This window comes from Rana temporaria, chromosome 6 (assembly GCF_905171775.1).
Source record: "Rana temporaria chromosome 6, aRanTem1.1, whole genome shotgun sequence".
NCBI classification, from domain to species: domain Eukaryota; kingdom Metazoa; phylum Chordata; class Amphibia; order Anura; family Ranidae; genus Rana; species Rana temporaria.
Genome location: NC_053494.1, coordinates 20,741,816 through 21,030,173, shown reverse-complemented (window position 1 = coordinate 21,030,173; position 288,358 = coordinate 20,741,816). Strand labels below are relative to the sequence as shown.

Sequence of the window (288,358 nt, the reverse complement as noted above, 5' to 3'; positions counted from 1 at the left end):
ACATATATATATATATATATATATATATATATATATATATATATATATATATATATATTTGGCCGTGGTCGAAATATGTAAATCAGCAGGAGAAGGACGCACTTTGGCTGAGCTCCGCAGGCCTGGATTAAATCTAAAGGCATCTGCCATTACAGAGTGGATATTTCGCCACAAATCCCACTCCATCTGCCTCCTACGTCCCTCCGGGAGACCCAGTAACCAAAATTGGGTCACAGACATAGAGGCATCAGCCACAATACGGCTCCCGGCCGGCACCCTCCTCCACAACCCAGCCGCCATCTTGGGCCTACGCGGTCTCCAGACTGCCCGGGAGCTGCAGCTACGATCCCCCCTTCTGGACTCACCAGGTCAGTGTCCTGCCTACACCGGGATCCCCATTGCCCAGATACCTCCTTTATCCGGCTCCCCGTCGGCCCCATCACCCCGGCTTCTCCACGCTCCGGCCGCCATCTTGGGGCCTTCCCGATCGGAGATCCCTCCACGCAGTGCTGCGGCTTCCCCGGGCATCTGAGGTCCCCCTGAGCATCGTCCGGAGTGCACCGGGGACCGGATCGGGCGGGTTGCGGGACTTTCTGGCTCTCTACCAGCTGTCGGCTGCCCACCATCCGGAGGCCATTTGGACCTGCAGACTATCCGAGATCAGGCCCCGCTGCTGGCGTGCTGACCTGGTCCCCCCCCCCCCCCCGGATTACTCCCAAAAAGCCCCCCAGAATCTTAAGGTGCCCTCGGTGGGACTCTGGGGATACACAGCTGTGCTTATAGCCCTGGTTGCAGAGGTGTACAGCGGCCATCTTGCTGCACCCTGGGCCTAGCAGCAGCCTCCTGTGTTTGATTTACACACAACAACTGGAAAACAGCTGAGAACCCTGTGGATCCCCCTGGATGACTGATTTGGGTGGCCCTTCTACCGGGGGGTGGCCCTCTTGTGTAATTTGGGCTGTGTGGTTGTCCTACCTTACACAGCTGCTCTGGAGCTGGTGTCACACATCCCCCTGCTGTACAGACCACATCCTTCAGCAGCAGCTCTATGGACATCCCTTGGCTATTATAGCCACATCCAGAAGTTATTATTTGAAGATCCCCCACCAGCTCTGGGAGGATTTCCCAGCCCCCCCCCCCCCCCCACAGTACCGCATAAAAGTGATGGAAGCTAGTTATCATCTTGGGATGTAAATTTCAAGATGCTCTGAAGGACATGTTCTCAACTAAGGGGGGTCGCATGCGGGGCGAGGTACGCCACGGCGGCTCTGCATAAAAGCTCCAATGGTTAAAGAGGAATAGAGCTTATCCACGGTGCATAATCTCAGTAGAACTCTCTTCACATATCAACAGCGCCCGTAATCCACCAACACAACACACCAGCGGTATACCTCTGTGCATGCCTGGAAACTACAGGAACCGTGGTCGCCGTTCGAAATATCCTCCAACTAACATCTTACTCCGCTCCAAAACGAAAGGCAAGATGTCTCAAAACAGTCCCCATCCCTCTCCGCAGGCCTCTCCGGCACTTTCACACGCCTCTCATGACACAGCTCTGTCCAAACAGGCATGGGAGCTCTCCTCTCAGCTCACTAAATCTGATTTGGACGCCAGTCTCACCATCATGTATGAAAAACTGGCCAGCAAGTTCCACTCAGAACTGAAATCATCCACCAGCACGTTACAGCAGGAGATAGCATCCTTGGGAGGGCGTACAGAATTGCTAGAAACAAAGCATGATGAGTTGTCACTAGCCCACAATGATTTAAGGAAGGACTTTGAGTTGCTGGCTGAAAACTATTCCTATCTTCAGGCCCATGTAGAAGATTTGGATAACAGAAATCGAAGAAACAATTTGAGAATACGCGGGGTCCCAGAGTCAGTGACGGACCTGATGCCAGCTGTGTCGAAACTGTTCCAATCTCTTCTGCCAGACACCCCGCCATTATCCTTCGCCTGTGATAGGATCCACAGGGCCCTTCGACCTAAACCCCCTATAGACAAACCTCCCCGTGACATTATCCTCTGCATGAAGGACTTCATCACCAAAGAGAATATACTAAGGGCCTCAAGGAACTCGCACAATATCATGCTGGAGGGAACAAGGATTCAATTATACCCTGACATCTCTCAGGCCACCCTCGAAAGAAGGCGCAGGATGAAGGAAGTAACATCGATCCTACAATCGGCCCACATCAGATACAGATGGGGTTTTCCCTTCAAACTAACTGTACCCCATAATGGAACAGTCTACTCTGTTGTTAATGTCACAGAAGGCAAGGAGCTCCTGATTAAACTTGGATTGCTGGAACCGGAAACGGGCCCAAGACCACCTTCTACTCCGCACCCATCTCCCATTTGGGCCACTCCCTCTTCAAGACGAGATCAGAGAAGGATGAGATCATCATTGCGATTTGCTAACCCATGAAAGTCACTTGAAGCGGAATGGTTCTCTATCTTTTTATATCTATGTTTTACTGACCCGCAAAAGAAACTGTTGCACCATGACGGCCCCTTTTAGCTAATTTCCATTGTTTTTTTGTTTTTTTTTCACTTCTTCTGCATTCTTCCCCCCCAAGGAAGTGGAAGCTCCCTTCTGGTCCACTGTTTCCCTTGTCAATTACACTTTTGCTGGACCAGGACGGAATTCATAATCGAGATGGATCTTCAAACCCCCTTACATGCAAGACAAATCTTTGTAAACTTACACATTCTGAATCCCTCTCCTATGGTCCCTGTTTTTGCTTCGGTCCTATTTTTACTCTTTTTTTTCCTCTCCCCCAATCCAGTAGCGATCATTGGCTCCACTAAGCAACATAACAACCCAGAACTTGCGCACTTAACCAACTGCTACATTTTGATTTTCCCAAGTGATCCAAGAGAGAACAACAGACGCTAGTACAAACTTTAGTACGCAGCCCTGAATCATCCCAGACCATGGTTGTTACCTCAAACATTATCAATCTCTCTGGGAGGTTTGATTTGAATCCCCCCCCTCTTCCTTTTTTTTTTTTTTTTTTTTTTTTTTTTTTTTTCTCTCTCTTCTTCTTTCTTCCCCCCCCCCCACCCAACCACCCCCCCTTCTCAATATGGCGGTCAATGTAATTCAGGCAACCTGCACCGAATGGATACAGATTTTTTTTTTTTTTTTTTTTCCCCTCTCATCTTCCCTTTTTCCTCTTGTTACCACTAGATAACACGTGTAATAAAAATGCGGAGTGTTGCTTGGTCTCTCCGCCTCCGCTTGGTTGACCCCCCTCTCACTCTTGGAGTCAAAGTATGAATCTTATGGCATGCTATTTAGTGCCTTTGACCGTACTCGCTATAGCTTTTTTCGGCAAGACTCCGAGGGTGAGATTTGGACGTATAGGTCCAAAAGTTACTGTTTTTAAGTCAAACCGATATTTTCAGTTTGACCCCTTACTCAGGTATTCACACTGTTTACAGCCTTATAGCAAATTTAGTAACATGTTTAGTTGCTTTAAATTCTTTGAAATAATGTTCGTACGGTTTATATTGTTGTTCCTGTATATACTCAAGTCTCGTATAGGAAACAAATTGATTGGATATTGGTATGGTAAGGATTCCTCACTCAGGGATAACGCATCACTTTCATATGTTCCCTTAAACTTTGTACTGACATACATTGGGATTGTTTGTTGGGGTGCTTGGTATACTGCTTACCTCTCACAGTATGATATTTTCGTATTCCAGTTCACAAGCACAGCCCATGGCTATCTCCGGGTGCCATCCCTTAGCATTCATTCTCATACTCTAAATGGTCTTGAAAGTAATCTCCCATAATGCCAATGGCATAAACTCTCCCCAAAAAAGGAAAAAAGCCTTCCGTCACTATAAAAGACTGGGGGCTGACATAATATTAATACAGGAGACACACTTCGCGGCATCCAAGCACCCCAAATTTTTTGATAAGGCATATAGTCAATTTTATTTCACAACATTCGATTCCAAAAAGAGAGGCACAGCTATTTTTATTAAAAACTCTGTAGTGTTTGACACCCAAAGTGTCTTCAGAGACCCAGAGAGTCGCTTTCTAATTGTAAAGGGCTCTATAGGAGGACGTCTGGTTACAATAGCCTCGGTATATGCACCCAATGAAGCTCATGCAACATTTTTCTCAAATTTTTTCGATACTTTAGATAAATACTCCTCCCCCCATTTGATTATAGGCGGAGACTTCAATTTAGCCGCTCACTCATCCTTAGATAGAAGCAAAGTAGCACCCACATCTAAAGCCTTCCCTAAAACATTAAATCGCACACTATTAAACCATCAACTCATAGACACGTGGAGGGCTCACAATGTTGGCGTCAAAAACTACACCTTTTATTCACACCCTCACGACTGCTCCGCTAGATTAGATTACATCTTTTGCACCCCGATTCTAGTCGCTAATTCATCAAAAGCAGACATCCATTCCTGCCCCTGGTCAGATCATCAGATTGTATCTTTCACCACATCAAAAATAGGTCTGGCTGACACACCCCACAGATGGCGCATTAACGATACACTACTAACTGATCATCTGAACATCCAACAGCTAAATTCCAACATGGAAGAATACTTTTCACTTAACTGTTCCCCAGATATTCTTCCCACGTCTCTGTGGATGGCACACAAGGCGGTCATGAGGGGCCATCTAATCAAGATGGCTTCCACTAAAAACAGGATTAAGCTGTCCGACATAAAAACACTAACTAGAGACCTGGACAAATTATATCATAAACACAATCAATCCCCCTCTAGTGATATACTTAAACAAATCCAAGAAAAACGTGCAGCCCTAGACACTCTACTAACCTCAGATACAGAAAAAGCACTTAGATGGTCAAAAGCAAGATTCTTATTACATAGCAATTCTACATCCACTATGTTTGCCAGAAAACTGAACCAATCCACGAAACCTCCCCATACCTATAAACTAAGAAATTCGGCTGGCCACTTAATCACTCATCCTAAAGGAGTCATGGAGGTTTTTTTGAAATTTTATAAGAAGCTTCTATCATCTCCACAAAACACGCCAAAACAATCCTCGACGCAATGGCTAGATGAAATCCCACTTCCCACCTTATCAACCCAACAGAGGGAGGCATTGAATGCACCCTGCACAGAATTGGAGTTAATCAAGATTATAGGTTCTCTAAAGACCTCCACAGCCCCAGGACCCGACGGTTTTTCTTCAACATACTACAAAAAGTTTGCCTCAGTATTAATTCCGCATCTTATGAAACTATTCAACCACGTTCTACAAGGCAATCAATTCCCCTCTGAAATGCTCCTAGCGAATATGTCTCTTCTACCTAAACCAAACAAAGACCACTCATCCCCACAGAATTTTCGCCCGATCTCAGTTATAGACAACGACTTAAAAATTTTTGGTAAAATACTAGCAGACAGATTGGCCTCAGTCATCTCACCCCTTATCCACCCAGACCAAACAGGTTTTATTCCTGACAGGCAGATCACGGATAATATAAGATTAGCTACTAACATCATCCAAGACTCCAACCTCCATGCAAGATCAACACTACTACTTAGTTTAGATATTCATAAAGCTTTTGATAGCGTCAGTTGGTCTTACTTAGACTCGCTACTCCCTAGATATGGTATAGGAGATGAATTTCTACACGGATTTAAAGCATTATACCACGATCCACATACTCGTATTAAGCTCCCCGGCCATAACTCTGAATTTTTCCCATTAAGCAGGGGCACAAGACAGGGCTGCCCCTTATCCCCTCTTTTGTTCGCTCTTGCTATTGAGCCCCTTGCTTGCGCCATCCGCAGTAATACCAACATCAAAGGTTACACAAAAGGTTTGAAAGATTTTAAACTAAGTCTCTACGCAGACGACGTCCTCCTGTTTCTCTCTGACCCTTTACTTTCACTACCGAACCTAATCAAGACTTTAGATACGTTTCATGACCTCTCAGGGTTAGGCATAAATTTATCTAAATGTTCCGCCCTACCAGTTAACTGCCCCCCTGATCTGACTGCCAGACTAAAGGAGAAATTTTCCTTTCAATGGACTTCAGATTCCTTCCGATATTTAGGCATCCTTATCACCCCATCCTACAAGTCCCTATACCAAAAAAACTACCCTAGATTACTTCAAAACATCAGAGATCTACTCAAATCATGGGCAGCATTCCATACGTCCTTTATGGGTAGGATAATTGCCACCAAGATGGTTATACTTCCAAAACTACTTTTCTTCTTTAGAGCACTTCCTATCCTGGTCCCTAAGAGTGCCCTAGATTCTATACAAAGAGATATAAACAAATTTATATGGCAAAATAAAAAATCTAGATTTGGATATGTACTGATGTATAGACCTCAATCGAGGGGAGGGTTGAGTATGCCAAACTTATGGCTATACTACCTTTCTGCCAGATATACACAACTGGCACAATGGTATGCACCTTCCAATCATATCCCCTGGCTAGAATTTGAGGAACAATCTGTCCTACCGTTCCACCTCCAAGGCCTCCTATGGTCTAAATCTATTAAAACTCAAAGAATGGGTCAACTTAATAAAGTAGTACACCAGGACCTACTATTATGGCACAGACATAAACATAAGTTTAACATCTCCTCAGAGATCCCTCCCCTAGCTTCCTTCATAGGGGACCCTTTATTTACCCCCCCCGACCTACACTCCAACCAATATTCTATTTGGAAACTCCTCAATCTATCTAACCTAAAAGCTTTCACTAAAAATAATACTTTTCGCACATTCTTAGATTTGCAAACAGAATATAAACTTAAAGATATGGAATTCTCAGACTATAATAATATCAAACTATTCTATCAAAAAAACTTCTCTCTCTCCCTCCAAAACCCCTTCACGATTTTTGAACAAATTTGTCTTACTTCACCCCGAGATAGGGGCTTGATATCTAGAATCTATAGAACCCTAAACGAACACAATTTACCAGACAAAACACACCAAATGCAGCAATGGGAATCAGATCTAGATGAATCCTTCTCCACTGAACAATGGGACAGCATGACTAACAACCTACGGAAATGCACCAAGACAGCCTCTATTAGGGAATCTGCCATTAAACTCCAATATAGATGGTACCTTACCCCTGACAGAATTAATTCATTCTATCCTGCAACTTCTCCCCTTTGTTTTAGAGGTTGCCCAGTACAAGGTTCCCTTATCCACACCTTCTGGGAATGTACACACCTCAAAAATACATGGCAACAGGTCAGTATCAAAATAGAACAGATAACAGGTAGAAGAATAGAACTCACACCAAAAATGTGTCTCCTTTTTTATCCTATTCCCGACATCCCTATAGCCCATACCAGGCTAATACATACCTTGCTCACATCAATACACTGGGCAATAGCTCTCAACTGGCGTTCAGCCACGGTGCCATGGGCCCAAATTATGGATCGTATGTTGTCCATCAAACTAGCAGAACGCATACATCACACCTTATATGATACTATGAGCATATACGATCAGAAGTGGAGGCCGTGGGACCTATCTCTGTTGATCCAATGAATCATTTTATGAGTCTGCTATCCCCCCCCCCTTTTTTTTTTTTTTTATATTTCCCTCCTCTCCTTGCCATTAAACTGATTCATATAGTACTTACATCACTGTACTATGCTGCCGTGCAGCCTTTTATACAAACCATAACCTATTCCTCTGCCTCTCGAATAAATGCTATGCATATCCTTCACTGATGTTCACTACATATGTATGTATTTTTGTACTCCTTGCCAATGTGAACTTTAACTGTATTGAGACTTATATTCCAATAAACCGTTTGTAAACAAAAAAAAAATATATATATTTGGCCGAAATGGTAATATATATATATTACCATTTCGGCCAATTGCATTCTGAATTTTCAGTTTCTGCACCACAATTTTCGTTTTGATGCACCATTATTAAAGAGGTATTTCCAGCTTTTGCATTCAGCATTTCAATTTTTCCACCACCCCCCTATATGTATTCATCTATCCCCCTGCCATGGTATTTGCTGCACCATGAAAGATGTGTGCCCTGCTCTGGTACCTTTATAGCCGCAAAGGGGAAATCAAATAGTTTGAGAGCAGATTTTTCTATTTTATAGTGAACATGCCTATTATTATCATGATATATGTGTGTTTATACAGCATGATACACATTCTGCTTTCCTAATATCTTCATAAATCCTTGACAGTCTTTGTAATATTGCGGTTGTAGGCAGGTCAGCGTTCTGATCTTCCAGTTATTACAGGGAAAGCGTGGTATTTAGACTGCGTGGGTGGACTTGGAGACGGACTCGCTCCAAAAGCATCAAGCCTTTAAACAGAAAAAGAGAAAATTTAGCCTGTGTTCTTTCTAGCCATAACGCAGCAGTGTGTGTCTGGGATCTGTTATTATCTAATTAAAAAAGATATAAACTGACCGCGCAATGTCATCTTTTCTGTTAACAAATTTCATGTAAAACTTATGTAGAGAGATTTGGTTCATCCCTGTGTATCATCTAAGGCTGTTCACTTCACTGGGTGTATGGAGGGTTTACATCCACTTTAAAGGGTCACTAAAGGATTTTTTTTTTTAGCTAAATAGCTTCCTTTACCTTACTGCAGTACTGGTTTCATGTCCTCATTGCTCGTTTTTGCTTTGATGTTGCTGTAAAACTGCTCTGATCTCCACACTTCCTGCTTGTCTGGCTCCTTATAGCCACAGTACTGGGAGCTTTTCACGGTGGTCTAAGCTGTCATTACTGTGTGTCTAAAACTCCTCAGAACCAATCGGATTCATTTTAAAAACAAAACACTGCCCTGGTTTTGTTTGTTTTTGTTCTGTGTGTCTCTTTACTTCACATAAACATGAAACCAGTTTAAAAACGAAAGTGAAACTACAGGCACATTATATGGTTGATTTTTATCTATTTTTAATCATTTTTAAAAGGAATCAGTTAACGTTTATGTCTCTATACCCTGTAAACAGTCATTTCAGCAAAAAAATATGTTTTCCTTTAGTGATCCTTTAAGGTTAAATGTTACGTTAAAGCTTAAATATCACAATAACTGCAGCAGAAAATAATCAGGCCTGTCAGACATGGTGTGCTATGTGGCAGAGCTATGTAAATCTCAGGAGTGGATGGGTCTGGGATACAAATCCTATGGAAGGGACAAGAGCCCTCATACACCGTGGGGTAGATTCAGATAGCGTAATCTATCTGATTTACGATCCGCCGGCGCAAGTTTTTGAGGCTATTGCTGTATTCAGAAAGCACTTACCTCAAAACTTGCAGCGGCGTATCGTAAATTCCCCGGCGGAATTCAAATTCCGCGGCTAGGGGACGTCTACAATTTAAATCAGGCGCGTCCCAGCGCCGATCCAACAGCACATGCACCGTCCGCGATTTTTCCCAGCGTGCATTGCTCCAAATGACGTTGCTAGGACGTCATTGGTTTCGGCGTGAGCGTAACTTGCGTCCGGCCGTATTCTGAATCGACTTACGCAAACGACATAAAAATTCAAAACTCGGCGCGGGAACGACGGCCATACTTAACATAGGATACCCCTCACATAGCAGGGGTAACTATACGCCGGAAAAAGCCGAATGCAAGCGACGTAAAAAAAAAACGACGGACGGGCGTTCGTTTCTGAATCGGCTGAACTCCTCATTTGCATATTCGTCACGTACAAAAAATGAAACACCACCTAGCGGCCAGCGGGAGATTGCAGCCTAAGATCCGACGGTGTAAGTCACTTACACCTGTCGGATCTTAGGGAAATCTATGCGGAACCGGATTCTATGAATCAGCCGCATAGATCCGACCGTCGGAACTCGGAGATACGACGGCGTATCAGGAGATACGCCGTCGTATCTCTATCTGAATCCAGGCCCAGATGTACACATTTCATCTGTGGATTTAGCCGTTTGCCTGCAGTTAAACTTGATGCTTAGAATCACGATATCGACATCGTCTATATAGCGCCACCCCGGAAACTTGTTTCTGTAGTCTGTTCTATACTGAATTATAAAAAGTACATGAATATAATGGCAGCCAAAGAACATCGTTTTTTGTTGCAGTTGATGTGACATTTCCTAGGGTGTCAGAACCTTCATTTCTGAATAGAAAATGTTAATGGAGGTGGAGGTGTACAAATCTTTCTATAATGTAGCTATTATTCTCTATAGATTTTGTGCTCTCACTGAAATGAGATGTATATTGTGCTGAACAATAAACCCTAGGTGTCCGTTCAAGATTCTCACTCTATTGTCTCCCATTTAACGAACGGCTGATGGATGGTTTCTGGTCTCTGCAGGGATACTGCTAAGCACTTTAACACTTTGCAGAGCCTCCATCGCCCAGCATGATAGACAATCAGTACAGGAATTCAATCAATGCCTCTGCGAGAGTAAACACCGTCATTGGTGTCATTTCTCTCAAATTCACATCTGCTTTTTATGACCACCCGTTTTTCTAGTTACTTTTTACTCTTTTTATGTTGAGCCTCCAGCAGCGAACAATAAAGTAGATTTCATAGTTTTTACATTTTTTGATTCTCGCCTTCAAGTAAGTCTGTGAATTCATTAATAGGTGACAAGGCGAGGAATGTTCTCATGTAGCGCAATCAGTAATTTAGAAATTTTCAGCATATGCTCCCATCCCCCTTTTTTTGGGGATTTATGCTACTGTTTAACTACCAACATAGCCCTGACCGATTGAGGCGTGGACGCCTTCTTTCTATAGTTTAAAGTTTTGTGTGGGAGACCCCAACTGCATATGTCAGGCTATATTCCCCAAAAAATCAAAATGTAAAAATAGAGTTCCTCATGTACTAGTAGGGAGATTCATGAGAAAATGGGGGTATTTAAGGCCCCATGCACACGAGACGCTATTACAAACGCCTCTAATCTCAGCTTTTCAAAGGCGATTTGCGGCTGTCAGCGTTTATCCCCAAAACACTGAAGACCCTCCCCAAGCTCAGAATCAAACTATTTGTGCAGCGTTTAGCCGTGTTTAGCTGCGTTTTTCCGCGTTTAGCAGCGATTTGCATCTAAAACGCAAAAGCTGAAAGCTTCTGAACCCAAAATTTTGGGTTTGGAAAAACAGCCCTAAACCCAACTGCTTTGAAACGCCAAAAAACGTGATCGTGTGCATGGACACATAGGATAACATTAAATGTGTTCAGGGGCAGTTGAAAAAAATGCCCAAATGCCGCAGCGTCTCGTGTGCATGGGGCCTAAGATGCCCAAAAAACAGCAAAAAAAAAACATATTAAATGTGTTAAATACATGCATTTATCGTATCAAAATGTTAATATATTCATAAAAACATTTTGGTAACTGCACATCCAATGAAAATTACCATAAAAGATGTAGCTAAAGGGTCAAGATCGACGCGCACGCCCCCCGCTCCCTGATGCCGACGCGCGTGCGATCACCGCCGGGCACCCACGATCGCTCGTTACCAAACGCGGACCGGGAGCAGTGTGTGTAAACACACAGCTCCCGGTCCTGTCGGGAAGAAATGCCTGACCGTCTGTTCATACAATGTATGAACAGCGATCAGTCATTTCCCCTAGTGAGGCCACCCCCCCCTACAGTTAGAACACACCCAGGGAACATACTTACCCCCTTCCTCACCCCCTAGTGTTAACCCCTTCCCTGCCAGTGGCATTTTTATAGTAATCCAATGCATTTTTATAGCACTGATCGCTATAAAAATGCCAATGGTCCCAAAAACGTGTCCGAAGTGTCCGCCATAATGTTGCAGTACCGAAAAAAAAAAAACGCTGATCGCCGCCATTACTAGTAAAAAAACGATATTAATAAAAATGCCATAAAACTACCCCCTATTTTGTAAACGCTATAACATTTGAGCAAACCAAATATGTAGAAGAATACGTATCGGCCTAAACTGAGGAAAAAAGTAGTTTTTTTATATATTTTTGGGGGATATTTAATATAGTAAAAAAATATTAATTTTTTTCGAAATTGTCGCTCTATTTTTGTTTATAGCGCAAAAACTAAAAACCGCAAAAAAATACCACCAAAAGAAAGCTCTATTTGTGGGAAAAAAAGGACGCCAATTTTGTTTGGGAGCCACGTCGCACGACCACACAATATTCTTTTAGGGCCAGTTCATACCAGACACAGTTCCGTACAGTTTTGTGTGCATTTTTTCTGCACTAAAAATGCATGCACAGTGTTTTTCATGTATTCCAATGACTCTAGTGGGCTCTAGTTCACACCATGCAGTCCGTTTCCGGTGCAGAAACTGACTGCATGGTGTGAACTAGAGCCAACAAGAGCCATTAGAATACATGGAAAACACTGTGCATGCATTTTGTGCAGAAAAAAAAGAACACAAAACTGTACGGAACTGTGTCTGGTGTGAACTGGCCCTAAAAGAATGTTCAGCCTTTGCAGTCCCGGTACAGCAGAGCACAGCTTGTGAGAGGAAGAAACCGCACAAGATGCCGATCAGATGTACTGAAATATGCTACTCGTGTGCTAACAAGGAACATGCTGATAGGAGGAAGAACAGAGAGATGTGCTCCTCATTGTGGATCTTCTTCTCTTTTCACTGTACAGTCATATTCTTGGGGCAGGGACAAGTCCTGTAATGCCGCTTACACACAACCGTTTTTCACGATGAGAAAAATGCCATTTTTTTAATTGGTCATTAAAAACGATCGTGTGTAGGCTCCAGCGCATTTTTCTCGATGTGAAAAATGGCCATTAAAAATTTAGAACATGCTCTAATTTTTCTCGTCGTGAAAAACGGTCGTGTGTGTAGGCTTCAACAATGGGAAAAAAAACGTGCATGCTCAGAAGCAAGTTATGAGACTGGAGCACTCGTTCTGGTAAAACTAGCGTTCGTAATGGAGATAGCACATTCGTCACGCTGTAACAGACTGAAAAGCACGAAGACTGAAAAGCGTGAATCGTCTCTCACTAAACTTTTACTAACACAAAATCAGCAAAAGCAGCCCCAAGGGTGGCGCCATCCGAATGGAACTTCCCCTTCATAGTGCCGTCGTACGTGGTGTACGTCACCGCGCTTTGCTTGAGCATTTTTTTTTCACGATCATGTGTATGCAAGGCAGGCTTGACAAGAATCACAGTGAGGAAAAACATTTTTCCCATGACATGAAAAATGGTCGTGTGTGTACGCAGCTTTAGTGGGCCAGATTCAGAACGGAGATACGACGGCGTATCTCCAGATACGCCGTCGTATCGATGCGCCTGATTCAGAGAATCAGTTACGCATAGATTTCCCTAAGATCCGACCGGCGTAAGTGTCTTACACCGTCGTATCTTAGGCTGCATATTTACGCTGGGCCTCTAGGTGGCGCTTCCGTATAGTTACGCGATGAATATGCTAATTAGGTATTTACGCCGATTCAGAAACGTACGTCCGGCAGACACATTTTTTTACGCCGTTTACGTTAGGCTTTTTTCGGCGTAAAGTTACCCCTGCTATATTAAGCGTAGCTAATGTTAAGTATGGACGTCGTTCCCGCGTCGAGTTTTGAAAATTTTACATCGTTTGCGTAAGTCGTTCGCGAATAGGGCTGTACGTAAGTTACGCTCACGTCTAAAGCAATGACGACTTGCGGCGTAATTTCGAGCATGCGCACTGGGATTTTTTCACGAACGGCGCATGCTCCGTTCGTAAAATACGTCAAATACGTGGGGTCACAGTGATTTTACAAAAAAAACGCCCACATCATCCCCATTTGAATTAGACGGGCTTACGCTGACAAACATACGTTGCGCCGCCGCAACTAAGGGCGCAAGTTCTTTCTGCATACGGAACTTGCGCCCTAAGTTATGGCGGCGTACCGTATGTGAGACACGTTACGCCGCGCCGACAGATACTGCTATGTATCTGAATCCGGCCCACTGTATTTAACAATATCATAGGAAAAATAAAATATAAAATCGGTCTCCTGCTCTGCCAGACAGGACTATTCTGTGTAAATCTATCGACTGCATGGACAGATACAAATCCTTTGATAAAGCAGCTACCATAAATGATTTTTGTTTGTGTATTCAGCTGTATACCGGGATTTAAACGTTAAATGAGAGCCCGACCTAGACTTTCATTTTACTTCTGGGTATTTAAATATTACGGAACCCATTTCCCGAGTCCCGTTATGGAGAAGTATCGCAGTGAAGATCCTCTGTAGAATTCTTTCCCCTCGCTGCTTCTACCTTTTGAAAGCTGTGTGCAAATCATAAATGGCCCCTTTTAAAGTTCCTGTGATTCAGCTTTTCAGCTGGACATCTTTTTTGTCATGGCCTTTTGTTTGTTTTCATCAGTTTCAGACGCTCGCTCTCTCAGCACCTCGCTAATGGTTGTAGTTTAGCTGTTCGCCCACGCAGTGACCTGATAGCCAATCTGAACATCTCTATTGTTAATTTTCCCCTTAACGAGCTGAAAAACTTGCGAGATCTGCTTTCTCTTCAACATGCAAAAAAAAGACAGAGTTTATGTATCATTTTGTTCTGTGTAATAACTGTGCTCCTACCCTAAATGTGATATCTAGTTTTCCCATAACTATGATATACTGTTCTTATGTTTTAAAGAAGAATTCCAGGTATGAATATTTTATGCATAGTTACATTGATCCAGCTGATCAATATACCGTAATTGGCTGATCCCCTGGAAGGTGAAAAAACACGAACCTTTACAACCCCTTTAAGATGATTTCCATGTTTGGCTATTTTATACATACATTTTTCCAGCTTGGACCAATGTGACTATGTTATATACCATACCTGGCTGATCTCCCTGGAAGCTGGAAATCACTGTATACTAGACATGTGCATTCGTTTTCGTCCGAATTTCAGGTATTTTCGTTATCGTTTTAACAAACGATAACGAAAGCACAGAAAACGAATACCGAAAGATCCGACATAAAAAATGCGTATTTCGTTTTCGTTGCGGTCGAATATGCCTAACATTAACTCTATTAGTCCAATATTATTCTACATAAAGAGAAAAGATTCGACATAGAGAGAAAAGATTCAGCATTATAGCGACATGAAAAAGATTCGACATGGAGAGAAAAGATTCGACATTATAGCGACATGAAAAAGATTCGACATGGAGAGAAAAGATTCGACATTATAGCGACATGAAAAAGATTCGAAATAGAGAGAAAAGATTTGACATGGAGAGAAAAGATTTGACATGGAGAGAAAAGATTTGACATGGAGAGAAAAGATTTGACATGGAGAGAAAAGATTTGACATGGAGAGAAAAGATTCGAAATGGAGAGAAAAGATTCGACATGGAGGGAAAAGATTCGACATGGAGGGAAAAGATTTGACATAGACAGACATGAAGAGTCGAATTATTTTATTTTTTTAAAAGATTCTGTCGATTCTTCTTCTTTCTTCATAAAGAGAAACGATTCGACATTATAGAGACATGAGTCAAAAAATGTTTTTATTTTTTTTTTAAGTTTCTGTTGAATCTTCTTTTTTTTCTTTCTTTTTTTTTTTTTTTTTTTCTTCTTCTTCTTAGAACATTCAACAGACACCATAAGCCTTCAATGAAAGATTCGACCTTAACTTGGATTTACGGACTAATGCATTTTTTTACGAAAAACAAAATAAATAATAACGAATTTCGAGAGTAACTAAATAAATTTATTTTTCGTACGAAAACGAAATTACGAAACAAAATATTTCAGTGTGCACATGTCTACTGTATACACACCACTACTCCAGTGACCTCCACTAGCTTTTGATTTCTGTGCCGAGGGGCTGCTTTGCCTCTCCACTTCGTCCAATCAATCAGAGAACACTTTGCATTAATTTAGAAAAAGCAAAGCATCCTCTGAATAGCGCCATTGTTGAGCGGCTGATCTCCTGTGTTCCAAATGCAGCAGGGTAGCCACTCGGCATGGGACCCGGAAGCAAGTGGAGGTCACCAGTGTAGTGGTGTGTATACAGTGATTTCCATCTTCCAGGGAGATCAGCCAGTTGTGGTATATACATAGTCACATTGGTCCAAGCTGGAAAAATGTAACTTTTGTATAAAATATCCATACATGGAAAACATCTTAATGGGGTTGTAAAGGTACGTGTTTTTTCACCTTAATGCATCCTATTCATTAAGGTAAAAAAAACACCTAGCAATGATGGCCCCCCCAGCCCCCGTTCACTTTTTTTTTTTTAAGTGTATTTTGTGCGTGTACTCATAGTGAGGAGCCGGACTGCAGGAGTTGGGAGTAGGCAATCTGCCACCTTTCTCCATGCCCCGGGTGGCAATGGCGGGTGTGTGAGGGGGTCCTCCCACACAGCCCGCCCTACCTGCTCCGCTTTGAAGCCCAATGGGCAGAGGGACTCCCTACAAGGGAGTGAGAGGATCTAGCCCACTCAACCAGCCCCGTTAGTCCTTCGCCTCTCTTCTTAGAGACCGCGTGGTCAAAGTGCGTGCATGTTAACTCAATTTCGAGTGCGTGTAAGTGTGGTGGTTTTTTTTGTGGGAGGGGGGTGGGCGTACTAAGCGCAGGCATAGCACACCCACCGGGAGCCGGGCTGAGACAACCAAACTCAATTCACATGTAGCCGAGACCGGGATCCGAACCCCTAGCTGCAGAGGTGAATGGCTTGTCAGCGCAGTGCCAATCGCGTTGAGCCACCGCAGCTCCCAGCCCCCGTTCACTTCACCTGAGCCCATTCACCTGCTGCGCACGTCCCCCGGCGTCCTTTTCTCCACTGAGTCTGGCCATTGATTCGATAAATTCGATAGATTGATAGCAGCGCAGCCATTGTCTCACGCTGCTGTCGATCACATCCAATGATGCGCCCACTGGATGCAGCGTGTATAACAGGGAGCGCGCCCGCAAGCTACCCCCCTCAGGATAAAGCTTCCCAGAGGGGGGGTTAGCTATTGCGGGGGAGGAGCCCGAGACAGCCACAGAGGGACCCCAGAACAGGAGGATCGGGGCCACTCTGTGCAAAACGAACTGCCCAGTGGAGGCAAGTATTACCAGTGAGCACTGGAGGGGCAGAGCAGAGAGCCGTTGACTGGTATTCACGGCTCTCTGAAGACTGAGAACTGAACAATTAACAGTTTTTGATCACTCAGTTCTTGGTGTAGAGGCAGCAGAGGACAGATGCAGCATCAGATGGATGCTGCATCCACTTAAAAACTTCTCTTTTAAAGATCATGAAAAAAAGTGATTTTTGGTTAGACTCCCTACCAAAGCCAAGCCTACCAGGAAAGTTCTAACGCTGGCCATAAAAATCGTCCGAACGAACTTTCGAAAAACGAACGTTCGGTCGTGAGCGCAAACGATAGTGCCATCATGTAATGACCGATAAATCGTTCAGTGGACATAAATAAAAAAAAATTGGTTCTTTTTTTTTTTTTTTTTTACATATACCTAGTGCAGAAAGTTCGGACGGGAAACACATTAACCTTCCGATTTATCGTTCGTTCGGCAGAACATTTCCAAATGTGTCCTTCGTTTTTTCGGCTCAAAAACGTCCCAACGATTATCGCTTTTGTGCCCATTAACTGGCCGAAAAACGAAAGAACTGTCTGAACGACCGAATTTTCGTATAGTGTATGGCCAGCATTACCCTTTTGGAATATCTTGTTTTTCTCTGCTAATACATGTGGGATCTTGCAACTATATAAGATATTGCTTTGCTTACAAACCTTACAGTATCCCCCTACCTTTCTCAGTGGGAAGCAGAACTTCACCAAAAGCTATCAGAGAAGCAGAGAACAGAAATAATGTAGTTTGTGTCAATCTCTCCAAACTGTTATCTAGGTGTTATCACACATTTGTCCAGTTTGTTCCTGATATATCCACCTCATTGCTGGAGAAGTTGTTGAGCATAAAGAGGAACTTCACACAATATTATATAATACTTTAAAATACCGTAACTGGTGACTTATGCCGCGTACACACGACCGTTTTTCATGACGAGAAAAATGCAATTTTTTTAATTGGTTATTAAAAACTATTGTGTAACATGAAAAATGGCCATTAAAAATGTAGAATTTTTTTTTCTCGTCGTTTTTCACGTCATGAAAAACAGTCGTGTGTAGGCTTTAACGACGGAGAAAAAACACGCATGCTCAGAAGCAAGTTATGAGACGGGAGCGCTCGTTCTGGTAAAACTAGAGTTTGTAATAGAGAGGGCACATTCGTCACGCTGTAACAGACTGAAAAGCGCGAATCGTCCCTCACCACACTTTTACTAACACGCGGTAACATGAAATCAGCAAAAGCAGCCCAAATGGTGGCGCCACCTGAATGGAACTTCCCCTTAGTGCCGTAGTACGTGTTGTACATCACCGCGCTTTGCTCCAGCATTTTTTTTTTTTCACGATCGTGTGTAGGCAAGGCAGGCTTGACAAGAATTGCGTTGAGAAAAACTTGCTTTTTCCATGACATTAAAACAGTCGTGTGTACGCGGCATTAGAAAAAACGGGTACTTACCACCAGCCCATGTGATCCAGCACTGTCTTCCTGCAGCCAATTCTTATCACCACTGCTGAACCCGTTTGGATTTGGGAGACGGCTGTGACTTCCTGATAAATTACAGCTGGCTTTCCATTGCGTGTGCAAGATCACGTGGTGCAGGGAGAGGGGTCCTGCAGCCTCCTGGGACATGGGATGAAAGGGGGGGGAAAACGAGGCAACATCATCCTCACCCTGGGCCAGGCTTGATTGCAAACAGATCCAAAGCTTCTGGCTAACTCATCATCACAGGTTCTAAACTGCCAATAGACCCTAGTGCCTACTTATTTCACTGCTCAGAGATGTCTACTGACCAATAGACATGTGCATTAGTTATCGTCCGAATTTCAGGTACTTTGTTATCGTTTTAACAAACGATAACGAAAGCACAAAAAACGAAAACCGAAAGATCCGACATAAACAAATGCTTTATTTTCGTTTTCGTTGTGGTCTAATGTGCCTAATTTTAACTCTATTAGTCCAATATTATTCTACATAAAGAGAAAAGATTTGACATAGAGAGACATGAAGATTCGACATAGAGAGACATGAAGAGTTGAAAATTTTCAATGACAGATTCGACCTTAATTTTGATTTTCGGACGAATGCATTTTTTTTACGAAAACCGAAATAAATAAAAACGAATTTCGGGAGTAACTAAATGTATTTTTCAGATGAAAACGAAATTACGAAACAAAATATTTCAGTGTGCACATGTCTACTGACCAATGCACGCGGTCGGTAGTGCCACACCTGTTGAACACGGTCATGATTCTAATTCCCCCTGTACGGGAACACCGCAATGATCCTATCATTTTAATTAAAGAGCAGTTCTGCAAAGCGGAATGTATTTGAGTGATGGAAGAACTCGCACGTGCTCAGTGATTCTGTCTCCAAATTAGAGCAGATCACATTTAAAACTTCCACAGAAGTTATAATAAGCCCAGGAAAGTCCACCTTTAATCATATCTTAATGTAATATATCTGCATGAAATTTAAGAAATCCTAATACACACGATCGGAATTTCCAACAACAAGTGTTTGATGTGAGCTTTTGGTCGGATATTCCAACCAAGTGTAGGCTGCATCGGACATTTGCTGTCGGAATTTCCGACAACAAATGTTTGAGAGCTGGTTCTCCATTTTTCAGACAACAAAAGTTCTTGACTCTCTTGCAATTCCGACGCACAAAGATCCTACGCATTGTCGAAATCATTGAACTTCAATTTTCCCGGCTCGTCGTAGTGTTGAACGTCACCGGGTTTTTGACGTTCGGAATTTGTGTGACCGTGTGTATGCAACACAAGCTTCAGCCAACATTCCGTCAGAAAAAAAAATCCACGGTTTTGTTGGCGGAAATTCCGATTGTGTGTACGCGGCATAAGAGGCCTGAAAACTCCTTTTTAAAACATAAAATGAATCCACAAACCTAAAAGTCCAACAGGCTAAACATTGATTTTTTTCTAAGTAGGGTTTCCACAAAACCGTAAACTTGAAGCTTCTGCTTCGATCCACATGTGTTCTTCCTCTACCATCCTTACACATATCAAGACGCTCATCACACACTATGTGACTTCTGCTCTAATATGAGGTCTGACAGCGTGTGCACATCAAGGATCGATCATTCCCTCTCCTTTCCTCCACCCCTGGATATCCGATCTCGCTCGGTATGATGTAAGCAACCTCATGAGACAAAGTTCTGTAAGCAGAACCCATGTTCACACGTACAGTTAGGTCCATATATATTTGGACACAGGCACAATTTAGTTTTTTTTCAAGTATTTACCAAAACCTATTCAAGCCATAGTTATATTATTGATATGGGCTGAAAGTGCAAACTCTCAGGCCGGATTCACACTTGTGCTGTGCGAATTCCAGCTCTGTTATCTCTGCAAAAAGATAAGAGAGCTGTTCAGCAGATCATCTCCGTTTTTAGCTGCAAATTTGGAGACCTGGGAGAGGGGAGGGGGAGGGGGGAAGTGTATTGAGTAGAATGAGAGAAATCCTGAAGAGAAATGAACACATCTGCGAATCAGATGCGTGCTCCTAGAAGATAATGGGTCTGAATTCGCACCTGAGCCGCACCGCAATGCCTAGAAAACGCACACGTTTTTTCGGCAATGCGCAGTGCGAATGCATCGCACATATGTGAACCAGCCTCATGGAAATTAATGTACTTAGAAATGTTCTGCAAATTGGATGCGGTTTAAGCCGCACTCAGTTCGCATAGGTGTGAACCCGGCCTCAGGTTTAATTTGAGGGTATGTACAAAAAAAAATTCAATTTTTTTAATGAACCATATACAATAAAATCAAATTTCTTTATAAATTTAGACCAAAATGTATTCTGCTACAGTACATGTCTTTGGTAAAAATATATATATATATATATTATAAAATTTGTGTGTGTGTGTGTGTAAATTAATTGGTTTGTATAAAAGTCATAGCGTCACCAAACTACAAACATCAATCCTGATGTACTGACAGCCTCTCTTTGTATTTATTGAGGCCCTTAAAATTCCAGGACAATACAAACACCCCCAAATGACCCCTTTTTGGAATGTAGACAGTCTATGGTATTAAGTAAGAGGCATGGCAATTTTTCTGAAGTTGGGGGGGGGGGGAGTCATGAATGGATTACATAACAGCTGTGATTACAATTGTGTGATGTGACGGCCCACCGCCATCACATGGTACAGGATGCTGTGAGTGGCCAAGGTACCATGTGATAGCTGTGGGCCAATCACAGCATCACTATAGGAATCGCAGCTCTTATGAATGAAATGTATTCATAACAGCTTTGTTGACCTTCTGATCATGTGATCGCATAGCTCCTGTCAGTGTGATGGGAGCACGCTCTCGGCACACAACCTTTGGGATATATGATGGAAAGAGACATGTAAATACCTTCAGTTCTAAGAAGGCTTTTCTGTGCCGCATGCCGATTAGATTGAAGGGCTTGTATGGTTCTATTGTCTTGTATGTAGAGTATCAGCTATGCAAGATATATCCATTGTACCAGGTGTACGGAAACAATGAAGTGTTCAGTTTCTAACCAATGTAGCGGAATGGAATTTGTGGGAAAAAAAAGCTCTGTTTCTGTCTGTCCCCAGAGGACCAGTTATTTCGCCCATGGGGTGCAGCCATCTTGTCACTCGTACAGCATACAGAAGGAGACATCGGGCTGCAAATCACAACCAGCATGTTAAAAACGCCTCTGCCCTTCCTGTGACACACCTGTCACTGCTCTTCTCATAGATCATTGTATAGGTTCACTGACTTTAGACAGCAATGAGGGCTTAGCTATTGACTTTTCACAAAAGGTCAAAATCTGCATATCAGTACCAGCATTCTTTATCCTGCTTAAAGGGTACTTAAATCAAAACAACAAATTTCCTTTAATTGGTCCTTTTTGGTCTGTTAACTACTTTGTATATGGACCAATTCTGACACTTTGCTCCGAAAACGGAAAAAATAAATATATATATTTTTTTTGCTAGAAAATTACTTAGAAACCCCAAACATATACATTATATATATATATATATATATATATATATATATATATATATATATATATATAATATATATATATATATAAATGTGTGTATGTATGTATGTGTGTGTGTGTGTGTGTGTGTGTGTGTGTGTGTGTGTGTGTGTGTATATATATATATATATATATACACACACACACACACACATTTTTATATATTTTATATATATATATATATATATATATATATATATATATAATAGGATTTTTATAACAGCTTACCTGTAAAATCCTTTTCTTTTGAAGTACATCACGGGACACAGAGAAGCATAGTAATTACTATGTGGGTTATAGAGAGTACCTTCAGGTGTGGACACTGGCACGCCCTTAAGGCAAGAAGTTCCCTCCCCTATATAACCCCTCCCATACCGGGAGTGCCTCAGTTTTGTAGCAAGCAATAAGTGTCCCAAATACCCCAAAAGAGGGGCGGGTGCTATGTGTCCCGTGCTGTACTTCAACAGAGAAGGATTTTACAGGTAAGCTGTTATAAAAATCCTATTTTCTTTATCGTACATCACGGGACACAGAGAAGCATAGTAATTACTATGTGGGACGTCCTAAAGCAATGCTATGAGGGGAGGGAGACCCCAAGAAATAAGCCGGGCGCCATCAGACATGAGGAATCAAACTGCAGCCTGCAGCACACTGCGCCCAAAGGCGCTCTCCTCATTCTTTCTTATGTCCAATTGATAAAACTTAGTGAAAGTATGGACAGACGACCATGTCGCGGCCTTGCAGACTTGAGCCATGGAGGCTTGATGATGCACTGCCCAGGAAGTACCCACCGCTCTAGTGGAATGTGCTTTAACCTTAAACGGGGGAACCTTTCCCCTCAAGCCATAGGCTTGAGTAATGACCTGCCGAATCCATTTGGAGATAGTGGACTTCGACGCTGCCTGCCCACATCTGGGACCTTCTGGCAGGATAAACAATGTATCAGTTTTCCGGACCTGAGCAGTAGCTTTAAGATAGATCTTAACTGCTCTTAATACGTCTAGCGTATGTAAAGACTTCTCCCTTGCAGAACTAGGTTCTGAGAAAAAAGACGGGAGAACAAGATCCTGATTCAAATGAAATCTTGAAACAACTTTAGGTAGAAAAGCCGGGTGGGGCCGTAGGACCACTCTATCCTTATGGAATATAAGGTACGGTTCCTTACAAGACAAGGCCGCCAACTCCGAAACCCTCCTGGCGGAGGTTATGGCTACCAAAAATATCACCTTCCTGGTCAGAAGGACCAAAGGAATATGAGCCAAGGGCTCAAATGGTTGTTTCTGTAAGACAGAAAGGACCAGATTCAGATCCCATGGACACAAGGGAATCTTGACTGGTGGACTAAGCCGGATCACACCTTGCAAAAAGGTTTTGATCAGGGAATGTGTAGCTAGTGGCCTTTGGAAAAAAAACGATAAGGCCGAGATCTGGCCCTTAATGGTGCTTAGGGCCAACTTCATGTCCGCCCCTAACTGCAGAAACTCCAGAATTCTGCCAATGAGATACCTCCGGGGATGCCAACCCCTGGTCTCGCACCAGGCCACATAAGATTTCCAAACTCGGTAATAGATAAGTCTGGATGCCGGTTTTCTGGCATTAATCAAAGTAGATGCCACCGCATTAGAGAGACCCCTTTTCTTTAAGATATGGGACTCAATAGCCAGACCGTCAAATTGAGAGATGGTAAGGAAGGATGGAATATTGGCCCCTGGGACAATAGGTCTGGCCGAAGCGGCAGGGACCACGGTTGCCCCACGGACATCCTTACCATGTCCGCGAACCAGGCCCTTCTGGGCCACGCTGGAGCCACCAGAATCACTGGTCTTCCTTCCGACTTTACCCTGCGAAGAAGACGGGGTAATAATTGCAGCGGAGGAAACGCATACATTAGGGAGAATTGATCCCATGGGAACACCAGTGCATCCATGCCGTAAGCAAGTGGATCCCTTGTCCGGGACAGAAAGTTGCCCACCCTTGCATTGAACCTCGATGCAAAGAGATCGACATCTGGCGTTCCCCACCTCTGACAAATGCTCTGAAAGATGTCGGGGTGAAGAGTCCATTCCCCTGGAAGCACCTGTTGGCGGCTTAGGTAGTCTGCTCGCCAATTGTCTATTCCCCGAATGAACACTGCAGATATGCATGGGACATATTTCTCTGCCCAGGTCAGGATTCGATTCACCTCTCTTTGGGCTGCACAACTTCTTGTGCCCCCCTGGTGATTTATGTATGCCACGGCAGTGACATTGTCTGATTGAATCCTGACCGGAAGACCCTTCAACCTGTCTGACCAAGCTGACAGGGCTAGATAGACTGCTCGAATTTCCAGCAGATTTATGGGTAGAGACCTCTCGGAGGCTGACCATTTCCCCTGGAGAGACAAACCTCCCAGGACTGCACCCCAGCCTAGCAGACTGGCGTCCGTGGTCACAACCTGCCATGTCACGGGAACAAAGGACTTCCCCTTTAGCAGGTTCCGGGGAACCAGCCACCAACAAAGGCTCTGCCGGACTGACCGGGAGAGAGACATAGGGAGATCCAAGGCTTGAACCTTTTTGTTCCAAGCGGACAGAATGGCATGTTGAAGCTCCCTTGAGTGGAACTGCGCAAATGGGACGGCCTCGAACGAGGCTACCATCTTTCCCAGTAACCTCATACAGAGGCGAATGGGAGGCTGACACTTTGCTTTGACTAGTTGAACTAGTTCTCTTAAAGCCTCGAACTTCCTTTGGGGCAGGAAGACCCTTTTTAGCTTTGTGTCTATGAGTAGACCCAAATATTCGAGCCTTTGCACAGGCATTAAGGCTGACTTGTCCAGGTTGAGAACCCAACCCATGGATTCCAGAAATTTTACGGTTCTGTGTACCGCTGAGTTTAGATCGGCCACTGACCGGTCTACTACCAATAGGTCGTCTAGATAGGCTACTATGGATATGCCTTGAGACCTTAGATAGGCTAACAGTGGAGCCAATACTTTCGTGAAAACACGAGGAGCGGTGGCCAGACCAAAAGGTAAGGCCACGAATTGGAAGTGGCGCTGATTTACCGCGAAGCGAAGCAGCTTCTGATGGTCGAGAAAGATAGGAACGTGCAAGTATGCGTCCTTTATATCGATGGACGCTAGTAGTTCCCCTCCTTGCAGGGAGGCCACCACTGACCTGATCGATTCCATCCGGAATGATTGGACCCTTAGGAACTTGTTTAAGGCCTTGAGGTCCAGGATGGGTCTTACATCCCCGTTTGGTTTGGGGACGGTGAAGAGATTGGAATAAAACCCCAAACCTTGTTCTTCCACTGGCAGCTCTCTGATTACCCCTTGGGATAACAGATGATCTAAGGCCAATGCTAAGGACCTTCTTTTGCCGAGGTCCTTTGGGACGTTCGAGGTTAAGAAGCGCGGTGGAGGAAATTCGCTCAACTCCAGCTTGTAGCCCCCGGAGACCGTAGAGAGGACCCACCTGTCTTGGATCCTGTCTAGCCAAGCCTCCGCAAACAGCTGAAGTCTTCCCCCCACCCGACTGAGTGGGGGAGAACCTTCATAATGCTGACTTAGTTGCTGGCTTGGCCTGCGGCTTACGGTTCCAAGGTTTTTTGGAAGCCTGAGGCTGGCCCTGTGGCTTCCCACCTGCATTGAATCGTCCAGGAGGCCGTCGGAACTGCCTGGTACCGGAAGTACTAGGGATAGGAGAGGAGGATCGCTTAAAGGAGGGGGGACCCCTAAACCTTTTCTTTACTGGCAACAGTGTACTTTTGCCACTGGAAATTTTCTGAATGTAAGCATCCAGATCTTCCCCAAACAAACGCTCTCCATGAAAGGGAAACCCCGCCAGTAATTTTTTACACGGGGCTTCAGCTGACCAGTTCTTCAGCCAGAGTAACCTGCGCATATGAACTAGCGAGAGAGTGAGACGTGAGGACTGCTGAATGGAGTCCTTAATAGCATCTATGGCAAAACATAATGCTCTGGGAAACTCAGCCAAATTCTGGGCCTGTTGTGCCGGCAATTCCTTTAAGACCCCTTTAAACTGGTCCTTCAAGGCCTGGCAAATCCCAATAGCCGCAATTGCAGGCTGGGTTATTCCTCTCGCCGAAGCAAAAGAGGTTTTTAATAAAGTCTCTAATCTCTTGTCTGTCGGATCTTTGAATACCAGAACATTGTCTACTGGACAGGTCAAAGATTTGTTTACGCATGACACAGCTGCATCAACCTTGGGGATGCCCCATCTTTTAGTGAATTGTTCCTCCATGGGGTATAAAACCGAAAACTTCTTAGGAGGAAGAAAATATCTATCTGGATGTTCCCAATCCTTGTAGATAAGCCCTTCCAGCAGGGGGTGAACCGGGAAGGAATAATTAGCTTGAGGAGCTTTTAAGGAGCCTAAAGATGAGACTGCACTTGAAGCTGGTTCTGAAAGTGGCAACTTGAAGGCCGAACGGACCATCTCAGTGAGGGACTGGACCCACAATTTTTCGGATTGCGACGCCGAAAAGGGTTCTCCCAAAGTGGAATCCTCAGAGTCCACTACTTCCAGCTGACCTTCTGCCAGATCTCCAGAGGGTAAATCAACCTCTTCTGAGGATGCATGCCCCAAATCGAGGGACTCCTCAGAGGGAGAGGGGGACCTTGTGCGTTTTTCCCTTGAGAGAGAGGATGCAATCAAGGTCGCTAATCTTTGCTCCAGACCCCCCATAGCTGAGGCCAGAGCCTCCTGTGTCACAAAAACTGGAGCAAGTGGGACAAGGGCAGAACAGGCATCTGACAGCCCTGATGGTTCACCCTGGGCCTCCTTCAATTTTTCAGGAGAGGAAGCAGCCGCAGGAGCATGCCCGAGATCCTCTGAGCCAGATGGCGATCCCTTTGCTTTTTTGCTTCTAGTCCCTGAGCCTTTAGCCATAATAAAGCTGAGGTTCTCACAATAGTTGCAACTACTTGCGAACCTATAGACCAGCACTGACGCTGCTATTTGATGGTTGGCAAGGTGCAGAGCCCACTATGCGCCTTAAGCAAATGTCACTGTCCACCACCAGTACTAAATACTGAAGTATGTGCACAAGATCTCTGTGTCCACCGTCAGCCAGAACCAGTTAGGTGGACTGGAGCATATAAGGACTAGGTGTATCACCTGACCTGCTCTGTCCTGTAATCTCAAGTCTCATAGAGAACAGCTGAGATAGACCCCCTGCGCGCATGCCGCTGCTAGGCGTGCACCACGAGGCTACGCGCGCACACGTAGCCGCACGCGCGCACATGTCGTCACACGCATCTCACGGAGCACGCCGCGCACATTCGTGCGCATCGGAGCAGCGTACAAAAATTTCATTTGTGCGCGCGCGTGCGCCTAAGACACATCAATGTCGCGCGCGCATGACGCTACGCGCCATGCATGAGGATGGAACCCACAGCTCCATGTGAGAACCAGGTAAGCCAAGTGAAGCCAAACATTTTGGACAACTTTTTTCTGCTTTTAACCTGCACAGGAGGGGCTAACTACCTGACTAGAGATACCCCTCCTCCCCACAACACACAGGACCATATAGGAGAAGCACAGACAGTTAGCTTTAGGCAAACATAATGGCTCAAATAAAGGAAGGTTACTCCTAGGACCAAGTCCTGAAGCACCTTCACTTACCTGATCCAACGCTGCAGGACTCTGCATAACAGACAGTCCAATCTTCACCCATCACGGAGAGCAGCGTCTATAGACCTTCAGGGACCGGGGTCCATGGACAGGAACACCACACCCCTGGACCCATATGGCACCCTGTCAGTAAACTTTTGGTATTAGGAAATTGACCAAAGTACTGAATAACCAGGATCCAGCTCTCAAAGAGAAGCATTACAGGCCAAACCCCGTTCTTCTTAACCGGGGCCCGGGTACCGTCCACTTTGGCTCAGAAGCACTTTGGACGGATCCGGATTTCATGGAGGCTTTTTACATCCAATATGGATCCCTCCAGTGGAGCTCCTTGGAGCACATGTTCACTCGTGACCAACACCTTAGACACTGGCAAAAAACTGAGGCACTCCCGGTATGGGAGGGGTTATATAGGGGAGGGAACTTCTTGCCTTAAGGGCGTGCCAGTGTCCACACCTGAAGGTACTCTCTATAACCCACATAGTAATTACTATGCTTCTCTGTGTCCCGTGATGTACGATAAAGAAATATATATATATATATATATATATATATATATATATATATATAAAATTAAATTAGCAGAGGCTCTATAGAATAGAATAATGGGTGTTGCAATTTTTGATTTTGCACGGAATTTGCACAATTGTTGAATGCAATTTTGGGGAAAAAAATACACTTTAATGAATTAAGGAAAAGCAAAAAAAAACCACAATAATTACCCATTTTATTGTTATAATATGAAAGATGATGTTATGCCGAGTAGATAGATACCCAGTATGTCAGTCTTTAAAATTGCGTCTGTCTGTGGAATGGCTGCAAACTACAGTAGGCAACGCTTTAAACACCTTTACAGGTTACCAGTTTAGAGTTAGTTGCACAGGAGTTCTGGTGCTAGACTTATTGCACTCACTCTGACGTTCGCGTCAATACCTCACATGTGTGGTGCGATCACCATTTACATATGCGCGTGGGAGGAATGTATGCGTTTGCATTTGCGTGTAAGCACAGGGGTGCTTTAATTTGATTTATTTTTGTATTATTTTATACTTTTTGGGGGGGGGGGGTTAACTTTATTGCTATCACAAGGGATGAACATGGGTTAACTTTATTGATATCACAAGGGATGAACATGGGCTGTGACAAGGTCCTCTTTATGTAGAGATCTATTAGAACAAAGAGGCGGAACCAGAAGTGACAACATACTCGTCACTACCGGTTTCTGAGAGAAGGAGACAACGTCAGTTGGTCGCTCTCTGTTCTGTGCAGCCATCGCCGCAGGGCTCCACGATTGGATGCTAGAGCCCAGGAAAGGCGGCGGTAGTGGGATGGGGGTGGGGCCTCTTTCCACCTGCAGAAGTGATCAAGTGGCTATTTAGCCACTCAAATCACTTCTGCTAGAAACGGAATCGCTGGCTGAAAAATTCCATACCAGGAGGATGCCTGTAGAATCACTATATACATACATACATACATACATACATACCGCTATATATATCTCCAAATTACCAGTGGGGCCGTTTGAAACCAGAATGCGGGCCGTACTTGGCCCGCAGGCCGGACTTTAGACATGCCTGCTATATACTGTTACACAGACTTGATGAGATATCTTAGGCCGCGTACACACGGTCGGATAAAACCGATGAGAATGGTCCGACAGACCGTTTTCATCGGTTCACCTCTGAAGTGGCTGTACTGCCTGATGTGCGTACACACCATCAGTTCAAAATCCGATCGGGTCAGAACGTGGTGACGTAAAACACACGTGCTGAAAAAAACAAAGTTCAATGCTTCCAAGCATGCGTCGACTTGATTCTGAGCATGCGCGGGTTTTGAACTAATGCTTTTCTGTACTAACCATCGGTTTGGACCGATCGGGCAGCGGTCCATCGGTTCGGTTTTAAAGCATGTTTTAAAATTTTGGACCGAAGGAAAACAGACCGATGGGCTATACACACCGTCGGTTTGGTCCGATGAAACTGAACTTCGGTTCATTGTCATCGGTTTTGTCCGACTGTGTGTACGCGGCCTTAGGGTCGCCTGCAGCACTGAGCAGGATATCATTTATTTTTAATTGTTTCTCTCCTTTTGGTTTTTAAAGCAAATATAACTGAGTGATAATAATGTGCGCTTTTGATAATACAGAACTAAACCCTTCAAAACTTACCTCCCCTCCAGCTATATAAAGTCCACAATATGAAGGTCCATTTTAAATTGGCTTTCTTCTTCAACTGCCTGGGGGGTTATGGGGTTAATGGGTAATGATGGAAGTTATAGAATAATGCAGTACAGCTTGTAATATCTCAGATTGCTCCACTAATAAAAGTCTGACCATTAGCGCGTGATGGACATTTGAACCTACTAGTCCAGTCCCCCAGTCCCCCCCCTCTTTTTATAGAACATCACAATGCAGCCTTCGATTTCTCAGGTTTGCAGTTGCCTGTCCCTCCCAGCACAAAGTTAATTCAAAGTGTCATGCTTGGAGTCTGCAGCGACCATGAATGGCGCACGTAGATTTCCAGTCCGACCGGGCATTAATGAGGCCTGTTATTGGAGAAGACTTGTAGCATTTCTCTGCGCTGAGTTCCAAGTTCAAGCCAATTAAAACACGGCAGGAAAGGCTTTTTTGCCTGCTGAATTTCTTTTAAGAGTGTTTTTTCTATTTATTTTTTTTATGCCCTAATCAGCTCTCTGAAATTATTATTATTTTTTTTTTTTAAAGCTCAAATTGTGACTGTAAAATAATATTTGATTTTGTCCATTGGCCCCATTTTTTATAGATCAACAGGTTCTTTTAACTTTTGTCAGATTTAGGCCTCATACACACTAACCTCAAAACGCCAGAACTGCTAGCAGGAAAAAAAACTGTTAAACCAGAGAGTTAAAAACTTGCAATTTGCCATTGCACGTCTTATCATACAAACTTATGCACGTTTTTTGAATGTTCCCATTTACAGGCGTATTCTTTTATGCTTACAGACACACCCCTTAACTCATTTGTCACTCCTAAATGACCAAAATACACACATAAAGCCTCGTACACACGATCAGTCCATCCGATGAGAACGGTCTGATGGACCGTTGTCATAGGTTAACCGATGAAGCTGACTGATGGTTCGTCGTGCCTACACGCCATTTAAAAAAAAAACAATCGTGTCATAACGCGGTGACGTAAAACACTACAACGTGCTGAAAAAAACAAAGTTCAATGCTTTCAAGCATGCGTCGACTTGATTCTGAGCATGCATGGATTTTTAACCGATGGTTGTGCCTACTAATGATCGTTTTTTTCCCCTTTGGTTAGAAGTCCATAGGTTAAATTTAAAGTTGGCTTTTTTTTAACCTGTGGTTAAATAACCTGTGGGGCCCACACACGATCGGTTTGGACCAATGAAAACGGTCCATCAGACTGTTGTCCTCTGGTTAACCTATCGTGTGTACAAGGCCTAATTATCTATCTATCTATCTATCTATCTATCTATCTATCTATCTATCTATCTATCTATCTATCTATCTATCTATCCAATGTGTGAAGAAAGCCCGCCACCAGGAGAAGAAATTAAGGCTTACCGACTAGCCAGTGACCGGCCCTTCTCAGGGGGGTCAAACAGGCTCAGTAGACTGATGGTCCTCACAGAGGTGCCGTGGGGTCCTCCCACCTGTAGCCAGTCAGACTTCCGATCCACGGTTCCCAGATAGAAAAGCAGGATGCGATCCACTAATTTCTTCCGGGGTGAGATATGTAAATATCCGGTAATGCAGGATTAATGGTGCCCAATGGAAGAAAAGGAGAGACTATAGCGCTGTCGCCTCCTCTCCACTCACTTTTTATGTAGGGGTCCCCCAAGGCTCTGTTCTCCCGACCCGGGAGTCGGTAAGCCTTCATTTCTTCTCCTGTTGGCGGGCTTTCTTCACACATTGGATTTCCTACATCCATCCTCCATCACCGAAGGTCTACAGGAATTCACTGAAGCTTTTCCTTTTCAAGAATTATTTACTTATGAACTTTGTTTCACTGTTGATTATTTAGGTTTTATACTTTTTTTCACTGATTATTCATTTGAATTTATTGTCACATATTATCCAGCGCTACACTTTTATTGTATATATTTTGTTGTGCCTTATATCAGGGCGTGGTGTTTAGCAGCAGGATATCCATTCAGGATACATTTTTGTTCATTTATACATTCACTATTTTTTTTGCACCTAGCGCAATTCTTCCCCCCTTCATTACTCATTCCATCACATATCTTAAAATAAAGGAAGATTATTTTTTCTCAAGACAGTGGGCAGAGCCATACAAATCATTCCTTTTATGCACCGAGAGCCAAATGCACATTTAGAACTGCTGGTTTTGTTGTAAAGCATTTAAAAACCATGCAAGATTGGTACAAAAAACACGCTCCTCTGGATGACGCATTTCAACCACTCAGGCTTTTATGGAATCTGGGATTTGATGCTCAGGCGGTGGAAACACGTCATTCAGAGAAGCATACAATTTGGTGCGCTGAGTGCTGGGCCTAAGATCTGTCCATGCTCCAGTACACTCCATACCATGACAGAAGAAGGCATCCCATGGATAAGGTCATTTCCTTTCAGCAAGATCTATTTGGACAACGTATGTTCCTTTCTATGAACCACCCTACTGATTTGTTTCTCACCCTTGGTTTAATTGTTTACGAGGGACAGTACCTGGGTAGGACTGTTGTCCTATTGAGTTACGCTTGTTGAGTGGAGGTCACTTCATCGGTGTGCCACCTTCTTGTGTCTTGATTTAAAGCAGTGTAGGATTTTTTTTTTTTTTTTGTACCTACGTTGCTTGTCCTACAATGTACATGATGACGTAGGAGTGCCTGCCCGTGCTTTAGAGGGGTTGGATTATGAGAAGTATTTATCTCTATTACATGACCCTCTAGTACAGTGATGGAGAACCTTGGCACTCCAGATGTTTTGGAACTACATTTCCCATGATGCTCATGTACTCTGCAGTGTAGGTGAGCATCATGGGAAATGTAGTTCCAAAACATCTGGAATGCCAAGGTTCACCATCACTGCTCTAGTAAAACCATTGTTATATTCTAGTGGGGAAGCATTTCTGTTTGCAAGAAAGTGAAGTTTTCGATTGCTTGCCAATAGACAGGCTTATTTTCTTAGGAGGGGCCAGAAGGAGAATTTATTTATTTTTACAAATCTTTCAGTTGTGCTCCTGTGTTGTCACCCTGTCGCATTGACTTCTGACTACAAGTGGGTGTGTAAACACACAGGCATTATGGGCCATTGTGACTATTAGCAAACCTGCCCCCCTGAAGATGTCTTGCAGACAAGAAATGGCTGCCAGAGATCAGCGACACTGAGATGTAGCAAAGGAAAAAATTGTAAACAATATTTTATGAAAAAAAAATGGCAGTTGTTTCATCAACTGAAATGTCATCCAGTCAAGCTTTAGACTTGCTTTTACGTTAAACGTTTTAAAACCTAACTCAAAATCTCTACATGCTTCCCTTAACATAGATCCTTGTGTTTGTCTTGGTAAAAAGAAGTCGTTGCTTGTCTGCATTTTTCCGCATTTGTCAATTATTCTTTGTTGCTAATTATGGAAAACCAGTTTGGTGCGTTAAATCTTCCTCTTTCTCCTGATTGCTGATAAGCTTCCATCTGGGAGATCGCACAAACAAACAAAAAAAAAAATGTTAAAAAAGCTAGAGTTAGGCCCCGTACACACATCCGAGAAACTCGACGGGCAAAACACATCGTTTTGCTCGTCGAGTTCCTTGTGAAGCCGCCGAGGATCTCGGCGAGCCAGGTTTCCCCATTGACCAACGAGGAAATAGAGAACATGTTCTCTATTTGGCTCGACGAGTTCCTCGTCGGTTTCCTCGGCCAAAAGTGTACACACGACCGGTTTCCTCGGCAGAATACGGCTCCCATCGAGTTTCTGGCTGAATTCTGCCGAGAAACTCGGTCGTGTGTACGGGGCCTGAGACTTTGATTAAGTCTTTGAGCTGACAAATCAGTGGTGACGAAACTCATCTCCTTCAAATATGGCAAATTTACAACAAGTCTGTTCTTATATAATAGAGGATTTCTGGTTTACCAGCCAATATAAAATGTATCTAAACCCAAAAAACGAAATTGTAATATATGACCGCGTATCAGTTCTTAGATGTGGTGGCTGTATTAGTTTTCTTTTTAATACTGTGAATAACACACTTACTTGAAGAACTGGGTGTAATCTGAGATCTCTGTGGAGGGGATGGACACACCCCCTCTACAGAATCTCCTAGAAAAACATGCACAGCTGAGGTTATAATGATAGCTGTATGGTTGGAGGTATCCCGTAACTGGACCACATCCCTATAAATGACAAACTTTGACAGAGATAGGATGGATTTTTCAGGTGCCATTTCAAAGGGGTTGTAAAGGTACAATTTTTTTTTTTCCTAAATAGCTTCCTTTACCTTAGTGCAGTCCTCCTTCACTTACCTCATCCTTCCATTTTGCTTTTAAATGTCCTTATTTCTTCTGGGAAATCCTCACTTCCTGTTCTTCCGTCTGTAAGGCCGTGTACACACGATCGGTTAAACCGATGAGAACGGTCTGATGGACCGTTTTCATCGGTCCAAACCGATCGCGTGTGGGCCCCATCGGTTATTTATCCATCGGTTAAAGAAAAGCAATCTTGTTTTGATCGTTAGTACGCACGTCCATCGGTTAAAAATCCACGCATTCTCAGAATCAAGTCGACGCATGCTTGGAAGCATTGAACTTCGGTTTTTTTCAGCATGTCGTTGTGTTTTACGTCACTGCGTTCTGACACGATCGTTTTTTTAACCGATGGTGTGTAGGCACGACTGACCATCAGTCAGCTTCATCGGTTAACCGATGAATACGGTCTATCAGCTCTGATCGAACATTTGTTGTTGGAAATACAAATACTCCGATTGAATATGTTTTGATAAATACCAAAAAAAAATATTAAAATTGTGTCCAAAAAAATATGGACCAAACTGTGTGTGTGTGTGTGTTTATATATATATATATGTGTGTGTGTATGTATATGTGTGTGTATATATATATATATATATATATATATATATATAACTATATATATATATATATATATATATAGGGCTGGGGAAATTAAAGATTAATTCTTTGATTAATCTTTAATTCTTTTGATCGATCAAAATTCTTGAAGTCACCGGTCAGCCTGGACAGTGAGGCTTACCCTGCTTGATGCGAGCAAACTGCACCCATTGGATTGAGGTACATTTGCATCTGTGAAGCAGGAGGATGCATCAGGCTCCATCAGGGGAAGGGGGCAAAAATAACCATCGTTTTCCTGTCCTAAGCAATTTCGTGCAGACAATTCTTTGTGTATCGGCAACATCTGTTCCGTGCGAAAGACTGTTCAGTTCTTCAGGGTATATTGCCAATAAAATGCGATCGTGTCTGCTTCCAGAAAATGTGAACACTCTGGTATGTCTGTGTGACTGGCTAAAGTGATGCCTACTTGCCTACTATAAAGTGACTGACAGTCAATATACTAGATAAGTTTTATAATTAAAGTTAAACTAACTTTCTACGTTTTTGTTAAAGTTTAATTCGAAAAAATTACTTGCGTCAGTGCTACATTTTGAATTTAAACGTATTTGTGTGAACTGTGAAGTTAAAGGAACACTAAAGGCAAACTTTTTTTTTTTTTTTTTTTTTTTTAAACAAACATGTTATACTTATCTCCACTGTGCAGCTTGTTTAGCACAGAGTGTCCCCTGAACCTTGTCTTCTGGGGTCCCTCGGCGGCTGTCTTGGCTCCTTCTCGCAAAAGCTTTCCACCTTCATGCGAGCGAGCATGGTGGAAAGCTTTTGCGAGCGCTCTCCCGTGACACAGCGGCGGGCATAGCCGCCGACTGTATCACTCGGCCTCGCCCCCCCAGCGCGCCGCGTCATCCGCTGTGATTGACAGCAGCGCCAGCCAATGGCTGCGCTGCTATCAATCTGTCCAGCCTAGCCAATCAACAACCAGGCTGGGAACCGAAGAGGATCACGTGGGACTTTCGAGGGGTCAGGTAAGTAAAACGGGGGCTCGGTGGGGGGGGGCGCGGTACCGTCGGATGTTTTTTCACCTTAATGCATAGGATGCAGTAAGGTGAAAAAACATTTACCTTTACAACCCCTTTAAGTCATGGATTGTGGAAACTAACTAGTGTCGGGTGATTGTATATAGTGTATACCACATTTACCACTGACTAATGCAGATTTACAATGCAAGAAGATCAGCTAAAAGTAGTTGGATCTGTATGTGCGTTATAATTGAAATTAGTTGATTAATCGATTAAAAAAAAAAGCGATTACCGTATTTACCGGGGTATAGCGCGCTCCCGCGTATAGCGCGCACCCCTAAACTTGACCCGGATTCCTGTGAAAAAAAGATTTTTTGTACGTCCATCGGCGGCCTCGTCGGGTCCGACGTCCGTCTGCGGCTTCGGGTGTCCTCTTCGTCGGGTCCGGCGTCCTTCTGCGGCGTCCTCGCGTCCTCCCCGCTCGTTTCCCACGCCGAGTTTAAATACTGCGCCGACATACACCGAGCGCAGTACACTCGTGTATCGTCGGGCAGGCTCGGCTACTCTCGTGGTGACGTCCTGTACGTCAACGTGAGAGGCGCGCGTGTACTGCGCTCGGTATATGCCGGCGCAGTATTCAAATTCAACGCGGGAAAGAAAGCGGGTATCGGCGTATACCGCGCACCCACGATTTTGCCCTGATTTTCAGGGCAAAATAGTGCGCGGTATACGCCGATAAATACGGTAATCGAACAAGAACATTTTAATCAGTAACAGCCCTAATTATATATACACACAACTTGGCTTCAATCTTTTGTCATAAAAAATAAATACAAATTAGTATTATAAATTGCAGACTAAATATTCCCTACTCTGATTCTGGAGTATAATCTAATGCTGTAATCTTCCTAGCTGTCCAGCAGGGATGCAGGCTGCATTATCTGACATACAGAGTCATAAATCATCTGGTGCAGCATTTGTGAGTTATCCAAGATAGACTCAATAATAATAACTCGGCTCGCGTCAATACTGGAAAAACATCACTGTTTCCCTTCCAGGAATGTAATTCTTTGTGTAGGCATTTATATAGCTCGGCGAATACCGGTACGCTGTTTTTATGTGCAAACCACTTAGTTTACACACACTGATGTAGACATGCCGCGATCTTTCTGTAGGCTACAAATTACCTTTCCCAGTTTCAGAGAACCTCATTGATTTCCTCTGGGCAAATCTTGGCTGCAGGAGCAACGACAACGCAAAGTTTTCTTCCTGTCCGTTTCACCAGCAGCCAAACAAGCTGATAATAATCCATAGAAGTAATTACACGCGCCTTTCGGAATGCAGATTCATGACACCAGTTCAACCATTGAGGATGATCCCCACAATGGAATATCCATCCCAAGAAATTGCCAGCTACGCTTATCAATTTAATATAATTACAATAAAAAAATGTCATGACTGCAAATTTACTGGAGGTGGAGGTGACGGCAATTAATTCCTTCCTTGTTTTTTCTTCCTTAACCACTTAAGGACCAAGCCTGTTTTTTCAGATTTGGCGTTTACAAGATTAAAACTGTTCTGTTCTTTTTGCTAGAAAATTATTTAAAACCCCCAAACATATATATTTTTTTCTAACACTATAGAGAATAAAATGGCGGTCATCCCACAGGTCAAAGTACACTCCCTCTATGCGTTGTCCACCTGGCTTCTACGCTTTTCGCAAATCTGCGTCATCAGGAAAGCCCAGCTTTCCTGATGACGCAGATTTGCGAAACGCGTAGAAGCCAGGTGGACAACGCATAGAGGGAGTGTACTTTGACCTGTGGGACCACAGTGTAGCAGGAGCCGGGCACGCACCCCAAAGACAAGCTGGTGAGCGGCTGTCCAAACCCGATACTGCCAAAGACACCAGGTGCTGGTTTTAAAGCACCTCCCTTGTGAGTAGTCTGATTTTATCATTTTAAATAAATAAAACCTTTTTTATGTACTACACCATGATGAGCCCCTTGTTTTTTGAGGCATTAAGGAAAATCTTGTGAGAGAAAAAAGGAGGATCGATTAAAACGAAATACGTTTTTGGCCTATTACCAGCTGGGGTCTGGTGAGTGTGCATTTCAGCAGTTGGTGGTGGTAGCACTTATTTCTGTCGGGTGGAAAAGATAGCTGCACCCTATATGCATGAGACATAACACCAGGATCAATCACCATAATTATCCCCTTATTGGACTCTAACTGTGAAGTTGTGTTTTTTCACGCCATTTGGGATGTGTTATGTTATGAATGCTCATGAACTTTGATACATATATATATATTTTTTGCACATATGTTATGACTTTGCACTTTATATTTCTATTAATTTATATCTGTTTGCTGGCAAAATAGTTGCACACAGCACCACGCACATTTTATATGCTCAAGAAAATTGGACATTGATATTTATTTATTCGCATGCTTGAGAGATTTTGATATTTATTTATTTAATATTTTGTTTGTTGGCACAGTAGTTGCACTCAGCACTACGCAATTGTACACGCTCATGAGAGCTGGATATTGCTATTTATTTATTTATTTGTTTAGTCATTTATTGTGCTCTATCACGTATCACTGCACTGGATTCAGCACTTTATTGTATCACATATGAGTTATTTAATTTTTATTAACCAAGTTTAAGGGGTTAATTATTTTGTGTTATCGTGTATTCAGACCAGCGCAGTAACAACATTCTTCTGCTTCCATACTTAAAGGGGTGGTTCACCCCAAAAACTATTTTTTCTTATTACACTGGCCCCCCACATTACAATACGATTAAGGCTATTTTTTTTTTTTTGATGCTGTACATACCTTTGTACAGCATATTCACCCGTGGCATCCGGGTTGCGAGTCCCGCGGGAGTGGGCGTTCCTAACATGTCTGTGATTGACGTTTTGACCAAAAACGAGCTCCCCCCGTCGCGTAAGCCGCGTCACGGTTGGCGAAAGGAGCTGAACGGCGAGTCGGCACTATACTGCGCATGCGCATCGCCGTTCGGCTCCTTTCGCCAATCGTGATGCGGCTTACGCGACGGGGGGGAGCTCGTTTTTGGTCAAAACGTCAATCACAGACATGTTGGGAACGCCCACTCCCGCGGGACTCGCAAGCCGGATGCCACGGGTGAATATGCTGTACAAAGGTATGTACAGCATCAAAAAAATAATAATAGCCTTAATCGTATTGTAATGTGGGGGGCCAGTGTAATAAGAAAAAATAGTTTTTGGGGTGAACCACCCCTTTAAACCTCTTTGAAGGTTTACACAGTACTGCAGCAGGTCAATATAATCTATCTTTTTGCGCCGGTGACAACCACTACACTTTTATTCACAGCTCTGATTGGCCAGAGCCACGATGACGTCGTTCCCGTGCATTTGCGTGGGAGCCACTGGTCACATCATAGGCCCTGAAGAAACGGCCCATAATCACTGTACCTACAGGTAAACCTTGTTATAGGCTTGCCTGTAGGCAAAGCTCCCAACTGTCCTTGATTTGGAGCAATGTCCCTTAATCCTCATACCATGGGATATATAGTCCTTAGAAATGGAAACAGTAGAGGAGAAACTGCAAAACGTGCAGGGAATCCAGGAAGTTGTAAGTGATAGCCAGCAGACGGGCAGCACTCGCAATATGAGCAATTTCTCAAGTAAGCTTATATTAGATTGTCAAAAATAACAATTATTTGTATTGTTAATACAATTATGATGTTAAAAAATATAAATATATATACTGTGATGATATCATTCTTTATGTATGCAACACTCTAATATTGCTTTGGTTAACCTCCTATTGATTTCTCTTTCTTTACAGCTGGTTCACAGGACGGCGGGCAGAATTCACCGACCCAAAAGTGGTGGCTCAGGGTGACGGCAGAGAAGGTAACGCAAGTCTGTTCTGGCTGACGAAGGATAGTGTCACCTACCATAAAAGGCATTATTTATTATTCATCGGCAATGAATGTTCTCTGTAGATCATACAAAGGCACACAGATGGCATGGCCATGTTGTAGAGGTTATTATTACTTTTATCCTGGGATCCTTTTCAGATCCAAGAGTCTGTTGCTTTGTACATGGCTTGGAAATGAATTTGATTTTCCATTTTGATGATTATATGGATTGCACAATGAGAGATCAGTGACTTGAGTTACTTTATATATTGAGCTACAAAATGTACTATCAGTATCCGGTTACCAGAAAACATACACTCACTGCCCACTTTATTAGGTGAGTGTGACCCCCCCCCCCCCCCCCCTTTGCCTTTAGAACGGCCTTCATTCTTCGTGGCATAGATTCTACAAGGTGTTGGGAACATTCCTCAAAGATTTTGGTCCATAGTGACATGATAACATCACGCAGTTGCTGCAGATTTGTCGGCTGCACATTCATGATGCGAATCTTCTGCTCCTCCACATCCTAAATGTTCTCTATTGGATGAGATCTGGTGACTGTGGAGGTCGTCATTGGAGTACAGGGACCTCATTGTCCAGTGGTGAGATGATTGGAGTACAGGGACCTCATTGTCCAGTGGTGAGATGATTGGAGCTTTGTGACATGGTGACATTATCCTGCTGGAAGGAGCCATCAGAAGATGGGAACACTGTAGTCATAAAGGCATGAACATGGTCACCAACAATACTCAGGTAGGCAGTGGCGTGTAAAAAATGCTCAATTGGTACTAAGGGGCCCAAAGTGTGCCAAGAAAATATCCCCCACACCATTACACCACCACCAGCCTGAACCGGTGATACAAGACAGGATGGATCCATGCTTTCATGTTGCTTACACCAAATTCTGACCCGACCATCTGAATGTTGCAGCTGAAATTGAGACTCATCAGACCAGGCAACGTTTTTCCAATCTTCTGTTGTCCAATTTGGGTGAGTCTGTGCGAATTGAAGCCTCAGTTTCCTGTTCTTGGCTGGCAGGAGTGGTACCCGGTGTGGTCTTCTGCTGCTGTAGACCATCCGCTTCAAGGTTCGATATGTTGTGCTTTCAGATCCTCTTTCTTCCACATTCTGATGCTCAGTTTGAACTTTAGCAAGTCGTCTTCACAACATCTGGATGCCATTGAGTTGCTGCCATGTGATTGGCTAATTAGCAATTGGTGTTACCAATTGAACAGGTGTACCTAATAAAGTGGCCGGTGAGTGTATATGAACAGCTGAAGTTACAGGCAAATCTTGACTTTGCAAACTGGAGATTTGCATTTAAAGCGGAGCTCCACCCTAAAGTGGAACTTCCGCTCATCGGAACCCTCCCCTCCTCCGGTGTCACATTTGACATCTTTCAGGTGGAGGGGGGGTGCAGACACCTGTCTAAGACAGGTATTTGTAACCACTTCCGGGAGTCCTCTCTACGGGGATTCTGTGGGTAGATCGTCACTTCCCGCCCTCGCTCGTTGTGTTCTGGGAAACACTTGGCTCCCAGAACACAGCGAGGACGGCGCTGCGCGACTTGCGCATGCGCCGTAGGGAATCTAGCAGTGAAGCCGGAATGCTTCACTTCCCGATTCCCTCACCGAGGATGGCGGTGGGGGCAGCAGATAGACAAGCGATTACTCATCTTCTGCTGCAGACATCGCTGGACTCCTGGACAGGTAAGTGTCCATATATTAAAAGTTAGCAGCTGCAGTATTTGCAGCGGCTGGCTTTTAATATTTTTTTAACGGTGGAGCTCCGCTTTAAAGTAGAACTATAAAAAAAACTTTTTTTTTGCCATCTGTGTCCCAGTGGGGAGATTTCCTTTCACTTTCTGTCTTCTAGCCAAAACAGGAAGCAAGAGGAAATACTTGCAAATTAAGGGAATCCCTTGACCCCAGCCCCCCGCCCCCTCCCCCAGGGTGATATGTCTGGTGGTCATTTTATAGGAGATTTGCCAACACTTCCAGCGTTGAGAGGCCTTCTGCAGTGGAACACAGAAAGGCAACACCAAAACCTAGGTGGATGCAGCCCTCCTCAGAATGGGTAATAGGAAGTAACACTGAAAAGACAAGCAAACAAAAAGGCGCAGGCACCTAGTGCATTACCAATAGACATTTATTCATTAAAAAAAAAAAGGATAAAAATGGATACTCACAAAATGTAACTAATTATAGACCATAGGACACATGTATGCTGTGAACCTCAAGGGGTGTGTGGCCGACATGTTTCGGAGGGTGCAGCCCCTTCCTCAGAGCTAGACTAAAGTCTATCGGTAATGCACTAGGTGCCTGCGTCTTCCTGTTTGCTTGCATTTTCGGTCATTTATAGGAGATCAAAGTCTGGTGGTCAGTTCAATATCAATGTGAGTTTTCTCATTGAGGATTTTTTTATAAAAAAAAAAAAAAACATTTATAAAACATTTTATAAAATGGTGCTTTTTAGATCTGAATGTGTGAATCGTCTCTTTGCGTCCAGCTACATCTGAATTGAAGCACAGGTTATTACTTGTTTTTTTTTACAACAGGAAGTGAGCAGAAATCTCTCCAAAGTCAAAAGCCATCTCCTCCTTGTCACCAAAACAGGTGTCCCCATTTCTAAGCTTTCCCCTCTATGGTCCGGTGACGGCTCTAAAATGTTGAATTTGCTGTCTCAGTGGTTTACTTTAACTTGCTTTGCACACAGCAGTGTAAAAGAATGAAACCCAGCACCTCCCCTATAGGAAATGTTATAAAAGGGAACCAGCTCGTTGATGGGGCCCATCTACCTGCTAGTAACAGATGCTCACCTTCTGTACTCTTATCCTTTGGAGAATGCTTTAAACACCAAATTGGATTCCAATTATCTGAATTTCAGACGGTAAAGCTGGCAAGGTCACCTTGCTGAAATGCAAAGTATCCCGCGAACCTGAAAAACAGGCCTAATTTATCGAGTCCATTAGCGCTGAGACACCATGCCGCACACGCGCTTATTATCATGAGAAAGTAGAGTGGTAAATTGAACAAGTGTTTAATTACAGCATGCATAGCTAGCTGGGCTCGGTCTCTACTCCTTTTTTTTTTTTTATTATTTCTAAACATTAGTTCAAGCAGAAAGCTGGAAGCTCATTAGCACGGCTCCTGTTCCCTCTGCAGATGGTATAAACTGACTGCAGTATGGGGGGAAAAGATGGGGGGGTCTTTGTTTTACACATAATGTATGGACAAGTGTTTGTGGACACCGATCACGCCTTTATAGTTACATAGTTAGTCAGGTTGAAAAAAGACACAAGTCCATCCAGTTCAACCGCAAAAAAAAAAAACACAGTACAATCCCATACACCCAACTCCATACCCACAGTTGATCCAGAGGAAGGCAAAAAACCCCAGCAGAGAGTGATCCAATTTGCTACAGCAGGGGAAAAAATTCCTGATCCCCCGAGAGGCAATCGGATTTACCCTGGATCAACTTTACCTATAAATGTCAGTACAGTTATATTCTGTACATTTAGGAAAGTATCCAGGCCTTTCTTAAAGCAATCTACTGAGCTGGCCAGAACCACCTCTGGAGGGAGTCTGTTCCACATTTTCACAGCTCTTACTGTGAAGAAACATTTCCGTATTTGGAGATGAAATCTCTTTTCCTCTAGACGTAAAGAGTGCCCCCTTGTCCTCAGTGTTGACCGTAAAGTGAATAACTCAACACCAAGTTCACTATATGGACCCCTTATATATTTGTACATGTGGATCATATCCTCCCCTAATTCTCCTCTTCTCAAGAGTGAATAAATTCAGTTCTTCTAATCTTTCCTCATAGCTGAGCTCCTCCATGCCTCTTATCAGTTTGGTTGCCCTTCTCTGCACTTTCTCCAGTTCCCCGATATCCTTTTTGAGAACCGGTACCCAAAACTGAACTGCAAATTCGAGATGAGGTCTTACTAATGATTTGTACAGGGGGGGGCAAAATTAAATCTCTCTGGAGTCCATACCTCTCCTAATACAAGAAAGGACTTTGCTCTCTTTGGAAACCGCAGCTTGGCATTGCATGTTATTATTGAGCTTATGATCAACTAAAACCCCCAGATCCTTCCCACAGTTGTACTCCCCCTAGCATGTATGACGCATGCGCAGCGCCGTCCTATGCATTCTTAGCCCCCAAGTGCATAACTTTACATTTATCAACATTAAACCTCATCTGCCACATAGTCGCCCAATTAGACAGAGCATTGAGGTCGGCTTGTAAATTGGAGACATCCTGCAAGGACGTTATTCCACTGCATAGCTTGGTGTCATCTGCAAAGACAGAAATGTTACTTTTGATCTCCGACCCAATATCCTTTATAAAGATATTAAAAAGTAAGGGTCCCAACACTGAACCTTGGGGTACACCACTGATAACCTTTGACCATTCAGAGTAAGAATCATTAACCACGACTCTCTGAATTCTGTATTTCAGCCAGTTTTCTATCCATATACAAACTGATATTTCCAATCCTGTAGACTTTACCTTACACATGAGCTGTGTGTGGGGAACTGTATCGAACGCTTTTGCAAAATGCAAGTAGATCACGTCCACAGCCACGCCTCTGTCCAGGGTTTTACTTACCTCTTCATAAAAAGAAATCAGGTTTGTCTGACAACTTCTGTCTTTCATGAATCCATGCTGTCTGTTGTTTAAATAGTTTTTTTCCAGCAAGAACTCATCCATGTGGTCTTTTATTAGCTCATTCAGCCAGTGGCCAGATTTACTCTCCATAGACTTGATTGGAAGAAGTAGCCTAGCATTAACATTCTGGCACACTGACTGTCTCCATTAAGTCCGCGGGCACGGTCACGGAGCACGCGGCGGGCGCCCACAATGCTGCAATTTAAAGGGGATGTACCTGTATGCCCATTTGCCTAGCCGAGCCATTGTGCTGCCGTATATCGTCGTGCACTAGTCGGCATGTGGTTAAAAAGCTTTTTGAAATATCTCCATAATTTTTTGAAAAGCTGTGGCACATGCATGGTTTTGAGTATAATATTTACCTCTTTTATCAATTACAGACTTGTATTGTGGCTAATGTTTTATTTCATGATTTTAGTGCATTTAAACTTCCCCAGTTTATTTAAAGCAGCAAGGCGTGACATATCCAGATAAGCCAGGATGAGAGTCCAGACAAGAATATGCATTTGGGCCCACTTTCAAGCATAGGAGATGTTGTTTGTTATGTACAATAATAAGCCTCTTACCAGAGTATTAGGCCTCAGTATGTTGGAGGTCAGCTCGCACGTGCATGATGAATTCGCTGCGAATAGCTTGCAATTGCTTAGGTGGAACAATAGTAGTGGCGTCCTCATGCATGGCGGAAGACCAGGTCCGAGTGGTGTTTTGATGCTTGTTTTTATCTATGCTTGCGACTTGCGAGTACCTGCTTTAAAATAATAAAATGGGAGATTTTAGAAAAATGCTACACTATGGGCTTGATTTCTTCTCATACTACCGTGTCTACCCAAAAATAAGACATACACCCGAGAAGACCTACCTAGATTTTCAGTAAGGGCTGCAATATAAGCCCTAGTTAAAAGTGGTTGGGAAAAAAGGTAGAATCCACTGTCCTACAGTAGTACACAATTCAAAAGGTGTGTGCCTCTGCAATACAATCGTATGACATACCTTTGGTACAGCAGCGCTCAGCTGATCTCTGTCAGCGGGGGGGATCTCGGCCCACCTCCCTCTGCAGGCGCTCAGCTCCACTGCTCTCCTCGTCTCCCAGGGGTTTGTAAGGGGGGGGGGGGATCTTGGCCTCCCTCTGCAGTGCCCGGAGTGTTGGAAGACAACTCAGGCGGGCCATGGAAGCGCAGAGCGGTGCTATAAGAAGGTACTTGCACAATTTATATTACAGAAACGCACCCTCCACATTACACAATCCTGTAAGAGAGGATTTCAGAATTTTACAGGCACTTTAACTCAGTTCACACTGGGTATTCCCGCAATGCAGAGAGGGGGAGAGAAGATGGCCCATTACATGGCAAGCCCTACCCCGAAAATAAGCCCTACTGTGTTTTTGGTTGCCAAAATTAATATAAGACCGAGGCTTATTTTCAGGGAAACACGGTATGTTGGAGTCCCGATGACAGTATCTCATTGGGAGAATTTGTGCCTAATAATCTGTGGAAGTAATAGTGCGGGCTGACCTCCAATACACTGAGGTCTGATATTCTGGTAAGAGGCTTTTTAAAGTTGGTGGTGACAAGATGGCACAATGCACAAGTTTCTACAGTCTCAATGTTGTTGTATTTTAATTGCAATGATCACTATTATTGAAGCACGATTTAAAGGTATAGCGCAACACATTTTTCTTTTTCATATATGAAAAATTTAAAAGACCTTGGCGTCGATTTAGTAAAATTTAGTTAGTAAAACTTCAGCTTCAACTTTTTACAGAAAAACCTGGAAGCTGATTGGTTTCTATGCAGATGGAACCAGATTTTGCACTCTCCAGTTTTAGTAAATCTTCCCCTATGTATTTTTGCCAAGTCTAATCCATTTCTTACACTGTTATGGAATAATGCTACATTCATTACTAGATTTGGCTGGCTTATGATAATCACAGCTTGGGTTTTTAACGATCGCTTATTGGAAAGTAATGTTGTCTATTTTAATAATAGTCACTGTGGATGAGCAGGAGGCTCTGTGTAAGCAGATGAACACTTCTTGGATATCTAAAAGATCCACAAGAATATGACAAACGACTCGCAGATGTCGCAGCAGATGTTCCTGGCTCTCCGTCACCTCAACAAATGCGCTACCTAACCCACCACCATCGCACACAGTTACATAATCACAGATATCACTGGCATCATGTGACGTGAGATAATTTGTAGATAAAGTCTTTACTGTACCCAGAAAAAAATGCTTTATGGATGCACGGTAGTGAAGGCACTGGAGATTTGCACGCTCCCTTGCTGACGCCGACATCTTTGCCCAGTCTTTTTCCAAGTTCAGGATCTACAGGCATCTTAAAGTACAACTAAAGGTAAAACCTTTTTTTGTTTTGGATAGAGTGGAGAATGATTAGAACCCCTGCCAGTTTTTATTGCTGTCTGTGCTCCAGTTAGGGAGATTCACCCTCTGTGTCCTGTTTACCATTATCATTAAAAGTAAAAGAAAACCCCAAATGTTGGGTTGTCCCCAGTGAAGTAACAGAGGGGAAATCTTCCAATGGGGACACCAGTTCTTGTGACCTGGGGGTCCCCAAGATATTTTCTTAATTTGCAGGGATTTTCTTTCACTTCCTGTCTTGGCTATTGGACAGAAAGTGAAGGGAAATCTCCCCAATGGGACACAGATGGCAAAAAATCAACTGACAGGGGTTATGACACTGCCTTTCTCTATATAAAAGGGGGGGGAAACGTTTTTCCTATAGTTCTACTTTAATTGCCCATCTTTTTTTCATTTTCACTTAGTTCCACTTTAAGTAAATAACCTTCATTTCATTCTGGATTGTACTGGGACGCCCAATAGAGGTTCTAACTCATCTTTACCCTACCACTGCTAAACATGGTTTATCCTATAGTGATAGGTGAAGGCTGTATTCTGTTCTGTAAAAAAACAAACAGATTAGAGACCCCTAACAGGACTGGATGTGACCCACTTAATTTTGACTTCTGTATGACAGCTATAATGACCACCGATAAATGCTTAAAGCGGATCTCCACCCTAAAGTGAAGTCGCGCTGATCGGCACCCTCCCCCCTCCGGTGTCACATTTGACACCTTTCAGGGGGGAGGGGGGTGCAGATACCTGTCTACAGACAGGTATTTGCACCCACTTCCGGCCACACGTCACAGGCAAAAGATGTTTTTTTTCTGACATCCTGTCCGTCCCCCATTGTGTGCTGGGAACACTCGGCTCCCAGCACACAGCGGGAGCCAATCGGCGGGCGCAGCGCGACTCGCGCATGCGCCGTAGGGAACCGGGCAGTGAAGCCAGAGCGCTTCACTTACTGGTTCCCTCACCGTGGATGGAGGGGGGAGCAGCAGGGTGACGAGCGATCGCTCGTCCTCTGCTGCGGACGCCGCTGGACTCCAGGACAGGTAAGTGTTCTAATATTAAAAGTCAGCAGCTGCAGTATTTGAAGCTGCTGGCTTTTAATATTTTTTTTTGAGCGGACATCCGCTTTAAGGGTCTCCAGTCAGGCTGTCGAGGTCTGATGAGTTGGATGTCGCTGACTAGTGAAGGGTGAAGGCTGAGGAAAAGTAAGTCCAGACCCAAAGCATACTGCAGAAATTGGAAGAGAGCGTGGGTGCCACACACCTCACCCGGCCCTGAGCGCTCACCAGGTAAAAGCAAACTCGGCTCGATTTATCCAGACCACAACTCCAACATTTTCTGCCCCACCCCTGGGGCTTAATTATGAAGATATATCCATAGTCAGGTGCTAGTTATTCATTAGGCTTCAGTGCATTATAATAACTTATGAAGGGAGAAGATTTTGTAAGGGGGAGGGGAGGCATATGTTTTGTTGGGATTGATTTGAAGGCAACTTTTAATTTAAATGGATTGGAAATTGGTGTAAAAAATGTTCATAAATGTCATTACAGTTACCAGAGTGCGGTCACAAGGTTTCCTGACATTGTCCTTCAACGTGGTGACAAAGGACCTGAAGAAACTCGGCTACGCCAACACCTCCAGTGATCCTTCAAACCCAGCGATGACAACCCACCCGTAACAATCTACTCTGCCCTTATAACAAAGCACGATACTGTATTAAAAAGAATCACTGAATCATTATTGATTTATTTTTTGCTCGGAGAGAGGCCCTGATGTGAGATGCTTGATGATACACCCATATAAACTGTGTTTCTGTTCCCATCAACTTCACTACACAGCAGGGAAGCCTCCCATTGCCTTATTGCAGCCAAGCTGTTTTTTCCCCAAACATACTCCGCTGATATGATGATGAGAAGAGTCGCCATACCCTGGAGAGTTAAAGTCTTTACTTCTTGGCAGCCAAAGGATTGGGAACACCTTAAAAATTGGTCATTCTGGAGCAGAGGCTTCTTCCACCAATCACAGTTCAGTGTTGACAGCCATTTTCTGCTTTGAACTGAGATATTAGAGCTACGTCGGCCTTGATTATGTCACTATCCTTTGAAGAATTGAAAGGCTTTGCTGAGCCTACAAGATTGCCTCTGGACTTGGTACACTTTGAAGAAAACTTCTACTTTTTATGATTTTATAATTCTTTCTACACTTCCCAAAATAAGATTTTGTTATTTTCAAAATATCCTGTTTTTTATTTCTGCGGTATGTCACAGACCACTCTGCATTGTCCCACAATGGCAATTCTTTGGCAACTGTAATAAAAAGGTAAACATGGGAGGGGGGAGGGTGGATGCAGGATTATAATTGGGTAAGAAGTCACCTTAAAGGGACACTAAAGGTTCTTGTTTAAAAAAAAAGAAAGAAATAACATGCATGTCATACTTGCCTCCACTGTGCAGTTCGTTTTGCACACAGTGGACCCAATCCTGGTCTTCTGGGGTCCCTCGGCGGCTGTCTCAGCTCATCCCCACAAGAACTCTCCCATGGGGGTTAGTTCTTGCGGGCGTGCTCCCGTGATACAGCCGGCGGCTATACCCCAGACTGCATCGCTCGGCCCTGCCCCCGGCGTGCCGCGTCATTGGATGTGATTTACAGCAGCGCGAGCCAATGTCTGCGCTGCTATCAATCCATCCAATCAACGGCCAGACTGAGTGGAGAAGAGGACGTTGGGGGAGAGCGCAGCAGGTGAACGGGCTCGGGTAAGTAAAGCTGGGGGGGCCTTCATTGCCAGTTTTTCTTTTCACCTTAATGCATAGGATGCATTAAGGTGGAAAAAAAAACTAACCTTTACAAGCCCTTTAAAGTCAGGCTATGCTTTGCTCATGCAGGGCAAACAACAGGTTCACTTTAATACAGGTCTCCCCAGAAGGGTACTTACCTTCCTTTCATTCCTGCACTGCTCCTAGACAGATAGTGGCTTGATGCAGAGAATGCTTTAAAGTGATTATAAAGGCTTTTTTTCTGCCACTTGACCTGAGAAAAGGCTGCACTCCCCTCGTGACCAGGGTATTTTTTGCTATTCAGCACTGGGCTACCTAATTGCTCGGTCATGCAACACTGTATGCAAATTACATTTATATACCGGTAATCTATTTGTGTGAAAAATATCTTTCTTTTGGGGGTATTTGATGACCTCTTTGTTTTTTATTTTGTAAACAAAAGCGAGACAGAACATTTTGATAAACAATTTTTTTTTACCTTCTGTTAAAAAAAAAAAAATCCACAAAAACAAATTTTTTAAGCAAAGTTGTATTCTGCTACATGTCTCTAAGGCCCCTTTCAGACTGGGGCGGGAGCAGCGGTGGCGGTATAACGCCGCAAAAAATAGCGGCGCTATACCGCCGGAATTGCCGCGGGTATCAGCCGCTAGCGGTGCGGTATTAACCCCCGCTAGCGGCCGATAAAGAGTTAATACCGCCCGCAATGCGCCTCTATAGAGGCGCATTGCGGGCGGTATTGCCGCGGTTTCCCATTGTTTTCAATGGGAAGGAGCGGTATACATGCCGCTCCTCTCACCGCTCCAAAGATGCTGCTGACAGGAGATTTTTTTGTCTCCCGCCAGCGCATCGCCTCAGTGTGAAAGCCCTCGGGCTTTCACATTGAGTCTGCAGTGAAGGAGTTTTTCAGGCGCGATAGCAGCGCTATTTTTAGCGCTGTACCGCCTGAAAAACTCCTCAATGTGAAAGGGGCCTTAGTAAAAAAAAAAAAAAAAATCCCACCAAGTGTGTATTATTTGGTTTGTGTGAAAGTGATGGCGTCTACAAACTATGTTATATACTGAAATTTATGCAGCTATAGACTCTACTTATAATGGCGGTGATCTGCGACTTATAGTGAGACTGCGATAGTGTGGCAGACAGTCTGGTGCTAACAGACCCTCGCTGGGAGGTACACTAATACAGTGATCAGAAATTATACCGTACACGGTCACTGTACTAATGACACTGGATGGGAAGGGGTTAACATCCAGGGGCAATCAAGGAACTAACTGTGTGCTTAACTAGTGTAATATGTAGGGGGATCCGTCCCTGTGTGGAAGGGGCCTAAAACTTTGACAGAAAAAAAAAAAGGGGGGCTAACTTTACTGTTGAGTTTTCTTCTTTTTTTTTATTCATTAAAGTGTAATTTTCCCCAAAAAATTGCATTTGAAAGACAGCTACGCAAATACGGTGCAACAACCGCCATTTTATTCTCTAGGGTCTCTGCTAAAAAAAAAAAAAAAAATCTATAACGTTTTGGGGTTCTAAGTGATTTTCTAGCAGAAAATACTGGATTTTTACTTGTAAGATACATGTGTCAGAAATGATTTAGTCTTTAAATGGTTAAACTGAGATCTTCTACACACTGGAATTCATTCCTTTGATAAGTAGAAACATTGGGGGTTATTTATGAAAGACAAATCCTCTTTGCACTACAAGTGCACTTGTAAGTGCAGTCGCTGTAGATCTGAGGGGAAGATCGGTATGAGGGGAAGATCGGTATGAGGGGAAGCTCTGCTGATTTTATCATCCAATCATGTGCAAGCTAAAATTCTGTTTTTTATTTTCCTTGCATGTCCCCCTCGGATCTACAGCGACCGCACTTGTGGTGCAACGTTAATTTGCCTTTCATAAATAACCCCCAATGTAAATCTTTGCTTCTTTTATCAGCGATGTTCTCAGACTTGCCCAGATAGGAGAGACTCAAGTCGCTCCAACGGGGAGACTTCAGGCGACTTGCATTGACTTTTATTACAGAAGTAATTTTATTCTCTCCCTTTACAACCACTTTTACCTACAGGTAAGCCTAGATTAAGGCTTACCTGTAGGTGCTCAAAATATCTCCTAAACCCCCACGGTTTAGGAGATATTTACATCCAGGGGCAATCAAGGAACTAACTGTGTGCTTAACTAGTGTAATATGTAGGGGGATCCGTCCCTGTGTGGAAGGGGCCTAAAACTTTGACAGAAACGACGTGTGTGGGCCCCATCATTTTTTTTCCCCATCGGTGAAAAAAAAATAGAACCCGTTTTAAAATGTTCTGATGGTTAAAAAAGCGATAGAAAAAAACGATCGTCTGTGGGGAAATCCATCGGTCAAAAATCCATGCATGCTCAGAATCAAGTCGACGCATGCTCGGAAGCATTGAACTTCATTTTACTCGGCACGTCGTTGTGTTTTACGTCACTGCGTTGGACACGATCTGATTTTTAACTGATGGTGTGTAGGTAAGACTGATGAAAGTCCGCTTCATCGGATAGCTGATGAAAAAATCTATCAGTCCGTTTTCATCGGATGAACCGATCGTGTGTACAGGGCATAAAGGAGGCCGTGCGGTGACTGGCGTTTCCCGAGTGCAGTGACGCGATTGCGGCTTCCGGAAGTGACCCCCGGGAGAGATGTCGGCTGCCCGGGTGGTGTACGAGAATGGCTGCGGGGGCTTCTATCTGAGGCGAGTATTACATAATGAGCTAGTATGCTACTATACATACTAACTCATTATGCCTTTGTCTTGCAGGTGGTGTTTTTTTTTTTTTTTGAGAAGTGGGTTTACAATCACTTTAAAGCACCTTCAACTTTTGAGAGGCTTTAATTCAGCTTTAGCTGTGCTGTGTTTTGGAGTTTTGCAGGTATGAGATATCCACACACACAGGGCATCTGCCAAGCTTCAAAAAAGCACCACCGAAGCATCAAACGCACATTTAGGGCTCGTTTACACTTGCTTCAAAACAAGGCTTTGAAAATGCTTTTTTTTAAAGCTCTCTGAACACTAGTCCAAGCTCCTGACACTAAATAAAATGGCAAGCTTATAGTCCTGTTTACACATTGCTTTGCTTCAAAAATTATACCCCATGTCCCTTTAGTGGTGCTTTAAAGTGTCTTCAAAGCCTCCATAGAAGTCTATGACAAACCCTGCTTACAGCACCTGCAGCTTTTCAGAGGCTTTAATTCAGTTTTAGCTTTGCTGTGTTTTGGAGAAATTGCCGTTATGAGATATCAACACACAGTGCATCTGCCAAGCTTCATTAAAGCTTCAAAAAAAGCATGTTGAGTGTGTTGAAGTCAAAGCAAGTGTAAATAAGACAAAAAAAGCCACACGGTGAAGGCGATTCCGTGTGTTTAACCTCTTGACGACCGTGTCATAAGGATATACGTTGGCAGAATGGCACAGCTGGGCAAAGTGACGTATATATACATGTCGCTTTGAATTTCGCACCATATTTATTTTTGGGGATATTTATTATAGCAAAAAGTAAAAAAAATATTGCTCAAATCAAATGGTGATCAAATACCACCAAAAGAAAGCTCTATTTGTGGGGAAAAAAGGGCGTAAATTTTGTTTGGGAGCCACGTAGCACGACCGCGCAATTGTCAGTTAAAGTGACGCAGTGCCGAATTGCAAAAAGTGGCCCGGTCATTTGGCCGCCAAATGGTCCGGGGCTGAAGTGGTTAAGTCAAAGCAAGTGTAAATAAGCCCTAAGTACAGAACAAATCCTGCTCGAAATCTTATAGTAACATTCTGACTCTGCAGTTACATTCTTCCCAGCTGTCTCTGACTGAGGCTACAAAATTCCTCCCCTCTTTGAAGGAGGAAGAGAAAAGGAGAGGTGACTGTGTTTAAAGCGGGGGTTCACCCCAAAAAAAAATGTTAACATTAGATTCAGCCGAGTTGTCAGAATGACAATCGGCTGTTTTTTTTTATTTTATCCCCGTACATACCGTATTTTCACTGCCGCTTCCGGGTATGTCTTCTGCAGGACTGGGCGTTCCTAATTGATTGACAGGCTTCCGACCGTCGCATACTGAGCGTCACGAGTTGCTGAAAGAAGACTGCGAGTCGGCTCTATATGGCACCTGCGCACCGACGTTCGGCTTCTTTCGGAAACTCGTGGGAAGGCTGTCAATCAATTAGGAACGCCCAGTCCCGCAGAAGACATACCCGGAAGCGGCGGTGAAAATACGGTATGTACAGGGATAAAGTAAAAAAAAACAGCTGATTGTCATTCTGACAACTTGGCTGAATCTAATGTTAATTTTTTTTTTTTTGGGTGAACCCCCGCTTTAAAGTCCTGTCTTAGGCTGCATTCACATCTAGGCGGACGAAATCGCGGCGTTTTGTCGCCGAAAATCGCGGTAAAAATAGCGGCGTTTTGTACCGCGATTTGCGGCGACAAAACGCCGGTATTGTCCGCCTAGATGTGTCCCAAGATGACCCCCTCTATGGAGATGATTCCCATCTCCTAGCCGAACGCTCGAAGACGCCTGAAAAAAAGGTCCGGGACCTTTTTTCACGCGGCAGGCGACCGGCGTTCGGCGTGGAGATGTGAACCATCTCCATAGAGGGACATCTGTTTTCAGCCCTCTGGCGGCAGCGGCGTAGCGCTACAGGCGTAAAAACGCCTAGATGTGAATGCAGTGCAGCCTTAGGGTGACTATGCTGCTCCTCCATAGATACGATACATGTGCAAAGATACAAAATCAGTATTGTTACCCTAGAAAGGGAACTGCCAAGATCACAGGTGAAAATAAAGAGCGGGTACCTGGTTTTGACAAGTACCCGCTCACCCACCTCTGGTCAGATGGCCACGGTGATCTAAGCGGAAGTTCCCAACCCTTCTCCCCCTTCCTTCTTCGCAGCCTTCTGGGACTTTAATACAGGTCCCAGAAAGCTGCAAGACCAATCCGTGGCTAATCCGTGCAGCGTGGCTAGTGTATGCGCAATGAGCAGCTGGCTGTGAAGCCACAAGCAGTCAGCCGGCTGCCCACAATTAGTGTGCCAGTGACTGAAGCCGGGTAAGGACAGTGCTGGGTCCTGGGACAGGTGAGTGTCTGTTTAATAAAAGTCAGCAGCTACAATTTTTGTAGCTGTTAAAGTGGTTGTAAACCCTCTGGGGGAAGTTACTCCTGCAGGTAAGCCTAGATTAAGGCTCACCTGTAGGTGTTTGCAATATCTCCTAAACCGTGTAGGCTTAGGAGATATTTGGCAAAAAGAATACATTGATGCCTACAGCGCACGCTCGCCGTGGGCGAACTGAAAATGCCGGTTTTATGAATAATAATGCCGGCTTTGACGGCTCCTGTGCGGAGTGGCGTCGCCGGAGCGGCGATACCCGGAAGTAACCTTCCGGAGAGATGTCTGCGGCTGGATGGGGAGACAAGGACAGCTTCGATCTAAGGTAAGTAATTCATAATGAGCTAGTATTCTAGTCATACTAGCTCATTATGCCTTTGTCTTGCAGGTTTTTATTTAAAAAAAAATAATAATTCTGGGGTTACAACCACTTTAACGTTATATTTTTCAGTATATGATTGAACGACCGCTTTAACCTCCCTGGCGGTATGATTCTTTCAGAAAAAACATGCTGAAAGCGGTACCATTATTTGCAAGGAAATTTGGTGTTTTATATTGTAGGTCTGTAATTTTTAGAAATAACTCACTTAAATCTGACCAAACCAGAGTTTAATAGGCATCCCGGGTATGACATTTTTTTAAAAACAAAATTATAATATAATAAATAATTATAAATAATTATAACAAATAATAATATAATTATAATAAAAATTATTCAATAATGTAATCAAATCAAAATCGCTGAAATTTGCTCAGTTGCAGAATTGTCGCTGTCATTATTTTTTTTTTTTTATGACGAATTTCCCCACAAATCGCTATCGCACAATTCTGCAAGTGATTATAATTTATTATCGCTGTTTTTTAGCTGATCTAAAACTATTTTTGACATAAAGGGACACTTTTGGTTGCTATGGACAATCTACAGTTTGCAGGGAGAAAGAAACGTTTTTATTATATAAAAGTACATGTAGGACACTGGGCAGACCACTAGGGACAAGGGGGGTGTGTTTTTTTTACATACAGTACTGTAATCTATAAGATTACAGTATACTGTATGTAAAGTGTTTGTTTACTTTTTTGAATTTGGCGCCGTTCTCCGTCCCCGTGCGTCGTAACGTCGCAGGGAACGGAGATCGGCGTCACACAGAGGCACTGTGTGAATCGAGCGAGGTCCCGCTCGCTCACACAGCGCGGTGGCATCGCTGGATCCAGGGACAAGGTAAGTAAACACAGTCTGTGGATCTAGCGAGGTGAGCCCGAGTCTGACTCGGGGTTACCGCTTGCAGCACAGAAATCTAACCCCGAGTCAGACTCGGGAACACCGCCAGGCAGGTTAAGGGCAGAAGAGATCGGGTGGGGAGGTCGATCAAGAACAGCAGAAAAATTATGATGTAAAGAAAAGGAAAACAATAATGTTGAGGAGATTATTTATTGTATTTACAGTTTTCTCCAATTATCACAGGAACACTGACAGTTGCTGTTACATTTAATATTCCAACCTCGGTGGTGCATTTTGTGCCGTTCTGACATAATGTCACAGTACTGCAGAGTTATTTAGACTTCCCAATACATATTAATATTTTCTTTTACAACCGCTCAAGTTAAATTTGTTTTAATGAGACCTGAGATGAATCCATAGCACGCTATGTTCCTGCAGTAATTACAAGACAGCAAGCATAGCAGAAAGAACTTTTTCATAAAGAAAAAAAAAAAGGGGGGGGGGAAGCATGCCGCACATTTTGACCACCATTCTCTGCATGGCTTATGGTTATGTGCTGCTAGGCTGTGAGGATTCATTCTGAGCTATAGTTCATTTTAATGTATGAGCCCACTTATATAGATATATAGGGCCAGATTCATAAAGCATTTACATCGGCGTATCTCCAGATACGCCGCCGTAATTTCAAATGTGCGCCGTGGCATCTTTACGCCGATTCACAAAGCGAGATACGTCCAAAAAAACATGGCTTCAGCCGTCCGACGTAACTTGCCTACGCCGGCGTATCGTAGGCGCATAGTTACGCTGGACGCATTCGGCGTTCCCATTCTAAATATGCAAATGACCTAGATACGCCGATTCACGAACGTACTTGCGCCCGGCGTATTAATATACACTGTTTACGTAAGGCGTACGACCGGCGTAACTTTACCCCTCATAAAGCAGGGGTAAGTCATGTTAAGGTATGGACGTCGGAACGACCGTCGAAATTTACGTCGTTTACGTAAGTCGTACGTGAATAGGGCTGTGCGTAAGTGACGTTTACGTCGTAGGCAGTGTTCGACGTATCTTAGGCATTCTAGCCAACGTGATTTTGAGCATGCGCACTGGGATACGTTCACGGACGGCGCATGCGCCGTTCGTTCGGCCCCTCATTTACATGGGGTCACGGCTCATTGTAATACAACACGCCCACCTCCTTCCAAATTTGAATTAGGCGGGCTTACGCCGGGCCATTTACGCTGCGCCGCCGTAACTTAGGGAGAAAGTGCTTTGTGAATACGGTACTTGCCTCTCTAAGTTACGTCGGCGTAGCGCATATGAGATACGCTACGCCCGACTAAAGATACGCTCAGGTACATGAATCTGGCCCATATTTTATAAGTGGGTTAGCTCAGCAGCAGGTGTGTGTGAAAAAACAAAGGTGTGGTTTATTTACACTATTTACAATGGTCCAAAAACAGCAAAACCAAAAAGAAACTTAAAAATATATTCTTGCCAACTTGGCCACTTACTACACACAGGTTCCCGGGCTATCAGCTAGGTGCAGCCTTGTGCTGTCCCCAGCACCTATCTCCCTGTTGGAGAGGCTTGCCACACTGGCGTTGTCTCACCGCACAGCCAGTTTTTTTACATTCCCCAGTCTAAATAGGCACAAAACTGGTTCCAGGATGGAGAAACTCCCTTTGCCTGCTGGGAGTTTTTGTAGAGGCCTTGCAAGTGCTCCTGGCTCCCCCTCTCTGTCCAGTGCCCCCATGGAAAGCTGCTTACCAGCGCTCACATGATTGGAAATCTCGTGATGACAATTAGGCATTAGTAGCTTTTTTGGTACCCCACCACATGCTTGCTTCCGAGCCCCACTGGTGTGTCCATTGTGACAGACTCGGCCCCCGCTTTTTCATCGCTGGCTTTGATAGACAATAGCAGGAGCCAATGGCTCCCGGTGCCCCAGCAAAGCCAGCAAATCCTGGAAGTGAGGGGAGAGAAGAGCAGCAGACATGCACAGCGATGGATCGAATGAGGGCTCAGGTAAGTAAAAGGGGGGGTGGGATGGGGATCCTGAAACATTTTTTACCTTAAAGTGGAGTTCCACCCATAAATATAACATTACATCAGTAGTTTTAAAAAAATGTCATTAGTCCTTTAAGAAAATTTTTTTTTTTTCTAGATGCCTTCAAAGTGTTGTTGCTAGGCAGAATAGTTAATCTTCCCACTTCCTGCACCTAGGTGCTTAAAGCGGGAGTTCACCCATTTATTAAATTTTTTTTTTCTCCCCTTAGGTTCCTGCTTGTTCGGTCTAGGGGAATTGGCTATTTGTATTAAAATATGAGCAGTACTTACCCGTTTTCGAGGTGCATCTTCTTCCGTCGCTTCCGGGTATGGGTCTTCGGGAGCTGGCGTTCCTTCTTGATTGACAGTCTTCCGAGAGGCTTCCGACGGTCGCATCCATCGCGTCACTCGTAGCCGAAAGAAGCCGAATGTCGGTGCGGCTCTATACTGCGCCTGCGCACCGACGTTCGGCTTCTTTCGGAAAATCGTGACGCGATGGATGCGACCGTCGGAAGCCTCTCGGAAGCCTGTCAATCAAGAAGGAACACCCATTCCCGCAGCCCATACCCGGAAGCGACGGAGAGGATGCATCTCGTAAACGGGTAAGTACTGCTCATATTTTAAAACAAATAGCCGATTCCCCTAGAGAAAACGAGCAGGAATCTAAGGGGAAAAAGTGCCCTCTAAGGGTGAACCCCCGCTTTAATGCTTCCTAACCTACACCGCACAGACTCCTGGGAATGTAGTGGGTGTAACTTTCCAGGAGTCTGTGCACTCCCCAGTCTCAAAGAATCATGTGACTTGGACAGCACAGGTGCTGAAACCTGATCTGAAAACTATTACATTGCTTGTGGCTGAAATCCAGGAAGTCATACGGTCTGGCTTCTTGATGCCCACACTTAAGATGGCCCCAGTCAATTTCTATTTTATAAAGTGTCTAAATGCTGTAACAACCTAACAAAACGGACCTTAGTTTACAGACTAACTTTACTAGAATACATTAAGCTTGTGTATTACAGGGGTATTTATATTTAAAAAGTGAAATTGTGGCCGGAACTCCGCTTTAATGCAAGGAATGCATTAAGGTAAAAAATGTTTAAGCTTTAGAACAACTTTAATGGTGTCATCACTCAAAATATTATCCTAATGGTACGGTTCAGGACACAGGCTTAATTTTCATAGACCCTGTGGTTATTGATAGGCTATTACCTACTGTACAGGTGTTTTTTACACTGGCAAAGCTTTTGAGGACAAGTCCTCTGAGCGTCCCCCAATAACCCTGCACCCCTCCATGAGTATTCATTTTTGTGCTTGAGTACTAAGGTAATGAACCTCTTTTTCCTTATGGAAAAATCACCCTTAGCTTAGCCTGTATTTATTTTACTTTTGGTTTCTTCAATCAACTTTTCATTGCCTTCTAATACAATAGAATCAGTAAATCCGGATCGGCGCAATCTTGGTTAAACCTTGGAAGCCATACCCAGACCCCAAACCTTGGCAATGGACTGTAATGTTGCTTTAGGCATTTGCTTGGGTTCTTTCCTCGGCACTGCAAAGTGTGTAGTTAGCCGTGTTCTTAAGGGTTCCTCTGGGGTGCAAATGTTGAGAACAGTTGCCAGTACAACAGGATTTTACTGGCATTTTATATTTGGCATTTTTCCCTTTATTGGCTGTCTCTGTCTGGTATCTTACTGTCAGTTCTGGTTTTCTGAGTCAGAACAAGACAGACAGTTGCTTAGCGGATTGGGGTGAGTTAGTTGTGTTGCCAGCAATCGCAGATGTTGTGCGATCGGTGCCAGGACCTGAGGTTTAATTATCCTCGCCAACCTGGTGCTGTGTTTACTTGTCAGCATTTAACCTCAGGCTGGAAATTAATAACCCGCTAATTCCCAATCACAGGTCAGTTTGCCTACTGTTCAGTTTACTTGTCTCCAACTACATTGTGGCATTCATGCTGGTAGACGCTGCATCTCCCAGGATGTTTTGCTGTGCAGATTGCAAGTATCAATTCTATACAGAAAAGAAGGAGATGCGCCAAACTAAGTGCAGTATGTAAGGATTTGATTAAAAATGATGTCATAAACAATAAATTGGTTACTCACAAACCGAGTGATAACACGGGCAAGAAGCTGGTCCGCTGTCACAGTGTGTCATTAGCAGCTCCAGGGGTTCAAACTGGCATTTCTCAGGACCACGGTGCCGGAGGAGATCAAAATCCAATGTTTTAGGAGCCTCAGGGAACCGCAGGAAGACCAGGAACCGTGAACGCTGCTTCAGAGCGGTTGGATCTGATGAAACAGCGGATGCTGAGAAACGCGTCATCCTATTGGCTGGCCCGAGTCCCCACGTCACTTCCGGTTCAACGACGGTACGTTGCGCTCCATGCTGGAACGCACGCCGCTCTGTTTCAATTTCAATTCTCAAATCTAACCCATGAAGTGGGCTCTGGCACCCCAACTGTGTATCTCTGCAATTCCCAGTATGCTTTGTTCCACACGGTATTTAAAGCGAATAAATGTATCCACGTCAGCATCCTGCGAAGCAATCTGGCACAGGCCACATTGTTCCAAGGGATAAATATGGGGGTGGCAAACTAATCATTGGTCCATGTTTTTTTGTTTTACTCACTCCTTCAGCACTGTTGCCATGTGGTCCTTTGTATTCTGCCATTTACTCTCTGTGGCCTCTGACGTTATTTCCCTCGCTGCCCATGCTCGCTGGTGCTCCTGGGAGATGTGTGTCATAGTTTCCCAAGAGTCAGTGGGCAGCACCGAGGGCTAGGTTCCCATAAGAACGGGGTGGGCACTTCCGACGCTGCCGCCCATTGTGATGCCAACGTCTGAAGTGTACGGCGCTGCGATCCGTTTATACTGAGCATGCGCGAGAATAAGCGGTGCATGCTGGTCGCTCAGCTGCACCGTTTCCTGGAAGATAGTGCTTGTGGGCTTCACATGCCCACAAGTAATATGGAAAATGCCACCAAGGCAGAATAAAAGTTATATTAGTTTGGGAAATCGGCAATCGAGCGGCGATCTATATGAAACACGTGAGTAATATAACTATTTATAAAAAAAAAATTAATTTAAAGTGTTTTATAGATGCTGGAGCGTAAAATTATCTGACAGTTTCTTATATATTTGGGGGCCTTTATTGATGAGATCTCTATGCTGATTTCCCAGGTCTATATACATATTGGCCCGGATTCAGATAGGAGATACGACGGCGTATCTCCTGATACGCCGTCGTATCTCTGTGTGCGGGAGGTCGTATCTATGTCTATATTCAGAGAATCAGTTACGCATAGATATCCCTAAGATCCGACAGATGTAAGTGTCTTACACCGTCGTATCTTAGGCTGCATATTTACGCTGGCCGCTAGGTGGCGCTTCCGTATAGTTATGCAAGGAATATGCTAATTAGGTATTTACGCCGATTCAGAGACGTACGTCCCGCCGGCACATTTTTTTTACGTCGTTTACGTTAGGCTTTTTTCGGCGTATAGTTACCCCTGCTATATGAGGCGTAGCTAATGTTAAGTATGGACGTCGTTCCCGCGCCGAGTTTTGAAAATTTTACGTCATTTGCGTAAGTCGTTCGCGAATAGGGCTGGACGTCATTTACGTTCACGTCAAATCCAATACGTCCTTGCGGCGTACTTTGGAGCAATGCACACTGGGACATTTTACGGACGTTAAAAAAAAACGTCAAAAACGTGGGGTCATCTTAAATTTGAATAAAACACGCCCACAACATCCCCATTTGAATTAGGCAGGCTTACGCCGCCACACATACGCTACGCCGCCGTAACTAAAGGCGCAAGTTCTTTCTGCATACGGAACTTGCGCCCAAAGTTACAGCGGCGTAACGTATCTAAGATACGTTACGCCCGCAGATAGAGCATTCTATCTGAATCCGGGCCTCTGTGTTCATTATGAGGGCTTTCCAACATTCCTGTTAGGTTTATTCATTTTATATTATATAGAATGAAGGAGCTGAGACATGCAAAAGTTGTCAGGAATTACATCATGGAGGTCTCTCTGGTCGTGTATCCAGAACATATAAGACACTAGGGGCTGACTAGTCTTGGCATGCTCCACCTGAAAATAACAAAAAAATACCTTTGGGGGAGCCGACCCTTTAAATGGCAATACCAATGTTCCCGGTGTGGCTGCCTTCTTTCATGCAAAAGGGATCTGTATCATTTCTATTTGTCCATTTGGCCTTCGAAGCATTGATTTTTATATTGTGTTATTATTATCATACTTCATTTTCTAAAATGTTACTAGAGCGAAGTATTTAATGAATGTATTTATTTCTTTTGAAAATAAAATCAATTTCTTTTTGTCTGGCTAAAAAACAAAAACATAATTTTCACCCTATTGGTTTAGAATAAGAGAATGGAATGAATTGCTCTGGTACATTTCCATCAGTGGCAATTCCTCCTTATAGTGCTGCTTTTGTGCCTTTCATTTGGACAAAGTGCATTAAGACATGCATGCATCAAAAACACATGTGACCAACTCACTAAGCAATAACACGAGCAATGTAACAAACAGAGCAGCAGGTCTACAACACGTGTACGCCATGCCATCAGAGCAAAATATGCAGCTTATATACAGGGATTTATCATAGGAATCTGCTTTCTAAACATCAATGTTTGTGTGACAATGTGTGATAGGGTAGATTCTTGTTATTAATGTAACCTTATCATATCAGGATTTATGTATTATATGTAGATTTTGAAAGCTGGGTTGTATGAAAAGAGCAGTATCTGATAAAGCAGAGACAGACTCAAATGTATATTCCTTCCAAATGGTTTTATGATGGTCATGATCAGTTACAGCTTGTTGGGTATTTTGCTAGTGGTTTTACAGCATAGCAAATGTACAAATGGCTTGGAAAAAAAGCCTCTGCTACAGGCTGTTTTATGATGTCTATCAGTGCTCTGGTTTGCCAGACTTCTGCTAAGACCGGCAACAGACTGTTCAAATCTCAGCCAGTTCCTGCTGAACTGGTTGAAATTTGAACTGTGTGGGCAGGTTGAATGTACCAAGTTGATTGATCAATCTACCTTGATACAACCAGCCTGTATTGTAAAATCTTGGATGAGAACCTTCTTCCCTCAGCCAGAACACTGAAGATGGGTCGTGGATGGGTCTTCTAGCATGACAATAACCCAAACATGCCGCCAAGGCAACAAAGGAGTGTCTCAAGAAGAGTTGGGGCATCGGAGGAGACAACTGACAGACCTACTTAGGTATAGAGTGAAAGTGGCAATACAGGCAGGTAGGAAAGTAACTTATGAATTAGGAGAAAAATGTAGTAGGGTGCTGACAGAGAAGCTTAAAGGGTCACTAAAGGAAAACATTTTTTTGCCTAAAATTAATGTCTGCAAGGTAGACAGACAGAATAGTGTAATGATTCTGTTAAAAAATGAGTAAATACCTATTAAATTCCTTCATCTATATCACCTCCGGCATTCTAGTTTCTGTTCTCTCATTCACTTCCTGGTTTGAATCGCTCGTTCATGTAAGAACTACATTTCCCAGTATGAATTGCGGCACGCCCAGTAATTCACACCTCCTTGAAGTCTCTAACACGTAGAGAGCTTCCTGCCGCACAGATGTAGTTCCCAGGAGGGGGTGAGCACATTACTGACCACCGCAGTAAAGCCTCCCATCACGGTGGTCAGTAAAATCAGACAAGCAGGAAGTGAACAGAGCAGAGAAGAAATAGAGCAACTTCTGGGCAAAAACGAACAATGAGGAAGTGAAAAGAGGAATGTCTGCAGGTAAAGGATGCTTATTATGAAAAAAAAATGTTTTCCTTTACAACCCATTTAAAGCAGTGGTTCACCCTTAAATGCAAGTTTCTAGCAAGAAATACAGCATAGTAGCGTGAGCTACAGTATGCCTTTATTTATTTTAAATGCGCCGTACTGACTGTTTCAGGCTCCCCGCGGGGAATGGGCGTTCCTAGTCAGAGGGGACAATGATTGACGGCCAGCTATTGTGCGTCACTCCTCCCGATTAAGGACTCGGCTCTTCACGGCGCTTTACGGCGCCTGCGCACAGACATCGGAGCTGACTGCGCAGGCGCCGTGAAGAGCCACGTCCTATTTCGGCTATTTCCGTGAGGCGTGATGCGCCATAGCCGGCCGTCAATCATGTTCCCCTATGACTAGGAACGCCTACTAGACTGAAACTTATCTCCGGGATATCACAGTGAGTACGGCGCAAAAAAATAAAACAAAGGCATACTGTAGCTCACGCTAGTATGCTAGATGGCATGTTAGAAGAAAAAAAAATTCTTAGGGTGAACCCCCGCTTTAAGGAGAAAGGGAAGACCGTCTATGTGCCTCATATAAAGGGAGGAAATAGACAACTATGTTCACTCCCTGGAGACATAGCACAAAGATTCAGAGAGTACTTTGCCTCTCTCTATAACTTGCTCCCAACGCCGGCGTCTCAAGTTAAGTTGGAAGAGTACCTCTCCTCAGCGCGCCTTGTTAGGTTGTCATCGCCAGAACGTGACCATTTAGAAAGTCCTATTTCAATAGAGGAACTAAGAGTAGTAATGAAATCAGTCAAGCATGGAAAGGCACCAGGCCCAGATGGGTTCTCAATTCAATACTATAAATATTTCTTCCCTCTATTGGGGGTACATATGATGAAGTTGTTCAATGAGATTGTCCGGTCTCCCGCCGGACGCACTTATGGCACATATTTTGGTTATCCCGAAAGAGGGGAAACATCCAGCGAAGTGCGTAAGTTACCGCCCAATCTCATTGTTGAATACAGTGAGATTGGGCGGTGAAAGGAGGGGGGGAGGAATCAGATGAGTGGAAGTTCCACTTTTTTCTAAAAAAGGACTTGATCCTTTCGGCCCAAGATAGAAAACAGCAATATAATAAAATTTGGACACCATGGAATGTATTTATATATTCAGAAGAGGGGAAGAGACTGTCTGGGAGTACAGGAGGGGAATAAGTCCACCTGGCCCATAGGATAATGCGAAGGCCCTGTTGTTCCACTGGGGGGGGGGGGGACATGGAGAGGAGATGGAGAAGGTGGAGGGAGGGGGGTGGGACCATGGGGTTTCCTTTTTTTGGGGGTTTGTTTTGTTTGGGTCTTGTTTTGTTTGCTTGAGGATGTCATGGGGATGTTGTTGATATCGGACAGGGGAAGGGGATGCTATTTAGAGTATAAAATAAAAGGGAGGAAATGATAGTACATGATACTTAAAGAAATACGATTAACGGGATTTAGTGGGACATCTGAAGTAAATATAAGGAGGGCACAGAATCGCGCCTGCCTGTACTGGAGGATATAGGTAGAATGGGGTTATGTAAAAGTCCCATTGGATGAGAAATTGTCTGTATATATATATATATATATATATATATATATATGTAACGAAAAGTGATACAATGGACTATCTGTACAACCTTTTTAAAAATATAAATAAAGAATATATAAAAAAATAAGTAGCACATTAAGGTCATGGAGTGGCCTAGCCAGTCTCCAGACCTTAATCCTATATGCAATTTATGAAGGAAGCTGAAACTTGCCAAGCGAATAGCCAAGAAACCTTAAAGCAGATGTCAGCTGAAAAAAAAATATTAAAAGCCAGCAGCTACAAATACTGCAGCTGCTGACTTTTAATATCGGCACACTTACCTGTCCTGGAGTCCAGCGCCGTCCGCAGCAGAGGACGAGCGATCGCTTGTCACTCTGCTTCCCCCCCTGCCATCCTCTGTGAGGGAACCAGGAAGTGAAGCGCTCCGGCTTCACAGCCCGGTTCCCTAAGGCGCATGCGCGAGTCGCAATGCGCCCTGCTGACTGGCTCCCGCTGTGTTCTGGGAGCCGAGTGTTTCCCTGAACACCCGCAGACTGTGTGGCCGGAAGTGGGTGCAAATACCTGTCTTTAGACAGGTATCTGCACCCCCTGAAATGTGTCAAATGTGACACCGGAGGGGGGGAGGGTTCCGATCAGCGGGAGTTCCACTTTAGGTTGGAGCTCCGCTTTAAGGATTTAGAGATCTGTCAAGAAGAGCGGACCAAAATCCCTCCTGAGATGTGTGCAAACCTGGTAACCAACTACAAGAAACATTTTACCTCTGTGCAGGGATGGACTGGCCATTGGGACTACAGGGAGTTTCCCGGTGGGCCGATGGCTCGGTGGGCCGGCTTCAGTGACAGCGGACCGCCGCCCCCCTCCGCTCCTCTGTCTCTTCCTTCCCGCAGCGCTCACCTTCTCTCCCTCCCTGCAGCGCTCACCAGGGGGGAACAAAGGACCAGAGGAGCAGGGGGGGCCACAGAGGAGCATGGTGGAGGAGACAGACAGCTGACTCAACAGCTATGGCCTGGGAGTTTCTCACTTCTGCCTGATCTTGTCCCATAAGGGGGGGGCAACGAACTGATTGTTTGCCCCGGGTGAAATAATGTCTAGCTTCCCCACGGGTACTGCCTATAAGAGTACAAGTACCAGCCGTTCTACTCTAATAAAGCAGAATGGCTAGTGGCTAGTGAAGGGGGAGAGGGGGCTTGGGTGGCCGGGGGGGGGGGGGTTGTGGGATTTGTCCGGCTGCCATGGGAGAGACCTGTCAAAGTGGGCCAGTCTGGATGAAGTCCAGGGCCAAATTTTTGTCCCAGTCCAGCCCTGCCTCTGTGCTTTCCAACAAAGGTTTCTCCACCAAGTACTAAGTCATGTTTTGCTTGGGGATCAAATACTTATTTTACTCACTGAACTGCAACTCAATTTCTAACATTTGTATCATGTGTTTCTTCTGGAATATTTGGTTGATATTCTGTCTCTATAATTTAAAATACACCTTTGATAACATTTATAGACTGATCATTTCTTTATAACTGGGCAAACAAAATCTGCAGGGGACCAAATAATTATTTTCCCCACTGTGTATATGTTGTGGCCTGTGTGCGTATAATTGCATGCTTTGCAGGCACATTGTGAATTCAGCGAGGATCCGATTTAAAGCGGATGTGCCATGGGAACAAAATATTAAAAGTCAGCAGCTACAAATACTGCAGCTGCTGACTTTTAATATTAGGACACTTACCTGTCCTGGAGTCCAGCGCCGATCGCAGCAGAGCACGAGCGATCGCTCGTCACTCTGCTGCTCCCCCCGCCATCCACGCTGAGGGAACCAGGAAGTGAAGCGCTGCGGCTTCACTGCCCGGTTCCCTACGGCGCATGCGCGAGTCGCGCTGCGCCCGCCGATTGGCTCACACGCTGTGTGCTGGGAGCCGAGTGTTCCCAGCACACAACGGGCGACAGACGGGATGTGACGGAATGCCCGTCTTTCGCCCGTAGCGTGTGGCCGGAAGTGGGTGCAAATACCTGTCTTTAGACAGGTGTCTGCACCCCCCTCCCCCCTGAAAGGTGTCAAATGTGACACCGGAGGGGGGGAGGGTTCCGATCAGCGGGACTCCACTTTAGGGTGGAGGACCGCTTTAATTGTCAGTTCATTATTGATGTGCAGATGTACGCGCATATCTTTTAGTAAATGAGTCTCATTATACTATAATAGGGAAACATTATAGAGGGTCAAGGTCTGATAGAAGTCAGCCAGTCATGCAGTTTAAAAGATCCGGCAACCTCTGGGACCAGAGCATCTTTCTTCTATTCTACACTTTGGCATCAAACTGATGGTTCAAAGCAAAAGATCACACGGCCCCTCTAATCAGGGATGAAGAGGAAAACGGGCGCTTGACGGTCTTCTGCTTATACATTTCTACCACGCTGATTTTGTTCCGTTTGTAGAATAATAATGTGGACCTTACAGGTTGATGCTGCGGGCCTCAGGAGGGGTGAACAGGACTAAGCCAATTCACTGCGCTGCGTGATATGTTTTCCATTCGCTTGTTATTTCATCTCCCCGTAATTTATTCATCAGGATGTTCGTAAACAATGTGTAGGTGTGGAATTGTTTCTTTTTCACTTGAAAAAATTTAAGTGTTTGTAAATCCTAGAAATTAGCGTCTCTTATTTGCTATCTTTTGTTATGTTCTATAAAGCACTGAAAGTGTTTTTTTATGCCCGTTAGATACCGTATTTATCGGCGTATAAGGCGCGCCGGCGTATAACACGCACCCCAATTTCAGAGGGAAGTTTCAGGAATTGTGTGGTCAGTGTGCCTAAATGCAGCCTATGTGCCCCATCTCCAGCCTAATGCAGCCTATGTGCCCCAGCTCCAGCCTAAATGCAGCCTATGTGCCCCATCTCCAGCCTAAATGCAGCCTATGTGCCCCATCTCCAGCCTAAATGCAGCCTATGTGCCCCATCTCCAGCCTAAATGCAGCCTATGTGCCCATCTCCAGCCTAAATGCAGCCTATGTGCCCCAGCTCCAGCCTAAATGCAGCCTATGTGCCCCAGCTCCAGCCTAAATGCAGCCTATGTGCCCAGCTCCAGCCTAAATGCAGCCTATGTGCCCAGCTCCAGCCTAAATTCAGCCTATGTGCCCATCTCCAGCCTAAATGCAGCCTATGTGCCCCAGCTCCAGCCTAAATGCAGCCTATGTGCCCAGCTCCAGCCTAAATGCAGCCTATGTGCCCCAGCTCCAGCCTAAATGCAGCCTATGTGCCCCATCTCCAGCCTAAATGCAGTCTATGTGCCCCAGCTCCAGCCTAAATGCAGCCTATGTGCCCAGCTCCAGCCTAAATGCAGCCTATGTGCCCCATCTCCAGCCTAAATGCAGCCTATGTGCCCCAGCTCCAGCCTAAATGCAGCCTATGTGCCCCAGCTCCAGCCTAAATTCAGCCTATGTGCCCATCTCCAGCCTAAATGCAGCCTATGTGCCCCAGCTCCAGCCTAAATGCAGCCTATGTGCCCAGCTCCAGCCTAAATGCAGCCTATGTGCCCCAGCTCCAGCCTAAATGCAGCCTATGTGCCCAGCTCCAGCCTAAATGCAGCCTATGTGCCCCAGCTCCAGCCTAAATGCAGCCCATGTGCCCAGCTCCAGCCTAAATGCAGCCTATGTGCCCAGCTCCAGTCTATGTGCCCCTAAGTTTTATTTGCCTAGATGCAGCCTATGTGCCCATTTGCAGCCTCACCTTCTCTCGTGGAGATCACCGAGCCGTCATCTCCTCTTCATCCTTTTTATTCGGCGGCAGTCACATACACAGTCCCGCCTCCGCCATCGGCATTGGACCAGCTCCTGTGATTGATAGAACACTGGTCCAATGCCAGTGGCGGAAGCGGGACTGTGTGTGTGATGTTAGAGCCGAATAAAAACAGGAGAGGCGGCTCGTGAATTCCGGCGGCGATCGGCGGCACTCGGCAGCGCTCATCCCCCTCCTTCCCCTCCGAGCCCAAGGTACACTATCGGCGTATAGCGCGCACCCGTGATTTACCCCTATTTTCAGGGGAAAAAAGTGCGCGGTATACGCCGATAAATACGGTAAGTGCAAAAAAATACCTGATGATTATGTCAGAAAATCCGAGCACACTTCTTGTATTAGGCCTGTTTCACATGGGCTTCAGTTTGTATAAGAGCAGTATGAACAGCAAGCTTTTATGAAACTTTCAGCAAGCTTTTGGGAAGCTTTGAATAGCTTTCTCTAAGCCTTTAAAGAACCCTTCAGCTCCCCTTTGGGAATGTTCTACACAGATCATAATGAAAGTGCGGATTGTGACTTTAAACAGGCTGCCAGCAGGCTTTTCACCAAGCTTCAAGAAGTGCAGAATCCTACCAGCAGCTTGTTTAAAGTGGCAATCAGCACTTCCATAAGGAACTTACAAACTGAAGCTGATGGGTGCTTTAAAATCTTCAACAAAGCTTGCTGTTCACTGTGCTTGTATACAAGCTGAAGCCTGTGTGAAACATGGCTTATCGTAAAGGAGTCTAATCAGACCATGGAAGACTAAAAAAAATAAAAAATAAAAGCCAGCAGATATACTGCAGCAGCTGGCTTTTAATAATGGGACACTTACCTGTCCTGGAGTCCAGCGATGTCGGCACCCGCAGCTGATGTTTCCATCAGCTGTCGGGTGCTGCCGCCACCATTGCGGGTAAGGGAACCCGGCAGTGTAGCCTTTCCGCTTCACGCCGGGAACCCTACTGTGCATGCGCTCCACTCCGCTCCTCTCTCCTACTGGCCCGGCGGCCGGGGGAGAACAAGGGAGCCCCGCTGTGATGTCATGGGCCGCGACCCGGACTCTCAGAAGTGGGAAATTATACCTGTCAAAGACAGATATCCTTCTCCCCCCCCCCCTCGAAAGGTGCCAATTGTGGCACAGGAGGGGGGAGGAATCAGATGAGCGGAAGTTCCACTTTTTTTAAAAGGTAACCTCTACAGGAAGCCTTCTGTATTCATGATTTATAGATACATAGCTGGTAAGGTTGAAAAAAGTCCCTCAAGTCCAACCTGTGTGCGCTTGTATGTTGTGGTCGTTTAGGTGCTTATCTAATAGCTTTTTTTAAATGATCTATGCTCCCTGCTAAAACCACTGCTTGTGGAAGAGAATTCCACATTCTTACCGCTCTTACCGTAAAGAACCCTCTACGTAGTTTCCGGTTAAATCGCTTTTCCTCTAATTCTAGTGAATGGCCGGGAGTCTTTTTAAATGCCCTTTCGCGGAAAAGTTGTATCCCTATTGTAAGGTCACCAGTAGGGTATTTGTAAATTGAAATCATATCCCCTCTCAAGCATCTCTTCTCCAGAGAGAATAAGTTCAGTGCTTGTGATCTTTCCTCATAACTAATATCCTCCAGTCCCTTTATTAGCTTTGTGGTCCTTCTCTGGACTCTCTTCAGTTCCAGCAAAGTCTTCCTGAGCACTGGTGCCCAGAACTGGACAGCATACTCCAGGTACGGCTGGACCAGCGTCTTGTAGAGTGGGAGAATTATTGTTTTATCTCTGGAGTTAATCCCTTTTTACTGTAAGGCCCCGTACACACGACCGAGTTTCTCGGCAGAATTCAGCCAGAAACTCGATGGGAGCCGTATTCTGCCGAGAAACCTGGTCGTGTGTACACTTTTCGCCGAGGAAGCCGACGAGGATCTCGTCGGGCTAAATAGAGAACATGTTCTCTATTTGCTCGTTACGTGTGTACGGGGCCTAATGCATGCCAATATTCTGTTGGCTTTGCTTACAGCAGCTTTGCATTGCATGCCATTGCTGAGCCTATCATCTACTAGGACCCCCAGGTCCTGTTCCCCCAGAGGTTCTTCCCCCCAGTGAGTAGATTGCATTCATATTTTTGCCACCTAAATGCATAATTGAAAAATTTTCTACAGTGAACCTCATTTGCCATGTAGTTGCCCACCCCATTCATTTGTTCAGATCTTCTTGCAAGATTTCCACATCCTGCAGAGAACTTATTGCCCCGCTTAGCTTAATATCGTCCGCAAATACTGAGATTGAACTGTTTATCCCATACTCCAGATCGTTTATGATTCGGTTTGTCTTTGTAATAAATTGTTAATCTATCTCCACCAAAAAGGGCTCTTTCTCTGTACTGCTCTGCTTAACAGACAACCTCATAGAGCCTCACTGTTAACGCCAGCCAAAAGCTAGGGGATTTTCAGGAGCTGCTGATGTGAAGAAAATACCGCAGACACATTCAGGTGATCCATGCAATAAAAGCTTTTGATTGGACTGACCCTTAGGTCAGGTTTATGTTTGTGTGGGGCTGCCTGTAAATTGCACTTGTTCCCACACCCACATACAGCAGCACAAAAAAATGTGCTGCTTTTAAAGGCAAAGTTCACCTTTTGAAAAATAAAAATTACAGTTTTGCAGGTTAAAAAAATGTACAGGGGTCTGCAGAGCATTGCGACTGCGATCAGCAGACTGTGGGTGCAATCTCCGGCTCCTACAGACTCTCAAGCCTCATACACACGGCTGGGATTTCCGATGGGAAAACTGCGATGAGAGCCTTTGGCCGGGAATCTCGGCCGTGTGTATGCTCCCTCGCAGTTTTTCCGGTGGGAAAATTGCCAAAAACCGCTGGCAAAAAAAACGAGAACTGGCTCTCTTTTTTCCACTCGGGATTCCCGACTTTTTCCCGTCGGAAATCCAGAGCGTGTGTACAAGGCATCAGGATAGCTGTCTGCTCATACCTCTGATACAGGCCAGGCAGTTACTTGAGAGCAGGGAGATCAATGGACTACACAGGCACTTACTAGAGCCCTTATAGTTCATTGAGATCTACAAGCCATCAACCGCAATGGCTGATGGTACTTGTAGTCTGTTCATTCACATGAAACTGTAAATGAATGATGCGACTGCATGGGCAGAGCACCCGCACAGCAATGATCTGTAGCATGAATAGGTGGCGTGACACTGATGGGCACTGGTAGGTGTCACTGATGGGCACGGATAGGTGGCACTGGTAGGTGGCACTGATAGATGGCACTGGTAGGTGGCACTGATAAGTGGCACTGGTAGGTGGCACCGATATGCTGCATTGATAGGCAGTACTGATAGGCAGCATTGATGAGCAATGATAGGCGGCACTGAAATTCAGCACTGATCGGCGGCACTGATAGGAGGCACTGATAGGCAGCATTGATAAACACTAATAGGTGGCATTGGTGAGCACTGATAGGTGGCACTGATAGGCAGCACTGAACCATAGGTTGCGCGGGCGCAATAGCTTCTTGAATCTGGGCCAGTATTTCTATTCAGTATCATAGTCACTGAAAATGAGAGCTTTCCTTCTTGTAAGTGAAGTATTTTCCCCTTTTTTTGATGCTGAATTAGGAGAAGGTGAACCATGATTATCAGCATCTATGCAAAACCAAAAAGCCAAACCAGCATAAAGAACACAAAATTACTATTTAGCAGTAAAATTGGATTAAAAAATTGGCGTAATGACTTTATTGTTCAGCTGTAAACCATGACTCAGGATAGACCCCTCTCTGTGTGATTATAGGGCCTTTTAAATCTTTTAAATCTTAATATTGTTACATTCTTTGGTATTGAAAGAGAACAAGACTTGAATATGTTCCATTGTGTTCTGTTCTGCACATTATTAGAGATTTCCAATGTTCCTGCTGCCACTTCAAGCCATTGCATTGTTTTGGATCAACCTAAAATAGCTTTAATTATAAGTATTATTATTACCGAAAAATAAGATGACTTATATTAAAGGCTTTATGACATCTTTGTAGGTAAAAAAAAAAAAATGATGTTGCTTTAACTTTTTATTTGATCCTCCAAAATGTATTAAAGTAGATTTAAACCAGGAGTCGGCAACCCATCAGCCATGATCTACCTATAGATCCCAGACATGTGAAGGGTAGCTTGTGATCGACCCTGCTGTGCCACCTCTCAGGCCTCGTACACACGACAACTTGCTGGGAGAAATTTTTTTGCCGAGGAAACCGGTCGTGTGTACATTTTCGTCGAGGAAACTGTCGAGAAACTCGACGAGCCAAAAAGAGAGCATGTTCTCTATTTCCTTGACTGGAATGGAGACAATTGGCTTGTCGAGTTTCTCGACGGCTTCACAAGGAACTCGACGAGGAAAAAGATGTGTTTCGCCCGTCGAGTTTCTCGGTCGTGTGTACGAGGCTTCAGACTTCAGATCAGAATCCAGAGCCGAGGGGAGTCCTAAGCTCCTCCACAGCTCTGCAGTGTAACACTGCCTGTGAGGTCTGCTGAGTGACATTTACAGTGGCTGTAGAGGCTTTTACTGTAAGTGCCGGTTCACACTACCGCGACCTGGGATCCGACTTGTGTCGTCCCAAGTCTCGCGACATGAGAAATCTCATGGAAGTGAATGGGAGCCGTCTTAATGTACACTACTGAAGTCGCTCCGGCTTCAGAAAAGGTTCCTGTGCTACTTCAATCCGACTTCTAGGCGACTTGTACCCATTGATTTCAATGAAAGTCGCCTCCAAAGTCGGATCAGTGTCTTAACTGAAGCAACTTTACAGGAAGAGAAAATAATTTACTCAGGCAAACCCCTCCTTCCCACAGAGCTGATTATTGTTTGATTGGCCACAGCCAAAGTTGCCTGTCCTGGAGTCGACTTGAAGTTGCATTGAAGTTGCCTCGCAAAGTCATGCCGACTTTCATGTCGCTGTAGTGTGAACCGGCACTAAGGCTGGCTTCACACTGAAGCGTCAGCCGCGGTAACGGTATAGCCGCGCTATTTGTAGCGCGGCTATACCATCGTGTTTATCGCGATATTCGGCCGCTAGCGGTGAGGTTTTAACCCCCGCTAGCGGCCGAAAAAGGGTTAATACCGCCCACGTTGCGGCGGTATTACCGCTCCTATACCGCGGTAAAGATGCGGCTAGCAGGACTTTTGGAGCGTTCCTGCTAGCGCATCGCTTTAATGTCAAAGCCTTCGGGCTTTCACATTGAAGAGTACAGGGCATGATTTTTCATGTGGTATAGCAGCGCTATTTTTAGCGCTGTACCGCATGAAAAACGTCCCAATGTGAAAGGGGCCTAAGAGGGTATTTTTGCTTGTGGGGAAAATGTGTGCTAGTTATTCTTGACTTCTGCATTGTGCATTACTTACTCCTGACTCCTGCACTCAGCTTTACATATTACTGATTTCTCAATTATGTGTTACTTACTCCTGACCCCTGACCTCTCAATTCTTCATTACATACTGACCTCTGAATTCTGTGCTATTTACTTACATTTACTACTGACCACGGAACTCTTCATTACCCATTCCTGACCCCTGCATTGTGCATTACATGGAAGGAGAGATGGCCGCTCCAGGTGGAGATCTGCATTCTACATTGCTTACTTCTGACCACTGCGCTCTGTGTTACTTATTACTGACCTCTGCACTATACGTTAATTACCACTGAGCTCTGCACTCTGCATTACTTACATCTGAATTATGTACCATGTACTCTGCCATATTACTGATTTATCAACTCTGTGTTACTTACTCCTGACCCCTGCACTCAGCTTTACATATTACTGACTTCTCAACTCTGTGTTACTTACTCCTGACCCCTGCACTCAGCTTTACATATTACTGACTTCTCAACTCTGTGTTACTTACTCCTTTTTGAAAATTTTACGTCGTTTGCGTAAGTCGTCCGCGAATGGGGCTGGACGTAATTTACGTTCACGTCTAAACCAATACGTCATTGCGGCGTACTTTGGAGCAATGCACACTGGGATATGTCCACGGACGGCGCATGCGCCGTTCGTAAAAAGCGTCATTTACGTGGGGTCACATAACATTTACATAACACACGCCCACACGCTTACGCCGGCCTATTTACGCTACGCCGCCGCAACTTACGGAGCAAGTGCTTTGAAAATACTGCACTTGCCCGTCTAAGTTGCGGAGGCGTAACGTAAATCGGATACGTTACGCCCGCTCAAAGATACGCCGCTGTACGTGAATCCGGGCCAATATCTTTTAAGTGCTTCTAAAAAGATAGAAAGAATGTGAACTAACTTTTTTACATTCGTTAGTTGGCATCATGTTTTTGACATTTCAGGGCTGTTGGAATATCTGCTGTCCTTGGTGCTGAACTTAACAATACATAGCGATTGAGTAAACAGAGGTGATCTTCTCATATACCAGCAATGCGTCCTACTGTTTATCGACTGTTCCGTAGACAATGAAAGGAAGTCATGAACCATTGTGTTTCTGTGCTGCGCGGGGAAAACAGAACAAAACCACTCAATATTCTATAGATACCAGCCAGGGGCGGACTGACAACTCATGGGGCCCCCGGGCAATAGGAGATTATGGGGCCCCCAGGAAATAGATTATGGGGCCACTAAGTATACACACACACTCATACAGTATACATACACAGTATACACACACAGACACACAATATACACACACAGTATACATACACAGTATACACACACATACAGTATACATACACAGTATACACACACAGACACACAATATACACACACACATACAGTATACATACACAGTATACACACACAGACACACAATATACGCACACACACATACAGTATACATACACAGTATACACACACAGACACACAATATACACACACAGTATACATACACAGTATACAGACACACACATACAGTATACATACACAGTATACACACACAGACACACAATATACACACACACATACAGTATACATACACAGTATACACACACAGACACACAATATACACACACAGTATACATACACAGTATACACACACACATACAGTATACATACACAGTATACACACACAGACACACAATATACACACACACATACAGTATACATACACAGTATACACACACAGACACACAATATACACACACACATACAGTATACATACACAGTATACACACACAGACACACAATATACACACACACACACACACACACACATACAGTATACATACACAGTATACAGACACACAATATACACACACACATACAGTATACACACACAGACACACAATATACACACACAGTATACATACACAGTATACACACACACATACAGTATACATACACAGTATACACACACAGACACACAATATACACACACAGTATACACATACACACACTGAAAGGGTACTGGAGAGGCGGGGTAGCTATAATCTTCTTCTTTTTTTAAACACTGATTTTTACATACTGTCCCTGGTTTTACTGAGGTTGGCAACCCTGATGGGGCCCCCTAGTGGCATGGGGCCCTCGGGCAGTGCCCGGGTGCTCGAATGGTCAGTCCGCCCCTGATACCAGCTATTTACAGGGAGATTCACATAGATACAGCTCTCTCCTACATACCTATACAATCATTGCAGGACGTTTCTGGCCAGCTTTTATTAGCTTTAAATGTTTGAATTGGCTGCAGTTAGCTTCCCAGTAAATAGTAATTTGCATACTGTTATGCCGCGTACACACGATCGGTTCGTCTGATGAAAACGGTCTGATGGACCGTTTTCATCAGACGAACCGATCGTGTGTGGGCCCCATCGTTTTTTTTCCCATCGGTGAAAAAACTTAGAACCTGTTTTTGAATTATCTGATAGTTAAAAAAACAATCGTCTGTGGGGAAATCCATCGGTTAAAAACCTACGCATGCTCAGAATCAAGTCGACGCATTCTCGGAAGCATTGAACTTAATTTTTCTCAGCACGTCGTTGTGTTTTACGTCACCGCGTTCTGACACGATCGTTTTTTTAACTGATGGTGTGTAGGCAAGACTGATGAAAGTCAGCTTCATCGGATATCTGATGAAAAAATCCATCAGACCATTTCATCGGATGAACCGATTGTGTGTACAGGGCATTAGTATAAAGGTAAATGTTTTTATAGATTTTTTGGTCTAAAGCAGTGGTTCTCAACTTTCTAGTGCCGTGACCCCTTGATAAAATTTTCCAAGTTGTGGGGACCCCTAACAGTAAAATTATTTTCGTAACGTGGGTTGTCAGCATCCAAGGCAAGACAAGTAATTTGCACCCCCAAACCCACAGACATTTTGCACTCCCTGAATCTCTTCCACTCATACAGTATTAAAACCCCTATGGTACATTTTAGGACAACTCTTTCTCTTTGTTCTCCTTTCTTTCTTTTTTATCTCTCTTTATTCAAATTTTCTTTTTTTTTTTCCCCATCCCTCTCCAGCCATCTTTCTCTCCCCTTTTCTTTCATGTATCCTGCTCTTTTCCTCTATATTCCATGTATTCTCTATTTTTTATTACTTCTCCTGCTCCTTGGTGGGATGGGATGAGTGGCAGTGCTGGGGAGAGTTCTGATCAGTGAAAAAGGCTGGGAGAGCGGTGTGGGCTTCAGGAACAGCCCAGGATGTGGGGACCCCTGGCAAATTATCATTTGACCCCCGAGGGAGTCCCAACCCCCAGGTTGAGAACCCCTGGTCTAAAGTATATGTCAAACTTTTTTATTCGTTTTTTTAATTCGTTTTTATTAGAATGAGGAAGAATTAGAAGTCCTGTCTGTTTTTAACTGCTATCCAAGGTTCCATTATTGAGATCTCTCCTCACTTCTTCGCTACTGACAACAATTTACCGGTTAGAAAAATCAACAGCAAAACAGACAGGAATAAAAAATAAATTTTTGATAAAATAGGGGAATGTTAGACTCACTGTTAGCTTTTTTTTAGTTGTCTGTCCCAGTTGCAGATGTTAGCTCACTTACTCCTCGTTAAATGTTGTCAGCAGAACAGGAACATTCTCTCCAACAGGGCCCTGGATAGCAGTAAAAACTGGACGGGGTTTATAATCCTTTCCCACTTGATCCAAAACTAAAAAAAGATTTTTGGCTTCATAGACTCTAGAACACAAGTATCCCTTTGAACAACAGGGGGCACTGGTCAGTAATTCCCAATATAATAGGGTGAGTATGGTGGGAGGGATCCTTTTCCTCCCAGGTTGATTTTGATCTGGTTCTCCAGGCTTGTTACCTGTTGTAGGCAGGACTCTCCCTAAGTGCTAATTCCTTTCTGTTAGGACTGCATTTGTCTAGCCAGGGGCACTAGGAGCTCCCAGTGATGTGCCCCCTGTGGGTGGTGTAAAAAAAAAATATATGGGTTTGGGACCCCACTAAGTTTCACTGGCACTTGGCCATGTCACTAATTGTTTTTCTTGCACTTGCCTCTTGGGCAGGCCTTCTGGTTAGTCCAGGGCAATTTTTCTACTGACTGAAATGCCTGCTTTGTATACTGTACTTGGCACTTCTTTTATTTTATTGCATGTATTTATCACGGGCAATGGCACTGCACATGTGTTTTTTTTTTTCATAATTTCACAGAGACCAATAAAGGGCACGTCTTTTTTAGACTTATTGGAGTGCGGCTGTCCATATACGTTTCTTCGGCCCCATTTATGCTACACCGCCGTAAGTTAACTTTGTGAATACAGTACTTGCCTCTCTGCGTAGCGTAAATACGGTACGCTACGCCGCCTTAAAGATGCGGCGCCCTACTTGAATCTGGCTAGAGATCTACATATCCTTAAAACCACTTTGTATATCCCTCAGTTGACCCCTATATGAGCAGTCTTTGTAGTTGTCTTTGACAATCACATTGTTTGCTGTCTTCGATCCATGTATGCTCCCTTACCCCACGAATCATTGCCAGCTTTACTATACTTGGGTTTGCAAGTCAGCATTTTATGCAGCTGATATTCATTTCAAATTAAATTAGCTGATGATTCTTTAAAAACAGAGAGAAATTTTTATTATATTCGGCATTATCTAGGGGGTAAAAATGAACAATTTACACATGAATCGACTTTGTCTATTTTTGGTGCCAATATCTCCTTATTTGTATGCAAATAGGATTTCCAAGAACTTATATTATTTCTTTGAAAGTAACATCATCCAATCCTAAAAAAACTCCAGGGAATAACCTCAATAATGGCAAATGGTTTGGACGAGGCCCTGTGGCCGGTCTTGAATTACATTAATAAAGTTCAGTAAAGATGAAAGAGGGATATATCTGGCTGCCTCCATCCTGGCCCCACTCAGCACACCAATACACGGATCTCATTTCAAGGTAGAACTCAGCTCTTATCAGCTGAATGCACATATCCAAGTCAGAGAGTGCTGGTTGAAGCTATTCCTATCCAACGCTGATAATATATTCAAAGGCATTTTTTAAGCTAGTTACACTGATAACACATTTATTCGGAAGTTTAGAATGCCATTAGACAAGAACTGTAGCTTTATTGTGAACTGAAAGGTGTCAAAGAGGAGGGTAAGTGAGGAAGGAACTTATTTCTTTATTAGATGAAGGCTTTATTGAAGTTTATTAAAAATCGCCAGGAAAAAAGTGAAGGGAAGCTGTTACATCAGCAAAATTATTGAACTATTACTTGATATAGCAAGTACCGACAGATATTTTTATGCACTTTTATCTTTCTTAGCACCTCTTCCCATCGGGAAAAACTGAGATGGAGCATACACACATCGGAATTCCCGGCCAAAAGCTCTCGTCGCAGTTTTTCCGATGGGAAAACCGGTCGTGTGTACAAAGCATGAGAGTTTCAATTTGTATGCAATCAGGCAGTTCCTTGCACTACATGGTTTTGGTAAATCTGCAGAAAATCTAATAAGGTGTATGGGGCCTAAGGCTTGGGATCCTACTTGTGAGACTCCAAGTCACATGGCATGTGAAATCCCATTTTAGTCCATGAGAACTGTCTTAAAGGGGTTGTAAAGGTAAATATTTTTTTCACCTTAATGCATTCTAAGGTGAAAAAAAATCCTGAGTATTAGCTGCCCCCCGATTACTTACCTGACCCCTCGAAAGTCTTGTGCCGTTAACGAGCAGGCTTCTCGTCTGTCATCCCGGCTCCTTCATTGGTTGATTGGGGGGCGGGCCGAGTACACACGACCAAACATGTATGCTGAAACTGGTCCGCGGACCGGTTTCATCGTACATGTTTGCCCGTGTGTACCCGGCCATACAGTGAGCGGCTATGGCCACTGGCTGTATCACACGGGCATCGCATTAAGGTGTTGAGTCCTTGTGAGGGGGGGAGCCAAGGCAGCCGCCGAGGGACCCCAGAAGACCAGGTTCGGGGCCACTCTGTGCAAAACGAGCTGCACAGTGAATCGCTGTAATCATTTTTATGTGAATAAATGGTTGTGGAGCAAATCATCTGAGCTTTCATTATTTCTTATGGGGAAATTCAATTTGATATAAGAGTGCTTTGGATTGCAAGCATGTTTCTGGAACAAATTATGCTCGCAATCCAAGGTTTTACTGTACTGACCTAACTTTTTAGGCTTTAGGTAGGTGTCCTTTAAGAGAATCCAAAACCCCAAATTCCTTGTGAACATGTCAAACAGACAACAGAAACGCTTCCGCTACAGTGGAAGTAACATCTCCACCCACTCCAATTTCATCTATTGTCCCACATTCCGGCTTTCTGCAATTATTCTCATTCATGTACAAAATCATAGTGTTGTCAAATATGTATTTGGGCAAAAACAAAAGCTGCAAATGTTCTGTGAATCCAGCATTAAACTTGAAATTTATATATATATATATTTGCCAGCTCCCACGTTTGTTCTAGAGAAAAGTTTTCTGGCACAAGGAAAGTAACTGAGAAGTCATAATTATCTATTACTGTAAAAAAAAAAAAAAAAAGATATATATCCATAGCCATCACAAGTATAATTTTTAGCAAACAAAGGACACTTTGAACCTCGTATTCAGACGAAGTTGTGTCCCGTCCCCCATTAAAGTCTATGGAGTTCCACTGCACATGCTTTGGCAGAGGAAAGAAAAGGACAGCCAGGCATTTGGTAAACATGTAGTGGAACCAGAACTCAGTAAATATGTTGCTGAGAAGGCAGAGGGGGTTAAAATTAGCTTAGTTAAAGTGATTGTAAATGATCACCTTGTAAAACAACACATTCAGTTTAAAATAGAAACGTAAGTCAAAATATTTTTGTACAGATATATAAAAAAAAACATTATAAATATATATTTTATAAGTGATCACATCCCCTCTGTTCTCAGCTGCATAAGAGCTGGGGGAGGAGAAGCAGCAGTACACTGAGCTTCCCATTGAATGGCTGTGCAGCAGGGGCTTGTAAGGATAAAGTTGATCATTGGATGGGAGTACACTGAGTTCCCAGCATAGCAAGAGAACTGACTATGGTGTGCTCTCCTGCTTAGTGTAGTCAGTTTTTAATAGGAAAGCAGAGGGACTGACAGGAACACCAGGGATTTCACACAATGGAAGCAATACAAAGAAAACAGGATACTTTCTCATACAAGTACATGGTACAGCAATGCACATATCAGGAATATGAAGCGTTGGGTTAACAAATGCTTTAACCACTTGCCAAACGCAAGAATGGCGGCAGAATGACTCCCCTGCGCAAATCAGCATAGCTGTGTGGCAGTCGCTTTAAGGGGTACAGGGGGCGTGCGCCCGCCGGGTCACTGAGGAGTAGGGTGCCCACGTGTCCCATATTGCCCGGGACTGTCCCGCTATTGACATGTCTGTCCTGAGTCCTGGGCACCTTCATTCTGGGACAATACAATGTGCCGGAATGAAATAGAGGACAGAGCCACCCCCTACTGATAACTACATTTTTGGAACTGGTTGCTACGGCCAGCGCTGCCTGGCATCTTGCAACCAGTGACAATTTACTCTCAGACAGTGAGACTTGGAGCGAGGCCTGCGCCTAGTGCAGCACTGCTGTCCCCACCCACCTCGGCACCTCCTCCTTCTCCGACACCCAGCGGCAAGCAGCAGGGACTGGTGTGATCTTCACTCTCCAGATAGTGACGCCACTCCTTTCCTTCTACGCACGTGGCTCATGCAGAGGGAGTGACAGCAGCACTGCATCTGGTGGCAGGCTATGGGTGGCAAGCGACACTGCATCTGGTGGCAAGTGGCACATTCACCTGACAAATTACCCGCCGCCAAATTCCCCATCAACCCCGAGACTACATTTCCCCCGCCCCCTCATCTTTTTTGGGGAAGGTGAGAGAGGGGGTGTGTCCCTGAATGGCAGTTTGGAAATGTGGTCACCCTACTGAGGAGCCAATGCGCGTGCCCGGCGGCAGAGATATCTGCTGGGCACCCGCGATCGCTCCTGACAGAGCTGCAAGGTGGATCTGTGTGTACTATGTGTAGTGCACGTGACCACAACTAACGTGCACTGCCCATCCCAAATAAACAAAAGAAAGTGGGAAAATTAGGGGTTCAGGAGCCAAGAGAACATTACAATATGGCATACAAAACCATGAGAAACAATTTCATGAAAAATAGATTTGGATGGATGTGTATTGATTATTTTTGGAATCGTTTAGTGTCGTTTGAATATTGATAATTACGAACTTATTATTTAGTCGATAGCTATCCTTCTGTGGTCCGCTACACCAGAAGAGGCTCTTACACACAGCTGTGTAGGCGTACTAAGCCCCAACCCCCTCTCATTCTGCTTCATTATTAGTATACTTGAGCCCCAGGAGTTCCGCAGCTGAGCGCAGCAACCTGTCTGATCAGAGCGCTATGGTGTTCTCCTTTGATGTTTTACAAGGATAATGTGCCAGTATTGATTATGTCCTCTACAAATGTGAAAAGAAACATCTCTTTGATCTAGTCTAGCTCTTGCAATGAGACAGCAAATCGCACCTGGAGAAGCAGGAATCACATCAAGCATTGATTTACATTAACTATTAAAATTCCCGGTGACATCCAGAGGGTAAATATCACCAAATGAAAAAAAATGTAAATCGGAAAGAATCCGTGTTAAAAGATTAAGAGTTTGGCTTCACATGTGATTTCATGTCATTGCATCACTTGACTGAGAATCCCCCCTGCCGATCAAAGGGAGGGTATGGTGATGGACAGTCACCGCTCTCTGCACACTGAAGACCCAGAACCAGAGGCATAGCCTAAAGTTTGTGGGCCCTGATGCAAAAGTTGTCCTGGGGCCCCTCACTACTACCTGCCCCTTCCAATGCGCACCAAGATACTCCCATTATGCGCCAAGATACTCAGAGTGGCTAAAGAGTTATTTCAGAGATGTATGTACATATTGAGAGGGTAATTAAAAATATTTTGTAGAAACCATCCTAGTAATCACATGACCTCGCCCCCCATCCTAGTAATCACATGACCTCACCTCCCTCCCCCATCCTAGTAATGACATGACCCCAGCCAATAAGAGCAGAGGAAGGGTGTCGACTGGGGAGAAGGCAAACAACTGAAAGGTGATTACTGTATTATAGAACTTGGCTTGGGCCCTGGGGGACACAAGGTGGATCAGATCTGGACTCCAGCTCTGGGATTTTTTGGAGGAAATCAAATGTAATATGACAGAAGGGAGCAGAGCTGTGGGCCCCCTGGAGCAAAGGGTGGGGTCACAATTTCAACCCCTGAAACCCCTGATGCATACGCCCATGCCCAGAACTGAGCGATCAGAGGTTGCCACTTTTTATGGCAATAACTAGGAAATAAGCCTTTTACTGTAAAATGATCACTTTTGATTTTTCATGTTTGTGTCCCATAGACTTTAAAGGTGTTCGCACAAATTTTATGCCTGTTCACATGTTCTGCTGCGAACTAAACCCGGGGGGTGTTTGGCTCATTCCCTAGTCAGCAAATGTCACCAACCTCTTGGTAATTTGTTCCAGTTGGTAAACACCATAGGTGGGAACAGATATACAAAATTACAAGTTTCTGATAATATATATAATTTTTTATAATACATTATGTTTATGTCTTTGTTTCCATAATGTCTGATTATTACAGTACTGCATGGAGCAGTGATGGCGATTCCTTGGCACCCCAGATGTTTTGGAACTATATTTCCCATGATACTTACGCACTCTACAGTATATTTGAGCATCATGGGAAATGTAGTTCCAAAACTTCTGGGCTGCCAAGGTTCACCATCACTGGCATAGAGGGTTTAATAGAATCCAGCAGGATGGGGAGGAAAACGAAATTACTGGGCTTAAAAAAATGCCAGCTCTTTTGTAAGAAAAAAAATCGATCATATACTGTTCTTTTGTACAGGTGTTTAGGAGTGTTGAGGACCTGTTTAAGACCTGCCCTGAAATTTTCCAGTGGCGACACTAGTTCTGAAGGCCTTGGGGGCCTTTTCTGTAAAAGGGAGATACATATTTATGCTCTGCATGTTTCCCTTTAAATGAAAAAAGTAACGCTGTCCAATTTTATATGATAATGGTTGTATAACGCCTCATACATTGCACTTTTATCTGAGTGTTTTTGGCAATTTCAGTCACAGCCATTATACTGTAGCAGCGTGTTAAGCCTCTCACTGATAGATGCCAACAATATGCGGTACAAATGTGTGCTGTCCTTTGTACTTGGTAATATGTGCATGCGTCCAACTGATAATTTTCCAGCGGCAGCAATGCAAACATACATGAAAGAAACACCTAATTATATAGAAAACTATATACAGTTCTGTGAAGCGGCAGTCTGACTTAACTGGCTTTATAAAAATAACATAAAAAAACATCTGGCCAAGGCTGTAATTGTGTGTTTTGTCATTATAAAGCCAAAAGGTGAATTTGTGTTCTCCATAGATAAAAGGTTTCTACTTCCATAGGAGTGTGAATTGCCAGATCATAGGAGATTTTATTGATCTGTTTCCATAGCTCCCGTTCTGGAGTTGGACTCATACTGTAGGCTTTGCCTACCTTAGCTGCTTTTCTATCTACAGTCCAACAATAGCCACAAAGATTAAAAGAAACGTGTACTAAGCAAATATGTGGGCTGCCATTAATGATCTCTAAGGCCTTGTACACACGGTCGGTCCAAACCGATGAAAACGGCCTGAAGTCCAGTTTCATCGGTCCAAACCTACCGTGTGGTCTGTTGTCCTTCGGACAAAAATTATAGAACTTGCTTTAAAATCGAACCGATGGACGGCTGACCATTGGTCAAAACCGATGGTTAGTACACAAAAGCATCGGTTCAAATCTTGCGTCAGGAGAGAAGAGATTACACTTGTTTTTTTTTTCCGTCAGCACCCCCAGTTCTCTGCTCTAGGGGGGCCCTGTCTAAAGCTGTGTAAGGGGCCCCAAAATGTGTGATGGCTACCCTGTATATATAGGTTGATCCTGGCTTGATAAGCTTAGGCATGGGTTTTTACTATTGCTGTTACAAATTGAAGTAAAGAGCTATTTGAAAAAGAAAGACATGGGAAAGAGGTTACATAAGAATTTTTTTTTATTTTTCTTTTTTTTGTCTTTCACTTTATATTTTTCATTCAGTAGGTGGGTAGGGGGCTGATAAGCAGACCATCGTACTGTGTATATTTTGTTATATACAGTATCCTCCAAACCTGGAAAGTCATTTTCTTTTTAACATTAATAAACGTACACAATTTTTTTTTCCATGGTGGAACTCAACAACAACCTCTCTTTTTATTCATATAAAAAAAGTTTAACAATTTAAATATTAACATACATTTTTGGACAGTAGAACCTCTCACAGTGTACAAATATCTTTGTATGGACTGTTGGTATGTTACATTAAGTGATTCGGACCTCCATGGCACAAGCAACTCCATGACACCTGCTTTGACAATGCTCAAATGTCACAACATATGCAGAGGTGGTTTCAGCCAGCGTACAAGATGCAATATAACTGCAAAAGAGAAAATTCATATTGACACAATATATAATGGATACAACATAATAAATCTGAAATCACTGCCTTCTCTTTTATGAAAGCCATTGCAAGCTGCAGCACCCTGTGATTTATTTCGCCATGCAGGCATTAGACTCAGTTCACACCAGTGCATTTTTTCATGCTTTTTGCCTTTTCCAGAAATGGAGGACATTATTTTTAACATGGGTTCCTATGAAACACATTCACATCAATGCATTTTTGTGCCTCTGTGTTTTTGGAAAGATTCAGGGACTTTTTTAAATGCTAAAAAGGTACTTTTTTGGTTCAATAGACTTCAATGGAGAAGCTGCAGAAAAGAATGTAGTGAGTTTTTAGGGCTATTTACGTTTTTTAATCTGCCCAAAAAAATAGCATAAAAAACACAAATCACAGCAACAATGTGGTAAAATCAATATAAAAAATTAATGCAAAAAAGCACTATAGAAACGCTCAGAAGCAAACTGCATAGGTGTGAATGGAGCCTAAAAGTAGTTAGGATAGAATAAAGAGGGATTAGAACCTCTGTTGTGTTTTTATTTATTTATTGCAGCACCTGTTAGAGACTTTCACTCACTCTATTTGTCCTGTGTTCCTTTATCAGCGACAATGAAAGTGAAAGAAAAATCCCAAATTTTGGGTTGTCCCCAGAACAGTAATACAGAGGAAATCTTACATTGGGAGCACTAGTTCTGGTGAGTCTGGTGGCAGCCAGGGATCTCCTCCCTTCCTATTTTGAAAATGGGACAGGAAGTGAAAGAAAATCTCTCCAGTGGAACAAAGATGGCAAGAAATCTGACATAGATTGTAACCCTCCCTTACATTATCCAAAACAATAAAAATAAGTTTTGCCTTTAGTTCAACCATGAAGACTGGAAGGTATTTAGTTCAAACATGAAGACTGGAAGGTATTACATATTCAGTTTTACCCCCAATCTATTAGCAGTCCAGTAATGAGGCCCCTACTAGCAGTAATGGGGATTTAAGGTGTCATTTTGTTGAGAAAATATATTAACTAATAGGAGTACCTTAATTAAAGACTTTGCGTAATATTTGCCCAAGATTCTCCCAAGATCCGATAATGAGCATTCACTCTATGCCAAATTAGTGGAAATTCAGAAAATAGTTACCCAAAAATCACCCAGTTAAAATGACATTCCATCAACCTATATTTATCCAAATGTTGGTGGACTTGAGCTGCTTAAACCTTTTAATCATTACTGAAAATGTGATGTTTGTCTATAGTGAGCTCTGATCCTGCATTGTCTAAGGCCTTGTACACACGATCAGACATGTCAGATGAAAACGGTCCGCGGACCGTTTTCATCTGACATGTCTGCTGGCAGATTTTGGTCTGATGTGTGTACACACCATCAGACCAAAATCCCCGCGGACAGAAAACGCGGTGACGTGGCGGCGACGATGACGCGGCGACGTGCGCGACCCAGGAAGTTCAATGCTTCCACGCATGCGTCGAATAACTTCGACACATGCGCGGGATTTCGGCCCAGCGGACATGTCCGATGAGTCGTACTAACCATCGGACATGTCCGACGGACATGCTTCCATGCGGACATGTTTCTTAGCATGCTAAGAAACTTTTGTCCGCTGGAAACCTGTCCGCTAGGCCGGAAAACTGTCTGGTCGGCCCTACACACGGTCGGACATGTCTGCAGAAACTGGTCCGCAGACCAGTTTCAGCGGACATGTTCGGTCGTGTGTACGAGGCCTAAGAGCCCTGCTTCTAGCCCCAAAATGCATCAGTGGTGTTGGGGACCTGCACAGAGAAATGATGATCAGAGGAGGTATGTTGTAAGTGCTCCTTTCCAAATTGAAATGCTGACTTTTGCCTCAGATAAGGTTCTATCATCTTCTACACTTTCCTGATCGGGTCTAAGTGACAGTTTGTGCCTGTGGGCTGAGGATTCTTTATAAGTGCAATGTATGCGTTTTTAATTATTTTTTAATAGTAATATCTTTGCCACTAAGTGTGCCTGTGTCGTGATTTATTGTTAAAGGGGGTAGTACAGTCAGGGTTGTCTTTAACACAGGGCAAAGGGGGAAGCTGCCCCTGGGCCCAGTCATTGTTGTGGGGCCCAAAGCAGCTGCCCCTTGAGCCCGCAAATAGTTGATAAGTGGATTTGGGAGGGTCCAAGAAAACGGTTGCCCAGGGTCCAATCAGTATTAAAGACGACCCTGAGTACAGTCTTCATTGGACACAAGTGTTTTAGGCAAAAAGCCCACTTTTTTTTTGGGCAAACCCCTCTCAAATGATCACACTTTGCTAAAAGGGTATGTGGTCTGGTATCAGCAAAGCAGATGAGCTACACTGAAAACTGAGCATGTGCAGAGTTGTCACCACAGCTCCAAAATCTCTAGCTGAATTGGGGACATGAACAAAAGGTGGAGATAGGGAACAGCAGGATCAACCAGGTTTTATACAGAATGCAGAAAATGAATCTCATAGTGACTGAGTGAGTATAAATAGCATGTAATACACCATTTATTGATAGTTTGTTTATGATGTGGGTTTAGTGACAGTTTAGGTGATGAAAATAGTGTACTGTATATTATAATTATACTTTGCATCTAGCTTCCACATTTCAAACTTGAAGGCAAGTCAAAAAATAAATTAGGCATTGTTTAATATTATTTACTTCTTATCTTGTTCCATTGTGCCTGTACAGACATTTGAAGGACAGTATATAATGGAAATGTTTCCTTGTCACAACAGTCTGAGTAGAGCTGTCTACATTTTATGCAGTTATCTGTAGAATGATCACATAGATTTACCATTCTGTACGTACAGAACCTCGATGCACAACTTGCGGTCTTTGTTGTGCAGTCTTTGTCCCCTGCCGAAATTTCTGCTCAGACCTGATCAGCATGTGACCTGCAACAATTAGAGCAAAACTGAACTGGATTGTTCCTGGGTGTGTGTGGTTCTGTGTCTTCTGACCCATGACATAAGGAACATCTTGCAACGCTATATGGAAAAGCAGGGAAAGTCCTTTTTGTAGAATCATATGTGTACTACAAGAACTGTTGCATGAGACCACAGTACCTGAATCTCAAAAACTGTTGCACTGTAGAATGGTACCTACACAGCCAGAACCAGAACTGCAAGTCAAGGTGAAGATTATTCATTCAACTGGTTCCCTGCTAGTTTCATTGTGGGGTTCAGTTCTGTTACATTCTCTTTTGTGCTATCAATTCCCCTCTTTTTTTTTTTTTTTTACCTCTGATATTTTATATTGGATCTTTGTTTGGGGAACATCAAATGTGTGAACAGTTATATTCCTGGGGGCTGTAGGGAGCAGAAATGTGAGAGCATTGACTTCAAAATGGGCTGTAATGGCAGTGATTTCTAGCAATCTTTTGTATAATGTCCATAGTCTCTGACTGTGTCCTGCAGATAGTCTCCAATCATTCCTGTATCTTTGACCATCTCTGGTACTAAGTTAGAAATCTTTGAGTTTTTTTTATGGTATTACATATACAGAGTGCAATGCGTGGCCCTTTGGCGACGTCAGGAACTGAACTTGATAATCCATATATCCAGTCAATGAGCGTTGACACTGTAGCAAATGAAAACAACAAGTACTATACCAGCCCGTATAAAAATTAAGCAACGCATTAGTTATTCTTTGGTCCTTTAGGCCGCAGATGCTTGACATTTTTATGTTTAAGTAATAGATGTTGGTGTGCTAGCTTTGCAGAACTTTGTTGACTGTACTGTGCCGGGGTACAGTTGAGCTCCTTTGGGCCTGCAACCTGTAATACTTCTGCATTATGGATAATCACAAATATTCATACTAAGCCAGGGCAGAGTAGCATGTTAGCATGACAAAGATGTCAGAATGATGGTTTTATCTGTGCTATGAAAAGAGGAAGTGACAATTATCCTTGGATCAAAGTGAAAGCTGGCTTGCCACCTCATTCCCGCAGTTCAGGTAGCATTTTCACCTTTGTTAATCTTGTTGCTGTGCCACTCATTCTCAGAACCCAGTAAAAGTTTTGCTTTTTAGATTTCAACAGGATGAATATCCTATCTAGCAGCTTGACAACCCCACAAATTAAAAGTGCTCCACCTGAGGTCCAGATATAGAAGCATATGCTGTTTTTAAGATATGATATCTCATCATGATCTTTCAGCAGCTGCTTTACATTCATGGAACTGAAACAGAGAGAGAGATAAAATTGTCTATGTTGTGAGAGTACATCATACTTAAGGAGGTCTCCTGAGTTGGAACCGAGCATATTCTAACAGATGGGCTGACCTCACTAGTGGCATTCCGCTCGTTCCTTCTTAGCTGTTGTCCTGGGCACACAGCCTTGATCAAATGTCTTTTGAAAGTGTCACTCAACACAATGTAAATGAAAGGGTTTATGCAGCTGTTGGCATACCCAAGGCTGATGGCCACATTGTAGGCATAGAGGAACACCACCGTTGGATGCTCAACTTTGAGGTGCACCAGCTGAAGAATGTAATAAGGTGCCCAGCAAATGAAAAAGGCTGAACAGATTGTAACAGATGTTCTGGTAATCTTCTTGGACCTCACACGGAAATTCCTTTGTGGCAGAGGGACCACCATGCAGGAGATGTGCTTCTGGATCTTGATATAGACCACACAGATAATAAACAGTGGGATGACGAACGCCAAAAAGAACTGGTAGAGAGTGTACCAATAAATGTCAATAGACAAGTTGGGCAAGATTATGCCACATCCAGCGTTGCCATCGGGAAGCTCGATGAGTTGAGTGTACATGAAGACTGGGATGATAGTAATAAGAGAACACAGACACAACAGCAGGATAACCATGGCCGCTGCACAAGTGGTCCTCACATAGGAAGAGCGAATAGGGTGCACCGTGGCCAGATATCGGTCAACAGACATGGCAGTGAGGATGTAGGTGCTTGCAAACTGGCTGTTGGCATCAAGAGCAGTGATGATGGTGCACATGGTGCCCCCGAAATGCCAAATTCCATTTCCCAACAACTGGTGGATTAAGAAGGGCATGCCAAGGAGGAAGAGGAGATCAGTTACCGACAGGCTAACTATGAAGATATCTGCAATGTTGTGATTCCCTTTTGGCTTTTTGTTGATGGTGTAGATTACGATGCAGTTACCAATGATGCCCACTAAACATATGATGCCAAAGATGACGGGAAGGACAATGCTGCTGTGTTCTTGTCTTCTACTGAACACTGGAGAGAGAAATAGGAATATTAATTTAATAGGAACCTCTGAAATAATCACACATCATAGGAAAAAACAACCTAATTAATTTACTATAGTAGATCAAAATAGTGCAAAATAGATACCTTAAAGCGGAAGTAAACCCATCCATAAAACAGTTTTATTTCCGGCACGTGGTTGTGCTCTCAATCAAACTGTCAAACCATCCAATGGCTGGTGTCATACATGATCACATGTGCAGCATCATGGCAGTTGTAGATTAAACAGTGGCAAAGATGGCAGCTTTCTTGGCTAAAAACGATAGGGGGGGTTTACTTACACGTTAGGGAGACCTGTTGTCTTTTTTTGGAAAGGAAAGCATCTTGTGAAACACACAGCTTAATACTTACCTGTCCCAAAATTCAGTTTAGACCTCTTTTCCTCCAACCTTAAAGTGGAGCTCCACCCAAAAGGGGAAGCTCTGCTTATCTGCCTCATTCCCCCCTCCAGTGCCACATTTGGCACCTGTCGGGAGGGAGCGGGTACCTGGTTTTGACAGGTACCTGCTCCCACTTCCGGTGATCTCGCCGCGGAAGAGATCACCTGGAAGATCGGCCGACTTCTCCTTCCCCCACCGCCGGGCTATTCAGAAAGGGCAGTACGCTTCCTGCATGTGCAGTAGGGAATCGGCTGTGAAGCCACAATTCTTCACTGCTGGTTTCCCTTACAAGCAATGGCGGCAGCAGCACCCAAGAGCGATGGAAAAATAGTTTGGGATTCCAAAATCGCAGGATCCGTGGACAGGTAAGCGACCTAATATTAAAAGTCAGCAGCTACAGAATTTGTAGCTGCTGACTTTAAGTGTTTTATGAAGGAGCCTGGAGCTCTGCTTTAAATTGTTGTCATGTGTCCTTGTCAAGGACCTAAGGTTAAAAAGGTTGTTACCAGCAGAGTAGAGTGAGACCTCAGAGAGGAGGACATGTTGTAGCTGCAGGGAGTCTGCGTCGTGTCATCTGATGTAGGGGGTTGCTGTTTTTTATGAAGTTCTTCGTTAAGAAAATGGGAAATGCTAGGTGTGCATCTAGCTTGTACCTTACCAGGAGATTGGTGGTGAGACAGATTACATCAGATGGACAGATACAGGATCAGAGCATCATTTATAACAACAAAAAATATGCTATTTGACCAAATCTGGTCATTCCCTAAGGTAAGCGGCCAACTCAAATCAAGGTGGCTGGTGGAGGTTTATATATATATTTCCACAAACAGATCACGATTTTGGGCACGGATTGGAACAGGGGTAAACTGCATGCGGATGAAACACCTGTTTACCTGTTGTCACGATTGAAGTATTATTAATCACTATATGGACATTTATTATGTGATTGTAAATACATTTCGTTTAGTAGTTTCTGTTTAGCACAGTACACTGATTGTGGTCAAAGAGTATATAGGTGCATAAGAAGGAAGTTTGGCGGAATTTGTTACTGTTTCTTATTCATGATATTTTTTGTTGTTTTTTGTTGGTTTTCACAGAGGACAAAATAATTAGAATGAGCGCACCATTTATTTACTATTATCATTAATACTTCAGTGTGAGGCCACTAATCAATGGTCGCAGCTGTTCGCAATTGAGGATAGTGGGAATTTTTTATTCATACACATAGCAGCGCTCAAGTACTTCAAACGCATTTCCTAGTTTATAGCTCTTTAAATAACGTGCTTGCGCTTCACAGTGATGGTTCTAAGGGAGCTAATGAAGGCAGCTTCAGAGGATGTGGCGTATTTAACCGAGACCTTACTTTATTAGTTTTCATTAAAGGTCATATATCTACAGAGGAATTTAAGTGGTTTGGTCAACAAAGCTATTTACTTTTATACTGTACACTGGAAAACTGCGTAATGAAATTATACAGACAGCAGCAGTACAGCAAAGGTAAACCCAAATTTAATCAGTTGTTCTAATAGATCAGTGTACACCATTTGGGACCAGTGCCAATAAAAACCCTTTTTAAAGGCTCGGTATTAAAGTGAATATTTCTCCTAGGAAAGGTTTATTTTTCAGTATCCTTGTGGTGTGCTCCTCTAGGACAAAGAAGCAGGAATTACCCCTTCCTATTTATTTTTTTGTTCGTCAGCACCCAAAGCCTGACCTCTAAGGGGCCCGGTGGTATCCCCCTTTTTTTTATAATTTTTTGTCAGCACCCAAAGCCCCCCCGACCTCTAAGGGGCCCGGCATTCGTGCCCCCCCCACTTCTGAACTTGCGTCACCACTCCCCCCTCCTCTTATTTTGCGGTGGCAGCACCCCTCCCCCGATTCTCGGCTCCAGGGGGCCCATACCTGAAGCTGTGTAAGGGGCCCCAAAATTCCTGATGGCGGCCCTGCGTAGTACTGGATGTCCAGAGTCCGGCACCAGGGCGTCTAGAAATAGATGTCTTTATTTAATCCATCAAATCATAAAAAATAATCAATTCCAATAAAATTACATGTTTCTTCCCACTACATAGGCCTTAGTCATAAATTATTATTGACTAAGACTAAGGCTAAGGCCTATGTAGAAGGCTGAAACGCGTAAACTTTTGGGAATAGATTCCTTTTTATGGTTTGATGTATTAAATAAAGATATCAATTTTTAATGCCATATATTCCGATATACTTGATATTTTACTTTTTGTACATGTTATCTAAAACCAATTTTTTCCGGAAACAGCAGATTAATGAGCATGTCCATCTTTTAATTCTCCTCTCTTCTCTTACCAGCGCGGTTCTTGCCAGTGTGTGAATTCAGTATACCTCATTGGCCCCTAATGCTGCCAAAACAAAAGATTAAGGGCCAAATCTTCAAAGGAGATACGCAGGCGGAACTGCTGTTCAGCCTGCGTATCCCTGTGGCTATCTTTGGAAACGATCCTCAGAAGGATTTTTCCAAAGATAGGCATAAGATCCGACATCTGTAATAGACTTACACTGTCGGATCTTAGGATGCAGTACCGCATCCGCCGTTGGGGGCATTTCGAGTCGAAATGCCGCTTTGCGTATGCAAATGAGTACTTAGGCAGATCCACAAAGCTTTTTAGCTTTGTGTTTTCTGCGTAAGTTACGTTTTGCATGCGTAAAATTAGGGATGCTTTTACAAGGCCTAAACTGTTTAGACCTTGTAAAAACAAACCTTTTTTTCGATCGCCGCGTTTTTTTTTAAATTTCGAAAAAAAAATCCCGGCGCGTATTTTTTTTTTTACTCGACGCAACTTTATTGTCCCGTTGCGATCCACAAAGCCCGGCGTAAAGTACGTTCGCGCGATGCACGTCGGGAAAAATGACGTCACACGCATGCGCCGAACGTCCGGCGCGGGAGCGCGCCTCATTTAAATAGGAATCGCCCCCTCGATCAGACGACCGCCTTGCGACGGAGGCACTTAGGTTACACGGCGTGTAATTTCTAGGTAAGTGCTTTGTGGATCGGGCACTTAGGTAGAAATTTAACGCCTGTGTAACTTAACTGCTGAAAGTTAAGTTAGGCAGGTTTTTTGAGAATTTGGCCCTATGTACTTACACTAGTTAATAATTAATAGATAACTACAGGGTGGGCCATTTATATGGATACACCTTAATAAAAGGGGAATGGTTGGTGATATTAACTTCCTGTTTGTGGCACATTAGTATGTGTGAGGGGGGAAACTTTTCAAGATGGGTGGTAACCATGGCGGCTATTTTGAAGTTGGCCATTTTGAATCCAACTTTTGTTTTTTCAATAGGAAGAGGGTCATGTGACACATCAAACTTATTGGGAATTTCACAAGAAAAACAAAGGTGTGCTTGGTTTTAACGTAACTTTATTCTTTCATGAGTTATTTACAACTGGTTCAGTGTTGGATTTGCCAAAATGTGGACGCATGAAATCTGTCACTAATGAAGAAACATCAGTGGCTGTCCTAGCTTCATTCAGCAAGAGCCCACAGCGTAGCACTCGCTGCATGTCACTGGAGAGCACATTGAACACATGTTATAAGTGGTCAGAAACTTGTAAATAACTCATGAAAGAATAAAGTTACATTAAAAAAAAATATTAAAACCAAGCACACCATTGTTTTTCTTGTGAAATTCCCAATAAGTTTGATGTGTCACATGACCCTCTTCCTATTGAAAAAACAAAAGTTGGATTAAAAATGGCTGACTTCAAAATGGCCGCCATGGTCACCACCCATCTTGAAAAGTTTCCCCCCCTCACATATACTAATGTGCCACAAACAGGAAGTTAATATCACCAACCATTCCCATTTTATCAAGGTGTATCCATATAAATGGCCCACCCTGTACATTAAATGGTGTTTATTTCAGTTTTAAATGCTGCAATGTGTGTTAATGTTTACTGCATCAGTGCTCATAATAGAGGTTTATTTTCTCCGAAGTGCCCTGCGGCAAGTGCTGCAAAGACTGTATAATCTCAGCTGAGTTATCAACAGGTTCACTTTTATCTCTGGCGGTAGGCAGCGTTCCTCAGAAACGCCGGAGGCTACATTTAATAATCTTGAAATGATTGAACAATTTATTTGCATTCAGCGTTAGAAGCCCCATTCGTCTTCATCCCAGACCTGAATTAGTCTTGTGTCAGGGATATTGATCCTGATCTGGGAGGACAATCAATAAACAGCTTGTTTGTGCGCCATGTCTGGTAGCGGAGCGTGACTTTTATTGTATTGCAGATATCTACGAGCAGAAAGATCTGGGCTAGGATCCCACTATAGGCTCTAAATTACAGTTTATCAGCCTATTGGAATGTGATGTAGAATTTAAGGGCTGTCCCTCGTCCATTGTCGTGCATTCGTGTTAAAGTGGACCAATCATTTAATGTATTTCTCCACGCAGCATGCTATATGATGTGTCAGTGCAACACTTCCAGGTATTTATTACCTCTCAGAGAGATAACAGTACTACCCTTGACAATGATTTCATCTGATTTTCTGTCCAGAAGGACCATCCTTGTTCAGGCTTCATCCAGTTGTAGGGGCAGATCCACGTACAGCGGCGCATTTATGCGCCGGGCGTAGCGTATCTAAGATACACTACGCCGCCGTAACTTACTTTTTTTTTTTCAAATCCACAAAGAATCCATGCCGTAAGTTACGCCGGCGTAGTGTATCTTTGGCGGCGTAAAAAGTACTGGCGGAAAAAGCCGAACCCAAACGACGTAAAAAAATGTGCCGGCCGGACGTACGTTCGTGGATCGTCGTAACTAGCTAATTTGCATACGCGACGCAGAATTCGACGGAAACGCCACCTAGCGGCCGCCGGAAAAATGCACCTAAGATCCGACGGCGTACTCAGGCCGGGTACACACGGACAAACATGTATGGTGAAAGCGGTCCGTCGGACCGTTTTCACCATACATGTCTGCCAGAGGGCTTCTGTACGATGGTTGTACACACCATCGTACAGAAGTCCGCGCGTAAACAATACGCGGGGCGTGTCCGCGGTGTCGCCGCGTCGATGACGCGGTGTCGCCGCGACAATGACGCGGCGACGTGGGCGGCCCGCCTTTAAAATGCTTCCACGCATGCGTCGAAGTCATTCGACGCATGCGAGGGACGGCGGGCGCCTGGACATGTACGGTAGGTCTGTACTGACGACCGTACATGTCCGAGCGGGCTGAATTCCAGCGGGCTGTTTTAAAACAAGTCCAGGAATATTTGCCCGCTGGGAAAAGGCCCGGCGGGCAAATGTTTGCTGGAATTCGGCCCGCTCGCGCCCACACACGACCAAACATGTCTGCTGAAACTGGCCTGCGGGCCAGTTTCAGCAGACATGTTTGCTCGTGAGTATGGGGCCTAAGACGTACACCTGTCGGATCGAGCCCAGATAAAGTCGTATCTTGTTTTGTAGCCAATGCTTACGACGGCGACGTCATTCTACGCAAATCCCTATTCGCGAACGACTTACGCAAACAAAGTAAAAAATTTAAAATTCGACGCGGGAACGACGGCCATACTTAACCTTGATTACGCCTCATATAGCAGGGGCAACTTTACGCCGGAAAAAGCCGAACGCAAACGACGTAAAAAAATTCGCCGGCTGGACGTACGTTCGTGGATCGTCGTAACTAGCTAATTTGCATACGCGACGCGGAATTCGACGGAAAGGCCACCTAGCGGGCGCCGGAAAAATGCACCCAAGATCCGACGGCGTACTAAGACGTACGCCTGTCGGATCGAGCCCAGATGCAGTCGTATCTTGTTTTGTAGATACAAAACAAAGATACGACGCAGGAACTTTAAAATGATGCGGCGTATCAATAGATACGCCGGCGTAATTCTTCTGTGGATCTGCCGCTACAAGTGCAAAGTGCACTTGAATCTGCACTGAAAGTGCACATGGAAGTGCAGTCGCTGTAGATCCGAGGGGGACATGCAAGGAGAATAAAAAACAGCATTTTAGCTTGCACATGATTGGATAATAAAATCAGCAGAGCTTCCCCTCATTTCAGATCTACCACTCAGATTTACAGCGACTGCACTTCCAAGCGCACTTTCAGTGCAATTTCAAGTGCACTTTGCACTTGTAGTGAAAAGTGGATTTGCCTTTCGTAAATAACCCCCATTGCCATTGAGTGTGTGTTAATGGATTCAATAAACAAAGGACTTTGTATATATCTATATACACATAAATAACAAACTATCCAAAAACGAAACAATTAATTATCGTAACAAACGAATATTAGGCCCCTTTCCCACGGTCGGACTGTTCAGGTCCGCCTGTCAGTTTTGTAGGCGGACCTGAACGGCCGCTCCATGCAATCCTATGGAGTGTTGGATGTCAGCGGAAACATGTCCGCTGACAACCGACCCGATCCGATCCGCCAAAATCATACGTATGGCGATACGTCCCCATTCGTCCATGGCGGATCGGATCAGGTGAGATCTGATGAAAACGAACATGCTATCCGTTTTCATCAGATCTCTCTATAGGAGACAGCGGCGCTGCACAAGCCCCTCCCCGCTCAGTGAGCAGAGAGGGACTTGTCATCCGCCGGCTCAGCGGAGATCCACGGAGAGATCTCCCGCTGAGCCGGCGGACTCCGTAGCGACGGAGTCGGCCTCATGTGGAAGAGGCCTAATGCCGCGTGCACACGGTCGTTTTTCGGCATGAAAAAAAATGAAATTTTTCAGCATGTTCAAAAAACGAAGTTTTTCCAACTTCATCATTAAAAACGACGTTGCCCACACACCATCGTTTTTGAAAAATTATGAACAAAGCGCGGTGACGTACAACACGTACAACGGCACTCTAAAGGGCAAGTTCTATTCGCCTTTGGGCTGCTTTTAGCTGATTCTTTGTTAGTAAAAGACGATTCGCGCTTTTTTTGTCTGTTACAGCGTGATGAACAAAATTATGCATTTTATGAATGAAAATGAGACAAAACCATTTTTGTTACGCTTTGCACAAGTCAATTGTTTATTCCCACACTAGGGCATTTTCTGCTCTCACTGGCCACAATCCGGAGGACAGTAAACTGGCCCTTTGTTTAGAAAGTTTGGAGACCCCTGCTCTAGATTGCAAGTTTTTTTTTTATTTTATTTTTTTAATCTTTTTATTAAAAAGTGTTTAGAATGCAAATTTTTTTGTTGAAAAAATAGAGGGGCAGATCCACATAGATCTGCACCCGCGCAGCGTATCAGAGATATGCTACGCCTCCGTACCTTACCTGGCGTTCTTTCGAATCCTCAAAAATTTAGCGCCGTAAGTTACGGCGGAGTAGTGTATTTCTGGCGGCGGATTTCAAATTGAGCGGGTAGGGGGCGTGTTTCATTTAAATGAAGCGCGTCCCCGCGCCGAATGAACTGCGCATGTACCGTCCCGAAATTTCCCGGCGTGCATTGCGCTAAATGACATCGCTAGGACATCATTTTTTTTAACTTAGACGGGACTTACGTACATTCCGATTCACGGACGACTTACGCAAAAAAAAAAAAAATTCAAATTTCGACGCGGGAACTTAACATGGTGTAACGGAACTATGTATTCTGCCTGGACATCTATAATCCTCATGCAGTGAGGCCTACAAAGGGTTAATTGTAGAGTGACTCTTTCACTCCTAAATTCTAATGTCCCCCTTTCTTCAGCTAATTGACTCTCCTTTGTGTAGTTAACAGTCTCCTGTCAGGTGTATGCTGATGGGATTATCTGTGAGTGTGTATTGAGTGTGTATTGTTCTAAAGGTTAATTGAATTCTATTGAGAAAGGAATGTGTCTGATCAGGTCATGTTAAATGGGTCTCGGGGCCGAAACGTCTAGATACTGATTAAGTGATTAATTCAAGGAGATGTCATTATTTTAAAGTATCTGTATTGAAGCCCCCCCACTGTGTGAGGAGGGGGGGCGGAGAGTTTCATTGTTCCTGTAACAGCTTGTAACCACATATAAGCACAGGTGAATGTACCATTAAAAATTCAGTCTTTTTTGGCCCTTCAAAATGCAGCCTCGTCTCGTTCTTGAAAGGGGATGCTATGGGACTATTATTCTGCTCCTTCTCACAGCTGAGCCTGACTCTCTCTCTCTCTCTCTGGATCTTGTGGATGGGATGATACCGGTTTTACTTGCATACAGCAACTTGCCAGGGAAAAGGACATCTCCAACGGCTGATACCCTCTCACTACCTGGGTAGCCGGTACACATGGCAAGTCTAACTATACGCCGCAAAATACCAGCTTTAACTATACGCCGGAAAAAGCCGACTAGAGACGACGTAAAGGAATGCGCCGGCTGCTCGTACGTTCGTGGATCGTCGGAAATAGCTAATTTGCATACCCAACGCGGAAAACGACGTGAACGCCACCCAGCGGATGCCGAAGTATTGCATCTTAGATCCGAAAGGCGTACGAGGACGTATACCTGTCGGATCTAACCCAGATGCCGTCGTATCTTGGTTTGAGGATTCAAAACAAAGATACGACGCGGGTAATTTGAAAGTACGCCGGCGTATCAGTAGATACGCCGGCGTACTCTGTCTGTGGATCCGCCCCATACTTTTTTTTAATAAAAGACAAAATGGAAAACAATCATGGTGAGAGTTTATTCTAATATAAATCTGGATAGGGTGACATTCATAACCCGGACCCAGTACTTTTCCAGAAAAATCTGCTCATTGAGGCGCTGTGTCATTCATGTCACTGTTCCAGCAAATAAGCTCCATTAGCACGGAAGTTTGTGTTATTGTTCAGTCCGTAGAAGAGAACAAAGAATCCGGGGGCTGCTGATTGTGAATGCAAATAACTGCAATTAACTGTAACTGTACTGCTGAAATCTGTACAAAACGACGGCAGGTCATCTCAGCGTGACACGTCTCATTTTGACAACGTTCAGCGCTGAAGACAGACAGGATCTATGTTATGTAACAAAACTAGATGTGCACTTTGTTATTTCTTTAAAGGAGAACGGTTCTAAGGCTCCATTCACATTGTAACGCCGCGTACGCGGCGTATTTTGCCGCGATTAGTTTACTTTTTTTTTTTCACAAAGAATTTACATTGATGTCTATGGCCGAACGCCAATGCCGCCTGAAAATAAGGGTCCGGGACTTGTTTTCAGGCGGCAGGCGTACGGCGTTTATGAGATGTGAACCATCTCATAGACATCAATGGAAATTCTCCCCTCCAGCGGCACGGGCGTCGCGCTTCAGGCATTTTGTCGCCTAGGTGTGAATGCAGCCTAAAAGAGCGGACTCGTTTAATTTTAAGGGCCATCCAATCAGGGCTCATCCTGCATTGGTTTGGCTTCAGCAAAGTGATTTTTAACCACTTCAGCCCCGTAAGGATTTACCCCCTTCCTGACCAGAGCACTTTTTGCGATACGGCCCTGCGTCGCTTTAACTGACAATTGAGCAGTCGTGAGATGTGGCACCCAAACAAAATTGATGTACCTTTTGCCCCACAAAAAGAGCTTTCTTTTGGTGGTATTTAATCACCTCTGCGGTTTTTATTTTTTGCGCTATAAACAGAATAAGAGCGACCATTTTTTAAAAAAAAGCAATATTTTTTACTTTTTGCTATAATAAATATCCCCAAAAAATATATAAAAAAACTAAATTTCTTTCTCAGTTTAGGCCAATGTGTATTCTTCTACATATTTTAGGTAAAAAAAAATCACAATAAGCGTTTATTGATTGGTTTGCACAAAAGTTATAGCGTCTACAAAATAGGGGATAGATTTATGGCATTTTTATTATTTTTCTATTAGTAATAGCGGCAATCTGAGATTTTCATTATAACTGCGACATTGCGGCGGACACATTGGACACTTTTGACACTATTTTGGGACCATTGTTATTTATACAGCGATTAGTGCTATAAAAATGCGCCTCCCCCTTCACAGCCGGGCACGCACTGCGCATGCGCGCCGTGATTGACCGGGCAATCATTTGGGACCTGTGACGTGTCCCAGATGATTGCTGAGAGGGAGGGGGGAAAGGTGAAATTCCTTCCAGTGCCGCGGTGCCCCGGGAAGAAGTGGGAGCTGGAACCCTCTAGGGTTTCCGCTCCCCCACCCCAAAAAAATGAAGGCATGTCAGGGGGTCACCTTCCCTTAAAGCGGAAGATCCATTTTTGGGTGCTACTCCGTTTTAATGCCACCCAAATGTGGTGTGGTTTTGACACAACCGTGGAGCCATAAATTCCATGGCAATCGCAGCAATCTACATTATGCAAAGCTTGTCTCCTAAAAAGTATCAGGAGCAGGGGATCTGCCCCAGATCCTAAGGCCCCGTACACACGAGAGGATGGATCTATCCGCTGGAATTTATCCGTGGATCAGTTTCCGCGGATATATTTCGGGCCGATGGATTTCCAGCGGATAAAAATTTCTTAGCATGCTAAGAAATCTATCCGCTGGAATCCAGTCCAGCGTATTGATCCACTGGTCTGTACAGACTCACTGGATCAATCCGTCCGATTCCCTCCCTCGCTCCCTCCCTTAAAAATAAAAATAAAGGCCCAGATTCTCAAAGGGCTTACGGCGGCGCAACGCAATGTGCGCCGTCGTAAGTCCTAATCTGGGTCGTCGTATCTATGCGACTGATTCTTAGAATCAGTTACGCATAGATAACCATTAGATCCGACAGGCGTAAGGCTCTTACGCTGTCGGATCTTAAATGCAATTTTTTTTCCGCCGCTAGGTGTCGCCTCCGTCGTTTTCCCGATCGAGTATGCAAATTAGCAAAATACGCGAATTCCCGAACGTACGCGCGGTCAACGCAGTGAAGATACAACGTTTACGTTAGATTTGTGACGCGTAAAGTTGCCCCTGCTATATGAGGGGCAACCAATGTTAAGTATGGCCGTCGTTCCCGCGTCGAAATGTAAAAATTTACGTTGTTTGCGTAAGTCGTCCGTGAATGGGGCTGGACGCCATTTACGTTCACGTCGAAACCAATGACGTCCTTGCGTCCGTGCGCAATGCACGTCGGGAAATTTTAGGGACGGCGCATGCGCAGTACATTCGGCGCGGGAACGCACCTAATTTAAATGATCCACGCCCCCTACCCGGATCATTTGAATTAGGCGGGCTTGCGCCGGGGGATTTACGCTACGCCGCCGCAACTTTACAGGCAAGTGCTTTGTGAATCAAGCACTTGCCCGTAAAACTTGCGGCGGCGTAACGTAATTGAGATACATTACACCGCCACAGAGATGCGGCGATCTACGAGAATCTGCCCCATAATATTTAAATATTAAAACACAAACAGGGAAAATCTGTTTAAAAACATGCATTCAAAAAAAGAAAAAGTAACCATAGGCCCCATTCATACCTGAGTGTTTTGTAGCTTGAAGTTTCTAAACACTCGGTATTAAAAATGCTATTGTTTTAAATGGTGCCGGTTCCCACTTAAAGCCAGCCAAAGATGAATTAAATCTTTGCCGGTCCATGCTTATCCATCTATGGGTGGGCTGATTGTACTGAAGTTGATCTATTGGTTGACTTCAGTACAGCCAGCCTGTTGGATTTTTTTGCCGGCATCTATAGCCACCAGCAGTGACCATTATGTTCTGCCGGCGGGAAAGGCTCCACGCCGGCATTCTGACTTTCTTTTCATTCAAACTACATTTTGTCGACTTCATACTTTAGTAACATTAAAAGTTTAAAAATAAATATAAAAAGTAAAACCATTTCTGTAGAGTATTCCTGTATGTTTGTGACAACTGTCTGTAATCATGTAGAACATAACGCTATGCATTAAATGTGATTACGCGGTCTGGAAACACTTTTATCGGTTGCCTGGATGCATATAGAGAAAAATGAATGGAAAACGTTTTCTTTGCTGCGCTAATCTCATTTCCAAGCTGTGGCTTACCTAGTCAAAGCCAGGAAGAGCGCCCCCCACTGGCTTCCAATGAGTCCTGTGGGAGTTTGCGCTTTAGATTCCCTTATGTTATGATTAATAATTCATCAATGCAAGTCTAGAGATTATATAAAGACTCTTATTAGATGAAAGGCCTTTGAAAAATGTATTTATAGCGAAATCTCCAACTAAGTCTTCCATCTGCCTGTCCATATTTAATTTTATTATTTTGTAGCATATTACCTCTGTCTCAGCTACCTCTGTGCATGTACATTATATCCGTCCTCCCATCATTCACTCTATTTCTCCATGTGTCCCCTCTTAGCCCCTTCTTCCCATACATATCAGTTCCCCTACATTTAACGCTATGTCTCCATGTGTCCCCTCAGCTCCCACTTCCTATACTGTATGTATCCATGATCATCCCACCTTCCACTCATGTGTTCCCTCTATGTTTCAGTCCACACTTTCCTTATACTGTATATCCATCCTCTCGCCTTTTACTCTATATTTTCATGTGCGAGGCCTCCTCTATGTCTTAGCCTCATCTTCCCATATATTTTCTTCCCTACACTTTTCAATCTAATACCTACATGTGTTCCCTCTGCCTCTCAGCCTCCGCTCCCCATACGCCCCCCCACACTTTTTACTCTAGATCTCCAGGTGTTCCCTTGTCTTGGCTTTTTTTTCCCATATATATGTCCAACCTCACACGTTTCACTCTATACCTCCCCCTCTTCCCATATATACTTGTCCCCCAACCTTTCACTCTATACCTTCATGTGTCCCCTCTCGCTCTCAGCCTCTGCTTCCCATATGCATCCCCCAACTTTCACTCTAGATCTCCAGGTGTTCCCTCTATGTCTTAGCCCTTTCTTCCCATATATTTTCTTTCCTACACTTTTCACTCCATACCTTCTTGTGTCCCCTCTCCCCTTCAGCTTCTGCTCCCCATATCTACCCCCCCCCCCACACCTTTTACTCTAGATGTCCAGGTGTTCCATCTATGTCTTAGCTCCTTTTTCCCATACATATGTCCAACCTCACACGTTTCACTCTATAACTCCATGTGTCCCTTCTCAACCCCTCTTCCTATATATACCTGTATCCCAACCTTTCACTTTATACCTCCATGTGTCTCCTCTCAACCCCTAGTTCCCATATATATCCATCCTACCAACTTTCACTCAATATCTCCATGTGTTCCCGTTATGTCTCAAAGCCATTTTCCCATATATTTCCATCTCTTCGCTTTTCACTCTGCCTTCGTGTGTCCCCTCTCCCTGTCAGTCCCCACTTCCCAAAATATCTATCATCCCACCTTATATATGTGTTCCCTCAATGTCTCAGCCCTGTCTTCCCATATATATCCATTCCTGCACTTTTCACTCCACATACCTCCACGTGTCCCCTCTCAACCCCATCATTCCATATACTGTATCTGTTTCCCCAACCTTTCATTTTGGTTTTCCATGTGCCCCCTATTACAGTAACACCTCTTTCCATATGTAGCCATCCTCCCACCTTTCACTCTATTTCTCAATGTATCCCCTCTCCACCCCTTCTTCTCATATATATCTGTCCCCACACCTCTCACTCAATATCCCCAAGTGTTCCCTCTATGTCTCAGCCCCGTCTTCCCATATATTTCAATCCCTTTACTTTTCACACTATACCTCCATGTGTCCCCACTCCCTCTCAGCCACCACTTCCCATATACTGTATTTCCATCCCTGTACTTTTCACTCTGTACCTCCCATGTATCTCCTCTCAACCCCCTCTTCCTATATAAATCTCTATCTCAAAGTGTTCCCTATATATCAGCCCCCCTCTTCCCTTATATTTCCACCCCCAACCTTTTACTCTATATCTTCACGTATCCCCTATCCTTCTTTCCCAACCTTTTACTCTATATCTTCACGTGTCCCCTATCCTTCTTTCCCCACCTTTTACTCTATAGCTTCTTATTCCTTCTCTCTCTCAGCCCACTCTTCACATTTATATCTGCCCCTTGATGTGCATCCAGTCCCATTCATTTCATTTGGGACACAGTCACTGCTCCCAATCTGACATCCGAATGTAGACAGTGTGCTCTCTTTCTCAGCCCCTTGTTTTCATATATTGTATATCTCTCGCCCACTTTTTACTCAATATTTGTATGTGTCCTCTCACCATCTTTGCCCCTTTTCCCCTCATCCCCCTAACTTTGACTATATACCCCCATGTGTCCCCTCTTAGCTCCCTCTTCTTAAATATATATATCGCCTCGCTGTGTATGCTGGGAGGGGTATTTAGGGGGGCAGACGCCATCGGTTCGTGGTCGTCGTCTTTGCCGCCATCCGCCTGGGCAGCCGTCCCACCACCCCGTGTGTGGCCCTCCTGGCCGGGGTGTGTGTTTCAGTGTTCCTGGCTCCGGGACCACGTTGGTCCGGAGCAAATAATCTACCTTGTGGGCTCAGTGGGTAGACTTAGTCTGCAGTTGTCCTGTGCTGTCCGTCCCGAGGGAGGAAGCGGACCGATGAAGAACCTGTCTGGGGGAATACCGAGCACGAGGCTGGTATCTCAGGAGAGGCCTACTGCTTCATCGAAGGACACACATTTTTTCTGAGAGGCTGGACGATGGTTGCCTATCAGTCCTAAAATTAAAAAAAGCTGTTCAAGGGGGATCGGGTGCTTAATGTTGAGAAGGATATTGGACCGAGAATATCTCCACCTTTGGGAAGGTCTGCGGCAGAGACTTTGCTAAAGCTCTGAGTGACACTCTGGCTGCTAGGCCGGTGAGAGTGGCCTATGCAGATGCACTATACCCACTCTGGCTAGAGTGGCGACGAAAGTTGTCGTTGGAAGCAGGACTGCTTCCTAAACCCAGTTATGTGCCTAAATCCATTACCTACCACTTCTTCTATCTTCTCACCTACTACTACTTCTACCATTTTTACCCCGTTGGGTAATAAAGCACAGAAAAAGATACCTACAGTGTGGACATTGACTTTCTTACAGCTCTCATCCAGTACCCTAGACGGCGGAGAATTAGAGGCAACGTGCCACCCAAATCAAACCAGCAGCTCCTTCGGGGGTAGTGCTACAATAACAAATCAGCCACGTTGGTATTCACAGACATTTTTCTGTTCAGTGACATAGTCCCCACATCGTTCCCTCTGGATTCATAGCAATGACACGACTTGTGTACAGCCACCATAGGCTTTACATACAGCGCTATGGATAGCCCTGACTCTGCAGGAGGGTGCACAGTGTGGTGGCTCTCTTTTGAACACATGTACTTCTGAAGCCATCAGCCCCTCCGGCAAGTCTTCAAAACGCACTCTAAAACACCAGTCACAGAATTTTATATAGCTACACCAAGAAAAAGTCAAGAAGGCTTATTACAGTGAGATGAATTAGTAATCCCTGTTTCTTGTAAGAGTCAGGAGACAGGCGGATATGTTAAAGGGACATCAGCACTGTTTTCTCCTTTTACCATTCATATATATATATATATATATATATATATAGATAGATATATATATATATATAGATAGATATATATTAGGGTTGTCCTGATAACGAGTATTTGCAGAAGTACTTGAACTCGTGCATATGCTCCCGATACCTGGACACTCAGGAACAATCAGTTTGGTGGTGGGGAAGTTATAATCATGATCTTCCTGTGTGGCTTTCAATAAAGCAGCTGAAAGCTACGGAGGGTAGAGGAGGAGAAGCAGACAGGGAGATCGGTGATTATTACCTCCTCTGTGTTCCTTTGTGGGCTCCTCCAGTCCCCCCCCCCCCCGTCCTCCTCCGTGTTCATCTCTGGTTTCCCGTCCTCCTCCGGTCTCCCCTCCTCCGGTCCCCCGCCCCCCAGTAAGTCATTTAAATGCCAAAAAAGTACATGGACGACAATAATAAACCTCCACCCCTTGTGCCAGATCATATATATATACAGTAATACCTTGGATTACAAGCATAATTTGTTTCAGAAAGGGCAGCACAGTGGTGTAGTGAGTAGCACTTTCGCCTAGCAGCAAAAGGGTCGCTGGTTCGAATCCTGACCACGACACCATCTGCCTGGAGTTTGCATGTTCTCCCTGTGCCTGCGTGGGTTTCCTCCAGGTACTCCGGTTTCCTCCCACACTCCAAAGACATGCTGGTAGGTAAATTGGATCTTGCCCATATTGGCTCAGTATATATATGTATATCTGTGTGTATGACTGTGTGTCCCAAGCGTGTCACAATCCTACGGGGTAAAATGACTGCACCAGCCAAGCAGACACTGGCTGGAAAAAGCGCCCAGTGGCGATTCAGTTCGCATGAGTAGCGCTATACAAGTCATTCATTCATTCAAGAATGCTTGTAATCCAAAGTACTCGTATATCAAAGCGAGTTTCCTCATAGAAAATAATGGAAGCTCCGATAATCCAATCCACAGCCACTGCTTGTCTATGCAGTACCACATGAGGCCAGAGGTGTGGGGGCGCTGGTGACACTCAGAGCCCACTCAGAGAAGCTCAGACACACTCGGAGACGCTCAAAGACACTCGAGGACACTCGGGAACGGAGTGTCTCCGAGTGTTTCTGAGTATCTCCGAGTGTCTCCCATGTGTCTTAGTGCATCTCTGAGTGTCTCCGAGCGTCACCAGCGCCCCTGTACCTCTGGCCAAAATGCGGTACTGCACACCCCAGCAGCTTGAATCCTACTCCTCTTGCGAGACAACGCTCGCAAAGATAGTCAGGATTACTTTTTAAAATAGCTTGTATTGCGAAACGCTATAAAAAACGCATCACAATCCGAGGTTCGACTGTATATATGTATATATATATATATATATATATATATATATATTCATATTTATGTATAATGCAGAATATTCAAAGTTCGCTGTCATTTCTGACGGAATAGATGTGAATCATCACCAGCCTCATCATAGAACCCAATCATCGTTTGTGTAAAATGAGTTTTATAATTAGTTTTAAAGAAATGTGAATTACTCATTCATAGTGCTGAGAAGCAGGTTAAAGCTGAACTCCAGGCAGATATAAAAGTGACAAATGAATGTAGATACAGAGCTTTATTTATCATAACATGTGTTCTTCTTTTTAACCCAAGTAGTGTAAGTACTTGAATATGACTATAATGTCTGCCTCTTCCAGTCCCATATACAGCAGAGAATATTCTGGTATCTTCCGGAAAGGACGTATGAGAAGAAAAGTGGAGCTGCCTGGGGTATTCTGAGGAGTCCTGACCAATCCCCAAATTAGATTGGCAGGGGACAGGCATCCTTAAATATGCAGGGTCAGCCCAGCTGGGGAGGAGTTGGTGATCGAGTGGAAGCTGGAGACGGAGAGCTATGCCTTTGAGGGAGCTCCACAGTCTGGGGGGGGGGGGGGTGACCTTGGGCCTCTAGGAACATGTAAAGGGGTCCTGGACAGGAGGCACAGGAGCGAGGAGAGGACAGGAGGAGAGTACTGCCAGGCAAGTCTCCAGGAGGAACTACAAGTCGCAGGCCGGAGGGCTGGTGAGTGTCATACAGTCGGGAGGTCTGGGAGGCATGCCTGAGAGGACTGGGAGTAAGCAGTCTGGGATGGGTGCAGAGCCAGTGGAGTGGACTGTTGTGGCACGGGCAGTGGATAGAGAGATCAGAGGCAGCCAGAAGGGCTGGCAGGGCCTGAAGATGTGGTACTAAGCTCAGTGGCCATGTGGACAGCTAGCACTGGGACTATCTATATATTTTTTCTACACCATAGGGGCCTGTGGTCCCTGCCTGCAAAGGGCATTCACTTTAGGTCTGACTGAGTCAGTGTCAGGCCTGTATATTAGTGCTAACTGGTTCTGGAGAGCACGTTCTGTAGGCAGAGGCAGCCAGGCGGGCTGACAGGGCCTGAAAATGTGGTACTGGGCTCGGTGGCCAAGTGGACAGCTAGCACTGGAACTATCTGTAGATTTTTGCTACACCATAGGCATTCACTTTAGGCCTAAATCAGTCAATGTCAGGCCTGTATATCAGTGCTAACTGCTTCTGGAGAGGACCTTCTGTAGAAGCAAGTGAAGTGCTGGAATTGGAAGTAAAGAAGTTGTATATACCGGAGGTGTATATAGTTGTCCCACATACCTTTCTGCAATCAGTTGGGGGCATCTCATGAACATCCTATCCCTATTCAAGTTAAAGCGGAGGTCCGCCTAAAAAAAAATATTAAAAGCCAGCAGCTACAAATACTTTAGCTGCTGACTTTTAATAAACGGACACTTACCTGTCCATGGTGCCCGCAATGTCGGCAGCCGAAGCCGAGCAATCGCTCAGCTCTCAGCTGCCCCCGCCGCCATCCTCGGTGAGGGAATCAGGAAGTGAAGCATTGCGGCTTCATTTCCCAGTTCCCTACTGCGCGCGCGTCCTCACTGGTCCCCGCTGTCTCCTGGGACTAGTATGTTTCCCAGAAGACAATGGGGGGGGGCAGGGGGCATGACCCGGAAGTGGGTGCAAATACCTGTATTATATAGGTATCTGCATCCCCCTCTCCCCTGAAAGGTGCCAAATGTGACACCGGAGGGGGGGAGGGTTCCGGAAAGCGGAGGTTCACTTTTTGTTTGGCCCTCCGCTTTAAATCCCCTCAATAAAAATACAAAAACAAAGTTCAAGGATTCAAGTACCAGATGCAGATTCACTAGGGAGAATGGGTAATTATTAGCCTACAGTTGTGGCCAAAGGTTTTGAGAATGACACAAATATTAGTTTTCACAAAGTTTGCTGCTAAACTGCTTTTAGATCTTTGTTTCAGTTGTTTCTGTGATGTAGTGAAATATAATTACACGCACTTCATACGTTTCAAAGGCTTTTATCTGCAATTACATGACATTTATGCAAAGAGTCAGTATTTGCAGTGTTGGCCCTTCTTTTTCAGGACCTCTGCAATCCGACTGGGCATGCTCTCAATCAACTTCTGGGCCAATTCCTGACTGACATTCTTTCATAATCACTTCTTGGAGTTTGTCAGAATTAGTGGGTTTTTGTTTGTCCACCCGCCTCTTGAGGATTGACCACAAGTTCTCAATGGGATTAAGATCTGGGGAGTTTCCAGGCCATGGACCCAAAATGTCAACGTTTTGGTCCCCGAGCCACTTAGTTATCACTTTTGCCTTATGGCACGGTGCTCCATCATGCTGGAAAATGCATTGTTCTTCACCAAACTGTTGTTGGATTGTTGGAAGAAGTTGCTGTTGGAGGGTGTTTTGGTACCATTCTTTATTCATGGTTGTGTTTTTGGGCAAAATTGTAAGTGAGCCCACTCCCTTGGATGAGAAGCCACCCCACACATGAATGGTCTCGGGATGCTTTACTGTTGGCATGACACAGGACTGATGGTAGCGCTCACCTTTTCTTCTCCGGACAAGCCTTTTTCCTGATGCCCCAAACAATCGGAAAGAGGCTTCATCGGAGAATATGACTTTGCCCCAGTCCTCAGCAGTCCATTCACCATATTTTCTGCAGAAGATCAATCTGTCCCTGATGTTTTTTTTGGAGAGAAGTGGCTTCTTTGCTGCCCTTCTTGACACCAGGCCATCTTCCAAAAGTCTTCACCTCACTGTGCGTGCCGATGCGCTCACACCTGCCTGCTGCCATTCCTGAGCAAGCTCTGCACTGGTGGCACTCCGATCCCGCAGCTGAATCCTCTTTAGGAGACAGTCCTGGCGCTTGCTGGACTTTCTTGGGCACCCTGAAGCCTTCTTCACCAATGCAGTGGATTTTTTTTTATGGGATTAAGTTAATTTTCATGGCAAAGAGGAACTTTGCAATTAATTGCAATTCGTCTGATCACTCTTCATAACATTCTGGAGCAGGGGCGGACTGACCATTGAGTCACTCGGGCACTGCCCGAGGGCCCCATGCCACTAGGGGGCCCCATCAGGGTTGCCAGGCTCAGTAAAATCAGGGACAGTATGTAAAAATCTATGTTTTTCTTACATCTGTCCCTGATATGTCCGAAACCGACATGCTTTTGATGTGAAAATCCTGAGATTTTAACTGCCCCGCCTCTGCACTGCCTCCTGGCGTGGTGGCCATCTGTAAGCCCACAAGCCCCATAATCTTCTATTGCCCGGGGGCCCCATGAGTTGTCAGTCCGCCCCTGTTCTGGAGTATATGCAATTTCCCATCTCAAAAACTGAGGCAGCAGACTTTGTATTTGTGTCATTCTCAAAACTTTTGGCCATGGCTGTATATAGTCTATGTAAAGGATAACTGGAGGACAACAACAAACATTGAAGAACATGAAACAATATAAGCTTATAAGCAGTTAAAAAAGTCTTGTACACGGCTGAATCCAAAGGCCTTCCCTCCAATAGCCACAGAGACTATTTGATGTTTGGTTTTCAACCAACCTTAGGCACATGGAAGTAAAGCTGACCATAAATTACGCAATTTTCAGCGAATTCTTGATAAATTGCCTGAAATTCGCTGCATAGGTGGCTCTATCAGTGCCCCCTCCTCCTTCTACAAGCCTCGCCAGTCCCGTCACCCCACACCTGGGCCGTTTCCATTACTGCTGTGTTTAGGTCTAATTACTCTCTGTGTCATTTCTGCAGCGATGCCAATTAATAATTAGACCGTTAATTAGAACTACAGATGTTATTACTGGAAAGGGTTTCGATCATAAGAGAAGAGACTGAAATTAGATGGCGGCAGCAGTTGCATTCAAGCCTGGATGAGGAGCTTTTATCTCCCCAGGATACTAAATGCTAAATGCACACTACAAAACTGCAATGGGGGCCAAGGACAGGAGCCTGGAGACACATAAACGGTAAAACAAGCAGTGCTTAATGAACCAATATGTCTGCTGCCACTAACAGGAATGACTGCCAAATAAAATGCCATCACAACCTATCCGTAGTATTCCCCATCATCTACTTTTCTGAGGGTTCTGCAGTTTATACATTTTTCATTCTCAATCTTCTTGTGCACAGCTCTTCGCTTTCCTCTGTCCTAGCTCAACTTAAAGCTTCAAAGTTGGCTGGTCAACCTGTATGGCTGACTGCATCTAACCTCCTGTGACCCATGGGCCACATCTGGCTCATGTGTACGTGTTTTGTGGCCCTTGGACACCCCCCCCCCCCAGTCTGTAGTGGGATGGGGAACATGGATATGTAAGGAAATAATAGCAGGTACCTCTACTGGCCTCATAACTTGCCTCCAGTCTCCCGCTGTCTTCAAACCTCCGCTTTAAGTTTAAATTGGCTAAATATATTCAAAAATGCAAAGGCTTGTAGGTTCCCCCTCTTATGCTGGGCACACACTATACGTATTCTGCCCAGCCACATCCCATTCAGCATCCTTCAATTGAAAAAAATCAAAGCATATGGGTGGAAAATTGTATGGCATAGCAGGAAAGTCCTCCATCCATATAGCGTGGCTGGGGGAATCAGTTAGATTGTTTTCATTCAGCCCATAGGTTGAACAAAAATAACCTATGCGTAGATATCCAGCTTTAGGTTTTTCGTAAGGGGAGCTTTGGGCAGGTCTCCACAGGCAGTGTGGGGGCCGCGTTGCCTGTGCTGGAGCCTGCTAAAGCATGCATGGTATGGTGTTCACATCACATGGGATATCACATGCCGCCATATTTGCAGCTGGTATGCTTGCGACTGTATTGATATGTAGTGTATTTATGCGCTGCGTCGCAGTACAGAGAATGTACCCTGTTGAAAGTATTTGATTTTTGTATATTTGCTTTGCAAAATAAACTTAAATATTGCCAAATTTGCAGCTGGTGCCATAATGTGGTGCAGGGATTATTAGGGGGAGCCTCTGAGCTCCTGAGGCCATCTGGGGTCACTTATTTAGGAGGGGAATCTGAACCCAATAAGACCAGCTGCTGATTTAACAATCTTTGTCTTAGGCTTTGTCTCTCTCTCTCAGAATGAAACTCCCCTGAGATCACCTAAACAGAGCAAGCAATGAAGGTGGAAGAGTTACTGCTCTGACTCATTCAACTGTATGTACATTTCAGTTGAGCTATTGAACTCTGTAACCATTTTATTTATTTTTTGCCAGCAAATAAACATAGCCTGGAAAAAAAAAAATAGATTCAAAAGTTTTACCCGCTGTCTTGGAATAAAAATGTGAAATATTCAAATCTTATATTTCAGATTTCAATAACTAAAAACTTTACTTTTTGATGTTATTTTATCCCTTACCATAATAAATAAAGAAATTAAAACAAGTTTTCTATTGCAACGTACCTGCAGAAGGAGACCCAGTACCAGTCAGATTGGAGTCATTGCAATCACAGAGGCCCAACCGCATCCTGTTGTCAATCTCTGCCATGTTTTTGGAGCCCTGGCGGAAAAGAAATGTCCCTATTAGTATGGTCAGACTGCAATTGTTAATAGGCATCATATCAGTTACAGCAAGAAATTGGATTTGTTGGTTTTCATTTTTTTCATACAGTACATATATTGGCAAAAAAATAAAAACATTTTTCTTCCTGTTGATTTGCCAGAAATCCACTGAGCTTCTATCTCCCTTTAGTGTACTGATGGCACTGCAGCATTGTCAACCCTGTTCGCTGGACTACAGAACACCACCTATCCACCATCCCTTAAGGCCCCAATCACACCTCAGTGTTTTGTAGCTTGAAGATCCAAAACTATGGGAGAGAAAAAAAAATCATTCCCTATGGAGATGGTACACATCTCCACTACAAGTCGTCTGAAGCATTTTTTGTAACTCGAATGAGGCAAATTGGTGTGTTTTAAAGCGTTTTTGTTCCACAGAAAAGCATGGAAATCCTTGATTTTAGCGTGCTTTGTCTTGCGTTTTTGAGTGTTTTTTTTTTGCTCAAATGCAATAATTATGTAAAAATAAATAAAAATAATTCATAAATAAAATAAAATACATAAATAGATAATAATAGTCATAAGTAAATAATAAATACATAAAAAATAAATAATAATAAAAAGAAATAAAATTACCCTAATTCCTAACCCTAATATTAACCCTTAATAATAACCCCTAACCCTAATCTTAACCCCTGACCCTATTATTAACCCCTAACCCTATCCTAACAAAATAATTAAATAATAATGATAACTAAATAATAAATAAATATATTAACCTCTAACCCTAACTATAACCTTTAACCCATAATTCCTTACAAAAAAAGTAAAAAAACAATAATTATAAAAACAAAACAAAAAAAAAAGTGCATAAAAAGCTGAATACATAGCAACAAATGATGAAACTCATGATATTATTCTCTATTAGCAAATAAAAAACAGCACAGCTCAAAAAAACACTTTAAAAACGCTGTACAAAACGATCAAAAACGCCCATACAAATGCCTGAAAAAACACTAAAAAACACGACTCTCAGATGTGAAGTCAGCCTTACTCTCCACACCGTACATTTGTTTATTTCCAAATAAAATTGCTGCCTCCCAAGAGCCTGTCCACCCACTGTGTATAGGAATAGGGCTCTTGGAAAATGTATTTCTGGGGCTCAAAGTCTTTCTTCCCCTTCCATTCTGGGCAGTCAACCACGAACCTGCAACATGCTCCCCCCTTTGCATGTACCAAGTATTTTTGTTTGCTCCGTGGGTGGAATAATAGAACTGCTGGTGGGGCCTCCAAAGCACAGGTTCACGTTAACAGCTGCTGGGGTAACATATTAGCCACACCGGGGGTGCGTTGTTTTCAGTGAGTCAGCCCACTCATACACTTGCATGAACAATCATTGTGTAGCACTTCAAAAGCAGGAAGCAGGACCTGAGTATGTGCTAAACAAATATGACTACCCCCATGTAGAGGTGTATTTCTGAAATATACATAGAAACAAGAACTTTGAAGTAATACCTTACATCAGTGGTCCCCAACCTTTTTGGCACCGGGGACCGGCTGCGTGAAAGAAAATTTTGCCAAGGCCCGGTTGGGGGGAGGTTGGGGATGGCATGCGGGGGGGTAAGCGATTTTTCGCGGGCAATTTGTCGGCGCATTATTTCTATTACATTGTAGTAATAAATGAAATAGTTAAACCCACCATAATGAAGAATCAGTGGCAGCCTACCCCCCACATTACATTCCAAACCTCCACTTTAATATCCTCAGCCCCCCTCACACGACAGTTCTTGGTCACCCCAATTTAACTTCTTCAGGCCCCCCTCACATTACATTCCCCAGTCCCTCCCCCCCACACTCCAGGCCTGCCACCTACATCCATGTCACTTGTCACCTGCAGCCATGTCACTTGCCACCCACAGCCTGCCCCTGCCACCATGTCACTTGCCACCTACAGCCATGTGACTTGCCACCCACAGCCTGCCACCTGCAGCCATGTGACTTGCCACCTGCAGCCATGTGACTTGCCACCATGTGACTTGCCACCACAGCCTGTCACTCACAGCCTGCCACCATGTCACTTGCCACCTGCAGCCATGTCACTTGCCAACCACAGCCTGCCACCTGCAGCCATGTCACTTGCCACCCATGTTCCCCTGTATAACCTTCCCCTCAGTAACTTCACTTGTCACCTTCATCAGTGTCCATCTGTGTGACTTATTTCTTTACCTTTTCACACCCTCTGGTGTATGGTCTCTCAGTGAGTCGGGCCATGGGTGGGAGGAGGAGGAGTCGGGCAGCCGTTGATCCGATCCAGCAGGTACACAGAACAGACACCAGATGACCATGTCCCTGCTGCTGTCACACCCTCTCCATGCCACCGAGAGATCAGTCACACTAGTCCCTGCTTCTGCTAAAGGAAGCGGTGCCGATGTGGGCAGTGGAGAGGACTGTGCACAGCATGTCTGGATAGGGACAGGAGACTGAGGAGAGGCGTTGCAGGGAGGGAGGCGGGACAGTTCTGGATGGAGGGCCGAGGTAACAAACAGGTAATTGGCTGCTAGGATGAAGGACAGTCCTAGCAGCCAATCGCCTGTTTGATAACCTCAGGCAGCTCCGCCCTCCACCCAGAATTGTTCCGCCTCCTGCTGTCGGCTCTGTGAGGATTACAGAGCGACGGCAGGAGGAAGAAAAGTCTCATGCCGCCTGCTCGCACTCGCGGCCCGGCTGCAGAAGGGCTGCGGCCCGGTAGTGGGCCGCGGACCGGGGGTTGATGACCACTGCCTTACATCACATGTGTCAAACACAAGGCCCGCCAGGCCATTTCATGTGGCCCTTACACCCAGGGTTTTTTCACCCGGAAGAGTTCTGCCACCTTCTGCACTCGCCCTTTGGTCCCTGCTCACCACTGTCACTTGTAAACATAGAAGCTTTCTGTGTTTACAAGGACAACTTTCCTCTCAGTGGCTTACGGCTCTCACAGGTCCCTGCCTGCCCTGCTCACACTTAAAGGAGAAGTACAGACAAAGCCTGTTTGGCTGTACTTCTCCTATGGATCACAGGAGTGCAGTTCATTCTGCACTCCTGTCACCACTGTTCAGCAGAAAGCGGCCTGAAGCCGGCTCCTCGCTGATGTCACAGATGTCATCGGTCCAGGTTCGGCCAAGATGATGACAATGAAGTCGGGATCCACCTACATGTCTGGACCGTCACCCTGCTCAGCCTCTCAGCGAGTCGCTGAGAGCCTGAGCCGGCTGCGCCCACCCCCCCACAGCCCAGCACTTCAGTGAGCAAGGGGGGTGAGGAGCAGAGCAGAGAGCGGTGACTGACAGTGAATCATGCAGATAGCAGAGAAAAGGAGGCAGCAGACAGAAATGACGCATAGTACATTGGATTGAGACAAGTAAACACTATGGGCTAGATTCAGATAGCCCGCCGTAAGTTTGTGCGGGCGTAGCGTATCTCAGATACACTACGCCGCTGTAACTTAGTGAGGCTGGGGCTGGATTCACAAAGCACCTGCGCCCTAAGTTACGGCGGCGTAGCGTAAATCTGTCGGTGTAAGCGTGCCGAATTCAAATTCTGAAGAGGTGGGTGTGTTTTATGTAAAAAAAACATGATCCCACGCAAATTACGTCTCTAACGAACGGCGCCTGAGCCGTCCGTGAACGTATCCCATTGCGCATGCTCCTAACCACGTCGCAAATAGTCAATGCTTTCGACGTGAACAAAATCCGCCGGGCGCACGTACTGTATGTTTCTGAATTGGCGTATCTAGCTAATTGGCATATTCTACGCCGAAATCAACGCAAGCGCTTCCTAGCGGCCAGCGTAAATATGCACCTTAAGATACGACGGCGTAGGAGACTTACGCCGCTCGTATCTTAGCCTAGTTTAAGCGTATCTGGTTTCCAGAATACGCTTAAATTTACGACGGCGTAGATTCAGAGTTACGACAGCGTATCTACTGATACGCTGGCGTAACTCTCTGTGAATCTAGCCCTATAGAGGGATATGTTTTGTTCATATTTCATGTAAGAGATTTATAACCACTTTAATGCATGTGTGCTATAGTGCTTTGAAATCAATGGGCTGCCAATGCACCAAAAATCACAAGTGCCACAAAATGTTGAATGCAGTTAATCATTGACTTAGCAAATTGGTGCACACATGGTTGAGTTCCCCCTTGTCCTGAATTTTGCACAAACACTTATTCCGTGAATACAAATGACTTACTTTACTAAGAAGATTAGGTACCCCCCCCCCCCCCTATATACACAAAGCACTGCCAGATAGTGGATCGATTCCATATCTCCATTTTCTCAATTTTCTGACAACAATGATCAAAAACCTTTCTTATGCTGAACCTAACGTGCTACAAGTATATGAGTCACAACTGATGACTTAATTTTACATGGTACAATTTATTTTCCTGACTTCTAGATGTTTACTTTTTTCTAGTTGGTGAATCACTGATTTAAAGCAAGCATGTAGCCAGTGAAGCGTTGAGACACATACTATAGTGACTCATCTAGTACAAAACGGAGGGCAACAATGATTGCTGTGCTACATCTGTGGATGTCTATTATGACCAGAGGCAAATGATCAGATTTTCCTTGTGCTTTGCTGCTTGCCCGCAGCCGAGTTCTCAATGTTTGACATTGCAGTGTTGATTTAGAGACACATCATTCTATATGTTTACATGGCAACTAGCACAGTTTGACCTTTTCAGAAGAAGACCCCAATAAGGAAATAAATATGTATGTATGTATATTAGAGGGTCCTGCTTGTTAGATCAATATATATACATACACATAAAACCTTGGATTGCAAACATAATTCGTTCCAGAAACATGCTTGTAATCCAAAGCACTTGTATATCAAAGCAAATTTCCCCATAAGAAATAATGGAAACTCAAATAAATCGTTCCACAGCCATTTATTCATAGGTCCTTCGATTTATAGTCTATATAAAAATATTATAGCAGTCTGACCATGTTGTGCCACCATAAAATGTCCATCCACAAATGGAAGCCTCAGGGGCGGACTGACAACTCATGGGGCCCCCGGGCAATAGAAGATTATGGGGCCCCCGGGCTTACAGATGGCCACCAAGCCAGGAGGCATTACAGAGGCGGGGCAGCTAAAATCTCAGCATTTTCACATCAAAAGCATTTCGGTTTTGGACATATCAGGGACAAATGTAAAAAAACACAGATTTTTACATACTGTCCCTGGTTTTAATGAGCCTGGCAAGCCTGATGGGGCCCCCTAGTGGCATGGGGCCCTCGAGCAGTGCCCGAGAGCCTCAATGGTCAGTCCGCCCCTGGGAAGCCTCCACAAGGGGATTAGAAGCAAAATTAAGCAGGAGCTACAGAGTATAAAAGAGAAGAGAGGCACTTCTAAGTGTAGCAATATGTTGCTAAATGTTGTACCTTCATTAAATGTAACCATATTGCTACAATCAGTGGCGGTTCACACTACAGCCACTTGGGATCCGATTTTTGACGCCCCAAGTCGCGCGACATGAGAAATTCCATTGAAGTGAATGAATGAGAGCCGTCTTAATGCACACTACTGAAGTCGCTCCGACTTCAGAAAAGGTTCCTGTACTACTTCAAGGCGACTTCTAGGCAACTTGTACCCATTGATTTCAATAGAAGTCGCCTTCAAAGTCAGATCACTGTCATAACTGAAGCAACTTTACAGGAAGAGAAAATAGTTTACTCAGGCAAACCCCTCCCTCCCACAGAGCTGATTATTCTGTGATTGGCCAAAGTCGCCTGTCCTGGAGGCAACTTTAAATCGCGTTGTAAGTTGCTCCAAAGTCGCGCTGAAGTCGCCTTGCAAAGTCGCGCTGTAAGTCGGGTTGCCCCTGTGTGAACCGGCACTTAGAGGCGCCTCTCTTCTCTTTTATACTCAACTGTGGCATGACACTTCTCTTATATCAAGACATCACTTGTATATCAAGGTAAAATTTATTAAAACATTTTGTTTGTCTTGCAAAACGCTCTCAAATCAAGTTACTCTAAAACCAAGGTTTTACATATTTATATATATATATATATATATCCCATACAGAACACGTTTAATATTAAAGCTAAATAAATAAAGTTAACTAGTATTTACAGAGCTCAATATTTCACCATCCTGCTTCACAGTTTGGGGGAGATTTACTAAAACTGGTACACACAGAATCTGGTGCAGTTGTGCATATTAACCAATCAGCTTCTAACTTCAGCTTGTTCAATTAAGCTTTGACAATAAAACCTGGAAGCTTATTGGTTTCTATCTGCACCAGATTCTGCGTGCACCAGTTTTAGTAAATCTCCCTGATAAATGACACTTGGGAGCATATTTATAAAGCAACAAATATGAACTTAAACACACATACTTTGCAGGTGTATCTTCAGGCTGCATATGATTTAAATGACAGTGACTGGTTCTCCACCCTAGAATGTTTGGTGAAAGTCGCATTCACTGCTTGAGCCCTGGTTCACATTGGTGCGTTTCGACATGCGATTTGACACTTCCTGGTTTACGCGATGATCAGCTGAATAAGCACATTGATTATCAGTACAGCCCCCATCAAAAGGTGCCCATCAGCTGCCAATCAGTGCCCAACACCTGCCAACCTGTCCCCATGAAAAACGGATGTCAGTGCTGATCACTGCCCACAACAGTGCCCAAAAAAGTGCCAATCAGTGCCTCATCAGTAATGCCTGTCAGTGCCCCATCAAAGTGCCAATTAGTGCCACTCAGTCATGCCTGTCAGCAGCTCCTTGTCAGTGCTGCCTAAACAGTGCCACCTATTAGTGCCCACCAGTGCCGCCTATCAGTGCTTATCAGTTTCTTTTAATTGTCTGTCTTTTTTCGTTTATAGCGCAAAAATTAAAAACCACAGAAGTGATCAAATACCACCCAAATAAAGCTCTATTTGTGGGAAGAAAATTATTAAAAATGTAGTTTGGGTGCAGCATTGCATGACCACGCAATTGTCATTCAAAGTGCAACAGCTCTGGAAGCTAAAAATCGTCCTGGGCAGGAAGGGGTGAAAGTGCCCGGCATTGAAGTGGTTAAACAAAAAAATACAAAATAACTTTTGAAATGAAGATAACATGAAGTTTTAGTGATTGGATTTAGATCTGCATCATTCTTATTATATAAATACCTGTACAAGTCAGTTGAAGTTTGCATCCCCGAAAAACAGGATCGCAGTCACCCACAGCCTACCCCGTCGCTCTCCTCCGGTCCCTCCGTCGTTTTTTTTTGTTGATGAGCACAGCTCTTGCCGTTCATTAGTAATCTCTGAATTTGATCGCCTTTAACCCCCCGCTTGCTGGAGGAGCCAGATCCCCCCTTAGATCTTCATGCAGCTCCTAAAACCTTTGCCGCAGCTGGGTGCTCTTTTTTTTTTTTTTTAGCACAGGGACATGAAATAGAATTTCAGCATCTGATCCTTAGCAGGCAGAGGACTCTGAAAATTTTAGACCTGAGACATCCAGGCGCTGATCCCTTCTACATCCTCTTTCTCCTCTATTGATGAAAGGACGCAGCAAAGTAAACTCAAGCTCAGAATTCATCTTGTGTGCGGATGATGCTGCCTGCTCTTTGAATGAATGTGGCGGCCCCCTCCAATCACGGCAGGACTGAGCACTCCAGGGAGAATCTCAGTTATCCTGTGCGGTGAGAGAGCCAGGCAGCCAATGAGGGCACACAGCCCTGCAGCCACACGAAAAACGAAAAGCTCCTCACACGTATTGCTACCGAGTGAGGACGTCGCTGATGCAGCAGTGTGGTGGTGGGTGCATGATAAGATTGCCCAGCGGAGAAGAAAAGCATCATTATTTAAAGGGCAGCTAAACCAGTGTTAATTTCGTCGACTAAAACCGACTAAAACATTTTAGTCGACTAACTTAATACCATTTTAGGGCCAGATTCTCAGTCAGCGGCGTATCTTTGCCCGGGCGTAACGTATCCGATTTACGTTACGCCTCCGCAACTTAGACGGGCAAGTGCTGTATTCTCAAAGCACTTGCTCCGTAAGTTGAGGCGGCGTAGCGTAAATCGGCCGGCGTAAGCCCGCCTAATTCAAATTTGGATCAGGGGGGCGTGTTTTATGTAAAACTACTGTGACCCGACGTGATTGACGTTTTTGCGGAACGGCGCATGCGCCGTCCGTGGAATTTCCCAGTGTGCATTTCTCCAAAGTACGCCGCAAGGACGTCATTGGTTTTGACGTGAACGTAAATGACGTCCAGCCCCATTCACGGACGACTTACGCAAACGACGTAACTTTTTCAAATTTCGACGCGGGAACGATGGCCATACTTAACATTGGTACGCCGCACTTATGCCTCATATAGCAGGGGCAACTATACGCCGGGAAAAGCCTAACGTAAACATCGTAACTTTACTGCGTCGGCCGCACGTACGTTCGGGAATTCGCGTATCTAGCTAATTTGCATACTCAATGCGGAATTCGACGGAAGCGCCACCTAGCTGTCAACAAAAAAATGCAGTTAAGATCCGACGGCGTAAGAGACTTACGCCTGTCGGATCTAATGGATATCTATGCGTAACTGATTCTAAGAATCAGGCGCATAGATACGACGGGTCGGATTAGGACTTACGACGGCGTACATGGCGCTGCGCCGTTGTAAGTCCTTTCAGAATCTGGCCCTTAGTCTACTAAAATACGACTAAAACGAAAACAATTGAGATGACTAAAATACAACTAAAAAGACTAATGCCGCGTACACACGACCGTTCTTCATGTCATGGAAAAAAACAAAGTTTTTCTCAACGTGATTCCTCTCAAGCCTGCCTTGCATACACACGATTGTGATAAAAAATGCGTGAGCAAAGTGCGGTGACATACAACACGTACGCCGGCACTATAAAGGGGAAGTTCCATTCGAATGGCGCCACCATTTGGGCTGATTATGCAAATTTCCCTTCTCATAACTTGATTCTGAGCATGTATGTTTTTTTCCCCATCGATAAAGCCTACACACGACCGTTTTTCACGGCGAGAAAAACGACGAGAAAAAATAGAGCAGGTTCAAAATTTTTAATGCCCATTTTTCTCGTCGAGAAAAATGCTCTGGAGCCTACACACGATCGTTTTTAACGACCAATTAAAAAAATTCTAATTTTCTCGTCATGAAAATCGGTCGTGTGTACGCGGCATAAAACAAATAGCGGGCGCCCCTGCCACGAGCTCTGTGCCCATGGGACCCGCAGACTTGATGTCCGCCGATGTCCCGCGATCGTGTCACGGAGCTGTAAACAAGGCATTTCCCTGTTCTACCTAGTGATAGGACAGTGATCTACTGCTCCCTCTCATCAGGAGCATTGATCACTTTCATGTCACTCTTAGCCCAGCCCCCCCACAGTTAGAATCACTCCCTAGGACATACTTAACCCCTTCCTCGCCCCTTAGTGGTTAACCTCTTCCCTGCCAGTGTAATTTACACAGTAATCGGTGCATTTTTATAGCACTCATCGCTGTATAAATGACAATGGTCCCAAAATAGCATTAAAAGTGTCCGATGTGTCCGCCATAATGTCGCAGTCACAATAAAAATCGCAAATCGCCACCATTACTAGTATAAAAATTATTAATAAAAATGCCATATATCTATCTAAATCTATCTAAAACTTTTGCGCAAAACCAATCAATATACTCTTATTGTGATTTTTTTTAACAAAAATATGTAGAAGAATACATATCGGGCTAAACTGAGAAAGAAATTCGATTTTTTATATATTTTTGGGGGAAATTTATTATAGTAAAAAGTATAGCAAAAAGTAAACAATATTGTTTTTTTTTTTAATTGTCGCTCTTATAAATAAAAACCGCAGAGGTGATCAAATGCCACCAAAAGAAAGCTCTATTTGTGGGGAAAAAAATTGGTTAATTTTGTTTGGGTGCCACATCGCACGACCACGCAATTGTCAGTTAAAACGACGCAGTGCCGAATCGCAAAACATGGCCCGATCATTGGGCAGCCAAATCCTCCAGGGCTGAAGTGGTTAAATAATGCATTACAATTTAACTACACCCATTAAATTTTAGGTGACTAAAATTAGTTTTAGTCAACTAAAATTATTTTAGTCGAGTAAAATGTAGAACATTGTAGCCGATTAAAATGTCCTGGAGATTTAGTCGACTAAATACGAGCCCTCCCTGTTGTAGGGTGACAGCGCTCACTCAGCCTCTGTTTTAGGGCAACAGAAAAAGATAGGACTAGGGAACCACACACCTCTTATTCTCCAGTGGTGGTGTTCTGTAGATTACATAGGTAGCCAAGACCAATGTTACTGAGGACATGGCTGTCTTAATGAGAGGGCACACCTGGGCACTGCCCAGGGGCTCCAGATGCACAGGGGGCCCCTGTTTTTCCCCCAAAGCAGCTGGTCCTTGAGTCCATGCTGCCCCGAAATTGGAGGCCTCATGATGGCACTGAGAGTGATAGATACACAGGGGAGGTTGTCTGCCTCCTACCTATTGGTGTCTGTTTACCTGCACTGTCATCATTGTAGAGGCCCCAGAGCATTACTTTGCCCAGGGGCCCATGATGCTATTAAGACAGCCCTGACTGAGGACAGTCAGCACTAGTTAGGTGGTAGATGGGTCCATTCTCTTAAAAACCCTCTTCCCCCACAGGCTATTCAACATCCTTGCAGAGCTGCTCTGTTCATCCATTGAAGCCCAGGGTCTAAGCACCATTCTTCCCTCTACCTCAGTGGTCTCAAAGTACCGGCCCGCGGGCCATTTGCGGCCCGCGGACCAGTTATAAATGGCCCACAGGCAGGGTGGAAGTGGGGGGAGCAAAGAGTGCCATCTGGTGGTGAGCCGTTGGTATTACAAGTTATTACCACCAGATGTGAGCTGGCGCCATCTGGTGGTGGCCGCTGGTATTACAAGTTATTACCACCAGATGTGAGCTGGCGCCATCTGGTGGTGGCCGTTGGTATTACAAGTTAAGCATTACAAGTTAAACAGCAATTCTAATGTCATTTTACACTATTTTCACTGCCATCTTCTTCCCTCTAATTAGAACCCCCAAACATTATATATATGTTTTATCCTAACCCCCCAGAGAATAAAATGGCGACCGATGCAATACTTTCTGTTACGCCGTATTTGCGCAGCGGTCTTACAAGCGCACTTTTTTGGGAAAAAATTACACGTTTTTTAATAAAAAAATAAGACAACAGTAAAGTTATCCCCATTTTTTTTTTTAATATTATGAAAGATAATGTTACGCCGAGTAAATTCATACCCAACATGTCACGCTTCAAAATTGCGTCCGCTCGTGGAATGGCGACAAACTTTTTTACCCTTTAAAATCTTCATAGGTGACGTTTAAAAAAATCTACAGGTTGCACGTTTTAAGTTACAGAGGAGGTCTAGTGCTAGAATTATTGCTCTCGCTCTACCAATCGCGGCGATACCTCACATGTGTGGTTTGAACACTGTTTACATATGCGGGCGCTGCTCACGTATGTGTTCGCTTCTGCGCGCAAGCTCGTCGGGACGGGGTGCGTTTGCTGGCTCCTAACTTTTTTAGCTGGCTCCTAGATTCCAAGCAAATTTGTCAAACCCTGACTTACACCAGTGCTGGTGGTAATAATGCGCTCGCTGACACCAGTACTGTTTTTGAAGTTTGAAAGTTTGCATGCGGCCCCCCATGGCATATGAAAACTTGTCTTGTGGCCCTCAGGTAATTTGAGTTTGAGACCCCTGCTCTACCTCGTGAGAGTGTTTAGGTGTAGCCATTGACACCTTCAATCTCGGCACCTTTGGAGGAAAGGCAGAACTTTGTATATACTGTATACACTATATTACCAAAAGTGTTGGCACACCTGCCTTTACACGCACATGAACTTAAATGGCATCCCAGATGTCACATTTGACCTTTCTTTGTGCACTGGTCCAAATCATTTGGTGGAGGGGGGATTATGGTGTTGGGGTTGTTTTTCAGGGGTTGGGCTTGGCGCCTTAGTTTCAGTGAAGGAAACTCTTAAGGCATCAGCATACCAAGACATTTTGGAAATTTTCATGCCCCCAACTTTGTGGGAACAGTTTGGGGATGGCCCTTTCCTGTTCCAACATGACTACTCACAAGTGCACAAAACAAAGTCCAGTAAGACATGAATGAGCTATTTTGGGGTAGAGGAACTTACCTGGCCTGCACAGAGTCCTGATCTCAACCTGATAGAACATCTTTGGTATGAATTAGAGTGGAGACTGCGAGCCAGGCCTTCTCGTCCACATCAGTGCCTGAGCTCCCAAATGCGCTTCTGGAAGAATGGTCAAACACTCCCATAGACACACTCCTAAACCTTGTGGACAGTCTTCCCAGAAGGGTTGAAGCTGTTATAGATGCGATGGTTGGGTCATCTCAATATTGAACCCTACGCACTAAGACTGGGATGCAATTAAAGTTCATATGCGTGTAAAGGAAGGTGTCCCAATACTTTTGACAATATATATATATATATATATATATATATATATATATATATACTCCCAACTCCTGGAAGAATGTAATTGCGATTCCTGTGGATGAATGGAGAGGAAGGCTATTATGATGAAGGTGAGTTTCGTTGGAAGCGGGAATGATGGGTTTTCAAGAACAGCCGTCAGTTATTCATGAATGGGTAAAGTGGCCGATTCTCATTAATTCAGCCATGAAACCGAGAAGCAATCATCTCAGGAACGGTGTTCTGTAAGGATCCCAAAGAAGCTTTATTGAATATAAAACCCCCCAAATGCACAACCAACTACATAGTTCAAATTTTTGACCTTTTAATTCATAACCTCTAAATAAGTATTGTCTAGAGAGCCTGGTGGTTGGCAAGAAATGGTCTGGTACCTAATAAAGTTCCACTAAACACACAGGGCTGGATTCAGATACATTGGCGTATCTGTCCGCCCGGCGTAACGTATCTGAGATACGTTACACCGCTCTAACTTTGGGCGCGAGTTCTTTATTCAGAAAGAACTTGCGCCCTTAGTTACGGTGGCGTAACGTATCTGTTGCGGCGTAAGGCCGCGTAATTCAAATGGGGATGTAGGGGGCGTGTTTTATCCAAATTTGTGTTGACCCAGCGTTTTTTACGTTTTATTTGAACGGCGCATGCGCCGTCCGTAAAATATCCCAGTGCGCATGCTCGAAATTCCGCCGCAAGGACATCATTGCTTTCGACGTGAACGTTAAATAACGTCCATCCGTATTCGCGAATGACTTGCGCAAACGACGTAAAATTTCAAAACTCGGCGCGGGAACGACGGCCATACTTAAAGCGGGAGTTCACCCATTTGTAAAAAAAAAACTTTTCTCCCCTTAGCTTCCTGCTCGTTCGGTCTAGGGGAATCGGCTATTTGTATTGAAATATGAGCCGTACTTACCCGTTTTCGAGCTGCATCTTCTTCCGTCGCTTCCGGGTATGGGTCTTCGGGAGCGGGCGTTCCTTCTTGATTGACAGCCTTCCGAGAGGCTTCCGACGGTCGCATCCATCGCGTCACTCATAGCCGAAAGAAGCCGAACGTCGGTGCGGCTCTATACTGCGCCTGCGCACCGACGTTCGGCTTCTTTCGGAAAATCGTGATGCGATGGATGCGACCGTCGGAAGCCTCTCGGAAGGCTGTCAATCAAGAAGGAACGCCCATTCCCGAAGCCCATACCCGGAAGCGACGGAGAGGATGCATCTCGTAAACGGGTAAGTACTGCACATATTTTAAAATAAATAGCCGATTCCCCTAGTAAAAACGAGCAGGAATCTAAGGGGGAAAAGTGCCCTCTAAGGGTGAACCCCCGCTTTAACATTAGCTACCCCTCATATAGCAGGGGTAACTATACGCCGGAAAAAGCCGAACGCAAACGACGTAAAAAAAATGCGCCGGGCGGTCGTTCGTTTCTGAATCGGCGTAACTCCTCATTTGCATATTCCTCGCGTAATAATACGTAAGCGCCACCTAGCGGCCGGCCTGGAATTGCAGCCTAAGATCCGACGATGTAAGTCACTTACACCTGTCGGATCTTAGGGATATCTATGCGTAACCTGATTCTATGAATCAGGCGCCTAGATACGACCGACGGAACTCAGAGATACGACGGCGTATCAGGAGATACGCCGTCGTATCTCTTTCTGAATCCGGCCCACACTGTTTAATTTACATTGTCCCTTCTATTTCTGTATGTGGATGATATCACTGTAATTATTTCAATAAAAAACAAAACAAAAAAAAAAGTACCTTTTTCCATAATCGATATACAGCTGTCACATGACCCAGATCTCTCCCATCCTGTCTGCAGGGAAAACATAAGCGGGTGGAGCTTCTAGTCCTCTGCTGCTGGTCACATGTTCTAAAAAATAAAAAAAATAAACCAGCCTTTGGAATATGGAGTAAAAATAAATAAATAATATCAATAAAGTTTTTTTAAATCATCATACAAATATATATTTGAAATCAAATATTTATTATTTTGTGGAAAGAACATGGTGTGGGTGGATTTCTGCCAGTCACAGTGTAATGCCTCTCCAGCCTGACACTTGGACTAAGGGGGAGGTAAAGCCTCAATCAATCTATATGTAATATTCTTCCCCTGTTGTATTTAGCTATTTAGTCGGTATGGACTAGGAGGGAGGGAGTGGGCTGTCATTTACCACTGTGTATACGCCCACATGTGTGACTCTATAGTCACATGGGCTGTTTATATGTAATAGGGAGTAAATGCTTAGCATAGAAACTCACTGAAAACTGAGCATGTGCAGAGCTGCCAACACTGCTCTGCAAAATCCCAAGCTGAATTGGGGACATGGACAGAAGAGCAGCAGGATCAACCAGGTTTTTTTTTTTGCAGAATACAGAAAACGAATCTCATAGTGACAACATAAATGACACGTAAAACACCATTTATTGACAGTTTTCTTTTATGATGAGGGTTTAGTGATACTTTAGTGTGTGAAAGTGCCCTTACAGAGCATTTTATTTATTGGTTTCACTGGTCCCCAAAAAAGTGTCATAGTTGTTCGATTTGTCTGCCGCAATGTCACGGTCCCGCTATAAGTCACTGATCGCCACCTCAAAAGTAAAAAAAATTAAACAAATAAAAATTCCATAAACCTATCACATAGTTTGCGCAAACCAATCATTATATACTTAAAGCGGGAGTTCACCCGAAAAACAATTTTTAACATTAGATTAAGGCTCATTTTGTCTAGGGGAATCGGGTGTTTTTTTTTAAATCGAAGCAGTACTTACCGTTTTGGTCTTCGGGACTGGGCGTTCCTATTTGATAGACAGGCTTCCGACGGTCGCATACATCGCGTCACGAGTAGCCGAAAGAAGCCGAACGTCGGCGCGGCTCTATCCGGCGCCTGCGCACCGACGTTCGGCTACTTTCGGAAAATCGTGACGCGATGTACGCGACCGTCGGAAGCCTGTCGGAAGCCTGTCAATCAAATAGGAACGCCCAGTCCCGAAGACCATACCCGGAAGCGGCGGAGAAGATCGCTCTCTAAAACGGTAAGTACTGCTTCTATTTAAAAAAAAACACCCGATTCCCCTTGACAAAATGAGCATCAATCTAATGTTAAAAATTAAGTTTTTGGGTGAACCTCCACTTTAATGGGATTTTTTTTACCAAAAATATTTAGCAGAATATATATTGGCCTAAAATCATGAAGAAATTTTTTTTTTCAATTTTTTTTATTGTGTGTGTGTATGTATATATATAATTATTTTTTTTTTGTTTATATAGCAAAAATTAAAAACCCAGTGGTTATCAAATACCACCAAAAGAAAGCTCACACTGTGAAGAAAGCAGCTGGTCGACCCATGGTTTTACCCCCCCCCCCCCAACTGCCTACCTAAACTTGGGCATGCAGAGGTTCAGGTCTGCACAAATATGGCAGCCATGATGTTTTCCTGCAGGGCCGCAACAGAAAGTAATGAAAAAAATTTTTTTTGCTCGATACAGCACTGCATTACTTTAGCTGACAATTACGTGGTCGTGCGACAATTAAAATGTATGCCCCTTTCCCCCCCCCCATAAATAGCGCTTTCTTTTGGTGGTTTTTGATCACCTCTGCAGTTTTTAGTTTTTGCGCTATAAACAAAAAAAAAGACAATTAAAAAAAAAAAAGAATTGTACTTTCTGATATAAAACGTATCGAATAATAATTTTTTTTTTTTTAAATCGAATTTCTTCACAATGTCACTGACCAGAGGCAGGAAAGGAAAAGTAAATTGGAGACACCGTAGCGCAAAAAGTGAAAACCCAATACTACTTCGGGTTTCATCCTAGCTTTTAAGAAAACAACGAGCAATTGTTTGTCTTGTGACTACCTGCTAAATATTCATTGTACTAGGATAAGTATGGTTTTCTTTTTTATTTTAGATTCATACTTACCTCGGTGGATGCTCCACCCCCACCCCCCCTCCGCGTCTGTGCACTGAGAACCCGAGCCACCACCGCTTATTTTCGGGGAAACACGGTGGGCTGGATTCAGATAGAATGCTCTATCTATGTGCCGGTGATCTGCCGTGCTGGTTCCAGGTATCCTGGAAGTTCCAGCGCATGCGCAAACTGATGCGCTGAGCTGGTTCCAGCTATCGGGAAAGTTCCTTCAAGCACTGCGCAGGTGCAAACTTGCTGACGGAAATCCCCGAACGGCGGCCGGCATCCAGGGCGACGTGGATTTTGAGGTAAGTGGCCAGTCGGCCTCATGTCCTCGCTGGGCTCGGACGGCTCGCTTCGCTCGCTCGGCCTCCTGGCTCTTTTTTTTAACATCCTCCAATCCACGGGGATGTTAAAGAATGAGCCTGGATGCCGGGCGAGGTTCGGAGATTTCCGTTGGGAAGTTTGCGCAGTCAGTGAAGGAACTTCCCCCATAGGGGAACATTGAGGACAAGTCACCGGCGTAACGTATATCAGATACGTTACGCCACTGTAAATAGTTCCGTATTCAGATAGAACTTGCGTCCTAAGTTACGGCGGCGTAACGTATGTGGGCCGACGTAAGCCCGCCTAATTCAAATGGGGATGTTGTGGGCGTGTTTTATTTAAATTTCACTTGACCCCGCGTATTTCAAGTTTTTTGTGAACGGCGCATGCGCCGTTCGTGAAAGAATCCCAGTGCGCATGCTCGAAATGACGCCGCAAAGCCTCATTGGTTTCGACGTGAAGCCCTATTTGCGAACGACTTACGCAAACGACGTAAAATTTTCAAAACTCGGGGGTGGAACGACGTCCATACCTAACATTAGCTACGCCTCATATAGCAGGGGTAACTTTACGCCGGAAAAAGCCTAACGTAAACGACGTAAAAAAATGCGCCGGTGGGACGTATGTTTCTGAATCGGCGTAAGTACCTAATTAGCATATTCCTTGCGTAACTATATGCAGCGTAAATATGCAGCTTAAGATACTAACGCCGGTCGGATCTTAGTTCTCTGAATGAGGCGCATAGATACGACGGCCCGCACTCAGAGATACGCCGTCGTATCTCCTATGTGAATGCAGCCTGGTATGTGTCTAGGGAGCCCAAAAAACATAATGAATAAAACAAAGTAAATAAATAGCAATGGCTATGCAAAAGTCCCTTATTCTTTCCAACCCTTTAACCACTTGACCAGGAAGATTTCATCCCCTTGATGACCAGGGCATTTTGTTGCTTGTCCACACTGCGCTTTAACTGCCAATTGAACGGCCATGTAACACTATGCAAATATTTTTTTTTTAAATAATTGTTTCTTTACTTATACTTTTATTTTATCTTCCATTTTATATTATTAACCCCCAAACGAACACATTCGCTCATCTAGCAGGTTTTCTTTATTCGTTTTCTCCTCAGGTTACTAAATGTAACTGCGTAGAGCTCGGGGGAGGCGCTCTGAGTGGCGGGAAGTCCTGCTTCTCTTCTGTGATTGGCTCTCACCGCTGCAGATCGGGCCGACTCGGCGATCCTGACTGGGAGCACGCGGATTATGTGTATACAGCGAGCGGAGCCAGGCCTGAGGGGGGTGGAAGAGAACCGCCGCCTGTCTGTCGGGAAGTACACTGTGAGGAGAGGACGGGCCGGGCCGGTATAGAGGTGACGATTAGTACAGGACAGAGCGCCCAGTAGGCCGCACCACAGACCGGTACACCGCTGTGAAGGGAGACCCCTCCCCCATATAACACCTCATACGGACTGCTGGTTATCATGTCTATTCTGCACTCACCTCAGTCTGCACCCACCTCAGTCCTGCACCCACCTCAGTCCTGCACCCACCTCAGTCCTGCACCCACCACACCCCTGCACCCACCTCAGTCTGCACCCACCTCAGTCCTGCACCCACCTCAGTCTGCACCCACCTCAGTCCTGCACCCACCTCAGTCCTGCACCCACCACACCCCTGCACCCACCACACCCCTGCACCCACCTCAGTCTGCATCCACCTCAGTCCTGCACCCACCACACCCCTGCACCCACCACACCCCTGCACCCACCTCAGTCTGCATCCACCTCAGTCCTGCACCCACCACACCCCTGCACCCACCACACCCCTGCACCCACCTCAGTCTGCATCCACCTCAGTCCTGCAACCACCACACCCCTGCACCCACCTCAGTCTGCACCCACCACACCCCTGCACCCACCTCAGTCTGCACCCACCTCAGTCTGCACCCACCACACCCCTGCACCCACCACACCCCTGCACCCACCTCAGTCTGCATCCACCTCAGTCCTGCACCAACCACACCCCTGCACCCACCTCAGTCTGCACCCACCTCAGTCTGCATCCACCTCAGTCCTGCACCAACCACACCCCTGCACCCACCTCAGTCTGCACCCACCTCAGTCCTGCACCAACCACACCCCTGCACCCACCTCAGTCTGCACCCACTCCAGTCTGCACCCACCTCAGTCCTGCACCCACCACACCCCTGCACCCACTTAGTCTGCATTTACCTCAGTCTGCACCCACCAGTTCTCAGTATCTGTTCTTATTCTGTATGTATGGATTGTACAGTACCACTTCTCTTGTTCTGTATGTTAAAGGGGTGGTTCACCCTAAAAACTACTTTTTCTTATTACACTGGCCCCCCACATTACAATACGATTAAGGCTATTATTATTTTTTTGATGCTGTACATACCTTTGTACAGCATATTCACCCGTGGCTTCGGGGTTGCGAGTCCCGCGGGAGTGGGCGTTCCTAACATGTCTGTGAATGACGTTTTGACCAAAAACGAGCTCCCCCCCCGTCGCGTAAGCCGCGTCACGATTGGCGAAAGGAGCCGAACGGCGATGCGCAGTATAGCGCCGACTCGCCGTTCGGCTCCTTTCGACAACCGTGACGCGGCTTACGCGACGGGGGGGGGGAGCTCGTTTTTGGTCAAAACGTCAATCACAGACATGTTAGGAACGCCCACTCCCGCGGGACTCGCCAAGCCGGAAGCCACGGGTGAATATGCTGTACAAAGGTATGTACAGCATCAAAAAAAAAATAATAGCCTTAATCGTATTGTAATGTGGGGGGCCAGTGTAATAAGAAAAAGTAGTTTTTAGGGTGAACCACCCCTTTAAGTTTAATTCTCAGTATCTGTTCTTAGTAGGTATGTATGGACTATGCAAATTAGACCTCTCATCCTGTATGCTTGCATTAATTCTCAGTACCTGTATCTGTACATGTATGTTTAGGACTCTGCACAGTACCACTTCTCTTGTTCTCTATGCTGAAACTTGTTCTTTTTTTTTTTTATCTGCTCCTTAGAATAAGCATTGTACGTTCTGAGATTTGAGTGTGCCTAGGCAGATCCGGAGTGAGATTTGAGTGATTAGTGTGTAGTTGTTGGAGACAAATTTGCATTGCATGCATCTCCCTGATTTTGTTTTATTCATTCTTTCTGCAGATCTGTGCTGCTTCAACCTCTCCTGCTGCCTGTTATATGTTCCTGTACCAGACATCAGATCTTCAGTCATCAAGGGTGGAAAATCTGACATGAGGAACAAAAGACCTGCCTCTACCAAGATGGCCGCCTCCACGCAGAGACACGGTGTAGAGCAAGGTATGTTAAGTACTTAATGGGGAAACTATCAGCTGCAGGGGGGCCACAGGCAATACTGGTGCTTAGTTCTCTGTTCGCTTCTTAACTTAAAGGGGTGGTTCCCCTAAAAATAAAGTTTTGACATTGCATTTGGTATAATAATTACAGTTAGAATCGGCTGGTTATATGTAAATAATACCTCCGTACGTAGCGTTTGTATTATTCGTTCCCACCGCCACTTCCGGGTACGATGCTGGCGGTGGGCGTTCCTTATTGATGGACAGGCATCCGACCGACGCATCCATCGCGTCACGAGATGCCGAAAGAAGCCGAACGTCGTTGCGCATGCGCCGTATAGAGCCGCACCGACGTTCGGCTTCTTTCGGCATCTCGTGACGCGATGGATGCGTCGGTCGGATGCCTGTCCATCAATAAGGAACGCCCACCGCCAGCATCGTACCCGGAAGTGGCGGTGGGAACGAATAATACAAACGCTACGTACGGAGGTATTATTTACATATAACCAGCCGATTCTAACTGTAATTATTATACCAAATGCAATGTCAAAACTTTATTTTTAGGGGAACCACCCCTTTAACCAAAATACAGCTCTCAAGCTTATATGGGGTGTGCATTTTATTGCATTTTGGTCTAGCTTGGACCAATGTAAATATACAATTCTTGCCTTGAAACATTCCCTGTGGAAGCAGAGAAACACTGTGGTAGTGCCAATTACAAATTGTGATGTAATAGCCCGACCTCTCCACCTCATCCAATGAGGGAAGGCTTTTTATGCAATGCTAAAAAAACAAGGTGTTCTGTGATTGAAGATAGTTGAAGATAGTTTCAAATGAGATCCCCCCCCCCCCCCCCCCACCGTGGTTATGTCTCAGATGGGCCACTAGCCACTCAACACTGGACTTGGAAGACTGCTACTATCACTGTAGTAGAAATGACTACTACAGTGATATTCAGCTTCCACACCTTACTGCAAGGGCTAGGTATAGATTGGAGTGATTGCCACGTATTTGTACAGATAGTTGGCTGGATTTGGCATGGGGACATATTGGATGCCATTTGTGCTCTTTCTGGGCATCCATTGTGTCCCTGTGCCTTTAAGGAGGAGTGGGCTCCCTCCAGGCAAACCTGCCTTCAATTTATCCATTGCTCTAGTCTATATGCTCCAATTTGGAGACTCTCAAAACTATAGTTAGCCATAGGGGTGCCTGACAGGCTGCTGTACACTCACAGGCTTCTGCGTCGCTTCTCTGTGCTCTCGCAGCTGATCTGTGTGAGAGCAGAGCGAAACGATGTTTACATCCAATTCCCATTGAGTACTATGTGATTGCTGTGATTGGGCACAGCAATCACATGGTACAAGACCACGTGATCACCCAGACACAGCGGTAATGTGATCTGCTATGTACCGGAAACACTTGGATCGCTGGGTGCACGTTCTGTGAGCTGTGCAGGAGAAATCGATGTGAGGTGATGTACAGGTACGGTAACCCGCATTGGCACTGCTTTCTTTCCGCCGTCTTTAGGCTATGGGCGGACGAGAAGCAGTTAAAGTTGATTAAGCTGAAAAACAGAACTGTAATATATTGCAACTTCCCAGTCTTTAGATGTGGGGGCTGCATTAGTTTCCTTTTTAAGCACATTATCAGCAAATACAGAAAATACCTGTTGATCCTGTCATAAATCCAGTGTCTGTGTAAACTATGTATGCACTGAACTCAAATTTCAAACAGTATTACCAAACCAGATTAATGCTATGTTCTGTGAACTACAAAACATGCGCCCCATCCTATGATAAGGAGGAAAAGGGGTGGTGTTTTTAGTACTTTCCAAGGGTGGCAATGTTACTCTTTAATAGATTTTGTACATGGAGTGAATACTGTCACCTTAGGACAGGAAGTGTGTTACTGGCAGGATCACCAGGTGAAAATGAAGGGAAAAAAAGTACATGCAGCTACCACATCAAAGTTCTGGTGAGCTTCTATATATATATATATATATATATATATATATATATATATATATATATATATATATATATATATATATATATATATATATATAATGTATGAAAGAGTTAGGCCGACTTATCAGTAGATAAGCCGACCTAACTCAGAATCTACGCCGACTTATGTTTAAGCGTATGCTCAAACAGAGATACGCTTAAACATATCTAAGATACGACGGCTTGCGCCGTCCTATCTTAGATTGCAATGTTTTGGATGGTCGCTAGGTGGCGCTTCCATTGCGGTCGGCGTAGAATATGTAAATGAGTAGATACGCCGATTCCCGAACGTACGCCCGGCCGACGCAGTACTTTCACGCCGTTTACGTAAGAGATAGGCTGCGTAAAGTTAAAGCTAGGCCCTAGTGGAATAGTAATGTTAAGTATGGCCGCAGTTCCCGCCGCGAGATTCGAATTTTTTACGTCATTTGCATAAGTCGTCCGCGAATCGGGATTTACGTTGTTTACGTCCACGTCTAAATCAATAGGCCCGTGCGGCGTACTTAGCCGCAATTCACACTGGGAAATGTAGGCGCCCGGCGCATGCGCAGTTTAAAAAAAACGTAAAAAACGTGAGGTCAAGCCTCATTAACATAAAACACGCCCCCTCCAACAAATTTGAATTAGGCGCCCTTACGCCCGCCGATTTAGGCTACGCCGTCGTAACTTAGCAGGCAAGTACATTGAGAATCATGTACTTGCCTAGCTAACTTACGGCGGCGTAGCCTAAACACGCTAAGCTACGCCGCCGTAAGTCTAAGCCATTCTATGTGAATCTACCTACTTGTGTGCAAACCAATAACTGGTGATATGTGTTTATTCGGTAGACTATGCCACTGACAACACCACACAGGTAATCACAAAGGGGCTGATTTACCAAAGGCAAATCTACTTTGTACTACAAGTGCAGTCGCTGTAGATCTGAAGGGAATATCTGAAATGAGGGAAGCTCTGCTGATTTCTATCATCGAATCATGTACAAACAAAAATTCTGTTTTTTATTTTCCTTGCATGCCCACCTCAGATCTACAGCGACTGCACTTGCAAGTGCACTTGTTGTGCAAAGTGTATTTGCCTTCAGTAAATAAACCCCAAAGACTCATCTTTTGTTCTAGGCTCTCTGTACTAGATTGTTCTAGGTGTGCAGATACATAGCGGTGATCTTTAGAGTCTCGGTACACAATTCCATCAACAGAACTGCACAGGCAATGCAGGGGCCAGATGCCGGGTTTGTCATGTTACAACCAAAAATGTAAATTTATTTTATTGGGATTTTATGTGACAGATAGACCAATACAAAGTGGCACATAATTGTGGAGTGGAAGGAAAATGATAAATGGTTTTCATTTTTTTTTTTTGCAAATAAATATGTGAAAAGTGTGGTATACATTTGTATAGCGCCCCTCTGAGTCAATACATTGTAGAACCGCCTTTCACTGCAATTACAGCTGCAAGTCTTTTTGGGGATGTCTCTACCAACTTTGCACATCTAGAGTGGGACATTTTTGCCCATTCTTCTTTGCAAAATAGCTCAAGCTCTGTCAGATTGGATGGAGAGTGTCTGCAAAGAGCAATTTTCAAGTCTTGCCACAGATTTAGGTCTGGACTTTGACTGGGCCATTCTAACACATTAATATACTTTGAGCTAAACCATTCCATTGTAGCTCTGGCTGTATGTTTAGGGTCGTTGTCCTAACAGGTTTTCTTCCAAGCCTGCCCTGTATTTGGCTCCATCCATCTTCCCATCAACTCTGACCAGCTTCCCAGTCCCTGCTGAAGAAAAGTGCATGACTTAGGGCCCTTTCACACGGGCGGATTCGTTTTTAGATATTCGCTTGCTCAGTGGGGATCGCTCCGTTCATCCCAGCTGAGCCGGCGGATGACAAGTCCGTCTCTGCACACTGTACTGAAACGGACCGGTCAGATCTCCGCTTTCCTCTACAGGGGATTGGATGAAACCGTAGAGTCCGTTTTCATCCGATGCTCCAGATGGATGGAAAATAGGGTTTCCATCCACCTGGATTTAGTGGAGAGGGGCGGATCGGATGTCAGCGGACATGTTGCCGCTGACATTCGTCGCTCCATAGAGATGTATGGAGCATCTGTTCAGGTCCGCCTGAAAAACTGATAGGCGGATCTAAACGGTCTGCCCGTGTGAAAGAGCCTTAATAGTTGTCCTGTGGACAGATTCTCCCACCTTTGGGTCTCTGCAGCTCCTCCAGAGTTACATGGACCTCTTGACTGCTTCTCTGATTAATTTCTTGGTAGGTTTGTGGTTGTGCCATACTCTTTCCATTTTCTAATGATGGATTGAACAGAGCTCCGTGAGATGTTCAAAGCTTGGGATATTTTTTTTATAATCAAAGCTTTACCTCTTCTGGACCACCCACTGCACACATACTGTGGCAAGGTGGCAGTATGAGATAAATTACACACAGGTGTACTCTATTTACTAATTGGGTGAGTGATTTCTGAAGGCAATTGGTTCCACTACATTTTAGTAAAGCTGGCAATACACCTATCGATTATCTGCAGATTTTGTATGGCAGGGTTCGACAAACCCCGGGCGCCAGGTCACAGTGGCGACCAGAAACCGCGTCCTGGTGCCTGGGCTGCTGCCAGCCCACTCACTGCAACTCCCGACGCCCCAGACATGCAGCTCCGGGCGCCGATCCTTCCCCCCCCCCCCCCCCCCCCCTGGCTGGTCTCCATGGTTTTCCTGGAGTCCGATGTCCAGCTATGAGTGACATGAGAGGGGAGAGGGCCGGCCTCCCCTCCTCACATGGCCTGTGGAGGAAGAGGAGGAGGTGCTGGGAGCTTGTCACAACCTCCGTCCACTAGTTGTTGGGACAGCGAGTGGATTCATGTGCTTCCCTCCCCCGGCTCCTCCCCTTCTCCCGCGCTCTGCGGATCTCCTAACATGTTCAGAGTGTGGATAATGGCCACCTGGCTGAGCAGCTCCCTGACCTCATCTCCGGGATGGACGACCGTAGTGGAGGACCTGTCAGAGCAGGCATCGCGATCAGTGGGGAGCCAGTCTGCCGGAGTCTCAAGGTACACACAGCATGTCCTGCTGCCTGCCACTGACACATCCTGTGATGTCATTCCCTGACTGACGGCACCCCAAACATCCCTGCTATCAGCCGCCTGTTACTCATACACACACAGCCCTAAGCGTATGCCATCTACTGTCCCCTGTCGTCAACATCATCATGTCCCTCATTTCCCTGTTCCTGGCATCCCACCACCCTACCTCCGATTCCTGTCATCAAACTTTTTATCATCGTACCCCCTGTCATATGCATCCCCCCTGTACCCCCTGTCATATGCATCCCCCCCTGTACCCCCTGTCATATGCATCTCCCCTGTCATCATCATCCCCCTGTAACCCCTGCCATATGTATCCACCTGTCATATGCATCCCCCCTGTCATCATCATCCCCCCTGTACCCCCTGTCATATGCATTCCCCTGTACCCCCTGTCATATGCATTCCCCTGTACCCCCTGCCATATGCATCCCCCTGTACCCCCTGCCATATGCATCTTCCTGTCATCATCATCCCCCCTGTACCCCCTGCCATATGCATCCCCCTGTACCCCCTGTCATATGCATCCCCCTGTCATCATCATCCCCCCTGTACCCCACTATCAACTTTCTACTAATATACCCCCTGTTATCATCATCCGCCCCTGTACCTCACTGCCAGCTTCCTACCACCCCACCCCCTTAAATGTACACATGCACATCACATATGATGGACAATAATTTTTATTTCAGACACCATCAATGGGCAGGGACTTTTCTTTTTCTTTCAGTGACACCAAGGATGCAGGTGCATTTCTACCCTGTTCACCAGGGCTGTGGAAACGGTAGATAAATGTTCCGACTCCGACTCCTCAGTTTTATGTACCTCCGACTCCGACTCCCCGACTCCGACTCCTCTGTATTAATATGCGAATGTATTTTATACATTCCTTGAGGGAAAGAAACGCAACCTACCACAGGACTACTGGCTGGGAAGCCAACAGTCTACTGTATTGCACAGTTTAAGCAAAAGACAAACACAATGAAAACAATCAAGTGGCTGGATAGTAGCAGCAGGCATAAACATCAGGAACAGGATCTTTACCAGTTCAAAAATACAAACCACATTATTTGGTTGTTTTAGAACAAAAACAAAGCTTATCTATAATGAACCAAAAACAAAATCTGCAAAACCTAGAAATGGTTTATATTAATCTTGAAATGTAGTTATAGGCTTAGCAAATGCAAATCAATTCAATGTAGAGTTCTAAGGAAGAGAATTGCCTCTGCCAGATCCTCTTTTTCATAGAGGCTCTTAAGTCAGACTTTATTATTTTTAGGGCTGAAAATAATCTTTCGACACTGACTTGGGTGGGTGGCATTGCAGTAACTATTCTGGCCACATCACTAACGATCTCTGGATAAACAAGGATGGCTTCTTCAACAGTAAGTTTTGATGAGCGATCATACTTTTCAACTTCTTTTAGTGCTTTATAAAACTCCTGTTGGAATTTTTTTATTTGGACACTTACTGGTTCTCTAACATGCGTTCCCTGTAAAAGCAGAACACAACACTATGGAAAGTATAAGTATTGCAGCTCCTAATTGTGCGTTGCGTGCCATATAGTGAAGCACATGAAAAGCATGCTTCTTCACGGTCACTTAACGTGTTCGTTTTGCGGTTACGTGAGGCACTGCATGCATTGGTCTTTATTCTTACAGTAGAGAAGTCATTAATTATAACTTTTTGTGAATTGGGACATTTAAACTTGCTTTTTTTTTTTTTAATTCCAATCTAAATTTAGTAGGAGTCGGAGTCGGTGCATTGTTTGCCGACTCCGACTCCAGGTACCCAAAATTTCCCCTGACTCCGACTCCGACTCCACAGCCCTGCTGTTCACCCATAGTGCAGTAAACTGTGGCTTAATTTTTACTTATTTTTTTGTGGGGGGCACACGTAGCTGGTCTTGCCTAGGGTGCAAAATAGCCTAGCACCAGCCCTGGGAGTGATATGCCACTGCGATCTGAGAAAAGCAGCAGGAGTTTAGAACGGCGGTGGCGTGGAGCCGTCGTGTATGGAGCCGTCGTGGCATTCTGGTCTCCCTCTCTCCCTCAACTTCGGGCTGAAGCCCTTGGTCTTTTTGCCACCTAGCAACGCCCCTGCCCCGGGCGCTGACAAACCATACTACGCTAAAAAAAATAAAACTGGCTCCTAAGTTTTTTAACCAGCTCCTAGATTCAAAGCAAATTTGTCAAGCCCTGTTCTATGGTTAGATGGAAAAAGTGGGACAGATTCCTCCATCTACACTGAACTGTGTGAATGGAAGAATCTCCCACTGGCCCAAGCTTCCATATCTTGCTGGTCGGCCCCGCTGGCTCTCACAATACTTGAACATTCTGATTGGGTGCAGGCAGTGTTTAGGTTGAGAGCTAGCGGGGCCGACTAGCAAGATACTGAAGCTTGGCCCAGTGGGAGATTCCTCCATCCACACAGTTTAGCGTACACGGAGAAATCTGTTGCACTTTTTCCATCTGAGGCCTCCTCGTACACACGACTGAGCAACTCGTCGTAAATGAAACATCGTTTTCCTCGACGAGTTCCTTGTTAGGCTTGTCGAGAATCTTGACAAGCTTTCTTTGCGTATACACTGTCAAGACCAAATCTCCTCGTTCTCAAACGCGGTGACGTACAACACGTACGATAGCAGGGGAAGTTCGATTCCACTGGCACAACCCTTGGGGCTGCTTTTGCTAATCTCATGTTACTGCGTGTTAAGTAAAAGTTTGGTAAGAGACGATTTGCACTTTCCAGTCTGTTACAGCGTGACAAATGTGCTATCTCCATTACAAACGCTACTTTTACAGAAGGTGCGCTCCCGTCTCATACTTTATTCTGAGCATGCGCGGGTTTCTTAGCATACACACGATCGCGTTTCTCGTTGTAAACCAGCCCGACGAGGAACACGACGAGGAAATTGGGACTCCCGACGAGGAAAAAGAGAACTTGTTCTCTTTTTTTCTCGTCGAGTTAAACGACAGTTTTCTCGATGAAAAACATACACACGATTGTTTTCCTCTGCAAAAAAGCTCTCCCACCAAGTTTCTTGATGTATTCTGTCGAGAAAAACGGTCGTGTGTACGAGGCCTCACCATAGAAAATCTGCAGATAATCTATAGGTGTATGGCCAGCTTTAGGAACATCAGAGAAAAGGGGGCTGAATACAAATGCACACCACACTTTTCAGATATTTATTTGTAAAACAGTTTGCAAACCATTTATCATGTTTTTTTCCACTCCACAATTATGTGCCTCTTTGTGTTGGTCTATAACATAAAATCCAAATAAAATACATTTACGTTTTTGGTCGCAACATGACAAAATGTATATAAATACACAGAGCGGCAGGTTAGGTGCAGAGTTTCCTTCTCAGCATCTTGACTCGGAGGCTTCAGTGAAGTTTTTGGTATTCTGGAGTGAAATGAATCCTGCAGGGGAACAGAAGGGATTTTAGGAATGACGTGAGCAGCGCGGCGGTGACTCAGCCCCAGCATGAAATCCTCCTTTCCCATTATCATCGGCTCCCATTTTAAGAGGAAACCTAAAGTCATCTGTCGGTGCCTATTTTAAGGCAGCTATTAAGCTCTGTATGTTTGTCAAGTGACGAGTGACGCCAGGGCTTCTTTGTGCCGATTGGTGCCAGAATTCTTCAAGGACAATGTGTGTTCTGCAGTGTTACTAAAGACATAGCTCCAGTCTGTATCCAGGGAAGGATCCTGGGGTCACCACAGAGTTTACTTCCCAAGAAGACTGTATTATAAGTATGTATGGAAATCGTTTTCTGGCATTATATATCTAATTTTTTTATTTTATTTATAGAATAGAGATTACACTATTCTGCAAAAATGACTGCAGGTCGTCCTTATTCATAGCCGTGTTTTTTTTTTTTAATCTAAGCATTCAACCAGTTGACCTCCCAGGAGATTTATCCCCCCCCCCCTTTCATGAACAGGTCACTTTTTCCGATATGGCACTGCGTTATTTTAACTGACAATTGTGCGATCGTGCGACCTTGTACCAAAATAAAATGTATATAAAAACAGAGGGTTCTTTGGTGCTATTTGATCAACACTGCGCTGTTAATTTTTTTCCCTATAAACAAAAAAAAGACTGATAATTAAAAAATTAAAAAAAAAAAATTCGGCTATAAAACACCCACTAATCATTTTGTTTTCAAGAAATCAAAGAAATGGTATGGTCACTTTAATGTTTAGGCCATCAAGTTTATTTATTCATTTTATTACGGTCAATCGGTTATAATTTGGCAAATTTGCACATAGTGGTGCATCAGATATAAAACTGTCAGTGTCTGACAAGTACATGATGATGATGATGATGATGATGACAAAGTGTGTGTGCACTGGTTTCCCGCTGCCCGCAGCAGCCTGTTGTGAGGACAAGCGCGGGACGCTGGCTCAGTACTTCTGCAGCAGCCTGTGTGACAGTGAACCGAGCAGGAGGAGGACTCTCTGGAGACTGGGAGTAGGGGACACTTACTTGCTCCACATGTCTCCTCTCCTGTAGCAGCCAGCTCAACACACGGCGATGTCGGGCGGCTGGGGATGACGTCAGCAGGAGGCAGGAAAAGAGGGTGCGACTAGCGCCCACAGCTCACCAAGGCAGGGCACAGCGCCTTTCGGCTGCTTTCGCGGCTAACGCTCATGGCTCATTTTGGGCTGGGCACAGTGCGGATGACGTCATCCAAACAGCGATTATTTTGGTCACAAACAGTCGAATCGTGATGCGATTAAATGCAACACCCCTAGATGACATGGATCCTACTCCCTGCTTTGCCTCCATGCCTTCCCTCCTGTCAGAATGGCTATTTGCCTTGTTCTCTGCTCGATAATCAGTGGGTGCCGGCGGACATCGAGTCCGTATTACCCATTGCTGGGCTCCTGCTGTGTGTGATCACTGGTGGAGAAAGCCGACGGAGGTGCGCATGTGCACTCCCTACCCAGAAGAGTCGGATCATGTTTATATACCTAATCCGGCGCAGAGGTACCGCCCTGTGGCAGTAAAACTGCTATACAGTGAATCTTACAGCGGAGCTCCATCGAAAAGGGGAAGCTCTGCTTATCTGACACTTCTGGCTCACTTCGCAATGGCAATTCAAGAGTCGTCTGGGGTGAGGACACTGCTGGATGCCTGGACAGGTAAGTGCCCTATTAGTAAAAGCCAGCAGTTACAGTATTTGCAGCTGCTGATTGAAAAAAAAAAAAAATAATTGGTAGGGGTGGAGCACCGCTTTAAGCGTTGATTAGTTATCAGCCTCTTCTTATGGGTCTATTTATGTAAAAAAAACAAAAAAAAAATCAATCACATAGCTATTCATCTGGTGAAACTATTGTTTACATTATTTTTGTGCAAAAGGCGCAAAGTCAAATGCTCTTCTGTATTTCTTCTACAGCCTGGGTTCACACTGATGCAAATTTACAGTGGGTTTGATGCGTTTAGGAACACACAGATTCGCAGGTCATGTAAAAAGCATAGTATTTGTTGGCTTTGGTTCACATCTATGCTTTGCGAATTTGGTGCGAAAAAAAAAAGGGGTCCTGTGCGCTTGACTGTGGGTGCAATGCGAATTCCTATGGTGCAGTGCACATTTTATCTTCATAGGCTTCAATTGAACTTGCAGGCTGCAAATTGTTCACTGTCTGCCTCCTGAAATTTGCGGTAAATTCGCTCCTTTCTACCTCAAAATGCAAGTCAAATTTGCACTTCACACAGGATAAAAAAAAACGGATCAAATTCGTAGTACATCGCGTTGCAGTAGTCTGAACCTCGGCACAAGGTGAATGCTTCTCATTCATAAAAAAAAAAAAAAGAGCATTTTGGAAAAAATAGTGCATTATGGCCACTAGATGGCGATGATAATAGGACATAAATACTACCAGGTATTTTGTTTTTTTTTATTTGGCACCAAATTCGCAACACATGGATGTGAACCAAAGCCATGGAATACTATGCCTTTTACATGATAAAATGAATGTGAATCTTTTGCGCTACTGAAGAGTAAATAGTGGATGTGAATGTGAGTAAATAAGCTCAAAAGCTGCAAAATCTAGCAGTGTTCACCTTACACAAATGTGATAATTATAAATATGAAGTGATCTTGTGCTAAAGAATAACACTAAAACAAATCTAAAACCAATATCCAAAACCTGTGCGGTATAAGATAGGTGCAATTACTAAACGTGAACAAGGATGAATTAATGAATCATAATAAAAGTCCATATAAAGTGAAAATGGATAGAAAATAGATGGATAGTCGTAGAACATCACTGAGAATGACCCAAATAGGAGACCTGTCCTATTAACTACTTGCCGACCTGCCACCGTCGTTTTACGGTGGCAGGTTGGCTCCCCTGTGCGAGAGCCCGTAGCTCTACGTCGGCTCTCTCGCAGGCTACTAGGGGCGCGCGCCCCCGAGTCCCGTGCGCGTGCCTGGCGGGCGCGATCGCTGCCGGGCACCCGCGATTGCTTGTTAGAGCGGGGACCGGGAGCTGTGTGTGTAAACACACAGCTCCCGGTCCTGTCAGGGGGGGAAACGCTGATCCTCTGTTCATACAATGTATGAACAGAAGATCAGTGATTTCCCCTAGTGAGGCCCCCCCCCCCCACAGTAAGAACACACCCAGGGAACATACTTGACCCCTTCCCCGCCCCCTAGTGTTAACCCCTTCACTGCCAGTGGCATTTTTATAGTAATCCAATGCATTTTTATAGCACTGATCGCTATAAAAATGCCAATGGTCCCAAAAATGTGTCAAAAGTGTCCAAAGTATCCACCATAATGTCGCAGTAACGAAAAAAAAATCGCTGATCGCCGCCATTACTAGTAATTACTATTGAGATTTTTTTTACGAAAAATGTGTAGAAGAATACGTATCGGCCTAAACTGAGGAAAACAAAAGTTTTTTTATATATTTTTGGGGGATATTTATTATAGTAACAAGTAAAAAATATTATTTTTTTTCAAAATTGTCGCTCTATTTTTGTTTATAGCGCAAAAAATAAAAACCGCAGAGGTGATCAAATACCACCAAAAGAAAGCTCTATTTGTGGGGAAAAAAGGACGCCAATTTTGTTTGGGAGCCACGTCGCACGACCGCGCAATTGTCAGTTAAAGCGACGCAGTCCCGAATCGTAAAAAGTGCTCTGGTCTTTGGGCAGCAATATGGCCCGGGGGTTAAGTGGTTAAGGGGTGAGTGACTGTCTGTAAAGCGGTAGTATTCCCAGGGAGAGGGGTGAAAACCCTCGATCCTCTCACAGTAGGGATGATGAATCAGCCAAAGAATCCACAATTCGTCTCTCAGAACTCTCACCTCTATAGTAAGTAATAGGGCATTCTTAGGTTTCCCATCATTCCTCTGTATGCTCTCCAACCATAGCTGTAATGGTTAACGGCTTCCACCACTCCTGCAGGTCTCATAGGTTTCTGATGAATTATTATTATATTATATTAAGGTACTTATATAGTGCCGTCAATTTACGCAGCACTTTACATATACATTGTACATTCACATCGGTCCCTACCCTCAAGGAGCTTACAATCTAAGGTCCCTAACTCACATTCATATACTAGGGCCAATTTTAGACGGAAGCCAATTAACCTACCAGCATGTCTTTGGAGTGAACAAAACGCTCCAACAAGGAGTACCAAAACAGGAAGGAAGGGGAGAAAGAAGCCTACAATAGTGTAGTATATTATTGGGTATCTTTATTGTGTGCTGTTTAAAGAGGAACTCTTACATCTGTGAATTAAAAGCAAGCAGAAATAGCAAATCGCGGTGTTCTCAGCGGCGTCTTACTTCTCTGGTTACTTGCGGTTTGCAGTAGCCTCGCTTCCTCCCTACGGCGTTGCATCACGTACCTCGTGACTTCTTCAGGGAACATTTATTATGATTAATTAATTCATCCTTGTTCACGTTTAGTAATTGCACCTATCTTATACCGCACAGGTTTTGGATATTGGTTTTAAATTTGTTTTAGTGTTATTCTTTAGCGCAAGATCACTTCATATTTATGCTTTTTACATGACCTGCGAATCTGTGTGTTCCTAAATGCATAAAATCCACAGTAAAATTGCAGTAAATTCGCTCCTGTCTACCTCAAAACGGAAGGCAAATTTGCACCTCACACAGGAGGAAAAAAAAAAAAAAACGGATCAAATTTTCAGTATATCGCATCGCAGTAGTGTGAATCTCAAGGTGAATGCATTTCATTCATAAAAAAAAAAAAAAAAATTAGCGTTTTGGAAAAGAATGTGCATTATGGCCACTAGATGGCGACGATAGTAGGACATAAATACTACCAGGCTTAGTACAGAGTTTTAATGAATCCGACATGCAAATATGGTAGAGCATCTTTGAAACGTGCCGATTACATTTTAGACATTTCATTATCTGTATGTGTCTTAGTAATTAGCACATCAGCATTACAACACAGGGGTCCTCTGTTTGATTCCCAGCCGGGACGCTGCCTGCATGGAGTTTGCATCTTTTCCCTGTGCTTGTGGGGCTTTACTCCTACACTGCAAAAGACATGCTGGTAGGTTAATTGGATGCTGTCTAAATTTTCCCTAATATGTGTATGTACTGTGTGCCTGTGAGGGAGAGATCCTAGATCAGGGGTGCCCAACCAGTGGCCCGGGGGCCACATGTGGCCCGCAGAGCCCTCTGATGTGGCCCGCGACCTCCTGCTCTGGGATGTAATAAAATAGAATAGAATACTGTTATTAAAGGTAAGTTTATTACTAAAATATATATATATATATATATATATATATATATATATATATATGGGAATATCTGTTCTGCAGTGGTTTCAATCTGATCCACAGGTGCAGAGCAGTGCACCTGCGGGTTACCTGCACTGAGCCATAGACTTCTATTATATCCTATAGATGTGGTGCACTTTCAGAAAGCAAACAAAACTCGCAGGTAATAGAAGTCTATGGCAAAGTGCAGCTAACCTACAGGAAAGCCACAGGTGAACTTTGCTGCACCTTTGGTGCGGGTAAACAGAGCATCAATGTGAAAGCAGCCTTAGGCCCCTTTCACACATTCAGTCCGACCCAATCGAGCCATCCATTTACCTCTAAGGAGTGGCAGATGTAAATGGGCTTGTGTTTACAAACGCCTACCTCCAATCCAATCCACAAAAAAAAAGTAGAGTGGGCTGCCATCCAGCTGCTCCGCTCACTTTGGCCCGTGACCGGTTACCAAGTCGCTTAGGTGGCCCTTGATCTTCAAAAGGTTGGGCACCGCTGTCCTAGATTGTAAGCTCTTAAGGACAGGGACTGATGTGAATGTAATGCGCTGTGTAATCTTTATTGGCGCTATATATATATATATATATATATATATATATATATATATATATATATATATATACATACAGTGCCTTGCGAAAGTATTCGCCCCCCTTGAACTTTGCAACCTTTTGCCACATTTCAGGCTTCAAACATAGAGATATAAAACTGTAATTTTTTTTGAAGAATCAACAACAAGTGGGACACAATCATGAAGTGGAACGAAATTTATTGGATATTTCAAACTTTATTAACAAATAATAAACTGAAAAATTGGGCGTGCAAAATTATTCAGCCCCTTTACTTTCAGTGCAGCAAACTCTCTCCAGAAGTTCAGTGAGGATCTCTGAATGATCCAATGTTGACCTAAATGACTAATGATGATAAATAGAATCCACCTGTGTGCAATCAAGTCTCCGTATAAATGCACCTGCACTGTGATAGTCTCAGAGGTCCGTTTAAAGCGCAGAGAGCATCACGAAGAACAAGGACACACCAGGCAGGTCCGAGATACTGTTGTGGAGAAGTTTAAAGCCGGATTAGGATACAAAAAGATTTCCCAAGCTTTAAACATCCCAAGGAGCACTGTGCAAGCGATAATATTGAAATGGAAGGAGTATCAGACCACTGCAAATCTACGAAGACCTGGCCGTCCCTCTAAACTTTCATCTCATACAAGGAGAAGACTGATCAGAGATGCAGCCAAGAGGCCCATGATCACTCTGGATGAACTGCAGAGATCTACAGCTGAGGTGGGAGACTCTGTCCATAGGACAACAATCAGTCCCTGTATACTGCACAAATCTGGCCTTTATGGAAGAGTGGCAAGAAGAAAGCCATTTCTTAAAGATATCCATAAAAAGTGTTGTTTAAAGTTTGCCACAAGCCACCTGGGAGACACACCAAACATGTGGAAGAAGGTCCTCTGGTCAGATGAAACCAAAATCGAACTTTTTGGCAACAATGCAAAACTTTATGTTTGGCGTAAAAGCAACACAGCTCATCACCCTGAACACACCATCCCCACTGTGAAACATGGTGGTGGCAGCATCATGGTTTGGACCTGCTTTTCTTCAGCAGGGACAGGGAAGATGGTTAAAATTGATGGGAAGATGGATGGAGCCAAATACAGGACCACTCTGGAAGAAAACCTGATGGAGTCTGCAAAAGACCCGAGACTGGGATGGAGATTTGTCTTCCAACAAGACAATGATCCAAAACATAAAGCAAAATCTACAATGGAATGGTTCACAAATAAACATATCCAGGTGTTAGAATGGCCAAGTCAAAGTCCAGACCTGAATCCAATCGAGAATCTGTGGAAAGAACTGAAAACTGCTGTTCACAAACGCTCTCCATCCAACCTCACTGAGCTCGAGCGGTTTTGCAAGGAGGAATGGGCAAAAATTTCAGTCTCTCGATGTGCAAAACTGATAGAGACATACCCCAAGCAACTTACAGCTGTAATCGCAGCAAAAGGTGGCGCTACAAAGTATTAACTTAAGGGGGCTGAATAATTTTGCACGCCCAATTTTTCAGTTTTTTATTTGTTAAAAAAGTTTGAAATATCCAATAAATTTCGTTCCACTTCATGATTGTGTCCCACCTGTTGTTGATTCTTCAAAAAAAATTACAGTTTTATATCTTTATGTTTGAAGCCTGAAATGTGGCAAAAGGTCGCAAAGTTCAAGGGGGCCGAATACTTTCGCAAGGCACTGTGTGTGTGTGTGTGTGTGTATATATATATATATATATATAATATATATATTATATGTGTGTGTGTGTGTGTGTGTGTGTGTGTGTGTATATATATATATATATATATATATATATATATATATATATATATATATATATATATATATATATATACACAGAGAGAGCGAGATCTCTCTCTCTCTCTCTCGATTTTCTGTTGTAGTGATGTGTGTGTGTGTGGGAATTGGGGGAGGGGTGGTCTGAAGAGCCGGTCTCACCTGGCATCACACAATCGTGGCGTTTCGGCTGGCTTGAGCTTACCCGATGAGTCATTCAGTACCATCTGACAGGATGAGTCATCAGCAGATGAAAGCTTTTATACCCACCGGCTCGGGGAAGGGGAGCAAATCTGCAGAATTGGCTCTCGAGAACAATTCTGAATGTCTGACTATGAAAATGGATAAAACCACATAACACATTTGTTCTGTGGAATGCACAAAAGCACCGACAGTTTTTTTTTATTTTTTTTATTTTTATAATGCTAGCGACAATGCATTTACTATTTTTAACCTTTTTACTGCCACCAACATATGTCAGAAGCATTGTGGGGTTTTATACAAACTCCTGATTGCTGCAGCAACCAAAACAGTGGGTGTTATTTACGAAAGGCAAATCCATTGTGCACTACAAGTGCAAAGTGCACTTGAAATTGCACTAAGACCCCTTTCACACTGAGGGCGTATTGCAGGCGTTATAGCATTAATCAATGGGACAGCGCGGCTATACCGCTGGCAATGACGCGGCGACGTGCGTGGCCCTGGCAGTTCAATGCTTCCACGCATGCGTCAAAGTCATTCGACGCATGCGAGGGATGGCGGCCGCTCGGATATGTACGGTAAGTCTGTACAGACGACCGAGCATGTCCGACGAACAGGATTCCAGCGGGCATGTTTCTAAGCAAGTTTAGAAACATTTGCCCGCTCGAAAACGGTCTGGCGGGCAAATGTACGCTGGAATCCTGTCCGCTCGGCTGTACAGACGACCGAACATGTCTGCTGAAACTGGTCCGTGGACCAGTTCCAGCAAACATGTTCGGTCGTGTGTATGGGGCCTTAGGCGCAGATACTGGCCAAATGGTATGCTGTGGACAAGCGAAAAGGGGTAGGCACTAGCAGCATGTAGAATAGTGTTACCTGCTGTAGGTTTCCGATAGAGCGATGTGTTAATTGTGCCGTCCTTAGTGATATAAATTGATATATCCAAGAAAGCAATCACAGATTGACTACAACTCCTAGTAAATTTAAGGTTGTGTTTGTTCTGACTGAGAAATTGCATAAACACATGCAAGGTCTCAGATGATCCTGTCCACAGCAACAATATGTGGTCTATGAGAGAGTGGGTAACCGCTCAAAGAGAACCAGGTAATCTGATTCCTGGGTCCGAGCCAAGGGTGCAGGCAGTGCAATCAAAATGCAGGTTAGGATGAAGGAAAAAAGCTGGGACAGCCGCACTCTCATTTTCTCATTTTCATTTCCAAAATAATAATTATTATTTTTTTTCTCCACTTCCACCTTTTTTTTTTTTTTTTTCCCACTTCCACTTCCACCTTTTTTTTTTTTTCCACTTCCACTTCCACCTTTTTTTTTTTTTTTTTTCTCCACTTCCACTTCCACCTTTTTTTTTCTCCACTTCCACCTTTTTTTTTTTTTTCTCCACTTCCACTTCCACCTTTTTTTTTTTTTTCTCCACTTCCACCTTTTTTTTTTTTTTTCCACTTCCACCTTTTTTTTTTTTTTTTCCACTTCCACCTTTTTTTTTTTTTCCACTTCCACCTTTTATTTATTTATTTTGTATTTTTTTTTTTTTTTCCCACTTCCACCTTTTTTTTTTTTTTTTTTTTTTTTCCTCGCTCTTCCTTGCGCACATTTTCCCATTTTTCTCCTTATTCCCTTCCCCCTCCCCAACTCTCTTTTCATCTTGCCTTTTTTCCTAACCTTATTTTCTTACAAGCACCCTGGATGTTTTTTCCCCGATTTTTACAGGATCCATAAATACAGTATGTCCTTCTTTGTAAGAGGATTACAAAACACCTAGGCTCTTGGCACCCTTTTCAACAAGATCTCAGTATCCTATACTCTCTTCTTTCTTTCTTTTTGGGTTTCATTAGAGAACCAACCAACATACATTGTAAGATATGTCCCACGATTACAGTTCTGCTGGCTTCCCAGCCATTCATACGATATTGCTCGTTATCTTAACATGTTTATCGGGACATTTCATATGCATATTGTGTGTTTTTTTTGTTCTTATTACTGTATTAACTGTTTTTTGTATATACAGCTGTCAACAGCAATGTTCGGCTTCTCCGTTTTATCGAATTTTATTTGTTCCTTGTAAATACACATTTAAGTATTTAATTCATGTAGATCGCACAGTCATCGCGACATGTATGGCGATGTCTTTGTTGTCGGCGAGATGTGGTGGCCTCAAATGTGGCTTTTTCTGTAATTGGATGTGTCAAGACAGAGAATCAGATAGCGTATTTTCGATTTCAACACATGTTTACCTACTGCCTAGGGAGTTTTTCATTAACCCTTCACTAACCTTTTGGTTTCCTTTTGGTTTTACTTTTCCCTTTCCAGTCTAACATTAAAGCATTAAAATATTGTAATACCAATATATCGATTCCGCTATGCAACCTGACACACACTTCATGCCCATACCCTGATCGCTATCATTCTCTAGAGTTTCTCTATTTAGATTGAGGTTCACATGTTGGCAATTGTCCGCTAATAGCGGTTATTTTTCATTAGCCTCATATAGCCACATTGACACTTCCCGACATTTCAAGTGCCTCTTTTTTTACTATCATTCCATACTACTCTGCATGTTTACTCATTTACTGATTTTTAGGATATTTTAGAACTCTTCTATAAACGGCCACACATGTTCACATCTTTTTGTTTTTGTCTTTGTATTAATGGTTCAGCTCACAATGAATGTTTAACCAGTCCAGATAGATGCCCGGTGTCTCAGTTATTATTTCAATAATGAGTAAGTACACAAACACATACAGGCAACAAAAATACAAAAAACAAAAATAATATAATAATAATCATAAAAATAATAAAAAACACAAGTTAATATACTATAAAACAAATAAGACCATTAGAATTAAGGTGCACCTTTACACTATGCTCAATCTTTAGGCATTTTTTGTTCACTACATTACACCATATTATTTTATGGTTTATGCATCGTCCTTTATATGGTTCACCGTCATATTCACCCCTATTTTTTTTTTTTCTTCCCCTTTTTTCCCCATTTCACTTTTTATTTGTTTTCCTTTCTTCTTTTTTTTAATTAATTTCACTTTACTTTATCGCACTTCAATTCATATAATATTTTTTGTTTTCTTAATTTCATTTTATTTGTTACTTATACAAGTTATACATGTTTTACACATATCATTCCATTTCCTGTCCACTTTAATTCACTTCTCTTACTTACACTCAAATATATTTCTTCACACTTACACATACTCCTACACTCTCTTTCACATTTTTCTGCACCCCACTTCTCTATTGGGTCAACACATCATTCTATCCAATGTTCACTATTCACTATGAATTTGCATGAGACATAGTCCACATGAGACACTCTCTGATTCACAGGGGACCCTGTTTAACTTAATTGTTTCCAGAGCCCCCTCCCACTCATTGGGTTGTAAGGTATATATTCACTCATTTTACTGTTTACACACTAGCTATGAAGAAGCACTAAGGCATAGTGCGAAACGTCAGCTTTTCTTTTGTTGTGCTGTTTTTTGCTGTGGCATGTATTTTGTGATTTTTAATTAAAGGAGGAGTTTTTTTGGAGTGCGGCTGTCCCAGCTTTTTTCCTTCATCCTAACCAATATGTGGTCTATGTAACAAAACCACCCCAACACTGCTCAGTGCAGTAACCTGTCAGATAATTCACCATTATTTATCTGGGCTTCCAATGTGGATATAGGGAGCTTTAAACACATTAGGATTCCTAGCCTGCACAGGATCCTGACATTTGGTTAAGAGTTGCACAACACTGTCACATGAAGTTATATTACGTTATTGCATCAGGATACTGCAACTTATACCTCACCTAGGTCTGTGGTTTTGGTACAGGTACCCTCCTACCATATATACCATTAAATATATAATTTTCTCTTCCGTTCATGGACGGACACAGCAGAAATTGACCTTAGGGTATTATATCCTAAGGCAGAAAAAACAGCACTTCAAGTGTTAAAACACTTTTCAGTACAGCTCCTCGCAGGGGGCGTGGTCCCTCGGGTATAATTCACTCTCTGACTCAGCAGCTCCAGTTTTTTTTTCTGCCTAGCGTCAGGAGTAGACATGGCCTTGCTGGAGTCCATGTACTTTTTTTGTACGCTTTTATTTTGTTTTGTTCCTGCATTTTTGAATCCTGAGATTCTACTATCAACTGCCGACTGGGTGACAGGCTGGATCTCGATCCTTGTTGTCCCCCCATGCTCGGCCATCGAACGTGTGCCGGCCCTCAGCTCAGCTCTGGGTCATCCACGACATGCCCCGTTTTGAGCACCAGCCGCCACTGCTCCTTACATTGGTGATCAGTGAGAAGAATGCTCCTTACATTGGTGGTCAGTGGGAAGAATGCTCCTTACATTGGTGATCAGTGAGAAGAATGCTCCTTACATTGGTGATCAGTGAGAAGAATGTTCCTTACATTGGTGATCAGTGAGAAGAATGCTCCTTACATTGGTGGTCAGTGAGAAGAATGTTCCTTACATTGGTGGTTAGTGAGAAGAATGCTACTTACATTGGTGGTCAGTGGGAAGAATGCCCCTTACATTGGTGATCAGTGGGAGGAGTGCTCCTTACATTGGTGGTCAGTGGGAAGAATGCTCCTTACATTGGTGGTCAGTGAGAAGAATGCTCCTTACATTGGTGGTCAGTGGGAAGAATGTCCCTTACATTGGTGGTCAGTGGGAAGAATGTTCCTTACATTGGTGATCAGTGGGAAGAATGTTCCTTACATTGGTGATCAGTGGGAAGAAGGAGGAGGACACACCCAAGGAGCTCTCTGAGAGATCCAACCTTTTTCAAGCCTGGGCCTTGCCTGCTAGCTTGGCCCAGGAATAATGCCTGATCCTGGGGGAGGCCCTGGGACGGATCCCCCTGATGATACGGGGCCTAGTGAGGAGGAGGTGGAGGATCTGTCTGTAGATCCAGGCCCTGCTGTGGATGCGAATGTCTTCAGTCAGAAGAGCATTGATCGTTTTAGGGCGATTGGAAGAGCTGAAGAAAAACTTAAAATTTTGAAGGCTGAACACAAATCCTTCAAAATCAAGTATTTCCAGGCCTGGAGTAAAAATCGTTTGGCCATGAAGCCTGAGTTGCAGGAATTGGAGGAAAAGGTAAAGGAACAATCTTTATTATTGGAAAAGCTGAAAGATAAAAGTGGAGAAAAGTTTGATAATGAGAGGAGATTTGCCAGCCAGACAGCAAGTTCCAGGGACCAGCAACAGCCTCAGATAATGGATGACGCGGGTCCATCTGCCTCTGCACCTCTCCCTCCATGTCAGGGCTTGGAATCGCCGACGGCAACCAGCCAGGGTTTTGAGAGTGAGCAGTGCACCCTGAAATGTATCCAGGAGATGGAGTCACCCCTGAGAGCAAACAAGCCTGCTAATACAGAAGTCCCTGAAGCCAAGCCAGTACAGGTGGAGAAATGTCAGCACACCTCACTGTCTTCCAACATGTCTGCCCAACCTGCTGTGGTGGACGGTGTCCTGACTAAGGAGCAGAAAGGGAAGGCCTTGTGCAAAGCGCTGCCTGGAGTTTCTGCTGGGACCTGTAGTTCCTCTGTACAAGGTATGCCTGTTACCAGCAATGAGATTGCCTCACCTGAGCCTCCCTGTGGTGGGGGAGGGGATCAGCATATTGCACCATGTGCAGTGGAAGAAGCAATGGAGGTTTCACCTGCTGCAGTATCAGACCAGCCTGCACTATCCCCTGATGACAACCCTGTCCTGACAGAAGAGAACCGACCAGCTGAAGCTTCTACAAGCACAGCAGTGGGAACTGACACTGCTGGGAAGACTGCAGGAACTGTGAATATTCCAGCAAGTTCTAAAAATGACAGTAATGATAAAACAATGGATGTGGTGGGTGGTGAAGGGGTTAATACTGCTGGGAAAAATAAAAATGACATTCCTCCCCCTGCTCAGCAGAGGAAAGACTCGCCGATTGTTCAGACCAAATCTGTGCAATCGATATCTGCTGCAAATGTGTCAGATGGTTCAAAACAAACCAATGGTTTATCTGCTGGGAGTTACGCGTCGGTTTTGGGGAATCGCACCAAGGAGGGTGGGGGGAATGGTGCAAATGTTGGTGGTCACAATTTGGGGGGGTTTAGTGGGGGGATGGTTGGTGGGTATAAGCGGAGAAATGTGGTCCAGCTGAAGTGGGAAGGGGAGGGGACCCCACCAGTAAGGGGGAGGGTGGCCGAGTTGATCCTGGAAATGGGATTCAAAGTCGCAGACATTTTTGCTTTGATTTGTCCCGTTGGGAGTTGGGAATTTGATTTATCCTTTGTAAAACCTGAGGGTCTGGATTTATTTTGGGAACGTTTTAGGGGGCGCAGGGACCTTCCGCAGTGGAATGGTTGGATGCCAAAGGTGGTTTCCAGGCAGCCTCTAATAAAATCAGTGACGATCCTTGTGCGTAACGAATCCATCCCAGAGGCTGATTTGGTAGTATGGTTACGCCGCTATGGTGAAGTCCTCGCTCCACTGCGGAAGGTCCTTGATCAGCATGGGATATGGACAGGGGCCTGGACAGTGTCACTAAAATTGGGGGTGCAGGGAAATGTTGTTCAACATCTGCCCTGTTCAGCCTTTCTGGGGAGGGACAGGCTGACCATTTTTTACCAGGGTCAGCCTAAGGTGTGCAATAAATGTGGTGACAAGGGCCATTTTGCCTCCACCTGCACCCGCAAGAAATGTTCTTTGTGCCAGGAGCTTGGCCATTTGGCTAAAGACTGTACTGACATTCGGTGCAATTTGTGCCAAAAACTTGGTCACCCGTACAGTCAATGCCCGGAGGCATTACATAACCTGCCAGGGTTGGAGGCTGAGCTGCAGAGGCTGGATAAGGAGGATGAGGCCACTGAAACTCTTGTTGTCCCTCCTGTGTCTGTGACATCTGTTTCTGTTCCCCCTAGTGATGTGGTCCCTGAGTCTGTCCCTCCTGTGTCTGTGACATCTGTTTCTGTTCCCCTTAGTGATGTGGTCCCTGAGTCTGTCCCTTCTGTGTCTGTGACATCTGTTTCTGTTCCCCCTAGAGATGTGGTCCCTAAATCTGTCCCTCCTGTCCCTAATCCATCTATTCGTAGATCCTCCAGACTGGCGGAGGCTGCTGGGGGGGCAGGTTTAGCGGATCTTCCCACTCAGCCTCCAGTCCCTGCCCCTCGGCAGCGCAAGCGTGGTCAGGGGAATGTGGGGGTGCTGGATGGGGGTGGGGCTGATGGAAGGGTGTCCGTACCCCATGTTTCACATTCCATTGATGGGGATTCGGATGAGGAGGGGTGGGAGAAGATTAGGAGGAGGAAAAGAATGAAGAGAAAGACAAGAAAACCGGTCGTCTCTTCCTCAGAGTCGGATCCAGGAGGGGTTCCCCTTGGTAACACCTTTAATGTGTTGTCAGGTGAAAAGATGTCTTTGTCTTCTTCTTTTTCATCTATGGATGAGTCACGTTGTTTGAAGAGAGCGGTTTCTGGTGATGAGAGTGTGGTGAAGGTCAAGAAACGACTACCCCAATCATCCTGATGGCAGTTCCCCCTCCGATAAAGGTGGCGACCATTAATGTCGCCAGCATTAAATCTGCAAGAGCTCGTGATATGGCCTTATTTTTGCTCAGTGAGTTTGATGCTGAGATTTTATTTTTGCAAGAGACCTGGCTCCATACTTTGGCCGATGTCCATCTGGCAAAAAGGGAGTGGAGATGCGGTCCCTCCTTTTGGTCTCTTGCGGCTGAGCCTTGCAGCGGAGTTGCGGTACTTTTTGAAACCGATATGGTAACGCGCCGGCGGGTAATTGAGGTAGAAATAGGTGGATGCATGGTGTTGGACGTTTCTTAGAAGGGCTGCATGCATAATGGGTGCGGGTTTGTTTCTTGACCTTGCAGGTTTGTCTGGTGTAGTGGTGTGAGTTTGTATTAAGATTTATTTTCCCAGTGATTACATAATTTTTGCTTTGCTGTAAAGTCTTTTGTTTGAGAGCAGATTTGCTATATTTATTTTCCTTTATGTAAATATGTGTATATTTATGTATATCTTATAGTGATTTTATGCTTTTTGTTTGCAAGACTTTTAATAAACAAAATTGGGAAGAATGCTCCTTACATTGGTGATCAGTGGGAAGAATGTCCCTTACCTTGGTGGTCAGTAAGAAGAATGCTCCTAACCTTGGTGGTCAGTGAGAAGAATGCTCCTTACATTGGTGATCAGTGGGAAGAATGTTCCTTACATTGGTGATCAGTGGGAAGAATGCTCCTTACATTGGTGATCAGTGGGAAGAATGCTCCTTACATTGGTGATCAGTGGGAAGAATGTCCCTTACATTGGTGATCAGTGGGAAGAATGTCCCTTACATTGGTGATCAGTGAGAAGAATGTCCCTTACATTGGTGATCAGTGGGAAGAATGTTCCTTACATTGGTGATCAGTGGGAAGAATGCTCCTTACATTGGTGATCAGTGGGAAGAATGTCCCTTACATTGGTGATCAGTGGGAAGAATGTCCCTTACATTGGTGATCAGTGGGAAGAATGTCCCTTACATTGGTGATCAGTGGGAAGAATGCTCCTTACATTGGTGATCAGTGGGAAGAATGCTCCTTACATTGGTGATCAGTGGGAAGAATGCTCCTTACATTGGTGATCAGTGGGAAGAATGTCCCTTACATTGGTGATCAGTGGGAAGAATGTCCCTTACATTGGTGATCAGTGAGAAGAATGCTCCTTACATTGGTGATCAGTGGGAAGAATGTTCCTTACATTGGTGATCAGTGGGAAGAATGCCCCTTACATTGGTGATCAGTGGGAAGAATGCTCCTTACATTGGTGATCAGTGGGAAGAATGCTCCTTACATTGGTGATCAGTGGGAAGAATGCCCCTTACATTGGTGATCAGTGGGAAGAATGTCCCTTACATTGGTGATCAGTGGGAAGAATGTCCCTTACATTGGTGATCAGTGGGAAGAATGCTCCTTACATTGGTGATCAGTGGGAAGAATGCTCCTTACATTGGTGATCAGTGGGAAGAATGTCCCTTACATTGGTGATCAGTGGGAAGAATGTCCCTTACATTGGTGATCAGTGGGAAGAATGCTCCTTACATTGGTGATCAGTGGGAAGAATGTCCCTTACATTGGTGATCAGTGGGAAGAATGTCCCTTACATTGGTGATCAGTGAGAAGAATGCTCCTTACATTGGTGATCAGTGGGAAGAATGTTCCTTACATTGGTGATCAGTGGGAAGAATGCTCCTTACATTGGTGATCAGTGGGAAGAATGTCCCTTACATTGGTGATCAGTGGGAAGAATGTCCCTTACATTGGTGATCAGTGGGAAGAATGTCCCTTACATTGGTGATCAGTGGGAAGAATGCTCCTTACATTGGTGATCAGTGGGAAGAATGCTCCTTACATTGGTGATCAGTGGGAAGAATGCTCCTTACATTGGTGATCAGTGGGAAGAATGTCCCTTACATTGGTGATCAGTGGGAAGAATGTCCCTTACATTGGTGATCAGTGGGAAGAATGTCCCTTACATTGGTGATCAGTGGGAAGAATGCTCCTTACATTGGTGATCAGTGGGAAGAATGTCCCTTACATTGGTGATCAGTGGGAAGAATGTCCCTTACATTGGTGATCAGTGGGAAGAATGTTCCTTACATTGGTGATCAGTGGGAAGAATGTCCCTTACATTGGTGATCAGTGGGAAGAATGCTCCTTACATTGGTGATCAGTGGGAAGAATGCTCCTTACATTGGTGATCAGTGGGAAGAATGTCCCTTACATTGGTGATCAGTGGGAAGAATGTCCCTTACATTGGTGATCAGTGGGAAGAATGTCCCTTACATTGGTGTTCAGTGGGAAGAATGTCCCCTTCATTGGTGGTCAGTGGGATATTGTCTTTGTAGTTTATCTTGTCTTTGTAGTTTATCTTGTCTTTGTAGTTTGGGTCACACAAATCATAAATAGTTGGGCACTCACGGATAAATCTAATGATTTGCTCATTATCGAGGACGGACGTCTCTTTTTTTTTACCTGTTTGGAGCACATTGTTCCTGATGAAATAACCAGGAAGTGAATGTGTGGTGGAAAAATGTGCTTAAGAGGGGCTACTATGCTGAAAGGATTAGGTGGGACAAGGGTTAAAAAGCTGCTTGTGCTTACAAAGTTGTACTGAAATCGTACTGAAATCGTGTCTACATTATTCAGGTACGATTTGCATGCTACTTGAGGGATTAACATTGAGGTCTATGGACATCAACTCGCATGGAGGTTGGACCAAAGTAGTGCAGGGACTACTTTGAAGTCGGCACTACTTAAAGTTGTGCCAATATGAATGGTGTTCATTGAAAATCATGGAGAATGACTTGTCATACGATTTGGCAGTACAAAATTGTGAGACAAGTCGTATACGTGTGAAAGGGCCCTAAATATGAAAACATTTTAAAAAAGAAAAAAAAAATCTTCATTTTGCAAAGAATTGTGGGACAAAAATTAAAACTTAAAAAAACTCGCCATGCTACTTAATACCTTGGAATGTCTACTTTCTAAAAAGGGTTCATTTGGGGGGTATTTGTACTTTTCTGACTTGTTAGTATCTATAAGAAATTAGATAGGCCGTCAGTACTTCAAGTGTGATCAGATTGATAAATTTTCAGGGATTGGCACTAGGGTTGTCCCGATACCGATACTAGTATCGGTATCGGGACCGATACCGAGTATTTGCGCTAGTACTTGTACTCGCACAAATACTCCCGATGCCTGGTAGAATACTTTTTTTTTTCCTCGAGTGCAGGTGGAGTGCGGGTGGAGAGGGGGTGGAGAGGGGGTGGAGAGGGGGTGGAGAGGGGGCGGAGAGGGGGTGGAGAGGGGGCGGAGAGCGGAGCAGAGCAGTCCTCGTGTGGGAGAGAGGAGAGCTGCTGCCGCTGCCGCCTTAGACAAAGCAAAGTCAACCCCCCCTCCCCCCGCCGCTGCCGACACCTAGTTACTATGCGCTGGGGGACGTCCTCCCAGAATAACTCCACCGCGCTGTAGACGTCTTGTCTATAGCGCGGTGGTAAAGAGGTTAAGGACTGAATTTAGGGACATGGCCGAATTAAGGGACATGGCTGCATTTGGGGACACGTGGCTGCATTTTAAAAAAGGTATCGGTATTCGGTATTGGCGAGTACATGAAAAAAATTATCGGTACTTGTACTCGGTCCTAAAAAAGTGGTATCGGGACAACCCTAAAATCAATCATATAATGTACCTGCAGTTTTAGTTTTGTTTTTGCATGTTGTTTCCTGCTTCTGTGGTGTACAGAGACACAGAGCCAATACAGGGCAGTGATGGTTTGTAAAACGAAACTGATTGGTGCTGAGGGGTTTTAGACACACAGTAATCACACCTCCTTGATTAGTGACAACAGAAAGAAAGCTCCCAGTACTGTGGTCATCAGGAAACAGCCAGAAAGTGTGGAGATCATAGAAGAATTACAGCAACTTGAGATCAAAAACGAACAATGAGGACATGAAAACAAAAATTTCCTTTACAAACCCTTTAAGCCACTGGGCGACAGTCGGCGGGTGTTGGGACTTCCAGCATAGTGGAATGCAGGCCTTAGCTGTATCTAGCAGGTGGCGCACAACCGACGTCTTATAGATCCGTGCCGGGATGACCGCCGCGTGCAACAAGAAGAACGCCGGGTCGTCCGTCAGCACTCGGTCTGTGAACTTCTGGGTAATGCGTTGAACTTGTTTCCAGAAGCTCTGTATCTGGTTGCATGACCAAAATACGTGCAAGAGGGTCTTCCTGACATCGCCAGCACCGATCAGATGATGCCGGGAATAGTTTATGCAGCAGCGCGGGCGTCCTGTACCACCGAGTCAGGATTTTGTAGTTCGTCTCTTGCACCCTTGAGCTTAGAGAGGACTTATGGGTAAAAGTGAGTATGTGTTGTTTCATGCTACTGGTGAAGTGGCAGTTCAGGTCTCTCTCCCATTTGCCGAGACAGGGGATCGAACTGTCTGCTGGAGGTGTAATCAGCATATTGTATGTCAGTGAGATCTTCAAATGTCGTGGGTGGGAGTCGTGGGCTGTCAGGTGGTGGTAAGCTCCCTAGGAAGTGGCTAAGCTGCAGGGCTCTCATGTAATCCAGACCAAATGGGCCTGAAGGGTCCATGAGTTCCGTGGTCCCCTTCCACTTGTCCCCAGTGCGATGTGTGATGTGTGATGCCTGGTGTAATCCTGCGTCCCGTAGCTCCAGAAACCTCCAGAAACCTCCTGTCACGCAGACCCGGGGGGAATTGGGGGTGGCCTATTACCGGTCTCAGGTGTGAATTGCAGGTCGAGAGATGGGCCTCAGTCAGTAGCTGTGCGCAGATTCTCGTAGTCGTACCTATCAGAGGATGCCACTTCAGCTCCGGGGGCAGGGCCGACTGACACCAAGGGGCCATGTGAAGGGGCACCAGGCTCTGGGCTTGTTCGATCCAAGTCCATAATTTTAGTGTCTGCATGTCGGCACCAGTCCAGGAGTCTATTAACCACTTCCCGCCCGGCCTATGGCCGATTTACGTCCGGGAAGTGGTTATGAAATCCTGACAGGACGTTCTAGAACGTCCTGCAGGATTTCATGCCGCGCGCGCCCGTGGGGGCGCGCATCGCGGCGATCGGTGATGCAGGGTGTCAGTCTGACACCCTGCATCTCCGATCTCGGTAAAGAGCCTCCGGCGGAGACTCTTTACCACGTGATCAGCCGTGTCCAACCACGGCTGATCACGATGTAAACAGGAAGAGCCGTCGATGGCTCTTCCTCACTCGCGTCTGACAGACGCGAGTAGAGGAGAGCCGATCGACGGCTCTCCTGACAGGGGGGGTTCGCGCTGATTGTTTATCAGCGCAGCCCCCCCTCGGATCGCCACACTGGACCACCAGGGATGCCCACCCTGGAGCACCAGGGTGGGCAAAAAAAATAAAAATGCCAGCAAAAAAAAAAAAAAAAGTCTAAAAAAATATAAAAAAAAAGCATTAGAAAAAAGATGCCAGTCAGTGCCCACAAATGGGCACTGACTGGCAACCTGTCAAAAATCAGTGCTGCCACCCCAGTGTCCATCAGCGCCACCCCGGTGTCCATCAGCGCCACCCCAGTGTCCATCAGCGCCACCCCAGTGTCCATCAGTGCCACCCCACAGTGCCCATCCATGCCCAGTGCCCACCTATCAGTGCCCATCTGTGCCACCCATAAGTATCCATCAGTGCCGCCCATGAGTGCCCATCTGTGCCGCCTATGAGTGCCCATCTGTGCCGCCTATGAGTGCCCATCAGTGCCGCCTATGTGTGCCCATCAGTGCCGCCTATGTGTGCCCATCAGTGCCGCCTATGTGTGCCCATCAGTGCCGCCTATGTGTGCCCATCAGTGCCGCCTATGTGTGCCCATCAGTGCCGCCTATGAGTGCCCATCAGTGTCGCATACCAGCGCCGCCAATCAGTGCCACCTCATCTGTGCCCGTCAGTACTACCTCATCGATGTCCATCAGTGCCATCTCATTGGTGCCCATTAGTGCCGCCATATCAGTGCCCGTAATTGAAAGAGAAAACTTATTTACAAAAAAATTAACAGAAAAAAATAAAAATTTAATTTTTTTCCACATTTTCAGCCTTTTTTTAGTTGTTGCGCAAAAAAAAAAATCGCAGAGGTGATCAAATACCACCAAAAGAAAGCTCTATTTGTGGGGAAAAAAGGACGCCAATTTTGTTTGGGTACAGTGTAGCATGACCGCGCAATTGCCATTCAAAGTGCGACAGTGCTGAAAGCTGAAAATTGGCTTGGGCGGGAAGCTGCGTAAGTACCTGGTATGGAAGTGGTTAAGGTGGGTCGCCCGGTAATATGTACGAATTTCCGGCAAAGCTATACCGCCATATAATTTTGGGCGGGAGAACATACTCTGGCTTATGTGCGGGTGTTTCCCTGCCCAAAGAAATCGGGTGAGGGCGGAATGTGCTTGTTAAAAGAAGATCCCAGGGATGTGTATAGGGAGGGCCTGCATAAGATATAAAAATGTAGTCAGAATTGTCATTTTCAAGATGTTACAGCGGCCCAGCCACGAGTGCAGGCCACTGTTCCATTGGTCCAGCAGCTTCTTCTCTTTTCAGGAGTGGGGGGAAATTAAGATGGAAAAGTCGGGAGAGGGACGCAGGTATAAGCGTACCCAGGTATTTTAGGGCCGTGTCTGTCCACTTCAAATTGAAACTGCCTTTGAGCCTTGCTAGTTGAGCCTGAGTGACCCCCACCCCCATGGCCTCCAATTTGGTGAAGTTAATCTTTAGATTAGAGAGTTGGCCATAGGCATCAAACTCCCTCAGGAGGTTCTGCAGGGAGGTGGAGGGCTTCGTAAGTGTAAACATGAGGTCGTCGGCATACGCTATAGTTGGTTATTTATATTTACCACTTCATAGAGATATTTAATTATAAATTGCTCTTTTTTTTTTTAAACTTTACATGTTAACTACTTCAGCGAGAGATAATGCCGCTCTAAAAACTGCTGATCCCTTGGCTTTGCTTCCGTCCCACTAAACCAAAAGGGTGCTGGCTATGCACAGGTACATTGGATAGAAGACGATCCTGGACTGCTGCACTCCTTAAAACGATGTCATTATTGTACAAATAAAATCAAAAAAACAACCAAAGCAATGCAGTCAAAACTTAGTGCACAACAGGAAAAAGGTGGATGACATGTTTCACATCATGTGATGCTTACTCGTAGCTCACAACGTTTTGACTGCATTGCTTTGGTTGTTTTTTGGATTTTATTTGTACAATAATGACATCGTTTTAAGGAGTGCGGCAGTCAAGGATCTTCGAAGATTTGGCTGCTCAATGACCGGGCCATTTTTTGCGTCACTTTAACTGACAATTGCGCGGTCGTGCAACGCTATACCCAAACAAAATTGTCCTTTTTTCCCCCCACAAATAGAGCTTTCTTTTGGTGGTATTTGATCATCTCTGTGGTTTTTATTTTTTGCACTGTAAACAAAAAAAACGACAATTTTGAAAAAAACACACACAATATTTTGTACTTTTTGCAATAATAAATCTCCCCAGTGGATCATTATTTCCCTCCTGGCATAGAACAGTGAGAGAGTCAGGCAGAGTTTAGCATTACCTGTCTCCCTCAACCTCCCCTAAGTAGCTCAGCAGGAGCACCATTGGTTCCCTTGGCACCAGAGTCCCCAGCAGTTCGCACAATCTCCCTGCTACTTGTTCCCAGTAGGTTTGGATTTTAGGACAAGCCCACACCATATGCCAGAATGAGCTTACCATTGTAATTTTTACAGCGATCAGTGCTATAAAAATGCACTGATTACTGTAAAAATGACACTGGCAGTGAAGGGGTTAACCTGTAGGGGGCACTGAAGGGGTTAAGTGTGTCCTAGGGAGTGATTCTAACTGTTAGGGGCATGAGTGACACATCCTTGATCACTGTTCCCGATGAGAGGGAACAGACGATCAGTGACATGTCACTAGGAAGAACAGGGAGATGTTGTGTTTACACTGACATCTCCAATTCTTCTGCTCTGTGACCCAATTGCGGGACACCGGTGGACACGCTCAGGGAGCTTGCGACAGGTGCGTGCACGACCACATGGCGGCAAATTAAAGGGGACATATCTGTACGCCCATTTGCCCAGCCGTGCCATTCTGTCGACATATAAGTTTGTCCAGCGGTCCTTAGGCGGTTAAGGGGAATGTTTTAATTACAGGATTTAATCATATATCCGGGGTGAAGTTAGAAGACCCCTGATGTCTCCATTAAGAGGACCTTGTCACTACTGTCACATAAGGGGCTTGTCAGTACATACATATATACATGGTTAGGACACATGTTAATGCATAAACACCTCTTACACATCCCTACACAGACCAGAAGTGGAAGAAGTAGCCATAGAGCCCCTTCCAGCCTTGCAAATGTGGCCTGTGCATCCAAGTGGTAATGACCCCCGGGGAAAGAGGAAGCAATTCAAATGTAAATATACCAAATTTTTATTGTGTGTTTATAAAAGTATAATTATGAACCTATATACATTTTTTTTCCTTTTTCCAACTATATATACTCTGATTAAACCAAGAGTCCTTTGGTAAAATCAATTGGCCAGAAGTAAAGATCTAGTGATCCTCTCGCCCATTCGCTGACACACTTTTGACCAAGAGATTGTAAGCCTGCCCACCACGGCAAGGTAGACTCTTCTAGGGCAGGACCTACACTAACTACACTAAGCTACCCTACTGGATGCTAGTCATCCTTTTTCTAATGTTGGATGTATGTCTGTAGTAGGCCTCATCCTAAAATCTGTGTGTGCCGTCTACTCTCTCCTAATTTGGTTGTCTGTCTGTGTGCATCTCGCTAAAGCATGGAGCGGTCAGTTTATGTACATCTGGACGTCCTCTGTTAGTGTAGGTCAGTGCATGCCAGTCATTGTACAGTGTGTGTGTGTGTGTATGTATATGTGTGTGTGTGTATATGTATGTGTATATATATATATATATATATATATATATATATATATATATATATATATATATATATAAAATTAGGGTTACACCAATATTGGTATCAGTGCCGATACTAAGCATTTGCACGAGTATCGGTACTCATGCAAATGCGCCGATACCGTAAACCGATACATTCAGGTTTGGCTCTTTCATCTGTCAGCGCAATTCTGTTTACGTTTGAGCTGGCAGTGGGGATTTCCCTTCTCTTCAGTGGACCTGCACCAGGTTCGCCCCCTTCTCGCTTTAGCCCCGCCCCTCTTGCGCCGACCCCGCCCCCTCTCACGCCGGAACAGGATGATACTTTTTTATACAAGTACATGGCACAGCAGGCACATATCGGGATATGAAATGTTGGGGTAACACATTCTTTAGACCCCTTTAATCACTGGGTCGGTTTGCAGGCGTTATAACGCTAAAAATAGCGCCTGCAACCCGACCTGAAAACGCTGCTGCTGTCTCTCCAGTATGAAAGCCCAAAAGGCTTTCACACTGGAGCGGTGTGCTAGCAGGACGGTAAAAAAAAAGTCCTGCTAGCAGCATCTTTGGAGCGATGAAGGAGCGGTGTGTATCCCGCTCCTCCACCGCTCCTGCCCATTGAAATCAATGGGGCACCGCGGTTATACCGCCGGCAAAGCGCCTCTGCAGAGGTGCTTTGCAGTGGTTTTTAACCCTTTCTCGGCCACTGGGGAGGTAAACCCCCCCCCCCACTAGCGGCCGAATAACGCTGCAAATCCAACTAAAGCGCAGCTAAAAATAGCGGCGCTTTACCATTGACACCGCCCCCGCCCCAGTGTGAATGGGGTCTTAATGTAAACAATCTTGCCATTGTGTACAAGCTTTTCTAAAAACGTATTTCTGCCTACATATGTGAACCAACTCAACAGCAGAAATTACATCACCTTGGGGTATCTACTTTCCAAAGGGAGGTAATTTTGTTTTGACTTTTTTTTATTTCCCACCCCATCTCCCCCTTTTCCTACCTTTCTGTCCTTCCCTTCTCCCTTCCTTCTTTTCCTTTCCCACTTCCTTTCCCTTTATCCCTTTTTCCCTTTTTCATTATATCCTTGTCCCCCTTACCCCCCTCTTTTTTCTTTCCTTTTATCCTTCTTTCTTTTTCTTCTCCCCTTCTCTTTTCTTCCACATTCTTCCCTCCCCTTTACCCTTTTTGTTTTTCTCTTTCCTTTTCTTCTCCCCCCCTTCACCCCCCTCTTTTCTATTCACACCCCCTTCCTTATTCCTCCCTTATTTTCCCCCTTCCTTCGTTCTTTCTTCATTATATCCTTGTTTTTTTCAGCCCCTTACCCCCTCTTTTTTCTTTCCTTCTTTTCTCCTTCTTTCTTTTTCTTTTCTTCCTTTCACATTTTTCCCTCCCCTCTACCCTTTTTGTTTTTCTCTTTTCTTGTCTTCCTTTTTTTCTTCTCCCACCCAAACCCCCTTTTTCATTTTTTTATTCTTTTTCCTTTCCCTTTTCCTACCTTCTTCCCTTTCCCCTTTCTTTCTTGTGCCCAATTGTTAGCCCCTCCCCTTTTTTTCCTGATAAGTCGACACTGGTGGTCGCTGATGAGGCATCACTGGTGGTCGCTGATGAGGCATCACTGGTGGTCGCTGATGAGGCATCACTGGTGGTCGCTGATGAGGCATTACTGGTAGTCGCTGATGAGGCATCACTGGTAGTCGCTGATGAGGCATCACTGATGGTCGCTGATGAGGCATCACTGATGGTCGCTGATGAGGCGGCACTGATGGGATCGGCATTAATGTTCACTTATTTGGCTGCACTGATGGACACCAATAGGCGACAATGATAGTCACTGATAGCTGGCCGCACCGTCTCCAGGCTGTCTAGGGGGTTGCAGGCTCCTGGACTGCCCAGTTCCAACTTGGAGCCACAGGCAACACTCCAACATGGGGGGGTTTGGATACTTTGCCAGATGGGTCCCCCCACCCCCCTGGCAAAGCACCTTGTCCCCATATTGAAGACGACAGGGGCCTCTTCCTCTTCATTCATAGGAGCTGAGCCTGCCACCATCACTGTTAGGGAGCGATTTCTCGCCCGCGGCTTGGTAGCTATGGTGTCCTCTTGCTGTCTGTCTTGTTGTCCCTTCAGAACTCCTCCTTTCATTACTTAATTGGGCTAGCTGGTAGTGCAGTCATTGGAAGTGGATCTTCTTCTTGCATTTTTTGTTTGCATATGTCTATATCTTGTTCCTGTACTTAATCCTCTATAGCAAGGGTGTCAAACTCCATTTCATCGTGGGCCGCATCAGCATTATGATTGCCCTCAAAAGGGCCGGTTGTATCTGTAAGATTAGATGTCCAGCGCACCCCCACCCTTACATTGGATGACAAGAGCCACCCCACCATCAGAAGTTGAGACCCCCACTCTCCCTTACACCACAGTGCACCCCCCTTACTTTATGCTGCTGCTGGGAAGAAGCTAGGTTAATTTCTGTAAAGCATAACATAAGCAGCTTTGGGCTGCAGCTCTCCGGTATCTGGAGAGGTGCGAGTGCCACGTACTTCGGGCTGGAGGATGGCTGTGTTCGGCCAGAGATTCTTCACGCCTGGGCTCATTAGGTATATATACTTGTGCCTTCTTTTTTTTTTCTGTTTTTTGAGATCTCCGCCTTAGTCGATCTCTTTTTATTTATTGGGAAAGTTTGCGTCATGTGAATGTTCGGGAGTGGATTGTGCTTTGTTAGGCCATATTGTCGATGACGTTAGAAACTCATTTGTTAGGTTAGTGTCCCCTGTTGTTGTTTCCTCTTCTTCTCTCTGTAGGATGTGTGAGCCGGTGAAAATCCATTTCCATATATTACGCTTTTTAGCTTGTGGTTCAGTTTTCAAAGGTGGAACTGTTACATCCGTTGGTTGCATCAGTTTGCATTCGTCCATGTCCCTAACTACATCTGCCTTTTCTGGTGGCATCACGGGCATGGACCCCTCTTCAGTCATTTCAGATTTAGGTGCAGTCTTCGGTGATAGATCTGGATCACCTATAGGTTTCATCAGTTGGTTGCATCCCTCCATGTCGATAACTACATCCTGCTTCTCTGGTAGCTTCATTGGCATGCACCCCTGTATAGTCATTTCAGCTGCGGGTATAGTCTCCGTTGTTGGAGCTGGTGCATCAGTTTGTTTCATTGGTTGGTTAGATCCGCCCATGTCAACAACTATATATGGATTGTCTGGTGACTTCTTGGGCATGCACCCCTCTTCCTTCAATTTTGACGCATCTGTTATCTTTCGTCCCAGGATCCAGTGCACACACCTGAGATGATAAAATAAAGATAAATTAGGTATTTTTGTCAAGTGATTAGAGTGAGGGATAGGTTCCCCTCTGGGGACAATAATAAAACCCTCAGTAAGCGCAAAGATGAACCCTGCATAGAGAGCTATAGAAAGTAATAAGTCAACTTACACAAGCACGATTGCTGTCAGAAAGCTTAGTAGAAACAGGAAAAGCACCACTCCTCCACAGATTAACAAGAATAAGAGGTAGCCTTTGTTTTTTATGATCTGAAGGAACTCCTCTGTCCAAATCAAGCCAGGATCTGGTCGGTCGGCATAAGTGTCTTTTGATTGAAGGTCTGCATGGAACACATCACATAAAAAACAAACAAAAAAAACAGTTTACAAGGTCCATTAGCATATCTAAAATAACACTGAAGTTGAAAAAAGTGATTCCCCTAAGGCTCCATGTACACTGCTGCTGGTAAATGGACATTTAGGAGCAGTTGGACATTTTTTTCAACTGCTCCTGAACTCTCCTCTGTTTTCTTATGAGTACATGTACACAGGGTCGTTTATAGTCGCTTATAGGCAGTTCAGTTTAGAGGCTTTTTCTGGAACCCAAAAAATGCGTTCAGAAGCTGTGTTTAGAGGCATTTCAAGCGCTAAACGTGGTAACTCGCGTTTAGCAGCATTTCGTTTACAGACATTTTTCATTTTAACTTAAAATTTTTTTTTTTTTCAAACGCTTCTAGACACAAACGCGGCATGTAAACGCGGCTAACCGGACATTTTTAGACGCCGGTTTCTAGTCTTCTGAGCTAAAAACTTTCAGGATGGGAGGTCAGATGTAGAGAAGCCAGGGTCAGCAGGACACGCCTGGAGACTACGGGCCAGATCCTCAGAGCAAGTACGCCGGCGTATCTACTGATACGCCGGCGTACTTTCAAATTACCCGCATCGTATCTTTAGTTTGAATCCTCAAACCAAGATACGATGGCATCTGGGTTCGATCCGACAGGCGTACGGCTTCGTACGCCTTCGGATCGTAGATGCAATACTTCGGCGCCTGCTGGGTGGAGTTCTCGTCGTTTTCCGCGTCGGGTATGCAAATTAGCTATTTCCGTCGATCCACGAACGTACGCGCGGCCGTCGGATTCTCTTACGTCGGCTTTTTCCGGCGTATAGTTAAAGCTGGTATGTTGCGGCGTATAGTTAGATTTGCCATGTTAAGTATGGCCGTCGTTCCCGCGTCGAAATTTGAATTTTTAAATTTTTTTGCGCAAGTCGTCCATGAATCGGGATGGACGCAAGTCACGTCTATGTTCAAAAAATGACATCCTAGCGACGTCATTTAGCGCAAATTTCGGGGCGACGCATGCGCAATTCATTCGGCGCGGGGACACGCTTCATTTAAATGAATCGCGCCCCCTGATCGCCGATTTGAATTCCGTCGCCAGAGATGCACTACGCCACCGTAACTTACGGCGCGAATTCGTCGAGGATTCAAAATTACACCAGGTAAGGTACGGCGGCGTAGCGTATCTCTGATACGCTGCGCCCATCTATTTCTATGTGGATCTGCCCCTACACCTTTTAAATCTAGTTGATAATTAAATTCTACCATAATTATGTCCTCGCAGATCAACTTTAAATCGTCATATTGTTTTTTGATTTTTTTTGGAATTCCTAACCCCCCTTAGTGCAGCCACAATACTTCCCTTATTTACTGATCCAGTAATTTTTCCTCCTGCAAGGTCTCAGCTGGCTCCTCTTTATAGTGAGACGAGTGCCCTTCCTTCCCATGAGTAAGCCATACTCCCCATACTCATGTCACCCTCCAGAGCTTTCATAGAAAAAATGGGGCAGCAGAGTGTATTATAAAGAGGAGTCTGCCAAGACCATATCAGAAGTAAAATCAATGTAATGGAGAAAGGTAAGTATTATTACAGGTGGGCTGCCAATCCATAGAGGTGTGGGGTTCTGTACAGGTCTGGGAGTCTATTATATGCATTTTCTTTTTTTTTGTATCCTTTCCACATAATACATGTACTTTTTTTGTTTTAGGTGCAAAAGCTTTCAATATAATTTTTCAGCAGCCCACACATACTCTGATATACAATAGTCATTTTGGCCTTGTCCATTACTAGGGATAAGCTGGATTTAGATCCAAACTCATGATGAACCTGTAAGGCCCCCGTACTCACGGACCAGTTTCAGCAGACATGTTTGGCCGTGTGTAGGCCCGAGCGGACCATTTTCGGGCGGATTGGACAGGTTTCCAGCGGACAACTGTTTCCTGGACTTGCTTTAAAACAGTCCGCTGGAAACCTGTCCGCCCGGACATGTACGGTCGTCTGTACAGACCTACCGTATATGTCCGGCCGCCCGCCATCCCTCGCATGCGTCGAATGACTTAGACGCATGCGTGGAAGCATTTAAAAGGCAGGCCCTTTTAAATTCTACGGGAATTTCCTTGGTAATTGTTGAAACTAACAATGTTGTGTACTTTCTTATCTCATGGTGAGAACATTCTCTCCCTTTTGTAATGAATTAATGCAGGTGTTATTTTACTTACTATCTCTACAGGACACGCTGTCTGTAGTAACCAATCACATATTGCTAACATAATATTTATTTGTTCACTACCCAAATTAATGTATTATGTTCTCTCCCTTTTTTGTAATGCATATATTCTCATAGTATTATCAGTAAAGCCAGAGAGTTGATTTCAGATACAACGTGCTGCTGTGTCTTGTTGTTTTCTTGTACCTGGAATCTCTCTCATGGGTGATCACCCGAACCAAACACACTGAGACTGCCAAAGGTCAACCAGCGCCAGTCTGCCACCCCGACAGAACCCAGTACCCAAACCCTCGGGAAGCTGTTACATGATCAAATCCCAGCTGACCCAATGAACAATGTCATTGTCCTACTATGGCCATGTGGTCATATTAGGTCAGTGATGACTCGCCGCACAGCTCATTGGCCAGTAATACAGCCAACTTCCAGGTTTGGGCAAAACCCAACTCATTCCTGGTCTTTAGCAAAGCTAAAGGATACCCATAGAAATGGCAATACTATATAACGAATTACGAATATATAAGATACAATGTTAAATGAATTAAAAAAAAAACTTACCATGCGTCCCATGACTTTTCAGGACACGAATATTGACATTTTCAGTGCCTGGCTTCACCATTCCATTTGTTGCAATTCGAACCTGATACGTTCCGCTGTCATTGAGGTCAACAGGATTGATGACCAGGGAGCAGTGTCCCTTGCTCACTTGCGTCAGGTTTATCGATGCCCTTTTATTCGGCTCACTCACATGCAGATAGCCAGTGTCATCCAGACGGATTATTGGTCTGAATGTATCTGCTCCGTTAGGCTTCACGCTCCACTCAAGTTCAATCTTATAACCCTTGCTGGGATCGTCCACTTTAAAAAAGCACGGGATCAGCAGCTGCTGTCCCTCGCTAGCGTCCAGATCATGATGTTCTAATTGGACGCTTGTAATTTCTGCACCTGGAGAAAGAGGGGAAAAAAAGGTTATTACTCTCCATAAGTCACAATTAAGACAGAAAATCACAAAGTTGAATATTGTCGGGGGCAGTGATCACTTTGGGAGATGTTAAATACTCTGAACAATTATAGTAACTGTTCTTGGCATGCATGTCCTTAAAATTATAAAATATTACATTCAACTCTATACAATACATAGGGATTGCAACTTCCTCTAGCCCTGCTGCTCACACTATTGTGTTGTCGTAACAAATGGATGACTTTAACACAATGCATGTGAATGTGGATGCGCTAATGCAGTGCAATAATGTAAATGGGGCCATCGGCCCTGAAACTACTTTTAAATTGAAGTGTAACTCTGGGCAACAAAGAAAATGCCAAATATGCTGCAGTGTGTCACTAGTATTAGCACAGCATATTTCACTTTCTTTAGGGGCTGGTTCACTCCAGTGTGTTTTTTAAACTGCATCCATCATGCATGCACACAGTTTTTGCCATGTATTCCAGTGGCCCTAGTTCACACCAGTGCATTCATTTCCAGTGCTTTCAGCTAAATTACAACCTGATGCTTTTTTTCTTTTGTCCAGGATGCATCAAAATGCATGTAAATGCACCAGAATGCACATCGTCCTGAATGAAAAATTAAACAAACGGGGGAAAAAAAATTGCACTGGAACACATTGAAATCACACCAAAACTGCATCAAAAACACATGTAAATGCGTATGCGAGAACGCATCTGTAAAGGAGATGTATGTTGATTTTGAGCGTTTTTGCGGTGCTTGCTGCGTTTTTTGACTTGCGTTTTTTGCCGCGATTTGCGTTTTAATTAATTTTTTACATAAATTTTATTTTTTTTACATTTCATTTAACAACCAGCTATAAACAGGCAAAAAAAAATAATATAATAATAATAATGAAAAAACGCAAATCGCGGCAAAAAAAAAAAAGCATTAGTGTGAATGGAGCCTAATGTAGTGACAGTTATTTTTATTCTGCAGTAAAATCACATACCATCTAAGACCCCTGTGGTCTTAGATGGATGTGAACTTCTATATTATTGTCTATTCAACCCAAGCTTTTATAAGCTGTTAAAGTCATATTTTTAATTAAATATAGGTAAAAAAAAAAAAAAAAAATTATGAAAAAATTTGTTTTTCTTAAAAAAAATAAAAAAAAAGGTTTTGGCCATATAAATACAATGTGATTTCTGCAGGCAGCTGTGCCAGTTAAATCTGCCTTCTTCCATCTCCAACTGACACTTTATCAGCACAGCTGGACCTGATTCTGGAATTTGAAAAAGAATCATCTGATGGAAGGGTAACCTAGCAACCACTCTAAGACATTCTGTACAACATTTCACAATGATCTCTAATACTTACCTGTTGCAAGATGCAGAACAAGCAATAATAATATAATTATCACTTTGGTGATCATCTTTAAATCGATTTATCGATGAGATTTTTCCAATGAAAAAGCGATTCGATAAGAAATTTAGACTGATAAACGATTCTCTTTAAGCAGCAGAAAATATCTGTCTTACTCCTAGAGCAGTCAAAGTCTAACTGACACCGAGCTCTGGCTCTGCAGATATTTAAAGGCTTCCTGCACTGTGAGGTCACAAAGTCAGATGTTTACTCCAGGCAAAAGTAAACGATCTCAGATGTTGTTTACTCAATTGATTAGCACGCTGGCAGCAGTTGATGGGCACAGTAGCGGCAGTTTATGGGCACATTGGCAGCAGTTTATGGGCACATTGGCAGCAGTTGATGGGCACAGTAGCGGCAGTTGATGGGCACAGTAGCGGCAGTTGATGGGCACAGTAGCGGCAGTAGATGGGCACAGTAGCGGCAGTTGATGGGCACAGTGGCAGAAATTGATGGGCACAGTAGCGGCAATTGATGAGCAACTGGCAGTAATTGATGGTCACAGTAGCGACAATTGATGGGCACAGTGTCAGAAATTGAAGAGCACAGTGTCAGCAATTGATGGGTACAGTAGCTGCGTTTGATGGGCATAGTGGCTGCGTTTGTTGGGCACAGTGGCTGCGTTTGTTGGGCACAGTGGCTGTATTGGATGGACACAGTGGCAGCAATTGATGGGCACAGTGTCAGAAATTGAAGAGCACAGTGTCAGCAATTGATGGGTACAGTAGCTGCGTTTGATGGGCACAGTGGCTGCGTTTGTTGGGCACAGTGGCTGTATTGGATGGACACAGTGGCGGCAATTGATGGGCACAGTGGCTACAATTGATGTTGTTTTTTTTTTTTTTTTTTTTCAGTTTGTTTGTGCCCCATCAAAATATTTTGAGCACCAGCCACCACTGCTGCTGACAGTTACCAGCTCTCTGCTCAGGAAGTCCGGAGAACTGAACAATCAGCGGTGTTTAATCGCTCGGTTCTCAGTGTTAGAGCCTGCCCCAGCTGCATCCACCTAGGTTAGTGTGATTCTGGAAAAAAAAAAATCCCATACTTCTCTTTTAAGCTTTGTTAATAAAACCTGGAAGCAAATTTTTTTTATCATCCATTCAGATTCTGTAACAGATCGACAAATCTGCCTTAATTTGCCTCTGTTCACATGGTTCTGGGCAGTTGAATTCTGATTGATTTCTGTGAATTTTTTAATTAAATGAGCTTGTAAACCCCTAATGGTGCTTTTATTTAGTGATTACATTAAAGTGCACGTGTCACTGGGATCGATTTATAATAGACAATGAGACTTTATTTGGTCCACAGCGATGTCCGAAAGCAAATGTAAACGCTCCAGCCAAACTGTTTGTATTTATGATTTTCTCTGGGGGTGATTTTTGGTGATGGATCGAAAATGTTTCTATAGAGAGGAAGCTTTGTGTATTGTGATCTTCAATGTATTCCAAATTCAGCTGTATTCTGGATGGATGGTTTTTGTAGAGAAATTCTTTCCAGTCATACAGTTCTAAAATATATAGAAAATCCAATCAGAAATAAGGAGCCGTAGTGATGTTATATGATTCTGGGATGAATAGCCTCATGTAATAGAGCAGGAAGGAACAATCCTATTGGTTGATACGGACTAACTTCTATTTAAATTTGCTCAGATATGACCAGATCTGTGGACTTGGCAGCATTTGCCTGCATCCCCTTAAACCAACCTAGAAAATGATGTCTTTTAGTGTATATAGTGCTCTGTTATAGACATGTGCACTGCCAAGAAATGTGTTTGTTTTCCTTTTCTTTTTTTTGGAAATTGGAAAATTAGGAAAATCAAATTCAGAAATTAGAATATTTGGAAATTCGAAAATCCCAAAATAAGAAAGAAAATCTGAAAATTTTGAAATAACTAACTAATAACTATTATATTATAAATATTGGAATTTCCTTTCAAATTTGGCTGTTAGTGAACCTAACAAATACAAATTTATCCTATGTTACGAATTATCCGAATTCACGAATGCCGCATCTAAACAAATAGAAAGTAACAAATTAATAATAATAAAAATATATTATTATTATTATTATTATTATATATTATTATTAATAATTAGTTACGTTCCATTAATTTTGATGCAGCATTTATTATTTCGGATAATTTTTAACTTAGGATAAATTTGTATTTGTTAGGTTCACCAACAGCCAAATTTGAAAGGAAGTTCCAATACTTATAATTTTATAGTTAGTTATTTATTCAGATTTTCTAAGTAATAATAACTAACTCTTATATTAAAAATATTAGATTTTCCTTTTAAATTTAGCCGTTAGTAAACCTAACAAATACAAATTTATCCTAAGTTACAAATTATCCGAAATAATAAATGCTGCATCTAAATGAATGGAACGCAACTAATTATTAATAAGAAGATCTTTTTATTAAAAATATTATTATTATTATTAATTTATTACGTTCCATTTGTTTAGATGCGGCATTCATTATTTCGGATAATTCGTAATTTAGGATAAATAAATTTTTGTTAGGTTCACTAACAGCAAAATTTGAAAGGAAATTCCAATAATTTAATAGTTAGTTATTAGTTATTATTTCACATTTTCAGATTTTCTTTCTTATTTTGGGATTTTGTAATTTCTGAATTCGAGTTTCAGATTAAAAATTTTCTGAATTTATTTTATTTATTGGATAAATTCGTATTTATTACGTTTCACTGTCAGCCAAATTTCAAAGGAAATTCCAATACCTATAATTTAATAGTTAGTATTAGTTAGGATTTTCGGATTTTCGCTCTTATTTTCGGATTTTGGTTCTTTTGAATTTTTGGATTTTCGTTCTGATTTTCAGATTTTTTTCAATTTTCTATTTTTTTTTTTATTTTATAATTTTCGAATTTCCAAAGCCTCGACTTTTCAGATTTTCAAAACAATTTGTTAAAAGGGTTTTCGTTAATTCTAATATTTCCAAATTAACAAATTTATCGATTTTGTCAAAAAACTAAATTGGAAGAAAATTAACTGCACATGTCTGGTATAAATGAAGATCCTGCGAGCTACCAGGGATGATCAATCAGTGCAATAGTTATCAGCTGCTAAGGTCTCATAAAGGTGTACTAAATGTATAATAAATAATCAAAGTGTCACGCTATAATGTATGACTAATGTGCATCCTGTAAATGAATGCCTTAAAAACATTACCAGTGTTCCATTATATAACATCCAAATATATAGTGCAATGTATTCTTATTATTGCAATAAAAAGTGCTACTGTGCTAACACTATAAACAATATATGAAAAAAAATGTTGTTACACATTTAAACCTATTGAGTTGAACCGCACAGGTCTACTCCGTTATATATTCTATTATATTGCTGACATCTAGTGGTTCTATTTTGCATTGCAATATAGCCCTGTGCTGTATGCAATGGTTTCTGGGCTCAGCATATTAAAGTGTATGTAAACTAGAGCTGCACGATTAATCGCGGAGAGAATCGCAATCTCGATTATCCCCACCCGCGATCTCCCCGCGGGAAGACCCGCGATTCTTGTGTGTCAACGCCGGTTCCACGTAACCAGCGTGGAACGCAAATGGCGCCAATATCGGAACCGACGTCAGCAGCCTGCGCCGTTGGATAGATTCCTGGGCTTCTCTCGGAGTTCTGTACATCTGTAGTGTGTATCCATGCGCCACCCAGTGGTTGCCGGCGGAACTGCTTCTGATGTATTAATCTTTCTCACAGTTCTGTACAACTGTTTATCCATGCGCCACCCAATGGTTGCTGGTGGTACTGCTGATGTATAAAAAAGAGACCAGTGATAAGTCTATAATGTTAAAGACCATATAACTCCTATGAAAAAAGCATAATCAAAGTTTGATTCTGCTTTTTTCATAGGTGTTATGGTCTTTAGCATTATAGACATATCACTGGTCTGTTTTTTATATATTAATTTTCAGATAAATTACAGGTTTATTTATTTATTTGGGGGGGGGGGGTTTCTGGCATTCAGTTTTTGAGAATCGTGATCTTTAGTCTAAGCAAAAGAGTTGTGATTCTCATTTTGACCAGAATCGTGCAGCTCTAATGTAAACAATGATGCGCCATTTTTGTCTTCTGTTATATAAGGGTGAGGGCGGGAAGAGTGGTGATTAGTCGTTCCTGAGAGTGTCACATATGTGACTAGTCTGTCCAGCAAACCGGCTGGCCTTATATTTTAGTATAAGGGTTGTCATACTGTGCTAAAGATGGCTGCAAAACTTTTCAAGAACCTCCGTATATACATACAGTGCAGGTGTGCAAAATGCTGTAAATTAAGAATGCTTTCAAAAATAGAAGTGTTAAAGGGTTTGTAAAGAAAACGTTCTTTTTTTTTTTTTTTTTTTTTATAAATAACAAACATGTTATACTTACCTCCACTGTGCAGCTCGTTTTGCACAAAGTGGCCTTGATCCACGTCTTCTGGGGTCCCTCGGCGGCGGTCTCTGGTCCACCCGGCAGGAACTCCACACATTCCTGCGAGCTTCCTCGATTAGTGTGAAGTCCTTGCGGGCGCGCTCCTGTGAGCGGCTATAGCCGCTTGCTGTATCAGTCGGCCCCGCTCCTCAGCGCTCCGCGTCATTGGATGTAATTGACAGCAGCGCCAGCCAATAGCTGCGCTGCTTTCAATTCATCCGCTCTAGCCAATCAACGGCCAGGCTAAGCAGCAAAGAAAATGTCTGGGACCTTCGAGGGGTCAGCTAAGTATAACAGGGGGCGGGGGGTATACTCTGAAGTTTTTTCACCTTAATGCATAGAATGACTTTTTTTTTTTTCCTTTACAACCCCTTTAATAGTTTATTTGTTTATCAATCAATTAAAATGGAAAGTAAATGAACAGAAGATAAATCAAATCAATATTTGGTGTGAACACCCTTCGACAAACAGCATCAATTCTTTTAGGTACACTTGCACAGAGCTTTTGAAGGAACTTGGCAGATAGATTGTTCCAAACATTTTGGATTAGACCAGTGTTTCTCAATTCCAGTCCTCAGGCCCCCCCAACAGGTCAGGTTTTCAGGATTTCCCTCAGATGAAAAGGCTGTGGTGATTACTAAGGCAGTGAAACTGATCAAATCACCTGTGCAAAATAATGGAAATCCTGAAAACCTGACCTGTTGGGGGGGCCTGAGGACTGGAATTGAGAAACACTGGATTAGACCAATCGCACACCTCCCTGATGGTATGGCATGATGGCCAAATATCTGCCCGGATTTCTCAGCATTGAGGACTCCATTGATTCTGACAACCTCCAACTCTATTTGCAGAAATGCAGCCCCAAACTTTCAAGGAACCTCCACCATGCTTCACAGTTTCCTGCAGACACTATTTATTATACCGCTCTCCAGACCTTCACCAACAAACTGACTCCTGCTGTAGCCAAATATTTCACATTTTGACTCATCAGTCCAGAGCACCCTCTGCCATTATTCTGCACCCAAGTTCTTATGTTTTCATGCATAGGAAATGGAGGCAAGGCTAAGCGATTCAACTACAAACTAAACCATAGTAACTGGGGTGCAGAAAAATGGCAACAGGTGCTCTGGACTGATGAGTGAAAATGAGAAATATTTGGCTGTAACAGGAGGCAGTTTGTTGGTGAAGACTGACAGATCGCGCTCCTGTGCGGCCCTGTGAGAGGCGCGTTCTGGGGAGGACATCATAGGATTATTCTGCTCTAAGTCTATATCAATATATTTTTTAGTGAATGCATTGATGCGCACCTGTCACTGGGATCAATCTATTTGAGAAAATTAGACTTTATATAGTTATTTATTCCGCTGTACTTTTTGAATGCAAATGGAATTTTTTTAGCTGGACTAATTTGATTTATAATAATTTACTCCTGGGGTTGATGGATCCTAAATGTTTCTATAGATTCTGGAGAGAGGAAGCTTTGTGTTTTGTGACCTTCTTCATCTTCAATATAGTCCAGAGCAATTCTTTCCAGTCATACAGTTATTAAATATATAGAAAATCTAATCAGACATACTGTAAAGGACTGTAGTGATGTTATATGATGCCAGGCAGAATAGTTTCATGTACTAGCATAGGAAGGATGGATCCTATTGGTTAATAGAGACTCCATTTTTTTTGTATGATTTAAATTTCATTGGATGGGATCAGATCTGTAGACTCTGGTGCCCCCACCCATGGCTGAATTACAGCAATTAAAATAATAAAAAATACATTTGAATTTCTTCATGAATTGTATGTATTCTGCTACATATTTTTGGTAAACAAAAATCCCAATAAGTGTATATTGATTTGCGCAAAAGTTATAGCGTCTACAAGCTATGGTGTATATATACTGGCATTTCGATTCATATTTTATACAAGTAATGGTATGGATCAGTGACTGATAGCAAGTGTGCGATATTGCGGTGGACAATTGGACATTAACTGACACTTTTGACGCTTTGTGGTAACCAGTGACACTAATACAGTGATCGGTGCTAAAAATATGAACTGTCACTGTACTGACACTGACTGGGAAGAGGTCAAACATCTAGGGCTAAATCAATAATCAAAGGGTTAAATGTGCGCCTAGCCAGTGTTTTTGTGTACTTTGTGGGGTGCTTTTGCTAAGGGAACTTAAGGAATTTCCAGGGAAAGAAAATTCAACATATGTATGTAATTCTGCACAGAAAGGCCACCCTGCTATTTGGGGGGGGGGGGGGGGTGTTAAATGGTTTTCATGGGTAGGGCTTAAAAAAATGCAATTTAACATTTTTTTTTTTTTTTTTTAAACATTGGGGATTGCTGTGCTTTCTTACAGTAAACATGCTTTCTGATAATTTTCTGAAGAGTTCACCTATTTATCCATAAGAACCCTTTCACACTGAGGCGGTTGCAGGCGTTTTAGTGCTAGAAATAGCCTCCAAACAGCACCTGAAAACCGCCACCTATTCATTGCAGTGTGTCTTTTCACACTGGCGCTGTGCACTTGCGGGATGTTAGGAAAAGTCCTGCAAGCAGCATCTTTGGGGAGGGTTGGGAGCTCTCCCAAAATTCTCTGCCCATTGAAATGAATGGGCATCGCTTCCAAAGCGCTGCAACACAGGCATTTTAAGCGCCCCGCTAGCAGCCGAAAAGCGCTGCTTAAACAGCACTAAAGCAACGCTAAAATGAGCAATGCTTTAGCTCTAACGCGGCCAGAGTGTGAAAGGGGTTCAAACCAGCCCATAAAATGATGTCATTAGTGTATAGTGCTCTGTAAGACCCATTTCACACTTTAAAAAAAGCACCTGAAAAGCTCACAAACACGGCTTCCCGTTAAAATCATTTGATACATTCACACTGGGGCGGTGCGCTGGCAGGGAGGTAAAAAAACTCCTGCAAGCAACATCTTTGGAGCATGTTTGGAGAGCTCCATTGCAATGAATTGAAATCGCCTGAAAAGCGCTCAGTGTTTTAAAATATAAATTATATCAATTGTACATTGAAGACATCCGGTGGCTATATTTGGTATTGCAGCTAAGCTCTATGCTGTCCTCTACCTTTGGAGTTATTATTATTATTATACAGGATTTATATAGCGCCAATAATTTGCACAGCTCTTTACAACTTGAGGGCAGACAGTACAGGTATAATTACCTGTTGATTTTGCCAGATATCTTGTGAGCTGATTGCACAAGGAGGGGGGGGGGGGAGTATGGACATGAGGAGGAAGCGGAGATAAGAGGACGGTGTTCTTCATAATTCATCAGACATTATATAGGCAGAGCGGATGACATGCTTAGGAATTCAGAGCCAAAATTACACTGTGTTGTCATGTCAGAGAGGAAGGTGGGAGCACACTTTTTTTTCCTTCTAGAGACAGTGTTATCAAAATTGCAGGTCTGGGTACAGAAAACATTGTATATAGTTGCTGGGATAAAGAGACGGGAAGTACATTAGAGCAGTGGTTCCCCTTGGCCATCCATTTCCATAAATTGTCCCCTTCCTCCCCTGACAGGGGGCACAGCATGGTAGGTGGTAGGATAGTGTTAGCAGCATCATTGTACCCTCCTTGCCCCTTTAGCACCCCCCTGCACCTACCCTGCCACTCACTCACTGGTATGATGGTATTCAGTGACCAGAGAACTCATAAACTCTGCAGATGAGCAGCATTCTCCTCCATTCCAAAAGTCCGCATTAAAGATACTGAGCCTGTGTACAATACCTTTTGTGTCTGCACTAGTACATTGCTGCGTGTGCATTCCCAGCTGCAGTAGCACTGCATGTCCAGGACAGGGTGCCATGCAAGAATGAAGGGGGCACAGAGGAATCCACATGTCAACTATGGTGAGTTTAATCTAGAACCTGCTTTGTCACTGAGCATCCCTGGCAAGCCTCTACCAAGCTCACAAACCAGCAGTGCCCTTTCACACCTCCTCCCCATTGCTCCTATGCCAGATTCCGCTGCCCATCCTTCTACTCAGATCCCTCTGCTTGTCCTGTTCTACAGATCAGAGTTTTATTGTACAGCTGCAACTCCCCTATATTCAGCCACTATCAGAGACAGAAAAGAGGATTGAGGAGCTCTGAAAGGTGACACGGGTGCCGGCACCATAACAACCAATGGCACCATATGACCTGGCCAACCTCAAAATGGAAATGCATTAAACTGTGCATTACAGCTGCATAATACTGCAATTAATGATAAAGAGCCCTTTTTTACACTGGGGCGGTAGAGCACCGCTATTTTTAGCGGCACTTTCCCAACGTTTCTGTGGCGCTATTCAGCCGCTAGAGGGGCGCTTTTAACCCCTGCTAGCGGGCGAAAAAGGGTTAAAACTGTTTGGCGGCACTGCCCGTAGATTTCAATGGGCAGGGGTGCTTTAGGTGTATTCACCGCTCCTACAGCGCCTCAAAGATGCGGCTAGCAGGACTTTTTTTTACCATCCTGCCAGCGCACCCTTCAGTGTGAAAGTCCTCGGGCTTTCTCATTGGAGTGAAAGGAGCGGCTCTTTCAGGGCGCATTTTATGTGCTATTTTTAGCGTTATAGCGCCTGCAAAGCGCCTCTGTGTGAAAGGGGTCTAATGGTTCCTACCATAAAAAAAAATTAGCTTGTACTCCAGGTCCCTTGAGTGACAACTCTGAATCCATTGCAACTGCTGAAATCGGATCCAAGATGGCGGCACCCAGCAGCAGTCTCAGGGATTTTGGATATCTACACAAGGGAGGCATTTACAAGTAACTGACAAACATAAAATATGGTAAATGCTCATAGAATAGATTTTTTTTTTTTACATAAGTAAAGACTGAGACAAAGTGATAAAAATATAGGTTTTATTTTACGTAAAGAATAGCTTTATAGACACAATTGTGTTTTTATTTCATGGTGGAGGAAAATCCAAAGTTATTTAAAATGGTTTGACTGCCCAGATCACATTTTATACAGCAGCTCAGCCATTTTGCCAGCAGCCAAACAAGCAGAGTCAGCCCAACGATTTGCTGGATCACGTGACGTCACAGAGACACAAGGCAGTGAATAGATGGGCTGCATTCCTACAGATGACAACTCACTTTGCAAATTGGCTGACAAAAGGGTTGGCGCAACCGTCCCTTTAAACTCCTGTCCGTTAGTGTGTTGTTGTCACTTTTTGTTACATAAGAACTCCAACCCATTGCCAAGTGGGCGTGTTAAATCTAAAAGTGTAAAACAACCGCGTAGTTTTTATTTTTTTCGTCTTGTAGGCACACAATGCGTTCGCATGTCAATTTCCGTTTGTCCACATTTCCCCCTATATAATGGGTCAACTCGTTCATTTGAAATACACCCACAGACCCAATGCTAGTATCTCCTCACAGGCACAACTACTGCAAATCCACAAGTTTGATGCTTTTTTATTTTATGACATAAGATCTTAAGAGTGACACAAGTTATAGCATCCTGGGAAAAGCGTGAGTGGCGGAGACGAGGGTGACCAAGAGACGCTGAACCACAGGGAGCATGGTGATGAATTCCGACCTAAGAAAAAGACAGGAGGACGAAGCCTTGCTTTGGTGAGTGTCTCGTGTTGATTGGTTGTGAAACAGAATGCTACAGGCGTGTCCTTAGTAGCTTGAAGTCGATTTAGACCTAGTCACCCTGCAGGACGGACCTAACAAATTATAAGGACACAGCAGCTGAGAGGTATAACTTCATTCTGTAGTGTTATTTTGTACGTTGCCGCTCCCGCGGGTACCTTCCGATTTCATAGCAAGAATGGGTTGGTAGCATTCATGGCTTGGGTGTTCGAAGGGGGGATGGCAGAGTTGTGATGTGGCAAGGTGGCTGCCATGTTTATGTTCATCCCTGCTGGCGGTACAGCGGGTAGCGTTGACATGCCCAGTAAAGGGGGTGGTATGGAGGCCTCGTTAGCCATTGCTGGCATGTTGTTGAAGGACGGTGCGACTCCCATCATGGGACTGGAACGCAGCTGGTTTAGGGTCAGGGCTTGAGGCTGGTTGAGCTGGAAGGGGTTGATAGCAGGAGTAGATGCTGGAGCAGTTTGTCCTAGGAACAGAAGAGACAGAATTCATTAGTGTTCCCGGAGCTAGGTCTGAACACAGTACAAATAAACCTCAACCTACAACTAATTAGATAAACAAAATACATAGAGGAGAGCTGTTTTATCTGCAAAAGGATATGTATTTCTATCAGTCCAGTCCTGACTGCTCTGCCACATAGCATAGCCCTGTCTGGCAAGGCATGAGACCTGTTTTTTCTCTGCTACCCTTCATTTACACTCCCAGGTATCATCCCTTCCCTGTCTGTGACTGAACAGTGAAAGGAGAAGCAACAAACTGATGAGCTCATCACTCTGCTCTCATCTCCTATCAGTACATGAGCACTACAGCACAAGTGATTGACTCTTTGAGCTCCCGCTCCCAGCTTGGACTCTGCTGTACTATCACTTTATGGGATTGATGCCAAACCAAATACAGTACTACCTTGGACTGCGAGCATAATTCGTTCCAGAAATGTGCTTGTAATCCAAAGCAGTCTTATATCAAAGCAAATTTCCCCATAAGAAATAATGGAAACTCAGACGATTCGATCCACAACCTTCAGTTTATAGTCCATATACAAAGATTTTAGCAATTTACAGTAAGTGGACCTTTAGTAATTTTTTCTTGTACAAAGAGTTTTATTGAAAAAAAAGGTACATCAACAAACAAAAAGAGTACAAAAGAGAAAAAGACTGTGGTGGACACAGCATAAGGTATCAAACATCAGAACAAATAGTCCGTAGACCTGAGATCAATCCGGCACTTAGGGATCCAAAAGCGAATCCAGAAAACCGGCAATACAATGTCCTCAACTCCAGTAGCCTGCTAAATTAACCTAATGTCGGCTTAGGTGACATACCGGCTAACACGCCGGGGCAAATGTAGAACTTAAAAGCAAAGTTGCTATACGATACACAACATTACCAAAATATAAAAAAAAATAAAAAAATAAAGATATTAAATAAAATAACAAACCAAAAATTAAAATTCAAGCAGGCACATAGCAGAGGATATCAGTTTTTCAAAATATAAAATAAATAATGCATCCTGTGTCCAGGGCCGACAGGACCAGGCCCGAGGGCCCAAGCCACAAAGAACAAAGAAAGAGAGGATGAAAAGAGAGTCCACTAGATAGGTTGCATGAGCAAGTAGCAATGAAGAGAAAGAGGAAAAGAAATAGAGAAAAGAAAATAGAAAAATGAAAGAAAGAAAAATAGAAAGAAAGAAAGAATGAAAGAGAGAAGGGGGTCCACGGGGCAGGGGGAACAGAGACCTATCAAAGAGAAAGTAGTGTTGGGTTAAATCGTGAAAGGTGGACCTTTAGTAATTTTTTAATTGTTCCATCTTTTAAATTAGGGTTGTCCCGATACCACTTTTTTAGGACCGAGTAGAAGTACCGATACTTTTTTTCATGTACTCGCCGATACCGAATACCGATACCTTTTTTTTTTTTTTTAAAAGTGTCCCCAAATGCAGCCATGTCCCCCCACATATATCCAGCCATGTCCCCCCACATATATCCAGCCATGTCCCCCCACATATATGCAGCCATGTCCCCCCACATATATCCAGCCATGTCCCCCCACATATATCCAGCCATGTCCCCCCACATATATCCAGCCATGCCCCCCCCACATATATCCAGCCATGCCCCCCCCCACATATATCCAGCCATGTCCCCCCCACATATATCCAGCCATGTCCCCCCCACATATATGCAGCCATGTCCCCCCACATATATGCAGCCATGTCCCCCCACATATATCCAGCCAAAGTACAAATTTTAAGGTGGTGTACATGCCAAAGCCCTGAAATCCTTGGCAGAACAGATGTAGGAACTAAAAGCCTTGTTGTGAAGGGTTGTGGTACTGATTTATAATTTATTGAGAATTGACCTTCAGTGCCTTATGCAATACTCTCGTAACTTAAGCGAAATTAACTAAATTACAATGGTAATAAATACAATTTTACATATTTAGCTCCCTAGATGCATGGATGCCACACTGAAGAAGTATTAAAAGTCAAAAATCCTCATAAAATAAAATAAAAAATAAAATGTAGTATACACAGTTGGCCTCTAGATGTCAATATCGCACTCAATAATCCTGCAAAGTACAGAAAGACATACAAAATGAAACCAAACGCATAAAGTATTCATGCAGCCATGTCCCCCCACATATATCCAGCCATGTCCCCCCATATATTGCCGCCATGTCCCCCATACCTGCTAGATGATGATGCCGCTGCCGCATTAATCAGCGTGCGGGGAACATTACATGTAGCTTTCGTTTGAATAGCTGTCCATTCCTTGCCGCGCCGTGTATAGACACTCCCCCTTGCTCGGGATTGGACGGATCTGTCCAATCCCGTCTATGCGCGGCGGGGAATGGACAGCTATTCAAACGAAAGCTGCCTGTAATGTTCCCCGCACGCTGATTAACGCGGCGGCTTTGCGGTATGCTGGGGGGGGGGGGGAGTATTCAATTCAGGCATCGGGTGCATTTACAAGTACTCCCGCAGGCGAATAGAACTTCCCCTTCAGAGTTCCGTCGTACGTCACCGCGCTTTGTTCATCATTTTGTATAAATGATGGTGTGTGGGCAACATCGTTTTTAATGATGAAGTTGGAAAAACAACGTTGTTTGGACATGCTGAAAAACGTCGTTTTTTTTTTCATGCCGAAAAACGACCGTGTGTACGCGGCATATGACACGTGAGTCAAATCTCTTTACATTGAGAGATCTCAAACGCTTTTCCCCAACTCCCAGTCTCAATTACATGGCCTCTGGCTACCAAGCATGACTACACACATTCTATTGTCATTGGGCAGTGAGATGAGAAGATCATACAGGCTCCCACAGAGATAAATGCCAAGTATACATCGCATTTAATACATAAGCACAATTTGATAAGACTATTTACATTAAATGGTAACCTGAAGTGACCTAAAATATTTCTAAAGGAAAACTGTAACACAAAATATACGTATCCTTTTCCCCTCCCCGTTCCCTGACCTAACCCACATGATGGTATGAATAGGCCCTATTCTCACAATTTTATAAAGTGATTTCAAAAGTAATTTTCAAAATAGTTAAAGCAGTAATAAAATGGAGGTAGTTAAAAAACCAACAAAAAAAAAAAACCTGCAAAGCAATGTCATAATGTGCTAGTATGCATTGCATACTAGCACATTATGAAAAATGTACCTTGGCACGAAGCCCTCCAGCACCGAGAGGGCTGACATCTTCCCACGGGTTTCCTTCCGGGTTCGCTGCCTCCGGCTACACGAGTGTCCGGGGGCACGATGACGTCACTCCCACATATGCACACTGTGAGCCGGTCCTTCAGAGAGCATATGCCAGTGATGTCATAAGCTGCATGCAGTCTGAATATCTCCCAAACTTTGCAAGTTTAGGAGATATTCACAATACCTACAGGTAAGCCCTATTATAGTCAGGTAAGGTACCGGAAGCCCTATTGTAGTCGGGTAAGGTACAGGTATTATAGGCTTACCTGTAGGTACAAGTGGTGTAACCGAGTATACTACCACTCTAATTCTGCAACTATCAATGAAATAATCCCTAGTGATCCTGCCATGAAGGTCCATGGTCAGGCACTTCCTGCTATAGGAGGGCCACACTGCCCATCTCCCAACTTTGCTGTTGCACTGACTTTTCATTGATACTACAAATGGCTATGCCGATGCACATTACGCAGGCGTGGTTCGCTGTTGCCACCTTCAGGAAGCCTGGCCTGAGAAATGCCATGCATCTATCGCTGGTGTGCATGTGGGACAAGAAATGTCTGCAAAGCCTCTGCAGGAGATCAGCAGTACTGAGAAACCATGTAGGAAGAAAAATATATTCTATTTTAAAAACTGGCAATTGTTTATTGATACAAGCAAGCTAAACATCATTCTTTTAGGGTTTATTTCTAATTTAAAGCAGAGCTTCACCCTAAAGTGGAACTTCCACTCATTGGATTCCTCCCCCCTCTGGTGCCACAATTGGCACATTTCGGGGGGGGGGGGGGGAAGGGGTGGGACAGGATACCTTTGACAGGTATCCTTTCCCACTTTCGGTATTCCGGCCTTGTCCATGACGCGACAGTGATGTCACCGCTCGGCTCCCTCCTCCCCTGGCCACCGGGATAATAGGAGAGAGGAGCGGGGCCTCGCTCATGTGCAGTAGGGTTCCCGGCGTGAAGCCGAAAAGGCTACACTGCCGGGTTTCTTTACCCGCAATGGCGGCGGCAGTGCAGCCTTTTGGCTTCACGCCGGGAACCCTACTGCCGACATCACAGGTAAGTGTCCATTTATTAAAAGCCAGCAGCTGCAGTATGTGTAGCTGCTGGCTTTTAATTTTATTTTATTTTCCCAGACCTCCCTTTTAATATTAATGATCTTCTAAAGTATAGGACGACTCCCTCTTCACTTATGTGCCTTACAGACCTTCCTATTGAGATGGCAATTACTATTATTTGATCAACCTTACATTTTTTTACTAATATGTAGCTTATATGTACTAATATGTACCTGTGAGGTTCCTACGAGTTGTATATATCTGTTTGTATTACTCTAATATATGATACTTAATCTGTGGAACTCCTTGTATTGTTCTTTTAAAATTTTAAATAAAGTTTACTGTTAAAAAAAGCACAAATAACCAGCAATGGTTATTCACTATAAAAAAAGAAAGAAAAAAAAAAAAAGGAAAAACGTGCCCAAGGGATTTATGCTGTCCTGTTAAGTAGGATGAGCCAGAAAGGGCACGGGAGGTTGTGGTAGGATCAGGTCTGATCTGTAAGTGAAGGGATGCAATGGTAAAAGGAGGTTCTGGGAAGGTCCTGCGACTCAGTCTGTATTGTGAGAGGCCTTATTCTATCTCTGTGAATAGAAGGGGGGGGGACTACAAGGCATTTCAGGAATTCCCAAAGTAAACAGGTCATTTCCGATTTCCAGGCAGACAGGAAAAACACAGGAAAGGAACTTTCTCTGGAATTAAGAGGCCTTGGCCTGGTGCCACAGACAATTAGAAAGTCTTTGTGAAACTAGAGAGCAGGGAAGCCTACTATGCATGAAAATCCTGCATGAGGGAACTTGATTGGAGGTCTGGGGGGCCAGGGAGGATTATGAGGTTTAGGACATCCCAGAGCTGGGATTCACATATAGGAACTCTTTACTGGTCGAAAGGTTTGTAAAGTAACTCTCAGGCATGTGAAAAATGGGATTGGGACTGCAAAAATTAAAACGGTTGTATACCCAAAAATAATAATAATAAAAAAAAAACCTGCAAGGCAAAGGCATAATAAGCTAGTATGACTAGCATACAACTCATTATCAATTACTTACCTTAGATCGAAGAACCCACACCGACCGTCGTTCCTCTCCTCCGCCGCCATGAGCCCCGGAGTGACTTCCGGGTATCACCGCTCCAGCGCTGTGACTGGCCGGAGCGGCGATAACGTCACTCCCATGTGCGTGCGCGAGGAACCGGCACGCGTGCCTTTCCGGCAGGCTCCCATTCAAGACCTGGTGCGCTCAGTGCGCCTGCGCGCCGTAGACACTGTTTCCTGAATTTGTGCAAATATCTCCTTAACCATGTAGGTTAAGGAGATATTGCAAGCACCTACAGGTAAGCCTCAGTATAGGCTTACCTGTAGGTGCAAGTACTATATGAGGGTATACAACCGCTTTAAAAAAGGATCTAAATGGGCAATGTGACCAGCTCTCTCAATAAAGCACAACTTACCCCTACCTATTGACACTTCCCTTCACCACACTCCCCTAGTCACCATGTTTGTCCTTTGGTGCCACAGGTCTAGTCCCTGCCTAGGCCCCTTGTCGAGAGGGTTAAAAATCTTCTCCCGCCCTCCTTGTTTTCGGACCTAGCCGTTGGCTGACCAGGCCCAAACACTGCATCCTGGAAAAAACAGGGTCCCATGTGTCCCCCAAAACAGAATTTCCGATGTGACATTGTAGGAAAGGTGAGTATCAGTGGGTTGGTAGGAATGTGCCCCATCAAGAGAGCCTGCTCACTTTGCCATTAATGGAAAGGAGATGACTACACTTTCCATATCTTACTATTGTCCTGGCTCCAGGCTGTTATCCTCCCCACTTTTCAGACTACTAGTTTAGGCCAGCCCTAGACTGTTCGAATCTTGACTGGTTCAGCAAGAAACCGTCAAAATTCTATCCATGTATGGGCTGGTTGAATGTTCCAAGTTGGTGGATCGATCAACTTGGGTACAACAAGCCTGCTGGATTTTGCATATGATTATTGCTAGCGACTAGTGTAGCCACTAGAGATTATCACTGTCTTCTCCCAGTGGGGACGGATTCCGTGCCACCACGCCAGGAGAGGACAATGGCTCGTGGTTGCAGGAAAGAAATTTGCTCAGTGCATGGGCTGCTTAACATTACCATGCTGCTGTCACGACCTTGAGTTCTCTCCATCGTCTGCACCCATCTAAGTACCCCCACCACCTTACCCATCTGGTTTTTAAGGTTCCATGCACACCAGCTTTTTTTTTTTTTAAAACGCCTGCATGGACACATAGGATAACCTAGGAACAGCGTTTTTTTAAGCCAGTATGCATGGAGCCTTAACCAGTACCTGTAAGTCAAGGCTGATTGCAACTGTCTCCTGCTGTGTGCGCCAAACGAATATAAAGATTCATAGCTAAACATGCGCATGTGCCCTTCATGGCCCTTTTATCATTAATGATGGTGAAAGCCAGTGGTCGCAGGTGCTCAATATTTTTTTTGTGGGTGGGGGGTCATATCAGGGATGCCTTACCTTTATGGAGGCAGGGGGAAGGAAGAGCCACGGCCACTTTGACCGATTCTCCCGGCGAGCACACAGAGACATATTTTACTCCCAGTGGAACAGGGGGCTCCTGATTGGCCAGGAGGAGAATGAGGTAGACAATAGCGTGTATTTGCTATTGTCACACAAGTTGGTGTGCTCGGGGCACCCACCCTTTTTTTTAAGCCAATTAGAGCCTCATGCTCTAATCATGTACTTAAAAAAAAAAACGGGACCCTGCACGTAGTTTTGGGGGCTGGAAGCAAGGGGGGGGGGGGGTTGGATCAGCGCCCTGCGTTACGAAAGAAGAAAAAGGCCAGCTTTAAAGTAATACACACTCAGCTTTAAGCACTTTCAGAATCTTATTTAATCGCTTAGTAGGTGTGCAGTTTTCTTGCCTTTTTATCCTTGCCTATATTCAATTTTTTTGGTGATTTGGCCACTGCCCCAGCTTTCCTGTTTCGAGATGGCTCCCTTATCTTGAAGCATCCTATGGAGCCACCCTTGCATGCGGTGACTAGAATTATACTGTGTAGTTTACTGGATAATGTTATTTTTATTGTTTTCAATGTGATAAAAAAAAAAAAACGCTGAGGGCTTAATACTATTTTCAGCTTTGTCCGCCAACATATCAAATCAAACACTTTGGACAACTGCTTGCCAAAAGTGATGATGGTTTACATGGGGGGTGTGACGTCTTACACCAGTAATGGCTTCTATTTTGTAAATACGCTTCATCCATAATGCTTATTGTTGATCTCTGTGAATTTCTCTTGGCCTCTGTGTCTCACTGACCATCAGTTGTAGTCATTCCAAATCTGACAATATCGGTCAATCTTTAATAAATGGTTTTTGCGCTGCATTATTATTTTCCACCTGCTATAAATTGCTAAGCATTTTCAAGATTCCTCCTTCTAGCAGCTGCTGGCAGTTAGGGCATTGAACATTCCCAGACCAGAACATCAGCGGGTCAATTGGGCATGGTACTGCTCCTAAGCAGTGTGCACATTCCTATCCTGTACTGAAAACCATTTCTGAGAACTGCATGTGGCTGCATCTTCTTATCTAGACATAGACCCGGTATGGGCTAGGGCAGAGGGTATGTCTACAATTAGACTGAGCAGAAGCTAGGTTTGGGCTTGATCAGAGCCAAAGGTGAGGTTTAGGGTAGAACATAAATAATGGATATGTTAAGGGTAGGGGAAGAGAGAATCAGGCTAATTTATAAGGTATGCTAACTTTGTAAAAGTAAAAGGTACGGTTAAAATCAGACTAGGTTACAGGATATAATTATAATTATGCAAGGACAGAAGGTATAGTTTCTGCTAGGGCAGAGGATATGGTTAGGATTAGGCTTGGTCAGATGTTAATAGAACTCAGCTAGGGCAGAGGGTATTGTCTCCATAAGGCTAGGAAGTTTAATTTTGACTTGGCTAGAGCAGACAATATGGTAGAAGATTTGGCTAAAGTGATACCAAAGTGTGTTCTTTTTTTTTTCATTTAAAAATAAAAACATGTTATACTTGCCTGCTCTGTACAATGGTTTTGCACAGAGAAGCCCAGATCCTCCTCTTCTTGGGCCCCTCGCAGGCACTTCTGCACCCTCCCTTCGCCGAGTACCCCTACAACAAGCAGCTTGCTATGGGGCACCAGACCCGCTGCTCTGTGTGTCCATTAAGACACAGATGGTTCAGCCCAGCCCCCCTCTCTCTCTCTCTCTCTCTCTCTCTCTCTCCTCATTGGCTCATTGACTTTGACAGCAGTGGGAGCCAATGGTGCCTGCTGCTGTGTCTCGGACAATCAGGAAGGAGAGACCCAGGCAGCCAATTCTCTCGTTCAACATCACTGGATGGGGATGGGCTCAGTTAAGTATTAGGGGGGCTGCTGCACACAGAAGGTTTTTTTTTATCTTAGAAGATAAAAAACCTCCTGACTTTACAACCACCTTAAATGTGAACATACAGTTAAAGCAGCAAAAAAAAACCCTGCAAGGTAAAGGCATAATGTGCTAGTATGCATTGCATATGAAAGACATATGCATATGAAAGACTTACCTTAAAACTAAGCCCTCCAGCGGCACAGCTGCAGGGCCTTCCATCTTCACGTGGTGTTCCTTTCGGGTTCGCGGGCCTCGGACGCTCGATTAGCTGAGCCACAGTGATGCCGCGGCACAGAGCTTTCAAGGAACGGCACTGGATGCCTTTACTTCAGAGCACATGCACAGTGACATCACCGACTGCTACTCTTTAGAATATCTCCTAAATGGTGCACGTTTAGGAAATATTTATTTAACCTACGTGAAAGCCTTAGTTATTATTATACAGGATTTATACTGTATAGCGTCAACAGTTTGCAACATGGGGGCACACATTACAGTTACAATACAAATCAATACAGGAGGGATCAGAGGGCCCTGCTGGCTACAGTTTACAATCTAGAAGAGAGGGATTATTTAGGCATACCTGTATGTAAAAAATAATGGGGCAGATCCACATACACTTGCGCAGGGTATCTAAGATACGCTATGCCGCTGTAACTTACCTTTGTTTGGTTTGAATCCTCAACAAATTTGCGCCGTAAGTTACGGCGGCGTAGTGTATCTCTTGCGGCGTAAAGGGCGTGTAATTCAAATGGATGTAATGGGGGCTTGTTTTATGCTAATACGTCGTGACCCGACGTAAACAACGTTTTTTTTTAACTGCGCATGCGCCGTCCCTGGGGGTATCCCAGTGCGCATGCTCGAAATTAAACCGGAACCCGCCAATGCTTACGACGGTGACGTCATTCTACGCAAATTCCTATTTGCGAACGACTTACGCAAACGACGTAAAAAATTAAAAATTGTACGCGGGAAGGACGGCCATACTTAACATTGAGTACGCCTCAGTATAGCAGCTTTAACTATACGCCGGAAAAAGCCGAACGCAAACGACGGAAAAAAATGCGCCGGCCGGATGTACGTTTGTGGATCGCCGTAAATAGCTCATTTGCATACTCAACGCGGATTTCGACGGGAACGCCACCTAGCGGCCGCCGAAAAATTGCAGCCGAGATGCCGTCGTATCTTGTTTTGAGGATTCAAAACAAAGATACGACACGGGCATTTTGAAGATACGTCGGCGTAATTTCTTTGTGGATCTGCCCCAATGTCTTTACTACCAATGTAACAATATGTCAGAATGTATGAATAGGCAGAAATAGAGGGTATAACTGGGATTAAGTTAGAGCAGAAGGTATGGTCAGGATTAGGGTAGGGTGGAAGGTATGGTACAGATTAGGCTAGGGTGGAAGGAATGGTCAGGATTAGGGTAGGGTGGAAGGTATGGTACAGATTAGGCTAGGGCGGAAGGAATGGCCAGGATTATGTTCAGGTGGAAGAGATGATAATGATTAGGATGAAGTCAGGGTGGAACATGTGATTAGGGTGGTAGGTATGGTTAGGGTTTGGCACGTACATACGTGATTATGCTAGGACATAAGGTCTGGTAAGGATTATATTAGGGCAGAAGGTATGGTCAGGATTAGCTGCACTAAAGAGTAGACTAGAGTCTAGGTTTAGCTAGCGGAATTCGACATTCTCCATTTTCTGGATGGTAAACACTGATATTGTAAGCAATTTACCCTTGGCCCCTATTGAGGACCTGCCAAGCTGACTCTAGCTTGCTCACCATCTTTCACACTAATTCACATTACTTGCTGTATTTGTACCTGCTGCAGATTCATATTATAAAATGGCATTAAGAATAACGATTAAAAAAAAAGGTGAATGTGCAAATCGCCTGTTTATGAACAGCCGCCAAATGTTCTTTTAACAATATGCCAGGAAGTTTGATTGTGATAAACATACTTATGATCTGCATACTACTTCAAAGTAATGCTGGCCATACACTATCTAAAAAATAGTTCGAAATTCGGTCATTTAGACAGTTTGTTTGTTAATTGGCACAAATTCGATAATCATTGGGATGTTATTTTGAGCTGAAAAATCGAAGAACAAGTTTGGAAATGTTCTACCAAACAAACGATAAATTGGAAGCTTAATGTGTTTCCCGTCCGAACTGTCTGCACTAGATATATGTACAAAAACTAATGTCCACTGATTTATCGGTCATTACATGACGGCACTATCGTTTGCGCTCATGGCCGAATGTTCGTTTTTTTTAAAATGGGCTCAGCTGATTTCTCATATAGTGTATGGGCAGCATTAGTCAATCAGAAAGCAAATGTCTAGTAATCCCTAGCAACCAATTGGAGAACATGATTCTGCCTACAATACAGAGCTGGAGTTTGGATCGGTAGCCAGGGGGTAAGAAGGATGCCTTTTTTTTTCCTTTGGCTCTCACACAGCGTTATCACAAATGTCAATTACCAACAGCTAAAAAACATTTGAGATGTACCTGATGCCAGGAAAGGGTTAAACGTAGGGGCAGGCGGTGTGGGCATCGTCACCAGTGTCTCGAGGTTCACTAAGACGGCGTTGGGTCCCAGGAAGGATTCTGGGGTTTTGCGAGCCTGTTTGCCTGTGGTCATGGCCACTGGCTGAGAGTCGAAGAGGTCTGGACTGGTGGTGCCACTGCGTAAGGACGGTAATGTAGATATGGAATCTGCTAGAAGGAGGAAGACAAAATGGAGTCAGCTAGAGAGTCACCAATGCCAAATGTTTTTTTTTTTAAATAGAGCAACTGGAGGAGACCAAATCCCAACCAGTGTTGTAAGCCCTGCCCGAGTTCTCTCCTGCTGGACTACAGACCTTCCCCCATGTTATGAAAAAGATAAGGAAAGGGTAGGAATTCTGTATTTCAGCACATATTGATAATGCAGCAGTTAGGTCCTCACTCAAATTCTGGCAGGATCAAAAGGTATTTTAAACTCACTGTTCTTGTATTTAAATATGTTGCTGTTAAAGCGGAGCTCCGTTGTAAAAAAAAAATATTAAAAGCCAGCAGCTACAAATACTGCAGCTGCTGACTTTTAATATTAGGACACTTACCTGTCCTGGAGTCCAGCGCCGTTGGCAGCCTAAAACTAGCAATCGCTCGTCACTCTGCTGCCCCCACCGCCATCCTCAGTGAGGGAATAAGGAAGTGTTCCAGCTTCACTGCCCGATTCCCTACAGTGCATGCGCGAGTCGCGCAGCGCCGTCCTCACTGGTCCCCGCTGTGTTCTAGGAGCCGAGTGTTTCCCAGAACACAACGGGCGGGGGCGGGAAGTGACGCACTACCCGCAGAATCCCCGCAGAGAGGACTCCCAGAAGTGGGTGCAAATACCTGTCTTTGGGTATCTGCAAAAAGGTGACACCGGGGAGGGTTCCGATGAGGGTTCCGATGAGCGGAAGTTCCACTCTGGGGTGCCAAGGTTCACCATCACTGGCCTAGTACATTGGCACCTTTTCGGTTTTTTCTCTGCATCGTTCACTTTTGTGTGTCCTCTTTCACTCAGGATTGTATGATGTGGGTTTTTGAGCCTACTCTGCAGTTGGGGTGGTGCTGGTGGAGAATTTGGCCATCAGGTTCTTTCCTCTGCTTTGAGGGGCGGAGGTCTTTGAGTGAGTGAGTAACTTGTATAGCGCAACAAATGCGAACTTAATCGCCTCAAGGGAGAGCATCCCACCCAGTACTTGGTAGGCTTTAACGGATCATGAGAAGTGGGGTTCATTGGGCCTTTTGGATAGGGGTCCTTCCTCTTTGGGAGGGAACCATTTGGCAATTTCAGTACAGGCACCTGTACAATTGTGCAAGTCTGAAGAAAAGGCTGAAGTTTAGCTTTAAAGTGATATATATATATATTTTTTAAAACAAACATGTTATACTTGCATGCAATGTGCAATCATTTTGCACAAAGCAGCCCCAACTCTCATTTTATGGGGTTAACTGCCAGCACTCCTGGCTCCTCCTGCCTTCCAAGTACATCCCCTTGCAAGCTGCTTGCTGTGGGGGTACTTCAGCAGGCTTGATCCCCGAGCCGCACTTTGCCTCTATTGACACACACCGAACCTGACCCCTCTCCCTGCTCATTCGTCACTGGATTTGACAGCAGCAGGAGGCAATGGCTCCCGCTGTTCTCACAAAGTCCAATGAGGGGGAGCGAGAGAGCCAGTAGCACTGTTGCTCTCTGAATCAAGATCAGGCTCAGTAATGCCGCGTACTGACGGTCGTTTTTTGTGATGAAAAAAAAAGACGTTTTAAATCATGAAATAAAACAACGTTTTTGAAACTTCAATTTTCAAAAACTACGATACACACCATCGTTTTTTCACAATGGTCTAGCAAAGCGAGGTTACGTTCACCACTTTTTTCCATTGAAGCCTACTTCATAACTAGCTTCTGGGCATGCGTGGGTTTAAAAACGTTGTTTTAAACGTCGTTTTTTGCTACACACGGTCAATTTCTGTGAAACAAAAAATGACGTTTTGAAAAACGACACAAAAAATTCAAGCATGTTCGAATTTTTTTTTGTCGTTTTTTTGAAGACAAAAAACAACGTTTTGCCGACACACACGATCATTTTAAATTAAGTTTTTTAAAACGTCGGTTTTTTTTAACACAAAAAACGACCGTCTGTACGCGGCATTAGAGCCGGTTCACACAGGGGCGACCTAGGATCCGACTTGAAGTTGCCCCAAGTCGTGTGGTTGAGAAAATCAATGGAAGTGAATGGGAACCATCTTAATACACACTACTGAAGTCGCTCCGACTTCAGAAAAGGTTCCTGTACTACTTCAATCCGACTTCTAGGCAACTTGTACCCATTGATTTCAATGGAAGTTGCCTCAGAAGTCTGATCACTGTCTTAACTGAAGCAACGATACAGGAAGATGACATACATTTCTCAGGCAAACCCCTCCCATCCCTCCCACAGAGCTGATTGTTGTTTGATTGGCCACTGGAAAGCCTCCTGTCCTGGAGGCAACTTGAAGTTGCCTTGTAAGTTGATGATTCATACTCAAGTCGTGTCCAAGTTGCCTCCCAAAGTCTTGCTGGAAGTCGTGTTGCCCCTGTGTGAACCGGCTCTTAAAGGGGTTGTAAAGGAATTTTTTTTTTTCATAAGAAGCATCCTTTACCTGCAGACATTCCTCTTTTCACTTCCTCATTGTTCGTTTTTGCTCAGAAGTTGCTCTATTTCTTCTCTGTTCTGTTCACTTCCTGCTTGTCTGATTTTACTGACCACCGTGATGGGAGGCTTTACTGCGGTGGTCAGTAACGTGCTCGCCCCCCTCTTGGGAACTACATCTGTGCGGCAGGACGCTCTCTACATGTTAGAGACTTCAAGGAGGTGTGAATTACTGGGCGTGCCGCAATTCATACTGGGAAATGTAGTTCTTACATGAACGAGCGATGCAAACCAGGAAGTGAATGAGAGAACAGAAACCAGAATGCCGGAGGTGATATAGATGAAGGAATTTAATAGGTATTTACTCGTTTTTAAACAGAATCATTACACTATTCTGTCTGTCTACCTTGCAGACATTAATTTTAGGCAAATTTTTTTTTCCTTTAGTGACCCTTTAAGTATTAAGGGGTGACTGGGGGAGGTTAGCTGAGAATGCATTAAGGTAAAAAATGTTTTTAGCCTTTACAACCACTATACATTATGTTCATTTCGTAAGCAGTTTTGAATGGTTTTACCATTAAAAAAAATTGCATTTTTCCCAAAAAAGCCTTTCTCTTTTAGATTACATTCACACCTGAGCGGCAGCCGCGTTCGGCGGTAGCGGCGTATTTTGCTGCGAGTGTGAAACTTTCAATTTTTTTATTTTTTTTTCAAAGTCTTCCCATTGCTGTCAATGGGCAAACGCCAATGTCGCCTGAAAAAAAGGGTCCGGGACTTTTTTTCAGGCGACAGGCGTTCGGCGTCTATGAGATGTGAACCATCTCCATAGACAGCAATGGGAATTCTCTCCTCTAGCGGCAGAAGCGTCCGGCGTCGGGCGTTTTGTCGCTCAGGTGTGAATGCAGCCTTAGGTGAGAATATGAAATATAATCTGAACCCGGGTTTAAACCCAGCACAGCTACAAACCCGGTCCAGGAGTGAGGACAGACGAATACCAGCGCTGAGTGTATGTAATCAGTACAGCTGCAGCACATCGCAGGAACAAACTCCCTGTCTTTTTTTCTGTGCTCGGGTTTAGTTTAGGTGGCTGCCTCTTCCCCTCCATATGTCTGCAGACTACAGGGGTTTGTGCACATGTGTAACCTCTGACCCCTGCACTCCATCCAAAATTCCTCTACATCTCATGCCAGTTATTCTAGCAGATGTTCCGCTCCTTGACACCTGGGATACATCACATTTCACCACCGCCTTTCCAAGCAGATAGAAACAAAAGGGGGAGAGGAAACCAGGAATCCTTGTAGCGCCCCGACTGCCAGTGGAATGTTCCGAACGCAAAACATCTGCGATTCCATTTAGAACGAGATCATGACTGCTGGATGAATTAACCGCAGGCAGTGTGTGCAGCTGTGCCGCCACAACAGCACTGAGGCATGATGGGAGTTGGAGTTCCGCTGGCGGATTGAGGTACATGCAGGGGAGGAGGCCTGGACTTTTCGGCTACCTAAAGACTCAGAGAAGCCATGTTGTCTCCTTGTCTTACAGCCAACATAAACAAGAGCGTTATTTCATTCAGAAACTCGTCTGGGAACAAACGCAGTTCCTAGACACCTCAACCTTGAGAACAACAGATCAAGCTTCTTCAGAAAATAAGATACATTCTTATTCTTATTCATCCAAGCCAATGTTATATCCGGTCCAATGCTGTCTACACACATTACAATCTGCCATGTAGAAAGTTTAACAACTTGCCGAGCGAGCCATAGACAAATAATGTCCTGCTTGGCAATTGGAATACTGGGGTTATAGTTGCTGCAACATGCCATAACCCCAGTATTGTTTTTTCAGCCAGCGATTTTCTACAAGATAAAAAGTGGTCTGAGTGGCAAATTCACTTTTTAGAAGTGGCGGAAATGGTGTCCCCCCTCCTGCCGCTTTCTGGTGGTTCCCATGCTTACCTGACCAATCGGTGAGGCTCAGGACCAATCCGGTACCGATGGCTTGCAATAGAGATGAGTCAAGGCAAGATGACCTCCGCACATCTCTATGGCCTTGGAGGACCAGAGTGATGTTATGATGTCACTTCCGATTCCTCCAGGCATGTAAAAATGGCTTTTCTTTCTTTTAAAGCAAAAGATCAAAACATTTTTTTTGATCTTTTGCTTTTAAAAGTAGAGGAGAGATTTGGGGTCCTATGGACCTCATAGCTCTCCATAAGAGGACCTGTCATGCTGTATTGTTATCGCAAGGGTTACATATCTTGAGATGGCAATCAAAGAGATAAAAAAAAATAATTGAATAAAAAAACAATAATGATGAAAAAAATAAATAAAGCGCCTCAGTCCCCCCCATACTTGCGTGCAGTGGTGAGCGCATACGTAGGACGCAACCACATTGGACCATCTCTGTAACCCTAAACTAGTAAAAAGGAAGAAACGGCTGCACTCCAAGATGATAAATAGGAGTCCTTTTTTAATCCATCCAAGTGACACACCACAGAAAAAACGACAATCAAGGCAGACATGTTTCACACAGTATCCTGTGCTTAATAATGCTGGAGTGCAGCCGTTTCTTCCTTTTTGCAGTTTGTATGGCGGGCGAGCTGTGGCTAGCACCCTTGAGTCTTTCAATTCACTTCACTTATTCATTTATCTTACGTTATCTATACCCTAAACTGGTAACTGAAAATTTTTGTAATGTTGCCGATAGAGATTTTTAAAGCGGACCTTCGGTATTTTTTTCATCTTTCTATCTATTTGATCCTCTGCCCTTGTTGTTTTAACTTTGGATAGTAATACATTTATAATACTGTTTCTTGTCTGGTCATTAGCCTAATCTTATGACATCATGCACAGCTCGCTCTCTCTCACTCTGGTGAGTTTGCCAGGAAGGGAGAAGGATGAGTCATAAGAGGGCCAATAAAAGCTACAGAGCTGGAGGGGTGTGTCTGTGTAAATCCAGGAAGTGTACAAAAACCATGCAGCATAAAAAATGTCAACAACTGCCATTTTATTCTCTAAGCCTGCTGAAAAAGTTCTATAATGTGGTTGCATGAAAAGAAAATTGCATAATCTATAGCAGTGGTTCTCAACCTTCTAGTGCCGTGACCCATTGATAACATTTCCCAAGTCGTGGGGACCCCTAACAGTAAAATTATTTTCATAGCGTGGGTTGTCAGCACCCAAGGCAAGACAAGTAATTTGCGCACCTAAACCACAGATATTTAGCGCTCCCTGAGTCCTTTTAATGGCAACTATAATCACAGATAGTGTCACTCACTGTGCCTCCGGCTTCACTGTGTTTCCAACTTCGTGGTGTCTCGTAGCAGTGACACCTATGCTGAAATCAGGTGATAGGGTCTCCTCTAGCCCCTCCCACTTCACATTCCTCACCAGTCAGCTGCGGGTTCCAGGAACAGCCCAGCTGGGTGGCCACAGGCTCCAGGGATAGCAAAAAGGCTGGGAGAGTGATTCAGGCTTCAGGAACAGACCAGGATTTGGTGACCCCTGGCAAATCCTCATTCGACCCCCGAGGGGGTCCCGACCCCCAGATTGAGAACCACTGATCTATAGCTTGCTTAAAGGAAAAGTCCAACCTGAGCTCATTTGGCTGGGCTTCTCCTAAGCGTCACAGGAGTGCAATTTGTTTTGCACTCCTGTGACCCGTTTTCAGCGGAGAGCGGTCTGAAGTCCACTCACTGCTAACTTTACAGGAATCGGACTGATACCCATCTCAGCCCCTCTACAGCTCAGCGCTCCAGTGAGCATGAAGGAGCAGAGAGGAGAGCTGCTGAATGACAGTCTACAGCTCTCTGTTCGAGGAGGTGTGAGAACTGAGCCATCAGCGGTGTTAGATTGCTCGGTTCTCAGTGCAGAGGCGGTGGGTGAAAAACCTTGTGTGATACAGCTTCCCCCCATAGCCCCCCCCCCCCTTTTACTTTCCTGAACACGGTCTTTCCAGCGATGGGGACCAGCACACCAGCTCTAGCCGGTGTCTCGGGTCCCGATTGAATAGATTGTTAGCAGCGCTGCCATTGGCTCCCGCTGCTGTCAATCAAATCTGGGGTGTGGGGCAGAGTCCTGCTGTCTGTGTCAATAGACTTAGCAGCACGACACAGGTGTGTGCCCGCACAAGTGCCCTGAGAGTGGCTCTCCAACGGGGCACTTGAGAAGAGGAGGGGCCAGGAGCTCTGCTGAGGGACCTCAGATGAGGAGGATCGGGGCCACTCTGTGCAAAATCAACTGCACAGAGGAGGAAAGTATGATTTTTTTTTTTTTTTTAACTGAACCTTTAATGCTGCTTTCATGTCCAATCACAAACTTTATCACATGGATTTCTACTCCTTATAATCCTGCTAGTTTCAGACTGGTGGTAACTGTGAGTTTAAATAAAGAGGCAAATGAGATATTTGAGGAGGTAATAAAATAAGAGCCTATTGAGACATCCTCCAAGGTGGCAATGTACGGTTATGCAGGAGACATGCCTTACTGCATTGCGGTGCTGATTATTCTGAGTGGAAATTCAAAGCACTAAGGCAACAAACCTACATTGTGTTACAAAAATAAGGTGTGAGCAGCATTGGCAGCCCATTATTTTCTATAGGCCGCCTTAAAAGAAAACATTAACATTAATGCACATGTATAAACGCATTGGAAAGAAAGAAATGGGCCCCAATACCTTCTTAGTACTTTCTCTGGACGACACCCAGAGAAACTAAAGTGATTGTAAGGCCTCATGCACACTGGACATTTTTGACGTTTTTACAGCAGCTGTTTTTTGGCAGTAAACGTTTTTTCTACAGTCATTAAACTCTCAATCATGTTATCCTATGTGTCCAAGCACACATAGGCCCCTTTCACACGGGCAGACCGTTTTAAACGGTACGCCTGTCAGTTTTTAAGGCAGACCTGAACGGGCGCTCTGTGCTCCTCTATGGAGCCACGGATGTCAGTGGTGATATGCCCGCTGACATCCGATCCGCCAAAGTGTGAAGTAGGAAACCCCTATTTTTCCATCTGTCTGCGTATCGGATCAGATGACGACGGACCCTACACAGTGTGCAGAGACAGACCTGTCATCTGCCTGGTCAGTGGGGATCGACGGAACGATCCCCGCTGAGCAAAGCGGACCACGCACACGGATCCGCCCTGTGTGAAAGAGCCCATAGGCTGATATCAGCAGTTTTGGGGGGCAGTGGTGTTTTTGAGCAGTAAATCCCCCCCCCCCCAAAACTAGTGGGTTCTGAGAGATTTTTTTCAACTGTGAGGCCAGGTTCACACCTAAGCGAATTGAGTGCGGCTTAAACCACATCCAATTCGCAGGGCATTTCAAAATACATTGTTTTTAATGAGGCTGGTACACATATGTGCGATGCATTCGCACTGCGCATTGCCTCCAAACCGTGTGCGGTTTTTATGTCTTGCAGTGCGGCTCAGGTGCAAATTCAGTCCCATTATCTTCTATGTGTACGCATCTAATTCGCAGATGTGTTCAGTTCTCTTCAGGAATTTCTCTCATTCAGCTCAATACACTTCTCCCCCACTCTCCTCTCACCTGGAACTTCTCCCAGGTCTCCAAATTGGCATCTAAAACATTGCTAATCTGCTGAACACTTCTCTTATCTCTCTGCAGAGATAAGAGAGCTGAAATTCGCACCGCACTAGTGTGATTCAGGCCTAAATTTATATCCCCAGGAGAGCCTCTGCTTTCATGCACATTTCTGGATCGAGATGGGGCTCAGGTAAGTATAAGGAAGAGCTGCACCCAGAAGATTTTTAACCTTAATTCATAGAATGCATCAAGGTGAAAAAAAAAAAAAAAAAAACACTTCTTCCCTTAGAACCACTTTACAATGCATAGAATGTGGAGCTGATACAGTGAAGATGTATTGCATATTACATACCTGATAATTTTGACATGGACCTCAGGCTGTCAAACTCAGAAAAATCATCTTTTGCGGTCCCATTTAAATTGCTGAATGGGTCAAAGGATGGACCCCCTGTTAAAAAATAAAAAAATGCTTAAAGTGAAACTAAACAATAACCTTCTCCAAAAATAATCCATACACATTCAAGACTTAATGGCCCTGTAATCTATTTTTCATGAAATCGTTTTTTTTTATGAGTTGCAGGAAAGAAAATCGCTTGATTCCCCCATCAGCACATACAGTCCCTGATGAAAGATCACAGTGATTATTGCTAGCCTCTGGCAGTAATCGCATGTAAAAATCCTGGTTGTACCCAAGTTGGTCGATGGATTGACATGAGTACAATCAGCCTGCCCATAGATGGTTCGAATCTAGGCCGGTCCCTGCTGAACCAGTCGATATTCAAACCATCTATGGCCGACTTAAGACTACCCTGTTCAGGATGACAACGAGAGCAAATAGTTTGATATTTATTTATATTTTAGTCATGACCATTTAAATTCTTGCATGCCCCTAGTTATGACAGTTTCTCTTTAACTAGACAGCTGTTATGTTTTTTTAGTGCATCTGTTGCCACACCCGCATGCTCTCACCTGTGCTAGATTTAGTTGCAGGTCCCCAGGGGTCTGCTGTAGGATTAGCTGCTCCCGTGGCAGGGGAGGAGGCCCAGGGGTCTTGGCTTTTGGGAAGAGACTGCGTTGAAGAAACCTTGCTTGATCCCCAGGGGTCGGAGGTGGCAGATGTCTTCGTACCTGCCGTATAAACAGATGGACCCTGTTAGCTCTGAGTGTTAGTGGCAGGCTGTGACATTTCACATGTAGGTGGGGGCATCCCAAGGAGGGAGCCTGCAGGAAGCACATGCCTTCTCTGCTAAATACATGTTAATTTCATGTACAAATAAAAACAGCAGGGCTTGAATTCCGGATTTTAAACGCTGCTGACATGTGACAAAATGACATTGTTAATCCTTGCTTGCAATATAAGCTACAGTGCCAACAGAAAAAAAATTTGCAACTGGTCGGGTAGCTGCAGTTTACCCACAGTGTGAAGTGGGTATCTGGCAAGATGGGATAGATACATATAGATAAGTGGTTTTCAGTCTGCAACCCTTTCTCTCCAATTGTCCCTTGGACCTCTATTCCTCTCAATGATACTAATGATGGATCATCATTCCTCCCAGTGATACCAACGATGGGACACTATTCCCCCCACTGATACCAAGGATGGGACACTATTCCTCCCACTGATACCAACGATGGGACACTATTCCCCCCACTGATACCAAGGATGGGACACTATTCCTTCCATTGATACCAATGATGGGACACTATTCCTCCCACCGATACCAATGGTGGAACACTATTCCTCCCACTGATACCAATGATGAGGCACTATTCCTCCTTCTGATACCAATGATGAGGCACTATTCCTCCTGATACCAATGATGAGGCACTATTCCTCCCACTGACACCAATGATGAGGCACTATTCCTCCCACTGACACCAATGATGGGACACTATTCCTCCCACTGACCAATGGTGGAGCACTATTTCTCCCACTGATACCAATTTTGGTGCATTATTCCTGTCACTGATATCAATGCTGGAACCCTCTACCTTTCATTGATACCAGCTATGATGCACTATTCCTCCCACTGATACCAATGATGGGGTACGATCCTTCCAATGATGGAGCACTTTTCTTCCCACTGACACCAGTGGTGGTTCACGATTCCTGCCGCTGACAGAAATGATGGGACGCTACTCATTCCACTAGAACCAATAATGGGGCACTATTTCACCTCCCACTGACCACAGCAGCCAGGTAATTTTTTTACTCCAGCCAATTACATAGCTGGGAGCATTGTTTGCTCCCACTGACTCTTTGGCATTTTCTTCTCTTATTGGCCACAGCCCCCCCCTCTAAATTTGAAGGACAGCATACAGACAGGCCTTTGTTTTGAAATTTTGGGGATCCCTGATTTTGAGGGATCAAGTAAGGCGGCCATACACAATTTGAATCTCAGCCAAGATTCAAACTATTAATATGCAGGCTGAATGTACCACATTGATCGATCAATCAACTTTGGTACAACCAGCCTGCTGGATTCATTTCTGATTTTCGCTATAGCCGTTAGCGATAATTACGGTCTTCTTTCCATGCCAGGAGAAGATTGCTGATTCCTCTGTTTGCCCTGTCTGTGTTAATGGGGGGGATCATGGGAATTTCTTTCCTGCAACTTGCGGTTGCAGAAAAATAAATTTGCACTGTGTATGGCTGGTTATGGCTTAAGTAGGTTTCTGTTTACTTAACATTTCACCTGACCTCTCCACCATACTAGATATATGGAAAACAAATGAGATGATCGTCACATAAACTAATACCTTGGGACAGGCCAGGCCGTGGTCACTCCTTATTGGAGGTTTAGAGTTCAGGCAAAGTCTCTAGCTGGTTAGCCTGATACTTTTTTATATTTTAGGCATGAAAAATCCAAATTCTTGCATGCCCGTAGTTATGACAGTTTCTCTTTAAATAGACAGCTGTTTTGTTTTTTTGTACTCTGTGCATCTGTTGCCACTCCCGCATGCTCTCACCTGTGCTAGATTCAGTTGGAGTCCAATGAGCCCCTTCATATGGGATCATGTGATCAGTGCCTGGGTCATGTGACCAACACTAGAGAGTTTTGGAGCAGCATTTTCTCCAGTATTTCTAAACAGGTTTTATTCTCCATATATTTGGTGTGACAGGAGGGGCAAGCTGGATGCCATCCTTACAATAGATATTTTTAACATAGAGAGTGTGTAGTGAAGGAGGTTTGGTTTTCATATTTACACCCAGAGCCAAAACTTTTATTTTTTTTGCCATTTGTGTTACAGATTACAGGGTTACATGATGTGGCTTTTTATATTAGAAATGGAGACAAGAATGTGGTCAGACGGATTCCCATCTTAGGCCATAACGCTTCCTACAAATTTCAACAAGATCTTTTTCTGGCTACCCTGAGACTTTCCACTGAGGAATGTGTCTGAACTGCCAGTAGAGTGACGTCACCCTCCGCCGCCGAACCCAACACTGAGCTACTGTGCAAAGGGGAAGTAAACAGAGCGGCAGGTGACTCCGTTTTACAAGTGGCTGAAAGAAAACGCGGTCTAAGAGGGCCATATCAACAAATGGAAACCCCCCCCCACACACGCACACACACACATTTTCTCTGTAGGCGAGAAATGACAGCAGCAGTTTGGGGGAGAGAACATCTCTTGTTACTAATTGATACCTCACGTGTCACTAAACAAAATCCCTATTCTCCAAATATGATAAATACAAATTCACTTCCTAATGACCCTGAAATTTATTTTTCATTAAAACGGAGTTCCACCCAAAAATTTAACTTCCACTTATCCGGTTCCTCCCCCCCTCCGGTGTCACATTTGGCACCTTTCAGGGGGAAGCAGATACTTGTGTAATATAGGTATTTGCTCCCACTTCTGGCAAAAGATCGCAGCAGTGTCCGTGGCGATCTACACCATGTCCGGCCTCTCCTCTGTCCGCCCCCTGTCCCAGAAGACAGGTCCCAGAAGACAGCAGGGAATAGTCAGAACACGCAGCACGACTCACGCATGCGCAGTAGGGAACCAAGCTGTGAAGAGGCAAGGCTTCACCTTCTGATTCCCCTTCACTGAAGATGCTGGCGCCTCCACCCAGAGCCGAGGGACGGGTCGGCTTCGGGTGAGAACATCGCGGGCGCCCCGGACAGGTAAGTTTCCTTATTTTAAAAGTCATCAGCAACTGCAGTATTTGTAGCTGCTGACTTTTCTGTTTTCTGCGGAACTCCGCTTTAAATAGTTTATTCCTGTTTTTTTTCCTGCCTCCTTGTAACATTCCTCCATGAGCTCCTGAACCACTTCTTTTCCCCTTCACTTCTGTTCAGTATGAAGCTGTGCCGCCCCCTCCCCTGACCATCTATTCTGGCTTGTGAATTCACCTTCAGCCGTTCCTCCGCTTCAGCTGCTCCTCCCCTCCAATCTGCTCCTCCCCTCCTGTATAGCTGCCGGGCATGCTTGCATTTCACTGCTTGGAAACGCGGGCACCCAGCAGCCAACCTATTTTCCTTGATGCCCCAGAGCATACATGCCCACTAGCAGGTCTGTGAATTGCTTCGGAAACATACAGCGATCACTCGACCAGCACTTTAAACTGGTTGTAAAGACCAGAAGTTTTTTTTTTATCCTAATGCAATCTAAGCATTAAAGTGGAGGTTCACCCAAAAAATTTATTTTTAACATTACATTCAGCCAAATTGTCCTAATGACAATCGGCTGTTTTTTTTTTTTTTTTTCCCCGTGCATACCGTATCTTCACCGCCGCTTCCGGGTATGTCTTCTGCGGGACTGGTCGTTCCTATCTAATTGACAGGCTTCCGATTGTCACATACTACGCGTCACGAGTTGCCGAAAGAAGCCGAACGTCGGTGCGCAGGTGCCGTATAGAGCCACACCGACGTTCGGCTTCTTTCGGCAACTCGTGATGCGCTGTATGCGACGGTCGGAAGCCTGTCAATCAGATAGGAACGCCCAGTCCCGCAGAAGACATACCCGGAAGCGGCGGTGAAATAAGGTATGTACGAGGAATAAAAACAGCCGATTGTCATTAGGACAACTAGGCTGAATGTAATGTTAAAAATTGATTTTTGGGTGAACCCCCGCTTTAAGATAAAAAAAACTTCTGTGTGCAGCAGCCCCCCTAATACTTACATGAGCCCCATCTTGGTCCAACGATGTTGCATGAGAGACTCGGCTGTCTGGGACTCTCCACCCTCATTGGCTGAGACAGCAGCGAAGCGCCATTGACCCCTGCCAATCAAAGCCAGTGAGGAGAGAGGGGGCAGGGCCAGGCCGCCGCTCCATGTCTGAATAGCTCTGTGTCACCGCCTGTGCTGGAAGGAAAGAAAATTGCATAATCTATGGGCTGGTTTACATTGACGGAAAGTGTGGTGGGGGGATTGGATCAAGATCTACTATTGCTTACTGCTCAAGGAACCTCTGTAGGAACCCTATGGTCCCACAGAACATAGGCTGACTTAGACCTTCAGACATGTGACCAGTACTGAAGGGCTGGAGCAACATTTTCTCCAGGAAAGTTTATCTATACTCGAAAGACTGTTGACGTAAATTTAATTTAACATTTGCATACAGGGCCACTAATAAGGACTGAAGGTAGATTAGTGCTGCAGAACATTATAGGAGCCACCCATCAAGTGTATATGGCCACTTTAAATCATTTGTGTGCTGAACCAATGTTCACCAGAATGCAAGCTTCTGCAAGCTCCTACTATATATTGACATCCTCAGAATCACTTCACGTGGTTTAAAAGAATTCAAAGAACAAAGTTTACTTACCAAAAGATTGCCAGGGTTCTACGGAGGCAGGAGAGGCAGCTGTTGCCCCCCAAGGGTCAGGTTGGCTGTTTGATGTCGGTACCGATACGGCTGCCCAAGGCTCGGATTTCGGAGGGCCCGGGGCCCCGGGAGGCAGTGCGTCTATTAGGTCCAACAACGATGGTGGCTGCTGGTGCTGCTGCTGCTGCTGCTGCTGCTAATTAAAAAATGAGTAAGTCAATGAACGCTGTAAATCAAAAAATGAAGTTATAGCCACCTATGGGCACAAAGATATTGCTGGCCACTCTGGTAGACTTCAGCCACATTGGGTGACAGAGTCCATATCTATATCCAGCCCACCAATCTGGGTAGGGAGGAAATACAGCAATCAGCTGTGCTGAATATTTCCACACACTTTATAAGGGCCCTTTCACACGGGCGGATCAGTAATGATCCGCTCCGTGTGTCTGCAAAAGCTCAGCGGGGATCCCTTGTAAAATCCCGCTGAGCTGGCAGCTGACAGGGCGGTCCCCGCACACTGTGCTAGGGACCGCCCTGTCTTTCCTCCGCTCTCCCCTATGGGGGATCGGATGAACACGGACCGTATGTCCGTGTTCATCCGATCCGATCCGGCAGACGGAAAAAAAATAGGATTTTCTTCCGTCCGCAAATGCGGATATTTGCGGAGGCGGACGATTACGGGTGTCATCGGATGGTCATCCGCTGACACCCATAGTCACATAGGGACCAATGTATGTCCCGTTTTCATCCGCAAGGAAGCACTCAGGCTAGGCTGACAACAGTGGTTGGGATTTCAGTGCAGCAATGTTATCAGCTTACTACAGGAAGTTAGGAGCTCACTGGATTTCTGGCAGAGTAAGTACAGTATTTTTCTGTATTTTAACTGCTTAAGGACTGCCCCACATACATTGACTGCGGCAGGGCGGCCCTTTAGCGCAAAATCCCTTACCTGTACGTGATTCTTATATTTGGCTTTCGGGCACGCGCCGCCGGAGCTCCGCTCCCGCTATGATTGGAAACCGTAGGAACCAATCAGCGGGAACCTGGCGTCCGTTGGTAGAGAGGCAGAACGGTGGTCTACCTATGTAAACAAGGCAGACTGCTGTTCTGCCTGAAAGGACTATGGATATCTCATAATTCTGCCAAGCAGAAACATGGATCTCTGTTTACCTTTAGTCATAGAATCCCCCCCTACATTAGAAAGCACACATAGGCAACACAGTTAACCCTTTTTTTGCCCCTGATGTTAACCCCTTCCCTGCCAGTGTCATTTATACAGTGTCAGTGCATTTGTTTTGTTTTTTGTTTTTTAGCACTGATCACTGTATTGGTGTCACTGATCCCCAAAAAGTGTCACTTAAAGAGGAGTTCCACCCAAATTTGGAACTTCCTCTTAACCCACTCCTCTCCCCCTTACATGCCACATTTGGCATGTAATTTTTTTGGGGGGGGAGTGGGGGCTTCAGCACGAGTGGGACTTCCTGTCCCACTTCCTCCTTCCTGTAGGCGACTAAGCTTAGTCGCCTTCAGGAAGTGGCTGCTGTTGGCGATCGCCTAGGACACGTCACAGGTCCTAGGCGATCTCCTGGCCAATTACACGGCGCGGCGCCGGGCCGCGCCGCTCGCGCATGCGCAGTGCCGCGCCGCTCGCGCATGCGCAGTGGGTGCCCGGCCGTGAAGCCGAAAGCTGTCACGGCCGGGTGCCCACACTGAAGATGAAGACGCCGGCCGGGGAGGGGGGGAGAGGAGCGGAGCCCCGGCCGGCGCGTCGCTGGAGCGCTGGAGCAGGTAAGTGCCTGTTTATTAAAAGCCAGCAGCTACACTTTTTGTTGCTGCTGACTTTTAATAAACACACAAATGGCTGGAACTCCCCTTTAAGCCTTATAGCGCTTCACATGCGAACTGAATCGCCTCATGATTGGATGATAAAATCAGCAGAGCTTCCCCTAATTTCAGATCTACCCCTTGGATCTACAGCGACTGCACTTCCAAGTGCAATTTCAAGTGCTCCTTGCAAAGTGGATTTGCCTTCAGTAAATAACCCCCACTGTGATGCTTAGAGGAGCCTTACCGATTTCTTTTTTTGCGCTCTTTTGGCAGTGGCTTTCTTACTTTCCTCCAAGGCCATCTGAAGCCGCAAATCATCACCCCGGCGGATTCGCTCCTCCTGTGAAGACATAAAATACAGTCAGTTTTAAAAAAAAAGTGCTTTGTTGATCCCACCATTGTGAGGGGGACCCCTTTCTTTACCTTCATGACCCCAGACATAATAAGCAGAAGGCTTTTGCAAATTATGCATTCTGTTATACTGTAATTGTAACCAAAACTTTTTATTGTTTTCTGTAAAATTGGGAAGCATTGCGGCTTTTGTCTTTTTTTTTTTTGTGTCCTTTAGCCCTGGTTCACATTAATGTGATTCCACATGTCAAATCGCATGCCAAATCGGCGGCTATTGCCCACAATGGAAGAGTCCGAATCGGTGTGACGTAGTTTCTGTACTACGTTTGGTGATTTCAGGCGCGATTTCTCATTTGTTCACTGTGGCTTGTCAATAAAATGTTTTTGTTTTTTTTGAAGAGCAACGACCGGAGTGGGGATCATCTTTTTTCCTCATTACTCTACTCAGCCAGCGACTGTGGATCGAGCAACCGGGAGCTCTGCTATCTATGTGCTGTATGGGTAGTAGCACTGACTTTTCTGTTTATGCGATTTCAATAGACATCTATGCAGGAAGCCCCACACATGTCTCTGAAATCGTGGAATTGACATGCGGGAATGAAAGCGTGCGACTTCAGCTGAACTTGCACGATTTCAATCCCGCATCAATGTGAACCAGGGCTTAAAGCGGGGGTTCACCCTAAAAAAATGTTTTCATCCCATCCAGCATACTAGCGTCAGCTACAGTATGCTTTTTTTTTTTGCGCTGTACTTACCGTTTAATCGTCCAGTTTAGTTTCAGACTCCGGCAGGGAAATAGGCGTTCCTATGAAGAGGGGAACATGATTGACGTCCGGCTATGGCGCGTCACGCATTCCGAAAATAGACGAAATAGGACTCTGATATATACGGTGCCTGCGCAGTCAGCTCCTAGTCTGTGCGCAGGCGCCGTATAGCGCCGTGAAGAGCCGAGTCCTACTCCGGCTATTTTCGGAACGCGTGACGCACCATAGCCGGACGTCAATCATGTTCCCCTCTTCATAGGAATGCCTACTCCCCGCGGTAGTCTGAAACGAAACTGAAGGATTAAACTGTAAGTACAGCAAAAAAAAATAAAGGCATACTGTAGCTGACGCAAGTATGCTGGATGGGATGGTACATAGTTGTTTTTTAGGGTGAACCTCCGCTTTAAGTACAGATTTACCACTTCTATTTATCCTGGTGACCATTAAAGCTAAACTCCAGGCCAACTGATTAATACAGTAAAACCTTGGTTTGAGAGTAACTTGGTTTGAGAGCGTTTTTCAAGACGAGCAAAATGTTTTAATAAATTTTACCTTGATATACAAGCGTTGTCTTGATATAAGAGTAGCGTCATGTCACGACTGAATATAAAAGAGAAGAGAGGAGCGTCGAAGTGTAGCAATATGGTTACATTTAATGAAGGTAAAACATTTAGCAACTTATTGCTACACTTAGAGGCGCCTCTCTTCTCTTTTATACCCTGTAAAATAAAATGCTTTGATATACAAGTGCTTTGGATTACAAGCATGTTTCTGGAACGAATTATGCTCGCAAACCAAGGTTTTACTGTACACAAAATAATGCTTTTTTTTTTCTTTGTCTGAATTTCTCACTTACTGTTCCTCCTCAGTAAGCTGTTCTGACTGACTTTCCACCACTCGGATGATGGTGGAAAGCTTACTGAGGAGAAACAGGAAGTGAGAAATTCAAAGAAACATTTAGAATGGAAATCGAAGGAAAAGGTAAGTGAACCAACAATGCACTAGCTTAAAGCGGGAGTTCACCCATTTTTTTTTTTTTTTTACCCTTAGATTGATGCTCATTTTGACAAGGGGAATCGGCTAGTTGTTTTAAAATCCGAGCAGTACTTACCGTTGTAGAGAGCGATCTTCTCTGCCGCTTCCGGGTATGGTCTTTGGGACTGGGCGTTCCTTCTTGATTGACAGTCTTCAATCAACGTCGCGAGTAGCCGAAAGAAGCCAAACGTCGGTGCGGCTCTATACGGCGCCTGCGCACCGACGTTCGGCTACTTTCGGAAAATCATGTCGCGATAGATGCGACCGTCGGAAGCCTTTCGGAAGACTGTCAATCAAAATAGGAACGCCCAGTCCCGCAGCCCATACCCGGAAGCGGCGGAGAAGATCGCTCTCTAAAAAGGTAAGTACAGCTTTGATTTTAAAAAAACTACCCGATTCCCCTAGACAAAATGAGCATCAATCTAATGTTAAAAATAGCAATTTCCGGGTGAACCTCCACTTTAACGGAACCTATTTAGAAAATTAAAAACGAACCTTTACAACCCCTTTAAGATTTACACAGACTCTGCACACAGCACAGCCTGATAGATGACACCACATTATCTGTTACAGTTATAGACTGCAGAAGGAGTACAGTGTCCTTTCTCCACCCCCAACCTGCTGATCAGACACTGAAGGAGTTACAGGAGACTTATAAGGTCACCTCTACTCTCTCCTATCAGCAAGTTCCTTGTCAGCACATTTGTGTACAGCACTTCTGATTGGCAGTCAAGCATTTCCCTCTTCCAGTCTGAGCTCTACTGTGCAGGGACTGCAAAAGGCCAATACCAAGTTTATTTAAATTACACTACTTGTATTTCAAATATACAATTCAAAATTTAAGAACAAATACATGGCTGTTTTAATGTGTGTCTTTTATAGCTGCCTGGGGTTCAGATGTAAAGTAAAAAGCGTAGATTATGGAATAAATATTCGACCTGGCAGGAATGTCATTTTCCAATGAAACAGTGAATTGAGGTGGAGGTGAGTTTGTAGGGAAACGGACACAAAATGAACAGGTTGCATGTAACTTAACTCCTCCAATACAAACATGACACTTCTGCACTCAGAATTCAGAAGAGCTTCAGAACTCTAAGGCCGGGTTCACACCTATGTGAATTGAATGCGCGTTTCCCCGCATTCAATTCGCATTGCGGGAGAATGTGACTGGCTCTCTATGGAGCCGGTTCACATATCTCCACAGGGGGTCCAGTGCGGTGTACCGGAAAAACACATGCCTTTTTTGGTGCGGTTCAGGTTCGATTTTAGCCCAAAATTCGGGCTGAAATCGGACCTGAACCGGTGAACCAAGACGCACCGGACCCCTACTGTGCACCGCATGTGGCGACAGTGTGAACCTGGCCTCAATCCTTCTAAACCTACTCTAGCTTGCACGCTATTGGCTGCCCTCCTTCTGCTCATTTTCAGTCTGAGTGAATGCAGTCACATCTAACATTGGAAGATCTAGTAGAAATGATCAGTGATCTGCTAATTTCTTAAGACTTAACATTAATGTATAGACTGCAATGGGCGACATCGCCATTCTCTGTTACCTCTATTCGTTGTCAGTGAGTTATTTTTTTACCTGCTCTGCCACCTCTCTGCTCATGGCAAGTGCCAGCTGCAGCTGTAGCTCTTCTTCTCCACTTGTCTGAGGTCGGGCCTGTTCCAGCTCCGAGGAGACCCGGGGAGACGTAGCTACAAGAGACAAACAAGAAATTCAGACAATTTCACTTTAAAGCTAACATTTCATCTTCTTAGACCCCTTTCACACCGGGGCGGTTTGCAGGCGATATTGCGCTAAAAATGGCGCCTGCAAACCGACCTGAAACAGCAGCTGCTGTGTCTCCAGTGTGAAAGCCCCGAGGGCCTTCACACGAGCGGTGCACTAGCAGGACCGCTCCAAAAGTCCTGCTAGCTGCATATTTGGGGCGGTGAAGAAGCGGTGTGTTTACCGCTCCTTCCCATTGAAAGGCAGTGGAAAACCGCGGCTATACCGCCCGCAATGCCCCTCTGCAGAGGCCGCACATTTTGCGGCGGTCGCACATTTCCGTGAGTCCTCCCAGAACCCTGACTTCAGACACAGCTGCTCACAGATTGGGGTAATGGGCCAATCACAGCGGCCCTTTACTATGTGATCAGCTGTGTCCAAGAGGAGGAGGACTGGTAAACGGCAATCCACATAGGGGACATCTTAAAGCGGTGGTTCACCCTTAGAGGGCATTTTTTAGCCTTAGATGGATGCTCGTTTTTACTAGGGGAATCGGCTTCCGACGGTCGCATCCATCGCGTCACGATTTTCCGAAAGAAGCCGAACGTCGGTGCGCAGGCGCAGTATAGAGCCGCACCGACGTTCGGCTTCTTTCGGCTACGAGTGACGCGATGGATGCGACCGTCGGAAGCCTCTCGGAAGACTGTCAATCAAGAAGGAACGCCCGCTCCCGAAGACCCATACCCGGAAGCGACGGAAGAAGATGCAGCTCGAAAACGGGTAAGTACGGATCATATTTTAATACAAATAGCCGATTCCCCTAGACCAAACGAGCAGGAATCTAGGGGAAGAAAAAGAAAAGAAATGGTTGAACTCCCGCTTTAAAGGAGTTGTAAAGGCAGAAGTGTTTTTTTTTTCTTATAACTTAAAGGGGTTGTAAAGGTTCATTTTTTTTCACCTTAATGCATCCTATGTATCACGGGAGCGCGCCCGCAAAAACTAACCCCCATGGAAGAGAGAGCTCCCATGAAGGGGGTTAGTTTTTGCGGAGAGGAGCCAAGACAGCTGTCGAGGGACCCCAGAAGACCAGGATCGAGACGAGACCACAGTGTGAAAAACAAGCTGCACAGTGTAGGTAAGTATAACATGTTTGTTATTTTTTAGTTATTTTTAAACAGGAACCTTTATTGTCCCTTTAATGCATTCTATGAGGTGAAAAAAAACACGGTACTTTAAATTCCACCAAAAGAAAGCTATCTGTCTCAAAATAAAGATAAAAAGTTTATATGGGTACAGCATGACCGCACAATTATCATCAAAATGCGACAGCACTGAAAGCTGAAAATTGTTCTGGGCAGGAAGGGGGTAAAAGTGCCCAGTAGGCAAGTGGTTAAAAAAAAAAAAAAGAATCAAAAGGTGTTAAACCCTTTTTTTCCATTCACAATGCCATTGTGTATTTGTGGTTTGATAATCTTTCAACTTCACTTTGTATTGACATTGGGATGACGAACATTTCGGTGAAATTACAGTATAATTTGATGTTGATCCTGATTTTTTTGAGGATCAAATTGAGCAGTGCAGCAAACGCAGATATATCTGATCACAGATTCAAAATCTACCAAAACAAGATCGCTGTCCGTGCACAGTGCCCGGTCTCCATCATATGGACGCGTTGTGTATGTTTATACATCCACACAGCTGTCTGAAGGCGCTGCGTGCCAAACCATCGAGTGATCCATCCAAGGCCTCAACATGAGAAAATCTCGGAATTGCAGAACGCTGACTCCACAGCACTGACTGTTTTTAGAAAGGACACCAGAGAGCCCCAGAGACAGGAAGCAGGGGCAGGGTTATTGGATGTACGGGGTCACTAGGCCTCATTCCCGGAATTCCTATCACAGAAAACATGCAGAGCTGCAATCTGCTGCAGAGATTAGACAGTAAACTTGCACTGCTGTACTGGGTACCCCATATTGAGTCTTCCCAACACCCCTGAACTGGTACCCAGTACCAATACCCGGGGGGGGGGGGGGGGGGGCTAAAACCAAGTACTGCAATGTGTTTTAACAATGCTTTGCAGCATGTATCCAGACTACACACTAGAGCTGCACACTGTGTGGTGTGAACAAGCCCTAATGCCCCGTACACACGATCAGAATTTCCGTTGGTATAAACTCTGATGGGTTTTTCTGAATTGACCCCAAAGGGTTAATTCAGAGTTTACACCTTCCTTCCTTCGGTGACAACAATCCAGCATGAGGATGACTGGAAAGGGCAGAGAATAACACTCACCTGTTTCCAGGGCATTGCTCCATCACAGGCCGGATGGGTGAGGCGTCACTCCCTGGCTGTCGGAAACGCTGCGGAATCTCCCTTACCAGCCAGGGAACGCCACTTTCACTCACCCAGCGAGGAGGCATCGCCAAGGAAACACTTGTGTATTTCTGTGCACTCTGTAGTTGCTGACAAGTTGTCACCAGTGACAGGATCACAAGTCCTGCTCTACCCAAGACTAAATAGAAAGCGCTGACTGAAGTTGGGTGTTTAATTCATCTCACACACATCAATTTTAATTATAATGTGACGTGAATGGCCTCGTGCACATGGACTTAGCAGCTTCTATGTGCAGCGGCATTAAATCCCTGATGCGTTTTGGTGCCCCGGGGAGCCGCACATGTCATGTACAGCTGGCAATACAAGTTAAAGGCTGAATGTGACCATGCTCAAAACCAGGTACTCGCTCCTACGTCTGCGTCTACATACTTTCCGGCCCTTCCACCACCCCCGCTGTTTTCTGGGGGACACAGAGGTCCCAGAAGCCAGGGATGACAACATTGCGGGATCCTTGAAACGTAGAAGTGTCAAATTAAAATTGACTTTTAATTTTCTCTCCCCCAGACTGGAACTCCTCTTTAACCACTTAAAGACTGCGTACCACAGATATAGGTTGGCTCTATTGTGCAAAACAATGTAACTACATCATTATGTGCAATAGATACTGTAGGCGTGTGCCCGTTGGACAGAGGGGGGGAGCCAATGAGTGGGTCCAGCGGACACGATTTCCGCCGTCCACTTGCAATCGTTCCCCAGAGAGGCAAATCGGCGATCTGCCTATGTAAACAAGGCAGATTGCCATTCTGACAGGGAAGAATATGGAGATCTCGTGTTCCTGCTAAGCAGGAACACAGTTCTCTGTCTTTATCCAGTCAGTCCATCCCCCACACAGTTAGAAAGCACCTCCTAAGGACACACTTAACCCCTTGTTTGCCCTTAGTGTTAACCCCTTCCATGCCAGTGTTGTCAGTACAGTGACAGTGCATATTTTAGCACTGATCATTGTAATAATGTCACTGGTTCCCAATATGGAATCACAGTGTCAGGTGTCTGATTTGTCTGCCGCAATCCTGCAAAAAAAAAACAAAAAACGCTGATTTCCGCCATTGCTAGTAAAATACAAGTGCCATAAAAATATCCCATCGTTTGTAGACGCTGTAACTTTTGCCCAAACCAATCCACGTACGCTTTTGCAATTTTTCTTTTCTACCAAAAAAAAAAAAGAAGAATATATATCGGCCTAAATTGATGAAGAAATTCAATTTTTTATTTTTTATTATTATTGGGTATGTTTTATAGCAGAAAGTAAAACAAAATAATTTCTTCCCTAAATTGTCGCTCTTTTTTTTTTTGTTTATAGCGCAAAAAATAAAAACCACAGAGGTGATCAAATAGCACCAAAAGAAAGCTCTATTTGTAGGGAAAAAATTACATCGATTTTGTGTACAGCGTTGCACGACCGCGCAATTGTCAGATAAAGTAATACAGTGCAGTATCGCAAAAAAAAAAAAAAAATGGCCTGTCATGAAGGAGGGGGTAAAACCTTCTGGGGCTGAAATGCCCTGCATGCCTATTACATTCTTCAGCACAGAAAGCATACTCACCTAGCCAGTGGGTCCAGCATTGAGCTGCTGGGATCCTCCTCTCTGCAGCCACTGCACGTGTCCAGCGCCGCCATATTGTCTGTGACAGCTGCCGGCTCTAACGGGTGCAAGACCCCTCTTTTGCTGAATGGGACTGCACGTCATGCATCCCAGGAGGCACCGCATAATTTGCAGAGGAGAATTTTGGGGGCAGGCCGAGCCTCTAATTGGGGGGGGGGGGCAGGGGGAGAGAACGATATTGCCGCAGCATTCCGTCACATCCCATCCCCCCCCCCCCATTGTGTGCTGGGAACACTCGGCTCCCAGCACACAGCGGGAGCCAATCGGCGGGCGCGACTCGTGCATGCGCCGTTGGGAACCGGGCAGTGAAGCCGCAGCGCTTCACTTCCTGGTTCCCTCAGCGTGGATGGCGGGGGGAGCAGCAGAGAGACGAGCGATCGCTCATCCTCTGCTGCGATCGGCGCTGGACTCCAGGACAGGTAAGTGTCCTAATATTAAAAGTCAGCAGCTGCAGTATTTGTAGCTGCTGGCTTTTATTATTTTTTTCCCAATGCACATCCGCTTTAAGTCAGACTCTCCCTCACTTCCTGTTATAGTGACTTTGATTTACCAGAAAGAAAGGAAAAGAAGATATGCATCAGAGTGAGACAGAAATAAAAACCTGACCTTCCCTCTTTACTAAAAATAATTAAAAAAAAAGGAAGTGTTTTTATTTCTGTCTCTGTTTCACTTCTAGTCTAGTAAAATGAGGTAAGCAGGACAGGAAGGGAGGTAAAATCTTTCTACAACAGGGGTGTCAAACTCATTTTCATTGTGGGCTGCATCAGCATTATGATTGTCCTCAAAAGGGCCGGTTGTAACTGTAATGCCTCGTACACACGATTGGAAAATCCGCCAGCAAAAGTCCGATGTGAGCTTCTGAATGGAAATTCCGACCCTGTGTATGCTCCATCGGACTTTTGCTGTCGAAATTTACGATTGTCTGTAGCAATTCCAACACGCAATTCCAACACCACGGAAACAATTTGACGCATGCTCCGAACTTCATTTTCTCGGCTCGTCGTAGTGTTGTATGTCACCGCGTTCTTGCTGGTCGAAAGTTTTGAGAACTTTTGTGTGACCATGTGTATGTAAGCCAAGCTTGAGCAGAATTCCATCGGAAAAACCATCCAAGGTTTTTCCGTCGGAAAATCTGATTGTGTGTATGGGGCATAAGATTAGATGTCCAGCGCATCCCCTTCCCTTACATTAGATGTCAAGAGCCACCCCACCATCAGAAGTTGAGTCCTCCACTCTCCCTTACATCACAGCGCACCTCCCTTACCTTATGCTGCTGCTGGGAAGAAGATGGATGCATTGCTTGAAACTAGAAAGTATAGGGTCTGGAGGGGTGCGGGGGCCACATGAAATGGCCTGGAGGGCCGTATTCGGCCTGCGGGCCTTGTGTTTGACACCTGTGCTCTACAAAAAACCCCTAGGCAACTATAAAAAGTCGATAGGGGTATTATCCCTTCTCCACTCTGTTCAGGGCTAAGAAAAATATTTTGGCTGGACATATATTTTAAGGCAGCGGAAGGCAACCTTAAAGAGGAAGTAAACCCCGATGGGGTCTATCGTCTGCCACTCGCGATCTATTCATGTAAACAAGGTCATTTTGCAGGCACCCCACAACTGCATGCTTGTGGGTCCAATAGATTAATGCAGGTAGTGAGAAAGCAACACAACGCTGCCTGCTTTAACCCCTTGTTTGCTGTACTGCACACAGTTGCAAGGCACTTGCAGAGTGACCTCATTCATTTGAATGGGTCATGCTTGGCAGGTGCTACACCCACCAATCATGACAAGGCATATAACTCCTGCGGCTGGGACATGTGTACAACCCTGGCCACTGCAGCTAAAGGGATGGAGAACATGCATGTCTCTTTTTAACAACACGGCGCACCAATCACATGGCCCTCACGGAGAACGGGTGTCATATCTAAATGAAGCCTTAAGGCCCCTCTCCTCTGGATGCTTCCTTCTTGGTTTAATAGGTCGGTCATCCCCGGCCTCCTCCACCGTAGCACAAATAAATTCCAAACTCTGCTAATCACTAAAGCAGGATTCCCATTGCACCATCTGTCTCCTGTTCTTCGTGTTTGCTGTGCCAAGCCGGCAGCCAGCGGGGGGCGGGAGAAGTGGGCACATGTCACCGGCGGCAGATTATCGCTGCCTCCACAGGCTCCATTTAAAGCGGAGCCACTGTCTGGATAACAATACCAGTACATTTATGAAAGGTCAGGTTATGTGAACTTTGAAAAGAGAATTACAAATCCGTTTTGTTGTAGGCAGTTCATACCAGCAGGGGCGCATTATGCTCCAGTATAAGACCCCATTCACACCTGAGCGACAAAACGCCCGACGCCGGACGCTTCTGTCGCTCGAGGGGAGAATTCCCATTGCTGTCTATGGAGATGGTTCACATCTCATAGACGCCGAACGCCTGTCGCCTGAAAAAAAAGTCCCGGACCCTTTTTTTTCAGGCGACATAGGCGTTTTCCCATTGACAGCAATGGGAAGACTTTGAGAAAAAAGAAAAAAAAAAAAGTGAAAGTTTTGTACTCCCGGCAAAATACGCCGCTACATGCGAACGCGGCTGTCGCTCAGATGTGAATGCAGCCTTACTTGCATGCACTGATGTGCGTCGTGTAGGGCAGTGTGGTGCCATGTTACAACACATTACACACTGTTTACTTTTTTTTTTTTTACTTGATTGAAGGGTCACAAAATCACATTTCATTCAACACCACTCACCAAGGTGACACACATCACCGCACATGTATGGTGTGAACAGCGCACATAGCAAAGAATGGTTTTCTATGTGCCCTTGCATTGTGCTCAACACACCTGGTGTAAAAAAGCCCTCAAGCTTGGTTCACACTTATTGCACAGGCACAGCAGCCTATTCATGTGAATGGGCTGCTGTGCCTGCGTTTCATGCAGGACAAAGGTTCCTGTACCACTTTTAAAACGCAGTGGCAGGAAAATCGCATGGTGATTTGTGGGTGTGATTTCCCACACCCACAAATGTGCTGCGTTTTTTGATGTGTGGGGGTGCCATTAAGAATGGATGGCAGTTCCGCTCCTTTCTAAAGTGCAGGATGTTTTGGCTGCAGTTGGTTGCAGTTGGTTGCGGGAACAGCAGCGATTCCAGCACCTTCAACCACCCGCAATAGCGTGAACCAGGCGATATTGACGGATTTTGTAGACAGGAAATCACATACCTCCCAACATTTTGAGATGGGAATGAGGGACATCTACTAGCAAATGCATGTAGGCATAAGACACACCCCCTGCCACACCCCCTTAAAGGAGAATTAACCAAAAACAAAAGGGTTAATTAAATCCACAAGGCTTTTTTTTTTACCACTACTATTCCTTTATATTGTCTTTTAACATTTACAAATGCAGCAATTTAGATGAAAGGTTTAGCTCTGGGAAACACTTTTTGAAAGATAAAAAGTGCATTTTATATACAACAATATAGATCAGGCCAAAATGAGGGACAAATGAGGAGGAATGAGGGACAATCCCCTGAAATCAGGGACAGTTGGGAGCTATGAAAACATGTTGCATGTAATGTCTACAAAGCCTACACTCCCTGGCAGGTGACGCAGGCTCACCCAAGTCGTGAAGTAGGGTTGCCACCTCATCTCTTTAAACCCAAACACATATGAATTACACAGGTTCTGAGGCTAATTTAATGCAGATAAGGCACCAAGTGAGTATAATTACCACCTTAATTAGCCACAGAATCTGTGCTTAGTTTTAAAGAGATGAGGTGACAACTCTAATGCCGCATACACACGATTGTAAATTCCGACCGTGACTTGATTTTCTCGGCTTGTCGTAGTGTTGTACGTCACCGCGTTCTTGACGGTCGAAAGTTCAGAGAACTTTTGTGTGACCGTGTGTATGCAAGCCAAGCTTCAGCGGAATTCCGTCGGAAAAAACATCAAAGGTTTTTCCGACGGAAAATCCGATCGTGTGTACGTGGCATTAGTCTAAGCACCAGCTGGTTTTCACCAGAGCTCCTGGTGGTGGAGATGGTGTTTCAGTGTTTGCTGGTAACAGGCCAATGCCTCCGGGATCACCCTACCAAGCGGCGATCAGGGACAGGGAAGGCTACAATGTGAAGACCGTACACTGGGGGATCCACAAAATAGTTAGGTCAAGGCAGGCAGCAATCTAGAGAGAAGTTGGGTTCAGGCAGGGGTTGAGGTTGGCAGCAATCAAGAGAAAAAAGTTGGGTCGAAGCAGGAGTCAAGGTAGGCAGCAAACACAATAGAAGCCAGATTAATAATAAAAATTGCAGCCAGACGTATAATAATACAGCTCTTATACACCAGCAGAGCAGCTAGCAAAAAAACTAAAAACAGCACCAACCACTTCCAGAGCTGATGCCTTAATTTCCCTCTGGGTCAGGGGACACACCCAGCATCATTTCAGAAACCGCTGAAGTCCTGGCAGGGATTCTGTTAACCCCCAATGGAATTACTGGCAGAGATTTTATGAGTAACATTTGAAGTACTGGCAATGATGCTGGAAAACCTGGCATGGATTCTATGAGCACCAAGTGTTGGCATAGATTCTTAGAGGATCCACTGGAAGCTCTGGCAGGGATACTGGAGTTAAGGTCAGAGATTCTGAAGCAGCATTGGAAGGACTGTCAGGAATCCTGGAAATAGAGTAATAGATGGTATAGGAGTGTGTCCTGGAAATGTACAGATGGATGGTGAGACCTAGTGTAGGCCATGCTCCATGTTTGCCATTTCCAGCCCTAGTGTAGCTCCCATTGGCTTGGTCTGGAGGCTCACCAAGCCTTGCTCTAAAAATCAACATTCCAGTTCTGTCACTAACTGTCCCAAAACTGAGCTTAGCCAAAAATCAGCTTTAGATGCATTTAAAAAAAATTCTGTACCTTGCTCATACTAAAGTATTAGGCTGTCCTTACAAAAGACATCTCAAGCATCTATGCTCCTCTAGCGACAGGCCACTTAGGGAACCGGGCTATGATATGGAGAGGCAGCGGAAGTGTCCCTCAGTACCTGGGAGTATTGGGTATTCCTCGGGGGGGACTGGTAACAGATTGGAGTGGTATGAGAAGAGAGCACAGCTGCCCTACAGTGCATTCTATAAATAAAAACAATTACTCCGCCTATTACTGGCAAACAACAATTTCACTTTAAAGATTTTGTCCATCTTTTGCCCCCACGTAATAAATGCGGCAACATTGATAAAATGATCAATGGGTATTTACTAATATTTGCAATTATAGCAGCAGGTAGGGTCATTGGTTTGAATCCCAAGCTAGGGGTGAGCTCCGGCGTGTTCGCACAGTCCACGTGCAGAGCCCGCCAGGAAGTGTGCACGGCCCTGCGCTAATCACAGGCAGGGAGACATTGTCCCGATGCTCGGCTGCAGAGATCGGGAAATGTCTCACTGCCTGTGGTTAGCGCAGCGCCGGGTAGACTTCCTGGCGGGCTCTGCACGTGGCAAACACACCGGAGCTCATCCCTAATCCCAACTATAACACTACCTGCCTGGGTTTTGCATGTTCTCCTTGTGCCTGTGTGGGTTTCCTCCCACACTCCAAAGACATGCTGGGAGGATAATTGGCTCCTGTCTAAATTGGCCCTAGTGTGTGTATGTATGAAGTTAGCGACCTAAGAATGTAGGCTCCTTGGGGTCAGGGACTGATGTGAATATATAATTAATATGAAAAGCGCTGCACAAATTGACATTGCTATATATAAGTACCAGAAATGAAAATGCATAATAAAACAATTAAGATTGTAGTGTGGTGCAGGTGCAGTGCACATCCTCCTGCAAGGTCTTCTCTAAGCCTCAGGTCTGTATGAAGGTAGAGACCTGCTGGAGGAAGGGAGTAGGGATCACCAGACTTCTGCCATGGACCTGGCATACACAGCTGTGCAGGCACAGCCATTCCTAAAGTGGAGTTCCACCCAAAAAAACTGAACTTCCTTTATTTGTCTCCCCCCCCCTCCAGTGCCACATTTGGCACCTTTCGGTGGGGGGAGAGGGAAGCAGATACCTGTCCCTATTTCCGTGAGTCCGGGCCGAGGCAAATTACGTCACAGCTCGGCTGCCTCCTCCTTCCCCCAACTGTCGGGCCAGTAGAAGAGCGCAGCAGTGCCTCGCGCATGTGCAGTAGGGACATGGCATGAAGCCGTAATGCTACACTGCCGAGTTTCCCTTATATGCAATGGCGGCGGCATGCACACAATTGCTGATGAAAAAATCAGCTGCGGTGCCGACATCGCTGGACTCCAGGACAGGTAAGTGTCCTTTTATTAAAAGCCAGCAGCTGAAGTGTGTAGCTGCTGACTTTTCATTTTTGCAGGGGTGGGCGGACCTCCACTTTAACCCAGTGGAAGAGATCAATCGGAAAATAAATCAATAATTTATTAATGTGTGTATGGACACGATAAGTTTTTTTTTTTCTGGGCTAGTTTCCTACATATGCCTAGAGATTGCCTCATTGGTGCAAAAAATTCACAGTGTACAGAATCGGCCAATCAGAAAACAAGCTGTCACTACACCTTCACTTTATGACCACACATCCCAATGTATACATTAAACAGATCAATTCAGCTGTGTGTATCGGTGGTCTGATCAGATTTCCAGACTTGTTTCTGGTACACTGGGGGGGTTAATGTGTAGGCAGAGAGGAAATCCAGCATACAGAGGAAGGGAGGCCGGTTACAATGTGTTCTCCCCCACTGGCCTTGGTATGTGCATAGTAAGCTTTACTTCCACTCCTCTGCTGTACATTCCTGTATCTGCATCTCACAGCTAGAACCCTAACAATAGATTTTCATTAGTGTAAAGAGACCCTTTCTCTAGAAAAAAAATAAAGTATCTGGTGAAATGGTACCCCTGGATTTCACACATCCCCTCCCCCCCGCCTCCAACTTCAGGTGGCGGTGTGCCCCCCTACCCCCATATATCTACTCCACCTTCCCTAATTCATAGGGTCAACTTCTAAGGGAACACTTTCTATTATTTTTTTATTTTATTATTTATTTCAGGTGCTTATATAGTGCTGTCAATTCATGCAGCGCTTTACAATGTACATTAACATCAGTCCCTACCTTGAAGGAGCTTACACTAACTCACATTCATACATGCACATACTAGGGGCAATTTAGACAGGATTCAATTAAATTACCAGCATGTTTTTGGAGTGTGGGAGGAAACCAGGAGTACCTGGAGGAAACCCACGCAGTCTATGGATCCGATCTTCTGTGCTTTAAATATCCATAGGCCTTGCACACGATCGCATTTGTAGCCATGTAAGGTTGTTTTATTACAGATCTGCATACAGGTGTCTCCTCTACAGCAGAGGTTCACAACCTCAGTCCTCATGTCGTGCTTCTGGAACTTCCCTTAGATAAAATAGCTCTTACCAATGCCATGTTATTAATATTGATTTAAAGCCGCTGTACAAAGTAAAGAAAAACCTGAAAACATGGACCATTGGGGGTACTTGAAGACTGAGGTTGAGAACCACTGGCTCTACAGGACCTATTTTAACACAAAAAAATGCACAACCACTGTATGGGTCGAATTCTGCAGTGGTACCACCTGCCTATTACGACATGCCATTTCATTTTTACTGCTCATGTGTGCAGCATGTGGCCGTTCAACTGGCTGAATGCACTTGTTTAGATGACCACATGTCTGAATTGGCGCTATGGGACAATGCAAAATCAGCAGCATTAAAATCCATTTAGCTGGAAAAAAAAAAAAAAAAAATATATATATATATATATATATATATATATATATATATATATATATAACATTTTACGTTTCAGTGCAGCAATTTATGCATATGCACATGTATACCCAAATACATATGAATGCATAAATTGAAATAATGGCAGCCAGAAGGGAAATTATACACATGTATACACCTACGCACTTTTCCATGCCTGTACGTGTGTACACGCAAGGTCTATGTTTTTTGATTTTTAAACGGGACCTTCTTCCAGTCTCTGCCACCTAGATCCTGGGTATAAACATCAGTGAATTATGTCCACGTGCAAGAGTCCATAGGGCTTGTTCACAAGAGCAACAGGGGTGGTGGGTAAAAGAAGCGAATGAGACACAGTTTTACCACCCCCGACCGCCATGAATGCTAGCCATACAACCTGACAGGACTATACACATGGACTATGAGGACCTTGCGAGCTACCTATTAAATATATATATATATATATAAAGAATGTGTAATAATAAATGACAGCTGCTAGCACAAATTGCGTCTCATAAAGCCATGTGATGACAATATAATTTAAAATGCTACGCTATCTCACTCAAAATCTTCCCAATTTTAAAGTGCCAACATTGCAATAAAACATCCAAATATAAATCGTGACAGTAAATCAAGCTGAAAAAAATATATATAATAAATGTAATACCTAGTCCCTGTGGAGAACGGCTTAGTTCTCAACAGGGACTAAGGATTACATTTATTATATATATTTTTTCGGCTTGATTTACTGTCACGCAAGGGCAGACTGACAACTCATGGGGCCCCCGGGCAATAGGAGATTATAGGGCCCATGGGCATCAGGAGATGATGGGGCCCCCAGGCAATGTGGCTGTAAAAACCTGCCCTGCGGGCGGGAAGAGGTTAAACTACTGTATCCTCTGTTGTACTCTACTAAGAACTCTACAGCTGTTAAACAACAAATAGTAAGAAAAAAACAAAAACGATCAACTGCCATAACTGGAGGTGCTGTGAGCTTGTCATTGTTTGGTTCCGGTGCACCTCGCTGTATCTAGTGCAGGAAATAAAAATTGGCGCAAGTTACTGACCGATAACAGGAACTTATTTCCTCATAGGTGGTTTCTTTATATACACATACATCTGACTTGTTAAAGCATTTCAGTTTTATCCACTAGGGATGCCATGCAATGCCACTGGGCAGAAGAGCAGATAGCAAAATAAAACTAAATGATACATACTACCGTGTTTCCCCCGAAAATAAGCCATGGACCTCAAGATTACACAGGCATTGCTTCAAGTCGCACAAGTGTGAAAGGGGCCTTATTCTTCTAGAACCACTTTTAGCCAATGGGGAGATACATGGGAGACTGACACAGATGTTCTGCACAGTTCCAAAGCCTGAATATCTCGGGGGGGAAAAACAGCAGTGATTGGGCACGGTTTTGTAGCCTATCAGATTACTTTATTTCCTCTATAATTTCACGGCCAGGCCTGACCTGGTCTGTCTGCAGCTGCCCATACAGATCGTTGATCAGGTCATGCCCATGAGCTGTATATAAACTGGAGACATTGGGTGTTGCTGTATAGAGATCCAGACCTTTCGTCTAGATCAGGGATGACTATGGAGGAGTCACATGATTTGACCACAATAGATGCAGACGGGCCAGCCTCAGGACAATCACCCGTTTATGTAAGCTGGCATTCACAGGCTGTGCATCGTATTCTGTTCACCGCTCTCCTGCAGGGATGTACTATGCAACTCTCCCAGGCTGAACCCATTCTTATCTTTGAAGCTGGTCACAGACAGTGTTGGGTGGTTGGATTGTACCTGCATCATGTGATCTTTATACAGATACTTACATAAACATGTATGCTTAGACCAGGGGTCTCCAAACATTCTAAACAAAGGGCCGGTTTATTGTCCTTCAGACCCTTGGAGGGCCAGACTTTGGCCAGCGGGGGTTGAAATTTTCATGGCATCAATGGGACTAAACATCTGGTATTAGGGGGAGAAATAGTGCCCCATTGTTTGTATCATAGGGGGGAATAGTGGCCCATTAGTGGTGTCGGTGGGAGAAATAGATCTCCACTGTTGGTGTCAGATGTCAGAATAGTGTCTCGTATCAGTGGGAGGCACACTGCCCCAAGGGCCGGATAAAGGCAAGCAAAGGGCCGCATCCGGCCCTCGGGCCACAGTTTGGAGATCACTGGCTTAGACCAATCAAGTGTGCATGTTCATACCAAGGGAGCAGGGGTCGGAAGCATGACCAGACACCTCCATCGCCATGTTGTTTCATAGAAAAACAGGAGCAATCATCCAAAGATTTGCAGCACAGCATATGGCCATGTCCGGCAGAGGGGTGTCTGGTGGCGTCAACTGGAGCCATGCAATCCGTGCAAATTGCCATGCCTGAGACAATACACTCACCTGTGAGGACATCGCACATAACTGCAGGCAGATAACAAAACACAACCATCCATGTTATTATAATATTAATGACCCGTATGCCATACATCCTGACTATGTCTACACAAACCAATGTGCTTCAATTATAGGCCATCACCATGGTGCTCCCCTATCAATACTAGTGCAAAGGTCAGATTCAGAGCTGTCTATAGTGGCCAGATAACATTTTTAAAGCAGAAGTGAAAATGCAAGCTGCTAGAGGTAGATATCCAGTATTCAACCGCTAACACTTTTTCTATGGTCCCCGTGTTTTTTTTTTTTTACATTTTTAAATCATCCATTACACTAGTCGTCAGATGGATCTACTCATACATAAAGGATCAAATGAAACCCAAGATTCACTGTATATTTGCTGACAAATTATCACCTGCCAAAGAGACTAACATCTGTATTTTCTCTCTGTAAAGTGAGGTCACCAACCTGGCTATGCTGTCCAGCAGGGGCGTTGGATCAAAGGACTGGCTAAAAAGAATGACAGATAAGATGCAACCTCTTTACAAACCACAGCCTGACAGGTATGAACCCAACCTAAAATATAATTCTCAGTTGGACCTCCCCTTTTCTGTTTTATGTTATGGACACAGTTACACCTGGGAGGTCCACTGTGGTGCACTTAAAGGAGTTGTAAAGGAAAAAATTTTTTTGCTGAAATGACTGTTTACAGGGTATAGAGATATAATAGTTTACCGATTCCCTTTAAAATTGATTACAAATATATAAAAATCAATCATATAATGTACCTCTAGTTTCGTTTTTGCATCTAGTTTCCTTGTTGCATCTAGTTTCGTTTTTGCATGTTATCCTGCCTCTGTGCATGTACAGAGCCATAGAACAGTGATGGTTTGGAAAATGAAACTAGAATCTCCCAGTACTGTGGTCATCGGGAAACAGACAACCAGGAAGTGTCCAGAACAGAGAAGAATTACAGCAACATCAGAGCAAAAACGAACAATGAGGACATGAAACCAGGACTGCAGTAAGGTAAAGGAAGCTATTTAGCTAAAAAAAAAAAAAAAATCCTTTAGTGGCCCTTTAACACACCCATGTCAACACGCCATATCATACAGTGGGGGGGATTTACTAAGACTGGAGCACTTAGAATCTGGTGCAACTGTGCCAATCAGCTTCTAACTTCATCTTGTTCAAATTAAAGGACAATAAAGGTCCCCGTTTTTTTTTTTTTATATATAACAAACATGTTATTCTTACCTCCACTGTGAAGCTCGTTTTGCACAGAGTGGCCCCGATCCTGGTCTTCTGGGGTCCCTCAGCGGCTGTCTTGGCTCCTCCCCACGTCAGCTAACCCCCTTCATGGGAAGCTCCCTATAGCTATAGCTGTCGACTGTATCACTCAGCTCCGCCCCCCGGGACGCCGCATCATTGATTTGATTGACAGCAGCGGGAGCCAATGGCTGTGCTGCTATCAATCAACCAATGAATGAGTCGAGAAGCCAGCACGTTCACGGCACTGGACTTTCCAGGGGTCAGGTAAGTAAACGCGGGGCTGGGGGGCCGCTAATCCTCAGATGTTTTTTCACCTTAATGCATAGAATGCATTAAGGTGAAAAAGCATGTACCTTTACAACCCCTTTTAAGCTTTGACAATAAAATCTGGAAACTGGTTTCTATTTCGAGCTGCACCAGATTTTGCACGCTCCAGCTTTAGTAAATCTCCCCCATTTTTTTACAGCAGCTCTTTAAAAGGATACACCCCCAAAAGACTGAAAAAATCATACCCGCAACAAGGTTGATCAATGCATCGCAATACATGATATTGGGTTACTATGCATTGCGATGCACCTTCCCCATGTAGTGTTATGTGGCAGGTGTGTTGTAGTGCAACAGCACTTGTAACATGCTCTACCATGTTAGGGCACTCTTCTGAATAGTCCCTAATTTGACCACGCATGTTACAGTCAGATTATATAATCTCCTTTAGATTTATCAACAGTTGGGTAGCATGATGGCTGAGTATAGCAGAACTTTAAGCTGGCCATAAATTATACCATTTTTTTAATTAAATTTCCTTTAGATTTACCTTCAACTATGTAGTGCAAGAGCCTGCCTGATTGCATACATATTGGAAGTGTTCAGGTTTGATTGCAGATTGTATGGTTTTGGTAAATCTAAAAGGAAAGTTATGCAAGAAAATTGTATAATGTATGGCCAGTCTGCAACTCCAGCGATGACAGATCAATGCTGTTATCATCTTCCAACATTACTGTCTTCTAGTCATTGATACATCAGAAGCAGCTGCCTAATGGGATACCTGTGCATGCATGCAGCAAATACATCATCCCTGGCTGCATTCCTGACATTGTACAGGGTCATTGAGGGGAACTGTGCCCTATCGTTGGTGTCATTAGGCCTCATTGTTGGTGTCATTGGGAGGAATGGTCCCCCATCATTGGTGTCATTAGGCCTCATTGTTGGTGTCATTGGAAGAAATGGTCCCTCATCATTGGTGTCATTAGGCCTCATTGTGGGTGTAATTGGGAGGAATGGTCCCCCATTGTTGGTGTCATTAGACCTCATTGTTGGTGTCATTGGGAGAATTGGTCCCCCATCATTGGTGTCATTATGCCCCATTGTTGGTGTCATTGGAAGGAATGGTCCCCCATCATTGGTATCATTAGACCTCATTGTTGGTGTCATTGGGAGAATTGGTCCCCCATCATTGGTGTCATTAGGCCTCATTGTGGGTGTAATTGGGAGGAATGGTCCCCCATTGTTGGTGTCATTAGACCTCATTGTTGGTGTCATTGGGAGAATTGGTCCCCCATCATTGGTATCATTAGGCCTCATTGTTGGTGTCATTGGAAGGAATGGTCCCTCATCATTGGTATTATTGGGCCTCATTGTTGGTGTCATTGGAAGGAACTGTGCTGCTTCGTTGGTGTCAGTGAATAAAATACTGCCCCAGGGGCCGGATATTATCAAGCAAAGGGCCACAGTTTGGAGACCACTGTGCTAGACAATAATCTACTTCCCAGCAATTAAATAAAGAATATCTAAAGTTCCCGTTTAAACCTGTTGCTTTGTCTTGCTTTGGTAAAGCTGAGGTTGACTTGAAGATCAGGACAAAACAATTGTAAATTGCACTGATATCCGGTCACATCAAATTTGCAACAAAAATGCAAATGGTTAGCTTTCTGTTGCGAATGAATGGAATCACAGGAATGCAATCAGAACTGCATCGCCATCTGCAAATACAAGCCATTTTGTTCCTGTCCTTCAAGCCATGCAAAACAAAAAAATCAACTAAGCTTTTAACACTCCGTCGACTTCAAGGGATAATTAGTTTGGATTTTGAAAGTCAGCAGGCAGAACGCCATTCTCCATTTCAAAAGACGGCTAAATTGGATTAGCCAGGGGGGGTGATAATGACGGAGGGTGGAGCCTGGGACTTGCGCATTGTCACACCGCATGTATAGAAATGAGAGATTAGATGTGTCTCTATGCTACAGATAAGGAAGAAGAGCAGCTGTTCATTTGCTGACTTTCGTTTCATTCGAGGGATGGTGCCACCCTCAGATAACTTTGATCTGTTTTACGTGCCCCTCCTGAAACTTTAAAAACAGACCTAGATTCATAGCTAAACTCTGGGGACGCAGTGAAATACACAGCTGAAATGTGGATTTATGAACTGTTTTAGCAATCAAAGCATTTGTTATTCTGTTTAGCCGGTGTTCTGTCGAGAAGTGCCCCCCTATCGAATAATGCCTGCGCATGTGCAGGAAGGAGCCGCACTCCAGCTGGGTTGCCGATCAGCTGGAGTGATGTGAACAGGGCGCAATCGCACATCGTAGGAGGTATCTCTCGATGGGAGATACCATTTCACAGGCACAATTGAAATCTATACAAACAGTGGGTGGGAGACCGTAGTTCTCACATTGTGCCTTGCTGTTGCGGGCAGCTTTACAGTGTTCTGATGGTCCGGTTCCCCCACTGTTTGTATAGGTTTAAATTGTGGCTGTGAAATGGTATCCCCATCGAGAGATACCTCTCTGTGCACATACCCTAATTAACATAGAATTTATAAGGAAGCCAAAGACATACTAACAAACTTGAGGACATCACAAGCATTTAAAATCACAGCTCTAACATGGTGGATCCCAGATCGCTATGCTGGGAAAGCTCACGCGTCTCGGGAGTCAGGCTCCCTTCCTCAGAGCCCTGTGATGTCCTCAAGTTTGTGAGTATGCCTTTGGCTTCTTAATAAATTCTATGGTGATTAGGGTAATGCACTAGGTGTTTGAGTTCCCCTTTATTTTCTTATAGAGTTTCCCCGCTCAAGGAAAGCAGCATCGCCTGAGACACTACTGTTGTACAGTCGGATGTGAGACGGAGTGAGCGCTGAGGCTTGACTGTTTTGGATAAATTCAGTTGCCTAACACTTCAGTTTTGCAATATGTTTTTATATTAATTTAAAAATGTTGTAGGGTGGTGTTGCTAATTCTTGTGACAGGTCCACTTTAATTGCTGTCTCCTCCTATAGACAAGGTAATTTCTTCACTCATATGCCACTTTCTAATGCCTGGGCAGTTGCAGTAAAATGAAAGAGCCGTATCTTCACGTGCCCTGCCATTAGTATGCATCATGTGAGAGAGTATGGCTGCTTCCATCTGAAGCTTCTGAAACTGTTTCTTTTAGGCTCTATTCACACCAGCGATTTAGGCAATTTGTGCAAATTGCAGCGACAGGAATCTTCTGAATCCTGCTGCTGCTGTGATGGGCAAGGTGTGCCCGCCAGCCCCGTTCAGTAAGATGACTGGTTGCTGGCAGCTTAAGCTATTCACAGCTATCAGCACAGACAGCGATTACCTGCAGTGTTCGCTGCTGGACATGCACAGTCATCCAGCAGGGCTCACAGCAGGTACTCGCTGGCTGGGCAGACAGCTGCGAATAGCTGCGGCTGCTGTTGACCCGCCATTATAGTGAACACCTAGCCTATCGCAGCAGCAGCAGGAATCAGAAGATTCCTGACGCTGCAATTTGCACAAATCGCTGGTGTGAATGTAGGCTTAAAGGGAACTCCACACAAAGGTTGGGGAGGACCCCAAAGGAGTTCTAGAGGAGGAAGGGAATAAAGCAACCCTAGGGTGAGACTGAGGTTGCTTTATTCCCTTCCTCCTCTAGAACTCCTTTAAAGTCCTCCCCAACCTTAGTGTGTCAGCATCATCAGTGTTTAGGAGTTGAGGGGAATAGCACCACCGAACGTATGGGTGAGACAGTACCCCTGGTCTTTAGATGCCGTACTGTATCGCATCCCAGGATTTTTGCGGGTGCTTTTTTATTAAGGGGAACTCCAGCTTTTGTTTATTGTAACATAGACAGTCAACTTTACATTTCACTAAATATGTTTACATGAAGATATCATTTATGATTCTTCCCCAAGGTTTCAGTTGTCTACATGTCTATCCAACAAATCCTTCCCTGGGTGCCACCAATGTTTTAACTCAGGGCTCAGAATCAAGGCCTGCCATGGTTTCCATAACCCACCTCCACCACCTGTGATGTCAGACGTTGTCATCTATTGTGAACTTGCGTAGATTCTGATTGGATGAAGCGTTGGGTGGTGAGGACAAGTTCAAACAACATGATATTATTTGTTGTGGAAGCCAAAGCTGGGCTGCAGAAGAGATATGGGGGGGGGGGTTGCTTAGAGTCGCTCACTTGTGCAAGTCAGAAAAACAAGACCTTCAGTACAGCTCAATGGCCTGCCAACGCACCAAACATCCAGAAAATCAGATGTGTCGCAATTTTTGTAATACAACACACTGCAAAGCATGTTGTTGCTTAGTGCACTGAGGTGTAATTCACAACATTGCTTTGGCATGCATTATCATAACTTAATACAAGCGTAACAACACAAAAAAAGAGTCTAAGGCCTCCCTCACAGGAGCGATTCGCGGCATACAACTGATTCAAGCAGCAAAAATCAACAGATTATTGGGGCTGGGATGATGGTTATGTGAACAGCGGTGGGCACTCATTCTGTACAAAACAATGAAAGGCTGAGAGGAGCCATCTCTGTTGGCATGTAACCGAACATGGAACGGTTACCTACATTTAGGGACGGATGTCCAAGCCTGGACCCATCTTTCTGTGTGAAGTGGCAATCATCTTTCCCTAAAGGCTCCATATAACCAGCAGGCGGCTACGGCCACTGTCTTCCTGTCATTCATTTACACAGAAAGATCCACCATAGCTAAATGTAATGCCGCGTACACACGATCGGAAAATCCGACAAGAAAATTCCAATGTGAGCTTTTGGTCGGAAATTCTGACCGTGCGTATGCTCTATTGGACTTTCGCCGCCAGAAAAATTCCTATCGAAAATCCGCTCGTCGGTATGCAATTTCCGACGCGCAAAAAAACATGCATGCTTAAAATCAAGCAGAAGAGCCGAACTGCCTATTGAACTTCATTGATCTCAGCTCGTTGTACGTCACCGCGTTCTTGACGGTCGGAATTTCTGACAAGATTTGTGTGACCGTGTGTATGCAACACAAGTTTGAGCCAGCATTCCGTCAGAAAAAATCCACAGTTTTCTTGTCGGAATTTCCGATTGTGTGTACGTGGCATTAGTCTGCTGATTCTTGACTTGGATTCTGCCCTTGCTCCACTGTAATCTACCATTCAAGTAATGGGCCACACACTGAGCACAATTCAGCACACTGCTCAATCCCACTCAAAGCCATGCCCCCAACATGTTTCACCCACAACAGGGCTTTATCATTACGAGCTGAACGTCTTTGTATGGCCCATTATTTGGATGGTGGATTACAGTGGAACAAGGCCTCAATATTACAGATACATTATGAATACTGATTTACTGCTGGTGTGTAAGAGATAGCATTAAGATCAGTAAGTTGTTCCTTTGATGTAGTAGTGGTAAAACAATATAAAAAGGGCATTACTCTGCTCTAATATTTGGACATCGAGCAGCAGTAAAACTAATAATAACCTTTTAGCACTTTTCTTCATAAACACTATACGAAGCATAATAAATATTTTAAAAGTCAGGGCCAATAAATCCCATAAGCTTTAAAGTGCATCTTCAGTCTTTTTTAGTAAATATGTCCAGATTATGTAAAATACATTTTGTACCAAAGTCCAAGCTTTTTCAATAATAAAATAAATCCTATAAAATCCCTAAAAAAACAATAAAAAGATCCCCTTGCTGACAACGTAGGACATATGTTTATCACAGAACAATGCGGAATGACGGCACCAAGGCGTGTACCGTATGTTAGATTGACTTGAAAGATAAGTGGCTGCTACTAAAAAAACACAACTTAGGACACGTAGGAACGTGACTTCTGTCTAAAAATGACACTGTCAGAGGCGCTGTGTACCTGGCAAGCTCAATATTCCCACAGTGTGTTCAAGAGTATAGTGGAATCACAACAGGGATTAAAGTCAATGTAAACCCAAGAACAAAAGTGTATTATATTGCAGTTTACCAGGCCTTAGATGTGGTGACTGCATTAGCTTTCAGTTAAAGCGGACTTCCACCCAAAAGTGGAACTTCCGCTTTTCAGAACCCTCACATTTGACACCTTTCAGGGGGGAGGGGGTGCAGATACCTGTATAAAACAGGTATTTGCACCACTTCCAGGTATTGACTCCCGTCGGGAGTCACGCCCCTTCGCAACACCCCCCCCCCCCCCCCCACTGTCTTCTGGGAAACAGTGTTCCCAGGAGAGAGCAGGGACCAGTGACGGTGCGCCACGCACTCGCGCAAGTGCGTTAGGGAACCGGGCAGTGAAGCCGCCAGGGTGCTGTACACAATGCAAGCCTGTCCATTACACAGCAGCAGCTTCAGCATAGCTCCATCTTAGCCCCCCCCCCCCCAACGTGTTTCACCCCACGGGGCTTCGTCATGGTGGGGCTCACTTTTCTGTTGACAAACAATAATAGGGGTTCATTCTCCACTGACTTCTCCAATAACAACAATTGTGAGAGTTAATTTCTTCACTGACCATCAATGTAAGGGGTGACTTTTCCACTGACATCCAATATAAGGGGCCACTTCTCCATTGATCACCAATGTAGGGGTCACTTCTCCACTGACCACCTCACTAGAGAGATCTTCCCTTACTTTCTGTTCCCGTGACAACAAGGCAACAATTTGGAGAGGTTGTCACAAGAACAGAAAGGGGGCAGGCTACAATAAAAATATTGTCAAATTCTAACCCTTCCCTGATTTACAAAAAATATGTTTTTTGTCTGTGTTCGCATCAGATAGATTTCCCATTGCAGAGCTGACTTTAACCCTTCCATGCTCTATCCTAAACATAATACAGTACAAAGTTTTCGCTAGAGTTAGCCTTTCTTGAACAAAATACAGGAGTTTGCTGTTAACTTATCTTCTCCATAGTTAGATGTGGACATCTACTTACATCCATGGTATGACGCTGGAGATCCACCTGACTTTCCGTAGTCCTGCTCTGAGTAACTTGTAGACAGGTTAGGTTGACTAGATCCTCGGCCAAAGCTGATCTGGTTGTTGCTCCCCACACTGGTGGCCACCTGTGCCATACGCTCTTTGGTCTTAAGTGCCTGGGCTCTCTCGCCTTTCAACCTCTCATCATCCTTCAAAAGGCTCACTAATTGTTTTGACTTTTCCCGTACGTTAATCCCCTGGTCTTTGCCGTCCCGGTCGATGTACTGGAAGTCCTTTAGCGTCTGTATGGCGAAGATGTTCTCCTTGCACTGGTGGGACACCCTCTCAGAGCCAGTCTTAATAAGATAGTCCAACAAGGTCAAAGCTTTGTAAACATGCCTCCAGTTCTTCCCATGGTCATTGAGTCTCTTCCAGATCATGCTCATGATTTCGGAAAAAGCCACCACGTTGTAAGTCAAGTCGGCGATTTCCGTCATAAGGGAGCTAGAAGGACCCCATGGGTCGTTGGAGGTGGCTTCCCTGACTTTAATCTCAGCTTCTGAATAATTATTTACAATGTTTTTCATCTGCCTCCGAATAGATGAGGTGGTCATTTTTGTATGGTTTAAAAATGTTTTAAAAAATCTAAATCATAAAACGGCCATGAAAATCCACGGCCGAAATGTCCTCACGTTCAAAAGTAGAGTAGTAAATCCTTTGTGAAATGAATCGTCCACACATGAGAAGGAGTGTGATCCAATTTTCGGTAAAAGCATCTCCTCAACCTTCGTACATTTTGAAACCCTACGAGCTAAAAAGAGAAGAAAAAAAAAGAAAGGGTCAGTAGAGTAGTGTTTTTTTTACCCACAGAAATATATTAAAATGACACATCCAGCATACAAAATCCCCATTGTCCTTCTGTCCCAGCCACATTTTTTAGATTTTGCTAGATGCCACTGGAGTTCAGGTTGCACACTGTGTATAGCACACCTCTAAACCCTGCACTCTGTACACAGCACACCCCTGAACTCTGCACGTAACACACTCTTGAACACTGCATTCTGTATATAGCGCACCCCTGCACTCTGTATGTAATGCAATCCTGAGCCCTGCAATCTGTATGTAGCACACCCTAACCTTGCACTCTGTACACATGTATAGTGCATGCCTGGAACTGCACTCTGTACATAGCGCACCCCTAAACTCTGTATGCAGTGCACTTCTGAACTCTGTACTCTATACGTAGCATAATCCTGAACATTGCACTCTGTACATAGCACACCCCAGATACAACCTACCCTTTAAAGGCAACCATACTGCTGATGCAGCCCTTGATGACATTGAGTTTGAAACCCCTGCTATAGGGCATTGGAGTAGAGCTGCACGATCCTGGCTAAAATGAGAATCACAATTTTTTTGCTTAGAAGATAGATCACAATTCTCTCACGGTTCTCGCGGCGTAATATCATCTTTCAAATTAAAACAAAAAAAATTGGGCTAACTTTGCTGTTTCGTTTTTTTTTTTTTTAATTATTATTAATTTAAGTGTATTTTTTCACCGCAAAAATTGCATTTGAAAGACTTCTGGGCAAATACAATGTGACATAAAATATTTCAGCAATTGGCATTTTATTCCCTAGGGTCTCTGCTAAAAAATATATAATGTTTGGGGGTTCCAAGTAATTTTCTAGCAAAAAATATTGATTTTAACTTAAGAAAGAAACAAGTGTCAGAACAATTTTGAACTTTAAGTGGTTAAACTTCCTGCGTTTACACACAGAAGTTTGCTCTAAGAAGGAAGTCGGTTACAATGTTTCATGTTATTACATACAAACTTGGCAGATTTTTTTTTCTTTACACATAGAAGTTAATTACTTTGATCTAAGAAGGAAGCATTAGTTACAATGTTTCCTTTTAAGAACTTGGCAGACTGTCCGAAATATTTCCTTTGACAGCTGAGTGAGCGGATAAAGTCTCTCCACTTGTTATCTGAAAGAATTGGCAAACTCTGCATTGGAGATCGTCAGGGGGGTTGAATCGAGATCACAATTTTTTTAAGGATTATTTGTTCAGCTCTAGCATGGAGTGAGAGGAAATCTCCCCTGTGGGGACAAAAGCAACACTATTATGAAGTTTTGGTATTAAACATATCTATGTTAACAGTTACCTGCTATTAGTCATGAATGCCTCTTCTGTGCAAACCTTAACTATTTTTTTTAATAAGGCCTTGACTTGATGGATAAGCCCTGTCCTTGTGGATAAAACTTGCCTACTCACCTATGTCCAAGGCGAGCACACTTACTGGCCAATACATCATATGAGCCAGGGGCCCACTGCTTCCGGATCCCATAATCTACACCATAGGTGACGACTAACGTTATTTCCCCAAAGCAGCCTTTCTCTACTAGGGTTACTCCAGAGGTTGCTAGGGGTTCTGTGAACACTGAGCAATTTCAGCCTCTCACATAAGTAGCCAAATGCACCAATTAGCTTTTTAGCCATCTGTAAGGGGGGCATACTTTCCATTGATCACCAAGTAATATAATTCTACTCCACTGATTTCCAGTGTAAAGAAGCTCTACTCCAATGACCACCAATGTTATATAATCCTATGCCACTGAATAATAGAGTCCTACTCCACTGACTACAAATGTAAAGGGGTCCTTATCTGCCAATCACTAATATAACAGGGTCTTTCTCCACTCACCAGCAATGGTCCTTTTCCACTGACTAACAGGGTAAAGAGGCCCAACTCCACTGACCACCAATGCAATAGAATCTTAAGTTTTGTACACACAACCGGTTTTCCCAGCAGGAAAACTGCCAGGAGAGCTTTTGGCTGGGAATCCTGATGGGAAAATTGAGAACTCTGCTCTCTATTCCCTTGTCGGGTTTCCCAGCAGAGTGTTTTCTGCCGAGAAAACCGGTCGTCTGTATGGGTAAAAAACCGCACATGCTCGATAACACTTCGACGCATGCGCGGAAGCATACAAGGTTAGTGGGGTGTAGCAAGATGGTGGCAATGGCGTCGAATGTGACGAGACACCGGCTTGTCGTAGTCGATGACATCACCGTTCTTGCCATTCAAAAGAATGGCGGGATCTTGTGTGGCCGTGTGTATACACGGCTTTTCAAGTCAAGCCTTTCTAGGAATCCCGTCCGGAATACAGACGTTTTTTTTCCACCGACGGGATTCCCGGTCGTGTGTACAGGGCTTTACTCCACTGACCACCAATATAATAGAGTCCTACTTCACCAATCACCAATGTAATGGGGTCCTTCACCACCAATGTAACAGGGTCTTTCTCCACCCACCAGCAATGTAAGGGGGTCCTTCTCCATTGAGTACCAATGTAATAGAATCCTACTCCACTGACCAACTATATAATAGATTCTTACTCCACTGACTACCAACGTAAGGGGGTTTTTCTCCACCCACCAACAATGTAAGGGGGTCCTAATTCATTGGCCACCAGTGTAAAGTGGTACTTTTTCCAGTGACTATCAATGTGAGTAGGAATTATTTCACTAACCACCATGTGAGGAAACTGTACCGTATTCATTGTTGGCTTCTTTTGGTCTCATGTATGGCCAGCTTTACAGTTTCTTTCATCTTTCAGGATTCTATTGGTAAGCTGTCGGGTCTGCACGCATGCTGTGCCCATTATGAAACCTTTCCGCTTACCCTGCTGGACTTTGTATTTATATTATGGAGAATGTCAGAGGAGGAGCTGGAATTCAGAAGAGTGTGCGGAAACACTCTAAACCTCCCAAGAGGACGGGAGCAGGGTCATTGCAGGTAGATCCCACTATAAAAAAAAATCCAAGATGTATAAAAACCCAGGGGCTTACTCAGTCCAGCAGGCTCCACCTTTAATCCAAAAATCCAAAATAAAAAAATTGTTCATAGAGAACCCAAAGCCGCACTATCCAAAGAAATCGTTTCTAATGTCTGCCTGTGCATTTGGGTTTCCTGAGCTGGTTTCAGCCCTCTATACATTGTTTCTCAGCCCCATGTTAAGATCCTGTGTCTTTTTAACAACAGGCCGTCACAGGTTCAGGTACTTCCTGTTACTGTGAACAATAACCAAATAAATAAACACAATGACGACGCGTTCCGGAGGAGAACGTGAAACCTAACATAAGGGCATGGGAGCCATCGCGGGGGGGGGGGGGGGGGGCTTTGCTACTTTTAGGCCTGGCTGCATGGCAAGTTTCGGCTCGGCTGCAGATCAGAAAAACTGGGAAGATTACCACTCTTCCATAGACATGTCAATCTGAAAGAAGCAACCTGATTTTGTGCTACACAATCCCTGTACAGCAAGTGGAAGTTTAATCTGTTAATATTTTGCTTTCCTGGTTCCTCCCTCCCTTCTCCTCAACAAGCTCATTAAACTTTATTTTTAGGAAAACCTTTCCGTTTTCATTGCATACCTTATATCATACCCAGTGATGTCATTAAGTGCTTCTCTATGCAATGCAGGCAGTTCATGGCTGGGAGGGAAGGGCTGGCAGGTATGCTGCACATAGCTTCCTTAAAACATCACAGCATCCTGCCTCAATAGTTGTCTCAAGAGCCCTCAGCCCTGATGCAATCAGTTGGCTGGCACTTGGAAGGAGTTCTGCAAATATCAAAATGCTTTGATGAGTGGGTGTCAGTCTGGAGGAGTGGGTGATTCTATGCAGGCTGCTTTTGCATGCAGAGCGCTCTAGATAACGGGCTCACGTGATAATGATTCTTCCTATTTTTTTTGTTTAACTTTGGGATGGGAAATTGGGAGACACAGATGGTAAGACTAGAATAGAGTTTTAGCCTAAAGTGGTACTAAAGGTTCCTTTTTTTTTTTAAATTAAATAACAAACATGTCATACTTACCTCCACTGTGCAGTTAATTTTGCACAGAGTGGTCCCAATCGTCCTCTTCTGGGGTCCCACGGCAGCTCTCTCGGCTCCTCCCCACAATAGCTAACCCCCTCTGGGAAGCGTTCTCCCGAGGGGGTTACCTTGCAGGCGTGCTCCCGTGTCATACACTCGTACCCTCCTCCCAATTTGACATCGGTGAGGGTGCAGATGCATGGCCCTGAGCTTAGACAACGTGAGTTCTGGGACCCACACCATACAGCTGTCAAATTGGAAGCAGCAGCTATGTCCATGCAGTTGCTGCATCCCAACTCACATAAAGGGGACTTCCTACACAGGGATGCACAGAAACACCTGTGCATCCCTATGCAGGTTAAACATGGCCTAGCACAGGCGTTCGTGTAGTTACACCCAAGTGAATAATGCCATAGATGTGGTGGCTTTATTTGTTTTCTTTTATTGGCTTATTTCCATTTATTTTGACCAGGTGATCTTGCCAGTAACACACTTTGTCATAAGATAACCCTCGCAGGAATGTTGTCACCCTTGGAGAGCAAGTGTGTTAGGAGTATGGTCCCTTTCATACTGGTGGATTCCACCAGCGGATCAGCTTGCTCAGCAGGGGACCCTTTAGGGGATCTCTCTGCTGATCCCCACTGAGCAGGCAGATGTCAGCAGGGGACCTCTCTGAACCTCTCAGGGGATCTTTCTGCTGATCCCCGCTGAGCAGGCAGATGCCAGGTTCATGTCCAATCCCCTGGTGCAGAGCAGACACGAACACAGCCCGCTTTTCTCTATAGAGCTGTCAGATGGAAACAGACTGCCTATCATCTGATCCAATCCCCATCCATCTGTTTTTAGCAGATAGGATGGGGTGTCAGCGGGTCCAAAGAGAGCAATGGATGGTCCGATCGCGTCTGCCTGAAAACCTGTCAGTGTGAAAGGGGCCTACAAGATGCCATCCCCTCTCTTTCTTCATAACATGAGGAGAGGGTGTTCTGTAGTTGACAGAGGAGAACCGAGCAGGGCTGATAACAATGTTTCAGATGACACTGCAGAGTGCACAGGATAGCACTGGATTGACACAATCAATGTCCATCTCCCCCCCCCCCCCCCCCCCACATATCAAACAGAAAAGCTTTCAATGTAAAACCAACCAAAAAGGGAGCAAATAAGAGTTTACATGCACTTTAATAATACTGATGATAATAGTGACTGTTCTCCTAGACAAAACCACTAGAAGTCCCAGCATGCCAGGCGATCTCCCGGGGGCTGCACGTGTCCTAATTAATGTAACAGTATCATCTGTCCTGGTCTGTCATAGTCAGACAGGAAGGCAGACAAGCGGGCATTGTGATTGCAAGGAGGAGGAAGAGAATACAAACTTTTCTGTTAGACAGCAAGACAGAGAGTGCTTCATGCTACGCTATAAATGGGGACATTCATGGGCTTTCCTGGATTAGAGAGAGCGTCCTGATTCACACAGCAGACGTGCAAACCCTGCAGAGATTGTGCACATTGTTCTTTTCCAGAGGCGCCCAAAACCTCACTAAAGACTCCTGAACTACAGTATATGGAATGCCAACCGCTAAAATCTCCTAAAAGCTGTAACATGTTGGTGTCATTTTAAAAGACCCTTTCAGCATTTCAAAATGTTCAGCTTTTGTTAAAATAATATTTGTGTTGAAGACCCTTGTTTAGGTACTTAGGGTGACAACACCCTTTCCCTATCTACCAGTTACATTCCTAGGTTGTCACCGGTATCATAAGATCTATTGGAGAAGATTACAGCAAACCATCTATACCTAGGTGTTAATACACCTCTGTCTCTCGGACCCATTTAGTATAAACCGAATAGGGTCCATACGTTCCGGTAAGCCTCCTTATATCACATTTGGTGGCAGAAGTCTTTCACAGCGGTGACTCTTCTTTTTGTTTTTGGGTGATTGATCATCATTACTTGGCATCACAAAGTGTATATACTCACTATTGTGTTATTATTTTTTTCTTTCTTTTTTTAATAATTCACTGTCATCAATTATTTTGTATTTTCATGTTTTAGCGCTGCACTGTTTAAATTTATAAAATCTTAAGACAACTTTTGGATAGAATGCTATATATACCAACCTAATCGCTCTCTTCGTTCTTCTCAAGATCTCCTGCTCTCTAGTTCCCCCATCACCTCCTATAATGTTTGCCTCAGGACTTTTCCAGAGCCTCTCTAATCCTATGGAACTCCTTATCTCCTACTCTATTAGCTTTTAGAGGATCCCTGAAAACCCTTCAGAGAAGCCTATCCTACCCACACCTAACAACTGTATTTTCATTTTCTCCATCTGATCATCCCCCACAGCTGTTACCTTTTGTTCCACTTGACCCTCCCTTTTAGATTGTAAGCTCTAACGAGCAGGGCCCTCTGATCCCCGCTGTATTGAATTGTATTGTACATGTACTGTCTGCCCCCATGTTGTAAAGCGCTGCGCAAACTGTTGGCGCTATATAAATCCTGGATAATGCTGAAAGTCTAAAACAGTTGTGTCACAGTTTTACGGCTATCTGTGACTCTGTTAGGGAGATTTCCCCTCACTTCCTGTCCCCGTGACACCAGGACCAAAAAAGAAGGGAATGGATATCAGCAGACAGGAATGCACAGACAGCAAAAGAAAGCGTACATTGCTTCTAACCTTAACCCACCCTATCCATTTTAAATTTCACTAACATAGGTGTGCTGGTAGATTGTTCAACCCAAAACAAGCATACGACTTTACGCCCTCGTTCACATTGAATGTGGCTTTGAAATCATGCGACTTCGTCTGAAATCGCACAGTTTCAAAGCCGTATGTCAGTGCGATTTTGAAGACATCTGTGCGATTCCCATTGTGCAAAATAAAGATTGACTGGACTTGCACTATAATTGTGGCGCTTTCACTCTCTGACACTCTTCATGGCCCATTCTGCTAAAAGATGTTCTTACTGTCTCTGTTCTCGCTGGAGCGATTTCTCATCACTTCCTGTCTCAGTGCCCCCTTGTCATTGGAACAGTAAGTAAGAAGGACGTAGCAATAAAATCTCTTCTGTTAGGCCCCTATCACATGAGAGGCTGGTTCTACCTTCCTTTGGAACACGGTGGAACACATTTCAAAGTGTATTAGCAGCAGCTTCCAGACGTTCAGGAGACGATCCCGCCGTCTCCAGAATCCATGCTTTTATTTGTGTGAAATATCACGCAGCAAGCGTTTGGTTAGCGGTTGCAGTGCGGGCCCAATGACCCCAGTGAGCAACTTAAATTTGCTGCAGCCAAGAAGCAAAGCATCATGGCAGCACCATGTGAACCACCCTCTCATGCTAGGAAGGCCTAGGTTGGCAGTCAGTGTGGTAAAATCACCTGTTATTACCACACGTGTGAAAGGGGCCCTAGATTAAGCAATAATAACATTGTTCCTGTATACATTTTCCAACTTCATATGTTGCTGTATGTCTTATAGTGGCGTATGATTGGTGAACAGACACGGGTCGCCGTGATCCTAAGTGCTAATTCCCGGTGACAGCCCGAGTTGCCGTCTCTTTATAAGGACATAATCCCGCAGGTCTGCATTCTGTTAAGTCATAAAGCAAGTGGGAGCAGGTTCCCGAGTACACGCTCTCCTGAGCGGAGGAGCCACACACTTTTCTTGGGCCGCTTCCAGACACATGGAATTCATTCCTGGAGAATGTCTACAGCAGACTGGCAGTCAAACTCAGGATGTTACGGAGTGAAACGAGCCAGGAGGGGCCACCAAATACACTCAGTCACTCTGCAGGCCTAACTGTGCCGCCTATATATGCCAGAGGCATGGGTTGCCCGGGCACTGTCCGACAACCCATTGGGACCTTTGAAAAGTGATAGCTGCAATCCATTTGTTTGTGGATAATTGTGCTATCTGTGTCAACCAATTGACACCTTTAAAAAAATTATACCTGGATTCCAGTGTTATGTGAGAGTGTTATGTCCATGGCAACCAATGGACTGCAAACACAAATGACAGCTGGATCCTTGTTGCTATGGATGTGTACGGTCCACGGCAACCAATTGGAAAATGCAACCAATTGGAACCTTTTAAAAACGACAGCTGAAATCCAGTTGCTATGGATGTCTGCTGTCCACTGCAACCAATGGAGACCTTTAAAAGATGATGACTGGACTGCAGTTGCTATGGCTCTATGATGTCCATGACAACCAATATGAACCTTTAAAAATGACAGCTTGAGTCTGGTTGCTATGAATGCGTGCTCTCCTTGTCAATTAATAAAGAACCGTTAAAAATTATAGATAGGATACCAGTTGCTATGTATGTGTGCTGTCCATTGCAACCAAGGACCTTTTGAAAAAGACAGCTGAAATATGGTTGCTATGTGTTATCCGCGACAACCAGCCAGGACTATTAAAAAAAAATTACAGCTGTAATCCAGTTGCTATGGATGTGTGCTGTCCATGGCAACCAATCAGGACCTTTTAAAATTGATAGCTGGACTATGGTTGCTATGGATTTGTGTTGTCTGCAACAACCAGTCAGGGCTATTAAAAAAAATGCTAGAAACCAGTTGCTATTGATGTGTCCTGTCCATTGCAACCAGTCAAGATATTTATAAAAATGAAAGCTGGACTCCTGTTGATATGGATGTGTGCTGTTTGTTTCAACCAATTGGGGCCTTTAAAAAAATCAACACTAGAGTCTGGTTGCTATGGATGTGTGCTGTTCACATCAACAAATTGGGGCCTTTAAAAAATTACAACTGGAATCCCATTGCTATGGGGTACAGATGTAATAATACCTCTTGTGCATTGCAAAATATGAAGAGGCCTAGAAGCAACAAAATCACATGAAGAGGCCTAGAAGCAACAAAATCACATGAAGAGGCCTAGAAATAACCAAATCACCTCTAAACTCCACCCAAAATGACAGATCATGTCAATTCTACTTCCATCTTCATGGGTGCCAATGTTATAAAATGATTTTACAAGGTGCAGTTGGGATGCATGGCTGCATTTACAGGCATAAGAAAATAAAAAAAATAAAACATCATCAGAATGCATTTGCACGTATGTGCGCTAATGCATTCTAATGTGCAGAATAAATTTATATTCTGGGCAATAGATTGCATAAATGTGTGTGCAATACGGGGCTTTTACCACATTTTTTTTAAGCAACTTTTCTTCTGCCAGAAGAAAAGGCGTTTAAAGGAGCTGAGTAAACGCTCGGTGTGCATAAGGCATTATGAGGTTTTCTTTACCTTTTAAATGACACACACAGAAAAATAAAAAAATTTGTAGGAGAAACGGTCACAATTCCTGACACTGGGCCATATTCTCAGAAGAGTTACGACAGAGTATCTCATGAAACTCCGTCGTATCTCTGTTTTTTGACCCGCGTATCTATGCGAGTGATTCCTAGAATCATTTTCGCATAGATACGCTGAAGATCCGACAGGTGTAAGTCACTTACACTGTCGGATCTTAAATGTAATTCGCTGCCGGCCGCTAGGTGGCGTTTACGTTTAGGTCTCATTTGTTTATGCAAATGAGCCTGATACGCCGATTCCCGAACGAAATCGCGTCGCGTAACCGTCGCTTACGTCGTTTGCGTAAGGTTACCCCTGCTATATGAGGGGTAACCTTACACCAGTCCCACGTATGCCATGTTAAGTATGGTGTTGGGTCCGCGTCGTCTTTTCCCGTCGGGTACGTCGTTTTCGTAAGTCGTTCTTGAATACGACTTTACGTCAATGACGCACACGTCGGCGTCATTGACGTTTTCCGCCGAGAACTGGAGCATGCGCACTGGGCTATTTTTAGCCCGGCGCATGCGCAGTTCGATCGGAACGGGGGCGCGCTTAATTTAAATATAAGCCGCCCCCTTTGAAATACGCGGGGATACGCCGGGCCTTTTACACTACGCCTCCGCAAACTACGGAGCAAGTGCTTGAGGAATACGGCACTTGCTCCAGTAAGTTGCGGCGGCGTAGTGTAAATAGCTTACGCGAGGCCGCCGCAGATTATTGGAGAATCTGGCCCACTGTTCCCAGAGAGGTTTTGGTGTCCTAGCCCTTCCCTTTTACATTCTTCATCATATAAAATAGAATACAAATCCAACATGGATAGAAGGAGCCCCTCAGGCTTTGACTGCAGAGATCTCACCATATAAACCCCAGAAGGATGTAGGTGATTGAAATCTCAGCGTCAGAAATCTGTGTGGACAGGTCTCTTTTAGCACCCATAATCTTGTCCAGTTAGTTTCCTATTTTGCTCGGATAAATGCCCTTGCGGTGCCCTCTCAGGCTATGCCCAAAATATATCAGGCGTGCTGATAAGCCGGAGGACAGGGGATGCTTCGGATTCCAAAAGTGAACTCCTACTTCTATAGCCCAGAGCGAGATGACAAAATACCGAACATGGTGAATGACACCCTCTGCTACCAGAATCCCGCTGTCCTCTCTCCACTGTAGATTACAACAAGAAAGCAAGCCTCCTATTGGTTGGCTTAGGCTACACAGACACTTATATTCACAAACCAATTGTTATCCATAGTAAGAAATGTCCAAGCACACTATATTAAAGTGGTTGTAAAGGCTGAGTGTTTTTACCTTATTGCATTCTCTGCATTAAATTTTTTTTTCTCTTTGAGAAAATGGACAGCACATATGAGAAATCCTATGGACGTCGATAGATGGGCAACCTCAGCCTGGACTCTGACCATGCCACGCCACCAACGCATTTCACTCATGCTTGGAAACGAGCATGCTTGAGTGCCCCCAGATCAAGCTGTATATTTGGAATTACACAGTAGTTAGGTCCCGATGATGCGTGAGTGACTGGACTAAAAACTCATTGGCTTTATTTTTTTGACTACTGAATAAAACAAAGCTTTTTCTCATCCTGCTGAAAAAAATAAAGTGTTTTCATGGCAAGCTTCCCAGTTGGAGAGATTTGTTGTCCTTTTCAGGAAGAGAGGGGAAATATTCCCAATGGGGACACAGACCGCAAATAAAAAAACTGACAAACTGAAAAATTGGCCTAGAATTAAAGCTCAATTACAAATAGAAAACTTTTTCTGCTGAGAGATTTGTCCAAACAGCCCTGAGATATACAAAGTCCTGCCACAGACCACAGCCAGGTTGGGGACCTGACTATTCTCTGATGCAGTTAAGCTGTACACTTTTGGTCACCTGCCTGTCCCCAGCCTGTGATTGGACAATCAAGCATCTGCTGAGACTATCCCTCTCCTCCTGTTGGCTCCCCTGATCCTAGTGCTGTCACCACCTCTGCCAATCTGAGTGCTACTGTACAGGGGCATTACAAGAGAGTGATATGAAGTCCTTCAGCTACATTTAATACAATAATATATATATATACACCATATCCTGATGTAAAGCGCTGCGCAAACTGTTAACGCTATATAAATCCTGTATAATAATAATAATGATATATATATATTTTTTTTTTTTCTAACTAGGACATAACTGCATCAAATATATCTCCCAGTGTCAATAACAATAACTTAATTCTATCTTTATATCTTCCAGTGTCATCAACTAGTATGATGGAAATACTTACTATAAGAGGATTAATTTATGATTAATACAAAGAAAACTATTTTCAGTTGATCATCATTCTAGAACATCTAGAATTCCCCTAAAAAAGGTTAGCAGAATTTTTCAGCCTCCATGGTCGGTAAGTTATATTTTAGACACGTACTCATCACATATATCATGTTTCTTTCCCCTGGTTCCTGTACCGTTTTCACACCCTAAGACCACAGCGAACCGAAGATGCTTGTTATATTTTCTCTAAATGAGAAGACGTTAACCACTACTGTGCATGTGTGATAGGTCCACTTTTAAATTTTAAAATAAATCTCTCATGTGAAAAATAGCGAGGCTGCCATTGCTGATTTCTCCTTCTGAAATGCTTGGCTGTCGTGCCTAACCTCTAGTAGAGCCATTCTCAACCAGGGCTCCATGTAACCCTAGGGTTCCTCAAGAGGTTGTTGGAGCTGTGGCTGATTGACCTCCCGAATGATGGTGACTGCATAGATCTGGAACCAATGCCATTTGCAAGAGACAAAGATCTTGGGGGGAATTCTTCCCACTAACCACCAATGCCAAGGGTATTTTCCCACCAGCCCTGGATGAATTGTTTTTAGCAGAGGTCCTCCCCAGGCTTGTAAATTATTTCAAGGGGTTTTCTGGGGTAAAAGGCGGAGAAAAGCTGCCCTAGCTTCAGTACTCACCAAACCAAAATTAGTATGCAGAAATTAATGTTTTGCCCTGAGTCACTTAATTAAGCCAGGCAACTGGCATTTTCAGAAAATGATTAGTAATGGCAGCTCCCATATATTTATTATAAACGCGAACCTGTGTTCTGTGTAGGGCAAAGAAAAAGCTTTACTTTAATGATGGTACCCCATCTGAACATACTCCCTTTTCCTTTTGTTCCCCCCATCTCTGCTCTTCAAAGTTGCATGCTTGGCACTCCCAGGTTTGGGGGAGCATGTGCCTTGCGTCTCTTCCTTTTCACAGGACAGCATTGGTACTTAGCCAGGAAAATTAAAAGAAATGGCTGCACACCACAGTGGGATGCAGTACTATGCTATATTATTTAAAAAATTAACAGATCACGCGGTACAGGACAAAAGGATGAACGCGTTTCACACGACAAAGTGCTTAGTCATAACCAATTATGACTAAGCGCTGTGGTGTGTGGCCATTCCTTCAAATTTTCCTGGTTCATCAGGTTGGCCTGGCAAGCACCTATCAGATGGGAATGGTGATGGGATTTGCCTAATGCTCATCTAGTGCGGTGCCGTTCCGCATTCTGTTTCCAGCTTGGTGATTGGCGGCTCAGGCACCCAGCACTGTCACATGGGACTGTGGAAAAAGTCCTCACCGTTCTATAGGTGCAACTCAAAACTTGGAGGTTCCACAGGTTTAGAAGAAGGCCAAATGGAGGCATTCAATGGAAAGTAAGTAGGTGTATCTGGTGGGCCAGCATTATAGTTTTGTTTGCTCTGAATGGTAAATACATAGGTTTAAATTAATTATATATTCTTTTATATTAATTACATAACACTAACAGCATTTTTGCACCTTCTAGCAATGTTCATGAGTTTAAAGCCAGGTGTAAGTTAGGGGTTCTAACCTATATTCTACAGCTGCTTGGCTCTTCACCTACAGAAACCTTCTATCTAGGACACTGTATGTTGGTAGTCACGTGACTCCAAAAAAACGTATAACATCAAATTATATACTGTAGCTTGGTCTGGGTGGCTGAAGCTTCAAGGCTTTGGCTAGCAGTCATTTTAGCAGTCCAGGGCTGTGATAATGAGCAGAGGGAAGCCGATAAACTAGCAGGGTCATAAACAACTGCAAGTAGACAGTGATCCAGGATGAAAGAAAAGGCAGTCGGAGTATTGCCAGAGGTCATTGCTATGGCTAACCATAGGAAAAATGTAGTCAGAGAGCTAAACAAGGTCAGGGCAGGCAGAATTCAAACGAGGTTACTACACCAATCCGCAAAACCACAAAGAGATGGAGAATGGAGAGAAGCTTCCCATTAAAAGGGAGCTCCACCAGTTAGATCCTAAGCCAACACACAAATGCAATTGGAGGGTAGTCAGCCTGAGGGCATAAAGGGATGACTGATGTAAATGTGAGGGGTCCATAGAGGTATCGGGAGGACCCAACAGGAGAAGCCAAAGTGCAGCACAGATAACCTTGGCAGATGAAGCCAAGGCAGCAACATGAGAAGACAAAGGGAGTAAAGCTAGCCCATACACTGGCAGAACATCATTCAAAAACAGTTGTTTTCATAACATTCATGCAATTTTTTAATGGTAAAAATGGTTAAATTGCTGATTGTTTTCGACCACGGTGATGAGAAAAATTGAAGATGGGTTTTTATTTCTTGTCTGACTGAATTTCTAACTGTAAAACAACCCATAGATGATTTGATTCGGGACAGGGATCCTTCTCAATCGGCAGAAAACAATTACTGCTAGCTGCTGTAGCCGCAGTCAATGGATCAACTTGGGTACAATCAGCCTGCCCATAGATGGCTCAAACCTCGCCCAGTCCCTGCTGAACTGGCCGAATATTGATTAATGAATGACCGGCCTAAAGCCTTGTACACACAATCCGATTGTTGGCAGGGGATTGTCTGTTTGATAGACTGTTGTCCTAAAATCTGACCGTTAGTGCGTTCCTTTTGACAATTGTTATTCAACTTTCTGCCAACAAATGTTGGATGATAGGCTAGTAAATTTTTGTCGGACAGCGGTTGGTTGCCAGATTTTCTAATGGTCAGTACACAAGTCCGTCACACAAGTTGAAAGTACTAATACGCATGCTCGGAATCAATGCTCACCAAACACGAAATTAGTAGAAAGGGTGGCGCTGAAGAGCTGAAATTCCTCGTAGTACATCACTATGTTTGTGTTTGTTTGCCAAAAATTGGGTACCATTAGTATGCAAGACAAGATCCAGGCACACGCCCTGAAGACAAAAATCTGATGCTCGGTCAGCCAACAATCGGATCGTGTGTACGAGGCTTAAGGGTGCATTCGCACTCGCAAACGCACCTGCACTATAAAGCAGAGGTTCCCGCGATTAGCTATGAGACCCAGCCCTATTGAAAGCAATAAGAGGCATGCAGCTCTCACAGATAATTGCAGCCACTAGAAAGTAATAGCAGTGCTCGTGCATTCCTAAGTGTGAGCCCAGGTTCACACTGGGTGCGATTTCATTAGATTTGAGATGCGATTTCACATGTGAAATCGCATCTCAAATGCCGCCAATTGTCGGCAATGGCGCCGTCCTAATCGGTGCGACGCCGCATCTGCGGCGCTGCACCGATTTCAAAAAGTAGTTCTTGTACTACTTTTTGCGATTTCGGGCCGCGATTTACATAGACATCTGTGCAGAAACCTGCACAGATGTCTCTTAAATCGCGGCCGAAATCGGGACTGCCGGCGGGAGTGAAATCGTGCGAGTTCAGCTGAACTCGCACGGCTTCACTCCCGCAGCCCAGTGTGAACCAGGGCTGAACAAAATTTCCATACGAAATGGTATTATCGAATGTTCTGACAAAGGATCTTCACCTGATAAATGTTTTTCAAAATTACTTCACAAATACTTCAAAAACACGAATGTCAATTTGACCCACTAAGCATTACAAAACTGAACAAATGCACCTAAAATGGAAAATTTGAATGAAATTCAACCAGTGTATAACCAGTCTCCTCCAGCCTGTGACTGGACATTGAAAGGAGAAGTAGCAGACTGATAAGCTCATCCCTCTGTCACTCCATTTTCTCCTCCTATCAGTACGGTCCTTGTTAGCACATGAGCAATATGCACAGCTGCCTGTGCTGCGTTTCCCTCTCAGCTCTGCTGTACAAGGATTGCAAGATTCACATACCAGGTTATATTATGGTAATAACATTGCTTGGTTAAAAAAACACATTTTATAATGTAATAATAAATACAGACCTGCACAGATTTGTGTCTTTTACATTTCCTTGTAATTCAGCTTTAAGTCACATAACTGTTTATTAAAGGATCGCGGTCCAGCAGACAACATGGAAGGCGGCGGCGAGTATACTTAAACAATTACCTAAGGCTTCGGAACAGACTATGGAAAATGTAATTATTTTGTTTCTCCTTGAAGGCTAAAGGAAACATTTACTACTAAAGCTCGGAGAAATCGCCTCATTTCACATTGATTGGTTTGGTATACAGCGGCATGGTAAGGGAACAAATAAACGGCGGTTGTGTGAAATATGAGTGTGTACAGTAGGCTGTACTGTGTGTACCTTTCCCGGGCACACTGTTTCATTGATGAATATGTGGAACCACACGATGTTATGCCTATTTTCCGTAACGTCATTACCGGTTGCCCAGCGACGAGCATCTGTTCTGCTTCACGACTGACTTATGGCTGCAGTGCCACTTATCCTTATAAACAAATGCTGGACGAAAACCATTAAATAGTTTCCTTCTTTTATTTTTAGGTGCCTGACACCTTCCTAAAGTCTGTCACTATTATCAAGCTAGTTCTGTCTGGAATCTGGAGCCTAACTAGGACAAGATGACAACTGATCACATGACAGCTGATATAGGAATCACATGACCCACCCCTTTCCTGGGTCTGCTTCCCCATTCAAATGCCAAATAACGGCAGGTGGAAAACGCATGGATGTCAGGGGGTGCAACTGGATTACATATTGGGCTACATTCATAGGGGTGGCCGGCTGAGAGAATCAATAGATTCCATTTATTAACCTAATATTAGGTAATATTAAAAATTAACCTTTAACCCCTTTCCGCCCACGCTATAGCCGAAAGACGGTTACAATCACATCAGCCTTTTACATTGTGATCAGCTGTCAGCCCATAACAGTTGATCAGGGAAGTAAACAGAAGCCGGCTATCGGCTTTTTTCTCAGCGTGAGGAGAAAGGAAGAAAGCCGGTAACAGGCTTCTGTTACAGGGACATCGGTCCCACACTGTGCCCATCGTGCTGCTAATGCATGCCAACCAGTGCCAGCTACCAGCGCCCACCAGTACTGCTAATCAGTGCCCACCAGGGAGATTTCCCTTCACTCCAAACCAACAAACACGTGAATCTTCCTGCGCTTGAGAGTGGACCCCACAGGTGGCAGTTGTCTAGATTCCCATCTTGGCTTTAATGGACATGCTGTGCCTTGCTGCTCTATTACAACTGGGGAAGTCAGATGTTTTGAAACCATAAAAAAAGAGGGTGCACCAGCATTGCACATTATCCTCAAAATATGTATTTTATTATTAAAAAAGCTGCAAGTATAATACAAACCAACAGGTGTATAAAAGCTTGTCAGGCTACAACAATAGCATTGAGTCCACGTTCCTTCACAAATCTTAACAGGATATCATGAGTCCAACAGGCTAACGCTTTTCGCAGGCTTTCCCTCTTCCTCAGAGCCAACTGAACTGCGCCTTACATCAGCTCTTAAATAACCAAATGGTATGTCTGCCCCAAGTAGGGGCCCTCATTAGACAGCAAATGAATGGTGTGCAACAGCCACTAAGATTTCAACTTTAATTTCTTTAGTATTAAGAAAAAAATGTTGCTGCTTGGTTGCCAGGGCTTACCACATGACCTTGCCTCAGGCCTATAAAACTAGGATGGTTACTGTTTGGTTGTCAGGGGTCAGCTCATGGCCTTGCCTCAGGCCTAAAAACGTGAGATGGTTACTGTTTCGTTGTCAAAGGTTGCCTCTTGGGTCAGTCCTATAAATCTAGGATGGTTCCTGTTTGGTTGTCAGGGGTTACCTCATGGTCATCCTCAGACCTATAAATCTGGGAGGGTTGCTGATTGGTTGTTAGGGGGTACCTTATGGCCTTGCCTTAGGATTATAAATCTGTAATGGTAGCTGTTTGGTTGTCAGGGTTCACCCCATGATTACTGTTTGGTTGTCAAGGGTTGCCTCTTGACTTGGTCCTATAAATCAGGGATGCTTGCTGTTTGGTTTTCAGGGGTTACCTCATAGCCTTGCCTCAAGCCTAAAAATGTTAGGTGGTTACTGTTTGTTGTCTTGGGTTGCCTCTTGGCTCAGTCCTATAAATCTGGGATGGTCATTGGTTGTCAGGAGTTATGTCATAGCCTTGCTTCAGGCCTATAAATCTGTGATGGTAACCATTTGGTTGTTAGGGGCTACCTCATGGCCTTGCCTCATGTCCTTTAAAATTGAGATGGTTGCTCTTTGGTTGTCAGGAGTTACATCATGGCCATCCTTCAGGCCTAAACATGTGTGATGGTAGCCGTTTGGTTGTTAAAGGTTACTTCATGGCTTTTCCTGAGGTCTATACATCTGGGATAAGTGCTGCTTGATTGTCAGTTACCTCATGGCCTTGCCTGAGGCCTATAAATCTGAAATGGTTACTGTCTTGTTGTCAGGGGTAAACTGGGGCTAAAACAAGACATGTTTTAGCCCCAGTTTACATGGTCTTGCCTCAGGTCTATAAATCTGGGATGGTTGCTGTTTGCTTGTCAGGGTTTACCTCATGGATTATTTTTAGTAGTACAGATTAGAAAGCATATCACAATAAAGCATTCCTCCTGGGCTTATATCTCCATGGTGCTCCTCTGACACAATAAACACGCAAACACCTAACCTCGGCTGCTTGTGTGTAAAACCCTCTCTGATATTTCACTGGCTCTCCAAACATGCAAATCTGAGGTGAATCCGACACTGCAGCATGATGACTAAAACCAAAGAATGAAGATTGCAAAATCAGATACCATTTCTGATGACAAAACCCCCCCCTTACTATGTAAGATGAATCGGCAGTAAGGAAATGATGACACTTGTAGTTGCTCAACACGTGAGATGACAATGCCTACTATTCAACCTGAACGCAGAAGCGGCAGCCATTTTGTCCCCAAAACCAATATTCAAACTATGTGACCACCAGAAACAAATATATAAAGGATTCTCTGGGCCTGTTTTTCAGAAATTCCAGATAAAACATAACCACCGGTCTGTTGCCCATTGCCACCAGTCAGGAGCAACTATAGGAGATGACCATATGTAATCGGATTTGGACATGCTAGATCAGTAAAATGTACTGTGCTGTGAAGTCCGGCAAGCAGGTTGCTGCACAGATCGTGGTCGTAATGAATTCTGATGGTTGAACTGTGTGGCCTATATTATTCAAGATTACTTTGATTCCATCGACCAAAAATGTTGTTTTATTTTCTTTCCTGACTATCACCATAATGTTTAATTGCTGTTAAAAATGGTATTCCCATCAAAACAGAAAAAAGCTGTTTGTCGCAATGTGCTTTTCGAAAACCTCAAACACAATTTTACAGACTACATCCTTTTTGGAGATGAAAAACTGATGAAGAGTGACTGAAATGTAGACCACTTAGCCTGCATCGGACAGTTCTATAGCATAAGAGTCCGTCCACATCTCTTCAGAAAACCCACACACGTTTTTCATAAAGTGTATAATCCAAAACCTTTTAAACTCAATGCAAGACATGTTTTAGCCCCAGTTTACATTAGGGCGATTTTGACATTGCGGGCACCGATTTGGGCACAAGTTTTGTCGACTTCGGGGCGATTTCAATAGATATCTGTGCATGAACCTGCACAGATGGCTTTCAAATCGCCTCTGAACTCGCATGGAATTGCGGGTTTGAAATCATGCGAGTTTGGCACCATTTCAAATCCGCCTCCAATGTGAACGTACACTTAGGCATTGTTGATCCAGGCTCTGGAACAATCCCGACTTTAATGTTGGGAGCTACTGAGATGCCTGGACCGGCAGCTGGATCAGCCTCTCAACGAGCCACTAAGAGGCTGAGCCAGCTGCTCCCACCCCCTCTAAAATCTGGCACTCCCATGAACACTGGTGGGGCAGAGCAGAAAGTCAGTCACCAGCTTTTCTGCTCAGTGAAAACAAAAAAACTAGTGATCATAGGTGTTTGATCTCTCAGTTCTCAGTCTTAGGCCTCGTACACACGATAGGTTAACCAGAGGACAACGGTCTGATGGACCGTTTTCATCGGCCAAAACCGATCGTGTGTGGGCCCCATAGGTTATTTAACCATTGGTTAAAAAAAAGCCAACTTGCTTTAAATTTAACCTATGGATTCCTAACCGATAGGTCAAAACCGATCGTTAGTAGGCACAACCATCGGTTAAAAATCCACGCATGCTCAGAATCAAGACGACGCATGCTTGGAAGCATTAAACTTCGTTTTTTTTTCAGCACGTCGTTGTGTTTTACGTCACCGCGTTCTGACACGATCGTTTTTTTTAACCGATGGTGTGTAGGCGCGACGGACCATCAGTCAGCTTCATCGGTTAACCTATGACAACGGTCCTTCAGACCGTTCTCATTGGATGGACTGATCGTGTGTACGAGGCTTTAGAGGCAGCGGGGGACATATGCAGCATCACACCAACGCTGCATCCACCTAGGTGAGTATAATTGTTTTTCGTTTTTTTTAATCCCCATACTTCTTTTCTATGTTTTATGTTTGTTTAAAATTAAAGGGTTGGTCCATCAAAAAATTATCTTTAAGTTTTTGGTAGGCACTGATGAATTAAAATCATCCAATGGTTTATTTTATCTATTGGAAAGTCTATCGTGGATTCTATCAGTGAGATCCCAACTCTGAATTCCTGCATCTACACATCAACCATGTCTAATATGAGGAGTTTCCACCATCGCTGCCGGATTTATTTTTTTGAATATTATGGAAATATAAGCTGTAACATACAAAACTCCCAGGAGAACCGGAACAAGTTCCCGTCGCCTTGGGTGCCTTATTGTACATATCAATCTAAGAGTTAAAGGAACAGAGCATTGATGAAACAACTGGTTGCATTACCAGTCCCTATCACATGCTATACTAATAGGCCAGGGTTCTCCGAACTACTGCCCACTTTGCTGGAGACCCTGATGTAAGGGAGGACTCTGATGGGGGCTGTCATGTAAGGGAGGACTTTGATGAGGCTGTCATGTAAGGGAGGGCTCTGATGGGGGCTGTCATGTAAGAGAGGACTTTGATGGGGCTGTCATGTAAGGGAGGACTCTGATAGGGGCTGTCATGTAAGGGAGGACTTTGATGGGGATTCTGATGTAAGGGAGACTTTGATGGGGGGCTCTTATGGGCTTAAGTTTATGTGGAATTGTATTGCTTTAGTTTTTTCTATTGTTCTAAATCATATCATACTACAAACAAATTCCAAGAGAAACTTATTCATTTAAATGTAATTATTATAACAAGTATTGAAAATGATTTTTGAAACTAAATGGACATTATATTAGATGGTGATTGGGTTCAGATCTACTTGAAATGTAAGGTGGGCAACCCCCTGTCCAGTGATGGTATTTTACCAATTACAAATAGGCTTTCATCAACATATATTGCCCTCTGGGGATTTCTGATTGGTTGCTTTTGGTTACTGCCCTTTAAGCAGATGATCTTGCTTAAAGGGCAGTAACCCTTTAAAAGAGAAGTATGGGAATCTTTTTCTTTTTTTATAACCATACTTACCTAGGTGGATGCAGCGTCGGCCCCCTTCGAGATCTGAGCGATCAAACACTGCCGATCGCTCGGTTCTCAGAACTCCCTGAGTAGAGAGCTGGTGACTCTGCCCCTGTGGAGGGGGTGGGAGCAGCCAGCTCAGGTTCTCAGCAGCGGAGCCGCATGCCAGTCCAGGCATGTGGGCAGAGCCGATCATATGGCCATGATCTTTCCAGAGCCTGGACCAGCTCTGTGGCTTAAGCCCACTGTCTGCTGAAAACGGGTCACAGGACCGCAGAATGGACTGCACTTCTGTGATCCACAGGAGAAATACAGTCAAACGAGCTCTCCCCGTACTTCTCCTATAAGGATGATCCTTATTGGGCCAGCAGCAGTTGGATCGAAAAACGATCAATGTCTGTGGGTAACGCCTACCTGCGCAGGCAGCCTCCAAAAACCTCCGGGGGAAAAAAATCTAAAGGTGTCCATAATAGTTCAATCTAATTGTACAATCTTTGTCTAATCCCGTACCTAGAGAATTCATGCAGGTTGTATGCAGTCAGACAGGCCCTTGCACGACATAGGTGTTCGTAGCTCTTAAGCTGGCAATACACATCACAATCTGATTATACAGTCTCTTTTAGATCTACCATAGAGGTGGACAGAAAAAAAAAAACTCCTACTTCAGGTTTTATGGCAGGGGGGTCTTAATAATGGAGTTTTCAAGTCATACAAGAATCCAGGGGCTGCCCTACCACACTCCACCAGTAAGCTAACATGTTGCTGAATACAAAACTGAATGGGTTGTTTAGATAGAACCTCCCATTGACTAGATTTTGAAAATCTAAAGGAGATTGTACAGTGTTAGTACAGCCAGACTGTGACATATATGGCCAGTTTAAACAAAATTGTACATTTAAACTGTAACATATGTGGTTAGCATATTGCCAGGATGAAGTTTGGAAATCTTTCATTGAAGGCTGTAAACACGTGTGCTCAACCAAAAGCTTCTCCTCTTTCTGTAGGATATCGGAATTCCAATTGTATCTTTTCCCTGCCTTTTTGCATCTATTTTTTTTGTACATCTATCTTTATCTTATGCCTAAAACAGGCCTTACACCTGTAGAATTTTGTAAAAAAAATAGTTGTTTTTCAGGACGTTTCTTTGATTATCTAGAAGTTACAGAGGACAATTTGACAATTGGTATTAACTAGGGGGAAAAAAAAGGATGAAAATGTATGTTCAATCCAATGAGAGAGAATTAATTTCTTAATACTGGATTCACTACTGAGAAAAATAGTAACAAGTCTTATGCGCATGCACTTGTCAAAGTTCACAATGAAGTAGAATGTTTGCTCTCCAAAAATTGATACAATAACATGGTACTCAAATGAAAAAGTCATTCAAAATTTGATGAGTCCATGAAGGCACCATGGAATTGGCATGCAAGAGATTTGGATTCTGTCTCGTAACTAACAAAATTCTACATTCTAAATCACTCGACTCCGCGTGGATGGACAACTCTCCCCTACTGGCTATTGTATTGTGCCAATCGCCACCTGAGGCTGTCAAACATCAGAACAGTGGTTGCATTAATGTTTGGTCAACCATTTTCCACACAGCTTTTTAGATTTCACAGGAATCAGAATAAATTCTTGTGGTGGCCAGCTTTTCTGGTGGTGTCAACCCCAATGGACTAGACCAGTGATGGCGAACCTTGGGACCCCAGAGGTTTTGAAACTACATTTCCCATTGTAACGGTCACCACCGTTTACGACCTTCCATCACATCCACGACAGCTTAACGACACTCCAACCGACAGGACCCGATCCCATTTCACCCATGTTGCTCCACTACACTGCAGAGTGCATGAGCATCATTGGAAATGTAGTTCCAAAACATCTGAGGTGCCAAGGTTTCGCCATCACTGGACTAAGCCATCATCTTAGACAGTTGGGCAGTAGTTATCCTGAGCAGAGTATGCTGGGAATGTAAACAAATGGCTTGGATAATGCATATTTCTTCATCTCTATATTAATATGAACCCAGGCCCAGATTCTCAAAGGACTTACGACGGCGCAGCGCCATGTACGCCGTCGTAAGTCCTAATCTGACCCGTCGTATCTATGCGACTGATTCTTAGAATCAGTTGCGCATAGATATCCATTAGATCCGACAGGCGTAAGTCTCTTACGCCATCGGATCTAAACTGCATTTTTTTTTGACCGCTAGGTGGCGTTTCTGTCGAATTCCACGTTGAGTATGCAAATTAGCTAGATACGCGAATTCCCGAACGTACGCGCGGCCGACGCAGTAAAGTTACGACGTTTACGTTAGGCTTTTCCCGGCGTAAAGTTGCCCCTGCTATATGAGGCGCAATGTTAAGTATGGCCGTCGTTCCCGCGTCGAAATTTGAAAAAGTTACGTCGTTTGCGTAAGTCGTCCGTAAATGGGGCTGGAAGTCATTTAAGTTCACGTCGAAACCAATGACGTCCTTGCGGCGTACTTTGGAGCAATGCACACTGGGAAATTCCACGGACGGCGCATGCGCCGTTCCGAAAAACCGTCAATCACGTTGGGTCACAGTAGTTTTGCATAAAACACGCCCCCCTGATCCAAATTTGAATTAGGCGGGCTTACGCCGGCCGATTTACGCTACGCCGCCAAAACTTACGGAGCAAGTGCTTTGAGAATACAGCACTTGCCCGTGTAAATTGCGGAGGCGTAACGTAAATCAGATACGTTACGCCCGCACAATTTTACGCCGCTCTACGTGAATCTGCCCCCCAATGTTTACAAACGAGCCCATCCATGTGCTCTCGAAAAAACAGCATACCAAAAAAGATGCGATTATAAATTGCTTCTAAGTCTGGAACCCTACCCACGGCACAAAAATGTCAGCACGCCCAGCTTTCGTAACCACTGTCGCAGGAGCTTCCACATACAATGAGTCTGATAACATACAATGAGTCTGATAATTCCCACTTAAAACAAAAAAGTTACAACTGATTGTTTTTGCAAACTAAATATACCAGCCTGGAAGGCACTCCCGGCGGAAGTATTTGTGCTTACGAAAATAATAGCAAGCAGGTTCTGCGGCTTTTCGATTTGCAAGAATCAAATCCGTATAAAGGAAGGCGTAAGGGCTCGTTCACAGCGGGTGCGCTGAGCTGCGCAGGCTCAACGCAAGGGAGCATAGAAAACAATTGTTCTCTATGTGCTTTGTTCACACTATAACCCTGTGTTGAGGTGCACTGTGTACGCAACACTCTACACCGCATGTCAACGCAAAAGTAAAAAAAGAAAGAAAATAAGTATGAGCCCCTAGACATAGCATACCAATGCGCACGCGTTAAATGGTGCATAATGCATGTGGACTGGTGTAAACCAACCCCAGATGTAGCTATAATTTTTTTGTAATCAATTTGGGCTCGAGCAATCAAAAACAAGCGATTCATCATCCAATCCAATGCAACACATACATTATTTTTGACTTAAGATATAAAATTGTCATTTATAAATGTGAAAGATCTGTCAAAATGTAATATTTTATATTTAATTGATCTATATTACGACTCGTTCTCCGACCACTACACAGATATTTGTTTAATGCTTCAGAAGTGATCAGCAAAACTCCACCTCGGCCGGTCAACTCTCCATCAAGAACTAAATCGATCGAATGGCTCTTTATTTAGTTTTTGTTATTTTTCTTCGATTGGGTTCATTGTATGATCTCATTGATAGGTGTGTGGTCACCATTCATTGGAAAACATTTTGAAAGGTCAATGAATGAAGTTCAAGAGGTGAAAAGAGACAAATCCCAATGGTCAGGTGGTCTCCGCAGCACAAAAGAAGTTAAAGAGCTTAAAAATGCCAAACTGTGGTGGGGGGGATGGGGGAGGAAAAGGGGTCATCTAAGTCCCCTTTCAACAATGCTTTCTGATACCAAGTCCTAAGTGTTACCCTATCCCAAAAAGTTCCTACCCACTTCCTCCCCCCACACCGCAAGTAACAAAAGTGCAAAGGGGTCTCCTGCAATCTCTTCCCAGCAGTTTGTAAAGTTTAAAGAAAATAATAATAAAACACAAAAAATGAACAATAAAAACAGACGTAGGGTTCTGCTCCATAGCCAGTGTGGGTGGGCACTAGCGGCACGCCGTGGGCACAGGGTGGGGTGGTTTCCATGTGTAAGAGGTGCCGTATCCAGCAGCTTGCAGTACAAGCACAATAGTGTGCCAAGAGGTATTTTGGGGAAGGGAGGTTATTATAACCAGAGATGCCAAGATACTCTGCCCACCGAAATTCTCTGACTGCAAACGGGATGGAGGGACGGGGGAGCGCCTTAATTCAAGCCCTTGGGGCTTAAGTAAATAAATAGGTGGAGGAGTTGGAGGGGGGTGATCCCACACCCAAAAAAAAGAAGAGGCCTCTTCCTGCAGACATCTCATGCAACAGGGCCCAGGGATGAGAAAGAGTGGGCACAGGGGCTGGAAGGCGGTGTATAGGCTGATCTCCCCTCCACTCCTCCAGATGTAAACAGCACACCCTAAATAGGAAAAAGAGACACACACTCACCCCAGTGGGCTCCAAGTCTTCTTCCTGCGGGGGGGGGGGGGGATCAGAGGGCAGCAGTAGGGGCAGGGAGGGTGGTCCTCTCCCCCCACCCCTGGCAGCTTAGGGTGGCAGTGCACAGAGGGGGGCAGGCTCTGGCAGTAGGGATCACAGCAGCAGATCGGGTGTCTGTGCAGCCCTGGAGCAGGCAGGGAGATGTGAGCAGAGCAGCAGCCAGGGAAAGGATGAGGAGGGGAGGAGAGAAGGGAGGAGGGAGAGAGAGAGAAACAAGAGCCTGCAAGGAAGGGAGGGGGAGAGCAGTGAGGGAGGAGGAAGGGAGAGGAGGATGATGATGAAGGAGGGATGGGGGGGGGTGTGTTCCTGACTGCCGAGTGTCACTCATTACACAAGTAACTATCATCATCTACTGCAAGACTGCAACAGGGGAGGACTTCCAGGTGTTGGGAACTACAGTGGGCAGCATGCCCTGACAGCCACAATCTGATGGGGGTGCAGGCTCCTGAAGTTCCACAGCATGGTGGCATCACAAAAGGTTGCATTGCATGAGTTACACAGGATTAGTATTACAGCAGGGGGGGGGGGGGGGGGGGGTTGGAAGCCACATGGCCATAGCTAACTGGTACAGGACTACAAGCCTTAGCTACTACTCTGTGCTGGCTCTTGTAGTTCCACTGCAGCTGGAGTAATGGCCTTGTTTGCATTGAAAACACATTACACGGCAGCAAGAGGAAATATGAATATTATAGATGTAAATATTGATTGCTAGCTGTTACAGAAGTCCTAGCTTACCGTACTATACTGGCTCTTGTAGTTCCACAGCAGCCACAGAGGGATGACATTGTTCAAACCACACATACATTGTATTACAGGAAGGAGAGGGGCATCAGAATAGTGTAGATGCAATAGGATGACTAATAGCTGTTATGTAACAGGAGTCCTAGCTTACATTCTCTACTGACTCTTGTAGTTCCACAGCAACCAGAGGGATGGCTATGGAGTTGATTTACGAAAGACAAAGAGACTGCCCACTTTGAAAAGTGCAGTTGCTCCAGAGCTTAGTAAATGATCAGAAGCTCTGCTGACTTCCATCATCCAGTCATGTGCAATCAGAAATAATGTTTTTTTTTCCTTGCACGTGATTGGATATTCTTTGCAAAGTGAAACCTTACCTCATTTACTAAGCCCTGGAGGAACTGCAATTGCAGAGGGCAACTGTAACTGTCTATTTGCCTTTAGTTAAACCAACCCCATTGTTTCAACTACACATGCATTGTATTTCAGCAAGGGAGGCATAATGCCGCGTACACACCATCACTTTATGTGATGAAAAAAAATGACGTTTTTAAAAACGTCACTTTAATTGACTGTGTGTGGGGGAAAACGTCGTTTTATGTCTTGTAAAAAACGACCAAAAAAAATTGAAGCATGCTTCAATTTTATGTGTCGTTTTTCAAAAGTGCACTTTTTACTTCACAGAAATTGACCGTGTGTAGCAAAAAACGTCTTCTAAGACGTTTTTTCATCCACGCATGCCCAGAAGCTACTTATGAAGCAAGCTTCAATGGTAAAACGTGGTGGAACGTAACCTCGCTTTGCAAGAACATTGTGAGAAAACGATGGTGTGTAGGCAACTTCGTCTTTGAAAATTGAAGTTTCAAAAACGTCATTTTTTACTTCACAGAAAGTGTCGTTTTTTTTCATCACATAAAGTGATGGTGTGTACGCGGCATAAGACTATTGTACATGCAACATGTCGATTGCTAGCTGTTACAAAACGAAATGTCCTAGGCAGCTACTACTCTATACTGGCTCTTGTAGTTCCGCATCAGCTGGAGGTATGTCATTGTTTGATTTACATATGCATTGTATTTCAATCCATTACACATCCATTGTATTGCAGCAGGCGGCATAAGAACACTGTGGGGGTTATTTACGAAAGGCAAATCCACTTTCCACTACAAGTGCAAAGTACACTTGGAGGTGCAGTCGCTGTAGATCCGAGGGGGACATGCAAGGAAAATAAAAAACAGCATTTTAGCTGGCACATGATTGGATGACAAAATCAGCAGATCTTCCCCTTAGATTTACAGCGACTGCACTTCCAAGTGCACTTTCAGTGCACTTTGCACTTGCCTTTCGTAAATAACCCCCACTATATGCAGCATGTTGATTGCCAGCTATCCTAGCTTACCATTTTATGCTGGCTCTTGTAGTTCCACAGCAGCTGGAAGAATGGCATCATGCAAAGATGTATGGTATGAATTATACATGCGTTTTGTTGTAGCAGGCAGCATCAGAAGTGCAAGCAACATATGGATAACCAGATGTTATTGAACTACAAGTCTCACCTGTCATTCCAGCCTGGCTCTTGTAGTTCTTCAACATCTGGACCAGTGGCATTGACCAACGTTGCATGGTGTGAGTTGTACATACATTCCCTTACAAGAGAAGGAGGAGGCGGTTGAAGCAACATGTGGATTGGCAGCTGCCTACTACAGAGCTGCTGTTCAGTGCTGGCTCTTGTAGTTCCACAGAACCCAGAGCGATGGCACCAGCTAGAGATGTATTCGATGAATTAACAACACACTGGGGTAGATTTACTAAAGCTGGTGCAGCTGTAACCAATAAGCTTCTAACTTCATCATGTTCAGTTAAGCTTTGACAATAAAACCTGGAACCGGATTGGTTTCTATGCAGAGTTGCACTCTCCAGTTTTAGTAAATCTTCCCCATTGCAATCAGTAAGAAAAAAGGCTGTTGGAGCAATATGTGGATTGCCAGCTTTTATCGAACTACAGGTCCCAGCTGCCGTTTCATGCAGGTTCTTGTAGTTAAAGTGGTTGTAAACTCTTTACAACCACTTTAACCTACAGGTAAGCCTAGATTCAAGCCTCGTACACACGACCGAGAAACTCGATGGGCGAAACAGATCGTTTTGCGCGTCGAGTTCCTTGTTAGGCTGTCGAGGATCTCCGCGAGCCAAATTTTTCCATTCCCGTCGAGGAAAAAGAAGACATGCTCTCTTTTTGGCTCGACGAGATCCTAGACAGTTTCCTCGTTGAAAAGTGTACACACGACCGGTTTCCTCGGCAAAAAAAAAGTTTCTTGCTGGTTTCGTGTGTACGAGGCCTAAGGCTTACCTGTAAGTGCAAGAAATATCTCCTAAACCTATTTGCAAAAAATAGCGTCACCGATGTCTACGGAGCAGGCGCACTGAGAGTGCCGCTACTGACGGCATCATGCTGTTAGTGGCGGCTCCCGCACGCATGCGCTGGAGTGTCGTCATTGCTGCTCCGGCCAGTCACAGCGCAATACCCGGAAGTCACTCCAGATATCATGGCGGCGGCGAACGAGGGCCGCTGCGGGGGCTTCTATCTCAGGTAAGTAATTCATAATGAGCTAGTATGCTATGCATACTAGCTCATTATGCCTTTGTCTTGCAGGTTGTCTTTTTTTTTTTTGGGACGAGATGGTTTACTTCCTCTTTAACCTCCCTGGCGATATTCCCGAGTCTTGCTCGGGGTGAATTTTCTGTACCAAAAACGGTAACCCCGAGCCACACTCGGGATCGCATCGCAGGATCCATGTACTGCTTACTTACCTTGTTCATGGATCCTGCAATGTCTCCCCGCTGTGTGTGCGAGCCGCCGTGTCTCGCTCGATTCACAGTGCCGAGCTCCGTTCCCGGCAAGTGTCACGATGACGGAGCTCGGCGTCAAATTCAAAAAATAAAAGACACAATATATACAGTACACTGTGATCTTACAGATTACATTATTGTATCAAATAATTTCACATCACTTTTGTCCCTAGTGGTCTGTCCAGTATGCAGTTTTAGATTATAAATACTGTTCTTTTTGCCTGGAAACTGGAGATTGTCCATAGCAACCAAAAAGTGTCAGTTTATGTCAAAAGTGGTTTTAGACCGGCTAGAAAACAGCGATAATAATTTAGAATCGCTTGCAGAATTGAGCGATAGCGATTTGTGGGGAAATTCATCATCAGACACTGAAAGTAATAACAGCGACAATTCTGCAACTGAGCACATTTCTGTGTTTTTGGTTTGATTGTATTATTATTGAATAATTTTTATTATATTATTATTTGTTATGATTATTTATAGTTATTTATTATATTATAATTTATGATTTAGCTTTTTAAGCTTTATCATACCCGGGATGTCTACTAGACTCTTGTTTGGACAGATTTAAGTGAGTTATTTCTAAAGCCTCATACACACAATCGGACAAATCCGTGGATCTTGGTCCGAAGGGCGTTGGCTGTGAACTTGTTCTGCATACAGACAGCAGAACATTTTCAGCCAACATACATCAAACCACGTGGTTTTTCAGCTCTTTACCGCCACCCTTTGGGCAACTTCTGCTATTGTTGTTTGATGTTTAGCCTTGGTTCTGAGCATGTGTGTTTGTACTTTGGATTTTAGTCCGACAGACTTGTGTACACACGATCGGATGATCCGACGTAACGGATTTATTGTCAGACAGTTGGTGAGCATGAACAGCCAACATTTGTTGTCGTTAATTCCACCAACAATTGTCTGATGGAGCATACACACGGTCGGATTATCCGACACAACGCGTCCATCAGACAATTATTGTGTTTAGAATTACAAGCCTACAATATAAAACACCGAACTTCCATGCAAAACATTGTACCGCTTTCAGTGTCAAAAATCTGACATGATCATACCGCCAGGGAGGATAAACGGCAGCTGAAAGAATGGCATCACACAGGTTTACATTGCATGACAATACATGAATTTTATTGCAACACAGCAGGGGAGGTAACAAATGGATTGCCAGATGTTACAGAACTGCAAGTCCCATCTGCCATTGTATGCAGGCTCTTGTAGTCCGCAACATAAAGGCGCCATGCAGAGTTGAATTGCATGAATAACACATGCATTGTATTAAATCAGAAGGGAGACTGCTATGGAAGCGACATGTAGACATTACAAAATGTCTTTACAAGTACAAAATGGCAGTACTTGTCTTAGCAGCTGTGCAATGCTGGCACTTGTAGTTTCTACTTAGCAACCATACTATGCTGGCTCTTGTAGTTCCTCAGTATTTTTTAAGTCAACGCTGCTTAATTCAAATTCATTTATGTAGCTCTGAAAATGAGCCTTTATTTAAAGGAGTCCATCATTTAGATCCAGATTTCTCTGCATTTCTTTACTCCATAATTGTCCTTCTATAGGTCATGCAAACCTATAGCTGGTAAATATAATGTGTTATAAATAAATACAATAAACATAATGGGGGTTATTTACTAAAGGCAAATCCACTTTGCACTACAAGTGCAAACTACAAGTTAAAAGTGCACATGAAATTGCACTAAAAGTGCACTTGGAAGTGCAGTCGCTGTAGATCCGAGGGGGACATGCAAGGAGAATAAAAAACAGCATTTTAGCTTGGATGCTAAAATCAGCAGAGCTTCCCCTCATTTCAGATCTACCCCTCAGATTTACAGCGACTGCACTTCCAAGTACACTTTCAGTGCAATTTCAAGTGCACTTTGCACTTGTAGTGGAAAGTGGATTTGCCTTTCGTAAAATAACCCCCAATGTTATATGAATAATAAATATAATGCCTAATGTATTTATATTGGTCTTTATATTAGAACCCACCCTGTAAATGTTTTCCATATTTTTATAGCAGTGATGGAATTCGTTGATGATTAAGATGCGCGGTGGGCGGGGCAATGGCATATCTTATTAAAATGGTTCCCCCTTCTCCATCTCTGAAACTTCAGAGGTTCTGGATTTACGGAAAGAGCAGTGCAAGTGCGGTATAGAGAGCTGTTATATTACATTTTTATTTTGTTTTGGGTATTTTTTATTTATTTTTTGCCGTTTTCATGTTTTTATTTTTCGTAACGTTCATTTATTTTTATTCGCCCCCAATATTCATTTGGGATTATGACTCTCCTTTATTAAATCTTTATAAGATTGATTTTAACTCCATGTTGTAAAAAGATCAAATCTTAAAAAGTGTTTGATCTTACAACAGATGCTGCAAATCCATTGCAATCAATAGGGCATTTCTCAAGCTGTTCCATGGTTTATAATTCACTACATTTAAACTTTCCATTGCGGTGTGTTAGGCTGGATTCAGAAATACACCACAGTCCATTCAACACGGTTTCCTATGGATGTAGTTCACATTTGTGCAGTTTATGGAAAGGGCCAGGGACTTTTTTCTGGTTTTTGGTTCCATAGACTTCAATGGATGAAAAGCGTGTATTGAAATACGCAAACTGCAACCTGCACAAGTGTGAATCAGGCCTCAATGCACACTGTGGTGATGTGCGTTGTGGCATGCGTTAACGTGCATTTTGTTATGCCAGTTTAATAGACTGCCAATGCAGTAAACAATGATGAAAACACATAATGCATAATCTGGGTACATGAATTGTGTTGCCCTGTAGTATGTAGTGCCCGTAGCTCTACAGCACAGTGCACTGAGGTGTCCCGTCTCAATGAATGGAACAATAAAGCACCACAGATAAAGCAGGTGCATTGCCATGTGTTGCGACAACGTGCATTTTAGCTCATGTTAGGCTCTATTTACACCTATGATCACGGGTGAATCTTAATAGGACCCCAAACACGGTGCAATTTTGAGAGTGGAGGGAGGCCCATTCAAAAAAATGGTGCTGCTCCAAAAATGCTCAAATAAAAAAAAGTGTGTCCGCAGATGCGACTGCAGATCGCTCAGGTGTGAATAAAGCCTCGTACACACGATACAATTTTTGGCCAACCGAGCGTCTGATTTTTGTCAAAAGGACATGTGCCAGGATCTTGTCTTGCATACTAACAGTACGCAAATTGTCGCTCGACAGCACGAACGCAGTGATGTACTATGAGAAATTTCAGCTCTTGAGCACCACCCTTTGGGCCCCTTCTGCTAATCTTGTGCTTGAGAATGCGTGTTTGTACTTTCGACTTTTGTGTGACGGATTTGGGTACTGACCGTCAGAAAATCAGACGTGGAGCCGTTGTCTGCCGAAAATTTTGCTAGCATGTCATGCAACATTTGTTGGCCGAAAATTGAAAAACAATTGTCTAAAGGAGCGTACTAACGGTAAGATTTTAGGACAACAGTCTGTCATCACACAATCCCCTGCCAACAATTGTATCGTGTGTTAACTCCCATGTGAATGGGCTCACTCTATTGTAAAATGACAACACTTAATTCAGATTTTCAAAGATGTGATCTGACTGTCAAAAAACACTGAGGTCACCTGAGAATCTCATTACAAATGTGTGAGTATGATTTTACTTCTAGTCCCACCTGCAACAATTTTATTCCATCTATTTATATATTTTTGTTTGTTCTGATTAAAATTTTACGCACACCGGGGCTGATTTTCCCGGTCACTTTGCAAAGTGAGGCTTCGTTCATACAGATGTACTATAGAGATACACAGGTACATATAGTACACACCCCTGTTACCTAGGCCTAATTGTTCTCTTCTGATCTTACTATATATAAGGTGAAGCTGTGTTTACCACAGTCACCAACTCATGTGCATGAATTAATTTTCTTGCATATGACTGAGTTTTCGAAATTGAATGTAGCTTATAGGAGAAGTACGGCCAAAGTTTTTCTGGTCCTACTTCTGGGGATCACAGGAGTGCACTGCGTTTTGCACTCCTATGACCTAGATTCTGCCAACAGCAGGCTAAAGTCCGCTGTCGCTGACGTTACTCAGAGACGGTCCAGGCGCTGCAAGGATCTCGACAATAGTGTCAGGATAAACCCAGATTCCTTACCATCAGCTGGCTCAGCCTCTCAGCATGCCGCTAAGAGCATGAGCCAGCCATTCCCACCCCCTCCACAGCACAGTGCTCCAGTGAGCACTGGAGGGGCAGAGCAGAGAGGCGAAGACTGATAGTCACCACTGTGCTCAGAGCGGACCCAAGAACTGAGCGATCAGCAGTCTTGGATCTTTCGGTTGTCAATGTACAGCCATCGGATCGATGCTACAGCTATCTAGGTGAGCTTGGGGGTCATTTACTAAAACTGGTGCACACCAAATCAGCTTCTAGGTTTTATTGTTAAATCCTAATTGAGCCAGCTGAAGTTAAAAGCTGATTGGTTACCATGCACAGCTGCACCAGATTCTGTGTGCTCTTGTTTTAGTAAATCTACCCATAATTGTGTTTGTTTTTTGTAAATCCATACGTCTCTTTCAAAGTGTATCTAAACCCAAAAACAAGAATCTCATATTTTGCAGCTTACCAGTGCCTAGCTGATTCTGCTAATAACATGCTCCCTGTCCTAGGTAGACAACAACTATTGCTACGAAGGAGACGCATTATCACTGATTAGGAAAGGCAACATCGTTAGGAACTCACTGGATTTCTGGCAGGTCAGAACGTATTTTTCCGTGCTTGCAGAGTCTTTAGGGCTTGTTCAGTGGGTGCTTGCTTTTTTCCCCCAACCTAAACTTTATTTAAACGTACACTCTATTTACATAGCACAGCAGCTCATTGCAACATGCTAAGCAAAAATGCAACATCCTATTTTTGTTTCTCATCACACATCAATACACTTTGGTGAGGACATAAGGCAAATTGCCTTGCCTATTCAGTCCACACAGACCATTGGGGCTGGTGTGAACACGCTCCTAAAGAGCCTTTGTCCTGATATACAGTTTAACTTATCTGAACGTATCTGAACCTAAGAACAAAAATGTAATGTATTGGAGATTACCAGTCCATAGAGGGATGCAGATGCCTCTTAATGCAGCAAACCATGTGAATGCAGCCTAAATTATTTTACGTTTTGGCCATAGATACCAAACTTAAAACAGTAATAAACCCTTATCTTTATTTTCAGGGACATTAAGAAAACTTGGACTATATAATTTTTTTTCAAATTGAATGCATATTCGCTTACATTTAGAAGCTGTAAACCGCAGTTAGAGTGTTGCGGTCCGGACTCTGTGCAGGCCAGTCAAGTTCCTCCACCCCTTAATCACTCATCCATGTCTTTATGGACCTTGCTTTGTGAACTGGTCCAAATAATTTGGTGGAGGGGGGATTATGGTGTGGGGTGTTTTTTCCGTTGTTGGGCTTGGCCCCTTAGTTCCAGTGAAGGAAACTCTTAAGGCGTCAGCATACCAAGACATTTTGGACAATTTCATGCTCCCAACTTTGTGGGAAGAGTTTGGGGAAGGCCCCTTCCTGTTCCAACATGACTGCGCACCAAGCAAGGTCCATAGAAACATGGATGAGCAAGTTTGGGGTGGAGAAATGTGACTGGCCTGCACAAAGTCCTGACCTCAACCTGATAGAACACCTTTGGGATGAATTAGAGCGGAGACTGTGAGCCAGGCCTTCTCGTGCAACATCAATCCTGGCCTTACAAATGCGCTTCTGGAAGAATGGTCAAACATTCCCATAGACACACTCCTAAACCTTGTGGACAGTCTTCCCAGAAGAGTTGAAGCTGTTATAGCTGCAAAAGGTGGGCCAACTCAATATTGAAACCTACGGACTAATACTGCAATGCCATTAAAGTTCATGTGCGTATAAAGCCTCGTACACACGACCGTTTTCCTCGGCAAAATCCATCAAGAAAAATGCTGGCAGAGCATATTTGCAGAGAAAAACGGTCGGGTGTATGTTTTTCATCGAGAAAACTGTTGTGGATCTCGACGAGAAAAAAAGAGAACATGCTCTCTTTTTTTCTCGTCGGGAGTCTCAATTTCCTCGTCGTGTTTATCGTCGGGCTGGTTTACGACGAGAAACACGTTCGTGTGTATGCTTAGAAACCCGCGCATGCTCAGAATAAAGTATGAGACGGGAGCACACCTTCGGTAAAAGTAGCGTTCGTAATGGAGATAGCACATTCGTCACTCTGTAACAGACTGAAAAGCGCGAATCGTCTCTCACCAAACTTTAAACTTAACACGCAGTAACATGAGATTAGCTAAAGCAGCCCCAAGTGTGGCGCCAGTGGAATCGAACTTCCCCTTTATAGTGCCGTCGTACGTGTTGTACGTCACCGCGTTTGAGAACGACGAGATTTTGTCTTGACAGTGTGTATGCAAGGGAAAGCTTGACAAGATTCTCGACAAGCCTGACAAGAACCTCATCGAGGAAAACTAAGTTTTTTTAATGACGAGATTCTCGGTCGTGTGTACGAGGTCTAAAAAGGGCAGTCGCTGGAAATCTGAGGGGTAGATTGAAAAATGAGGAGAAGCTTTGCTGATTTTATCATCCAATCATGTACAAGCAAAAATGCTGTTTTTTATTTTCCTTGCATGTCCCCCTCAGATCTACAGTGACTGCACTTCTAAAGCCCTGTACACGCGACCGGGATTCCAGTCGGTAAAAAGTCAGCCGGGGAAAAACCGAGAACCTGCTCGGTAACTTTCCCCCTGTACACACCAGAGGTTTTCCCATCAGGGAAACTGTGGGAATCCCGGCCATGTGTATGCTCCACTGCAGTGTTTCCCAAGAAAACTGCTGGGAAAAAGACTGCCGGGAATCGCGGCAGGAAAAAAGAGAACATGTTCTCATTTTTCCTGCCAGGATTCCCATCGGTTTTCCTGACGGGAAAACTTCCATGGAGCATACACACGGCCAGTACCCGGCCAAAAGCTGCCATGGCTGTTTTCCCAACGGGAAAACTGGTCGTGTGTACGAGGCATGAGTGCACTTGCAGTGCAAAGTAGATTTACCTTTAGTAAATCAACCCCATTGCCTCCTCCCCACCTGACAAATGCCCTCTGAAAAGCAGTCCGCTGCAGATCACTTTGCAGAGGCAGAGCAATAATAGGCACTTGTGGGAACGACCCCATAATGCAGTGTGTTGCACATCCAGTACACCGCACCATAATCTGCTGAAGTTAAAAAAAGATTGAAATTTAATTTTGTAACATAAAGAAAATGCAAACAGATCAATGTGTCATTTATGGCACATCGTCACTGCACTCTTCATGGCGGTAGAGCGCGGTCACTGGTGTGAAACGGGCCTTGATAATTGATAGCCGATAGAAACATCTTTACATTATTATTTTTACAACAGACGTTCTGTAAAATATTGCACCGCAAATACATTTTAGACGTAAAAATTGATATGAAGGCGAACTTTGGCTTTAAATGTCTATGATGAACAACGCATGCTCAGAATGTGCTGGGCTCTTGCCTGTTGAATTAATCCCCATCTGCTATAGAATCGCTCACCAAGGTTACTCTGCCTTATCCAAACACGTTTTATAGGCCAATGCTCCTCCTTTACATTATTATTATTATAACGACTCAGCCAACAAATATTGCTTTGTGCAGCTGTCACAGGGTGGCACGGGCACATCACTAGCTCTGCTATCTATCACTAATCTATTGACAGTGTTGAGTTTCTAGATGATGTTTCAGCTTTCAGCAACCTCTGACCCCTCCCAACCGCATAGCTACACAAGCTGATCACATTTAAGATGTCTTGCTGACCACTACATGTCCATGGAGGGGCAAAGGGTGGGAAGACAAGAGTAGGAAACTGCTATTGGCTTATCAATGGGGAACAGCAGTTATTGGGACCTGTCTAATCGGTTGTCTCTGCCTCCCCACACAGTGACCAGCTGGGGACCAGTAACCTTCTATAGACAAGACATCATTAGAGTTGAACTCTAGGGAAACGCCATAATAAGCTGATGAAATGTATATACGGTATATAGAGTGTTTTAAAGGCCAAAAGGGTTCTTATTTCTGTCCATCCAGTCCTGAGATTTAGACACTTTTCTACACAGTACAGGCTTATAACTGGCAGGGATACAGCATATATATTACAGATATTCATGGACTGAAAAAAATCCCTATCAAAGTCCCCCTAGTATTGAAATCTCCATCAGAGCCCCTCTTACAACAGGGTCACCATTACATCAGAATCCCCATCAGACTCCCTAAGATCGGGTCCCTATCAAAGTCTCCTTACAACAGGGTCGCCATTACATCAGAATCCCCATCAGACTCCCTAAGATCGGGTCCCTATCAAAGTCTCCTTACAACAGGGTCGCCATTACATCAGAGTCCCTCTTACATCAGAGTTCTCATCAGATGCCACCCTAACATCAAGGTCCCCACCAGAGCCCCTCTTACAACAGGGTCGCCATTACATCAAAGTCCCCATAAGATAGGGTCCCTATCAAAGTCCCCTTACAACAGGGTCGCCATTACATCAGAGTTCTCATCAGATCCCTTAAGATCGGGGTCCATATCAAAGTCCCCTTACAACAGGGTCGCCATTACATCAGAGTCCTTCTTACATCAGAGTTCTCATCAGGTGCCACCCTAACATCAAGGTCCCCACCAGAGCCCCTCTTACAACAGGGTCGCCATTACATCAAATTCCCCATAAGATAGGGTCCCTATCAAAGTCTCCTTACAACAGGGTCGCCATTACATCAGAGTTCTCATCAGATCCCCTAAGATCGGGGGCCATATCAAAGTCCCCTTACAACAGGGTTGCCATTACATCAGAGTCCCCATCAGACACCCCCCTAAAGATCAGGATCCCCATCAGAGCCACCCTTACATCAGGATCCCCATCAGAGTTCTCATCAGATGCCCCCCTAACATCAGGGTCCCCATCAGGTCCCCCCTTTTAATAGAGTCCTGATTACACCAGGATCCCCATCAATGTCCCCCTTATATCAGAGTCACCATCAGACCCTTCTTAACATTAAAGTCCTCATCACAGCCCCCCTTACAACATGGTCCCCATTACATCAAGGTCTCCATTAAAGTGTCCTGTTACATGGGAGGGGGGGGGTGAGACCATAGGTAACCTCTGTTGAACCCCATTACATGGTGGGGGAAGGGATAAGTGAGAACACAGGTAGCCTCTGCTGACAATACTTCTCAATCTGTGCATATTAAGGATATGCCACTGACCCTAGAGGCACAGCTCCTAATTGTCCCTGATTTCGAGGGACTGTCCCTGATTGTAAACAAAGTCCCTCTGTCCCTCTTTCCTCCTCATGTGTCCCTCATTGTGGTCTGATCTGTATAGTTCTATATAAAAATGCACTTTTTATCTTTCAAAAAGTGTTTCATAGTTCTAAACCTTTCATCCAATTTCTAAATTGCTGCATTTGTAAATTTCAGAAGCCAGTATAATAGTTTAACCAATCATTTTCTTTGTATAATTCTCCTTTTAGGGGGCGTGGCAGGAGGTGTGTCTTATGCCTACATACTTTTGCTAATAGGTGTCCCTCGTTCCCATCTGAAAAAGTTGGGAGGTCTGGCTGCAGGACTGAGAAGATCTTGTAGCAGATGTGCCCTCCAGTATGTAGTTAAAAGACCCATTCTGTACATCTATGTTTTTCTGAGGCCTGTATCCCCCTTCACTCACTGCACTCCTCCCTTAAATACTTTGTGGGTGACTCACATGAGTGACATGGTCCATCACAGTTCTAGGAGGAGGTTCCTGTCTACAAAACACTCCACCTTGCAAGGGTGCTAGATCCTGCACGTCCCTTATTAGCACATGAGAACTCCAACACTAATTAGCTTGCTGCACTCCCCCAGTCTGAGCTCTGCTGTACAGAGGGTTACAAAGGGCTGATACCAGTTATATAGATACAGATATAGGCTACAAAAAATGCTGATAAAATCAAAGACTGGCTCCACATAAATGTTTCGGATGGGCATTGATAATATATACTTTTTTTTTTTTTTTGACTAGAGTGTCTTGTTAGGTATAACATTGGCTTTTGTGCCTGTATCAATTTTCATACATGTCCCCAATGTGCATGTCTCAGTTGCATTGAACATCACCCACCGCATTAGTAGTAAACAGAGAGGCCTCAGTGCAGCATAATATATTTACACATCTGTGCTCCACTCTAAGAGGCTTATGATAATACACTAAGATGGCACGAAATGGACACCGAAGCATGCTGGGAAATGTGCTTAATGATCCAAGCATGGAAAAATAGAGGACAAAACTTATTTGGGGGTTTATTTTAGGATAAGTTTTACTTGGAAAATAAACTTTATCCTGTTACAGTAGTCAGTTCTTGGCTATAATATTTTTGGCTTCCTTTGTGCAGGTAATTCTTACTTCTATTAAAGCCCTCAATGTTGTCAGGATGCTTTATCGTGTAAGTGAAATTTGTAGACTTGAAACTGTCACTGCCTGCGATGACATCAAGAAATGAGGATGGATTTTGTTACCAGAGAGTACTTGCAAATGTTATAGGAGTGTGTTGCCTCACATGTTAACTGCTTAAGCCTCGGACCATTTTGGTGGTTAAAGACCGGGCCACTTTTGCGATTCGGCACTGCGTCGCTTTAACTGACAATTGCGCGGCCTTGTGATGTGGCACCCAAACAAAATTGACGTCCTTTTTTTCCCACAAATGGAGCTTTCTTTTGGTCGTATTTGATCACCCTACGATTTTTATTTTTTGCGCTATATACAAAAAAAAAAAGAAGATTTTTGAAAAACATGCAATATTTTTTACTTTTTGCTAGAATAAATATCCCCCAAAAAATATATTAAGGCCGATACATATTCCTCTACATATTTTTGGTAAAATAAATCACAATAAGCGTCTATTGATTGGTTTGCGCAAAAGTTATAGCTTCTACAAAATAGGGGGCTGTTTTATGGCATTTTTATTAATAATTTTTTTTTCTACTAGTTATGGTGGCGATCAGCGATTTTTATCGGGACTGCGACATTATGGAGGACACATCACACTTTTGACACCATTTTTGGACTATTGTCATTTTTACAGTGATCAGTGCTATAAAAATGCACTGATTACTGTAAAAATGACACTGGCAGTGAAGGGGTTAACCACTAGGTGGAGCTGCAGGGGTTAAGTGTTCCCTAGGAAGTGATTCTTACTGTTAGGGGGCGTGGCTACACGTGACATGTCACTGATGACCGTTCCCGATCACAGAAACGGTCATCAGTGAAGCCTCTAGTACACACGACCGAGAAACTCGACGGGCGAAACACATTGTTTTCTTCATCGAGTTCCTTGTTAGGCTGTCGAGGAACTCGACGTGCCAATTTTCTCCATTCCTGTCAAGGAAATAGAGAATAGCTCTCTTTTTGGCTCGTCGAGTTTCTCGACAGTTTCCTCAACGAAAATGTACACACGACCGGTTTCCTCAGCAAAAATTCCCCCAGCAAGTTTCTTGCTGGTTTTTGCCGAGAAACTCGGTCGTGTGTACGAGGCCTGACAGTGTCACTAGGCAGAATAGGGGAATGCCTTGTTTAGTCGAGTTCCCGGGACCTGCAGCCGCACTCGACAGACACGCGGCGGGCGTGCACACAAATTTAAATGGACGTACCTGTACGGCAATCTGCCTTCCCGTGCCTTCGTTCCTTTCACATCCTTCGTAAGTTTGTTTCGGCTTTTCATCTAAATGAGGACATTGTGCTTCCATCCTTGTGTCCTGGACCGTCGCATCCCAAAGAGGTTGCTTTACATTCCTTGGATGTGGTCCGAGCTCTGCCGGTGTATCTGTCTGCTACGTCTCCGTTTCGGAGGTCGGATTCACTGTTTGTATCAGTGACTGGTCCAAAGAAAGGCCTGGCGGTCTCGTCGGCCACCATTTCTCGGTGGATCAAACAGATCGTGATTCATGCTTATGCCCTACAGGGGCGGGCGCCTCCCTTTCCTGTCACAGCGCATTCAACCAGGGCAATAGGTGCCTCCTGGGCCTTCCGACATCAAGTGTCTGTCTCACAGGTGTGTAAGGCGGTGACCTGGTCGTCCGTTCACACTTTCACTAAGTTTTACAAGGTTGATGTACATGCATCTGCGGATGCTTGCTACGGCCGCAAAGTTTTGCAGGCGGCTGTTTAAGGTTGTAACTCCTCCGTCGAGGAGCTCTGTTTGTTTTGGGTGGAATTCGGTTTGCTTGCTGTGCCCACCCCTCGTTTTTTTTACACTGCTTGGGGACGTCCCTACTGTCAAGAATATTTGGAGCTGTGTCCATCCATGAACGAAAGAGAAAATAGGATTTTTGTACTCACCGTAAAATCCTTTTCTCTGAAGTTCATGGATGGACACAGCACCCACCCCTCCTTTTTATGTTTGTACTGCTATTTGACGAACTGAGCTGCATGAGGCAGGGTGAGGGGTTATAACCAGAGGGACTGCTCCCTGGGCGGTACTGTTCAGCTTTGCTGTTGTTACATTTTTTTAACTGTTTAACATGTCTGTCTAGTCCTCTTCTGATAGACGGCATATAACCCTACTGTCAAGAATAAAGGAGCTGTGTCCGTCCATGGACTTCAGAGAAAAGGATTTTACTGTGAGTACAAAAATCCTATTTTCTTATTTTCCTTGCATGTCCCCCTTGGATCTACAGCGACTGCACTTCCAAGTGCACTTGTAGTGCAAAGTGGATTTTTCCTTTAGTAAACAACTCCCATATCACATAAGATAAACTACTATGAAGTTCAGCAATCCATTTTCTTTTCCTAGTTAATTTCCGGAGTGAAATGAACAGCACTTGGGGATTTTGCAATGCTGATCCACTCTCCTTGAGTGGAATACACATTTCTATAAAGAAACTGCTATGTTAGATATCATTGTAATGTGAAAGACAATACCATTTTGCTTAGACAAAAAAAACAATACATTTGGGCTCAATATGAACATTAACCCCTTATATTGGTGATTAATAGGAAGAATGCCCCCCCTTAAAGTGGTGCTCAGAATGCCACCCTAAAAAGATATTTGGTGTCATGCTGCTGGCTTAGCTAAGTGGTCCTGAACCTTGAACTCTGTTCATCAGCCTCAGCTCAAGGAACCCCTAGCAACCTCTGGAGGAACCCCAGGGTTCCACAGAACCCTGGTTGAGAACGGCTACAATACACCTTGGTCAAGGACAGCCCCTGCCTGTGACTGGATAATTAAGGAGCAGCAAGACACTGAATCCTATAATGCCCCGTACAGACACGATCAGAAATTCTGACAGCAAAAGTCTGATGTGAGATTTTGAACGGAAATTTCGACCGGGTGTATGCTCCATTGGACTTTTGCTGTCGGAATTTCCACCAACAAAAGATTGAGAGCGGGTTCTCAAATTTTCAGACGCATGCTCGGAAACAATTCGGAAGCATTGAACTTAATTTTCTCGGCTCGTTGTAGTGTTGTACGTCACCGCGTTCTTGACGGTCGAAAGTTCAGAGAACTTTTGTGTAACCGTGTGTATGCAAGCCAAGCTTGAGCGGAATTCCGTCGGAAAAAACATCACAGGTTTTCCCGCTGGAAAATCCGATCGTGTGTAAGCGGCATTACTCTGTACTCTCATTCTCTCTGCCATACATAGATGAGTTGAATATGCAGTTTGTATGTGCCTATGCTTTTACTTGAAACATTTTAAAAAATAGACTAAAACCTACATTAATGGAGGAACCAAGTGTAGCACTGTACATAACTTCCCTATCAAACATAAAAATACAGGATCCTTTTCTGTAACTTTGAAAAAGTTGAAAGTGACCTCAGGCTTTCCCTGTTACTGGTTTACGAAATTCGGACTAGTCACGTGTCCTAAGATGATTGCAGTAAATATTCAATCACTATGGCATCAAGCCACAGTTCATAAAACGTCATATAGCTGAAATGATACCACCAAGTCTGCACAGGCGGAGGCCCCTCCGGGACCACCAAGGCCCATCCTAATTTATTTTTTATTCCTGCATTTCCTGGATTCTCAAGCATGGCAGCAAGCGCCTGTCGCCAGCACTTTGTGCTAATGGAAACATAATAAAATCAGACAACCATCCTAGAGATGAGCTCGAATGACTGTACCAAACCCCCTCCATATCAGCCTGCAATCTGAGCCACAGAGAGAGCGATAAAAGGCTTGTGGTTTGAGAGTGATCTGCTTGGGAATAGAGGGAGGGGTGTTGAATGAACCCTCATCGATTGGTAATAGAACCAAGCAAAGACCTCGAGGGGCATCATGGCTGAAACTTTACTGGATGGGCAAAATTGATCTTTCTGGCGCAAAACTAGTATAAGACATAACTGGAAAATTTATAACAAACACTTTGACAAATTTTCTAGTAACCAATATTTAAAAAGAAAAAATGTACTTTTATCCCGTTTCCACATTCCCCTCTGATGCCGCGTACACACGGTCTTTTTTGTGATTATATAAAACAACGTGGGCTTCACATCGTTTTTTTGTCTTCTAAAAAACTACCAAAAAAAAAAATTCGAACATGCTTCAATTTTTTATGTCGTTTTTCAAAATGTCGTTTTTTTGTGTTATAAAAAATGATCGTGTGTGGGCTAAAACAACGTTTTAAACCCGCGCATGCTCAGAAGCAAGTTATGAGACGGGAGCTTGAATGGAACAGAGTGCCGTCGTACGTGTTGTACGTAACCGCGCTTTGCTAGAGCATTTTCAGAAAACGATGGTGTGTGGGCAACGTAGTTTTTTTATGATGAAGTTAGAAAAACTTCGTTTTTTTCATGATGAAAAACGTTGTTTTATTTCATCACAAAAAACGGCATTACACATTTCCACTAAACCTGGACTGCAGTTTATTAAAAAATAGAACATGCTCCTAATTGAAAATGATAATTTTTGTTTTGAGCAGTCATAGGGGAAAACATGGCAAAAGCTGACAAAGACAAAAGAAAACAATAAATAACATACTTATCTGGATGAGAATTGTAATTTTTTATTATATTTTTTATAACTTAAAATATTCAATGGTAGAGTTATGCCACGTACACACGACCGTTTTTAATGTCATGGAAAAAACGACGTTTTTCTCAACGTGATTCTTGTCAAGCCTGCCTTGCATACACACCATCGTGAAAAAAAAATACTTGAGCAAAGCGCGGTGATGTACAACATGTACGACGACAATATAAAGGGGAAGTTCCATTCGATTGAGACACTCTTTGTGCTGATTATGCAAATTTATTTTCCTATAACTTCTGCTTCTGAGTGTGCACGTTTTTTACCCCGTCGTTAAAGCCTACACACGACCGTTTTTCACAACGTGAAAAACGAACAGAAAAAATAGAGCATGTTCTAAATTTTTAATGGCCATTTTTCACATCGAGAAAAATGCTCTGGAGCCTACACACGGTCGTTTTTAATGACGAAATTAAAAAAATTTAATTTTTCTCGTCATGAAAAACGGTCGCGTGTACACGGCATTAGGCTGCAAAAATGTTAACGCTGGACCAGTAAATCTCTTTATTTTTGCACACTTGACTCTTAAACAGGTTCAATAAATGGACAAATATTTCTGGACACCTGACCGCCATACCTACACTATGTGGCCCACAGTTTGTTGATACCCTTTCAAATGATTGAGTTCCATTGTTCCCAGGGAAAGGTACCAATGCTACAGCAAACAGTTACATTTTAGACAGTTTTATGTTTCTAACCTTATGGTAACCATTTGAGGAAAACCCAGTTCTTTTACACCAGGACTGTTCCTCTGTGCACAAAGCCACTTCCATTAAGACGTTGTTTAATAGGTTGGTGGGAAGGAATATGAGTGGCCTGCGCAGAGCCCTGACTTTAACCCTATTGAGCTCCTTTATGGTAAACAAGATTGCCAATTGGGAACCGGGTCTCATCCAAAAACCACATAAGTGCTTCTTTTGGCTGAATGGGCACACTTTTGTGTGTAGCGCAAACCAGGGACTGGTCTGGCTGTTTGGTCCCAGCTTTCATTCTCTGTTAGGCACACAGTAGCCAGGCACACACAGCAGTTCACAGCAGTGGGGGCTGGTGCTCGATAATTCATGGTGGGGGGGGGGGCGGCGGCAAACCAACGCTTTCCCCCTCGGTCGGAAATGAGGCCGGGAGATGGACATGAATGCGGGAAACACAACCCGCTTCCTGATTGGCTGGGAGGAGAATCAGTGTGATAGACAATGTTCACTCTTTTTTAAAGCCCATCCTTTTTTTGGAATCCATGCGTCCAGTGCCCTGAACGTAGATCAGGGGGCCGGACACATGGACCGGGGGGCTGCGCCCATGCGCCCCTATTGGACAAGCTGCCTGTCAGGTCACCTGTGGCCAGGTGAAAAGTGCACCCCGTTGGGGTCAGGGATGCACCACAGGGTAGTGAACCCTATGGCCAACTGCTGCAATCAGAGAGGAAGCATGAACCCAAGATTCCCCAGGGCGCGGAGTCTAAGACCCAGCTTTGTGTTCACCAGAGCCTCTAGTGGTGAGGATGGCCTTCGCTGCAGCTGGATCCAGGTCGCGAACCCTGGGATCCCCTAGGTCACGCTCCACAGGGAGAGAGGGGAAGCAGCAACCAGGACAAGCGATAGTGATGGGTAAGCCGAGGTCAGGGCAACAGGCAGACAAGGGTAGCCGAGGGACAGGCAAAAGGTCAGGGTCACAGGCAAACTGGAGAAGTCAGGGACGAGCCAAAAACGGTACACAGGAAGGTAAACGTAGCAGACTGCAGAGAGGAACTTAAGCTAACAACAAGGTTGAACAGCAAAGCAGACCCACAGTGCCACAGTTAATATAGACTTCCTGGAATGGCCTGGGGTGGGGCCATACAGGAAGGAGAGGTGATAAAAAGGCAGCCAGAAGAGTCAGGCCTCTAATAGAGACATGAGGAGAAGGTAAGCTGCCAGACATTATTGCATGTCCATGACAGTACCCTTCCCCGCCTGGGTCCGGGTTTAGAGGGAAACTTCAGATGAAACTTCTTCAACAGACGAGGTGCAAAGACCTCTGATGCAGGGACCCAAGACCTCTCCTCAGGGCCAAAGCCTTTCCAATGAACAAGGTACTGAAGAGCGCCTCTACAGAGTCGGGAATCCAGAACTTGACTGACCTCCTATTCCTGCAGGTGGTCTCCTACAGATGCCTCAGCCCTCAGGCTGTGTCTTATTCCTCTAGAAACAAGAGACAGCTGTTCTGGGCGTCATCTAATTTATACCCCTTGCAGCCCACTGCTGGTCACTCACTCTCCTGGCCAGGAATTGGCTGAAGAAGCATGAATTTTGAGGCCAGGGTAACAGCTCTTCTGCCTACTATACCCCCTAGTTCTGTGGGATGTAGGGGAAAATAGCTGAGCTTGCACCAGCAGAACCTAGAACAGACAATAAACAAAAATTGTGTCAGGAGCGTGTAGCGCCCCTGATCCTTCAGCCGGTCTAATTCCAGCATCCTGGTTTTGGTTGTGATACATTCGCTCTGCCTGTCCACTTGCAAGGTGATTGATGTGTTCAGTCTCTGGGTGGAGACCAAACCTGATTTAAGCCAGCCAAGCCTACAGTCTCAAGCTTGTGATATTGCGTTTGTTAAAAATGTTCCAATCTCCCTGCTTGTCTGCCCTGCTATATTGGATTCCCTCGTTGATGACCTCGGATCAGATATTGAGTATTCTCTGAACCGCTCCCTGTCTGCCACCCACAAATACCTGTTTGTATAAACAAAAAGAAACACCCAAGCCAGTATAATCAACCTGTAATTTACAATTGCAGCTATCTTATCTATCAACCTCTGGCTTGTATGCAAAACAACATAAATGCTAGACAGCACTTGCCATTATAATCAATACAAATAAATTATATATGTGCTCATTCTAGAGAAATATTAAATCATTCAAGAGGGATTAAAAAAGAAAAAAGGAGAGGAATCCTCTCATGGTGTGAAAACCGCTTGGTATTTTTATTAGAACTTACTAAAATAAAAGCCACTTACACTTAAAAAAAAACATTGGTCCAAGAATTTAAATCTATGTGGAAGCAGCCTGGCTCTAAGCATGTGCTCCACCTGGACCGCAAATGTTGCATCGGAAGTACCGGTTTGCTTTGCTCAGTTCGTGCCCTGTCATGGTGGCCAGCACTTTAGTATTGTGTATGAGTCTTGGGGGCAACAGAGTACTGGTAGGCCTGTTGCCTTATGGGAAAGGGGGCTGCTATAGGTGTTGAAAACACAGAAACCAGCTATAGTGTCTGACTACCTGGGTTAGGGGTAAGCGTGACAGAATGCGTGACAGATTGCTTACCCCTAGAGGCCAACAAATTGATTTTCCTAACACTTGTAGCCATCATGTAGGAAAAAACAAGTGGAAAGTCTTCCCAGAAAAGTAGAGCCTGTTATAGTGCCAAGTGGGTGACAGCTCCATATTAGTATAGCCCATGGTTTTGAACTGGATGTCCAACAAGCTCATATACTGTAGGTGTGATGGTCAAGTGTCCACCAACTGAATGGACATGGGTCCTTGCAGACACTCCAAAATAGTATTGAAAGCCTTTCAAGATGAATGGAGGCTGTTATAACTGCAAAGAGAAAGACAACTCTATATCAATGCCCATGGTTTTAAAAAAAAGATGTCAAAGAGGTGTGATGATCAGCTATCCTCCAACCTTTAGCCATAAATTGCATCCAAACCTTTTTTTTTTCTGGATAGGCAAAAAGGAACAGTTTTGCCTGCTTACTAAGTTCAGGAATACCTTATTTTTTGTGATTTGTGGTGAATGTGAGACACATACGGTAGATACCTTGAAGACCCGGCCTTTTTCTGATATTTGTTGCTTACAAGTTAATGGGTTTGTAAAGGTTCATGTTTTTTTCACATTAATGCATCCTATGTATGCATTAGTTTCTGTGCACTAGCACAGAGGGATGGGGCGCTTTAAAAAATATTGTATTTTTTTTTTTTTTACATTGTCCCTTTATTTTTATTTTTTTTATCACTTTTATTGCTGTCACAAGGAATGTAAACAGTGGGAATGTAAACAGTGCGACACTAATAGGCAGTGCCAGGTACTCTTTACGGTAGAATCCAGGGTCTATAAGACCCCAAATCCCTCCTCTGCACTTTAAAGTATTCAAAACACCAAGATCTGCAATTTTGAATACTTTTGATTCTTGAAAACTGGCGCCATTGGCTCCCGAGTAAACAGAAAGTGATGTCATGACGTTGGTTCTGGGTTACCATATCTG

General features: G+C 44.2%; 3 protein-coding genes and 2 long non-coding RNA genes across 10 annotated transcripts in view; 2 read left to right on the top strand and 3 right to left on the bottom strand.

Moving 5' to 3' along the window:
* B9D1 (B9 domain containing 1) overlaps positions 1-49,079 on the top strand; it is a 102,363-nt gene extending 53,284 nt beyond the window's left edge. The window contains exons 6-7 of the mRNA XM_040356433.1: positions 39,576-39,643; positions 48,246-49,079. Coding sequence (XP_040212367.1) covers positions 39,576-39,643; positions 48,246-48,373 — 196 coding nt within the window. The 3' untranslated portion in view covers positions 48,374-49,079. The remainder of the gene's footprint in view (positions 1-39,575; positions 39,644-48,245) is intronic.
* A 36,421-nt stretch (positions 49,080-85,500) lies between these two features.
* LOC120943238 (melanin-concentrating hormone receptor 1-like) lies at positions 85,501-121,518 on the bottom strand. Of its 2 annotated transcripts, XR_005750276.1 has the most exons (4): positions 120,917-121,518; positions 113,653-113,749; positions 89,019-91,127; positions 85,501-85,897 (listed from the first exon to the last, which is right to left on the bottom strand). XR_005750276.1 is itself a non-coding variant. In XM_040356432.1 (3 exons), exons 2-3 carry the CDS (start codon positions 113,735-113,737, stop codon positions 90,088-90,090), a joined length of 1,125 nt encoding a protein of 374 aa, XP_040212366.1. In that variant the 5' UTR covers positions 113,738-113,749; positions 120,917-121,518; the 3' UTR covers positions 88,388-90,087. The 2 variants fall into 2 exon arrangements, 1 of the variants encoding a protein (XP_040212366.1); XM_040356432.1 differs by lacking the exon at positions 85,501-85,897 and having other exon boundaries at positions 88,388-91,127.
* Positions 121,519-131,708: 10,190 nt separating this feature from the next.
* Positions 131,709-236,095, top strand: LOC120943236. The gene is made up of 4 exons (XR_005750274.1): positions 131,709-131,859; positions 133,665-133,820; positions 230,931-231,038; positions 235,922-236,095. It is a non-coding gene; the product is annotated as an uncharacterized LOC120943236 (long non-coding RNA).
* Positions 184,235-265,633, bottom strand: EPN2 (epsin 2). 5 transcript variants are annotated; one of them, XM_040356426.1, is made up of 10 exons: positions 265,409-265,633; positions 238,932-239,726; positions 216,195-216,307; positions 212,704-212,799; positions 212,464-212,467; positions 210,633-210,830; positions 205,830-205,988; positions 205,213-205,308; positions 196,661-196,870; positions 184,235-185,461 (listed from the first exon to the last, which is right to left on the bottom strand). In XM_040356426.1, exons 2-10 carry the CDS (start codon positions 239,527-239,529, stop codon positions 185,160-185,162), a joined length of 1,776 nt encoding a protein of 591 aa, XP_040212360.1. In that variant the 5' UTR covers positions 239,530-239,726; positions 265,409-265,633; the 3' UTR covers positions 184,235-185,159. The 5 variants fall into 5 exon arrangements, with proteins under 5 accessions (XP_040212360.1, XP_040212361.1, XP_040212365.1 ...); XM_040356427.1 differs by having other exon boundaries at positions 196,661-196,867; XM_040356431.1 differs by lacking the exon at positions 196,661-196,870.
* On the bottom strand, positions 185,623-186,873 carry LOC120943237. Its single transcript, XR_005750275.1, has 2 exons — positions 186,776-186,873; positions 185,623-186,065 (listed from the first exon to the last, which is right to left on the bottom strand). It is a non-coding gene; the product is annotated as an uncharacterized LOC120943237 (long non-coding RNA).
* Positions 265,634-288,358: the final 22,725 nt, after the last annotated feature.

Coding starts and splice junctions, on each gene's coding strand:
- LOC120943238 (XM_040356432.1), bottom strand. CDS start 113,737: ATGGCAGAGATTGACAACAGGATGCGGTTGGGCCTCTGTGATTGCAAT. Junction 91,128..113,652: donor TACTGGGTCTCCTTCTGCAG/GTACGTTGCAAT, acceptor TTCTCTCTCCAG/TGTTCAGTAGAAGACAAGAA.
- EPN2 (XM_040356426.1), bottom strand. CDS start 239,529: ATGACCACCTCATCTATTCGGAGGCAGATGAAAAACATTGTAAATAAT. Junction 196,871..205,212: donor GTCCATGTCAAAATTATCAG/GTATGTAATATG, acceptor TCCTCCTTCTAG/CAGATTCCATATCTACATTA. Junction 185,462..196,660: donor TAACCCTTTCCTGGCATCAG/GTACATCTCAAA, acceptor TTCTGTTCCTAG/GACAAACTGCTCCAGCATCT.